Here is a 232,438-nt window from a genome sequence, read left to right on the forward strand (position 1 = left end):
ATCATTGTGGCAAAAAAATTAAGAAACCTAGGAATAAACATAACCAAAGAAGTAAAGGACCTATTTGCAGAAAACTACAGGACATTGAAAACAAAAATAGTGGAAGATGTAAAAAATTGGAAGCACATACCTTGTTCATGGATTGGAAGAATTAACATTATTAAAATGTCCATACTACCCAAAGAAATCTATAGATTCAATGCAATCCCCAATGACGTATTTCACAGAACTAGAACAAATACTTCAAAAGTTCATATGGAACCAAAAAAGACCTCAAATAGCCATGGCAATCTTGCAAAGAAGGACAAAGTAGGTGGGATCACAATGCCAGATATCAGGTTATACTACAAAGCGACTGTAATCAAAACAGCTTGGTACTGGCACAAGAACAGGCATATAGACCAGTGGAACAGAACAGAGAACCCAGAAATGAACCCAAGACATTATGCTCAATTAATATTTGACAAAAGAGGCAAGAGCATACAGTGGAGTAAAGACAGCCTCTTTAATAAATGGTTTGGGAAAATTAGACGGCTACATGCAAAAAAAATAAATAAATAAACTAGACCATCAACTCACACCATACACAAGAATAAACTGAAAATGGATAAAAGACTTAAATGTGACCCATGAATCCATGACAATCCAGAAGAAAATGTAGGCAACAAAATTTCGAACATCATACGCAGCAGAATTTTCACTAATACATCACCTAAGGCAACAGAAACAAAGGAAAAAATGGACACATGCAATCACATCAAACTAAAACGCTTCTGCACAGCTAAAGATACAATCATCAAAATGAAAAGGCAACACACTATATGGGAGAGCGTAATTTCCAATGACATAACAGATAAGGGGTTAATTTCCAAAATATATAGAGGGCTCATACAACTCCACAAAAGGAAGACAAAGAACCCAATTCAAAAATGGGCAGAGGAACTAAATAGACACCTCTCCAAACAGGACATACAAATGGCTAAGAGACATATGAAGAAATGCTTAACTTCACTAATCATCAGAGAGATGCAAATTAAAACAACAATGAGGTATCACCTCACACCTGTCAGAATGGCCGCCATCAACAAATCATCAAACTAGTGTTGGCGAGGGTGTGGAGAAAAGGGGACTCTAGTACACTGCTGGTGGGCATGCAGACTGGTGCAGCCACTATGGAAAACAATATGGTGTTACCTCAAAAAATTAAAAATTGAATTGCCATTTAATTCAGTCATCCCACTTCAAGGAATATACCTTAAGATGCCTGAAACACCAATCAGAAGAAAAATCTGTGCCCCCATTTTTATAGCAGCACTGTTTAGAATAGCTAATATATGGAAATAGCCCAAATGTCCATCAGTAGATGAATGGATAAACAAAAGCTGTGGTACATATACACAATGGAGTACTATGCAGCTATAAGAAAGAAAGATCTCTTATACTTTGAGATGACATGGAGGACCTGGAAAGTATCCTAAGTAAAACATTCCAAGCAGAAAAAGACAATATCACATGATCTCACTTATTTGTGGAATATAATGAACATAACAGTCTGAGGAATGGGGTAGTCACAGAGTCGTGGAAGTGGGATACAGACTGAAAACCCTCAGAAGAGGGGGTGGTAGGGGGAGGGAAGAGATAAACTACAGAACTTATATGCATGTACACATAACCGATGGACACAGACAACAAAGCCGGGTATTTGGTGGGGTGGATGGGAAAAAGGGTGTCAATGGGGAAAAAAAAGAAGAAATATCTGTAACAAAAATAAATTAATAAAAAATTAAAAAGAAAATATGGAGAGGTCCTTGGTAAGATATTCCAGGAAGCCGGCCCTGGGTAATTCTTCTTCTTTTTGGGTGTGCCCCAGAAACTTCTGCTCCTGCCTTTCTCGCTGTGAGGTACTGGATGATTCACCAGGTTAATCTGGGAGCAGTGCCGAGGGTCCAGCCCATCTTCCCAGACAAACAAGATCCAAGGTTCCATTCTCTAAGTCTTGATGTCCTTAGCCAAAGTTCCTGCAAACTGTGGGAGAGTGGAGCACACACTGGTTCCTTTTAGTGGGGCATTGTTAGGGCATTAGTTACCAAGAAAGCCCTTGATCATTTGTTTGTTAATGTAGCAACAAAAAATGTTCCGTGCCGGCAACTTCTTTGGTATTCCAAACTCTGTCACCTCCAGAAAGCCTCATTGAGCCATTGCCATTTACTCAAAAGTACAGTGCCTATAAAAACATAGTGCCGGAACATAGGCTGCATGCCTGGCTCTGCTGCATTGTATAAGCACATGAAAAGATTACTCTTTATTTCAAAAGCCCTCCCAAATTGTTTGGGCTCAGGATGTCACTCCTTGGTCACACCTAGATTCTTGACTAATTTACTAAGTTTTATGGGGAAAGGTTTTTCTCTGTTGTTTGCTTGGCTCCTGTTCAGAGATGATTATAAGAAGTATATGTAGAAGAAATGGAGGTTTGAGGAGGAGGCTCCAGTCACAGGTGGTCCCCAGAGCTATTCCAGCAGTTTTCCAAAGCCTGAGGAGCCGGGTTGGGGTATATGAGGCTGGGTTGGGATGAGTCATTTACCTAAAGGTATGGACACATGAGCAAATTGAGGATAGTGCTGGACATTCCCACAGACCAGGCAATGGAGTGTTGGGGACTGTGGTGAGCTGGAGAATGCAGGCCTCTTCTAGAGAGCAGCCCCCACCCCTGACATTGCCTTGTGGGAATAAGTTCCCAGTGTTGCCATATATATTTTTTTTTCCTATTTATCTTCAGATAGAGTGGGAGGGAGGGAGAGAGCAGGAGAGAGAAAGAAACATCGATGTGAGAGGGACACATCGACTGGTTTATTCCCACATGACCCTGACTAGGGCCGGGGACCGAACTGCAACTGAGGTTCATGCCCTTGATCAGAATCAAACCCAAGACTCTTTGGTCTGCGGGCTGACAGTCTAAATACTGGGCCAACCCGGCCAGGGCTGCCAGATCTTTTGATTTATTAAAAGAGGCCAGGAATTTTAAATTGTGGAATTTCCAGATTTTTCATGTTGGCAATTATTAAAAATATATATATAATTAATATATAATTATAATTTAATATATAATTATTTATATATATATATTACAAGCACACAAAAAGATGCTCAACATCACTAATAATTAGGGAAATGCAAATCAAACTACAATGGAATACCACTTCACGGCTATTAGGATGATTTTTTTTTTTAAGTGTTGCTGAGAATGTAGATAAATGGAGCCCTTATGCACTATTGATGGTAATGCCAAATAGTACAGCTGCTGTGGAAAACAGCTATTTATCAAAAATTAAAAATAAAATTACCTTATGACCCAGCAATTCCATTGTGGGATATATATTCAAAAGAATTGAGAACAGGGTCTAGAACAGTTATTTGTACATACATCTTTATAGCAGGATTATTCACAATAGCTAAAACATGGGAGCAACCCAAGTGCCCACTGATGGGTAAACAAAATGTGGTACATATATACAATGGAATATTATTCAGCCTTAAAAGGGAAGGGTATTCTAGCACATGCCACAACATGGGCAACCTTGAGGACATCATGCTATGAGAAATAAGCCAGTCATGCTGTATGATTCTATTTATAGGAGGTACTATACTTAGAGTTGTCTAATTCATCGAAATTTTACAGAAAGTATAGTGGTTGCCAGGCACTGGGGGAGGGGAGAGTGAGGGACCTAGTGTTTAATGGGCAAAGAGTTTCAGTTTGACAAGATAAAGAGTTCTGGAAATGGATAATCATGATGGTCACACAATGTGAATGTACTTAATACTATTGAACTATACACTTAAAATGGTTGAGATATAAATTTTAAGGTATATGTACTCTACAACAATAAAAAAGTTTTAAGTACAGTGAAGGCCAAACAAAACTTTTCTTTGGCCTTAGCTGAGCCCCAGGCTGCTAGCATGTCCCCTCTGCTCCATGTGATCCTCCACATCAGCCCACTCACTGGACCCACTTTCCTGCCCAGCCCAGCTCTTCACAATCTCAGGGGCTGGGCACACCTGGGTTTGAATCTGGATCTGCTTCCTACCAGTCATGAGATGGCAGATACTTCTATGGGTAGGTTGGGGATTATAAAAACTTTGTATGTTCATGTTTGTTTCTTACCTGAAGGCTTCTGGAGGTAGTGACACCAAATGCTTCAGCCCAGATGCCCTGGATTCACTGGTACAGGTATGACACATTGCTGATTGGAATACACCCCATAGGATACTAAGGTTAGCTCAGTTTCTTGCCACATGAACTGGTTACCAACACACTGATTTGAAACTGTGCTTTAGAATTACAAACTCTCTTTGAACCTGTTTAACAGTTTAAGAGTCGGGCAGCAAAACCTCCAAGGCAGGCTGAAGGTAGATGTTCAATGGGACCGATGAAACATTGTGAAAAAAAAGAGGGAGAGTATGTATCAGCAAAACAATTTAAAAATAATTTCTCCTCACAGTTTTCTTGTAGAGTTTAAAATGCTCATCGTTGCCTGTTTTCTTTGAGGATTTCCAACTGACTTGCATTTCCTGACAGTTTAAAATAAAACTTAGTAAAAGCAAGTTAGAACTTTTTAGGTAAAAGTACATTTTTAGTTATATTCTTAAAATGTCCATATTTTCTTGGACAGGTACTGAGGATTCAAAAACAAGTTAGTTGTGCAGGGTCCTGGTCCTCAAGAAGACTACAGTCTACAGTAAAGACAGAAAATGAAATGTAACTATTTTTTAGCAAGAGGATGTGATGAGGGATACTTAGGATGGGTAAATGACCTAGCTGGAGGAGAGAGGTCAAGGGAAGTATCTGCTGGAGAGGATGCCAGAGCTGACAAATAAAGGGTGACCAGGAGTTATTCCAGAGAGCCAATGGGAGGGGGGAGATGGAGAGGTGCACAGAGAAGAAATCCTGATGCCTGCTATGTAAGGCCAGAATTCAGGGGCCAATATTAGGTGCTGCTTTGACATCTGGTGAAAACTGGGAAAGCCTCAAATGCTCTAACCACAGGTTCCCCTCCACACTCTGCTCCCAAGGAAAAAGCCCCATGCAAAACAATCCTCCCTGTCAAGGGGACCAGTTACAGTTCCTGCTTATCTCTGAGCAATGGGTTTCGGTTTCCTGTCAGGCCCTGGAATAGTTCATACAAGCTAATCACATTCTCCTGTGTGAGCCAGAGGTCACCCCATCCTTTTGATACTACAAAGTTAACCTCCTCAGAAAACAGGTTGTTCACTATGTTTCCAAATGCAGTCCTTGTGTGTCCCTGAATACTGTTGGTGTTCTCCTCCCTGTGTTGTGAGTATATGTGACCAATAAACTGTTAGTCTCATCTGTCCAGTGCCATATGTGTACTTGGCCATGTCTATAACTGTTACTGGAGAGCTGCCTGAGTCATAGAGGGCTCTCCCCTCCTCTGCTTTTGTCCCATTCACAAGAATTCAGATGAGTGACAAAAAGCAGTGTTGAAGCAAAGAAGCCAATTTGTTAAGGAAGCAAAGCAAGTGAATTTATCAAGAATACACTTGGCATAAAGCATGACCGGGCATCTCAGCTTGTCTGAGCACCCTGCCTGGTAAAGTTTCAAGGGTTTTATACTCCCCTCTTCCCCAGTAGGTTTCAAGGTTCCCCTGCCAGATGCATTAGATTTCAAGGTATCCCCTTTACATTGTTGTTGCTCATGAAAGTCCTAGTACCTTTAACTGCAAAGCGTGGGTCATAGTGGCAGGAGCCTCTGGAGAGTTGAGCAGGATTGCGAACTGGTCATATCTGAGTTTTAAATTGTTGACTCTGGCCACTGTGTGGGCTGGGTTTGAAAGGGATGAGATTAGAGGCTGTAACCTGATTAGAAAGCTACTGCAGACACCCAGATAAGAGCTAATGAACATCTCAATTAGGACTAGGAGTGTGGGATGGAGAGGAAGAGAGTGCCTTGGAAAGTGTTTATGATGTAGAAAATGTAGTCAGTTTGGCCCCATTTAATTAAAAGGCAGCAAATATATATGAAACCAATTAGTGAATGAATGAATATTAATCAAGCTCTTGATGGGTCCCAGAAGTACTGCAGGGTAAGGTTGTACAGGGTGAGTACTCCCCAAGGGAAGCCAGCCTTAAGATGAGTGAGGGCTGTGGGGCCCACCTATCACTGCACTCACAAAGCATAATTGGGAAGTTTCTAGGAGGTAACTAGGAGATCTGAGTCAAAGATATGTCCTCCACACCAGGCAGTTTGCAACTTTGATTTGTAAACCCAAAAGGTGACTGTGATCACATGCAAATTGCTGGTTCAGGCTGGGTGTGTAGAGTTATGAAAACACAAAATGCCATCTCTGTTTTCTCACATGAGATAAGAGTTGGCTTTTTTGAAAATAAAACAAAACCCAACAACTTTCATTTTTCCCTTGGGTAAGATTAACCTTCAAACATGTTGACTCAAGTGTGAATCAACCAATAGATTCAAATTTAGGATTTTCTTTTATTAAGTCTAGGGATTGTTACCAGGTCACTCTAGATTGTGATTTCAAAAAAATTTTAAAAGATGAGAAATGCAGTGAATGAAACACTAAAAAACTTTGTGCCAATGGTTCTGAACCCTGCCATTAGGAACATCTAGGGAGCTTTTTAAAATACTTGAATCTAGCTCCATACCCAGAGGTTGGAATACAGTTAGAGGGGGAAGGCCCCAACATCTGCATTTATGTTATCACCCTCAGAAGAGCTCTAGAAGAGGTGCCTGCAAAGTTGTTAGCTCAGGCACTGATGAAGAGAAAAGGCATATTGTGAAACCAATAAGGAACATTTATTAAAGGACTTTACAAATCACTAACTTCCACTACCTCATTTTGTTCACATATTATACTAAATCAGTGCTCAAAAGTCTTGCTCATGTTCTCAAACCAAGCAATTAAGATTTAAGGACAGGAAAATGTCAGGTTGAAAAAAATAAATTCAGGACTGTAAGACTGAAGATGGCGAGGGGCAGGATCGGAGTGTGGGTGAGTGTGTGGGTGTGAGAGAGTGCGAGTGAATGTGAACATGGAAGACCAATCAGAGACATGGGGCAGAAGGTTTCTGTGCTGTGGACAGAAAGCAGAAGGCTACATGGTAAGCGGCAAGCCAGTGAACTTTCCCCAGTGTGGCTGGGAGGCCCCGCCATTTTGGAGGATCCCGGGTCTTCCCTGGGAGGAGGAAACGGGGAGCAGCTGGCACCCAGCAACCTGAGTCCACTAGAGGGTCCTGCACCATCCGTCCAGTGAACTTATATGTGTTGGCAGTAGGTGCCTGCCTGAAACCAGCTAGGAGCCAGAGCTCCACCCCCAACAGCAGCAGCAGCTCACCTAGACCTTCAGCGGCAGTGGCACTGTGGCCCACAGGCTCCAGGCTCTCAGCAGCCTCAGGCTCCAGATTCCAGGCCCAGAGAGGCATGCACTCAGCCCAGGACCCAGGACCCAGGCTAAAAGCAGTGGGCTGGCCAGCCCAGGCCCCAGGCCCCAGACCTGCAGCTGTGAGCAGGCCAGCTCAGGCCCCAGGCTCCAGGCCTATGGCAACACATCATCAAAGACTGATCAAGAGCACTGCCCCAGACCAAGCAGCAGGGCTAGAACAGCTGAGACCTGCCCCTGACCACTGTAGCAGAGGAGCTGGTGTGGAGTCCTTCCCCCCAGCAGCAGCAAAATCCAGGTGCAGAGCATCCTCAGTCCCCAACAGCAGTAAAGGCTTAGGACCTGAGAGCACCCCCTGGCAACAGCAGCAGTAGCAGTGTGACCCAGGAGCTGACACTCACCCCCAGCAGCAACTGCTCAGGAGCTGAGACCCACCAAGCAGCAGGGTCCCCCAAGAGTACACCAGCAAGACCCACACACCCCAGGAGCATACCAGAGGGACCCACAAACCCCAGAAGTGCACCAGTAAAACCCACAAACCCCAGCAGCATACCAACAAAACCTACAAACCCCAGCAGGACACCAGCTGGACCCACATGACCCAGCAGCATACCAGAGGGACCCACAAACCCCAGAAGCATGCCATTGGAATCCACACACCCCAACAGTATACTAGTGGAACCCCACATACCCCAGCAACATACCAGCAGGTCCCCTATACCCCAGCAAAACACCAGACAAACCCACACACCCCCTGGCAGCAGCAGCAGCACATATTGGCAGCTAAGACCCATCCCCAGCAGCATCAGCAGAAGCTGATCAAGAGCAGTGCCCCAGCCCAAGCATCAGTGAATCTCAGGGAGCTGAGACCTGTATGACAGACCAATTCCAGCCGCCAGGTGTCAACCCTCCAGGACACACATCAGACAAGAGAGCCATACACAAAAACAGGCTGGGGGGCACAGCAGCCTTAATTGATATACACTGACCTGCCTACACATTCTAACATCCCTCAACTGGCTTAGAACTGCCAGATTGCTAAAATGATGAGACAAAGAACACCCAAATGAAAAAAAAAAAGAGGAATCACCTGAAATGGAACTACAGAAACTAAAAGAAAGCAACTTGTCAGACAAAGAATTCAAAGCAATTATTATAAGGGTGCTCAAATAATTTGGTGAGAACTACAAGCAACTTAATAAGAATTATGAAGAGCTCACTGGGAACTACTTCAGCTTAAAAAAAGAGGTAGAAGCAATGCATAAAGAGGTAGAAGCTATACATAAAAATTAAGAGGAAATAAAGAATGACATAGCTGATATAAAAAATACCTTAGAAGGGTTCAATAGTAGATTAGAAGCTGAAGATCTAATCAGTGACTTAGAAGACAAGGTAGAGAAAAACACACAAAAAGAGCAGCAAATAAAAAAAAAATTAAAAAGCAGGAGGAGAGTTTAAGGGAGCTGTGAGGTAATACAAAATGTAACAACATTCGCATGATAGAGATACCGAAAAGAGGAGAATCAGAAAAGGAATAGAGAACTTGTTTGAAGAAACAATGACAGAAAACTTCCCTAAACTGGTGAAGAAAAAAGTCACACAAGTCCAGGAAACACAGAGAGTCCCAAGCAAGATGAATCCCAGAAGACCCACAGCTAGACGCATCATAATAAAAATGGCAAATTTCAAAATGGTAGAGGAGTGAATGGAAACAACACAGACCTTATCCCAGGACCAAACTAGAATTACAACTAAAACACAGATAAATCATCAGGAAAAAGTGACTGAAAATCAGCTTGCGAGGACCATATAACCAGGGACACTGACTCAATCCTGGTAGGACTGTGGAGACGGCGGTTGAGATTCCACAGACAGCAGCGGCCTTAGCTGTGAGCAGTGTCCTCGGGTTAAACTCCCAAGTGGCTCCAAAGCACAGAGAGGGGACAGACGCTAAAATAGCCATAGCCACTCAACTTGGGCTCCGGCAGAGGCAGGGCGGACTAGACTGGAACTGTGTGGAAACACTCAGGATTTGAAGGGGGCTCAGAGCTTTTGCTGATTGCAGCCACTCAGGACGGTGGCCATCTTGCTCCTTCCCAGGGCTCTGAAGAGAGGCAGTGGTACCTCCTTCAAAGATTCAACCTCACCCAGGTGGGCCATTGAAATGCAAACTGAGGCTCACTAACAACCAGCATCTGCCCCAACCTCGGGAAACCCCCTTACACTGAGCACCTGAGGGATTTTTTCATTCAACTGAGAACCCAAGGTTCTTCAAGTAACTGCTACTGATAGACTCCAGGCAAAAAGCTAGAGGATAACAGTACCATTCCTGGGCTAGCAACTCTAACCAGGAAAGTAAGACTTAACAATGGTGTTTAACGTGGGACCTCCCTCACTCATCCAAACCCAGGAGAGGGAGCCACAAACAGCAGAACACCAACACCCACAGGGAAAATTTGGCAGGCTCCAAAGCCCACTGTGATAGCCAAAATGGTGAAGCACAGAAACAAAAGCCAAATGAATAAACAAGAGACCTCTACCAAAGATGAGATAAATGTGGAGCACTTAGGCAAGTTAACAGAGCTAGAATTCAGAGCCATGATTTTGAGGACATTCAACAGCATGAATAAGGACATAGAGATGTTGAAAATCAACCAATTGGAAATAAAAAACCACCAAGAAGAAATCAAGAATGACATATCAGAAATAAAGAACACATTGGAAGGTCTAAACAGCAAAGTAGAGAAAACTGAGAACCAGATCAGTGAATTAGAAGACAGGGTAGAAAAAATAAACCAATCAGAAAACCAAAAGGAAAAAATGATTAAAAAATAGGAAGATAGCTTAAGAGAATTGTGGGACAAGTAGAAACGTAATAATATTCACATCATAGGAGTCCCTGAAGAAGAAGAAAATGAACAGGGGTTAGAGAATATATTTGAAGAAATAGTGACAGAAAACTTCCCTAATTTGGTGAAGGAAGAAGGCATTCAAGTTCAAGAAGCACAGAGAGCCCCAAATAAGAAGAAACCAAACAGGGCCACACCAAGACACATAGTAATCAAAATACCAAAAATTAAAGACAAAGAGAGAATCCTAAAAGCAGAAAAAGATAGCAACAAGTTACCTACAAAAAAAACCCCATAAGGCTCTCAGGTGATTTCTCAAAAAAAACAAAACAAAACAACAACAAAAAAAACCACTACAGGCCAGAAGGGAATGGCATGAAGTAATCAAGGTCATAAAAAACAAGGATCTGAATCCAAGACTATTCTACACAGCAAGGCTGTCATTCAAAATAGAAGGTCAAATAAAGAGCTTCTGAGACTAAAAAAGGCTAAGGGAATACATTAGCACCAAACCAGCACTGTAGGAAATGTTAAAAGGACTGCTGTAATTAGTAGAAGAAATAAGAAGAAAAATATAACCAAACTAAACATAAATGGCAATAAATAAGTACATATCAATAATCACCTTAAATGTAAATAGACTGAATGGTCTGATAAAAAGGCACAGAGTAGCTGATTGGATAAGAAAGCATGACTCATCAATGTGTTGTTTACAAGAGAACCACCTCACAACAAAAGACTCACATAGGTTGAAAGTGATGGGATGGGAAAAAAATATTCCAAGAAAATGAAAAGCAAAAATATGCTGTGATAGCACTACTCATATCTGATAAAACAGATTTCAAAATGAAAGCCATAACTAGAGACAAAGAAGGCCACAACATAATAATGAAAAGATATATCCAACAAGAAGATATAACCTTAATAAACATATATGCACCAAATATAGGAGCACGAAAATATATTAAAAATCTTCTGGAGGACTTCAAATGAGAAAACGACAGCAATACAATCATAGCAGGGGATTTCAACACCCTGTTGACACCACTGGATAGATCCTGTAGAAAAAGAAAAAAAAAAACTTACCAAGGAAACAAAGACTCTAAATGAAGCACTAGACCAAATGGATTTAATAGATATCTACAGAGAATTACACCCTAAAACTACAGAATTTACATTCTTCTTAAGTGCACATGGAACATTCTCAAAGGTACACCTCATGACAGGACACAAACAAAATCTCTACAAGTTCAAGAAGACAGAAATCATATCAAGAATCTTCTCAGATCACAATGGCATGAAACTAGAAATCACTTGCAACAAGAACATGCAAAGACATTTGAAAACATGGAGGCTAAATAGCATGTTATTAAACAATGAATGGGTTACCACAGATATCAAGGAAGAAATTTAAAAATTCCTGGAAACCAATGAAAATGAACTAACAACAACACAAAATCTATGAGATGCAGCAAAAGCAGTTCTGAGAGGGAAGTTCATAGCACTACAGGCCTACCTCAAGAAACAAGAAAAATTTCTAATAGACTGTCTAACCTCACAACTTAAAGAATTAGAAAGCAAACAAAATGAAAACCCCAGAGCAAGTAGAAGGAAAGAAATAGTAAAGATCAGAGCAGAAATAAATGACATACAGACAAAAAAAAAAAAAACAATTCAAAGGATCAATGAAACAAAGACCTGGTTTTTCAAAAAAATAAACAAGATTGATGGACCCTAGCTAGACTCCCCAAGAAACAAAGAGAGAGAACCCAAATATACTAAATCAGAAATAAAAGAGGAGAAGTAACAACTGACACCACAGAAATACAAAAGATCATTCACAACTACTATGAACAATGATATGGCAACAAATTCAACAATCTAAGCAAAATAACAAATTTCTAGAAACACACAGTCTCCCAAAACTGGACTGGGAAGAGATAGAATACTTGAACAGACCAGTAACAACTAAGGAAATGGAAGAGGTCATCAAGACTCTCCCAGCAAACAAAAGCCTAGGCCCGGATGGCTACTTGGGGTGGGGGTGGGGGGTTATTGAACATTCAAAAAAGAACTAACTCCCATTCTCCTCAAACTATTTTAAAAAATTCAAGAAGAAAAAAGATATCCGAACTCATTTTATGAGGACAGCATAATTCTAATTCCAAAACCAGAAAAAGACACTACTAAGAAAGAAAACTACATGTCAATATTCCTGGTGAACATAGATGCCAAAATCCTGAACAAAATACTAGCAAATAAGATCCAGCAATACATCAGAAAAATTATTCACCATGACCAAGTGGGATTCATCCCAGGGATGCAAGGCTCGTACAATATTCGCATATCAATAAATGTGATACACCACATAAACCAAATGAAGAATAAAAACGACATACTCATATCAATAGATGCTAAAAAAAAGCATTTGACAACATCCAGCATCCACTTCTGATAAAAACACACTCAGCATTGTGGGAATAGAGGGATCATATCTCGACATAATCAAGGCCATATATGAAAGACCTACAGCCAACATCATACTCAATGGACAGAAACTAAAAGCATTTCCCTTAAGAACAGGAACAAGAACGGGATGCCCACTTTCACCACTCTTATTTAACGTAGTACTGGAAGTCTTAGCCACAGCAATCAGACATGAAGAAAAAATAAATGGGATCCAAATTGAAAAGAAGGAATTGAAACTGTTATTATTTGCAGATGACATGATATTATACATAGAAAATCCTAAAGAGTCCATCAAAAATCTACTAGACTTAATAAATGAATTTGGCAAAGTAGCAGGATACAAAATTAATGTCAAGAAATTGACAGCATTCTTATACACCAATGATGAACTCACAAAAAGAGAAACTGAAAAAAAAATCCCATTTACCATTGCTGCAAAAAAATTAAGATACCTAGGAATAAACTTAACCAAAGAAGTAAAGGACCTATTTGCAGAAAACTATAGGACATTGAAAAAAGAAATAGAAAATATAAAAAAGTGGAAGCACATACCTTGTTCATGGATTGGAAGAATTAACATTATAAAAATGTCCATATTACCCAAAGCAATCTATAGATTCAATGCAATCCCCATCAAAATACCAACGATATATTTCACAGAACTAGAACAAATACTTCAAAAGTTCATATGGGACCAAAAAAGAACTCGAATAGCCACAGCAATCTTGTAAAAGAAGGACAAAGTAGGTAGGATCACAATACCGGATATTGGTTTATACTACAAAGTAACTGTAATCAACACAGCCTGGTACTGGCACAGCAACAGGAATATATACCAGAGGAACAGAATAGAGAACCCGGAAATGGACCCAAGGCAATATGCTCAATTAATAGTTGACAGAGGGGGCAAGACCATACAGTGGAGTCAAGACAGTCTCTTCAATAAATGGTGGTGGGAAAATTAGACAGCTACATGCAAAAAAAAATGATACTAGATCCTCAACTTAAAACCATACACAAAAATAAACTCAAAATGGATAAAAGACTTAAATGTGACCCATGAATCCATATAAATTCTAGAAGAAAATATAGGCAACAGAATTTTGGACATCATACGCACCAAAATTTTCACTTATACATCACCTAAGGCAACAGAAACAAAGGAAAAAATGAACACATGGGACTACGTCAAACTCAAAAGCTTCTGCACAGCTAAAGATACAATCATCAAAATGGAAAGGCAACCCATTCTATGGGAGAACATCATTGCCAATGATACGTCAGATAAGGGGTTAATTTCCAATATATATAGAGTGCTCATACAACTGAACAAAAGGAAGACAAAGAACCCAATTAAATAATGGCCAGAGGAGCTGAATAGACACCTCTCTAAACAGAACATACAAATAGCCAAGAGACATATAAAGAAATGCTCAACTTCACTAATCATCAGAGAGATGCAAATTAAAACAACAATGAGGTATCACCTCACACCTGTCAGAATGGCCACCATCAACAAATCATCAAACTAGTGTTGGCAAGGGTGTGGAGAAAAGGGGACTCTAGTACACTGCTGGTGGGAATGCAGACTGGTGCAGCCACTGTGGAAAACAATATGGTGTTACCTCAAAAAATTAAAAATTGAACTTCCATTTGACCCAGTGATCCCACTTCTGGGAATATACCCTAAGAAGCCTGAAACACCAATCAGAAAGAATATATGTACCCCCCACGTTTATAGCAGCACTATTTACAATAGCTAAGATCTGGAAACAGCCCAAGTGTCCATCAGTAGATGAATGGATAAACAAAAGCTGTGGTACATATGCACAATGGAGTACTATGCAGCTGTAAGAAAGAAAGATCTCTTGTCCTTTGAGACGACATGGAGGGACCTGGAAAGTATTATGTTAAGTGAAAGAAGCCAAGCAGAAAAAGACAAATACCACATGATCTCATTTATTTATATTATATAATGAACATAGCAGTCTGAGGAATAGGGTAGACCCAGAAACGTGGAAGTAGGGTACAGACTGACAACCCTCAGGAGAGGGGGTGGTGGGGGGTGGGAAGAGATAGACCACAGAACTTATATGGGTGTATGCATAACCAATAGACATGGACAACAAAGCCGGAGGTGGGGAGGGGGAGATGGGGAGGAGGGTGTCAATGTGGTAAAAAAGGAAAAACATCTGTAACAAAAATAAAATTAAAAATAAAAGAAGAATAATAGAACAATAAATAAAGTAAAATAAAATAAAAATGTTTAACATTAAAGACAAAGAAAGAATCTTAAGGGAAGCAAGATAGAGACAGAAAGTTACCTACAAGGGAGTTCCCATTAGACTGTCAGCTGATTTCTAATAGAAACACTGCATTTGAGATGACATGGAGGGACCTGGAAAGTATTATCCTATGCAAAACAAACCAAACAGAGAAAGACAAGTATCATATGATCTCACTTATTTGTGGAATATAAGGAACTTAATAGTCTGAGGAATAGGGTAGTCACAGAGACGTGGAAGTGGGGTACAGACTGACAATCCCCAGAAGAGGTGGTGGTGGGGGAGAGATAAACCACAGAACTTATATGCATTTATGCATAAACAATGGACATGGACAACAAAGCTGGGGACAGGCGGGGAGGGAGTGGGAGAGGGGAATCAGTGGGGGAAAAAGGAGAAACATCCATAATAAAATTAAATAAATTTTTTTTTTATCGTCACCCGAGGACATTTTTCCATTTTTTGTTCAGATAGAGCGGGAGGGAGAGAGAGAGAGAAACATCGACGTGAAAGGGACACATCGAGTGGTTGCCACTCGCTGACCCAACCAGGGCCGGGGACAAACTGCAACCAAGATACGTGCCCTTAGCGGGAACCGAACCCACATCTCTCTGGACCGCAGGCATACGTTCCAACCACTGAGCCAAACCGGCCAGGGCAAAAGTAAATAAATTAAAAAAATAAAATGCAATGTGCCATAATTTATGGAATGCATTTAAACTAGTGCTTAGAAGGGAAGCCTATAGCATTAAATACTCATAGTATAAAAGAAGGCTCTCAAATTAATGATATAAGCTTCCACTTCAAGAACCTTGAAAAAGAACAACAAATCAAACTCCCCATAAACAGAAGGAAGAAAATAGTAAAGAGCAGAACAATAATCAATGAAATAGAAAACAAAAAATACTAAATACACAAAGTTATAAAACCAATAAAATGCACAAAGTTAATTCTTTGAAAAATCAATAAAATTGATAAATGTTTAGCTAGACTGACCAAGAAAAAAAGATTGAAGACTTAAATTCCCAAATCAGAATGACAGAAGATACCTCACTACATGCTCTAAATCATAAAATTAAAAGAGAATATGATTAACAACTTTATGCCAACAGACAAAATAGATAAAAAATAATAAATTCCTAGCAAGAAATGACCAAAACTGACTAACAAAGTAATATAAAATTTGAACAAATTAATATTGAAGACATTAAATTAGGAACTTAAAATCTTTTCACAAAGACCGGGCTCAGGGGGCTTTCCTGGTGAATTCTATCAAACATTTAATGAAAATGAATAAGATAATACAATTCTACACAAATTCTATTTAAGAAAATAGAGCCCTGGCCAGTTTGGCTCAGCGGTTAGAGCGTCGGCCTGTGGTCCTGAGAGACCCTGGTTCAGTTCCCACTAAGGGCACGTACCTCAGTTGCAGTTTGTCCCCGGCCCTCGTTGGTCGTGTGGGTGGCAGCCACTTGATGTGTCCCTTTCACGTCGATGTCTCTCTCTCTCTCTCTCTCTCTCTCTCTCTCTCTCTCTCTCTCTCTCTCTCTCTCCCACTCTACCTGAAGAAAAAAAAGAAAGAAAATAGAAAAGAATAATTTCCAACTCATTTTATGAGGCCAGTATTACCCTAACACCAAAGCCATACAAAGGTATCACAAGAAAAGACTACATACAAATATCCCTCATACACAAAGACACAAAAATCCTTAATAGAACGTACATTAGCAAATCAAATCTAACAACATATAAAAAGAAATGATGGTTGCTTATACCTTTGACTGTTTTCCATAGTTTCAACAAAGTTGATTCTATCAGTTTTGGGTCAATTTTTTAGTGTTTCTCTAGAGGGACAGGTCTTTGGAAACACCTACTTTGCCATTTTCACTGATGGCACTGCCCTGTTTGATGACTTAACAGTAACTGCATGAAAGATTTTGATCCATCTAGCTAAGCCACTCCCAAATTCATGACCCACAGAGACGAAGCTGTTAGATAATAAATGTTCATTATTTTAAACTAAATTTATATTAGGGTTCACTCTTTGTGTTTTATAGTATAGAACTGTAGGTTTTTGCTAAATGCATAATGTCATGTATCCACTATTACAGTTTCAAAGAGAATAGTTTCACAGCCCTAAGTATCCCCTGTGCTCTATTTATTTCCAGCCCCAACCCCCAAACCTCTGGCCACCACTGATCTCTATAGTTTTGCCTTTTCCAGAATGTCATAGAGTTGGAATCATATAGTATGCAGTCTTTTCAGGCTGGCTTCTTTTGGGTAGCAATATGCCTTTAAGTTTCTTTCATATCTATTTGTGGCTTGATAGTTATTTGTTAACAAATAATATGTCTTTGTATAGATGTAGCACAGTATGTGTATTCAGTCACTTATTGAAGGTCATCTTGATTGCTTCTACTTTTTGGTGATTATGAATAAAGCTGGTGTAAGTGTAGATTTTAGTGCAGACATAGGTATTCAACTCATGAGGGCAAATACCTGGAAGTGTGATAGTTGAATCATATGATAAGAGTGTGTTTCGTTTTGTAAGCAACAGCCAGCCTGACTTCCAAAGTGGCTATACCATTTTGTGTTTCTACCAGCAATAATAGAGTTCCTATTGCTCCACATCCTCATCAGGATTTGATGTTTTAGATTTTAGCCATTCTATCAGGTTTGTAGGTAGGGGTATCTCACTGTTGATAAATGCCTAATGTCATGCATTTACAATTTCTGAGTGATGTATGATGTTGAACATCTTTTCATGTTTATTTGTCATCTGCATATCTTCTTTGATGAGATGTCTGTTCAATTCATTTGCCCATTTAACATATTGGGTACTTTGTTTTCTTATTATTGAGTTTTAAAGAATTCTTTGTATTTTGGATTATAAATCTTTATCAGATATGTGTTTTAGAAAGATTTTCTCCCAGACTGTGATTTATCTTTTCTTTCTCTAAACAATATCTTTTAAAACGCAATTTTTTTATTTTAATGAAGTTCAATTTATAAATTCTTCTTTCATAGATGGTCCTTTTGGTGTTGTATCTAAAATCATTGCCAAACACTTAGCTTAATACCCTCAAGGTCCTCCTATGTTATTGCAAATGGTAGGATTTCTTTTTTATTTTATTTTTAATTCTCACCGAAGGATATTTTTCCATTGTTTTTTTTTGTTTGTTTTTTTTTAGGTAGAGTAGGAGGGAGAGAGGGAGGGACAGAGGGAGGGAGAGAGAAAGAGAGAAACATTGATGTGAGAAAGACACATCAATTGGTTGCCTCCCACATGACTCTGACCAGGGCTGGGGATCAAACCTGAAACCCAGGTACATGCCCTTGACCAGGAGTCGAACCCATGACTCTTTAGTCCACGGGCTGATGTTCTAACTGCTGAGCCAAACCAGCCAGGGCATAATTTCCTTATTTTTTATGACCCTAAAATATTCTAGTATAGGATTTCCGGTCAAGATGGCGGCATAGGTAAACGCGGTATCGCGTCCTCCCACAACCACATCAAAGTTACAACTAAACTACAGAATAACCATCATTCAAAACCACCTGAAATCAAGCTGAATGGAAGTCCTACAACTACGGAATTAAAGCAGCAGCCACATCCAGACTGGTAGGAGGGGCGGAGGTGGATGGGCTGGTCCCACACCCATGTGTGGCGGATAAAAAGCAGGAGGACACCTCGGCTGGGAAGGTCCTTCCTAAGGACTGAGGTGTCCGCGTCCCACACCAGGTGCCCCGCTCAGGGTTCCAGTGCCAGGAAGAGAAGTCCCCATAACTTCTGGCTGGAAAAACCAGCGGGAACTGAGGCTCAGGGAAGCTGAAGCGGCTGGAGCCCCAGGCAGCTCCCTAAAGGGCCTGTGCGCAAACTTATCAGACTCTCTCCCTCTAAGCTTGGAGGGGAGGCAGCTCAAGGGGCACCAGAGTCATACAGGGAAGAACTGAGCTGTTTGGCACTGGAGCGAGGGCTGGAGAGGGGCCTTTCTCCGGAACAAACGTGCTGTAAGAGGCATTTGTTCCTTTGGTGAGCCCTTCCCGGGGGTGGCAGTCACCATATCTGGGACTCCAGCAATCTGGCTCACACTGGCAGCCATGCCCTGGTGACTCCCTGAGGCCCCGCCCTGCCCCACCCAACTTTCAAGCCCACCCAACTTTCAAGCCCACCCAAGCTGTTGCTACTTGCTTAACCATAGGATTGGCCTGTCTTGGATCCTGCTTCAGGTTTTTCCTAAATTCTTTCAAACAAGCAGCATCTGGTCTCAGCGAGCCCCATACCTCTCATTAAGTAATACACTGAAACAAACACAGGGAGTTACCAAAATGAGGAGACAAAGAAACAGGTCCCAAATGAAAGAACAGAACAAAACCCCAGGAAAAGAACTAAGCAAAATGGAGATAAGCAACCTAATAGATGCTGAGTTCAAAATACTGCTTATAAGGATGCTCAATGAACTTAGTGAGAACCTCAGTGAACTTAGGGAGGGCCTCAAGAGCATAAAAAAGGACCAGTCAGAAATCATGGATACACAGTTAGAATTGAAGGAGGCATTAACTGAAATAAAGAATAATTTACACAGCTTCAATAATGGAGTACGTAAATCCAAGGAGCAAACCATCGATTTGGAATATAAGGAAGCAAAAAATGCCCAATCAGAACAGCAAAAAGAAAAAAGAATCCAAAAAAATGAGGATAGTGTAAGGAGCCTCTGTGACAACTTCAAGCGTGCCAACATTCACATCTTGGGGGTGCCAGAAGGAGAAGAGCGAGAACAAGAAATCGAAAACCTGTTTGAAACAATAATGGCAGAAAACTTTCCTAACTTGGTGAAGGAAAAAGACATACCAGTCCAGGAAGCACAGAGAGTCCCAAACAAGATGAACCCCAAGAGGCCCACACTAAGACACATCATCATCAAAATGCAAAAGGTTCAAGACAAAGAGAGAATCTTAAAAGCAGCAAGAGAAAGGCAGCTAGTTACCTACAAAGGAGTTCCCATTAGGGTGTCAGCTGATTTCTCAAAAGAAACTTTGCAGGCCAGAAGGGAGTGGCAAGAAATATTCAGAGTGATGAAAACCAAGAACCTACAACCAAAATTACTCTATCCTGCAAAGCTGTCATTTAGAATCAATGGCCATATAAAAACTTTCCCAGACAAGAAAAAGTTAAAGGAGTTCATCAACACCAAACCATTATTATATCAAATGATGAAGGGTCTTTTTGAAGAAAAAGATAAAATATATGAACAAACAAAATGGCAATGAATACATATCTATCAACAATGGAATCTACAAACAAAATGAACAGGTAGAACAGAAACATTCTCATAGATACAGAGAACATTTTGTTGGTTGCCAGTTGGGAGGGGGGTTGGGGGAATGGGTGAAAAAGGTGAAGGGATTAAGAAGTACAAATTCATTGGTAGACTGACAAACCTCAAAGGGAAAGGGGTTGGGGGGGGGGAGTGGGAAGAAATAAACCAAAGAACTTATATGCATAACCAATGAACACAGACAATAGTGTGGGGAAATTGGGAGGGGGGCCGGAGGAGGGAGAAGGGGGTCAATGGGGGAAAAATGTGGAAACATCTGTAATACATTTTACATCCAACAATAAAGATTTTTTTAAAAAATTAAAATAAATAAATAAATAAATAAAATAAAAAAGGAAACTCTGAGCCACTGTGGAAATCAGTGTTAACTGTTAACAGTACTATTCATAGAGACTAAAGAACAAACAAAGCATCTGGTGATGCCCACAGTCAAAAGCTAAAGGGAAATTACACATAATTTTAAACATCATTTTTAAAGATTATGTAAATTCCATCATCTTGAGATTGTGGAGAACTCATTCACAAAAAGGTTATGCCTGAAGAACACAGAGGAGTGAAGATGGAATCCCAAACTAGAACCAAGGGCATGAATGTGCTCACAGAGAAACACCGGGTATTATAAATGCAGCAACCCAGAATCTTCTCTGAAACCCCCAGCTAGAAGAAATCATAATTATCTAGCAGGAGAGCTCTCTTACATCTTTGGAATTTGAATTGGTGACATTCTTACATCCCTCTCTTACTAGGGTGTCAGGAGGATTAATTAACAGCTTTCTGCAAAGTGTTATATGTTCTCTTTCTCAGGAGGCAGATTAATGAATAATTCCACAATTTATCCTGAAGGGAAGATTATAGCAACTACCAAAATCCTGCCTTAGAGAAGTGCATTGTATTTGCTTATCTGAAAGCAACTGGGAGTAAGGGACAGGGGGGATGGATGAGATGAAGCAAAGAACTTAGATGCATGTATGCCTAACCAATGGACATAGACAACAATGCTAAGGGGATGGGAGGGTGGGGGTGGAAAGAGGGGGTCCAGGGAGGGGAGGAGAAACATCTGTAACAAAAATAAATTAATAAAAATTGGAGAAAATATAAAATAAAATAAAATAAAATATTCTAGTATATCACATTTTTTTTCTTCATTACATGTCTTGGCTATTGTGCATAATGTTGCAATAAATCATGGCAGTGAAACATATCTCTACAAGATTCTTTCCTTTGTATGTATACTCAAAAGTGGGATTACTGAATCATGTGGTAGTTTTATTTGTAAATTTTAGGGGGACTGCCATACGATTTTCCATAGTGGCTGTACCAATTTACATTTCTACCAAAAGAACACTATCTTTGTTGCACTATCCAGTTTAAACTATCCTTGCACCCTGGGGATAAATCCCATTTGATCATAGTGTATGATCCTTTTAATGTGTTGTTGAATTTAGTTTGCTAGTTGAGAGTTTTTACATCTACATTCATCAGGGATATTGAATGCCTGTAGTTTCTTGTAGTGACTTTATTCAACTCTTACTTTTATACTAATCAGGATAATGTTGGCCTTGTAAAATAAAAGTGAAAATATCCCCTTCTCTTTAATATTTTGGAAGTTTAAAAAGTACTAGCATTAATTTCTCTTTAAATTTTTGGTGGAATTCATCTGTGAAGCCATCTGATCTTAGGATTTTTTTTGTTGGGAGGTTTTTTTATTGCTGATTCAATTTCCTTACTCATTATTGGTCTGTTCAGATTTTCTATTTCTTCATTTTTCAGTCTTGGTAGGTTGTTTGCTTCTAGGAATATATCAATTTCCTGTAGGTTGTCCAATTTGTTGGTGCATAATTGCTATTGTGCATAATGTTGCAACAAATCATGGCAGTGAAACATATCTCTACAAGATTCTTTCCTTTGTATGTATACTCAAAAGTGGGATTACTGAATCATGTGGTAGTTTTATTTGTAAATTTTAGGGGGACTGCCATACGATTTTCCATAGTGGCTGTACCAATTTACATTTCTACCAAAAGAACACTATCTTTGTTGCACTATCCAGTTTAAACTATAATAATGTTTTATGGTTCTTTGTATTTCTATGGTATCTGTTGTAATGTCTCTTCTTTCATTTATAATTTTCTTGGCAGATTTAGCTAAAGATTTGTCAATTTTCTTTTTCTTTTTAAAAAAACCAACTCTAAGTTTCATTGATCTTTTCAATTAAATTTATTGGTGCGAGCCCTGAATTGGCTCAGTGGTAGAGTGTCGGCCCACAGACCAATGAGTCGTGGGTTCGATTCCGGTCAAGGGCACATACCTTGGTTGTGATTCATTCCCAGTCCTTGTCCAGGTCATGTGGGAGGCAACCAGTCAATGTGCCCCTCTTATATCAATGTTTCTCTCTCTCTCCCTCTCTCTACCTCTCACTCTATCTGAAGATAAATAGAAAAAATATTCTTCGGTGAAGATTTTTTAAAAATGTATTGCCCTGGCCTGTTTGGCTCAGTGGTTAGAGCGTCGGCCTGTGGTCCAGAGAGATCTGGGTTTGGATCCCACTAAGGGTACATACCTCCGTTGCAGTTTGTCCCCAGCCCTAGTTGGTCGTGCGGGTGGCAACCGCTTGATATGTCCCTTTCACGTCAATGTTTCTCTCTCTTCCTCTCTCTCCCTCCCACTCTATCTGAACAAAAAATGGAAAAATGTCCTCGGGTGAGGATAAAAATAAATAAAATAAAATAAAATGTATTGGTGTAATATCAGCTAATAAAAGTATATAGGTTTCAAGTGTACCATACAACTCAACAAAAGGAAGACAAATGAGCCAATTAAAAAACAGGCACCTGAATAGGCACTTCTCCAAAGAGGACATACAGATTGTCAATAGGGATATGAAAAAATGCTCAACATCACTAATCATCAGAGAGATGCAAATTAAAACTACACTGAGGTGTCACCTTACACTTGCCAGAATGGCTACCATTAATAAATCAACAGACAACTGCTGGCAATGATGTGGAGAAAAGGGAACACTAGTACACTGTTGGTGGGAATGCAGATTGGTGCAGCCACTATGGAAAACAGTATGGAATCTACTGAAAAATTTAAAAATGTAACTGCCATTTGACCCACTAGTCCCACTTCTAGGAATATATTCTAAGAAGCTCAAAACACCAGAGAGAATATATGAACCCCTATGTTCATAGCAGCACTATTTACAATAGCTAAGATCTGGAAACAGCCCAAGTGCCCATTAGTAGATGAGTAAATATAAAAAAACAAAAAACAAAAAAACAAAAAAACACTGTGGTACGCTTACAAATGGAATACTATGCAACTATAAAAAAGAAGGATTTCTTACTCTTTGCGACAGCATGGATGGACCTGGAGAATATTATGCCGAGTTGAATAAGCCAGTTAGAGAAAGACAAATATCACATGACTTCATGTATATGTGGACTCTAATGAACTGATGAACAAAATAGGTCCAGAGGCATGGATGCATGGAACAGACTGACATATCTCAGAGAAGAGGGGGTGGAGAAAGGAAGAAATTAATCAAAGATCTTATATACATATATGCATAGCCAATGGACACAGACAATAGTGTGGTGAAGGTCTGTAGTAGGGAAGGGATGAGAAGAGGGAGGCAAAGGGGGGAGGGAGAATTGGGGGACAATTGTAATACTGTTAACAATAAATAAATAAACCAACTCTTCTATCTGCTAACTTTGCCTTAGTTTGTCCTTCTTTTTCTAGTTCTTTGAATTGTAAAGTTAGGTTGTTTATTTGAGATGTTTTTCATTTCTTAATGTAGACATCGTTATAAAGTTCCTTTTCAGGACTGCTTTTGCTTCAGCCTATACATTTAGGTATATTGTGTTTTAATTTTTGTTTCAAGATGTTTTTAAAATGTTTTTTATTGATTTTTTTTGGAAAGAGAGGAAGAGAGTGAAAGATAGAAACATCAATGTGAGAAAGAAATATCAATTGGCTGCCTCCTGCACGCCCCCTACTGGGGATTGAGCCCACAATCTGGGCATGTGCCCTGACCAGGAATCCAACCAGTACCTCTCAGTCCATGGGACGATGCTCAATCTACTTCGCCATACCAGCCAGGCTCAAGATGTTTTTTATTTCTTCTTTTACCCATTGGTTGTTCAGAAGTGTATTTTTTAATTTCCACATATTTCAGAATTATCCAGTTTTCCTCCTGTTAATTGGTTTCTAATTTCATGCCATTGTGGTTGGAAAAGATAGTTGATATTATTTCAGTCTTTTAAAATTTGCTAAGATTTGCTTTGTGGCCTAACATGATCTATCCTGAAGAATGCTCCATGTGCACTTGAGAAGAACGTGTATTCTGATGCCTTTAGATGAAATATTCTGTATATATCTGTTAGATTTATTGAGCTAAAGTATAGTTCAAGTAAAGTTTTTTCTTATCAATGTTAAGTTTGGATGATATATCCATTGTTGAAAGTGGGGTAATGAAATCCCCTGCTATCATTGTATTATTGTCTATTTCTTCTTTCAGATCTGTTAGTTTTCCTTAATATATTTTTCTTAACATACATTTTCTTAAATATATTTTGGTGCTCTAATGTTGGGTGCATATATATTTACAATTGTTAATGATGTCTTGATGAATTGACCTCTTTATCATTATATAACAACCTTCTTTGTCTCTTGTTACAGCTTTTTGCCTAAAGTCTATACCTACCCTTGCTCGGTTTTGATTTCCATTCACATAGAATATCTTTTTCCATTCCTTCATTTTAAGTCTACATATGTCCTTAAAGCTGAGGTAAGTCTTATAGGCAGCATATAATTGAGTCTTGTTCTTTTTTATCCTTTCAGATACTCTATGCTTTTTGATTGGACAATTTAATTAATTTACATGTAAAGCAATTATTGTCAAGTATGGACTTACTAATGCCATCTTATTATTGTTTGTTGGCTGTTTTGTAGTTCTTTCTTTCTTTTCTTCCTCTCTTGCTATCTTCCTTTTTTTATTTAATGATGATTTTTCATAGTGATAATGTACTCTGATTCTCTTCTCTTTATCTTGTATGTATCTACTGTAGATTTTTGGTTTTTGGTAACCTTGAAGCTTACATAAAGCATCCTATTGATATACCGTCTATTTTAAGCAGATCACTTAACATTGATGGAATATCAAATATCTACCTTTTATTCCCCACCCATGTTTTGTGTTTTTGATGTCACAATTTACATTTTATATTGTGTATACATTAACAAATTATTGTGGCTATAGCTATATTTAATACTTCTGTCCATTAACCTTTAGACTAAAGTGATTAACATTGCACTCTATTATAGTGCTAAAGTATTCTACATTTGACTATATGCCTACCTTCACCAGTATGTTGTATATTTTCGTGTGTTTTCATATTATTAATTAATGGCAAGGGGAACTTCTTCAATCTAGGGAGTTCCTATTGGCACTGAGAAGTGCTGGCCTGAGAGATGAGATGATGTGACAAAATGAAGCTGTTCTTCCAACTATTTTTATGCAATTCTTTTTTTTTTTCATTCCACCGTGTTACTGAAGCTTCTTAACTGTACTCCTGAACTCTCCCAGAGCTACTTTTGTTCATGGATTGCTGTCTAGTTGTTGATTTTGTTGAGGGATGTAGGCTGGGGTTTCCTATTCTATCATTTTGGTTACCTATACATATACTTTAAGATATATATATATATATATACACACACACACACACACACTAATTTTTTCACTTAATAAATTACACACACAGAAATTTAATTTCAGATATTATTCATTTAATAGATATTTACATATTTCTTCGTTTTGTTTGTTTTTTATCCTCACCCGAGGACATTTTTCCATTTTTTGTTCAGGTAGAGTGGGAGGGAGAGAGAGGAACAGAGAGAGAGAGAGAAACATCAACGTGAAAGGAACACATCGAATGGCTGCCACCCGCACGACCGACCAGGGCCGGGGACAAACTGCAACCGAGATACATGCCCTTAGCGGGAATCGAACCAGGGTCTCTCTGGACCGCAGGCCGACGCTCTAACCGACGCTCTAACCACTGAGCCAAACCGGCCAGGGCTTTTTTTTTTTTTAACTTTTTTTTTTTTTTAATCCTCATCCAAGGACATTTTTTCCATTTTTTGTACAGACAGAGTGGGAGGGAGAGAGAGGAAGAGAGAGAGAGGGAAACATCGATGTGAAAGAGACACATCGAGTGGCTGCCACCCGCACGACCAACCAGGGCCGGGGACAAACTGCAACCGAGGTACACGCCCCTAGCGGGAACCGAACCCGGGTCTCTCCGGACCGCAGGCGGACGCTCTAACCGCTGAGCCAAACCGGCCAGGGCCATATTTCTTATATATTACTATATGCAAGTAGAATAAAGAAAACAGATGACTAATGTATAGGTACCAAAAAGCCTAAATCCTCACATAAGTTTGGCCTATAACCTGCTGTGAATTAGGATAAGTGATATCATTGTGCTATGTTAGTATTTTTAGTGCTTATTTTAATCTGTCTATAAAAGTCTTAATTAAAAACATTAAAGCAATTATACTACTTATTCCTTAATTTCTCTTTCTGTGTAACCACTATTAAGGCAGAATATCTTTCTCAGGGCATGATAAAAGATAAGCAAAATATAGATAATAGTGCAAGATATAAAATACCAGAATAATTAGGTTTCAAACTTTAAATTTAAAATTTCATTCTCATTTTGGAATTTACTTGGGGAAGCAACAAGATGCAGTTAAAAGAGTGACTTTTAGCCTGGCTGGTGTGGCTCAGTGGACTGAGTGTCATTCCATGGACTGAGAGGTCACAGTTCAATTCCCGGTCAGGGTACATGCCCAGGTTGCAGGCTCAATCCCCAGTAGGGGGCATCAATGTTTGCCTCTCACATTGATGTTTCTCTCTCTCTCTTTCTCCTTTCCCTTCTCTCTAAAAAAACAATAAAAACATATTTTTTAAAAAAGAGTGACTATTACAAAAAGACCTTCATTTGCATCAAAACAGTCTCAACAACTAGCTGGCAACCTCATCATATTTCTTAACCTATCAATGTAAAGGACTTTATGGTTAGTCTGGATTTCCTATGCTGCTATGTATGAAGGTCTATTTTCTGTGGAAGGCCATCCTGTGGATGACCAGAAGTTCTGGCTAGGAGTTTCATAGAAGTCCCAATGCTTACTGATGGGCAGTTTTTATTCCCTAAGGTAAAGGCTGCAGATGTTCCACATACTCAAATCACGAGAGCTCTGCCCATATAGCAGTAGTCTTGACCTTTTCTGAACAGTCCACCAATTTTTGTGAGAAAAGAGTACTTGTTATATTTTCTTCACTTAGGTTTCAATTTCTTCATCAGTGAGATGGGGATAACAGCCCTCATTTGTCAAGATGGTTGTGAGAAGAAAGACAGTGCCTGGCACAGAGTAGGTGATCATTAAGTGGATCAGTAAGTGATGAGCTCGAATTTATCATCATATAATTTTATTAGGAAAACATGGTGCACCAGGGTTGTTAAAGATGCTTTCTCAGTGACACATGCTCACAACTCACCCTTGGTGAAGGTTCAGTGTTATCTCAGCAGTGGTCTTTTCAAAAGGCCAGCCTGTACATTAAGGCTTCTGATGCTGCTGCCAGAGGTGGTGCTTTTGCAGAGAATGAGCTGCTACTACTAACGACATAAGGTAGCAGACTGGAGGTACAGAGAAGGTGGTGATACTCCAATGAGAAGTTTGGGAAGAAGCAGAAAGTTGAAGAAATTAAGTTAATGCAGGTCTTTTCTTTTCAGTTATTTCAAGATCCCTCTGGAGAAGACTAAGCTGGGCTTACTCAGCTCTGCCTTCTGAATAACCCACAGGACTGGGAGCTGTCACTTAAGTTGCAAGCATTAGAGAGCCAAGGTGCTTTCCAAATAAGTTTGGGGATTATAAAGAAAGGACAAGATGAGACTCTGACATTCTCACCTTCTTTTATTTATAGAGGGCAGGAGCTGGGTCTTCTGGAAGGTCAATGTGGTAGCTTTAAAGTTAAGTCCACAAATTATTTTAAATGCCTCCTCTTAGAAGGTGGACCTAGTCCCCTCCCTGCCCTTGAATTTTGGCTGGACCTAGCAACTTGTTTCTAATTTACAGAATGTGGTAGAAGTGATGGTCTGTCACTTTTGAGACCAGGTCATACAGCTTCCCCCTGGCTCTCTCCTTTCTCACTCTTGGAACCACCATGTTGTAAAGAAGCCCAGGCCACATGCAGAGGGAATGTGTGGCTGTTCAACCAGCAGTCCATTAGACCTTCAGCCCACATCCAGCATCAACCACAAGACATGTGAGTGAAGGAGCCTTCAGATGACTCCAGCCCCAAACCTTTGAGTCTGATAAACCGTTCTTTGTGCCCTGCCTGAATTCCTATCCCTCAGAAACTGAGAAATAAGAAATAATTACTGTTTCCTTAAGCCACCAAGGTTTGGTGAAATTGGTTACACAGGAATAGATAAGGAATATAGCCAGGTTGTTATGACAAGTTAGAGTACCTTTAAAGCAATTTCACGATCAGACCTACTTACTGGTATTTAGACACAGGTTGCAGATGACTGTCATGTCATCCATTTTTTTTCCAAAGGCCCTGAAAGTCTAGACAAGAAAGGCATTTTTCAGTTTCATAAGATAAAGCAGTGATTCTTCACAGGGTACCATTCTCCGAAGGCATTTTGGGAATTTGTGGAAGACAGGGATGGAGCCAGGGATTCTAGATATGCAGCAATGTGCAAGGTAGTCCTGCAAAATAAAGAATCAGCCCATATCTCACACAGTTTCCAAATGTTCTTTGCCTCCTGGTTTCTGTTGGCCAATGTGAGGCCCTGAGAGGAGAGTGGAGGGTAAAGGGAGAGAGGTCAGGACACTTACTATCTCAGTTTCCTCCTCACCTAGCAGTGGGTCAGCAGTGTTACAGCTCTGGTGGGGGACCCGCTCCTTCAGTTCCATGACTTACCAAAGTTCCATCAATTGCTGCTTCCCCTTGAAACTTCAGGAATTGCTAGCCCCTCAAGAGCCTCACCCTTCCTGATGGTTTCCCAACTATACCTCCATGAAACATTCTCCACTTCCTCCTTCAAGCATGCCAACTGTTTCCTGCTGGGGAGTCCACTGATTCTTCATTTGTCCAACATTTCCCCTCTTCAGAAGTACATTTGTCCTAACATATTATCCTTACTTATGTTAAAATTATTTCCCTATTTTTCTTATCATATGCAAATAAGTCTGGCCTACCTTATCTGATGTTTTTAGTCTATCCTCCACTCTTTTAAAATTTTCTGTATTTCTCATCTGATCTGAGCTTCTTGCTTACTTTTAAATCAAACTTATTAATAAGTAGATATAACTGTCTATCTTCTACACACAAGTGCAAGCATTTGCTCTTTAATTATGTTTTTAGTGTAGTCATGCTAGCGCAATTAATGCTCTTTTAATTCTTTATATAATTTGGAAATATATATGTGCACATCATATATATGATGCATATATATGGTGTATCTATACATATATAATATAATGTGTACATATGTATGTATTCAATTATATATGTTTAGGGAGGCATATTACCTATAAATTTCATTTCCAGATAGTAAAGGGGATTTACCTAGTATTAATTATAATAGGGTTGGGGACCTCTGACATAAGTACTCCACAGTATTTGAAAAAGATTTAACAAAGTGTCCTCCATGAGGTTGACCTTGACTATGGCACAGACCCCTCGAGAAACTAAGATTTTGTGGCCTCCCAGAGAATAGCAATTGATCAACCCACAAAAAGCACTCTCACCTGGCCAGTTGGTTCAGTTGGTTGGAGTGCCATTCCCTCCACCAAAGGGTTGTGGGTTTGATTCCCCATCAGGGCACATATCTAGGTTGTGGATTTGATTTTTGGTTGGGGTGCATGTAGGGGGTGCATGAGGAAGACAACTGATCAATGTTTCTCTCTCTCTCTCTCTCTCTCTCTTCCTTCCTCTCTCTCTGAAATCAATAAAAACATACCCTCTGGTGAGGATTGAAAAAAAAAAAAGCTCTCTCAAGTGCAAGAAGTTTTAGTTTGAGCCCCTTCCCCCTTGAATGGTCCAAAAACATGGTGGGAATTGTAAAACCCACCTAACTACCTGGAAGCTTTAGAATTGCTCAAGCTGTTGAAATCAAATTCTCCCATGGTGGAAATGGACAAACAATGTAGCTTCCTCTGCCCATATTTACTTATCTTGTTCTCCACTTCCCAAGACATTGGATATACACAGTACAGTGATATAAACAATGTCATGAGGACTCTCTGAAATAGATTGCTCAAAACAGGAATGATCACACTGTGACACACCAGTGCCTCTGGAGAGAACCAGTTGTAAGAAAAATGCATCATTATAACACATCATCCTACACATTGACTGGCGTTCTTAATTCTCTTATCCGTCTATGTCCTCATAGAAAAATCCTATCGTGATCTCCTTTAGAAAGCAACTGGTTATAATGAAAGCAGGCAGAGACAAAGTATACTAGAACAAATTGTACTAAAAACAATGATTGCTGTAATCATTGTGACTCCATAAATCATCTTCTTCCAAGGAGCTGAACTGAGAATCATTTGCAGACATGACCTCATTTATATGAGAAACCTATCCATAGGTGAGGTATTATCATCCTATTATGCCTTTGCAGTTAAGACTGTCTCAAGATCACCTGGGAAATTGGCCATAAAGGTGAGACTGGAAACTTAGTGCTGCAGTTTTTACTTCCATTTTGGACCTGTTAGAGCTTGTTGCCACTAGCTGCAAGGAACAGGAGACATTTGGAAAAATGCATATTCATGTTGCCATCCAAATGATGTTGCCAACAGCAACATCAAAGCCTGGGTGCTTGAAACACTCTCCAAAAAAGAAAACAAAAAAGATTCTAACACCTCACTAAAAGAAACTGTAGAATATCTCTGGCTAACACACATGCCAAAAGCACTTGGTTCTTCCAAGTGTCACACTGTGAAAAGAAAAAGATATGAATAATAATAATAAAAAAAAAGATGAAATCAAGAAACATTCTTGTTAGCAAAATAGTGCAGATATGGAAGAAAGTTTCCTTTTGGAGTCCTCCGCTACCAGAGGTGCTATAATACTCATATATGAGAGGGAACCAAAGATAGGGGAAGACATACATTGAAATAATTTGCGTTTTTGTTGTTAATCCCTCATTTGAGGATATTTTTTCTTGATTTTCAGGGAGAGTGGAAGGGAGGGAAGGGGAGAGAGAGAGAGAAAGAGAAACATTGATGTTGGTCGCCTCCCGCCCAACCCTCACTGGGGTCAGGGATCAAACTTGCCACCCAGGTAGGTACCCTTGACTGGAAATCAAAACTGCAACCCTTTGGCCTGACACCTGCTCTAATCGTTGAGCCAAATCACCAGGGCTAAATTACCTTTTTAAGACATCTAATTTCAATCTCCATTTCACTGCAAGTTTCTTCCTATTTGGTGTATCATTCAGTGACAACCAAGAATCTGAAAAGTCTCAGGGTCTTCTCATTTAATGCATATACCCTCAACACATGTGATATATGCATGATCTTATGTGGTTGACATAAACATCTACTTTGAGCTGAAAATATCCCAGCCTATTGTTAATATGAAGCTACTTCTTAAATCAGAAAAGTTAGTTAACTAGAACTCTAATATAACACAGTTTTAAAATAAAATTGAAAGCATCTCTAATGTACCAAGTTAAGAGTTTGATTTCCACCTGGCCCAGTAATGCAAAGCTATCCCAACCCACCCTCCTAGACTTTAGGATGTCTTGTGGAGTGGGATAGAGCACTACACCTGGCTTGGAGGACAGGCACAGTGCATTGCCTCAGTGACTTTGTACATAAACCACAACTACTAAGCCTCACACTTTCATTGTAAAGAAATAGGACCAAACCAGAAGACCCCAGAAGCCTTTCTTTTTAAAAAAAATTATTTCTCTTCTTTTTTTTTTTTTTAAATTTCTCACCTGAGGATATTTTTTCCATTTATCTTCAGATAGAGAAGGAGGAAGAGAGAGAGAGAGACAGAGACAGAGACACAGAGAAACATCAATGTGATAGAACCACATTGACTGATTGCCTCCCACACGACCCGCCCAGTGCTGGGGATGAACAACATCCAAGGTACGTGCTCTTGACTGGAATTGAACCCGTGACTCATTGATTTGTGGACCCATGCTCTAATCGCTGAGCCAAAGCAGCTAGGGCAGAAGCCTCTTGAGCTCACATCTGCTTATACATGAATTTGTTTGATTAGACTGTACACTTTTTGGAGGGGCCAGCTTGTGTCCCCTTGTGATGTGTAATTCAGCATTGCCAGAGAATTATCTAATTGAACTTTGTGCACCAACAGAATGTTAAAGACCTTTCAATATTTACATGAATATTTTTTTATTAAATTGGTTTATTACTGATGTCCCTCCTTTTTCTCCCATTGACACCCTCCTCCTCGCTCCCAACACTGGAACCCTGAGCTGGGGGGCTTGGTGTGAGAGGGGGACCCCTCACTCCTCAGGGAGGACCTTCAAAGCTGAGGTAGCCCTCCTGAATTTTACCTGCCTCACATGGATGTGGGACCAGCAAATCTGTGCCTCCACCGCTCCTACCAGTGTTGATGGACTTCTTCTTTAATTTTATAGTTGTAGGACTTCCATTCTGCTCAATTTAAGGCAGTTCTGAATGATGGTTATTCTGTAGTTTAGTTGTAATTTTGATGTGGTTTTGGGAGGAGGCAAGGACTGCATTTACCTATGCCACCATCTTGACCAGAAGTCTATTTACTTTTTTAATGTATTTATTGCCTGGCATTCCCCCGGGAAATTATAAGCTCCTGAGAAGGTAGACACTCTGCCTTGTTTATTATCAAATCCTCAGTACCTAGAACTGTGCCAGGCAAATAGCTGCTGCTGAATATTTTTCTTTCTTTTCTTTTGGCTAAGAAAATTTACTCAGCCTTGTAAAACCAAGATTTAAAATAATTTAGTCACAGTGAAAGAAATCAGGAATTGGGCCAATTTAAAACCACTATGGAAAACAATATGGTGTTACCTCAAAAAATTAAAAATTGAACTTCCATTTGACCCAGTGATCCCACTGCTAGGAATATACCCTAAGAAGCCTGAAACACCAATCAGGAAGAATATATGTACCCCCATGTTCATAGCAGCACTATTTACAATAGCTAAGCTCTGGAAACAGCCCAAGTGTCCATCAGTAGATGAATGGATAAAAAAGCTGTGGTACATGTACACAATGGAGTACTATGCAGCGGTAAGAAAGAAAGATCTCTTATCCTTTGAGACGACATGGAGGGACCTGGAAAGTATTATCCTAAGTGAAAGAAGCCAAACAGAAAAAGACAAATACCACATGATCTCACTTATATACGGAATATAATGAACATAACAGTCTGAGGAGTACAGTAGACCCAGAAACATGGAAGTAGGGCACAGACTGACATCCCTCAGAAGAGGGGGTGGGGGGTGGGGGTGGGAAGAGATAAACCACAGAACTTATATGCATGTATGCATGACCAATGGACATGGACAACTAAGCCGGGGACGGGGCGGGGGTGGGGTGGGGAGGGGGGTGCCAATGGGGTAAAAAAAGTAAAATATCTGTAACAAAAAAATAAATAAAAAATTTATAAAAAAAATAAAAAATAAAATAAATAAATAAATAAAACTATAATAATAATATGTTGATAAGCATGGTGAATATTTATTGAGCAATTACTATATGCCAGGCCACTATTCTAATGGCTTAAATGTATGGACCTACTGAATCCTCACATGACCCACTGAAGGTAGATTAAGAAATTTCCTTAAAGTCAGCCAGTTGGTGAGTGGCAGGGCTGGCATTACAACTTGGACAGCCTAATTCTAGAACTTAGGCTGTTCATTATAATTGACGATGTAGCTGCCATGGTTACTCTGAAAACTAATATCCTTCCACCCAATTACTCCCCTGAGATTGATATACACAAACCGAGCTGGCTTTCTTGTCTAACTTCCTTTCCAGAATGTTGTATCTATACATTTAACTCATTCAACAGTCATTTACTCAATTACCCCATTTTGCTGGGGGGGGGGGGGTGGCGGGTGGGGGGGGATTCCTAAAAAGATAGCTGATTTCCTATACCCAGAGTAATTTCATTTGGATACCATATGGTGGTGTTTTTAAGAGACACACTCTTGTTTAGACACATATAAAATGCTTTTTATTTCAGCCCACCATCTTAAAATGCTCAGAGTGTAAACTTTGATGGGGGCAAAGGCTTTCTTTTGTTAAATCTGTAAACAAGCAATGTTGACACATAACAGATCCTCAATAAATATGAATGAATGAATCAATTCATGCTCTGAGAATCCTTGGACATTTTGTGAAAAACCTAACCCTGCCAAATAACTATGTTAATTATCTGTGTTTGATTTTAAAGCAGTAAATTACCCTAGATTACAAAAATATGAGTCATTTTCTTTAACGTTATCTGTACTTAAAATACAACTAAATGTTTCACTCACAAATATTTGGAAAGATACAAAATCAATGAATTTCTCTGAGGCCTTGGCTACCCATTTTGTTTAGGAAGAAGACTGGCCTCTGGACAACTGAACCCTGACTTCTGAGAAGTTGGCCTGCTCCTATTCTCCACCTGAATGTCTGTCAGAAGTGGCTGGAGGGAAAGGAATGGCTTATTGTGTTTAGAGTGCCCCCTGCTGTTCAATGGTGTTGAGGCTACTTGGAAAATGGGCAGGGATTTCAATGGATGAGTATCTTTGGTCAAAGGTCAGAGAACTACCTACTGTACTTTCATTCCTGGATAGGACCTGAGAGGTGATTAGTTCAAGCACACATATTAGAAATGGGGAAACTGGGGCTCAAAGAAGTCAAATGTCTCATCCATGGTCACACAGCTGGTTAAATCTCAAAAAGAAACTGTATTCCCTGATCTGTGCCTCCCATCAAAAGAAACAGAGTTCATAATTCCAGTCTCTTCTGCCTTTATAAAAATTAAGACAATCACCCTGGCTGGTTTGACTCAGCGGTTAGAGCGTCGGTCTGTGGTCCAGAGAGACCCAGGTTCAGTTCCCGCTAAGGGCACGTACCTCAGTTGCAATTTGTCCCCGGCCCTGGTTAGGTTGTGCGGGAGGCAGCCACTCAATGTGTCCCTTTCACATTGATGTTTCTCGCTCTCTCTCCCTCCCACTCTATCTGAACAAAAAATGGAAAAATGTCCTCAGATGAGGATTAAAAAAAATAAATAAATTAAGACAATCACAAATATTACTTGCTGAAATCCAGCCAACAAAATCATTACATTAATGAAGAACTTAATAAATGGAATATTAATAAGCATAAGATCCAATTTAATATAGATCTAAGATTAAGCATTCATAGGAATTACAGCATAATTTATAGAAAGTAAACTATGTAAACCTTTCCAGAATAAAAATAGTTCACAAAAATTGAGTGTTGGGGAAATATATATATACAAATATAAATAAATAATAACAAAGTGGTTCAGTAAATTATTGATTCAGATTGCTAGTGTGACCCTGGGAAGATTACTCACTGCTTTGTGTCTGAGTTCATCTATAAAGTGGGATTAATTGTCCTTGGTTTATGGCTTACAAGTTGTTCATATAAAGTTCTTAGTACAGGGCTCAAATGTTAGCTATAATGATCTCTCATTCTATCTCTGTTATTCATAAAGATGTTATTCATACCTGTGAATAATATTCAACAAATATTAATGAATATTGTTTCTGGGTAATGGGATTTGAGGTGATTTCTTTCTACTTCATGAAATTCTGTATTGCTTGATTTTCTTTTTTACAGTGAATAACATAAAGTAGTTCCTTAAAAAAATAAAGTGAAAATATAAATTTAAAAATTAAGAATGACTAATTATAAATTTCTTGTGCCCATTTCTTATTTATACCTTCAACTTCCTATAATGTGAGCTACTCATATTTTCAATACATGATTTTTAAAAATCAAACAATTTTAAAAATCATCTATTATTTTTGGATCCCAAGGGTTCCCCAGGAATAATTTTCCTTAATAACTAAAGAGAGGCTTGCCTCTTTGTAACCTAGACATTTCTTCCATTATTTTTCTTTTATAGGCCTCATATTTTGAATACTTTTAATCTACCAAACCATGCTTACACATTTAGAGAAAAATGGGTTTTCTCGCTTTAAGTATAGACACAACTACCATGTCCTAGAGCTTATGCTACTGACTGATATTATCAAATGAAACTAGATGTTGTGAACCCTGAGAAAGAAGACATCTACTAAGAAGGGCTCCTGGGAGGCTCAAATGTAAAAAACAAACAAACAAAAAAACAGATCCTAGCAACCATTTCTACACAGGGGCTTCTCATGCAAATGCAAACTGCACTTCAGGGAGAAGTCTGCACTGAACTACTTGCCTCTGCACTGAACTGTCTGCCTGCACTGTGTTCCTGCCATCTGAGCCAGCCATTATAAAGGAGTTCCTGAAATCCTATTTCAACCAATAGGACTGAGATTTTCCCAGTCCAGATAGAGCTGCACAGCTTCAACCAATCAGAGCAGCTCTATTCTGACCAATCAGGAAAGTGCCATTTGTACCAATCAAACTGTGAGGATTTGGAGTCCTCATTTGCATGAGGACAGACCAGTCAGGGGTGGGGACTTCTGTCCATTTAAGCCAGCTCCCCTCAGCCTCTGAGAGTACACTTTTTCCCCACCCCATGGCTGAGCTGAAACACCATCACTGCAGCTTAAAATAGACCAGGACAGATGAGGGAAGACAAGTGAGGAGCAGAGCTCTCTAGCTGGAGAGAGGCCTGTCCTCAGATCTGCTTCACAGCTGAGCTGTTTTGCAATGAATAAAGTTTTGTTCTTCACTGCACTCAAAATTGAGGATTCCTGTTGGTGTCCAATCGGCACCAACCACCATTGGTTGACAATGTGTAAACCACTTAAAACAGTGACTGACAAGCAAACACTGATTATATAGGGCCAAAGCCAAGGAGGTAGAGCAAAGGTATTTTTGTCAGTCTATGTTGCCTTGTGGAAAATAAATGTATCATTAAAAATAATAAGGGTTTGCCCTAGCTGGTTTGGCTCAGCAGTTAGAGCATTGGCCCGTGGACCGGAGAGTCCCGGGTTCGATTCCCACTAGAGGCACGTACCTCAGTTTCAGTTTGTCCCTGACCCCAGCTGGCATCGTGTGGGTGGCAACCACTCAATGTGCCTCTCTCACATTGATGTTTCACTCTCTCTGTTCCTCCTTCTCTCTCTCCCGCTCTATCTGAAGATAAATGAAAAAAAATGTCCTCGGGTGAGGATAAAAATAATAATTGTAGTAGCAGCAGCAGCAGCAGTAGTAGTAGTAGTAATAATGATTCAAAGGCAAGTCTTAGCTCCAGGTTGGAGCCAACCGCTGTGAGCCATTGAATTCCCCACCCTGAGAGTCACTCTACTCTCCTGTGGGACTATGATGCTCCTTGATAAAGTGTGTTAATGTGTGTACCTTGGTGTGAAGGTGTACTCATGCAACACTGCAACTCTAGTTAATGATATGCATACTTAAGTGTTTAGGGGTAAACCGATATCTGAAAATTTGAAATGTATTTAAAAATTAGATCGATAGAGGGATGACAGAAGTGTGTAACAAAAAATACAGTGTATGTTAACTGTGATGGGTATCTGGATATTCACTGTATGATTCTCCCAACTTTTATGTTAGAAAATTTTTCATAATAAAACTTTGGGAGGAAAAGAATTAAGGTAGATTCAATCATTTATTATCTTTAAATACATGTTACTCCAGCTTACTCAACTTTCAAGATTCTACTTTGCAAAAGGGAATTTATTATAGTTCTAACCAAAGAAGGATAGTGGAAAGCTAATACCTTTGTGGTACATTTATTTGTCTACTAACATGGCTGGATGATAATTACTTGCAGACAAATTCTTTTCCCTATTTGTCTGTGCCGAGGAAGGGCAGGGAGTGCAATGCATTCATTTAATGAGTCCTGTGCATGGTGTCTGGTGAGCACTCAATTAATTGTAAGAATGGGTTCTGGAGCCAGACAGGGATTCAGATTTGGGTTTTGCAACTTACTGGCTACGTGACCTTGGGCAAATTACCCACCAGCACTGAGCTTCCATGTTCACATACATAAAAAGGGGGTAATCTTCATTTTGATGTTCTGTAGGTTCAATGACATGTGGGTAAAGCACAGTATCTTTCTCCTGAAAGAGCTTAAAAAATAGTCGCTCATATCTGAGACTGTGTCATACCTGAGTCATCTGGCCCTCACAGAACTACTAGGGACCAAAATTCCAACAGAATCACTACATAGTCACCATTCATTTTTATCGAGACTGCAGTATCTTGTCAACCCATTTTCAAGACAGGCCTCACTTGCCTGCTCCTCCAGAGTTCACTTTATCCACACCTCCCAGTCATTTACAATGTGACTCCTTGAAACTAACCATCCTTAGTGTGGGCCCTGACCAGGAGCATCTTCCTTACAAGGGAGCTCTGATCTCCAAATTACAGTCTGCATCTGATCGGGATCTCCAGCATTTCCAAGTTTGAGAAGTCCTAGTTTACATTAGACGGGTTTTCTGATGACGCCTGTTTATCCATGAATATTAAATCTCACTAGTCTATACCAGAACTACCACCAGATCTTTACTCATTAACTTCTTATTGCCCCTTATCTCTTTATTCTCCTCACTGCTGATTATTGTTGTTGTTTTTTAAATGATGCTCTCAGTCTTGTTTAACTATAATATGGTGAAAATTTAACTTAAGGGGCAATCAGCTTTTCTGAAAATATCAATATATGGGTACATGGATGCATTATAGAAAAATTAACATAGCGCTAATGTTCCTTTTCTCAGCAATTAAGTTTTGTGTTGTTACAACTTCATAAGTTCACCAATGTGCAAGATGGAGTCTGGACATGGATTCATGGAGCCCCAACCTCCCTCAGCAGCCTTGCCTTATGCCACTGCCCACCTCATGCTCCATTCTCCAAGCCTTCACATCTCTCTGTATCTCTGCATAGCCCCAGTGACATTGTGATTAGGAATTCACACATTCATACCTCACTGTTACCTGCAAGTACAGTATTTTCTCTTTTAAAATAACATCCTTGCCCTGGCCAATTTGGCTCATTGGTTAAAGCATTGGCCTGTGGACCAAATGGTTGTGGGTGGGATTCCCAGTCAAGGGCACATACCTGGGTTGCAGGTTCAATCCCCGGCCCTGGTCAGGGTTGCGCAGGAGGCAACCAATGTGTCTCTCCCACATCGATGTTTCTCTCTCACTCTCCCTCCCTCCCTTCCACTCTATCTAAAAACTAATGAAAAAATATCAAGTGAGGATTAACAAAAAAATTAAAATAATAAAAATAAAATCCTAGACCAGATCCTGTACTAGAGGGGCAAATGTTATATAATACATTACTGGTCCATTGCCAAGTTGAAATATGAATGGCAGGTTATGTAAAAGCATTACATTGGTGTCAATTTATTGAACCAGGTAACTATTGTGGTATACACAGACATATAGAAGGATCAATGATATATGCAACATACAAATGGTTCAGAAAAAAAAAAGCATATATATATATATATATATATATATATACACTTTATATATATATATATATATATATATATATATATAATACATATAAAATAGCCCTGGCCAGTTTGGCTCAGCGGTTAGAGCGTCAGCCTGCAGTCCGGAGAGACCCGGGTTTGGTTCCCGCTAAGGGCACGTACTTTGGTTGCAGTTTGTCCCCGGCCTTGGTTGGTCGTGTGGGTGGCAGCCACTCGATGTGTCCCTTCACGTCGATGTTTCTCTCTCTCTCTCCCTTCCTCTCCCTCCCTCCCACTCTATCTGTACAAAAAAATGGAAAAAATATCCTCGGGTGAGGATTATAATACATATAAAATATAAAATATATGGATATATAAAATATATGAATATATGGGGAGGGAGAGAGAGAGGGATGGAGAATGCTTGCTCACCCAAACAAATAAGAGTATTTGCAGCAAAAATGTTAGCAATAGGTGAATCTGGGTAAAATATGTATTGGTATTCTGTGTACTATTTTTACAACATTCTGTAAGCTTAAATTATTTCAAAATAAAAAGTCTTAAGTTTGCCCTGGCCAGTTTGGCTCAGCGGTTAGAGCGTCGGCCTGCGGTCCGGAGAGACCCGGGTTCGGTTCCCGCTAAGGGCATGTACCTCGGTTGCAGTTTGTCCCGGGCCCTGGTTGGTCGTGCGGGTGGCAGCCACTCGATGTGTCCCTTCACGTCGATGTTTCTCTCTCTCTCTCCCTCCCACTCTATCTGTACAAAAAATGGAAACGTATCCTCGGGTGAGGATAAAAAAAAAAAAAAAAAAAAGTCTTAAGTTTAAGGACTTCCGTTCAAGATGGTGGCGTAGGTAAACGCAGTATTGCATGCTCCCACAACCACTTCAAAGTTTCAACTAAACTACAGAACAACCATCATTCAAAACCACCTTAAATCAAGCTGAATGGAAGTCCTACAACTACAGAATTAAAGAAGCAGCTGCATGGAGACTGGTAGGAGGGGCAGAGGTGCAACGGGCTGGTCCCACATCCACATGTGGCGGATAAAAATTAGGCTGGGAAGGTCCTCCCTGAGGAGTGAGGGGTTCCCGTCCAATACCAGGCACCCAGCTCAGGGTTCCAGTGCCAGGAAGAGAAGTCCCCATAACTTCTGGCTGGAAAAACCAGTGGGAACCAAGACTCAGGGAGGCTAAAGCGGCGGGAGCCCCAGGTAGCTCCCTAAAGGGCCCACACACAAACTTATTTGACTCTCTCCCTCTAAACTTGGAGGGGAGGCAGCTCCAGGAGCACCAGACACATACAGGCAAGAACTGAGCTGTTTGGCATTGGAGTGAGGGCTGGAGAGGGGGCTTTGTCTGGAACAGACGTGCTGTCAGAGGCCTTTGTTCCTTGGTGAGCCCTTCCCGGGGGCCGCAGACAGCCGCCATATCTGGAACTCCAGCAACCTGGCTCACACTGGTTGCCCCACCCTGGTGATTCCCTGAGGCCCTGCCACACCCAACTTTCAGGCCCACCCAAGCTGTTGCCAGATGGTTAACTATAGGATTGGCCTTTCAAACAAGCAGCATCTGGTCTCAGATAACCCCATACCTCCCGTTAAGTAATACATAGAAACAAACACAGGGAGTTACCAAAATGAGGAGACAAAGAAACAGGTCCCAAATGAAAGAACAGAACAAAACCCCAGGAAAAGAACTAAGCAAAATGGAGATAAGCAACCTAACAGATGCTGAGTTCAAAATATTGTTCATAGGGATGCTCAATGAACTTAGTGAGAACCTCAGTGAACTTAATGAGGGCCTCAAGAACATAAAAAAGGACCAGTCAGAAATAAAGGATGCACAGTCAGAAATGAAGGAGGCACTAACTAAAATAAAGAATAATTTACACAGATTCAATAGTAGAGTAGGTAAAGCCAAGAAGCAAACCACTGATTTGGAAACTAAGGAAGCACAAAACAATCAGAACAGCAAAAAGAAAAAAGAATCCAAAAAAAATGAGGAGAGTGTAAAGAGCCTCTGGGATAACTTCAAGCGTGCCAACATTTGCATTTTGGGGGTGCCAGAAGGAGAAGAGCGAGAACAAGAAATCGAAAACCTATTTGAAACAATAATGGCAGAAAGCTTCCTTAACTTGGTGAAGGAAACAGACATACATGTCCAGGAAGCACAGAGAGCCCCACACAAGATGAACCCCAAGAGGCCCACAACAAGACACATCATCATCAAAATGCAAAAGGTTCAAGACAAAGAGAGAATCTTAAAAGCAGAAAGAGAAAAGCAATTAGTTACCTACAAGGGAGTTCCCATTAGAGTGTCAGCTGATTTCTCAAAAAACACTTTGCAGGCCCGAAGGGAGTGGCAAGAAATATTCAGAGTGATGAAAACCAAGAACCTACAACCAAGATTACTCTATCCTGCAAAGCTGTCATTTAGAATCGATGGCCATATAAAGTTTCCCAGACAAGGAAAAGCTAAAGGAGTTTATCACCACCAAGCCATTATTATATGAAATGTTGAAGGGTCTTCTTGAAGAAAAAGGTAAAAAATATGAACAGACAAAATGGCAATGAATACACAGCTATCAACAATTGAATCTACAAACAAAATGAACAAGCAGAACAGAAACATTCTCATAGATACAGAGAACATTTTGTTGGTTGCCAGATGGGAGAGGAAATGGGAGAATGGGTGAAAAAGGTGAAGGGATTAAGAAGTACAAATTGGTTGCTAGACTGACAAACTTCAAAGGGAAGGGGGGTTGGGGGGTGGGAAAAAATAAACCAAAGAACTTATATGCATATATGCATAATCCATGGACACAGACAACAGTGTGGGAAAAGGCGAGGGGTGGGCAGGAGTGGGAAGGATGGGGTCAATGGGGGAAAAATGAGGAACATCTGCAATACATTCAACAACAAAGATAAAAATAAATAAATAAATAAATAAATAAATAAATAAATAAATAAAGTCTAAAGTTTAAAAATAAATATTTCTTTCCAAATCAAAAAAATTCTACACACTGACATGTTTCTCTAAGCAAAGGAAAACCACACACAGGAAAAAAAAAAAAGTGCAATAAAGCTGGTGAGAAACCACCTGGTAAAAGGCTGGAGATTAGAGGGGAATATGGAAGCAGCAGTTATGAATTCTAGATAACAGGTACTGAGCCCTCACTTTGTGTCAGGCACTCTATCCACTTCACAAGATTTATCACAATTTACATGTCATTCATTTATGCCTTTGTTTCTTTTTGATATTTTTTTCTAACTTGGGTTGAAAGCTTTATTTTCTTACTTTTTAAAAATCCTTTCAGTAATAGCCATTTATTACAAATTTTCTATGATCTAAATCATGGTTTCCATATATAGTATTATTATTATTATTTGTTGTTGTTTCTAATGTAAAACAAAAACTACTAGGGTTTAAGGGGGGAAAAAAAGGCTGAGTTTATTAAATGCTATACATACCACTGAAAAAGTTTCCCAAATGGCTCATTGAGGGGAAAATTTCATGTTTTAGAATGCTAAAAAGTAAAAAGAATGTTTCATTGTGGCTTGGAAGCTAGCACTGTGGATAGATCAGAATGAATCCATAGAACTGTTCATGATTGGTTGAAAGAGGTTCCATTTTTCAGAGGTCAAGAAAAACTCCTGAATCAGATCCAAGATGTTTTTGGCCTAATGGGGTCATTCAAGGTTTATGGTTCTTAACAGATTTAGATGAAGGAAAACAGTATTGTTTTATTATCTTCTAAGTATGTGCTGCTATAAATGAAATACTTTCTTTTTACTGTCCCTTCGTTTGGGTTCTTTCTTTTCCTAAAATAATGGGGTGAACACAAAAATTGCCAAATTATCAGGTTTTTGGTTCTACATCTCAATACTGTTTTCAGTGTCACTCTCATAAGATTTCTTTGTTATTTGATCAGGCACTTCAGTTTCCTTCTGATGTAGAATCACCTGTGGTCTGAACCAATTGGTTGGTAGCTCTGTCAAAGTATTTAATATCTTGGCAACAATATACATGGCAGCAGCAACAATTAGGAATAACAGACAAAAAAGCCTAACTAACATTTGTAGAGAATCCTTCAGCCAACTTCCTATTTGGCCAAACCATATCACGTAAAAGAAAATTTGATGGTTGAGTTTATCCCACCTGGGATAACCAACTGGCTGAACTTTGTTATTCACAAGCATTTATCCAAATACCAACAAAAGTGATAGCCAGAACACAAATGCCAACTTGTTTGGTTCAAATATATCCCAAAGCAATTCCTTGTGCAGCATCTTTGCAGGAAATGACTTTAAGCTTTTCTGTTGAGTTTGTTTAGCAGACACAGATTACAAGGGTCACAACTGCCATCATAAGGGACAGGTGTCACATGTATCCTACTAACTTCAAGCACTCAAAACCTAGGGAGAAACCTGGACACAAAGCAATGGAAACCAGTTATCTCCAACTCCCCTGGTAAGTGTGCACTTCAGCAGGCACACTGATGAGAGATTAAGTCATTTGAGATCTCAGCAAGGACTATAGTCACATTAAATGTAAAACCATTTAGAGATATAAAACCATTCCTCAGGGGCAGATGCTTTCCTCTCTCCAATGTCACAAAATATGCCTAAAGTTATAATTTAAAGGTATAATTAATTCAACCAAGACAAGGACATTGAATGTTATGAGTGTAATTAGTTATGTCCTGTAATTTATGCTAGCACAATTATGTATTACAAAGTTCTACAGAAAAGCTAAAATACCAGAAAGCTGAAATATTCATGTTGCATTTTCAAGGATAACAGTAATAATACCAACCACATACCTTTAAGACTTTTAATCCATTTTATTTTACGTTAAACTGTCACTGAATTTCATATTTACCTGTAAGGTATATTTTTGTGAGTCCAGGAGAAACATAAATTAACTTTTTTTTTTTTTATCCTCACCCAAGGACATTTTTTCCATTTTTTGTTCAGATAGAGTGGGAGGGAGAGAGCGGAAGAGAGGGAGAGAGAAACGTGGATGTGAAAGGGACACATCAATTGGCTGCCCCCCCGCACAACCCAACCAGGGCCAGGGACAAACTGCAACGATGTATGTGCCCTTAGTGGAAACCGAACCCAGGTCTCTCTGGACCACAGGCCAATGATATCTAATCATTGAGCAAAACCGGGCAGGGCAAATTAACTTTCTTAATGGATAAATCTTATCACAATAGCTGAGAGCTTTTTTATTTTTATTTTATTTTTTATCCTCACCCGAGGACATTTTTGTATTTATCTTTAGATAAAGCAGGAGGGAGAGAGGGGGGAAAAGAGAGAAAGAAACATCGACATGAGAGAGACACATCGAGTGGTTGCCACCCACACTACCCCAACCAGGGCCGGGGACAAACTGCAGCCGAGGTTCGTGCCCTTAGTGGGAACCGAACCCTGGACTCTCTGGTCTGCAGGCCAACGCTCTAACCACTGAGCCAAACCAGCCAGGGCAAATTAACTTTTTTAATGGATAAATCTTATCACAATAGATGACAGGTTTTTTTATTTTTATTTATTTATTTATTTATTTATTTATTTATTTATTTTTTAATCCTCACCGAAGGGTATTTTTCTATTTATCTTCAGATACAGTGGGAGGGTAGAGAGAGAGGGTGAGAGGAAGAGAGAAACACTGATGTGAGAGAGACACATTGACTGGCTGCCTCCCACAGGACCCCGACCAGGGCTGGGGAAGAACTGCAACAAGGTGCATGCCCTTGACCAGAATCGAACCTGAGACTCATTGGTCCAACGTTCTAATTGCTGAGTCAAACTAGCCAGGTCTAGCTGATGTTATTTTTTTTTTAATAGAGTATCATAATAAAAGAGTACCTATCAAATTGATATTCAGAGAACGGGTGACAAACCCAACACTTAGTTAATGTTCTTTATGCAGCTGTGGCCTTAAAAATCCTTTTCCCTTCACCTTTATTGAGGTACCATTAGTATACAGAAAACTGCATATAATTAATATATACAATTTGGTGTGTTTGGACATATGTACATACTCATGTTACTATCACCACAATCTAGGTAATAAACCTATTTATCATCTCCAAAAGTTTTCTTGTGTCCTTTTGTGTGACTGTGTGTGGTAAGAGCACTTAACATGAGATTTACCCTCTTGGCAATCTTTTGTTTGTTTGTTAATCCTCACCTGAGGATATTTTTCTATTGATTTTTTAGAGAGAGTTGGGGGGTGGAGAAACATCAATGTGAGAGAGACTCATTGATTGGTTGCCTCCCATAGGACCCTGACCTTGGCCAGGGATCAAACCTGCAACCCAAGTGTTGGAATCGAACCCTTGATGGGAATCGATCCAGTGATCCTTCAGTCCTCAGTCTAACCACTGAGCCGAACAGGCCAGGGCCTCTTGACAAAATTTTAAGTACACAATACCTTATTGTTGACTATAGGCCCTATATTATTTGGCATATCTCGGGAACTTACTCATCTTGTATAACTGTAATTTTATATGCATTGAACAACTCCCCTACCCTCCTTCCTCAGTCCCCTAGTAATCATCATTCTATTGTCTACTGCTATCCCTTTGACTATTTTAGTTGCCTCAGATGAGAGAATCCACGAAGTATTTGTCTTTCTGGGACTGATTTATTTCATGTAGCATAAGGTTTTCCTAGTCTACCCATGCTGAGCCATGAGTTTAGGTTTGGAAAAATGAAATTCCTGCTTATAGGAAAAGAAAATGAGGTGATTTTATGTTATGGGCTTAAGGTGCCATTTCAGAACTCAAAGCTAAACTGGATGGGGAAACCCAGAATATGGCCATAAAGGACCTCTGAAGAGTAAACCCTCAGCAGTAGAAATGGGGATGAGTAAGGAAAGGGAACCTCAGATCAGCAAGACAGCACATTAAGTCTACTCCTTGCTAGGTGGATGAAAAATATACCCTACTTGAAACAAGAATATCTAGGAAGAGAATCCAGCGTAAAGAAAAGACCTGGCCCTGGTCGGTTTGGCTGAGCTTTGAGCACTGGCCCAAGGACCAAAGGATCACAGGTTTAATTCCTGGTCAAGGGCATGTACCTGGGTTGCAGGTTTGATCCTCAGCCTGGGCTGGGGATGTGCAGGAGCCAACTAGCGGATGTGGCTCTCTCACTCTCCCTCTCTCTCTCTCCCCCATCCCCACCTCTCTCTCTCTCTTTCTCCCCCACCCCCACCTCCCCCTCTCTCTTTCTCCCCCACCCCCACCTCCCTCTCATTTCCTTCCACTCTATCTAAAAAACTCAATGGAAAAATATCCTTAGGTGAGGATCAACAACACCAACAAAAAAGCAAAAGAAAGATCACATTGTTGTTGTCAAGTCCAATCTAAAGGCAAAGGTCAGCTATGCCTGGCAGCTGCTCACCCATCATTGCCTTTTCTGCATTTAAGGGATTTAAGCTTCTCAGTGAGTCAGATTTTAAGTTGTAAGGGAAGCCATTTTTACCCAGTGAGACGAGCCTGCTATAGTTCTCCAGTATCACCCCTTTGTATATGTTCTTCTGTGCAGAACTCTATAGCCTCCACACTTCCTACATGGAACCCATAGCCACATTCCTAAATGCCATAAAAGCCTGCTGTGCGAAGAAACACAGCTCTCCTCACTCTGTTGCCAGCTTTGCCCACAGCTCAAAATGAGGAAGCAAGAAGACTGCCCTGAAGAAGGGCAAATGCCTACCTCCTGCTGCTTGGATTACAAAACCCCTAACTTGACCAACCTGGAGAAGGCAAGCACTTGTCCATCATCACATAGCCTACTGGGACCAAATGTTCCAAGCTAAACAGTCTCTCTCCAACCAGTATCACTTGTCTAATCTAGGTCCTAGTCTGGCTATTACAGGGTTTACAAGCAAAAACAGAATTCTTAACATATTTTAAAGGTGTTTTAAATTGATAAAAACTACACATAAAAACAACATATAGTCACAGTCTTTCTCAGTTTTAGGAATTTGGAGTTAGTTAATTCAACTGGATTAGCTTTAAGGATCTGAGCCCTGAATGAATTAAATCTTTGCTGCCTAATGTGGTCTGAAGACAAATTTAATCATTATCATCTGGAAGCTTGTTAAAAATGCTGATGCTTGGGTTCCATCACAGGGATACTGATTCATAATCTGCATGTTTACAAGATCCCAGGTGATATGCATGCACATTAATACTTGAGCAGCACTGGGTTAACTGACATGCCCGCCTATGCAGTTCAGTAATAGTAACAACTATGCAATAATTAAACTTCTGATTTTCTAAAACAGGTGTTTTCTCTATGTTTCATGGGGTGAAAGCAGCTTTGTTATGAATAATGGATGCCAGGGCCTCAACCCAAACTCATAACCTCCTGATGGTGGTGTTCAGGTACTATATTTTTAAAGGTTCCAGGTACAGCCAGGATTAGAGGAATCTCAAGAAGTCATCATAGGACAGAGATCAGGGTAGGTTTCATGAAAGTGAGCTGAGAGTTGGGTCTTGAAGGACGGAGAGGATTTGAAGAGGCAGAGAAGAGCAAGCAAGGTATTCCAGATGAGGGGTAGAGTGGGTTGGGGAGTCCTATAGGGAAGGAGGAGATGGAGAAAGAGGCAAGGAGTGTTTTTAGAAAGCAGGCAACCCAGATTTCTATATGGAAACTCCTAATTATTGAATGCTGAGAACTCTTTCAAATGTGAAACATGAGGCTGGCCAAACCAAACACCTGTATGCCTTGTTACACAGCTAGATGATACCTTTGCCTATATGTGCAGAAAATCAGCGGGATGCAAGATCGTTTGCTACTGAAAACTACCCTCACTGAAACCAGGGCAATCTTTCCAGTGGCTCAGACCCTGAGACTGGCCTTTCTCCAACTCTTCTTCTCACCTATTCCCCCCAGGGGAGCTCAGACAGACCTTCATCTTGGAAGTCTTACTTTTGTCTCTTATCATCAGGATCCGGAGGTCCCTGCCTTTCACATACAAGCTTCACTAGACACTTAAACATGGACATCCCACACTGTTACTTTAACCTTCGCGTGTTAACAGCTAATTTCTAGGTAAACGACTGAGTCACAGGTGGGACTGTGACAGAGACCTGAGAAGGTTCTAAGTAAAACTAGACACTTATCCAGGGCCAGGACTTAACTGAATTCACTACAAACAACGCAGCCTGGGGGCAAGAGAAGGGAATGTATTCATCCTGCAAGAGCTAAGAAGAAATTTTAGAAAATTCTCGTCTCGTCCTGGTTCTCTGAGACACAGAGAAATTTTCTTGGTCTTCCTAGAAAAGGGGTTTCTGAAAGCCTCCCTAAGGAAGGTAAAGAGAAGCAAGCGAGTGTCCAGATGGAAATGCCCTTCCACAAGTAAAGTGGGCTTGCTCTCCGGCCTCCCAGTTGAGGTGTCCCAGCTGGCACCAGCACAGCCCTGTTCTCAACCAGGGCCCCGAAAATGACCCAGACCGCCAAGCTGACAACAGGCTCAGCCCCACGCCACGGTCTACGAGTTCCTCTCCCCCAGGAGGTAAATGTTCGCCTATAATTTGTGGACTCCAATAGAAGAAAAATGGCCTCCGGGCACCCGCAGCGGAGTGTCTGGGTCGAGGACTTGTGCTCAGACTCCGGGTCTACTGGCTCTGATGAACGCCCGGGAAGAAGGCAGTCTCTCTCCCCGCGTCGGCCTCGCCATGGGTTTCAGTGAAGTTAAAAGGGTGTGTGAACTGGACGAGACCACACCTCTCCTGAGCTCGCGGAATACCTGGTACAGATGTTTCACTGCAGGAGCTGGGAACCTTGGCCGCGAAACCACCTCCCACCGCCGTACACTCCAGAATCCGAAAAGCGGACTCCGCTGAAACGTCATTTCCGCGCACCGAGGGGTGGGCCAGTACCGGATGCGGAAGTCACTGCAGGCGTCACTGGGCAGTGTAGTCTTTCAGGCGAAGGCCTTAGCGAAGGGGTCCGGGCCCTACCGAGAGCTGCACCCATGGTCCGTACATGTTTGGTGAACGTGGTTTGAAGAAAAAAGAGGGGAAATCCAGGTGCCACAGTGGTCATTCTCCAGTGACCCGAGCAAGTCATCGAGAACCGGCTCCCTGGAGGCAATGGGAGCCGCGGCCGGCCAGCGCTCTGGATACGCCGAGCATCCTGGGAGGTGTGGTCCCGGCGCCGCTCCGCGGATTTTGGGTAGTGTAGTTCGGCCGCGCTGCTGGAGTAGGTCCCCAGCTGGTGGCTGGATTGACCCCTTGTTGTTTGGTGGCGCTGGTGAGTGACGCTCCGCGGCACCTTGCCGCAGCGGTGCCCTTCCCTGCTCAGAAAGGTAGGTCTGAAAGGCTTGTCTGTGGGCCAGGACTCTGGATGGTGCAGATGGTGGGGTGAGGAGGTAGTGGGGACGCGCTGTGGTGGCTCAGGCCGTACTCTACCGGATGTCTTATTTGGGGGTGTGGGCGCGAATCTCCGACAGGGATGAAGCTCAGCCTTGAATCCCGGTGGTGGTGGGTGCTGGGCCCCCGCCTTTCGTCCTAGGGTTGCTGTAGGTTGGGACATTTCAGCCTTGACCGAAATAGTGATCTTGGGAGAGGGGGTCGCTCATGCCACAAGTCCCCGGGTTTCAAAAGGTTGAGTAAGTAGGCTTGCGGGGGGGGGGGTAACATTTCCCAAGTGATGGAATGGGAGATGCCACTGGAGTTTTGGTGGGTGGGGGCTGATAGTCTTGCTTCGAGCCCCACTACCCCCCCCCCTTCCTTTGCGGAGGCGAAGTGTGGGGCCTGCAGGCTTGGCAAACCGTCCTTGTCTTGGACTAGGTGTTGGAATGGCCATTTTTGGTGCGATCTTAGGGTCCCTGGGTTGGGGCCTTGGAGGAAGAAGTGGGGCTGAGGCCCACTGGGCAAGTTTTTCAGAGATCCGGAGTACTGTCACTGACCACAGGAATCACAAATTCCCACATCTCTAGTGTGGCCAGACTTTGGGATTTTAAGTTTCATTTTAACTTTTAATAACGGAAAAATTTAAGACAGAAGTAGACATAACTTCATAGACCCATCATTCAGATTCAGTCAATGCTTATCACCTAGAGACCACTCTTGATTTCATCTTAGAATGGTACATTGAGAACCCTTACAATCCACGGTGCTTTCTGATCACTGCCCTGTTTAAGAGCATGATCTCCACAGCCAGATCTCATCCAGGCTCTGTCACTTTATAGATGTGTCGCCTTGGCCAAGAGACCGACCTCACTGTGCTTCAGTTTTCTCATATGTAAAATGAAGATAATAAATTGTACTTCATTGAGTTGGGAGGATAAAATAAGGTAAAACGTGCAGTTCCTGGAACAGTCTCTGGTGTATACTAAGTGCCTGGTAGTATTCAACTTCTTTATTAAGAGCAAAGGTGAGAGAGGATCAGCTCAGGTTCAGCATCAGTAACATGTCTGAACAGGCAATGTTCACAGCCCACATATCAGCTCTGTTCCCAGCAAGCTGCCCACGGTCTTTTCTAATGTGACAGATTCATTCCTAATGCTTTTAAGGAAGAGGAAGCCCTACCCTGTAGGAGCTTGAGGGTTTCCAGTGACTGCCCTGAAACTTTTTGTTCTTGTTCTGCCCAACTACGGCTCCTGCCTGCCTAGAGAGGACTGTCTAGTGGGCAAAGAGAGGACTCCGGGGCTCCTGACAGCCCAGCTTCAGGTAGAGTCCCATTTAACCTTTTGCATGCTGAACCACTGGTGGGTTTCTTTTGCTTAACTTTGACATCTTGTACCCTCCTGTGTCCCATTCAGTGATCAGAGCCCCATCTGGTTTCCACAGGAAACAAGGCCTGTTGTAAGGGTGATGATTTTCACAGGACTGTTCTTCAGACCTGGTGTCCTCATTCATGACCTCTTCGTCCTTGCTCCAGCATTTCTTTTCTCAACATTTGTTCAAACTGCTCACTTCCAGGGCTTTTCTGCTTATGAAGTTATCAACATTCTTTTCTTTTTCCATCCAGTGCCCTCATTTACTCTTTTGCCTGCTAGAATGGCATGCAACAAATCGTCATATCATTTCACCTTAAAATACTTCAGTAGGCATCTGTAACACATAATTTTTTGTTGTTGTTAATCCTCACCTGAGGATATTTTTCCATTGGTTTTTAGATAGAGTGGAAGGGAGGGAGGGAGAGAGAGAGAGAAACATCAATGTGAGAGAGACGTATTGATTGGTTGCCTCCCTCACAACTCCAACCAGTGCCAGGGATTGAACCTGGAACCCAGGTACATGCCCTTCGGTCTGTGGTCCAACGCTCTAACCCCTGAATGAACCAGCCAGGGCAGGCTAGGTTGTATTATTTTAACACAACCACAATTTTATTGTTATATCCAACAAAATTAATATTTCTTTCCTCGGTTTATTTTATGTTTGTCAGAACAGCCCTTGTCAGAGGTGGAAGAGGAAGACATATCTGGAATTTAGCATGGTGGTTTTCTCTGTCTCTGCCTCTGTTTCCTCCCATTTCTTCTGATCTTGCTGAGCTTGGTTTATAGCTGCAACTGCTACCAGTGGTGCAAGCTGTGCCTCTTTGAGTTTTCCTTTGCCTTTTTCTTCTTTCCATACCTACCTCCCATTTGATTGGCTTTTGTGTCCTCTCAATTCTACCTAAATGGTACCCCTTAATTCCTCCTCCTTCCTTTTGTCTCTACTCCGGCACCACCCTAGCTTTCTCTATCTTCTCCACCTTACTGTCCCTCTTTCCCCCCTCCTCTTGAGTTGGGCATCTAAAGTATAAATATGGTGGGGGCAGGGAAGAGATAAACCACAGAACTTATATGCATGTACGCATAACCAATGGACATGGACAACAGGGCTGGGGATTGGACAGGGGGAATGGAGAGAGGAGGGTGTCAATGGGGTAAAAAAGGAGAAACATCTATAAGAAAAATAAAATAAAATAAAAAGTATAAATATAGTCATGCACTGCTTAACAATGGGGATATATCCTGAGAAATGCATTGTCAGACGACTTTGTCATTGTGTGAACATTATAGAGTACACTTACACAAACCTTGATGGTATAAACCTACTACACACCTAGGCTATATGGTATAGCCTACTGCTTCTAGGCTATAAACCTGTACAGCATGTTACTGTATTGAATACTATATAAAATTGTAACCAAGTAGTATTTGTGAATATGAACATATCTATACATGGAGGAAGTACAGCAACAGTACAATATAAAAAAGGTAGAAAGTGGCACACATGTATTGGACACTTACCATGAATAGAGCTTGCAGGATTAGAAGTTGCTATGGGTGAGTCTGTGAGTGAGTGGATGTGACAGCCTAGGGATCCACTACTGCAGACTTTATAAATAATATATACTGCCTGGCCAGTGAAGCTCAGTGGATTGAGCGTCATCCCATGGACTGAGAAGTCCTGGTTTGATTCCTGGCCAGGGCACATGCCCAGGTTTTGTGCTCGTTACTTTTCATATAACCTGCTAGAAAGAGACCTTTTTAATAATCTGTTTAGCTTCTGTTCAAACTGTAAAGTCAGACTGCCCAGCTTCAGATCTCAGCTTCACCATATTCTAGCTATGCAGTCGTGAGCATGTTACTTTACCTCTGTGAGCCTTCTTTTTTCCTCATCTGTAGAATGGGAGTTATCAGTGGTATCCAATTAACAGGGATGTTGGTGTGATAACACTTGTGATGAGGTTAAAGGACCTGGTACCTAGGAAATACTAAATAATTGTTAGTTAGGATTATTATTATTGCTTCCGGCTTCTCCTGCGAGTCATCTTTTCGGTCTCCTCCCCTGCACCCATCCTTGTCAGATCTTGTTTTACAGCTGCATTGAGCTCAGATGTGATCCCACAGTAGAACATTGCTGGATTTCCCCAGGCAGTATTCTCAGTCTCCTCAGCAGCAGAACACTTGATGCATCAGGACTCCAGGGCTCTCAAGCTGCATCATTACTGTCTGACTGTCCCACTGAACTGTGAGGTGGTTCTTTGAGGGTCGGGCCCCTCATTTTTTTTAAATTTTTTTATTTTTTAGAGAGAGAGGAAGGGAGAGAGAGACAGAAACATCAGTGTGAGAAACATCTGTTGACTGCCTCCTCCACGCCCCCTACTGGGAATGGAGTCTGCAAGCCAGGCATGTGCCCTGACTGGGAATCAAACGGATCTCTCCGTTTATGGGATGATGTTTAATCCACTGAACCACACCAGCCGGGCAAGGGCACCTCCTCTTGTTCCTCTTGGGTCACTGATACAATTCTTGGCACCTGGATAGACTAACTGGGTGTTGCAGTGTAAAGACACAAGTCATCTTTGCTGGCTAGGAGGGAAGTTCACATGGGCAGTCTGATTGGAAAGGTATATGTTGGGCATTATTGGAGTGAGGCCTAAATAACAAGTTAGTGATTGTGGACTTGATCTACGGGTGGGAAGGACCCACTCAGGGGTTTCCAGGAGAGCAGTGACCATGACTTTCCCCTCCAGGTATTGCCCTGTGTCTTTCTTCCCCTTTAGAGATAAACTCCTTGAAAGAATTATCTATAATTGCTGTCTCTATTTCTATCCTTCCACTGTCTTTTAAATATTACAATGAGGCTTTTTACCTCTACCCACTAAAAAAATATTCTTGTCAAGGTCACCACGAATGATCTCCCTGTGGCTAGATGCCAGTGACATTTTACATAGTTGCATACTTCCTTTTTCTTAAAATATCCTTTCACACAGTTGCTTCTGGTTTCTAAGTTTTCTTCTTACCTCATAGTTTGCTCCTCCTCTGTCTCCTTTGCTAGCTTCCCTTCTTACAAATCCTATTGTGAAAGGTCCTGGTTCAGTTCTTAGAACTCTCTTCTCCAGCTATACTCCTTCCTTGGGGGCCCTATTCACTCTCAAGGCCTTAAATGCCATCTCTCTGAGGTTCAGCCTAGACCTCTACCTTCGACTCGACATTCAAGTTTCCTACTGGCTACTTCATATTTCCACTTTGATATCTCATGGACGTACCACACCTAATGACTTCAACCACAAACTGATCATCTCCTCCAGACTTGTTCCACCTTAGTAGAACACAGACAATTCTTTCAAGAAGTTTAGCTCTAAAAGGGAGCAGAGACATGGCAACTCCTTCCTTCAGATTACTCAGGGTCAAAACCTTGGAGTCATCTTTGACTTCTTTCTTGCTTTATCTCTAATAAGCAACTATGGACTCTTAACAATCTCCAACCTCTGCTGCTTCCACCATGGCCAAGGGCACCATCTCACCTGGATGAGCAATCTCTTTGTTTCTTCCCTTGTCCCCCAAGGTATATTAATCAGTACAGTAACCAAAATGTCAAATCCTGTCATGCTCAAAACCTTCCAGTGGCCTCTTGTTTCAAAGTCAAAACCAGTATCTTACAAAGCTAGATAGGATCTCCCCCCACATTGACTCTTGAACCTTATCTCTACCACACTGTCTTAGTCATGCCACACCAGCCTCAGTGAACTGTCTCTGTACTTTGACCGTGCCAGGATGACTTTTGCATCATGGCCTTGGCCCTGGCTGTTTTCTTTTTTCTTTTTTTGGTACATGCCCCTAGCGGGAATCAAACCCGGGACTCTCTAGTCCTCAGGCCAATTCTCCAACCGCTGAGCCAAACCAGCCAGGGCGGCCCTGGCTGTTTTCTTGCCTGCAGTGTGCTCTTTTCAAAGTTACTGACTTGGCTCATTCCCTCACATCCTTCAGATTTTACTCAATCACCCCTCAGTGAGGTCTTCCCTAACCACTATGTAAAATTCCAAAACCTACTCAACTGTTTTTTTGCATTCCCGCTATATTTCTCTTCATCTCACCCATCAGTTTCTAATGTACTGTGTGTTTTACTTATTAATATATCCATCCTAATTCCTCATAACTTTAATATCATTGAGAGAGATGTTTTTATCTGTGTTAACCTCTCAATCCCTTGTCTAAAATAGAGCCTATCACACAGTAGGAGCTTAGTAAATATTTACTGAATGAGTGAATAATTCAACCATGTGGATCTAGAGCTATTCTAGGAGGAATGGATTAGGCCAACTGGGATTTTGGGAGATAGTCTCAAGACTGTCAGGAGGGATTATTGCCAGCTGATGTGGTATGGAGGAATTGAGAGAATTCTCAGCGGTGGAATCAGTAATTGGCCTTGGCAGTTGGTTTAATATTGCAAGTAGGGAAGTAGTATGGTACCTGAGTACACATGTAGATGATAAGGAAGGTGCTTCTGTCATTAAGAAAGCTGAGGATTGAGAAGGCGGAGTATATCTGGAAAGGTTCTGATCATTGACTACTGTACAACAAACCACCCCAAAACTTAGTGGCTTAGAAGAACCAGCATGTTATAATCTCACAATTCCTTGGGTTTACTGGGATCAGCTGGATGGTTTTACTCCGAGTTATAGATCTGACTTATAGATGAATATACAATCTTAGATTCATAATCTCTTTCTTTAAGTTTCTGATAAATGTAGCTCCAGAGTTGCGTTGCTTTGAATGATGATTTTTTGTTTGCCGTATCTTTTTTTTTAATGTGGTAAAGTATACACAACATAAAATGTACTATTTTAACCATTTTTTAGTGTATAGTTCAGTAGCATTAAGTAGATTCACATAATTCTACATCCATCCCTACCTTCCATCTCCAAAACTTTTTTTATCTTTCCAAACTGAAATCCAGGACTCGTTAAACAGTAACTCTCATATTTCTTCTTCCTTTAGACTCTTTTGATCATCACTCTACTTTCTGTTACATGAATTTGATTGGTCTAGTTACCTCATATAAGTGGAATAATACAATATTTGTCCTTTTGTGTTTGGCTTTTTTTTTTTTTTTTTAAGAAAAATTGGGTTAATTTAAAGAAAAGGGGGTGGGGTATGGGGATATCCAAAGGGAAGGGCTACACATCACTGAGCCATGGGATATTGGGTCAATGATGACAGTCTGGTTTATTTCACTTAGTATAATGTCTTTAAGATTTATCCATGACACATGCCGTATGTTGTAAGCGAGAGTGTTCTCTTAGTTTCTCTTTCTGCTAGTTCATTATTGGTGTATAAAATTCAACCGATTTCTGGATATTTATTTTGTATCCTGCTATTTTACTGAATTCATTTATCAGTTTTAGTAGGTTTTTGGTGGAATCTTTAGGGTGGGCCTGGGGCAGAGTGCAGAAAGAGACTAAATTTTTTTACTTTATAATCTTCAGACTGCTCTGGAGTCGTTCTGTACTAATGAGCATGCTAATTACATGTATAGTTATTTAAAAATTAAACCATAAAATAAATTTTTGTATAACTAATTCTTATTTTTCATATATTTTTATTCCAAGTACTATCTCTGGTACATTAAAGAGGCTCAGTTAATGTTTCTTAAATGAACAGAGATGGAGGAGGGATATTTGACAGTTATTGGTCAAGAGAACTATTTCTGATAAATATCAAAATACCATGTTTTCTTCCTAAATTAGAATCAAGAACCACAATGACTCACCACAAAAGACTAGAAATGTATTACACACATTTACTAAAATATTCAAAGAATACATTTCTTGAAAAGTCTTCTGATTTCCCTTATGAATGATTTAGTTTTATTTTTCTTTCTCAGCCTCTTCATTGAAATTATAATATTTCTGAGTTTAATCTGAGTTATCATAATTCATTATTTCAAAACTGATAATTGATTCTTCTGCAGTTTTTGCTTGTGATTATTGCTTTAGGTTATACTAGTTTTGTTCTCAATTCAGTGTTTTCTTTGTCCTGGCTACCCAATGAAAAATTGTATATTTTGGATCGTTAATGAAAAAAATCTCAAAAATGAAGGAGACAATAGCATAATGAAAATTGTAATGTATATTATCTTGATTTAACACTTCTTAATATTTTACCATATTTATTGCATGTGGGTGTGGGTTGTTTTTTGTGGTTTTTTTGTGACATGTTTAAGAATTTTTAAATATTTTTTATTCATGGAAAATTTTCAAACATACAACAGAGACAAGAAAAGCATAATAAAGCCCTAGCTTTAACAGTCATCACCATGTAGCAGTGTTGTTTTATTTTGTTGTCCCATTTTTTCCCAAAATGTTTCAAAGCAATTTCATGGGAAGTGTAAAAGAGGAAGGAGTGGAGGGTTGCTCAGGTGACAGGGTGTGGTCTGTGAGGGAGAAGGCAAACAGCAAGAGGAGGGCAGAGAGACACACTGGGACAGAGGAGGCAGTGAGACACGTGCCTGCATCACTCAATGCAGTGACAGTGAGGAGTGTAGCACAGGGCCAGGTGGCGAGAAGAGTTACCCATCCTCGCAAAGTGCAGCCCAGCTCGCAGCTGCACCAGTGCCTTCTTCCAGGGCCCACAATGCCAAGACACTTGCTAGGTCTGGTTGAATCTTCAGCCCCAAAAAGCTGGGCTGCTTTACCTATATAATCTCATTTATTCCTAAAAGTATCCTTAAATTTAAAAGGTTCAAATTATTGAGCTAATTGAGGATAATTGAAGCTTTGCTTGGCCTGCAAATCTTCCCAGGAATGTAATACTAGACATTGGTATTTAATGTGGTCCCTTCCATCCTCATAGAAAACCAGTAGAGGGAGCCACAATCAGCAGAACACTGACACCCACAGGGAAAATTTAGCAGGCTCCAAAACCCACTGAGACAGACAAAATTGTGAAACATAAACAAATCCCAAATGAAAGCATGAGAAAATTCTACAGAAAAAAAGCATAAATGAAATGGAATTAAGCAAATTATCAGAGGTAGAGTTCATAGTAATGATTATGAGGAAGCTCAAAGTATGAATAAAGATATAGAAACAATGAAAATCACCAATGGAAAGGAAAAACCACCAAACGGAAATGAAGAATGGCATGGCTTAAATAAAGAACACTGTGGAAGGAATAACCAGCACATTAGAGGAAGCTGAGGACCAGATCAGTAAATTAGAAGTCAGAGTACCAAAAAATCACTGAATCAGAACCAAGAAGAAAAAACAATTGAAAAACAGAACAGTTTAAAAGAGCTGTGGGACAACATGAAAGGCAACAACATCTAAATTATAGGTGTTCCACAAGAAGAAGAAAGTGAGCAAGGGTTAGAGAATATATTTGAAGAAATAATGGCAGAAAACATCCCTAACTTGGTGAAGGCAAAGGACATACTAGGTGAGGAAGCACAGAGAGTCCCAAGTAAGAAGAACCCAAACAGGCCCACACCATGACACATCATAATTAAAATGCCAAAAATTAAAGACAGAGAATCTTAAAGGAAGCAAGAGAAGAGCAACAGGAAAGGAGCACCCATTAGGTTATCAGCTGATATCTCAACAGAAACACTATAGGTCGGAAGGGAATGGCATGAAGTATTAAAGGTAATGAAAAACAAGGATCTGAATCCAGCAAGGATCTCTATCCAGCAAGGCTATCATTCAAAATAGAAGGTGAAATAAAGAGCTTCCCAGACCCCTCCCCCCCCAAAAAATGGCTAAGAGAATATATTAGCACTAAACCAGCACAGCAAGAAATGTTAAAAGGACTGCTTTAATAAGCAGAAGAAATTGAGAGAGAAACATAGCCATAATAAAAATGGCAATCAATAAGTGCATATTAGTAATAATCTTAAATATAAATGGATTAAATGCTCCAATCAAACGACACAGAATAGCTGAATGGATAAGAAAGCATGTCTCACATATATGCTATCTACAAGAAACCCACCTCAAAACAAAAGACACACAGGCTGAACGTCAAGGGATGGAAAAATTTTTTCCAAGGAAATATAGAGGTTAAAAAAAAAAACTGGAATGTAGAAATACTTATATCTGATAAAATAGACTTCCAAATGAAGGCCATAACTAGAGACAAGGCCACTAGATAATATTTAAAGGATCTATCCAACAGGAGGATACAACCTTGGTAAACATATATGCACCCAATATAGAACCAAAATATATTGAAAAGACGGGAGGACTTCAAAGGAGAAATCGACACCAATTATAGCAGGGAACTCCAGTACCTCGTTGACATCACTGGACAGATCCTATAGACAAAAAATTAACAAGGAAACACAGACTCTAAATGATGCACTAGATCAAATGGATTTAATAGATATTTACAGAGAATTACACATCAAAACTGCAGAATTCATTCTTTTCAAGTGCACATGGGACATTCTCAAAGATAGACCATGTGTTAGGACACAAACTAAATCCCTACAAGTTCAAGAAGATTGAAATCATATCAAGCATCTTCTCACATCACAATGGCATGAAACTAGAAATTAATTAAAATAAAAACACTGAAAAATATTCAGACACAAGGAGGCTAAATAGCATGTTATTGAACAATGAATGGGTTAGCAGGGAGATCAAGGAAGAAATTGAAAACTTCCTGGAAATCAATGAAAATGAATGCACAACAACAAAAATCTATGTGACACAGCAAAAGCAGTCCTGAGAGGGGAATTTACAGCACTACAGCCCTACTTCAACCACATCAAAAGTACAACTAAACTACATAATAAACATTCTTCAGAACCCTCTGAAATCGAGTTTAATAGAAGTCCTACAACTACAAAATTAAAAAGCCATACCAAGACTGCAGTCAAGACTCAATTACAACAGAACAGTGTACAGTCCACATGAGGGGTACACCTTGAGGGCCTGGCTGGGTGACTAGGGAGGCTATACCACTGGATCCTACAGGATACTTACTACAACAGGATACCCTAGGAAGCCTAGGAGACATAGCAACTCTACCTAATACATAGAAACAAACACAGGGAAGCAGACAAAATGAAGAGACAAAGAAACATGTCCCAAATGGAAGAACAGAACAAAACTCCAGGAAAAGAACTAAACAAAATGGAGATAAACCATCTAACAGATGCAGAGTTCGAAACACTGCTTATAAGGACGCTCAATGAACTTAGTGAGAATTTCAAGGAACTTTGTGAGAATGTAAAGGAACTTAGTGAGCACCTCAGTGCATAATACAGGACCAGTCAGAAATCAAGGATGCACTACCTGAAATAAAGAATAATTTACAGGGAATCAATTGTAGAGTAGGTGAAGCCACGGAGCAACCTGTCGATTTGGAATATAAGCAAGCAAAACATTACCCATTCAGAACAGTAAAAAGAGAAAAGAATAAAAAAAAAAATGAGGATAGTATAAGGAGCCTTGAGGACAACTTCAGGTGTACCAAATGAGTGCCAGAAAGAGAAGAGAGTGGGCAAGAAATTGAAAACCTATTTGAAAAAATAATGACAGGAAACTTCCCTAACATAGTGAAGAAAACAGACATCTAAGTCCAGAAAGCACAAAGAGTCCCAAACAAAATGAACCCAAAGAGGCCCACACCAAGACACATCATCATCAAAATGCCAAAAGTCAAAGACAGAGAATCTTTAAAACAGCAAGAGAAAAGCAGTTACTTATGTACAAGGGAGCTCCCATAAAGCTGTCAGCCGATTTCTCAAGGTAAACTTTGCAAGCCAAAAGGGAGTGGCAAGAAATATTTAAAGTAATGAAAAGCCAGGACCCACAATCAAGATTACTCTATCCTGTAAAGCTATCATTTAGAATAGATGGCCATATAAAGTTTCCCAGACAAGAAAAAGCTAAGGGAGTGCATCACCACTAAACCAGTATTATATGAAATGTTGATGGGTCCTTTTGAAGAAAAAGAACAAAAATATGAACAATAAAATGGCAATAAGTATATATCTATCAGCAATTGAATCTACAAACAAAATGAGCAAAAGAACAGAAACAAGACTCATAGATACAGGGAACTTTTTGTTGGGTGCTAGATGGGAGGAAGTTTGGACGAAAAAGATGAAGGAATTAAGAAGTACAATTTGGTTGTTAGACTGACAAACCTCAAAGGGAAGGGGTGAGGTGGGGGAGGAGGGAAACCAAAGACCTTATAAGTATGCATATATGCATAACCAATAGACACAGACAGTACTGTGGGGAAGGCAGGAGGGGGGTGGGAGTGCGGAGAAGGAGGTTAAGGGAGGTAAAAAGGAGGGACATTTGTAATACATTAAGCAATAAAGATAAGTTGTTTTTTGTTTTTGTTTTTTAAGAAATAAGAACAATTTCTAAGAGACTATCTACACCTACAACTTAAAGAACTAGAAAATAAACCAAATGAAAAACCCAGAGCAAGTAGAAGGATAGATAATAGTAAAGGTCAGAGTAGAAATAAGTGGCATAGAGACTAAAAGAACAAATCAAAAGATCAATGAAACAAAGAGCTGGTTCTTTGAAAAGATAAACAAAATTGATGAACCTATAGCCAGGCTTACCAAGAAACAGAGAGAGGTCCCAAATAAACAAAAATAAAAGCAAAAAAGGAGAAGTAACAACTGATACCACAGAAATACAAAGGATTGTTAAAAAAACAAACAAACAAACTATGAACATTATACACCAACAAATTGGACAATATAGGTGAAATGGACAAATTTCTTGAATCCCACAGTCTCCCAAACTGAAGGAGTAAGAAATAGAAAACTTGAACAGACCAGCAGCAACTAAGGAAATTGAAGATGTAATCAATAAACTCCCAGCAAACCAGTGCCAGGGCTGGGGTGGTTTCATGGGGGATATTTACTGAGCATTCAAGAAGAAATAACACCTAGTCTACTCAAACTATTCCAAAAAATTCAAGAAGAAGGAAAACTTCCAAACTTGTTTTATGAGGCCAGCATAATTCCAATTCTAAAACCAAACAAAGACACTACATAGAAAGAAAACTACAGGTCAATATCCCTGATGAACACAGATGCCAAAATCCTTAACAAAATATTAGCAAATTGGATCCAGCAATACATTTAAAAAATTATTCACCATGACCAAGTGGGATTCGTCTCAGCAGTGCAAGGGTGTTAAATTATTTGCAAATGAATAAATGTGGCACACCACATAAACAAAATTAAAGATAAAAACCATATGATCATATCAATAGATGCTGAAAAAGGATTCGGCAAAACCCAGCAAGCATTTTTTATAAAAATGCTCAGCAATGTGGGAATAGAGGGATCATATCTCAACATAATAAAGGCCATATATGAAAAACCTACAGCCAACATCATACTCACTGGACAAAAACTAAAAGTATTTCCCTTATGAATAGGAACAAGACAGATGTCCACTTTCACCACTCTTATTTAATATGGTACTGGAAGTCTTAGCCACAGCAATCAGACAAGAAGAAAAAAATAAAAGGGATCCAAATTGGAAAGGAGGAAGTAAAACTGTCATTTTCAGACGTGATATTGTACATAGAAAACCCTAACGACTATCAAAAATCTACTCGATTTAAAAAATGAATTTGGCGAAGTAGCAGGGTACAAAATTAATATTCAGAAATTGATGGCATTCTTATACCGATAATGAATACTCAAAAAGGAAAAAACCAAAAAACATTTACCATTGTTACAACAAAATACCTAGGAATAAATTTAACCAAGGAGGTAAAAGAGCTGTTCTCAGAAAAATACAGGCCATTGAAAAAAGAAATAGAGGAAGATATAAAAAAGTGGAAACGTATACCATATTCATGGATCAGAAAAATCATTAAAATGTCCATACTACCCAAAGCAATCTACAAATTCAATGCAATCCTTATTAAACTACCAATGGCATATTTCACAGATCTCAAACAAATACTCCAAAAGTTTATATGGAACCATATTAGATCTCGAATAGCCACACCAATTTTGAAAAAGAACAAACTGGGAGGGATCACAATACCAGATATCAAGTTATACGACAAAGCCATTGTAATCAAAATAGCCTGGTATCAGCACAAGAACAGATATATAGATCAATGGAGCAGAACAGAGAACTTAGATATTGACCCAAAACAATTAATATTCAACAGAGGAGGCAAGAGCATACAATAGAGAAAAGACAGTCTCTTCAATAAATGGTGCTGGGAAATTGGACAGCTATGTGTAGAGAGGGAGAGAGAGAGAGAGAGAGAGAGAGAGAGAGAGAGAGAGAGAGAGAGAGAGAAAGAAACTAGACTAACAACTTACACTATACACGAGAATAAACTCAAAATGGATAAAAGACTTAAATGTAACCCATGAAACCATAAAAATCCTAGAAGAAAATGTAGGCAGAAAACTCTGAGACATCATATGTAGTGGAATTTTCAGTGATACATCACCTAGGGCAAAAGAAACAAAGGACAAAATAAATGGGACTATGTCAAAACTTAAAAGCTTCTCCACAGCAAAAGAAACCAGCATCAGAATGAAAAGGGAACCTACTCTCTGAGATAACATATTTTCCACCAATACATTGGATAAGGGGTTAACATCTAAAAAATACAGAGTACTCATACAACTTAAAAAAAGGAAGACAGAGTCCAACTAAAAAATGGGCAGAGGACCTGAATAGACACTTCTGCAAACAGGACATACCAATGGCCAGTAGACATATGAAGGAAAAAAAAAAAAAAAGCTCAATATCTGTAATCATGAGAGAGATGCAAACTAAAATGACTATGAGATAACACCTTACACCTGCCAGAATGGCAGCCATCAACAAATCCTCAAATGATAAATGCTGGCAAGGATGTGAAGAAAAGGGTACTCTAGCACACTGCAAATGCTACAGAAAAAAATATGGGGGTTCCTCAAAATATTAAAAATGGAACTGCCATTTGACCCAGTGATCCCACTTCTAGGAATATGTACTAAGAAGCCTGAAACACCGACCAGGAACAATAGATGCACCCCTATATTCATAGCAACACTACTTACAATAGCTAAGATATGGAAACACACTGTGTCCATCAGTAGATGAGTGGATAAAAAAGATGTGGTATATTTACACAATGGAGTACTATGAAGCTCTAAGAAAGAGAAACCTCTTACCCTTTGAGACAACATGGAGGGACCTGGAGAGTATTATGCTAAGGGAAATAAGCCATTCAGAGAAAGACAAGTATCACTTGATCTCACTTATTTGTGGAACATAATGAATAAAATAAGCTGTCAACCAAAGAACCAGAATCATAGAAGTAGGGAACAGACTGACAAACCTCAGAGGGATTGGGGGTTGGGCGGGATGGGAAGAGATAAACCAAATAACTTATGCACAACCAATGGACACAGACATTAGGCTGGGGAAGGCAGGAGGGGGACAGGAACGGGAAGGATGGGATCAATGGGGGGGAAAGGAAGACATCTGTAATGCTTTCAACATTTAAAAAGTAAATATCTAGGAATCATGAAAAAGAAAATAAAGCAATTTCATGAATCATTTTCATTTATCTATCTATCTATATCTATATCTATACACTTTTTTTTTCTTTGAAAAACAACCCCAGGGGCGGGGGGATTAAAGTGTCTGTGGTGTAACTGGACACTAAATGTTTTTGCTCGCAGCCATAGACCAGATTTACAGCCAAACTATTGTGTAATCAGGTGGAAAAAAACAAGAGAAGTGTAGCTAGATGGACATACATTGTCTAAGGAGCAATGAAGAAACAATGTAGAAGCTGGTAAGGGGGTTGGAGTCATGGAAAGGGGGAGCTCCCACCTCCCTATAGCAGGTGCTCAGCTGACAGGCCTGAATGATATTGGCTGCAAAGCTTTCTCCTCTTGGGGTATGGGGTTTTATGCATATACAGGGATCCCAAATCCTGAAAAGCAGAGACTGGAAGATCACACATAGCATTGAGCAGAGGGATCCAGGGGAACTCACTCTCTGGGTCTGTACCTTCTCAGTGTAAGAGCGTGCCTAATGGCAGCAGCCCCAGTAGGAGAGGTGCACCCCAGTATCTGACTGCTGTAAAGGCTGTGACATAGTGTATAGCTCTAGAATAAAAATGGGCCTGAGGTTTGCACCCAATGGTGACTTAAAGGGACCCTCTACTTTCCTGAAAGGCATTGCACAGAGCCCCCAATAGCAAATAGACTGTGTGGCACTCTCCCACCACCAGAGTGGGTTTGGGATCCCTGCCCTCAACTGTGGAGTGTGCAGGCTGCTCCATCCTGTGGTGCTGGTGGCAGGCCAGATCTGGGGTTTTGGGCCCACAATGAGGAGAGTTGAGAGCACATGTAGAGCTGGGACTCTCAGCCCAGCTTTATTGAGAACAGCTGTGCACAGAGAGTAGAGTCCTCTGTGGAGCTGACTTTGTAACCCTTCTGCTTGGACCTATCGTGTGGGGCCCTGGGTCCTTGCAAACCAGCGTTTTTCTTTGTTTTTATTCCAGGAAAGCATCCCAGGTCATCACCTGGGAAGGCTTATAATGCAGAAACAGAGATGGGTTTCATGACTACATTGTGGGGAGGCTGAACTAGGCGCCCTGTGAGTTCAGCCCACCAGTACTGGAAAGGGGTATATCTACCCCTTCTACAGACTGGGGACACCACCCCAAACAAGAAACTGTATGGATACTATACGTAGAAAACCCCAAAGACTCCATCAAAAATTTACTAGACTTAATAAATGAATTTGGCAAAGTAGCAGAATACAAAATTAACATCAAGAAATTGAGGGCATTCTTATACACCAATGATGAACTCACAGAAAGAGAAACTAAAAAAAACAATTCCATTTACCATCACAGCAAAAAAAAGATACCTAGGAATAAACTTAACCAAAGAAATAAAGGACCCATTTGCAGAAAACTACAGGTCATTGGAAAAAAAATAGAGGAAGATATAAAAAAGTGAAAGCACATATCTTGTTCATGGATTGGAACAATTAACGTTATTAAAATGTCCATACTACCCAAAGCAATCTATAGATTCAATGCAATCCCCATCAAAATACCAACGACATACTTCACGGAACTAGAAAAAATACTTTGAAAGTTCATGTGGAACCAAAAAAGACCCCCAATAGCCACAGCAATCTTGAAAAAGAATAAAGTTGGAGGGATCACATTACCAGATTTCAGGTTATACTACAGAGCCACTGTAATCAAAACAGCCTGGTACTGGCACAAGAACAGGCAGATAACCAGTGGAACAGAATAGAGAACCCAGAAATGGACCCAGGACAATATGCCCAATTAATATTTGACAAAGGAGGCAAGAGCATACAGTGGAGTAAAGACAGCCTCTTTAATAAGGTGTTGGGAAAATTGGACAGCTACATGCAGAAAAGTGAAACTAGACCATCAACTTACACCCAACAGAAGAATAAACTCAAAATGGATAAAAGACTTAAATGTGACTCATGAATCCATAAAAATCCTAGAAGAAAATGTAGGCAACAAAATTTCAGACATCATACGCAGCAGAATTTTCACTGATACATCACCTAAGGCAACAGAAACAAAGGAAAAAATGAACACATGGGACTACAACAAACTCACAAGCTTCTGCACAGCAAAAGAAACAACCACCAAAATGGAAAGGCAACCCACTGTATGGGAGAGCATAGTTGCCAATGATACATCAGATAAGGGGGTAATTTCCAAAATATATAGAGTGCTCCTACAACTCAACAAATGGAAGACAAAGAACCCAGTTTAAAAAATTGGCAGAGGAACTAAATAGACACCTCTCCAAACAGGACATACAAATGGCCAAGAGACATATAAAGAAATGCTCAACATCAGTAATCATCAAAGAGATGCAAATTAAAACAACAATGAGGTTTCACCTCACACCTGTCAGAATGGCTGCCATCAACAAATCATCAAACAAGTGTTGGCGAGGGTGTGAAGAAAAGGGGACTCTAATACACTGCTGGTGGGAATGCAGACTGGTGCAGCCACTATGGAAAACAATATGGTGTTACCTCAAAAAATTAAAAATTGAACCGCCATTTGACCCAGTGTTCACACTTCTGGGAATATACCCTAAGATGCCTGAAACACCAATCAGAAAGAATATACGTAACCCCCCTTTTTTTTAATCCTCACCCAAGGACATTTTTCTATTTTTGTTTAGGTAGAGTGGGAGAGAGAGAGAGGAACAGAGAGAGAGAGAAACATCAATGTGAAAAGGACACATCAAGTGGCTGCCACCCACACAACCAACCAGGGCTGGGGACAAACCGTAACTAATGTGCCCTTAGCGGGAACCGAACCCAGGTCTCTCTGGACCACAGGCTGACGCTCTAACCGCTGAGCCAAACCAGCCAGGGTGTACTCCCATTTTTATAGCAGCACTATTTACAATAGCTAAGATTTGGAAACAGCCCAACTGTCCATCAGTAGACGAATGGTAAAAAAGCTGTGGTACATATACACAATGGAGTACTATGCAGCCATAAGAAAGAAAGATCTCTTATTTTTTGAGACAACATGGAGGGACCTGGAATGTATCATCCTAAGCAAAACAAGCCAAACAGAGAAAGACAAGTATCGTATGATCTCACTTATTTGTGGTATATAATGAACATAACAGTCTGAGGAATGGGGTAGTCCCAGAGATGTGGAAGTGGGGTACAGACTGACAATTCCCAGAAGAGTGGGTTGGGAGGAGAGATAAAACACAGAACTTATATGCATGTATGCCTGAAGAATGGACATGGACAACAAAGCTCATGACAGGGCAGGGAGGGGTGAGGGGGGAGTCACTGGGGGGAAAAGGAAAAACATTTGTAACAAAATTAAATAAATTAATTTTTAAAAAAAGAAATGGTATGTATCAGCTCTCTGAAACTGTGGATACCCCTGTGGAACACAGTTCTGTGAAGGTAGAGAAAACAGTTCAGAGGAGGGTATTCCAAGAATAAATCCTTCGGAGGGTATTGTCTGGGACCAAAAGGAAATGCTTAGACCCCTTCCTGTGGGCTGGGCAGGCAGCAGACTCACTAGAGACTCTAGATCAATCCCACTGAGTCCAGGGAAGCTGAAATGTCTACTGCAGAAAAGGCAGCGGGCTGTATCTAACCTGAACCTGAACCAGTCTATCTTAAGGGGAATTAGAGTTGGAGGATAAGGCAGAATCTGAGGAGTTTGGCTTTAAAGCAGAATTTTATTTCCTCTCAAGTGCCTGATGGTGAAATCTCTAAGTAGGGGTGCCACTCGCTAGCTAAACTAGCCTGGCTTCACCCTAAAAACTCTTTTTCAGCAGACAGTGGAGGAAGGTCAGGCAATCTCAGGGGGTAGAAGTGGAGTAGCTGATGGTAGAGGTGTTCCTCAGCCTCAAACGGACCACAACTCTAATAGGATGCTGAGAGCCAAATTTGGACAGCTCCTGACAATGTTGGACACAAAAGTACCTCCTGGGAGGCCTCAAATAATCATACAAAACAGAGCCTCAAACAACATAAGTGGCCCAGACGATTTTCACTTGGCTGGCTTTAAAAAAATATTTATTTCTGCTTTGTTTTATTTTGGTTTTTGTTCTTTTTTCAACATTTTCTTTTTTTGTTGTTTTTTGTCTGCTTTAATAATATTGTTAAGATATTTGCTGTTTTCTTTCTTGTTTCATTCATATCTCTTGTTGGCTTCCTTGCTTTTCTTACTCTATTTTTTCCCCTTTTTCTTTTTTTTTTTTTTGCTTTATCTTTCTCTCTCTGTTTACTTTTGCATAACCATTTTTTTCTTACTTTCCCTGTCTTGTCTTTTTTTTTCTATCCTGTTTCTTTTCCTACTTTCTACTCTTATTTTTTTCTCTCCCTCTTTTCTTTCAGAATATTTTTTCTTCCCTTTTCTCTTCTAGTCTCCTTTTTCTTTTTTAATTTACTATTAACATTATTTTCTTTTTTTTGTTGACAATTCATGTTCTCTTTTCTTTTGTGGTTATTTTTGTTGTTGTTGGGATCTTTGGTATATTCATGTTTATTTGGTTTTGCTTTGTTTTGCCCTGTCGGCACACGATGTAGTACTGGGTAAGCCTTACAGTTAACCAGCCTAGAGGAGAGCCGATCCATGAATAGGACAACAACAATCAAGACCAAATTACAACAGGAGAGCCCAAATAACCCAGTCATGCTTATAGCATATAGCTCAGTAGTACAAGAAAACCACATTATTGGTTTCCACAGGACATTTTCTACAGAAGCCCACTCTGTGAAGATTGGTAGCCATAGCAAGTATATCTAATACACAGATACAAACATGAAGAGACAGCTAAAATGGGGAGACAAAGAAACAACACCCAAAGTAAAGAAAAGGAAGAATCGTCAGAAAAGTATCTAAATGACAGTTCAGTGTAATGGTTATAAAAATGTTCAAAACACTTAAGTGAAAACTTAAATTTAATTGGCACTACAAGGAACGTAGTGGGAACTATAAGGAATTTAGTGGAAGATATATCAGCATGAAAAAACATGTAGAAATTATGAATAAGACCCAGGCAGAAATGAAGAATCCTATATCTAACATTAAGAATACACTGGAAGGAATTAAAAGCAGGCTTGTTGAAGCAGAGATTGAATAAGTGAATTAGAAGACAAGGTAGAAAACAACACTCAATCAGCAGCAAAAAAGAAAAAATACTTTAAAAAGCATGAGGACAGTTTAAAGGAACTTTAGGACAATATGAAACAGAACAACATCTACATCATAGAGGTATCAGAATGAGAAGAAATTGAGCAAGGGATAGAGATCCTGTTTGAAGAAATAATGACAAAACTTTCCTAAGCTAGTGAAGGAAAAAGCTACACAAGTTCAGGAAGCACAGAGGATACAAATCAAGATTAACCTAAAGAGACTCACTCCAAGACACATCATAATTAAAATACCAAACACTAAAGACAAAGAGAGAATCTTAAGGGCAGCAAGAGAGAGACAGTGACCTACAAATGATCTCTCATAAGTCTGTGAGTTGATTTCTCAACAAAAGCACTACAGGCCCCAAGAGCGTGGCATGAAGTATTTAAAGTAATGAAAAGCAAGGATCTAAAACAAAGACTACTCTATCCAGCAAGGCTATCATTTATAATTAAAGGTGAAATACCAAGCTTCTGGACAAAAAAGGCAAAAGGAGCTTATCACCACCAAACCTGCAATGCAAGAAATGTTAAAGTGACTGCTGTAAGAAGAAGGAGAAATAGAGATAAGAATATACACATAAAGAATGAAAATAGCAATAATTAAGTACCTACCAATAATAACCTTTAATGTGAGTGGCTAAAAAATACATAAATCAAAAGACATAGGGTAGCTGAATGAATAATATATATATATATATATATATATATATATATATATATGCTGTCTGCTAGAGACCCACCTCATAACAAGACTCACATAGGGTAAAAGTGAAGGGATGGAAATAATTTTTTATGCACATGGAAAAAAAAAAGCAGGGGTAACAATACTTTTATCTGACAAAGTAGACTTCAAAGAAAAGGCCATAACAAGAGACAAAGAAGGCCACTAATATAGGAACACCTAAATATATATTGAAAAAGCTCTTGGAGTACTTTAAGGGAGAAACTGATAGCAATACAGTCACGGTAGGGGATTTTTAACATGCCACTAACATCACTGGATAGATCTTCCAGACAAAAAATCAACAAGGAAACAGAAACCTTAAATGACACACTAGGTCAGATGGATTTAATTGACATTTATTGAACATTTCACTGCAAAGTTGCAGAATATGCATTTTTATCAAGTGCACATCAAAGACAGACCATGTGTTATGGCACAAACTAAGTCTCTACAAGTTCAAGAAGATTGAAATCATATCAAACATCTCAGATCACAGTGGCAAGAAACTACAGGTCATTTATAATAAAAACATTCAAAACATTTAAACATATGGAGGCTAAATGGCATGCTATTAAACAATGGGTTACCAATGAAATCAAGGCAGAAATAAAAAACTTTTGAGACAAACAAAAATAAACACACAACACAAAAGCTGTGGGGCACAGCAAAAGCAGTCCTGAGGGAGAAGTTCATAGCACTATAGGTCTACCTCAAGAAATGAAAAATTTCTGCCCTGGCTAGTTTGGCTCAGCAGTTGAGCATCAGCCTGTGGACCAGAGAGTCCTGGGTTTGGTTCCTGTTAGGGGCATGTACCACAAGAAAGGGAGAGAGAGAGAGAGAGAGAGAGAGAGAGAGAGAGAGAGAAACAAAAAATTTTCAATAAATTATCTTACCTTACAACTAAAATTAGAGAACAACAAGGAAAGTCCAGATTAAGTAGAAAGAAGGAAATAATAAAGATCAGAGCAGAAATAAATGACATAGAGACTAAAAAAAATACAAAAGATGAATGAAATGAAGAGCCGGTTCTTTGAAAAGGTAAACAAGATGATACACCTTTAGTCAGATTCAAGAAACAGAGAGGACCCAAATAAATAAAATAAGAAATGAAAGAGTTGTAGTAGCAACTGACACCACTGAAGTATAAAGGATTGTAAGGAACAACTACAAACACTATCTGCTAACAAATTGGACAACCTGGGAGAAATGGACAAATTCCTACAAACATGCAATCTTCCAAAGCTTAATAAAGATTAATCAGAAAACCTGAACAGACCAATAACAACTAACGAAATAGAAACAATAATAAAAAGACTCTCAGCAAACATCATGGACCAGATGGCTTCCCAGGGGAATTTTACCAAATATTCAAAGAATTCACACCTGTCCTCAAACTATTCCAAAAATTTGAAGAGGAAGGAAGACTGACTTTCAAGCTCTTTTTATAAGGCTAGCATTATCCCAATTCCAAAACCAGATAAAGACACTATGAAGAAAATTATAGGCCTGTATCCTTGACGAACATAGATGCTAAAATTCTCAACATAATATTAGCAAATAAGATCTAGCAATACATGAAAAATATCATACACCATGACCAAGTGGGATTTATTCCAGGGATACAGATTTGTACAATATTCATAAATCAATAAATGTGGTATATCACATTAACAAAATGAAGGATAAATATCACATGATCATATCAGTAGATGCAGCAAAAGCATTGAACAAAATTCGGCACTCATTTTGACAAAAACTGTCTGAAAATTTGGACTAGAGGGTTTATACCTAAAAATAATAAAGGACATATATGGCAAACCTAAAGCCAACATCATACTCAATGGGCAAAAACCAAAAATGTTTCCCTTAAAAACAGTACCAAGACAGGGATGTTCACTTTCACCACTCTCTCTCTCTCTTTTTTTTTTTTTTTTTTTAATTTTTATATTTTAGGGAAAGTAGAAGGGAAGGAGAGAGGAGGGAAACATCAACGTGAGAGAGACACATCAATTAGTTGACTCCTGCATGACACCAACTGGGGCTGAGGATTGAACCTACATCCCAAGTACTTGGCCTTGACTGGAATGAAATCAGGGACCTTTCAGTTCGAGGACTGATACTCTAACCACTGAGCCAAACTGGCCAGGGCCACTTTTACCACTCTTATTCAAAATAATACTGGAAGTCTTATCCACAGCAATCAGAGAAGAAAAAAATTGAAGGCATTCAAATTTGAAGGGTGGAAGTAAAACTGTCATTATTCACAGATGACATGATATTGTACATGATAGATGAATTCAGCAAAGTATCAGGATACAAAATTAATACAAGAAATTGATGACATATTTGTACACCAATAATTAACACTCAGAAAGAGAAATTTTAAAAATCAATCCCATTTACCATTGCAACAAAAGATACGTAGGAATAAACTTAACCAATGAAGTAAATGACCTGTTCTTTAAAACTAGGACATTTTAAAAAAGTAGAAGAAGATACAGACAAGTGTAACAATATACCATGTTCATGTATTGCAAGAATTAATATCATTAAATTGTCCTTACTGCATTAAAGCAATCTATAAATTCAATGCAATTCCTATTAAAATACCAATGGCATATTTCACAGATCTAGAAAAAAATACTCCAAAAATTTATATGGAACCAAAAACGATCCCCAAAATTGAAGCAATCTTGCAAAAGAAGAACAAAATTGGAGGGATCACAATGCTGGATATCAAGTTATACTGCAAAGCCATCATCATCAAAACAGCTTGGTACTGGCACAAGAACAGACATATAGATCAATGGAATAGAACAGGGAACCCAGATATTGACCCAAGACAGTGTGCACAATTAATATTTGTCAGAGGAGCAAGAACATAAATGGAGAAAAGACAGTCTCTTTAATAAATGGTGTTGGGGAAATAGAACAGGTACATGCAAAAAAAAAAAAAAAATAAAAGAAACTAGATCATCAATTTACACCATACACAAGAATAAGCTCAAAATGGATAAAATGCTTAAATGTAAGTCTTGAAACTATAAAAATCCTAGAAAAAAAATGTAGGCAGCAAAATCTCAGTCATCTCACATGGCAGAATTTTCACTGATACATTGCTGAGGGCAAGAGAAACAAAGGAAAAAATAAACAAATGGGACTATATCTAACCATAAAGCTTCTGCACAGCAAAATAAACAGGCATCAAGATGGAAAAGGGGACCCACTATATGCGAGAACATATTTGTCGATATACATTTTATAAGGGGCTAATTTCCCAAATTATATGAAGGATTCCATACACTTCACAAAGGAAGACAAACAATCCAATTAAAAAGTGGGCAGAAGACCTGAATAGACATTTCTCCAAAGAGTACATACAAATGGCCAAGAGACATATGAAAAAAAGCTCATCATCAGTAATCAGATATGCAAATTAAAACAATGAGGTATCCCCTCACACCTGCTAGAATGGCTACCGTCAACAAATCAACAAATGACAAGTGACGAGGATGTGGAAGAAATGGAACCCTAGTACACTGCTGTTAGGAATACAGCCTGGTGCAGCCACTATGGAAAACAGTATGGAGTTTTCTCAAGAAATTCGAAATGGAACTGCCATTTGACCCTGTGATCCCACTTCTGGGAATTTATCCTAAGAATCCTGAAACACCAATCAGAAAGAATATATGCACCCTTATGTGCATAGCAGCACTATTTACAACAGCTAAGATCTGGAAACAGCCCAAGTACTTATCAGTAGATAAGTAGATAAGAAAGCTGTGGGATACTATTTACCTGTAAAAAAAGGTTTGATATTCTACCCTTTGAGACTGTGAAGTAGAGAATATTATGCTAAGTGATACAAGCCAATTAGAGAAAGACAATTATCACATGATCTCATCTATATGTGGAATCTAATGAACAAAATTAACTGATGAACAAAATAGATCCATGGACATGGAAGCATGGAACAGGCTGGAAACTTCAGAGGGAAGGGGGGTGGGAAGAGGTTAACCAAAGGTTATATGCATATATCCATAACTCATGGACACAGAAAATAGTGCAGTGAAGGCCAGCAGGGGGATGAGAGTGGTGTCAAGGGGATCAGTGTGGGAGAAAAAGGGGGACATTTGTACTACTTTCAACAAAGAAATTTAAAAAGAAAAAAAAAACATTTTTAGAACCCCTCAATGTGTCATCTGCTGTCAAGTAAATGGCCTCAAAAATGTCCTTCTACATTAAGTTTGCTGAAATCTAGAGATTTTGGGATTGAACCTGCGAAAGGCTTGGCACTCTGGACATTTTTCCAGGTCCTCGTAGAGAACCAGACTCATACATTCCCCGTATCATGTCACCCCTTCCTCCAGTTGTAGGGTTTGAGAGCAGGCTGTGCCTCATTCTTGGGAGGAGCATTTCCACCTGACACCCTTTCATTTCTGTTTTCCTTACCCAGATCAGCTTTCTGAGGTGTTTTTTAGGGTACCAGGAGAAATGATCACAGGGTCCTGGAAAGCCAGGGTAATGGTGAATATTTTCTGGATTTTCACCCTGGCTGTCACAGGATAGACACATTCTCCTCTGTCTAGACTGCCTCGTTTGTACCTGATAGAGCTCTAGCCCTTGGAAGTGTGACTTACCTTACCTACATCCTGTTTAATCCATGACTTGGTCAATCACCAGGTAGTCAACTCTGAAAAACAATACTGCAGCAAAGGATAAAATATACATTCCTTTGTTCAGCTTGAAAACTTCTACAGGCTGAGAATCACATCAGAGAAAACAAAGTAGGAAGCACCAGAAATCTGTCTTCTCACTAGGCAGCAGTTGTACTGGCAGAATCTCTTACTTGCAGCTTCCAGGGGAAGGGTTGGAACAATTATTTTTGGCCCTTAGTTCAGTAGATGCTACCCATCACCCACCCCTCAGCTCCATGGCAGACAGCTATGCATGTATTCTTGGAGTGGCTTACACATGGCTTGCAGTAGCCAGTAAGGACTTCGTTCTCCAAATTTTGAGCCTCTGTGTTCTGACTGATGCACCTGATCATAGAAATGGACCACCATTGTTACAACCCTCACTGGTTGAAGTAGGGAATTTAAAGAACCAGATCCTGGGGTTTGTTCCCCTTTTTATCCTTTTAGGGGCCAGACATGTCAGGACCTTGAAAAGCAACTACATATATGAGGGAATTCAGAAAGTTACCATGCATGGTCATGGAATGCCTCAGGATAAAAAAATAAAATAAAAAACATAAGAAAGGCCTGAGAAAACTGTAAGTTTAAACCTTAGGCTGAACCCTGACAGAGACACCCTACAACAATTTTAAAACCCAGCTAATCCTGGAGAATCTTGAGTTCCTGAGATGCTACATAACAATGTACAGCTGTCTAGATTTCAAAGAAAAAAATCATGAGTCATATAAAGTAACAGGACAGTATAGCCCAGTCAAAGGGAAAAAAATCAGAAACCATCCCTGATGCAGGTCAGATTATGTACCTGTTAGACAAATACTTTAAGAACAGCTGTCTTAAAGATTCTCAGACAGAGTTAGAGTAAGATCCACACAAAATCAAGAAAACTGTGAGAACAAAATGAAAATACTAAAGAGAAAACAAAAAGGAACCAAGAAGCTCAACAAACTCTCAGTAGGTTAAATTCTGAGACCCACACTAAGATACATTGGACTCAAACCCTTGAAAGCAAAAGGCAACAGAGACTTTTTAAAGCAGCCAGAAGAAAGCTATTGGCACATGCAGTGGGTCCTCTAAAACTGGCAAATTTTTAATCAGAAACTTAGGAAGGCAGAAGATAGCAGATTGATATATTTGAAGTGCTGAGGAAAAAATTGTGGACCAGGAGTTCTATGTCTATCAAAACCATCTTTCAAAGGTAAGGGCAAAATTAAGACATTGCCAGAAAAACAAATGGTAGACTTACCTTGTGAGAAATGTTAATGGGAGTCTTTCAGGTTGAAATGAAAGGACACTAAACGCTTACTTGAAGCCATATGAAGAAATGAATTTCTCTAGTCAAGGTAAATAAATGGGCAGTTATATAAGCTAGTGTTATTTTCACTTTTGTCCCTTCCACTTGTTTTTTTTTCTGAGATTTGAGAGACTAATGCATTAAAAAACAACTATTAGGCTGGTTTTGGACAAACAATGCATTAGGTATAATTTTGTGACATTAATAACTGACAAGAGGTGAGCATTGAGCTGTTTAGGAGAATTTTGTATGCTATTGAAGTTAAGCTGATATAAATTCAAGAATTTATTTCTTGAATAAATTTAACTTTAAAGGAATAAGTTTAATTCCTATGATAACCACAACGGAAATAGATGTGGAATATACACAAAGGAAATGAGAAGGGAATTTAAAAGTTGTGCTAAACTACAAAAGAGTAAGGAGTACTACCTGAAGGGCAGGAAACCCTTTCACTGACAGCCCCAAGGTGGAGAAGGAACAGGAGGAGGCCAAGGGCAGCACCCTGGACGAGGGACCACTTGTCAAAGCAGTAGGGAGCACAGAAGGTGTCGAAAGCATGCCAGCACAGCCCCCGGTGCTCCCAGAGCTGGCCCCTGGGGCCTGTCACCCCCACCGTTCTGGTGGAAGACGAGGAGGCCATGCCCAGGCTAGGCGGAGCACTGCAGCACCAGATCCCTGGCATCCTAGGTCTCAACATGGAGGAGGAGGGCAGTGGGGGTGCCCTATGACTAGGATCAGGGCTGGGTGCAGGGATTAATGCGACAGAAGCTGGAAGCCAAGCTTAATGAAGTTATTCTCACCCCCCCCCCCCTCCGCAAAGAGGATTGAAAGAAATGAAGGACAAAAAAGCTACAATGCATGTAGAAAACAAATGGCAAAAGGGCAAAAGTCCCTCACCAGAAACTACCTGATATGTAAATGGATTAAACTCTCCAATCAAAAGACAGAATTTTGCACAATGGATAGCAACAAAAACAAAATATCATGACCCACGTATACACTATCTATAAGATACTATAAATACATTGAAAACAAAAGTATGGTAAAAGATATTTTATGCAAAAAGTAACCAAAAGAGAGTAGAGATGACTACTAATATCAGACAAAATACATTTTAAACCAAATATTATAAGACACAAGGAAGACATATATTAATGAAAGGTACAGTACAGCAAGAAGGTATAAAAATTATCCATATACACCTACATACCTAATAACAGACCCTGAAAATATTTGAATCAGAAATTAACAGAATTGAAGGGAGATATAGACAGTTCTACAATAATAATTGGAGAGTTCAGTATTCCATCTTCAATAATTGGTAGAACAACCAGACAGAAGTAAAGAAAAAGAGGACTTGAGGAATATAAGAAACCAACTAGACCTGAAAGAATTATACAGAACATTCCACTCAACACAAAGTACGCCTGTGATATTCACCAGTAAAGACATTATGTTAAGCCACAAATTAAGTCCCAATGATTTAAAAAGATACACATACAGAGTTCTCCCACAAGGGGATGAAGTTAGAAACCAATAACAGATGAAAAAAGAAACCCACAAATATGTGGAAATTAAACAATACACATAAACAACCAGTGGAACAAAGAAGAAATCATAATGAAAATTAAAAAATAAAGACAAATGAGAACAAAATAAAACATGCCCAAGTTATGGGTTGCAGCAAAAAAAGTGCTAAGAGGGATATTTATAGCTATAAACATACTGAAAAAGAAAAAAGATCGCCAGGCAACAATCTAATTTTACAACCTGAGAAACTAGAAAAAGTGCAAACTAAATCCAAGCTAGCAGAAGGAAAAATAATAATAAAGATTAGATTAGAGTTAAATAAAGAATAGAAAAATAATAGGAAAAAATCAACAAAACCTTTTGCTATCTTGATTTAAGAACGCAAGACTCAAATTACTAAAATCAGAAATGAAAATGAGGACATTACTACTGATTCTACAAAAATTAAAAGGATTATAACAACGTTATGTGCTATTTTACACCAACTAACTAGATGACCTAGATTAAATGTAGTTTCTTAGAAATGAAAACCTATCAAGAGAGAATCAGCCCTGGCCAGTTTGGCTCAGCGGTTAGAGCGTCGGCCTGCGGTCCGGAGAGACCCGGGTTCGATTCCCGCTAAGGGCACGTACCTCGGTTGCAGTTTGTCCCCGGCCCTGGTTGGTCGTGCGGGTGGCAGCCACTCGATGTGTCCCTTCACGTCGATGTTTCTCTCTCTCTCTCCCTTCCTCTCTCTCCCTCCCACTCTATCTGTACAAAAAATGGAAAAGTGTCCTCGGGTGAGGATTAAAAAAAAAAAAGAAAAAAGAGAGAATCAGAAAGAAGTAGAAATTCTGAGTAGATGAGTAATCAGAAATCAAGAACCACCTGACAAAGAAAAGACCTGGCTTCACTGGTAAATTCTGCCATACAATTAAAGAAGTAACACCAGTTCTCAAACTTTTTCCAAAAACATTGAAGCGCTAACACTGCTTAGCTCATTCTATAAATCCAGCATTACCTTCTTATTAAAGACAGTTAACTGTCCAATATCCCTATGAACACTGCAAAACTCCTCAACACAGTACTAGCAAACCAAATTCAACAGTATATTAAAAGAATTATACACTAAAAACTATTAAAATAATTCTATACATTGTATAGAATTATATAGCATATTAAAAGAGAGAGAAAGAGAGAGAGAAAGAAAAAGAAAAGGCCTGTAAATTGTAAAGGAAGTGTAAACGTGTCTGTTTGAAGATGATACGGTCTTATATGTAGAAAAGATTCCAGATACACACACACACACACACAAATCTGTTAGCGCTAATATATAATTCAACAAAGCAGGATAGCATTAAAAATCAGTTACATTTCTATACAATAACAACAAACAATCTGAAAGGAAATTAAGAATATAATTTCACTTACAATAGTATAAAAAAGAATAAATTACTTAGAATTTAATGTAAGCAAGGTGGTGAAAGATTTGTACATTGAAAACTACAAAACAGTGCTGAAAGAATTAAAGAAGATACAAAAAAAAAAAATTAGATGGAAAGACATTACATGTTTTTGGATTAGAAAACTTAATATTGCTAACATGACAGTAGATTCCAAACCAATGCAGTGTGATCACTACCAAAATCTCAATGACTTTTTTTTTTTCCCTCCCAGAAATAGGAAAATTTATTTTAAAATTTATATGGAATCACAGGGGATTCTGAATAATCAAAACAATCTTGAAAAAGAACAAAGTTGGACAACTAACAGTTCCTGACTTCAAAATTTACTGCAAAGCTACAATAGTACAAACTGTGTGATACTGTGATAAAGACAGAGTTATGGACTAAGAAAATAGAATAGAGAACCCAGAAGTGAACCCTCACATAATGATCAAATGATTTCGGACAAGAATACCAAGATTATTTGATGTGGAAAAGACAGTCTGTTCAGTGGGTATTGCGGGGCAAACTGTATGCCTTCATGCAAAAGAATGTTAATTGGACCATTACCTTACACCAGTGATGCTGCAAGAATTTTTAAAACATGCAATACCTATTTGTCAGGGGCACTGACCTCTTTCCCCTTAGATTGTCAAATTTAAAAAGTGACAACAGCCAACACAACAATAGCCACCCAGTGTAAATGAATCAAAATTATACTTTTTTTTTTTTTTTGTCAGATTGGCAAAAAAATATATTTCTTGGTGTGCTGCAGAATTTTAGTCATTAGTTTATGTGTGCCATGGGATGAAAAAGGTTGAAAATCACTGCCTTACATTAAATACAAAAATTAACTCAGAATAGATCAAAAACTTAAATAGGTAAGAGCTAAAATGATAAAACTCTTAGGGGAAACATAAACTATAAAAACAGAAAAATTTTATGAAGTTGAGTTTTTGATGACTTCTTGGATATTATACCAAAAGCCCAGGAAACAAAAGAAAAGATAAATTGGACATCAAAAATAAAAATCTTTTGTGCATTAAAGAGAGAGGATATATTTGCAAATCACTTATCTAAGTGGTTCATATTCAGAATCTATATAGAATTCCTGTAACTCAACAACAAAAAATCCAAACAGTTCAAGAATGGGCAAAGAACTTTAATAGACATTTTTGTAAAGAAGATATACAAATGTCTAACAATCACACAAAAATATCCTAACCATCACTAATCACTAGGGAAATCAAGACTCAAGATTTCACATTACACCCATTAGGATGACTATTATAAAAACAAAAAAACAAGTTTGGGTAAGGATGTGGAGAAATTAGAACTCTTTTGCACTGTTAGTGGGCATGTAAAAATGGTCTTGTCCCCACTACTAGAGCAGTTAATGACAAAAAATAAATGTAAGATTACCATTTAGTATAGCAATTTCACTTCTGGGTATATTCCCAAAAGGACTGAAAGAAGAGAGTCAAACAGATAAGTATATACCAGTTTACTATTATTCACAGTAGTTGGAAGGTAGATACAAACCAAATGCCCATTGATGGATGAATGATATATACATACAACTGAATATTTTTTAGCCTTGAAAAGGAAGGAAATTCTGAGTACATGCTTCTACATGAATGAATGTTGAAGACATTATGCTAAGTGAAATTAGCCAGCCACAAAGGACAAATATTATACATTTCCACTTATTTGCAGAATATAGAATAGCCACATATGTAGAGATGGAAAGTAAAAATGGTGGTTAGCAGGGTTTTGGGGGGAGCGGGGAATATTGCTTAATGGTTACAAAGTTTCAGCATGGGGTGTTCTGGAGATGGATGGTGTGATAATTACACAACAATATGAATATACCTAATCCTACTGAAATGTACACTTAAAATGATAAAAAAAAAAAAAGTAAAATTTTTGTTTTATATATTTTACAGTAAAAATTGAAAACCTACAGTCTGCTATACTCTACCTATGCTATATTTTACCACTAGGTGCCTTTTATTCCTCCCAGGTAGTCCTCCTTGTCCACAGTGCGGCTTCCTCTTTCCTTTGCTCACAGTGTCCTCTTCTTTGCTTCCCTTATCTGGAATACCTAGCATTTTTCTCTTGCTGTGATTCTGGCCATCCTTCAAGACCAAGTTCTTAGGCCTCTCCCATGAAATCTTTCCTGATGTCTGTATTCCAGTGTACCCTCCATTTGAAATAGTTTAAAGATATGAGTAGAACTGGGCAGCGGGGTGAGAATGGGATACAGAAATAAATTTTTAGATTGAGTGGCCAAGTTCTGTCCTGAGCATCCACAGTATGGGGCTGTAAATCTCTTGTTATCCACATTTCATAGTTAAGAAAATCAAGGCACTAGCTGATGGCAGAATTGGGCCCCAAACCCAGGCAGTTTGATTCAAGTCCCTGCTCTTCACCACTTCCCACTTGTGCCTCTCAAGCCTGAGAAGGCTGAGGAACCATGGGATTTAGGGGATGGACTGAGTTGCAGTTTATTCTATACCATTATTGAATTATATGAACTTTAGTCACTTAGATGCTTTAATATTGATTCATTTGGCTATGCTATTTAATCTTTAAAATTCTTAAAACTCAGAAAGTCTGTTATGCTTTATTGTTTAATTTTTATATGTTGTCTGCTCTTCTCTCTTCCTAGATGAAAAGTTCCTGAGAGTTAGGGACTCTTTTTTGCATATATTCTTGAAACAGCTCACCCATGATCTTGAATTTATAGATTCACAAGTGCTGCTGGCTGGATAGCCACAGAGATTTAAAGGTCTTGGAACACATGGCAACAAGGTCACACATGGTCAAAGGCAGGATTTAGATATTTTGCCTGCCTCCCCAAGAGAAGCCTTTTCCCTGCCCCTCACCCTGAGTCAGGGACAAGGCTGACTCCTTGGTGACCAGGCTGTGTTTTATGTTACAGGCACACATGGCATTCAGGGATGTGGCTGTGGATTTCACCCAGGAAGAGTGGATATTGCTGAGCCCTGCTCAGAGGTCCCTGTATAGGGAGGTGATGCTGGAAAACTACAGCAACTTGGTCTCACTGGGTAAGCCTGGCATCTGTTAGGATTCCCATTTATGCTGCTGGGCATTTTAGTATATGCTTGAAGCAGCCATCTTGCCTTCTGACTTGGCCCTTGTGTCCATAACCTGCAGCCAACTTGTTTTCTTTTCCTGTGAGCAGGAATTCCATTTTCTAAACCAAAACTCATCAGCCAGCTGGAGCAAGGGAAGGAAACCTGGAAAAAGGAGAGAAAATGCCCACCTGACACCTGTCCAGGTGAGTAGGGACCACTGAGCAAATGGATCATAGAGCTGTGGGCAGCTCAGGGGGTGAGGAAGAGGAAGCACTGCTCAGGTGCTAGAGAGAGAAGCTATACTACTCACTTCCTGGGCTGCTATTTGCATTGCCTGGCATGACCTCCCTTCCAGACCTTCATCATTAATCTAGTACAGGGCTTTTCTGGTGTGTCTTCCTCCACTACAAGTCTTTCTTCCTCCTACTGAGTTTGCCCTCTCTCCCTCACTCAGTTCTCTTCTACATTCATAGGCTTCTTTCTCTTGTTACTATTAAAAAGAAAAAGATCAAGCAAGAGCCCTGGCTCAGTTGGTTGGGCATTGTTCCATGCACCAAGAACTTCCTGGTTGGATTCTTGGTCTGGGCATATGCCAGGTTGTGGGCTTGATCCCCAGTGGGGAGCACGCAGGAGGCAGCCGATTGATTTTGTGCTTGCACATCAATGTTTCTTCTCCCTCAGTAAAAACTAAAAAAAAAAAGAAAAAAAGATAAGCAAGAATGTGGGCTGAAGAAATAAGGGCCCTGGGTGGTTAGAGCGCCAACCCATAGACCAGAGTTGCGGTTCAATTCTGGTCAAGGGCATGTACCTTGGTTGCCATTCAGTCCTCTGCCCTGGTCAGGGTTGAGCGGGAGGCAACCAATTTGTGTGTCTCTCACATTGATGTCTCTCTCATTCTCTCTGTCTCTTTCTCTCTCTGTCTCTCTCTCTCCTCCTCTCCCCCTCCCACTCTCTCTGAAGAGAAATGGAAAAGTATCCTCGGGTGAGGGAGGAAGGCTAAAAATCCAACTGAGAAATTGAAATAGAATTTTTTTTAAACTGTGAGCCAAAAGTAGTTTTTACAGTTTTAAATGTTTATATGAGTAACTATATAATACCCTTAATTTTACCTCTTAGACTCAAAACTTAAACTATTTGCTATCTGACCATTTAAGAAAAAGTTTACTGACCCATGCTCTAAGGAATTATGATATACAGCCCTAACTTTTCTTATCCTACTTATTCTGGCTACCACTTTATGTAAAAATGTAAGAACATTGCACTTGCACAGTTCCAATTACCTCTTCCCCCAACATCCTTTATTCTATAGTTGTCATTTGTATTACACCTATACACATTGTGAATTCCCTAATACAATATGTACTTCTTTTTTTTATTTTTGTTACAGATGTTTCTCCTTTTTGTCTCCATTGACACCCTCCTCCTCATACCCCCCACCTTGCCCCAGCTTTGTAGTCGTATCCATTGGTTATGCATACATGCATATAAGTGATGTGGTTTATCTCTTCCCTCCCACCACCACCCCTCTTCTGCGGGTTGTCAGTCTGTACCCTACTTCCATGTCTCTGGGTCTACCCTATTCCTCAGACTGTTATGTTCATTATATACCACAAATAAGTGAGATCATGTGGTATTTGTCTTTTTCTCCTTGGCTTGTTTCACTTAGTATAATATTTTCCAGGTCCCTTCATGTCATCTCAAAGGATAAGAGATCTTTCTTTCTTACAGCTGCATAGTACTTCATTGTGTATACATACCACAGCTTTTTTATCCATTTGTCTACTGATGGACAGTTGGGCTGTTTCCAGATTTTAGCTATTGTAAATAGTGCTGCTATGAACAAGGGGGTACATATATTCTTTCTGATTGGTGTTTCAGGCTTCTTAGGGTATATTCCTAGAAGTGGGATCACTGGGTCAAATGACAGTTCAATTTTTAACTTTTTGAAGTAACACCATATTGTTTTCCATAGTGGCTGCACCAGTCTGCATTCCCACCAGCAATTTACTAGAGTATACTTTTCTCCACACCCTCACCAACTTGTTTGATGATTTGTTGATGGTGGCCATTCTGACAGGTGTAGGTGTGTTGTTTTAATTTGCATCTCTCTGTTGATTACAAATGTTGAGCATTTCTTCATGTCTCTTGGCCATTTGTATGTCCTGTTTGGAGAGTTGTCTATTTAGCTCCTCTGCCCATTTTTCAATTGGGTGCTTTGTCTTCCATTTGTTGAGTTGTATGAGTACTCTATATGTTTTGGAAATTAACCCCTTATCTGTTATATCATTGGCAACGATGCTCTCCCATACAGTGGGTTGCCTTTCCATTATGATGGTTGTTTCTTTTGCTGTGCAGAAGCTTGTGAGTTTGCTGTAGTCCCATGTGTTCACTTTTTCCTTTGTTTCTGTTGCCTTAGGTGATGTATCAGTGAAAATTCTGCTGCATATAATGTCTGAAATTTTGTTGCCTACATTTTCTTCTAGGATATTTATGGATTCATGAGTCACATTTCAGTCGTTTATCCATTTTGAGTTTATTCTTGTGTATGGTGTAAGTTGATGGTCTAGTTTCAGTTTTTTGCATGTAGCTGTCCAATTTTCCCAACACCATTTATTAAAGAGGCTGTCCTTACTCCATTGTATGCTCTTGCCTCCTTTGTCAAATATTAATTGAGTATAATGTCTTTGGTCCATTTCTTGGTTCTCTGTTCTGTTCCACTGGTTATCTGCCTGTTCTTGTGCCAGTACCAGGCTGTTTTGATTACAGTAGCTTTGTAGTATAACGTGATATCTGGTATTGTGATCCCGCTTACTTTGTCCTTCTTTTTCAAGATTGTTGTGGCTGTTCAGGGTCTTTTTTGGTTTCATATGAACTTTTGAAGTATTTGTACTAGTTCTGTGAAATATGTTGTTGGTATTTTGATGGGGATTGCATTGAATCTATAGATTGCTTTGGTAATAGGGACATTTTAATGATGTTAATTCTTCCAATCCATGAACAAGCTATATGCTTCCACTTTTTTATATCTTTCTCTATTTTTTTTTTCAGTGTCCTGTAGTTTTCCGAAAATAGGTCCTTTACTTCTTTGGTTAAGTTTATTCCTAGGTATCTTATTTTTTTGCCATGATGGTGAATCGAATTGTTTTTTTCAGTTTCTCTTTTTGTGAGTTCATTATTGGTGTATAAGAATGCCATCGATTTCTTGACGTTAATTTTGTATCCTGCTACTTTGGCAAATTCATTTATTAAGTCTAGTAAATTTTTGATGGAGTCTTTTTTTTTTTATATTTTCTTTATTATAAGAACAGAGTAAATAGTAGGTATAACATACAAAATATATGTTAATCAATTGTTCATATTATCAGTAAGGCTTTCAAACAATAGTAGGCTATTAGTATTTAAGTTTTGGGGGAGAGAAAATTTATATGTAGATTTTCAACTGCATAGGTGTGGGGGATTGGTGCTCCTAACCCTCATGCTGTTCAAGCATCGACTGTATTATTGTGTTACATTTTTGTCAGGACAAGAAGGGTTATTCTGATGACTTCTCCATGTTGCTTTATGATGACCAATTTTGGACTCTTCTGGAAAGTTTTTTGGTGGCTTGGAAAGTAGTTAACAGTCATCAGAACATAGTCATTGTGAGCTGTTACTGGCTACCAGCCTGTAAAAGTCAGGCTATAAAACTTGGTTTAGCATCAGAACCTGATACCTAAGGATGTCTGTTTGGGTTGTGCAAAAACTCAGTCTTTGCATATTGAGAGAATGAAAATGTTTAACCCATTCATAAATTCTATATTTCATAAATATTGTTATAATTGCACCCGAATCAACTTTAAGTTTGGAAAATTGCCCATGAGTCAGAACTACGGGATATGAATGTGAACGCCATGGTAACTTTCCTGTAACGCAGTTTGTTAAACATTCTCCCCCTTAGCACTCATGATCTTCCATCTCCCCTTCTTCCACTCTCACTCCGTGGCACTGTGCATTCTGGCTGTTATGAGCACTTTCATATTCTTGCACTGATGAGTTTATAATTGAAGAAACCTTCATGAAGGTGTTATTACACGTGGCACTGTTCTAGATGCTGGCATAAACAAGGTGAACTTTGTACAGGCAATATTCTTAAAGTGCTCATGGTCTTGGGCTTCAGCAGAGGGAGGGTGGACTAGACTGGAACTGTATGGGGAAACGGGATTTGGCGGGCACTCAGAGCTTTTGCTGAGTTGCACCATGCAGGACTGTGGTCATCATACTCCTTCCCAGGGCTCTGGGGAGAGGCAGCAGCCCCTCCCTTCTTGATGGAGTCTTTAGGGTTTTCTATGTATAATGTCATCTGCAAATAATGAGTTTCACTTCCTCCTTTCCAATTTGGATCCCTTTTATTTTTACTTCATGTCTGATTGCAATATGTATTTCTTAATCAAGAAAAAAAATATTATTTTATATGCATTCAGATAATTTACCATTTTGTATACACTTCATTTTTTTCTGGAGATCTGAGTTTCCACCCGGTATTTTTCTTTAGCCTAAAGTGCTTGTGTTCAGCAGTGCTTATGGTGCAGGTGGCAGTGTACTTGCTTATATTTTGTTTTTCTGAGTGTGTCTTTAGTCTTGAAATGTGTTTTTACTGGATATAGAATTCTAGATTGGTTTATTTATCTTTTTAACACTGTTAAGATATTGTTCCCCTGTTCTGGCCTCCATTGTTTCTGATGAGAAAATCAGTTGTCATTTCTATAATTGTTACTCAGTTTTTTTGTTACCTTTTCCCCCCTCCTCTGGCTACTTCCAAACTTTACTCTGTATTTTTTGTACTCAGCTGTTTGTCTATGATGTGACTGTTTGGGCATGCTTTTCTTTGTATTTTACCTGCTTCTGAGTCACTGAGATTTTTGAATCTGTAAACTTATGGCTAGATCCAAATTTGGGAAATTTTTGGCCATTGTTCTTTCACATGCTTTTTTCTGCTCCATTCTCTCTCTCTCTGTTGGGGACTACAATTAAATATGTATTAGTCCTTTTGCATTGTCCCACAGATTATGGAGCCTGTCCATCTTTTTTCTCTCTGTTACTCAGATTGGATGATTTCTTTTGATCTGTCTTTAAGTTTACTGTCTCTTCTTATCACCTCTGATATGCTGTCAAGCCCTGGCCAGTGCATTTTTCATTTCAGATATTGTATTTTTCAGTTTTGTCATTTCCATTTACTTTTATTATAATTTTCTGCTTTTGTATTTCTATTTTCTATCTGTTTATTAATGATGAGCAGATTTTTTTTTACCTTCTTTATCAGAATAACTCAGATACTTAATGGATATATTATTAAATGAAAAGTTACGGAATAGTGTTGTTCAGTTTTTTGTTAAAAAAGAGAAGTATGTGAACATAGAAGTCTGTATTGTTATTTACCATGACTAGTGATTACCACAGGGCGGGGATAGAATTGGAGAGATTGGGCAGGTGTTTCTGGGAATTATTTTTTCTACTTGGGATTATTTTTAAATGATAGAAGTATAGATAATTTTGAGGAATTATGTGTGTCTTTTAATTTTTAAAATACTTTTGACAGTTTTATAAATGATTCATGCATGGAGAAGTGTATGTGTTTTTTTATGTAAGAAATTTCTATTTCTCTGTCTTATTAAATTTAAAAGAGAGCCTTACAATTAACTATCCTAGAATCAAGGGATTATAGCATGTATAATAGAAATTATTTATATTTTTAAAGTTATATCTTTATTTTTTATCTCCTAGGAAGAGTCATAAAGCTCCACAGTGTCATTGTAATTTATATCAAATCCTGCATTTATTTCTAAGTTTTTGCCTTACATTTTACTTTAGTAAACTGTTAGATGTAAAAAGATTTATCACAATTTAATCACATTTATTAATAAAGTTTTTTTTTTTTTTTTAAGTATTTATTTATTTATTTTTTTTTTTTTAAATCCTCACCCGAGGACATTTTTCCATTTTTTGTACAGACAGAGTGGGAGGGAGAGAGAGGAAGAGAGAGAGAGAGAGAGAGAGAGAAACATCGATGTGAAAGGGACACATCAAGTGGCTGCCACCCGCAGGGCCAACCAGGGCCGGGGACAAACTGCAACCAAGGTACATGCCCCTAGCGGGAACCGAACCCGGGTCTCTCCGGACCGCAGGCGGACGCTCTAACCGCTGAGCCAAACCGGCCAGGGCATTAATAAAGTTTTTAACATTAAAATTCTCTTTATTCCATGTGATACTTCTTTTAAATTTTTTTCTGGCTAGTCTTAGCGCTCACTTTCTTGTGTATTTTTTGGTAAAGTATTTCTGTGTTCATTCTTTTATTTTTAAATAAAAATAATGTGATTTGGGTATTCTACTTTTAAGCAATAGCATGCTACTGGAATTACATTTTATGCCCAAAACAAGTATTATCTTTTATAATAGCGACTATGGCCCTTTCTCATTTACTGTTATTGATAAGTTTCATAGGACTTACTTAGGGGCTGACTATGGGGCAGATACATAGATGCTTGATTACAGTAATAGGAAAAGTCAGGGCAAAGGAAGTAAAGGCTGCCAAAACAAAATGCCACAGATTAGGTGGCATAAACAACAGAAGTTTATTTTCTTACAGTTCTGGAGATTTAGAATTCTTGGACAATCAATGTGTCAGCAGGTTTGGTTGCTCAGGAGGCCTCTCTCCTTGGCTTGCAAATGATTGCCTTCTTACTATGTCCTCACATGGTCTTTCTTCTGTGTGTGCACATGTCTATTGTCTCATCCTCCTCTTGTAAGGACACCACTTACATTGGATTAGGGCCCCACCCTTATGAGCTCTCTTAACCTTAATTACTGCTTTAAAGCCCCAATCTCCAAATACAGTAGCACTTTATATAGGATGGAATGATTCTGGAACTTAAAAACAGTTGGATTTTAAAAGTTCAGTTCACTGATCAAGGAAAGAATGTTAAGGTAGAACCAGTAAGAGCTGTACTTGGTTGTTCAAAATGTGTGATCATTTATTGCCTTCAGCTGACTAGAACCAGTTGTGATGAAACAATACTTTTAATGTTGACATCTCCTACACAAGAGGTACTATAAGAAGAACATTTTTCTTAATTTATATTGATATCTGGGGAAATTTATGTATTTTTTAATTCTTGCCCAATAACATGTTTAAGAGAGGGAGAAAGAGAGAGAAAAAAAAAAAATCAATGTGAGAGAGAAACACTGGTCAGCTGCTCTCTACATATGCCCCCAACCAGAATTAAACTGGCAACTCAGGTATGTGCCCTAATGGGGAATCGGACCGGCAACCTTTCTGTGCACTGGACAATGCTCTAACCAACTGAGCTACTCTGGCTGGGGCTGGGAAATTTTTTATTTAGATTAATTGTAGAAAAATTATCAGGGCTTGAACTGGTCAGAAGCACCAGAAGGAGCATCTCTTAAGGCTCTTTGTGTTGCCTATTGCTATAAACCCACCACCTTGTAAGAATTCTGGCACAAAGTAATCCTCCAGTAAATATTTGTTAGTGAGTGGGGAAGCTAGTTAGGCATCTAACACATGATCTGTTTAGCCACATTTTTGTGCTGCATCTTATACTAGGAGTTCTCCGGTCTGAATGACTGTTCTTTCAGTCTGTTCCCTTGTCACCACAGGGAAATAGTGAAAGATATGACATTTCTACATGGGTCCTCTGGTGACAGATCTCTCAGTTAAAGAAAATGCTTGTGGACACAGTTTATAGTAGTGGGGATGGTTGTGAATTAGAAGATAATTGTAGTGGTGAGGGGAAAGACTTGCATATTGGACCTATTTATACAGAACTGATACTGCCTGTGATGCTTTATAGTCTGATACATCAAATAGGTGTATGAGGTGAGTTTTCTGGATTGTAGTGGAAATTGGAAGATGTTGTCATGGGCTGAAAAAGTGGTCATGTCAAGGAAGGTTTTGTTTCTGTAGCACTTAAGTTTTAAGCATTTTGAAGAACAGGATATTGAATCTCACTATTAGACTTGACAGAATTACTTGGGTTGCCCCACTGAGTTTCATTTCTGATTCTGACTCTTCTCTCTGCAGGAGAACCAAAGCCAGAACTCCACCTCTGTGCTTTCTGCCCTATGGATTTCTCTGGTCAGAAGTTCCATGTGCAGCATATGCTGTGTAATCACCCGCCCTGGATCTTCCCATGCTTGTGTGCAGAAAATCACATCCAGCCAGGGGATCTGTGCCAAGGGGACCAGAAAAAGCATCAACAAGCCTCTGACCCCAGTTCCTGGAGTGATAAAGCAGAAGGGCAAGAGAGAGAAGTCACCAAGCCTTCATTTGGAAAGACAAAGAAAAGAACTTCAGCAGCATTCTCCAAGCCACCACAAAGGCAGCCAGTCAGCTCTAGGAATGGCATCAGAGGGGTAGAAATAGATGCAAGCCCTACTCAGATGGGGAATCCTGAGGAAACAGACCAGTTGTTGAAGAGGATACAAGACTTAGGATTTGGAACAGTTAATTGTGGAGAGTGTGGACTGGGCTTCAGCAAGATGACAAACCTGCTTAGTCACCAGAGGATACACTCAGGGGAGAAGCCATATGTGTGTGGGGTGTGTGAAAAGGGCTTTAGTCTAAAGAAAAGCCTTGCCAGGCACCAGAAGGCACACTCAGGGGAGAAACCTATTGTGTGCAGAGAGTGTGGACGAGGATTTAACCGGAAGTCAACACTTATCATACATGAGAGGACACACTCGGGCGAAAAGCCTTATATGTGCACTGAATGTGGGCGAGGCTTTAGTCAGAAGTCAAACCTCATCATACACCAGAGGACACACTCGGGGGAGAAGCCCTATGTGTGCCGGGAGTGTGGGAAAGGCTTTAGCCAGAAGTCAGCTGTCGTTAGACACCAGAGGACACATTTAGAGGAAAAGACAATCGTGTGCAATGATTGTGGACTAGGCTTCAGTGATAGGTCCAACCTCATCTCACACCAGAGAACGCACTCAGGGGAGAAGCCTTATGCCTGCAAGGAGTGTGGGCGATGCTTTAGGCAGAGGACAACCCTTGTCAACCACCAGAGGACACACTCAAAGGAAAAGCCTTATGTATGTGGAGTGTGTGGGCACAGCTTTAGCCAGAATTCAACCCTCATCTCACATAGGCGGACACACACTGGGGAAAAGCCTTATGTGTGTGGGGTGTGTGGGCGAGGCTTTAGTCTGAAGTCACACCTCAACAGACACCAGAACATACACTCAGGGGATAAGCCCATCGTATGCAAGGATTGTGGGCGAGGCTTTAGCCAGCAATCAAATCTCATCAGACACCAGAGGACGCACTCAGGGGAAAAGCCCATGGTATGTGAGGAGTGTGGGCGAGGCTTCAGCCAGAAGTCAAACCTCATTGCACACCAGAGGACACACTCAGGGGAAAAGCCATATGTGTGCAGGGAGTGTGAACGAGGCTTCAGTCACCAGGCAGGTCTTATCAGGCACAAGAGAAAACACTCGAGGGAGAAGCCTTACATGTGCAAGCAATGTGAACTAGGCTTTAGCAATAAGTCAGCTTTAATCACACATAAATGGGTACATTCGAAAGAGAAATCCTGTGTATGCAGAGTGTGTGGCCAAGGCTTTATCCAGAAGTCATACCTCATCTTACATCAGATGACACACCAGGAGGAGAAGCCTTAGGTGTACAAGACATGTGCACCAGGCTTTAGCCTGAAGTCTCACCTCAACAAACAGGATGAAATCTCTCCAGCACAAACCTCCGCTCCAGACTGATTTTGAGACCTGTTTGGGGCAATCTTCTGACCTGTTACATTCTGAAAGTCAAGATGGTGGCAGACTAAATAATCAAAATTTTTACACTTTGATGAGATGGAGTAGAAAAATGCATTTCGTAAGTGGTCGAAGGACATTTGGCATAGTTTACTTTCTTCACACTAAGTCTTTATGTTTTATCGCCTTTTGTTCCAATAAACTTTGCTTCTTTACAACCTGTAACCTTTGCTGTGTTCCTCATTTACTCACCTGTAAAGATAGAGAATAAGGAGTGATACAGATATCTGGAACTCCTAAGTCCACTATTCCACAAGAATTTAATTCCTTGGAAGACGTAGGAACCAAGTCACTAGTATATTTATCCAGAAAGTCTAGTCCCTGATATAGGGAGAAAATTTAGGAATTGTATTCAGAGATTTCAGGTGAGGGGAGGAAATTTTTCAGGTTTCTTCTAAAGATATGGCTTCCACTTTCACCTGGAACTACCCTCTTCTTTTGGCTTCTGTGACAGCTCCCCTTCTTGCATCTCTTAGCTCTCAAATGTCTATTATTGTCTTTGCTGAATCAGCTCCTAATCACCTTTCTTGCTTTTTGTCAGGCTTTAGTCCCTAGTTATCCCATCATAGAGCCTCCTTAACAATACATTGTTCTCAGCACTCCATTTTCAGGGGGTCTTTCAGCTGTGATCAAACAATTCTTTAATGTCAGAGCCTGGGTTCCAATCACACCCACATAGGACCACCCTTGCTACACCTCTTTATCAGCACTCTAACAATGTAATGGTATTTAACCACGTTCTCTCCTCAGCCCTACATTAACAGGGATAAGACTCTTTTTTTTTATTTTATTTTATTTTTTTTATTTTTTTTATCCTCACCTGAGGACACTTTTTCATTCTTTGTTCAGATAGAGCAGGAGGGAGAGAGAGAGAGAGAGAAACATCGATGTGAAAGGGACACATCGAGTGGCTGCCACCCGCACGACCAACCAGGGCCGGGGACAAACTGCAACCGAGGTACATGCCCTTAGCGGGAACCGAACCCGGGTCTCTCCGGACCACAGGCCGACGCTCTAACCGCTGAGCCAAACCGGCCAGGGCAACAGGGATAAGACTCTTGAAGCCACACTCCCAAATCAGTCATGAAATATAAGGGCTTAGAACTTAAAATCATGCTCCTCAGCACTCCATCTGAGGCCCAGTCTCTATGCCAGCCATCTAATAACTTCACTAAGGTCCCTTAGCCATACACTCTAAATAGTTCTCCAATTACAAGGCTGATATTCAACCATGTTTAAAGATTTTTAACCATACCTCGTCCATTGTATTTCAGTCTAAAGTTTTTGCCCAAAACAAGTGGGCTTCAAGGTAATCATCTCAAGGATGTGGGAGTAACACCCTTTTTTATGACTTCAAAAGATTTGAGTGTACAGTTCCTAGACCCTCTCTCAACCACACAGAATGGTTTCTGTGATTTTTAAGGATATCATCCTATAGCATCCTGACATTCAACCCAAACCATAGGAGGGATTGATTTGAAGAGCTTTGTAGATGTGGATTTATCTAGTGAAATGAACTACAAGAGCCATGGGCAACCCATGACATTTGTAATAGAAACACCAGCTTAGTCTGGAAAGGAAAAAGAAAAATCCCTTTAGGCAGGGAGACGGGCTAAGAAATGTACCATTTTGCAGATATCATTTGCAAAAATTTGAAAATATTCTTTTGTAGACTAGAAACAGATACACTTATCATTAATCTTGGAAATATAAATTGATATAACTCCTATGGTGGACAACTTAGTATTTTTACCAAATTTTAAAATTTATGTTCCCCTTGAGCCCATAATCTCATTTAATGGAATTTATTCAATAGCTATACATGTTCATGTGCAAAATGGTTTATATTTTTGGTGCAGTAGTAATTTCAAATTTTAGTAAGGAAAAATGTACACCAATAGAGAAACTCATTCAATAAAAGTCAATCATGCAATATGTTGCTGTTATATTGTCAAAGAATGAGAGGATTATCTCTGTGTACTTAAATGAGAGGATCTCCAAAATTAATCAATAGGGAGAAGGTTGGAGTAAATAATCTGAGAATGCCATGTCCAGTGTGCCATTTTAGGTATAAAAGAAGCAATAGAAGAACATATTTTTAGAAGAACTAATTAGAAGAACTTATATTTCCCAATTTCAAAACTTACTAAAGCTATACTAAGCAACTAATCAGTGGAGTTTCTTGATCAAAAGCCCTATAGCAGAATTTTCTTCCATAATAGCACAAGAAATTCATTTTTTAATCTAAATTTAAAGTCTAAGTTTTGCACCTAAACTTTACACACTGATTTTTTTCTTCAAAAATGGCCCAGACTTTTTTTTTAAACCAAATTGGCATAATTGGGATTTTCTGACTATAATACCACACTAGTCTTGAAAAATCAAATTTTTACCCAAATTCACTAAGTCTTAGGGTTTTTGGAAATAATTCTTATGCTGGGTTTTTCTAAGATGATCCAAATATGTGATTTTTCATATCTATTGCTCAAATTGTTACAGTGGTATGGTTATAAATTCAATGCTACATTATTTTACAAAATATATACTTTTTTATCCAAATTTATTCAAATCATTGGTTTGAGGGTGCACAAATCCTTTGTCCAATATTCCCCCAAATGGACAAAAAACATGATTTAAAATATATAATTTTATATAAATAGTGGAGTTTGGGAAATAAGTCATATGCCAACTATTTGTCCCCAGATGCCCTGACACTGTGATATTTTCAACCAAATATACTCAAATTTGGGGGCTTATTAGAAGTAGGTCCTAAAACAGATTTTTCTGTTCTTCTAAAATAAGCAGAAAGTATGATTTCTTATCCAAATTCACTGAAATCTTGGCATCTTTTGGACATAACTCCTATGCAAGATTTCTCTTCCAAATAGCCTAGAAATTCAATTTTTCAGACTGGCTCAAATGGGTTTTTGGAGTTCTTGGACATAATTTCTATGCCAGACTTTCTTTCAGAGTGGCCTAAAAATGTGATATTTCATGTTCTGAAATAATGTTCTGAAATTGTGGAGTTTTGGTAAGCTCTGTGATAGAGTGTTCTTTGAAAATGTCCATAAAATGTTACTTTTTGTTAAAAATTTACTAATATTGTAGGGTTTTTTAGACATAAGTCTGTGCCAGATTTTCTTCCAATATGGCCCCTAAACATGATACTTTTTAAACCCAAATTTATTCCGAAATGCAGTTTCTTAGATGTAAGCTCTATGCCAGCTTTTTCCCCCCATTAAAAGTGGATTTCTTTAGATATATCCCATGTGTTTTTTTTTTCTTCCAAAATGGTTCCGAAGGAGGTTTTTTTGTTTTATTTTGTTGTTGTTTTTTTTAACATAGCTATATGCCATAGTTTTCTTCCAAAATGCTGTGAAAACAAAATATTTTATCCAAATCTGCTAAATATTGGTTTTAGACATGAATCATCCACCATAATTTTATGTCCAACATGGCCCAGAAATGTTTTTTTTAATCCATATTTAAATTGTGAAGTGTTTTGGACATAAATCTTAAGTTTTTCTTCAAAATGGCCTGAAATAAGATTTTTCATTCAAACTTGCCTCAAACTTTAGGTTTTGGATGTAAATCCTCTGCCAGATCATTCTTTCAAAATGGCCTGAAAATATGATTTATCTCCATCAAAAATTACATGAATCATAAATTTTTTAGGGTTTTTTGTTTTGTTTTGTTATTGTTTGATAGTGTTTAAGTCCTGGCACAGTAAATTACAGTTCAGTACAGGTGAAAAAAAAAAGTGTACAAATAAATATACACCATATATCCCAATATAAATGGTTCTCAGTATCTGAAAATGTCTTTACTAAGGGAATTAATACCTAAATATGTGTACAGTTGAACATCTATTCCAATGAGAGTCCTTTTTATATACTCTTAACATATAATATCTATTCTTTGGCTTGAGGCTTGAGTTTATTTCATTTTTCTAGAGTCTGGTATTGTTTCTTGTTTTCTCATATTTCTTCAGCAATATCAAAGACATAGTTCATGAAAATATTTTCATACTAAAATTAATCCAAGAGTATCTCTGGTTCTTACTTTGTACCATTTTTCTGAGTTTTGTCTTTAAGGGAACAGCACACTTAAAACCTATCCATATAGGGTGTGATGTCACTGAAAATGGTAGAATAGGGGACTATAAAACTCTTCCTCTCCACAAAAGCAAAGAATAAGTTGGCAAAAACTGTTAGAATCAACTTTTTCAGAACTCTGGAATCTATTTTTTTAAACCTACAACCAGGGGATGCTAAATGGAGAAATGAGCAGTTAATCTTTGGTAACTGAGTGCTGTGATATTAAATCTCATCTGCCTAACATCTCCCACCCCATCTCAGCAGCAGCCATATTCTGAGTGAAGGTTATTAGTACCAGAGGGAGAAATGTGGACCTTCTTCCCAAGGAATCATTACTGCATATTTGATCCATTTGGTGACTCCATGAAGGATTGGCTTAGGGATTTGCCTTTGTTTCACCTAACTTAGAAATTCCCCAGGGCAGAAGCAGCTTCTCAGGTGGCATTTATTGAAAGCATTTAAAGGTAAATATATTAACCTCAACCACCTGAGGCAACAGATAACAGATGGGGAAAGCAATAGACAGGCAAAAATTCTGCAAAGTTAGAAAAGGAGATACATGTGGACAAATGAGGACTTTTAAAGGCCTACATATATACCAGGAATCTAGAAGATGACCTCTATACCCAGGGATGGACATATGCTCATAAAAGACCTGAAAAGACCCTAATCTTTTACTTATGGCTGACTTTCAGGGTCCACATATAGAAGAATAAAAGCAAAGGCAGAATTTTAAATAGGTTAAACATTGATGGAGTGCCCCATACAGAGCCAACCTGTAAAACTGGGAGAGTATTTTGAATTTCTGGTTCTAGGTGTTTAACAAAATCACTGTCAAATCATTAGCTGACTAGTAAGCTAACAGAACAGAGACTTTAATAGCTACACATGACAAAGAATACAGTCTTTACAAAAAATGGTTTAGAAAAGTCACTAAACAAAAACAACCCATAACAAGCAACAACAACAAGACCTGAGAGGGAACAGCCTCTGATTTGTACAGGTCCACATTATAGTATGCAAAACTTTCGGTTTTTAACAAAAAATTATGAGGCATGCAAAAAACAAAACATTATGAAAATTCACAGAGATGTAAGTTAACAGAAACTGTCCCTGAGGAAGACCAGACATTGGACTTACTAGATCAAGATTTTAAATAAGCTGTCCTAAAATATGTTCAAAGATACTGTCAACAATAAAAAAATAAGTAAATCAAAAAATATGTTCAAAGAGCTAAAGGAATCCTAAAAAAAAGAAAGAAAAAAAGAAAACCAAGAGAACAGTGTGTCACAAATACAGAATATCAATAAAGATATAGACATTATATCATGGAACCCAACAGAAATTCTAGAGCTGAAAAGTACAATAATTGAGATGAAAAATTAAATAGAGGGGTTCAATAGCAGAAAAAAAGAATTGGCAAAATTGAAGCAGGTCAATTGAGATTATCAAGCATGAGAAGCATAAAGAAATAAGAGTAAAGAAAAATGAACAGAGCCTCAGAGTACACCAACATACACGTAGTAGGAGTCTCAGGAGAAGAAAGCAGAGAAAATATTAAAGAAATAATGACCACAGATTGTCTAGATGTGATGAAAGACATAAATATATACATGCAAGAAGCTTTGTAAACTCCAACTAAAATAGAGATCTACACCAAGACACATTATAGTCAAATTGTCACACACACACACACACACACACACACACACACACACACACACAGAATCTTGAAAGCCGCAAGAGAAAAGAGACTTCTCATATACAAGAGATCCTCAATATGATTAAGAGCCATTTTTTCATGAATTCCAGAAGATGGTAGGTGCTAAAAAAAAAGGGGGGGGGTCAATCAAAAATTTTATATCTCAAAAGATTAAAAGAGAAATAAAGGTAATTCCTGATAAACAAACTGAGTGAGTTCATCACTTAGTAGACCTATCCTACAAGAAATGTTAGAGGTTGCCCTGGCCCATGTGGCTCAGTTGGTTGGGTACTGTCCCATGCACTGAGGGGTTGCTGGTTCGATTTCCAGTCAGAGTGCATGCCCAAGTTGTGGGCTTGATCCCTAGTGTGGGGCATCCAGGGGGCAGCCAATCAATGTTTAGCTCTCACATCAATGTCTCACTCTCTTTCTCTCCCTCTCCCTTCCTCTCTCTCTAAAAATCAATTTTAAAAATCTTTTTTTTAAAAAGCCCTGGCTGATGTGGATTAATTAGTTGGTTGTCATCCTATGCACTAAAATGTTGCCAGTTCACTTGGACACATACCCAGGTTGTTGGCTCAATCCTCAGTGCAGGGCATTCAGGAGGCAACAGATTAATGTTTTGTTCTCATATCACTATTTCTCTCTCTCTCTTTCTCTCTCTAAAAATCAATTTGAAAATCTAAAAAAAAAAAAAAAACCCACACAAAGAAATGCTAGGGGCTGAAAGGACACTAGACAACAAGTTGAAGCCATACAAATAAATAAAGGTGGCTGCATAGTTAAGTATAAAGTCAGTATTATTGTATTTTGGGGCTGTAAATTCTCTTTTTTTCCTAATATGATTTAAAAGGCAAATGAATAAACACTAATTATAAACCTGTGTTAATGAGCACATGATATGGAAAGATATGATTTGTGACAATAACATGGGGGGTGGTGAAACTATATAGGAGTAGAATTTTTGTATATTATTTAAGTTGGCATTAATTCTAACTAGATTGTTATAAATTTAAGACAATAGTTATAATCCCCAGAATAATGCTAAAGAAAAAAATAACTAGAAAAAATACAGAAATGTATTCTGTACATATATAAATATGTATACAGAGAATATATATTTTGAGAAGGAATCAAAATAATACACTTGAAAAATCAAATTAAAAAAAAAAAGTCACTATTCAAAGAATTAGGGGACACAAAAATATATAAGCTACATAGAAAACAAATACAAAATTTGCAAAAGTATGTCCTTTATCAGTATGAATAATTGTATGTCAAGAAATTAGTTAAGTTAGATGAAATTGTTAGAAACAACCAAATTACAAAATAATCATGAATAAATACAAAATCTGAACAGACCAATAATGAGTAAGGAGATTGAATCAGTCATCAAAAACATTCCAACAAGGAAAATCCCAGGACCAGATGGTTTCACTGGTGAAACCTACCAAATATTTAAAGAAAAATTAACACCAATTTTTCTCAAACTCTTCCAAAAAAAGAAGCGGTAACACGTCCTAACTCTTCTGTGAGGCCAGCAATACCTTGATTGCAAAATCTAACAAAAACATTACAAAAGATTCAGCTACAATTTTCCTTATACATATATATAGAAAAATCCTTAACAAAATACTAGCAACTGAATCTAGCAGTATATTAAAAAGATTTTACACCATAAACAAACAGGTTTCTAATTTAACATATGAAAATCAATTTAATACACCACATTAATAGAATGAAGGGGAGGAAAACACATTCCATTTGTATGAGATATCCAGAATAGGCAAATTCATAGAGACAGAAAACATATTAGTGTTTGCCAAGGGCTAAAAAAAAAAAGGAGAAATAGGAGTGACTACTCTTTGTTAATTATACAAGGTTTTGTTTGGGGTATTAAAAATGTTCTGGAATTCGATAGTCATAATGGTTGCAAAATATTGTGAATGTGCTAAAAGCCATTAAATTGTACACTCTATGGAAAACAATATGGTGTTTCCTCAAAAAATTAAAAACTGAACTGCCATTTGATCCAGTGATCCCACTTCTAGGAATACACCATAACCAATGGACATAGACAACAGTGCTGTGAGGGGTGAGTGGGATCAGGAGAAGGGTGACAATGGGGGGGAAAGAAGAAACATCTGTAACAAAAATAAGTTAATTAATAAAAATAACAATAAAAAATAAATATGATACACTACATTAACAAAATGAAAGATAAAAGTCATATGATCTTATCAACAGATGTCGAAAAAGCATTTGAGAAAATCCAGCACCCATTTCTGGTAAAAACACTTAGCAAAGTGGGAATTAAGGGATCATATCTCAACATGATAAAGACCATATATGTAAAACCTATAGCCAATAATACGTTCAATGGGCAAAAACTAAAAGCATTTCCCTTAAGAACAGGAACAAGACTGGGATGTCCCCTTTCACCACTCTTATTCAGCACAGTCCTGGAAGACTTAGCCACAGCTATCACAAAAGAAGAAAAAATAAAAGCCTTCCAAATTGGAAAAGAGGAAGTGAAACTACCATTATTTGCAGATGACATGATATTATACATAGAAAACCCTAAAGATTTCACCAAAACATTACTAGATTTAATAAATAAATTTGGCAAAGTAACAGGATACAAAATCAACATCCAGAAATTGTTGGCATTTTTATACACCAATAATGAACAAACAGAATGAAAAACAATCCCATTTACCATTGCAACAGAAAAATTAAGATACCTAGGAATAAACTTAACCAAGGAATTAAAAGACCTGTTCTCTAAAACTACAGGACATTGAAAAAAGTAACAGAGGAAAATATAAAAAAGTGGAAGCATATACTATGTTCATGGATTGAAAGAATCAACATCATTATAATGTCCATATTACCCAAAGTAATCTATAGAGTCAATGCAATCCCCATTAAAATGCCAATGGCATATTTCAGAAATCTAGAATAAATACTTCACAAGTTTATGTAGAACCAAAAAGATCCCAAATAGCCACAGCAGTCTTGTAAAAGAAGATCAAAGTTGGAGAGACCACAATACCAGATATCAGGTTATACTACAAAGCCATCGTAATCAAAATAGCTTAGTACTGGCACAAGAATAGGCATATAGATCAATGGAACAGAACAGAGAACCCAGAAATTGACCCAAAACATTATGCCCAATTAATATTTGACGAAGGAAGCAAGAGCATACAATGGAGTAAAGACAGTTTCTTCAATAAATGGTGTTAGGAGAATTGGACAGGTACATGTAAAAAAATGAAACTAAACCACCAATTTACACCATAATAAGAATAAACTCAAAATGGATAAAAGATTTAAATGTGATTCATGAAACTACAAAAATCCTAGAAGAAAATGTAGGCAGCAAAATGTTAGACATCACATGTAGCAGAATTTTTACTGATACATTGCCTAATGCAAGAGGAAAAAAAATTAATACATGGGACTACATCAAACTAAAAAGCTGCTGCACAGCAAAAGAAACAAGCATCAAAATGGAAAAGGAACCCACTATATGGAAGAGCATAATTGCCAACGATACATCAGATAAGGGGTTGGTTTCCAAAATATATAGAGTACTCATGCTACTCAACAAAAGAAAAACAAAGAACCCAACTAAAAAATGGGCTGAGGACCCAAAGATACACTTCTCCAAACAGGACATACAAATGGCCAAGAGACATGTGAAAAAATGCTCAACATCACTAGCCATCAGAGAGATGCAAATTAAAATAACTATGAGGTATCACCTCACACCTGCCAGAATGGCTGCCATCTACAAATCATCAAACAACAAGTGCTGGCGAGGATGTGGAGAAAAGTATACTCTAGTAAACTGCTGGTGGGAATGCAGACTGGTGCAGTCACTCTATCTAAAAAAACAAACAAAAACAAAACAAAAAATCAATGGAAAATTATCCTAGGGTGAGGATTAAAAAACAAAAACAAAAATCCTTTCCAGAATATTGAAGAAAATATAAGGTTATAACATTGTGAGCCTAACATTATACTGGTTCCAAACAAATAACAAAATGATAAGTATAGGTCAACTTCATTTATTTAAAAGACCTGTCAGAATGGCTGCCATCAACAAATCATCAAACAAGTGTTGGCGAGGGTGTGCAAAACAGGGGACTCTAGTACACTGTTGGTGGGAATGCAGACTGGTGCAGCCACTGTGGAAAACACTATGGTGTTACCTCAAAAAGTTAAAAATTGAATTGCCATTTGACCCTGTGATCCCACTTCTAGGAATATACCCTAAGAAGCTTAAAACACCAATAAGAAAGAATATATGTACCCCTATGTTCATGACAGCACTATTTACAATAGCTAAGATCTGGAAACAATCCAAGTGTCCATCAGTAGATGAGTGGATAAAAAAGCTGTGGTACATATACACAATGGAGTACTATGAAGCTGTAAGAAAGATCTCTTATCATTTGAGACGACCTGGAGAGAATATTATGTTAAGAGAAACAAGCCAAGCAGAGAAAGACAAGTATCACATTATCTCACTTATTTGTGGAATATAATGAACTAAACAAACTGATAAACAAAACTGACCCAGAGACATAGAGGTAGGGTACAGAGTGACAAACCTCAGAAAACGGGTGTTTGGGGAAAGAGATAAACCACAGAACTTATATGCATGTACACATAACCAATGGGCATAGACAACAAAGCTGGAGATGGGGTGGGGGGGATGGGAAGGAGGGTGTCAATGGGGGAAAAAGGAGAAACATCTGTAACAAAAACAAATTCATAAAAATAAGTTAAAAATTTAAAAAAAATAAAAGACATAGCTCTAAACAGGTTGAAATGAAACTCAGGAGTGGAATGTAGTAAGAATATGTTGTATTTATCCCAGGAATGGAGGCATAATTCAAAAACATATATTATCAATGTAATTAATTCACTAATGAGAAAAAAAACTTATTTCAATGGGTGCCAAAAATCATTTGCATAGTTTTAATTCCTGATATGTTAATAACATTAGGAATAAGTGGAAACTAAATTTCGCAACTAGGAAATTTACACTTACATATGTGGCTGGTGTTACATTTCTATTATATTGCGCTGCTCTGGACTCTAGAAGATACTCTGCTTCTATAGGACAAAAAGAACTTCTCCAAATCAATGAGAAAAATATAAGGAACTCAGTTGGCCAATAGACAAGTAGGAACTCACTCACCTTGATGGTAAGGAAGGAATGGCACACTTCAGGCCACTGGAGCCCTGTGGGGATGTGGGATGAAGGCATGAAGCAGCAACCAGGTTTTAGGAGGAGATGGCAGTGGGTCCAGATGCAGGGAGGACATGGTGGTCTGAGCCACCAACCACTGGAAATTCAGCTCCTAGGGCCCAGGCCTTCCCACCTAGAACCCTGAGCACCAACTACAGGGCCTGAGTTGAGACTGCAGGGTGGGGGTTCAAAGGGTAGCGTCCTGCTTCCCTCCTGGCCTCTGGGTGCTGGCTCTCAGGTGGGTATGAGCAGCTCCCACTAGACCTCCTCCTCCAGCTTCTAGTGGTTGGTCAGGAACATATGCAGCTCCAGGGCACACACAGAGGTGCACCACGCAGATGCCCCTATAAGGCAGGGTGGCTGCCTCGTTGTGGAGAAAGCGGGAGCAGACCACCTCTGGCCATTAGCAACTTCAGAGTATGCCTTCCCTCAAGTCACCTTTCCTGGGGTGGCTCTTACCTGGTGACTGAGCTATAGCTATCAAGGCACAGGGGGACACTGATGGACGTCCTCCTCTCCAGTGTCCCATGCCAGAGATGGCTGAGAGTTTGTTGGGACTGCATCACTGATGTCTTCCTTTGCACAATCTCCCTTCTTCCTTTCACACGTGTTGATCCCAAATAAACACACATTCTCTTCCATCCCAACAGTCTCAGCAAATGTTTCTGGAGAACCCAGCCTGGCGCATGCTCTGTGGTGAAGGGCACCAGTGTCTCCTGCAAGTACCCTGTGACCATGAGGAGGAAAGGCGGGGGGGGGAGATGTGTCCCTGTGGGTTCCAGTTTGTCCTCACTTATCCCCACCTCCTGCCCATCTTTTCTTCCCCACTGGGGCCCTGCTGAGCTACAGTGACTTCAGGCCCACAACCAGCCTCACTCACTCCCACAACTGCGTACAGTCCAATTCCTTTAACAAACCTCTTAAACAATATCACTTATAGTGGATTTGCTCTCCCATCAAGCCCCTGATATAGTGTCATTAGGAAAAGAAAAGTAAGCTTCATGAAGAATAAGAAATAGAATACTTGGCCGGTGTTGCTGAGTGGTTAGAGCATCAGCCCATGCACTGAAGGGTTGTGGATTCAATTCCCAGTCAAGGGCATGTACCTGGGTTGCAGGTTTGATCACCAGACCCCACTGGGGTGAGTGTGGTAGGCAACCAATCAATGTGTCTCTCTCACATCAATGTTTCTCTCTCTCTCTCTCTCTCTCTCTCCCCCCTCCACCCCATCCCCCTGGATTTGAACCTGTGTTCTTGCTTCTTAAATATTAAGTTACCTGTTCATATTTTAAATGAGGTTTGATCTGAAAAAGTGAAATTCGAGGGTGATTTGTGCTGGCCGTAGGCTTTAGTGAAAGGAAAGAGACCTAGTGTGAGATGTCAGGTGTGTGCTTTGCCTCTAGGAGATGGAGGGCAGGACCCTCCAGTGTGGAAAACCCAAGGAACAGTAAAGACATGATCCCTGCACTCAGGGTATGAAAGTTACCCCCAAGAGCTATGATATGACCATGTCTGGAACCCATGGGGCCCTTCGTACTCCCTGAGGACTGGAGAAAATGGTCTTGAACTCCATACCCTGCTCCCTGTCTGTAGATGATACCAAAGCCTGTGAGGTCTAAGCGGTAGCAGCATCTGGTGCCCTAACCCACCTTCCAAGTGTTGTGGCCATTGTTTTACTTCCACCTTCTAAATCTCGAATTCTGTGCAGTTTCTCTTGTACCCAACCCTGAGCTGAGCCACAAAGGAAGAGAACTCTGGGAAAGGTTGTCCCAGCTAAGCAAAGTTGACACAGTGTGATCTCTCTTCCACACCCAGACACCAAACCAGACAATCACGCTCCATGGGTCTCTCCAGACACTGGCTACCCTTGCAGAGTCCTAACAAAGACTGGGAGCTTGGATGCCAAGGACTGAGCCCGTCCTCCCTCCAGACAGTCACCCACTCACAAAAATAAAATGCAGGTAGTGATGATAGCAACCACTTAACAAAGTTGGTTATTTAATTTGCTAAATTAGTTATTTTAAATTAATGAATATTCTAATTATATACATTAAGAAAAACAACTTAGGAACTCCAGGATTCAATCACCAAAGACTGAAATAACATTCTGAAAAAAGAAATGTCAAAATTAAACATTCCTGCAAATAGTTTATTCAAAATTTGTCATGAAATAACAAACCATAACAATAGGTATATCGATGTATTCAGCATAAGAAAAACATTTTTAAATAAACTCAATATTTATATACTAATTTGGGAACATCTATAAGATATATTAAGCAAAAGAACAAGATGGGTCAGTATATAATTTGCTACAACTTGTCTTAAAAGAGGGGAAGTAATACATATGTATGGTACCTATATTTACATGTATGTATACTCTATCTATGTGCATAGAGTGCATGCATGTGCTTATGTAGTCCTATACTATTTCTGGGAAGACCCAGATTGCACTAGTATCACTGGCTGCCTCTGGGGAGGGGAAGTGGGTGGCTGTGGAACAAGGATGGAAAGCAGATTTTTTACTATATAATACTTTATACTTTTTTAGGTTTGAATTATGCATAACTATTATCTATTGAAAAATAAATTTAAAAGAAATTCTAAACTTAGCAGCAATAAAACATGCATTAAGTTTATCACCATCCAGGGCACATTAGGAAATGCCCATGTGGTATTTGTAGCTCACACTGTCATATAATTAAAAGAAAAAAAATCTTATGAGTCTTCTTCACCTCAATTCCCAAATCTCAAATACATATTTCACAAAGAAACAAAGACAGCCAGAGTTGGATGGTTTCTTTAAGTAAAGCCCCGCAGAGGCCTTAAGGTCTATCAGTCAGCAAGGCCGAGCTTAGCAGTGAAGAGCGAGGTGATGAGATCATCCCCAATTGTCAGAGCCAGGTCATGGGCTGTCTGGCCTCTAGTATTCTTCTTTCGGATGCTTGCGTTACATCTGGGAAGGGAATGGCAGTGAACTGAAGGACGTAGGCACTTGGACCTGAGCACTTGTCTCTTACCTGACATGGAGACCAGTCTGGGAGCCTCCTGGTCCCACCTTCCCAAACCTGTCCTCAAGAGGCCACCATGACCCCATTCTCAAGGGTGGCTCTCAAAAGGGCTTTCTGATTTCAAACGTTCAATTGTCAGTCCTGGCTATTGGTCCCCATTGCATCAATGTCCTACAACCAAGTGAGTTTAAGAGAGGGGCAATATTTTCATTGTGTGTTTAAAAGCAACCTAGTGCCCAAAAGCTATGGTGAGACAGTGGCCTCCATTCACTAGATTAAGTATATATTCAGGCACCAGGGCCCTCTGAAATCACCCCAGGTCCTCAAAAGTCTCCCTAAGAGGCCAGGGAACTTACCCCAATAAAGTAGTGATACACTCTCTTCCTGCCAGGCCAAGCAGAGTTGCTTCATGAAGAGCTGTATTTTGGAACCTGTTTGGAGAAAAAAAATCATCCTGGCTAAAGAAACTGGAGAGGGAGCACGTGACCAAAGGGGCCGTTTCACCCACTGACCTATTTAACAAATAGGGATAATCTCTTGAGTCTCCCCTCACTGCCGCTTCCTTTAGAGAAATACTGTGATGGTGGCTAAGCTATGATGTTAGAAAGTGAAAGGTCTATGAACACATTCATTTTTTAAAGTAAGAAACCTCACAAGCATCTGGTTTGTAGGTGATTCAACAAATGCAGTTTATGGAACATATTAGACATAGTCTTAACACTGGCTTGGAACTCTTGGCCATTGTCTATATAATAACCTTTCTGGACTGAGGCTACTATTCTTGTGTAGGAAAATGACTTTGGCTTCAGTGAGTTGGGTTTGTATAATATGAAAGTACACAACAATCTTAGAACCCACACAGCAAGGCCTAGAGGTCATTCAGAGCATATTTTACTGCATGCCAGACTGTCTCTACCTTGCCTGGCCAAATTTGGCCTGGAGAGAGAGCAGTGGATGGCTGAAATGGAGGATGGGGTGGTACCTGTATTCTAGAACTCATGAAAGTCTCCTGATCAGAGATGGCAGGAGTGATGATACATGGGAGTCATGACTGAAGTAGAAAGGGGATGAGCAATTGAAGTTCTGCATTCTCCCAGACCTGCTCTTTCCCTTGACATCACCACTCCATCTCCTGAACCTGCAGATATACCTGCAGCCATAAATGTATCCCAATGAAGAGAAAAATGTGATGGCCTTTTTTTCTGAAAAAGATAAATGGAGCCTCTGGTGAAAATCAGGTAAGCAATTGCCATGCCCAGACGGCAATCTTCCACTCGTCCCAGACTGACAGCAGCTTCATCCACCCCTCGAAACTCTCCAGTTGACAAACTCCACTCATGTACACAAAATCCCACTCATCTAGCACATTTCCTATTTTAACATGGACAGACAACAAAGGATCACAGACATTTCAGAAAAAATAAGTCATGCAAACATAAGAAAATTTTAAAAGACAAAACCTAGCCTGGCCAGTGTGGCTCAGTGGTTGAACACTAACCCACACACCAAGAGGTTGTCAGTTCAATTACTTATCAGGGCACATGCCCAGGTTATGGGCCCAATCCCCAGTGGGGGGCATGCAGGAGGTGGCCAATTGATGTTCTCTATCATATGTGTTTCTATCTTTCTCTCCCTTTCCCTTCCTCTCTCTAAAAAATCAATTAAAAAAATTAAAAAAAAAAAAAAAGACAAAACCTAACTGGTATCTTCAGAATGACTGAAGACAGTATCAGACTAAAACATGAGGCCATGAAGAAGAAACAATGAAAACAAATGGTAGCTCTTAGAAAGTAAACATATGACTGTTGAAATAAAAAGAATTACATAGGAGGATTAAGAAAATTTCTTAAGCCTGGCCGGTTTTACTCAGTGCTAACTGAGTTGAGGGTTCGATTCCAGTCAAGGGCATGTACCTCAGTTGCGGTTTGGTCCCTGGACCTAGTCAGGGTCATGTGGGAGGCAACCAATCAATCTCTCTCTCCCTCCCTCTCATTCTATCTGAAGATAAATGGAAAAATGTTCTCGGGTGAGGCTTAAAAAAAGAAAAGAAAAAAATCTTTTAAAACAGAGAGGAAAAGGGAGATGAAAAATATGGAAACAAAGAAAGATATAAGGGATCAATGAAACAGGTTTACTATCAAAGTAATAAGAGTTCTAGAAGGACAGAATAGAAAAAATAGATAGGAGAAAATACCAAAGAGATAATAGAAGAAATTTTTCTTGAGCTGAAGAAAGACATGACTTTCAGACTAAAAGGGCCAATTGGATGAATGAAAAACAGTACATCAATAATAATAATAATACCCTTGTGAAATTTCTGAACATCAAGGATAAATGCTTCCAAAAGAACAAATAGGTCACAAATAAACAAAAATTTGCTGTAGAATTTTCATGTGCTATGCGGGATGCTAGAAATCAAGAGAGCAAGGCTTTCTAAGACTTGAGGAAAATTCATTTTGAATACAGAAATTAATATTAGTCAAAGTATTAATCAAGAGTGAAGACCAAAGAAAGCCATTTTTAGGCCAGTCAAGGACTCAGACAGTTTTTCCTACACACCCTTTCTAAAGAAGTTACCCGAGGCCACACTTTATCCTGACAAGGGTCAAAACCAAGAAAAAGGAAAATGTGAACAATAACTATAGCTGGATTCCAAAGAAATAAAAACTCATAATGACCATTGTACAGCAGGGCTGAAAAGCTATCAGGCAAAATCCAAATAGGAAGTATACTCCAAAAAGAATGTCTCTAAGAACAATAACATTGAAAAAGTAAGAAAATAGATAGGATTATGAATTTGGTAAAGCCATGTTCTTTTTCAAACCAGAAAAAAAAACAAAGGCAATCAGAAAGCCCAGGAAAAGCAAAGATGCAAAAATTATATAAGTCATTCATAGTTTATGAAGGAATATGAATGTGACAGGATTTTGAATAATTCGTTGTGTATAAAGAGAATGCATTTGACATTTCTGGTAAGAATATTCTATTTTGAGTGGCCTAGGGGATCATTATCTTGATCCACAAAGAAGAAAATGTAATCACAACATACCGCATAATTCTGCATAAGTATTATAATGCAGTTGCTCTGTGTTTTTCAACTATTGAAATCAACTATTAGAATCAATTATAATTATGACATCTAATCATAAAGAATGGAAGTCTTCACAATAGTGTGGGAAAAGGTGGGAGGGGGGCGGGAGTGGGGAGGAGGGGATCAATGGGGGAAAAATGTGGAACATCTGTAATACATTTTACATCCAACAATAAAGATTTGAAAAACAGTAAAAAAAAAAAAAAAAAGAATGGAAGTCTTCATTATATTAACACAAGAATATATATCTGTGATCAGCCTTATAAAAACCAAGCACACACATGTTAAACCTCAGTTCTCAAACATCTCCCATCTTGAACAATTTGTTTCTCAACCTGACAACCCTTTCATGCTTATACCTGTATGATTAGTCACATGTCTCTCAGGTGACAAACAAAGGAGAGAATGTACTGATATGAGTCAGTTTACTGCTGTTAACATTTCAGGAAATTGTGCTGTATTTTCATGTTTCTTTGCTTTTATTGCTGCTTATTATTATTCAATTTTCATTTTTTCTGTACATTTCATTTCCTTTTTGTTAAATTTTCATTTATATTTCATGACTTTTCTGTTTTTAAAGTGTTTATTTCTAGATTAAACAGTACATCAGACATGTACTGTATATAAGAAAGGTTAAAACAGGAAATCATTTGAGGGTCTGGAACAGAGTAATTTAATTTACACTATTTCTAATGGGAAAAAATGCTTCAGTTTTCAAACCGCTTTCCAGAATAAATTAAGTTCAAGGACTGAGGTCCCAGGGCATATAGTAAAGAGAAATTGTGAGATGGAAGGGGAAGAAGAGGTAGAGGTAAAGATAGGGAGCAGTATTATATGGTTATATGTACTTATATACAAGGCAGTCAAGAGATATAATTTAAAGACAATGCTCAAGGCCTTGGCTGGGTAGCTCGGTTGGTTAGAGCATCATCCCCATATGCCAAGGTTGTGAGTTCATACCCTGGTCAGGGTACATACAAGAATCAGCCAATGAATGCATAAATAAGTGGAAAAACAAATGTCTCTCTCTCTCTTTCTCTCTCTCTCTCACTCTCGCTCTCGCTCTCTCCTTTCCTCTGGCTCTAAAATAAATTTTTTAAAAAGATAATGGTCAAAATATGAGTGTAGGGACATTATTTATAACAGTAATTAATTTAAAAATCCCAAAATAGTAATATAATAATTAAAACATAAATATGAGGATAGAAATAATTAGGTGGGGTCAGTGAGCCAAATCATCATCTATCATGGCAAGAATCAATAAATAATAAGTATGCTAAATCAGAAATTATCCGTTTAAATGTATTATTATTATTTTAAATGCTTTTATTGATGTTTTCAGAGAGAGAGGAAAGGAGAGGGAGATAGAAACATCAATGTGAGAGAGAAACATTGATCGGGCCTCCTGCATGCCCCCTACTGGGGATCCGGCTCGCAACCTGAGCATGTGCCCTGACTCAAAATCAAACTGGGATCTCTCAGTCCATGAGATAATGTTCAATCCATTGAGCCACACCGGCTGGACCTTTTTTTTGTTTTTTATCCTCACTGGAAGATATATTTTTGCATTTATCTTCAGATAGAGCAGAAGAGGGGGGGAGAGAGAGGAACATTGATGTGAGAGAGACACATTGAGTGGTTGCCACCCACACGACCCCAACTGGGGCGGGGACAAACATGCCCTTAGTGGGAACCGAACCTGGGACTCTCTGGTCCACAGGCCAGTACTCTAATCACTGAACCAAACTGGCCATGGCCCGGACCTTTTTTTAAAATAATTTTTTAGATGTTTTTTTAAGTGATTTTTTTAGAGAGGGAAGAAGGGAGAGAGAGAGACAGAAATATTTATATGAGAGAGAAACATCAATTCACTGCCTCTTGCACACCCCCCAACGGGGATCAAGCCTGAAACTGGGCACATGCCCTGACCAAATCGAACTGGGACCTCTCAGTCCATGGGACAATGCTCAGTCCACTGAGCCACACAGGTGGGGCTACTAAGCATATTATTTAGATACAGAGATGTAGTTGATTCCCAGAGGATTTAAAAATAGTTAAATGTAATTGTCCCTGGGGACAAGAAATGGGGATTAAGAAGTGAGGGCAGAGGAGGACTGCTAACCCCTTCTGTAGGATTTGACTTTTCAATCATGTGCCTGTCTTACTTTGATACAATTAAAAAGTTACTTGATGTGAGAGAATTGTTTTCAATAAACAAATATAAATTTAAAAAACCTTTCTGCCAGACTATTCATAAATAAGGCAGTCTCACATTAAACCAAAAATAAATGAAGCTTGTAAAACCTCTCCAACAGTCCTCTGCACCTAAAACAAGTGAATTCCAGACTAATTTTGTGTCTCTGGTCCCAGGGGGAAGATGTGGGGCCTTTCCTGACCATACCCTCTATTCTTATACCTGGCTCTATTATCTTTGCAGCAATTATTCTCTGAAATTACTTCTTCATTCGATCACTTGTTTATTGTCTTTCTCCTCCACTAAACTGAACTTCATGTGGGAAGGAATTTTCATCACTGCTGTATATCTATTACCTAGAATGGTGACTGGCACATAGTAGGTGCTGGATAACCACTAGTAAAATCAGCACATCAATGGAAAGAATGAACAGACAAACAAATTAGGGAAAGAGGTATTGCCTCCAAAATGGAAGCCCATATGAGTTGCAAGAATTTCAGGTAAATATGACTATGACCCTCCCCATCCAATTGTGGAAGGGTAATCCTCGATTTGGGCACCAGAATCTGAACTATCCACATAGATGGCTGTCCATTTTCCAAACTAAATGAGAAACTTAGTATTTTCACTGATTTTCACTGCAACAGCACTCTAAAAGCACCAAACACCCTAATGATTTTAGATTTATCTAGTTTTAAACCCTATCATTCACATAATTTCCATTACCTAAATAACTTATGTGGTCAAGGCTCCTGATGTCAAACAAATCTGAATGGTGTTTTTTCTCATATTTTCCTAGAGGCAATAGATGGAAATGTCAAAGCAATGTGCTTTATAAAAGAATTTTCATGAATTTCAAAAGGTCTGTCTATTGGTTCTATATAGTTTCTCCAAGCAACTAAGATAGGAGGGGTGAGCCTTCATAGCATTGTTAGTGGTGATGATATTATTATTGTTATCATCATCAGATCAACACAATTGACTACTCAGGTACAGGAAGGAAATCCAGGGTTCAATAGCATTATGAGGCCATTTTCTTACCAATGGCCATGTTAGGCTTTCTTAAAAGCACAACATAGACCTCACTGGTTTGGTTCAGTGGTTAGAGCATTGGCCCATGGACCAAAGTGTCATGGATTCTATGTCTGGTCAGTACCTGGGTTGCAGGATCAATTCCTAGCCTTCATCAGGGTCATGGAGGAGGCAACCAATCAATGGGTCTCTCTCACATTGATCTCTCTGTCTCTTTTCCCCTCCCTTCTACTCTATCTAAAAATTAATGGAAAAATATTCTCTGGTGAAGATTAACAACAACAACAACAACGCAATTTTTTGTAAAATGTTTTATTTATTAATTTGTTTTTGTTACAGATGTTTCTCATTTCCCCCCCCTTGATACCCTCCTCCATTTCCCCCCTGTACCATGCCCAGGTTTGTTGTCTATGTTCATTGGTCAAGCATACATGCATGTAAGTTCTGTGGTTTGTCTCTTCACCCCTCCACAAACCACCCCTACTCTTAGGCTTGTCAGTCTGTACACCATCTCTATGTTTCTGGGTTAATTTTGTTCAGTAGTTTGATTGGTTCATTATATTCCACAAATAAGTGAGATCATGTGATATTTGTCTTGCTCTGCTTGGTTTGCTTTGCTTAGCATAATACTCTCCAAGTCCTTCCATGTCATCTCAAAGGATAAAAGATCTTTCTTTCTACATCTGAATAGTATTCCACTGTGTACATGTACCACAGTTTTTCAATCCACTCATCTACTGATGGACACTTGGGTTGTTTCCAGATCTTACATATTGTAACTAGTGCTGCTATGAACATAGAGGTACACATATTCTTTCTGATTGGTGTTTCAGTCTTCTTAGGGTATATTCCTAGAAGTGGGATCACTTGGTCAAATGGCAGCTCAATTTTTAACTTTTTGAGGTAACACCATAGTGTTTTCCACAGTGGTTGTACCAGTCTGCATTCCCACCAGCAGTGTACTAGAGTCCCCTTTTATCCACACCCTCTCCAACACTTGTTGTTTGATGATTTGTTGATGGCGGCAGTTCTGACAGGTCTAAGGTGATAGGTTGTAGTTGTTTTAATTTGCATCTCTCTGATAATTAGTAATGTTGAGCATTTCTTCATATTTCTCTTGGCCATTTGTATGTCCTTTTTGAAGAGGTGTCTATTTTGGTCCTCTGCCCATTTTTTAATTGAGTTCTTTGCCTTCTTTTTGTTGAGTTGTATAAGCACTCTACATATTTTGGAAATAAACCCCTTATCTGATGCATCATTAGTGATTATGCACTCCCATAGTGGGATCCCTTTCTGTTTTGATGGTTGTTTCTTTTGCTGTGCAGAAAATTTTTAGTTTGATGTAGTCCATGTGCTCATTTTTTCCTTTGTTTCTGTTGCCTTAGGCAATGTATCAGTAAAAATTCTACTGCGTATGATGTCCGAAATTTTCTTGCCTAAATTTTCTTCCAGAATTTTTATGGATTCACAGGTCACATTTAAGTCTTTCATCCATTTTGAGTTTATTCTAATGTATGGTGTAAGTTGGTGTTCTAGCTTCATTTTTGCAAGTAGCTGTCCAATTTTCCCAGCACCATTTATTGAATAGACTATCTTGACTCCACTGTATGCTCTTGCCACCTTTGTCAAATACTAATTGAGCATATTTCCTTGGGTCAATTTCTGGGTTCTCTATTCTCTTCCACTGGTCTATATGCCTGTTCTTGTGCCAGTACCAGACTGTTTTGATTACAGTCGCTTAGTAGTATAACCTGATATCTGGTATTGTGATCCCACCTACTTTGTCCATCATTTTCAAGATTGCTGTGGCTATTGGGGGTCTTTTTTGGTTCCATATGAACTTTTGAAGTATTTGTTCTAGTTCTGTGAAATATGTTATTGGTACTTTGATGGGGATTGCATTGAATCTATAGATTGTTTTGGGTAGTATGGACATTTTAATGATGTTAATTCTTCCAATTCATGAACAAGGTATATACTTCCACTTTTTTGTATCTTCCTCTATTTCTTTTTTTCAATGACCTATAGTTTAATGTGAAGAGGTCATTTACTTTTTTGGTTAAGTTTATTCCTAGGTATCTTAATTTTTTTGTCACGATGGTAAATGGGATTGTTTCTTCAGTTTCTCTTTCTGTGAGTTCATCATTGGTGTATAAGAATGCCATTGAAGAGATTCCAAATTGCAGCAGAGGGAATGGAAGCTACACAGACCATCTCCCAGGACTAAACTGGACTTACATTTAAAACACTGACAAATAGACAGGAAAAAGCAACAGAAAAGCAGCTTGCAAGGAAGATATACCCAGGGACTCTGACTCAGTGCTGGTAGGATTCCGAAGGTGTGAGATGGGGGCTGGGAGCCTATGGTCAGCAGCTCAGCAGGGATTTTAGTTGTGAGTAGTGCCCTCGGGTTAAACTCCCAAGCAGCTCCACAGTTCAGAGCCAGGATAGAGGCTAAAATAGCCATAGCCACTCACCATGGGCTCCGGCAGAGGGAGGGCAGACCGGAATGAAACTGTGTGGGGACACTTGGGAGTTGGAGGGTGCTCAGAGCTCTTGCTGAGTTGCAGCAATGCAGGACAGTGGCCATATTGCTTTCTCCCAGGGCTCTGGACAAAGTCAGCAGCTCCTCCCTCAGAATTTAAAACCCACCTGTGAGCCATTGAAATGCAAATTGAGGCTTACTAACAACCAGCATCTGCCCCACCCTCAGGAAATCCCATTATGCTGAGCACCTGAGGGACTTTTTCAATCAACTGACAACCCCAAACTCTTCAAGTAACCTGGACTGCTAACCTCCAGGCAAAAAGCTAGAGTATAACAGTACCATTCTGGGCGAGCAATTCTAACAAGGAAAGTAAGACTTCACAGTGGAGTTTAACATGGGTCCTACCTCGCTCATCAAAACCCAGAAGAGAGAGTCACAAACAGCAGAACACCAGTACCCACAGGGAAAACTTGGAAAACTCCAAAGCCCACTGTAATAGCCCAAATGGTGAAACACATACATAAAAGGCAAATGAACGAACAAGAGACCTCCACGAAGATGAGATCAATGTGGAGAAGTTAGACAAGTTAACAGAGCTAGATTTCAGAGCGATGATCTTCAGGAAGCTCAATAGCATGAGTAAGGACATAAAGACGCTGAAAATAAAACAACTGGAAATTAAAAACCAACAAGAAGAGATCAAGAGTGACATATCAGAAATAAAAAACACATTGGAAGGTCTAAGAGCAGAGTAGAAGAAGCTGAGGATGGGATAAGTGAATTAGAAGAAAAGGTAGAAAAAAATCAGCCAATCAGAAAACAACAACAACAACAAAAAAAACAATTAAAAAACTGGAAGACAGCTTAAGAGAGCTGTGGGACAATTGAAAATGTAATAATATTCGCATCATAGGAGTCCCCGAAGAAGAAAAAAATGAGCAAGGATTAGAGAATATATTCAAAGAAATGGTGACAGAAAACTTCCCTAATTTGGTGAAGGAAGAAGGCATACAAGTTCAAGAAGCACAGAGAGCCCCAAGTAAGAAGAACCCAAACAGGCCCACACCAAGACGCATAGTAATTAAAATGCCAAAAATTAAAGACAAAGAATCCTAAGGGCGGAAAGAAATACGCAACAGGTTACCTACAAAAGAAACCACATAAGGCTCTCAGCTGACTTCTCACAAGAAACACTGTCCACCAGAAGGGAATGGCATGAAGTAATCAAGGTCATGAAAAACCAGGATCTGAATCCAAGACTACTCTACCCAGCAAGGCTGTCACTCAAAATAGAAGGTCAAATAAAGAGCTTCCCAGACAAAAAAGGCTAAGGGAATACATTAGCACCAAACCAGCACTGCAAGAAATATTTAAAAAACTGCTGTAATTAGTAGAAAAAATAGGAAGAAAAATATAAACAAACTAAACAAAAAAGCAATAAATAAGTGCATATGAATAATCACCTTAAATGTAAATGGACTGAATGCTCTAATAAAAAGACACAGAGTAGCTGATTGGATAAGAAAGCATGACTCGCCCTGGCGGGTTTGGCTCAGCGGTTAGAGCATTGGCCTGTGGTCCAGAGAGACCTGGGTTTGGTTCCCGATAAGAGCACATACCTCAGTTGCAGTTTGTCCCCGGCCCTGGTTGGTCGTGTGGGTGTCAGCCACTCGATGTGTCCCTTTCACGTCGATGTTTCTCTCTCTCTCTCTCTCTTCCTCTTTCTCCCTCCCACTCTATCGGAACAAAAAATGGGAAAATGTCCTTGGGTGAGGATAAAAAAAAAAAATAGCATGACTCATCTATATGTTGTTTACAAGAGACCCACCTGACAACAAAAGACTAACATAAGTTGAAAGTGAAGGGTTGGGAAAAAAATCTTCCAAGCAAACGGAAAGCAAAAAAAAAGCTGGGGTAGCAATACTCATATCTGATAAAATAGACTTCAAAATGAAGACCATAACTAGAGACAAAGAAGACCACTACATAATATTGAAAGGATCTATCCAACATGAAGATATGACCTTGATAAACATATATGTAGCTAACACAGGAGAACCAAAATATATTAAAAATCTTCTGGAGGACTTCAAAGGAGAAATCGACAGCAATACAATCATAGCAGGGGACTTCAACACCCCGTTGACAACACTGGATAGATCCTCTAGACAAAAAACTAGCTAGGAAACACAGACTCTAAATGAAGCACTAGAAAAAATGGATTTAATAGATATCTACAGAGAATTACACCCAAAAACTACATAATTCACATTCTTCTAAAGTGCACATGGGACATTCTCAAAGATAGACCACATGATAGGACACAAACTAAATGTCTACAAGTCAAAGAAGACTGAAATCATATCAAGCATCCTCTCAGATCACAATGGCATAAAACTAGAAATCAATTGCAGCAAAGACATTTGAACACATGGAGGCTACATAGCATGTTATTAAACAATGAATGGGTTACAGAGGAGATCAAGGAAGAAATTAAAAACTTCCTGTAGACCAATGAAAATGAACAAACAACAATGCAAAATCTATGGGATACAGCAAAAGCAGTTTTGAGAGGGAAGTTCATAGCACTACAGGCCTACCTCAAGAACCAAGAAAAATTTCTAATTGACTGTCTAACCCCACAACGTAAAGAATTAGAATGCAAACAAAAAGAAAACCCCAGAGCAAGTAGAAGAAAGAAAATAGTAAAGATCAGAGCAGAATTAAATGACATAAAGACCAAAAAAACATTTCAAGAAATCAATGAAACAAAGAGCTGTTTTTTTAAAAAGATAAACAAGATTGATGGACCCTTATCTAGACTCACCAAGAGACAAAGAGAGAGAACCCCAATGCACAAAATCAGAAATGAAAGAGGAGAGGTAACAACTGTCACCACAGAAATACAAAAGATCATTAACAGCTACTGTGAACAATTATATGGCAACAAATTCGACAATCTAAGCAAAATGGACAAATTTATAGAAACACACAGTCTCTCAAAACTGAACTGGGAAGAGATAGAAAACTTGGACAGACCAATAACAACAAAGGAAATTGAAGAGGTAATCAAGACTCTCCCAGCAAAGAAAAGCCCAGGCCCAGATGGCTTCACAGGGGAGTTTTACTGAACATTCAATAAAGAACTAACACCCATTCTCCTCAAACTATTTCAAAAAATTCAAGAGGAAAGAAGATTTCCAAACTCGTTTTATGAGGCCAGCATAATTCTAATTCCAAAACCAGAAAAAGACACTACGAAAAAAGAAAACTACAGGCCAATATCCCTGATGAACATAGACGCCAAAATCCGGATCAAAATACTAGCAAATTGGATCCAGCAATACATCAGAAAAATTATTCACCATGACCAAGTGGGATTGATCCCAGGGAGGAAAGGCAGGTACAATATTCGCAAATCAATAAATGTGATACACCACATAAACAAAGTGAAGAATAAAAACCACATGATCATATCAATAGATGCTGAAAAAGCATTCGACAAAATCCAGAATCCATTTCTGATAAAAAATGCTCAGCAATGTGGGAATAGAGGGATCATATCTCGACAGAATAAAGGCCATATATCAAAGACCTACAGCCAACATCATACTCAATGGGCAGAAATTAAAAATATTTCCCTTAAGAACAGGAACAAGACAGAGATGTCCACTTTCACCACTCTTATTTAACATTGTACTGGAAGTCTTAGCCACAGCTATCAGACATGAAGACATAATAAAAGAGATCCAAATTGGAAAGGAGGAAGTGAAACTGTCATTATTTGCAGATGACATGATAGTATACATAGAAAACCCTAAAGACTCCATCAAAAATCTATTAAACTTAAGAAATGAATTTGGCAAAGTACCAGGGTACAAAATTAACATCTAGAAATTGACGGCATTCTTATATACCAATGATGAACTCACAGAAAGAGAAACTGAAAAAACAATCCCATTTACCAACATGGCAAAAAAATTAAGAGACCTAGGAATAAACTTAACCAAAGAAGTAAAAAACGTATTTGCAGAAAACTACAGGACATTGAAAAAAGAAATAGAAGTAGATATAAAAAGTGGAAGCACATATCTTGTTCATGGATTGGAAGAATTAACCTTACCAAAATGTCCATATTACCCAAAACAATCTATAGATTCAATGCAATCCCCATCAAAATACCAATGACATACTTCACAGAACTAGAAAAAATACTTCAAAAGTTCATATGAAATCAAAAATGACCCCCAATAGCCACAGCAATTTTGATAAAGAAGGACAAAGTAGGTGGGATCACAATACCAGATATCACGTTATACTACAAAGGGACTGTAGTCAAAACAGCCTGGAACTGGCACAAGAACAGGCAAATAACCAGTGGAACAGAACAGAGAACCCAGAAATGGACCCAAGGCAATATGCTCAATTAATATTTGACAATGGTGGCAAGAGCATAGAGTGGAGTAAAGACAGACTCTTTAAAAAATGATGTTGGGAATATTGGACCGCTACATGCAAAAAACTGAAACTGGACCATCAACTTACACCATACACAAGAATAAACTCAAAATGGATGAAAGACTTAAATGTGACCTGTGAATCCATAAAAATTCTAGAAGAAAATGTAGGCAACAAAATTTCAGACATCATAGGCAGCAGAATTTTCACTGATACATCACCTAAGGCAACAGAAACAAAGGAGAAAATGAGCACATGGGACTGCATCAAACTCAAAAACTTCTGCACAGCAAAAGAAACAACCAACAAAATGGAAGGGCAACCCACTGTATGGGAGAACATAATTGCCAATGATACATCAGATAAGGGGTTAATTTCCAAAATATATAGAGTACTCATACAACTCAACAAAAAGGAAGACAAAGAATTCAATTTAAAAATGGGCAGAGAATCTGAATAGATCTTCTCCAAACAGGACACACAAATGGCCAAGACACATATGAAGAAATGCTCAACATCACTAATCATCAGAGAGATGCAAATTAAAACAACATTGAGGTATCACCTCACACCTGTCAGAATGGCTGCCATCAACAAATTATCAAACAACAAGTTTTGGCGAGGGTGTGGAGAAAAGTATACTCTAGTAAATTGCTGGTGGGAATACAGACTGGTGCAGCTACTATGGAAAACAATATGGTGTTACCTCAAAAAATTAAAAAATGAACTGCCATTTGACTCAGTGATCCCACTTTTAGGAATATACCCTAAGAAGGCTGAAACACCAATCAAAGTACATATGTACCCGCATGTTCAGCGCAGCACTATTTACAATAGCTAAGATCTGGAAACAGCCCAAGTGTCCCTCAGTAGACGAATGGATAAAAAAGCTGTGGTACATATACACAATGGAGTACTATGCAGCTGTAAGAAAGATCTCTTATCCTTTGAGATGACATGAAGGGACCTGGAAAGTATTATGCTAAATGAAGCCAGCCAAACAGAGAAAGACAAGTATCATATGATCTCACTCTTTGTGGAATATAATGAACATAACAGTCTGAGGAATAGGGTAGACCCAGAAACATGGAAGTAGGGTACAGACCGACAACCCTCAGAAGAGGGGGTGGTGGGGAGTGGGAGGAGATAAACCACAGAACTTATATGCATGTATGCATAACCAATGGACATGGACAACAAAGCCAGGGATGGGGCAGGGGAGATGGGGAGGAGGGTGTCAACGGGGTAAAAAAGAAGAAACATCTGTAACAAATTAAATTGAAAAAATAAAAATAAATTTTAAAAAAGTAAACAAACAAACAAACAAAAAGAATGCCGTTGATTTCTTGATGTTAATTTTGTATCCTACTATTGAAGTCTAGTAGATTTTGGATGGAGTCGTTAGGGTTTTCTATATACAATATCATGTCATCTGCAAATAATGACAGTTTCACTTCACCTTTTCCAATTTGGATCCCCTTTAGTTTTTCTTCATGTCTAATTGCTGTGGCTAAGACCTTCAGTACTACATTAAATAAGAGTGGCAAATGTGGGCATCCCTGTCTTGTTCCCGTTCTTAAGGGGAATGCTTTGTTTCTGCCCATGGAGTATGATGTTGGCTATAGTTTTTTCATATATGGCCTACATTATGTTGAGATATGATCCCTCTATTCACACATTGCTGAGCATTTTTAACAAAAATGGGTGCTGGATTTTGCCAAATGCTTTTTTAGCATCTATTGATATGATTATATGGTTTTTATCTTTCTTTTTGTTTATGTGGTGTATCACATTTATTGGTTTGTGAATAGTGTATCTTTGTTGCATGCCTGGGATGAAACCCACTTGGTCATGATAAATAATTTTTTTTTTTGATGTATTGCTGGATCCGATTTGCTAGTATTTTGTTCAGGATTTTGGCATCTGTATTCATCAGAGATATTGGCCTGTAGTTTTCTTTCTTTGTAGTGTCTTTTTCTGGTTTTGGAATTAGGATTATGCTGGCCTCATAAAATGAGTTTGGAAGTGTCCCACTGTCTTGGATTTTTTGGAATAGTTTGAGTAGAATGGGTATTAGATCTTTAAATATTTGGTAAAACTCCCCCGTGAAGCCATCTCGGCCTGGGCTTTTGTTTGCTGAGAGTTTCTTAATTACATCTTTAATTTCCTCTGTTGTTATTGGTTTGTACAAGTTTTCCATCTCTTCCTGGTTCAGTTTTGGGAGGCTGTGTGTTTCTGGAAATGTGTCCATTTCTCCTGATTGTGCAATTTGTTGGCATATAATTGTTCACAGTATGTTTCAATGATCCTTTGTATTTCTGTGGTATCAACTACTTCTCCTCTTTCATTTCTGATTTTATTTGGTTTCTCTCTTTTTGTTTCTTGGTGAGTTTGGCTGAAGGTCCATTGATCTTGTGTATCTTTTCAAAGAACCAGCTTTTTGTTTCATTGATCTTTTGAATTGGTTTTTTTGTTTTGTTTTGTTTTGTTTTGTTTTGTTTTGTTTTGTTTTGTTTAGTCTCTATGTCATTTATTTCTGCTCTGTCCTTTACTATTTCCTTCCTCCTACTAGCTCTGGGTTTTGCTTTTTGTTTACTTTCTAGTTCTTTAAGTTGTGAGGTTAGAAAGTCAATTAGGAATTTTTCTTGTTTCTTGAGGTAGGCCTGTAGTGCTATGAACTTCTCTCTCATGACTGCTTTCACTGTGTCCCATAGATTTTGTGGTTTGTGTGTTCATTTTCATTGGTTTCCAGGAAGTTTTTAATTTCTTCCTTGATCTTGTTAGTAACCCATTCATTGTTTAATAACATGCTATTTAGCCTTCAAGTGTTTGAATGTTTTTGTATGTTTTTATTGTGAGTTCTAGTTTCATGCCACTGTGATCTGAGAAGATGCTTGATATGATTCCAATTTTCTTGAATTTGTAGAGACTTGCTTTGTGTCCTAACATGTGGTCTATTTTTGAGACTAACCCATGTGCACTTCAGAGGAATGTATATTCTGCAGCTTTGGGATGAAATATTCAATTAAGTCCAACTGATCTAGTTTGTCATGTAAGGACTCTATGTACTTGTTAATTTTTTGTCTCAAAGATCTATTCAGTGGTGTCAGTGGCATTTTAAAGTCACCCACTATGATCTTGTTGCTATTGATCTCTCCCTTGAAGTCCTCCAGAAGTTTTAAAATATATTTTGTTGCTCCCGTATTTGGTATATATATGTTTACCAGGGTTATATTGTCTTGTTGGATTGCTCCTTTTAATATTATGTAGTGACCTTCTCTGTCTCCTATTATGGCCCTTGTTTTGAAGTCTATCTCATCAGATATGAGTATTGCTTCACCAGCTTTTTTTTTCATTTCCATTTGCTTGGAAAAAATTTTTCCATCCCTGCACTTTCATCCTGTGTGAGTCTTTTGTTGTGATGTGGGTCTCTTGTAGACAGCGTGTATATAGGTCATCTTTTCTTATCTAATCAGCTACCCTATGTCTTTTGATTGAAGCATTTAAGCCATTTACATTTAAGGTAATTATTGATAGATAGTTATTATTTGCCACTTTAATTTTTTGCCTGTGTTGCCCCCCCCCTCCCCCCATTACTACTTCTTACAACAGTCCCTTCAGCATTTCTTGCAGTAGTTTGCTGGTGGTAAATTTCTTTAGCTTTTTTTTAAATCCATGAATCTTTTATTTCTCCTTCAATTTTCAATGATAAGTCTGTGTGTGGGCCCTTTAAGAGGAACTGCTGGGGCTTCCACAGCCGCAGCCTCCTTCTGCCTCAGTTCCCACTGGTTTTACAGCCAGAAATTATGGGGACTTTTCTTCCTGGCACTGGGACCCTGAGCTGGGTGCCTGGTGTGTGATGGGGACCCCTCACTCCTCAGGGAGGACCTTCCCAGCTGGGGTACCCTCCTGATTTTTATCTGACACACGTGGGTGTGGGACCAGCCTGTCAGCGCCTCCACCCTCCTACCAGTCTTTGTGTGGCAGCTTCTTTAATTTTGTAGTTGTAGGACTTCCATTCAGCTGGATTTCAGGTGGTTCTGAATGATGGTTGTGTTGTAGTTTTGATGTGGTTGTGGGAGGAGGCAATACCATGTTTACCTACACCACCATCTTGACCCCAGCCCCCTTGTTTTCCCCAAAAATATTTTTAAAGCTCTATGTATATCAAGAATAGTCTCGAGCCCTGGCTGGTTTGGCTCAGTGGTTAAAGCGTCGGCCTGTGGACCAGAGTCCTGAGTTCGGTGCCCACTTAGGGCACATACCACGGTTGCAGTTTGTCCCTGGCCTGGGTTGGGGTCGTGTTGATGCAACCACTCGATGTGTCTCTCTCACATTGATATTTCTCTCTCTTCCTTCCTCTTTCCCTCCCACTTTATCTGAAGATAAATGCAAAAATGTCCTCAGTTGAGGATTTAAAAAAAGAAGAAGAAGAACAGTTTCTATATCCTTGCTACTCAAACTGTGGTACCGGGACCACTGGCATCTCCGGAGAGCATGTTAGAAACACAGAATCTCAGGCCCATCCCTCAGGATCTACTGCATATGGATTTTATTATTATTATTTAATCCTCACCAAGGATATTTTTCCAACGATTCTCACAGGGGTGGAAGGGAGGGAGAGAGAGAAAGAGGAACATCAATGTGAAAGATACACATCAATAGGTTGCCTCCTGCACGACCCCAACCAGGGCCGGGAATCAAACTTGCAACCCAAGTATGTTCCCTTGAGTGGAATTGAACCCAGAACCCTTTGGTCCATGGGTCAATGCTCTAACCGCCAAGCCAAACCAGCCAGGATTACTGCATATGCATTTTAACAAGATCCTTGGGTGATTCATACACACATTAAATTATGAGAAGCAATTATCAAGTTCATCTTCTTAGAATTTGATATATTAAAAACTATATCATGCCCTTTCTTTATTATGAAAACTCAGGTTTAGGAAGACCTGATGACATCTATTGATAGTAATAAAACATAGAACTTAAACTAACTTGAATTTTATTAACCAGGTCTAACACCTTTTAATCTGGGTTTCTGTTATTTAAGGCACCATACATGGCTCTTCTCCCAGGCCCAACTCATGCTCATTCCCATATACTATCTCAACCATCATGCAGTCAATATTTTCCATTTAAGCCTGGTCATCTTTTTTATGATAATTACCTTAAATGCTACCATTTATTTTTTATTTTATCCTCGTCTGAGGACAATTTTTTTTTTTTTTTTTTTTTTTTTACATTTATCTTCAGATAGAGGGGGAGGGAGGGGGGGCGAGAGAGAGAAACATCGATGTGATAAAGATACATAAACTGGATGCCACCCACACGACCCTAACTAGGGCCAGGGACAAACTGCAACCGAGGTACATGCCCTTAGCAGGAACTAAATCCGGGACACTCTGGTCCGAAGGCTGACACTCTAGCCGCTGAGCCAAACTGGCCAGGGCACTACTACCATTTATTAATGTCCAATTATTAGGCTCTTCATAGGAACTATAAATACATGGCCTCATTTTCTCCTCCAACCAATTCTATAACATAAGTATTATTATCTCCATTTTACAGATAAAAAGACCCAGCAGGAAGAATATGTTCATTTTCCTCTCTTCTGCGTCTAATCTGTCCTCCAAGAGTCTATTTTCCCCTCTCTCAATCAGCAGAATTTCCGGTGCTCACCTTCTAAGTTTACATTTTTCATGAGGTCTTTTGGATTACCTCTGCCTGGGTCTCAATCACTCTGATTATTCATCTATTCACACATATTTGAGTGCCAGCCTGATTTCCCCATTTGTGGTAGGGCCGGGGTCACCATATCACATGTGACACAGTGTTTGTTCCTCTCTCTGGAAGGGACTCAGGAAGCCAGATGTAAATGCAGGACAGAGAGGTACAAAGAATGCTACAAGAGCACTGACAAAGGATGTCTCAGTCACCGATGACAGCAATCTCCTTATCTTTCAGCTTTCCTTCCTCCCTCGTGGCATATGGCTTAACTGTTTGTCACTTCACCCCTCAAGTTTATTGGTCTTTATAAGGTTTTTACCATTTGAACTTAGATGTACCGATGGAGTCGCCACATCTCCTAAGTAGACATATGACCCTCTTTCTTCACAACTCTCCCCAAACTAAGAGCAGAGTGTGTATTCTATTTACAGTTTCATTTTGAAAAATGATGAATTGTGACTCTACCAATTCTAATTTTGAACACTGCTCATCAAACAACTTAACTCAAATATGGAAAGTGACCTCCTTTTCTAGGACCCCATGCTTCAGAGTAGTTTGTGAGTTTGTTCCTCTGAATAGCGGTGTTACCTCATCAGACCTTCTAAAACATGTTTTGTACAACAGTTATACCTTGGTGTTCCTGGAATTTATATTTTAAAGAAATTTTACTATTAATGTGCAAACAACTCAAACTCTTTATTCAAATCTAAGCATTATGATGAATTAAGGTTACATTGTCTTTGTAAATCTTGAATTACCTAATAGAATAAATCTCCATAGCTGAATCTCTAAGAAGGAGACTAATGGTTGCAATTTCTTCACCTGGGGCAGAGCTAAGCAATTAAATGTTTGAAACTCCAGTGAAGAAGAGCAGGTATTGTCCAAAAGCAAACAGCACTTCTCTGTGTCCTCTCAGAGAGACCCTGAATCTGTGTTTCTGAAGTCTGCTGGTAACAGGTTACCAGCTTTGGTGGAGGATTTGTACTTAGCCAATTCCTTTCTGTTGAATATAAGTCTATTCTGCTAGAAATGATATAAACATGGTAAATAGTAACATTAGGAAGGGCCTCCACTACCTGCCAACATACTTAATAAAAGTTACCTCAAGTGGAAACCAATTTGCTGCTTCCCTCCACTAGTAAACATGCCTGAGTGGGGTGAGCATTTTAATCCTGGTGTACTGAGGGACAATTCACTGAGCTTCTTTTCCAGGAAAGCCAGATCTCTAGGTGGCTTATATCCAAAAAGTAATAGAATGTATAGAAACTGAAGTCATTTTCCTGGATCTACAGTAGTCCAGCTGTGGGCCAGAGGGCAGGGTGACCGAGGCCTAAATAAGAAATACTTCAAACTGCCCTGGCTGGTTTCGCTCAGCAGTTAGAGCATAGGCCTATGGTCCAGAGAGACCCTGGTTCGGTTCCCGCTAAGGGCACGTACCTCGGTTGCAGTTTGTCCCTGGCCCTGGTTGCTGGTTGGGTTGTGTGGGTGGCAGCCACTTGATGTGTCTCTTTCACATCGATGTTTCTCCCCCCCCCCCCCACTCTATCTGAACAAAATATGGAAAAATGTCCTCAGGTGAGGATAAAAAAAAAAAGAAATACTTCAAACTAACAAATATAAACCAGACTTTTCAGAATTTAACTCTCAGTGAAAAAAATCTGCTTTCCTTTATTGGCGTAAACTGAAAAGGAAGAAGAGATCTCTGTGCTCTATTTACGGGAAAGGCATCCAGTCTAACTTTCCTCCCCCATTCCCATGTGAGCTAAATTCTGCTAAATAGTAACCATGATAACTCAGTGAGAATGACAAAGGGCTGTTATACACCATTTGGACAGATGGCATAGGCACATTGTCAGATTTAGTAGAAATGCAACGAGATCATATGTAGATAAATGTTAATTATAGAATGGTGATAAAGCAAAAATGGAAACTGAAGAACACACACAAAAAAAACCCAGTTAATCTGTTCCATGTCCAGAGTACTTTCATCCTCTTAGCTGGGCTTTTCATAAAGCTAAGACTTATCATACTTAAGTATCAATTCAAAATGGGCTCAAGTTATTTTTGTATCAACCACAACATACTTAAGTCTATAAGAAAGCTTGTCTGAATTATACAAATATAAAGTATACCTTAACACAAAACAAGGTAGCATTAATTTTACTGATAATGATAATACAAATGTGGGATAAATAAAGAAGCTGACAGAATATGATGAACGTGAACCCTAAGAAAACTTGAGAAAGTTAATTCTAGCCATCAAATCTTTATACCAACATGCCAAACATCCTTCTGTAAAATAAAAGTAATAAAGGGTCACGTCTACTGGTATAGCTGTCTTATTGGAGAGAAACTTATAAAAATTCACATAAAAAATTAAGAGGATCTGCCCTGGCCAGTTTGGCTCAGTGGTTAGAGTGTCAGCCTATGAACCAGAGAGTCCCAGGTTTGGTTCCCGCTAAGGGCATGTACCTTGGTTGCAGTTTGTCCCCGGCCCCAGTTGGGGTTGTGTGCGTGGCAACCAGTCGATGTGTCTCTCTCACATCGACGTTTCTCTCTCTCTCTTTCCCCCTCTCTCCCTCATGCTCTATCTGAAGATAAATATAAAGAGAAAAAAATAAGAGGATCCTATTTTGAATAAAAACACTAGAGGAAAATTTGAAACAGAAAAACAGAAACAAAAATATTTAACTTTTGTCCCCTATGCTGGCTTGAGTACTCAGCAGTATGATTCACTGACCTGGGTTTCGACCCTGTCTTAGTGATATTTCAGGAGGTAGCAGTGTTAGATACCCGTGATACCCCTCAAAGCTTCTAATTCAACAGCTTGATCAGTAGGATAGGCAATTAACAGAAAGGACCCATACTCAAGGAACTTTCAACCCCAAGTTTCCTGCTATTTGCAAGAAAACAGAAACAAGGCTGGGAGAGGTCAAGAGGCAGGAAAGCATCAAGACTAAGACAGTATCCCATACGACTTGGTATCTCTCTCTCCTACTTCACAGCTGGGGAAAACAAGGCACGAGAAGATTATGTGGTAAGCTCACAAGAACCAGTTTTGTCCACAATGATGTTAGCATCCAGAGATGACTGTATATCATTTTCATTGTGCATTAACTTCATGGGTATATTTCTGTAGGGCGCTCTTCTCATATGGGCCTTAACAGTTCAGATCGTGATGAAAATATTGCTTAACACCCTAAGCACTAAGAACTTACCAGCCCCATGTTACTATAAATTAATGGATTAAGTACTTATCGGAAGAAGATGGGGGCAGGCAGGACCAGAAGGAGGGTGTGTGTGTGAAAGAGTAAGCAAGTGTGTGAGAGAGTGTGAGTGGACGTGAAGGTGGATGACCAAACCTGAGCAGTGCAGAGCCGCGAACAGAAAGTTCCTGTGCTGTGGACTGAGCAGCCGGTTACCGCGGTAAGTGGCTCTTCTGGGTGTTTCTCCCTGTACCGCGGGGAGGTCCCACCATTTTAAAAGATCCCGGATCTTCCCTGGGAGGAGCCAGTGGGAGCAGCTGGGGCCCAGCAACCTGAGCCCACGTACACACTTGGCACCATCAGGCCAGTGGACACTCTGTGTCAACACAAACTGGTGCACAGTAGTGGAGCTCCCAAGTTGCCAGTCACGGAAGCCGCAGATAGCCCAGAGCCCAAGACCATCCCCCATAGCAGCAGTCTGATCAGAGTCGAGATATACCCCAAGCAACAAAGGCTGGGGAGCAGACATCCATCCCCAGGCAACAGAAGCACACACCAGCAGTTGAGACCCATCCCAAAAAACTACAGCAAAAGCTGAGCAGGAGTTGAGCCCCACAGGGCAACAGCACTCCCCAGCCACCAGCTGCGGGACCTGGGGCTCCACAGAGGTCTGTGCAGTCCAGCTGCCCACTCCCGGGAACTGCAGGGTGCAGGGGCACCAGAGAGGCCTGTGCAACCCAACAAAGACTGTGATTGAGTTACCCACTGGAACTGCGGGGTGCTGAAGCACCAGTGAGGCCTGTGCGACCCAGCAGGGACTGTTCCATCCAATTACCCATGGGACCTGTGGGGTGCTGAAGCACCAGAGAGGCCTGTGCGACCCAGTAGCCCATAACATAGGCATAGAGCCAGGTCCCCAAAGGGACTGTGAAATCCAGTTGCCCATGGGACCTGCAGGGCACAGGGGCACCAGAAAGGCCTGTGTGACCCAGCAGCTCACAAGATAGGGGTAAAGGATGTGAAAATGGAAGCGGAGTGACTAGAAGCTACACAGACGATCTCCCAGGACCAAACAGGAATTACAACTAAAATAAAGAGAAGTCCTTAGAAAAAAGCAACAGAAAAGAAGCAGGACAGCACCATATAACCAGGGACACTGGTAGGATCTGTGGAGGCGCGAGAGGGTGGCAGGCTGGGAGGCCACAGACAACAGCAGTCTTAGCTGTGAGCAGCGCCCTTGGAGATTAAAGACCAAGCCCGCTCCACAGTGCAGGGAGCCGAGACAGAATGCTAAAATATCCACAGCCACTCACCTAGGGGCTATGACAGAGGGAGGGCAGACTGGGCTGGAACTCTGTGGGGAAAACCAGGATTTGGAGGGCACTCAGAGTTTTTGTTGAGTTGCGGCCAAAAGGGACGGTGGCTAGTGTGCTCCTTCATGGAGCTGTGGGAAAAAGCAGCAGCCTCTGCCCTCCACCTCCCCTCGGAGATTCAACCTTTCCCAAGTGAGGCAAAGAAATGCAAATAGAGGCTCATTAACAAGCAGCCTCTATCCCACCCTCTGGAAATCCCCTTATGCATAACACCAGGGCTACAATCCAAGGCACTGAGTAACTGAGACTACCAGCGACTAGGAAAAAGCTAGAGGATAACTGAACCTTTCCTGGGCTTGCAAATCTACCCAGGAAAGTAACACTTGACAGTGGTGTTTAATGTAGGCCTACCTGGGCTAATCCAAACCCACTAGAGGGAGCCACAAACAGCAGAACACCGACACCCACAGGGAAAATTTGGCAGGTTCCAAAATCCACTGAGATGGTCAAAATGGTGAAACAAAGAAACAAATCAAAAATGAAAGAACAAGAGAACTCTATCGAAGATGAGATAAATGAAATGCAACGAAGCAAATTATCAGAGATAGAGTTCAGAACCATGATCTTGAGGAAGCCCAAAAGCATGAGTAAGGACATCAGCACCATGAGTAAAGATATAGAAACACTGAAAACCAATCAAATGAAAATAAAGAATGACAAAGCAGAAATTAAGAACACATAGGAAGGACTAACCAGCAGAGTAGAGGAAGCTGAGGTCTGGATCAGGGAATTAGAAGACAAAGTAGAAAAAATCAACGAATCAGAAAACCAAAAAAATAAAAATAAAACTATGAAGAAACAGGAAGACAGCTTAAGTAAACTGTGGGACAACTGGAAACATAATAACATTCGCAAGAAAATGGGCAAGGGGTAGAGAATATATTTCAAGAAATAGTGACAGAAAACTTTCCTAACTTGGTGAAGGAAGAAGGCATTCCAGTTCAAGAAGCACAGAGAGCCCCAAGTAAGAACCCAAACAGGCCCACACCAAGACACATAGTAATTAAAATGCCAAAACTTAAACACAAAGAGAGAATCCTAAAGGCAGCAAGAGATAAGCAACGGGTTACCTACAAAGAAAACCCCATAAGGCTCTTAGCTGACTTCTCAACAAAAACACTACAGGCCAGAAAGGAGTGGCATGAGGTAATAAAGGTTATAAAAAACAAGGATCTGAATCCAAGACTACTCTATTCAGCAAGGCTACCATTCAGAATAGAAGGTCAAATAAAGAGCTTTCCAGACAAAAAAAGGCTAAGGGAATATATTAACACCAAACTAGTACTGCAAGATATGCTAAAAGGACTGCTGTAATTAATAGAAGAAATAGAAAGAAAAATAGAACCACACTAAACAAAAATGGCAATAAATAAGTACATATCAATTATCACCTTAAATGTAAGTGGTTTGAATGTTCTGATAAAAAGACAAAGAGTAGCTGACTAGATAAGAAAGCATGACTCACATAAATGTTGTTCACAAGAAACCCACCTCACAACAAAAGACCCATATAAGTTGAAAGTGAAGGGATGAAAAAAAATCTTTCAAGCAAAAAAAATCTGGGGTAGAAATACTCATATCTGATAAAATAGATTTCAAAATGAAGGCAATAACTAGAGACAAAGAAGGCCACTACATAATATTGAAAAAATCTATCCAACAGGCAGATATAACCTTGGTAAACATATATGCACGCAATGTAGGAGCACCAACATATATTAAAAATCTTTTGGAGGCCTTCAAAGGAGAAATCAATAGCAATACAATCATAGCAGGGGACTTCAATACCCCGCTGACAACACTGGATAGATCTTCTATACAAAAAATTAACAAAGAAACAGACTCTAAATGAAGCACTAGATCAAATGGATTTACACTCCAAAATCGCAGAATTCACATTCTTCTCAAGTGCACATGGGACATTCTAAAAGACAGACCACATGTTAGGAAACAAACTAAGTCTCTGCAAGTCCAAGAAGACTGAAATCATATCAAGCATCTTCTCAGATCACAATGGCATGAGACTAGAAATCAACCGTAACAAGAACATGCAAAGGGATTTGAAAACATGGAGGCTAAATAGCACATTATTGAACAATGGAGATCAAGGAAGAAATTAAAACTTCCTGGAAACCAATGAAAATGAACATACAACAACACAAAATCTATGGGATGCAGCGAAAGCAGTTCTGAGATGGAGGTTAATAGCACTACAGGCCTACATCAAGAAACAAGAAAAATATCTAGTAGACTATCTAACCACACAACTTAAAAACCAGAAAGAAAACTCCAGAGCAAGTAGAAGAAAGGAAATAGTAAAGATCAGATAAGAAATAAATGACATGGAGACCAAAAAAACAATCCAATGGATAAATGAAACAAAGAACTGGTTCTTTGAAAAGATAAACAAGATTAATGGACCCTCAGGTAGACTCACCAAGAAACAGAGACAACCCAAAAACACAAAATCAGAAATGAAAGAGGAGAAATAATAACTGACACCAGAGAAATACAAAGGATCGTTAACAAATATTATAAACAATTATATGGCACAAATTCGACAATCTAAGCGAAACGGACAAATGTCTAGAAACACATAGACTCCCAAAACTGAACTGGGAAGACTTGAACAGACCAATAACAATAAAATAATTGAAGATGTAATCAAGACTCTCTCACCAAACAAAAGCCTTGGCCCGGATGGCTTTACAGGGGAATTTTACCAAACATTCAAAGAACTAAAACCCATTCTCCTTGGACTATTTCAAAAAATTCAAGAGGAACAAAGACTTCCAAACTCGTTTTAGGAGGCCAGCATAATCCTAATTCAAAAAGCCAAAAAGAGACACTACAAGAAAAGAAAACTACAGGCCAATATCCCTAATGAACATAGATGCCAAAATCCTGAACAAAATACTACCAAATCGGATCCAGCAATGCATCAAAAAAATTATTCACCATGACCATGTGGAATTCATCCCAGGGATGGAAGGCTGGTACAATATTCGCAAATCAATAAATGTGATACACCACATAAACAGAATGAAAGATAAAAATCATATGATCCTAGCAATAGACGCTGAAAAAACATTTGCCAATATCCAGCACCCATTTCTGATAAAAACACTCAGCAATCTGGGAATAGAGGGAACATATTTTGACATAACAAAGGCCATATATGAAAGACCTACCACCAACATCAAACTCAATGGGCAAAAATTAAAAGCATTTCTCTGAAGAACACGAACAAGGCAAGGATGTCCACTTTCACCACTCTTATTTAACATAGTACTGGAAGTCTTAACCACATCAATCAGACATGAAGAAAAAATAAAAGGGATCCAAATTGGAAAGGAGGAAGTGAAACTGTCATTATTCAGATGACATGATACTATACGTAGAAAACCCTAAAGGCTCCATCAAAAATTTACTAGACTTAATAAATGAATTTGGCAAAGTAGCAGGATACAAAATTAAAGTCAAGAAAACGATGGCATTCCTACATACCAATGATGAACTCACAGAAAGAGAAACTATAAAAACACAATCCCATTTACCATTGTGGCAAAAAAAATTAAGATAGATACCTAGGAATAAACTTAACCAAAGAAGTAAAAGATCTTTTCACAGAAAATTACAGGTCATTGAAAAAAGAGCCCTGGCCAGTTTGGCTCAGCGGTTAGAGCATCAGCCTGTACTTCAGAGAGACCTGGGTTCGGTTCCCACTAAGGGCGTGTACCTCAGTTGCAGTTAGTCCCCAACCCTGGTTGGTCATGCTGGTGGCAGTGACTTGATGTGTCCCTTTCATGTAAATGTTTCTCTCTCTGTCTTCCTCTCTCTCCCTCCCAGTCTATCTGAACAAAAAAAATAGAAAAATGTCCTTGTGTGAGGATAAAAAAAGAAAAAAGAAAAGAAATAGAGGAAGATATAAAAAAGTGGAAGCACATACCTTGTTCATGGATTTAAAGAATCAACATCATTAAAATGTCCATACTACCCAAAACAATCCATAGAGTCAATGCAATCCCCATCAAAATACCAATGACATACTTCACAGAACTAGAACAAATACTTCAAAAGTTCATATGAAACCAAAAAAGACCCCCAATAGCCACAGCAATCTTGAAAAAGAAGAACAAAGTTGGAGGGATCACATTACCAGATTTCAGGTTATACTACAAAGCCACTGTAATCAAAACAGCCTGGTAGTGGCACAAGAACAGGCATATGGACTAGTGGAACAGAATAAAGAACCCAGAAATGGACCCAAGGCAATATGCTTAATTAATAGTTGACAAAGGAGGCAAGAGCATACAGTGGAGTAAAGACAGCCTCTTTAATAAATGGGGTTGAGAAAATTGGACAGCTACTTGCAAAAAAATGAAACTATACCATCAACTTACACCATACACAAGAATAAACTCAAAATGGATAAAAGACTTAAATGTGACTCATGAATCCATAAAAATCCTAGAAGAAACTGTAGGCAACAGAATTTTAGATATCATACGCAGCAGAGTTTTCACTGATACATTACCTAAGGCAACAGAAACAAGCAGAAAATGAACACATGGGACTACTTCAAACTCAAAAGCTTCTGCACAGCAAAAGATACAATCATTAAAATGGAAAGGCAACCCACTGTATGGGAGAGCATAACTGCCAATGATATATCAGATAAGGGGTTAATTTCCAACATATATAGAGTGTTCATACAACTCAACAAAAGGAACACAAAGAACCCAATTAAAAAATAGGCAGAGGAACTAAATAGACACCTCTCCAAACAGGACATACAAATGGCTTAGAGACATATGAAGAAATGCTCAACATTATTAATCATCAGAGAGATGCAGATTTAAACAACAATAATGTATCACCTCACACCTGTCAGAATGGCCACCATCAACAAATCATCAAACAACAAGTGTTCGCGAGGGTGTGGAGACAAGGGGACTCTAGTGCACTGCTGGTGGGAATGCAGACTGGTGCATCCACTATGAAAAACAATGTGGTGTTACCTCAAAAAATTAAAAATTGAACTGCTATTTGACCCAGTGATCCCACTTCTAGGAATATACCCTAAGAAGCCTGAAACACCAATCAGAAAGACTATATGTACCCCCATGTTCATACCAGCACTATTTGCAAGAGCTAAGATCTGGAAATAGCCCACATGTCCATCAGTAGACAAATGGATAAAAAAGCTGTGGTACATATACACAATGGAGTACTATGCAGCTATAACAAAGAAAGATCTTTTATCATTTGAGATGACATGGAAGGACCTGGAAAGTATTATCCTAAGCGAAACAAGCCAAACACAGAAAGACAAATATCATATCATCTCACTTATTTGTAGAATATAATGAATATAACAGTCTGAGGAATGGGGTAGTCCCAGAAACGTGGAAGTGGGGTACAGACTGACAATCCCCAGAAGGGGGGTGGTGGGGGAGAGATAAACCAAAGAACTTATATGCATGTGTGCATGAACTATGGACATAGACAACGAGGCTGGGGACAGGGCGGGAAGGGGGGGTCGAGGGGGGAATCAGTGGGGGGAAAAAGGAGAAACATCTGTAATAAAAATAAATTAATTAATAAAAATAAGTTTAAAAAATTCATGTATTAACAAAATGTATCATCAATTATAAAAGCTACTAAAATTTTGATAATCCAACAGTCCATTTTGAAGACTTCGTTTTACCCAGATTTAGAAAATAGGAGCAGCTGTGTCTCTTACCAAGTCCACAGTGGGTTCCAATGGTTATTAAGTGGGTCACATTGAACAAGGCATGCATGTAGACTGATCCTGCTGCAGCAGAGCTCCTGAGGTACCAGCTGGCTGTGCCACGGCACCAGAACTCTCTTTTCATCATGTTTCACTTACAGTCCCCACTGCTGGTCTATGTCTGCTCCTCTCTGCACGAGAACTGGGATCGCTTCATGGTGCTTATTGATCACAGCCACGGTAATAACGGGTCGGCCTTCATTATCACTGCAGTTGGGGTCTGCTCCCTGCAGCATATGGAAAAAGACAAACCTGCCACAATCCTGCACTCAACAGCATCTAACAAACACGAACAAACATCCTCAATCGAACAAAATGTTTTAAATCCAAAGAGAAGAGAATCAGGAACCACAAGACACAACATATAACAAATTTGCCATGTCATTCAGGTGATAAAACTTCTGTTTCCACATCAGAAGGGGCAGGCACCACCCAGACACCCTTTCTTCTTTAGGAAACATGAAGGTCATGTGGGGTCTCACAGGCCAGGGATTCTGTCCACCTTCATGCGTGCTATTTGGACTCATGTGCACTTTACTGCCTATTTTCTTTGCTATTAAAACTAACAACAGGTAACAATTAATGTAAAGATTTGGACTCGTAATTTAACCCATTCCCAACATTTAAAAAAATTAAATGGCCCTTGCCCAGCCTATGTGGCTTAGTGGTTGAGTGTCAACCCATGCACCGAGAGGTCACTGGTTCAAGTCCCAGTCAGGGCACATGCCCAGGTTGTGGGCCAAATCCCCAGTAGGGGGTGAGCAGGAGGAGGCCAATCAATGTTCTCTCTCATCGATGTTTCCATTTCTCTCTCTCCTTCTTCCTTCCTCTCTCTCTAAAATAAAGAAAAAAATTTTTTTTATTAAATGGCCCTGTGATAATCACAATATTGAACAAAACTTCCATCTGAGACAATGAAACATAGGCTGAAACTCAGAGAGAGATTTGCACTCTAGTTGCACTTACTTCATCAAGTAACTGTTCAATCACAGAGACTCTTCCTCCTCCTCTCAGTCCGACTTCCTTCAGCAGGAGTATGTTTTCAGGCTGCAGCATTATAGAATGTGGTCATTTCCACTGCCACAAAATATTTTTACTGTTGAGTCCCACTTGCCCAGGCTCAACCCTCAAGGTAAATGTTTCCACTCCAACGTTAAGTTCTGAGCCCCAGGGACAGGTGAGCATGAGAATAATCGTGTGTGTGCGTGCATGTGTGTGTGTGTGTGTGTGTGTGTGTTGTCTTCAACAGCCAGCAACACCGATAACCCCATCTAATATAAATCTTGCTGGTCTTTGAAACATTGCCTTGATGTACACCACACTCACATTGTTTTATACTATTAAGAACAGGGATGCAATGAGAAATATCACCAAAACCCAGAAACACCACACTAGTTTTACTATGAATATTTCTAGGAAAAGCAACCAGGTGAATCATAAAATTTAGTTTGCATGCTGTATTAAACTGTTTAAAGTTAGCCTAAGTATGACAGTTAGAATACATGCTCAACTGAGGTGTGAGTGAACCAATAAGGTCGACCTCTTACTTGGGGGGGAAAAAAACAACTTTCATCTATCATCAGAAATCTGAAAAATTTTATCTTTTATATGTTCAAAATGCAATTAAATGTATCTTTATATCATTTTTCCTTATACACAAAGGGTTGCAAATGCTGGGTACTGGAAAACTAAAGGGAGCAGTCTAGAAAGCAGGAGACATTACTTTTAGTATGTTCCTGCCACTGGATCCCACCCAGGGGTGACTGTGGGGTAGTACCAGGACCGCCATTCCTCTATTTATAAAGTGGAAGTAATACCACTCCTCCCGGGCTCCCTGGAAAGCCATGAGGATGAGTATACTGGCCCAGGCCTCTAAGCCTTTCAGAAAAAGATGCAGGGTTCACCCTGTGTCCTCCCAGTGAGTAGCTTGGAACAAGGTGCTCTAATCAGTTAAACTCCCCCGTCTTTGGGGGACAGTGCAGTTGCTTATACTTAATTCCATTCCTTATGAAAAAAATGTACTAGAATGCACTAGAATGTCAACTTCAGGAGGTCTGAGATCTTTATGTCTTTTGTTTATTTTCAACATCCAGAACTGTACCTGGAATATATGTGCTTAAAAAATAATCACTGAATGAATGAACAGATGATATAATTTCTGTTACTTATCACCACTAAATGTGAATGAGAAAATAAAGGCATATTACAATGGGGAATTCAGGTCATGTACAGAATAAGTAGGTAGGGTCTCCAAAATAATAAAATTGTTATTAAATTTATGGAACCCTACACTTCTTTTATATTTACTGACAATATTTCAATCTGGGAGAACATATAGAGTACAAGGAAGCAATTACATTTAAAATAATTCTCTGGTATTCTTCCCAAATTTATTAATGTTAATGACACAAGAGGAGAAGCAGAGTCCCTGCCTCCAGAGAAATCACAATGCAAGCTAGGTGGCAGGTATGTGCATCCCTGAGGAAGCCCTAAGGGCCTGGATTAACTGAAGATGGAAGGAATAATTGACACTGTGTCCATCTCCATTACTGGCCAGAGATCAGGCTTGTTGCTAAGTACCTCTCCTCTCAGCTGCAGCCAGAGGACTGACTACAACAGGAGGTAGTGGACAGAGCAAGGATACCCAATGTCTCTTTCTGCAAAGCTCCTGTTGAAATTATTCAAACTCTAACAGCTGTGGAAATTCTGAAAAGATGCCCTCAGTGAATCAGAAATGATGAGGAATCCCAGCGATCGAAAGTAGATGGAATCTAACTGACAGAAAAACTAAGCAAAGAAAAAATCCAGCCCAGCAGGTGTGGCTCAGTGGTTGAGCATCGACCCATGCACCAAGAGGTCGCCAGTTCGATTCCTGGTCAGGGCACATGCCCAGGATGTGGGCCCAATCCCCTGTAGGGAGCATGCAGGAAGCGGTCAATTGATGTTCTCTCTCATCGATGTTTCTCTGTTTCTCTCTCTCTCTCTCTCTCTCTCTCTCTCTCTCTCTCTCTCTCTCTCCTTTTCCTGTCCTCTTTCTCTAAAATCAATAAAGAAAAAAAAATTTTTTTTTTTCAAGAAAAAACCCAGATGAAAATAGCAGGGTATGAGTGTGTTTTCTTTAGGGAACCCTGCAGATGCTCAAAGTTAATCAACAAGGAGGACAGAAGCTGGGTGCAGGCTGAATACACGAGTGTATCATTGGAAGGCTTTATTGTAAACAGCTGAGATGGGTGGTGTTCTCCTCTCTTCCATGCAAGGACAGCAAGCTTTTGCTCTCTGGTTAAACCCTGATAACCATTTTCCAGAGAGTTCATGATATGCCTAGTTAAGGCTTCTCCTAGAAACACTGGGGGCCCAAGAAGGACAGAGCCCTGACCTCTGTGACAGACCCAAGGAAGGGTTTGGAAAGATAGCTCACACCAGAGCACTTCACAGCACCACCCTCACCACCAGAGGAAAGGCCTTCTTACACTGGCAACTTACAGGACCCAAGGCTTTCTCCTGTCCTTTGCCCACACACCCTCCAGGGAAGTCTGCCCCAAGCACGCCTATCCACCCACACAGAGACCCCAGGCCCACATACCCATGCTGAGCACCCATGCCAGGGACTTGTGATTATCAAACTAGCCCTTCATTTGTTAATGTGACCTGACAAACAAGGATCATCACATCTGAGACAAATCAAAAACAAGAATGAGAAAGATGAGCACACAGAACTGACTCCAGAGGAAACAGAGGTGATTCAGGACACTGTTGAGAATTTTTAAATAATTCTAATAATTTTGAGATATTTTAAAGGATTCCAAAAAATAAAAATATACTGTTGTATAAACAAGAAACAGAAAATAGAAAAAATATTCTTCCATTAAAAAAAAATCTGAAAATAAAACATTATATAGGCCAAAGAAGACAGCTGTAAAGACCACAGGATACACATACTGTAAGCTGCTCCTTCTTTTCTTGAAATGTTTTGGTCTTGAAAGTCTTCATCCTCTTGATTTTTTCAGTGGTATCTGAGATGCTCTGGCTGCAGTCACTCACTGGAATGACAAAGAGTTGAGGACCAAGATGCCCCCCCCCACACCAGGTAAAGAGCTAGAGTCTAGCCTTGGCTGGTTTTGCTCAGTGGTTAGAGTGTTGGCCTATGAACCAGGGAGTCCTGGGTTCGATTCCGACCGAGGACGCGTATCTCGGTTGCAGTTTGTTTCCAGTCCAGGTTGGGGTCTTGCAGGTGGCAACCAATCGATGTCTCTCTCACATCAATGTTTCTCTCTCTTTCTCTCTCTTCCTCCCACTTTGTCTGAAGATAAATGTAAAAGTGTCCTTGGGTGAGGATAATAAAAAGAGCTAGAGTCCAGTGCCATGCCCCTCAAGAGGTCAAAAGGATAAAATGGGTTTTGTAGAAAATTCTGTTTGATTAAAGCTGCCAGGAAGGACTCCTGTAGCCACTCTTCTCAGTCCAGGACCAGAGGATGGGAGGGAAGGAGGGGAATAGAAGTGACTACAGTTTGTAGGCCCCAAAGAGCACCCCACCCTCAATGTATCTCCCCGAGCCTGCAAAATACTTCACAAGTCGCACCTCTGCCTTTAGGGAAGCCAGAGGAATAAAATGGCTGGCACATGAAAGTAAGACATGTGGTTGGGCTGGCAAATTTTGCCATCCTTGCAAAGTCAGTGTATTCCTGTTTAATGGCTTTAAAATCAATGGAAGGGCACAACTCACCCAAGCTGGACCTGCTGCCGAATAGGCCATTACCACCCTCGGTGACACTGCTCAGAAAGTGGTCGCTGAAATTCACCGTCTTACTGAGGTCAAGGTTCTGGTCAATAAGAAAATTCAAGCACCATGAATGATGAGGCTGCTGTGTCCTAACAAACTCCCTGCCAACCTGCTCTTCTTTCTGCTCATGACAACTCTGTCCACACAGACAGTCAAGACTGAAACCTGGACATCTTTCCTACAGCTCCCTCACCCACCAGGATGTTTTGTTTATTCAGCCTCTTAAACAGCCCCTCAGTTTGGCCCCTCCTCTTGGTCACTAGAGCCTCAACCTCCCTCCTCACACAGGATCATTACAACAGCCTCCCCACAGGTTCTGGCCAGCCCACCTACCATGTGGCTGCCCCAGTCACCTTTTGTATAAGTAACTGTGTCCTACCTGCTTAAAACCCTTCTGTGCCTTCAAATTAGGGTGGTATAATGGGGAGGCTCAGGCTGTCAAGTTTAAATCCTGGTTCTGTCACTTACTAGAATAGAGACATTGGAAGAAGCAAGATGCTTAACTTCTCTGAGCCTCTCAGTTCCCTCACCTATAAAGTGGAAATATTATGACCTACTCAAAGGGATGTTATGAAAGTAAACTGAGATGAAACAGATGTTTATAAAATGAGGATAGATAATACACAGGCCAGACCTGAAATCCTGTCTCCACTTGGACTGATGCCAGACCTGCCATACCCTCATATGACTGCCAGCTCCTGCCATAGAAAACCACCTGCTACTTCTGAACACTAGAACATGCAGGCTAAGAAAAAAATCAGTGAACTCGGGGATATTTACTCCCCTTCTACTCGATAGATTGCATATTGTAGATGCTATTGGTGCCCATGCAGTTCTCCTTAACTGCTCAGCTGCTGTGTTGGCTGCTAATAGCTCACAGCTGACCCCCTTCTCCAGCCACCACCCTCAGTAGTTGCGTGTTGCCTGGCCCTAGAGGTTATGCCCCTCCCCTCCCTGCCTCAATCAGGGACAACAGATTGTGTGGTGTCATTCACAATCCAGAGCTCCTCATGTATCCGGCTAAAGCTATATATTACTTGTAACCACTTGCTCATTTAGCCCCTTCCCCTGCCTTGTCCCATGTCCTTCACTTCTTTTATCTTGAAGTACCTCCTGACCCAAGCTCTGCTCCAGCCACACAACTGGCATGACATTTCATGCTTTCCTTGGTTTCAAAGCACTTTCATGTGTATTATCCCCTTGGATACACCTAGTCTCCCTTTGAGGTAGGCAGGGTTCATGAATCTATATTAATTTTAAAGACACTGTTAACACCCTGCTGGGCACATGGCCAGGACCTAATAAATGGTAGGTCCTCTCCTTTTCCTTACCTTCTTTATCCATCTTCTCAATCCATTGATTATTATTTTGTATATTTTGACTTCTTGTCCAATGACACTAAAGCTGTCAATATCAATGTTTGTTTGTTACACACTTACAGACTCTGTGCCAATGCCCCAGTCACCATACAAGAGGGTAGGACAAGGGGGACATGCCACAGGATTCGGTTTATTTTTTATAGGCAAATAGGTCACAGTACATATCAGCAAAAACTTTTGTCAGTCTTTTCCCAGAGCAGTTGTATCACAGACCTGCCATCAGATGTCAGTGAGCAGAAATAAGCCTGAGAACCACAGGGCCAATTGGGTGGATGACAATTCCTATTCTCACTGTATCACCATGTGCCTGAACGCTAGCTTCTCTCAGGCTTAGCTCAGGTATGTATCTAATTCTGTAAAACTGTTGGCCTACAGTCAAGTTTCATAATATTTGAAACTTTTCCTTTCTGTGGATTATACAGAAACATTGCAATAAATCATAAACCACAATTTACTAATTCAGTCGATTCCCCAATAAATAACTTCTAAAGGTTTCACTCACCTTATTTGAGACTTGAATATAATTCATCCTGATGCTAACTTCATAGCCATCTTCATGGACAGTAGCAGAAATAAGCTTTTAAAAAAGTAGTAGAGAGGATTCACAGCTGTGGGTATGGAACTCAGTGCCATACAAAGAAAGTCTGAGATGTTACACTGTAAATTTTTGTTGCTGCTGTTAATCCTCACCCAAGGATATTTTTTCATTGATTCTCAGAGAGAGTGGAAAGGAGGGAAGGAGGGAGGGAAGGAGGGAGAGCAGGAGAGAGAGAGAGAGAAACATCAATGTGAGAGGGAGAGAGACATTGATTGGTCGCCTCCCGCACGACCCTGACTGGGGCCAGGGATTGAACCTAGAACCCAGGTATGTGCCCTTGACTGGGAATTGAATCCCAAACCCTTCAGTCCTTGGGCTGACACTCTAACCACTGAGCCAAACAAGCCAGGGCTTAAACTGTAAATTTAATCAAACATTTAATTAACACAAAAGAAGGCAAAAAAGAGAAACAGAAGAGCAAAAACTAGATAAAATAGAATACAAATAAAAAAGGTAGACACAAATCTAGCCATATTTATAATTTCATTAATTATAAATGAACTAAATAAATACTCTAATCAAAGAGCACAGACTGCCAGAATGGATAAGAAAGCAAGATCCAAATTTATACTCTCTATAAGAGACATCCTTTAAGTTTAATCAAGCCATATGGCTGGATGCTATCACCTTGGAAAAGGTGCAGGCCATGTATCACCATTGAGCAGCTTTCTCTGTGAGTAGTGGGAGGGATTTAGATCAAACTAGGGATCAGCAAATGCTTTAAGAATCACAAAAGAAGCCCTGGCCGGTTTGGCTCAGCGTTAGAGCGTCCGCCTGCGGTCCGGAGAGACCCGGGTTCGGTTCCCGCTAAGGGCATGTACCTCGGTTGCAGTTTGTCCCCGGCCCTGGTTGGTCGTGCGGGTGGCAGCCACTCGATGTGTCCCTTTCACATCGATGTTTCCCTCTCTCTCTCTTCCTCTCTCTCCCTCCCACTCTATCTGTACAAAAAATGGAAAAATGTCCTCGGGTGAGGATAAAGAAAAAAAAAAAAAAAGAATCACAAAAGAAATATTTTAGGTTTTGTGGACTGTAGAGTCTCTGTCATGAATACTCAACATTGCCATTGTAATACAAAAGCAGCTAAAGAAAATTAATTAATTAATAGTATAGCTATGATCTCATAAAACATTATTTATAAAACTGGATGGCAGGCTAGAATTGTCCCACAGGCAATAGTTTGCAGACCACAGGATTAGGCCAAAAAATTATAAACCATCAAAATAGATTATCAAAGGAAATCGAGCAATTCTTGACAATGAAATAGTTTCAATGTTGGCCTGTTTAGTGGCAAGAGGAGTAGATAAGCTGACTTTCAAAGTTTCCCTCTAGTCTTGTGACAGAGGAACACGTCTTATTACAAAGAGTCTCTTTACAATGGCAGAGAAAGGGCATGGTGTTTGGGATATGACAACCTACTTCAAATCCTGAATTCCTTGAGACCTAGCAGTCCCAAGAAAGTCACCAAACCTCTCTAAACCAGTTTTCCTGGGTGTCAGGTACAGTTTGCTCTGATTATCTACTGTAGTATAAAAAAATCCCAAATTCAGTGGCATCAAAAAGAAAACAAAAACAAAAAACAACCCATTTTTATCATGTTCATGAAATCATCAGGGCCCAGCAGCAGTGACTTGTCTTTATTTCATATGTGTAAGGCCTCAGATACAAAGGCTCAAACAGCTAGAGGTGACTTCATGTTTGGGAACTGAAATGACCTAGTCTTGTCACTCATTGCCTGGCTCCTGAGTTGTGAAGACTCAAGGACTGAATTCATCTGGAGCTGCAGACTGATGCACCTAATGTGGCCACTCCCTGAGGATTGGGCTTCTCACAGCAGGATGGCTGGGCTCCAAGAAAGAGTTTTGAGGTGAGCATGCCAAGCAAAAGGATGCCACGAGCCTACATGACCACACTATGGGGCTCCCATAGCATCATTTCTGACATACTCTTGTCCAATAGCTACAAGCCCACCCAGATTCAAGGTGAAGGGATATAGACTCCATTTTTTGAAGGGAAGACTGTTGAGGAATCTGTGGCCATGTTTTAAAAACTGCCACAATGGTGATACTTTGCAGGTTTGTTTTGAGAACTAGAGATGATAAACATGATACAGATGTTGAGTGAATTGTTAAATGGTTAAATCTTATAATTACTGTTGTTAATATAGTGTAGGATTTAAGTACACAATTTGGCTGGATTAACCTATTCTGGGCCATTTAGCTCTGACCATCAGGATTTCCATAGCATGTGGCATCTAAAAGCATGGGATGCTCACTTTTACTGTCTTAGGTCAGGTGCCCAGAAGCAGACCCTAAGACAAGACTCATGTGCAAGTGACTTTAAAAGCAGTGCCTGCAGGAGAGAAGAGTAAGCAAGTGTAGAAAGCAGGGCAGGAAAGGAAAAGGAGCCAAGGAAAGTGCAATTTCAAGTGAAGTCGGTGGAGGGTAACTTCAGCCTGATCCCATGGGATACTGTGAAGCGGAAGTACCATTCAGAGTTCACTCACCTTTCCCATCCTGGGTTCGGCAATCAAAGCCCGGAATTCGGGGTTGTTCTGAGCATAAGATCTGAGGTGAGCAGAGATGTGATCCAACTGTTTTCTCCAGTATCCTAAAGAAGAAGAGAAACCCATCCATATGGATTCTTCTGAGTCTAAGACAGAAAATGTTGATGTGGATCATGTATTGTCAGAGAGGTGGTTTTCCTTTGCCAAACTTTGTCATGGTTTTTACTTACTTGAACGTCAGCTACATACTAGAGTAAGTTCCATTTTTGTTCCCAGCTTCTTTTTACACATGATTAATCATAGAATATTCTAGAATCTCAAAAGAGCATATTTTGATTGCTGTATATAAGGTCTTTTTCTTTCACTTTTTAAAAATTATTTTTAAATCTACCATATTGTGATATAACATTAGTAAAATGCACCTATTTAAATGTACAATTTGAGCCCTGGCCAGGTGGGTCAATTGGTTGGAGCTTCATCCTGTACACCAAAGTGTTATGGGTTCAATTTCCTGTCAGGGCATATATCTAGGCTGCAGGATTAATCCCCAGTCAGGGTGCGTATGGGGTGCAACCAATCAATATTTCTCTTTTTCATCGATGTTTCTCTCTCTCAAATCAATAAAAATCATATCCTTGGGTGATGACTAATATATATAAAATGTACAATTTGAGCTTTGGCAAGTATATACATCCTCATCAATATGTAGAACATTTCCATCACTCCTAGAAGTTCCCTTGTGTCCCTTTCCAGTCTGCACAGGGTTTAAAACACACTTGAATTAGTTGCCACCATTTAAATCCTGGGAGATTTTACATGAGTCTAGCTTTCTGGTTTCTCATGTGCAGGTGGGAGATGCAATAGTGCTGGGCCTGCCTTCCCACACAGGCTTGGCTGCTGGGGCCAATGGGCAGCTGCCCTCTTTGGACAGGGCACAGCCTCCAGCTGGCCACAGTTCCTACAGGCCCAGTGGCCTGCCTTTACTTCCCAGTTCTGTCCGGTTGGCACTTGAGTCTGCAACCATGCAATAGATCCCACCTCATCATTTTATAATGAGGAAACTAAAGTCAAGAGCAATTAGGTGGCTTGTTCAAGGTAACCCAATGTGGTTTTGTGGAAAGAGCACATGATTTGGAGTTCAGAAAAGCCTACATTTAAATCCTAAATTTACCATTTGTTAGCTTAGTGAACTTAAGCCAGACACTTACATCTTATTAAGCCTTACTTTCCTTACCTATAAGATGGGACTAAAGAGAAAGTCAAACAAAGACCTGCCAAAAATCACTGTCACCCTAAAATGACAGAGTGTATGGTCAAGGCTTCAATTTCCAAGTAGCAACATCAGAGGCTTCCCAGTAGGACAGTTACAGAGTTCATTAAAACAATCCAGTTAGTCACTAAACAGACAAGTAAATAACAATACAAGTCTGGAGAGCAGGTCAGTACCCAGAGTTGCTACAATATATTTAAAATGTCCAGTGCCCAAAAAATGATTACAAGACATGCAACATCATAGGAAACTCTGATTCGTTCACAAAAGAAAAAGCGGGCCACAGAAACTGACAGCAAGAATGATCAGATGCTGGAGATTTAATGAAAACTTCAAAGTATTAAATGTTCAAAGAACAAAGGGAAACTATGCATGAAGAAGTAAAACAAGCTATAATTATAATTCTTCATAAACACTTCCAAAAAAATAGAAGAGGAGAAAAGGCTATGGACTAATATTATCCTGATACCAAAACCTGTCAAAGACATCACAAGGAAAGAAAACTGAAGACTAATTAATATCTCTTATGAATACAGACACAAAAATCTTCAACAAAATATTAGCAAACAAAACCCAAAAATCTATATAAAAAGAACTATATACAACGACCAAGTGGTATTTATCCAAGGAATGAAACACTGGTTTTACATCTAAAAATTAATTAATGAAAAACACCATCAATGAAATAAAAAGCCAAAACCACATGATCATCTAAATAGACTCAGAGAAAGCATTTGACAAAACCCAATACCCATTCATGATTTAAAAAGAAAACACTAAAAAACAGAAAAAGGAAGGAATTTCCTCCATTTAAGAACGAGCAACTATGAAAAACCCACAGCTAATATCATACTTAATGGTTAATGACTGAATACTTTACCCCAAAATCATGAACAAGACAAGGATTCCTGCTCTTACCACTTCTATTTCACATTGCACTGGAGGTTCTAATCAGGGCAATCAGGTAAGAAAATGAAATAAAAGTCTTCCAGATAGTAAAGTAAGAAGTAAAACCATATTTACAGATGACATAATTTGTATATAGAAGATGCTAGGAAATCTATTAAAGGATTATTACAACTAATTAAAAAGTTCAGCAAAGTTGTAAAATATAATATATACAAAAATACACTTGCAATGAATAATTCAAAAATAAAATTGGAAACATGTTTCTATTGACAATAACATAAAAAACAATAACATACTTAGGAATCTAATATTCATGGATCAAAAGACTTAATACAGGTGACTCTTGAAGAACATGGGGATAGGAGAGCTGATCCTCATGCAGTCAAAAAACACTTGTATAACTTAAGCTGGCCTTTCACATATGCAGCTTCCCAACCATAGACGGAAGATACTATTTTCAATCTATGGTTGGTTAAATCCATGCATGCAAAACTGGGGACATGGAGGGTATATTTGTTGCGGAAAAAAATTCACGTGGAAGTGACCTATACAGTTTAAACCTGTGTTGTTCAACAATCAATTGTATTGTTAAGATGGCAATACTCCCCAAAGTAATCTACAAATTCAGCCCAATCCCTTTCAGAATCTCAGCTGGCTTCTTTGTAGAAATTGACTAGCTAATCCTAAAATTCACATGGACACTCAAGGACCCAGAATAGCCAAATCAATCTTGAAAAAAAGGAATAAAGTTGGAGGACCCACACTTCTCGATTTCAAAACCTGCTACAAAGCAACAGTAATCAAAACACCATGGCTCTGGCATAAGGACAGACATACTGATCAGTGCAATAAAATTAAAGTCCAGAAATAAATCCATATATCTACAGTCAACTGATTTTTTACAAGGGTACTGAGACCATTCGACGGGAAATAATAATTTCTTCAATAAATGGTACTGGGACAACTGAATAATTGCATGCAAAACAATGTAGTTGTACATCATATACAAAAATTAACTCAAAATGGACCTAACCTAAATGTAAAACTATAAAAATCTTAGAAGAAAAGATAGAAGTGAGTATCTGTGACCAGGATTTGGCCATGGAGCCTTAGATATGACACCAAAAACACAAGCAACAAAAGAAAAAATAGATAAAAGTTTGACTGAACATTTAAAAATTTGTGCTTCATAGGACACCATCAAAAGTTAAAAAGTTAAAAGCCAACCTATAGAATGGTAGAAATACTTGCAAATTTTATATCTTATAAGTCTAGTATCCAGAACATATAAAGAACTCTCAAACATCTCAATTACAAAAGACAAACAACCAAATTTAAAAATGGACAAAGGATCTGAGTATTTTCTCCAGAGAAAATATACAATTGGGCCCGGCCAGTGTGGCTCCGTGGTTAAGTGTTGACCCAGGTACCAGGAGGTCGCTGGTTTGATTCCTGGTTGGGGCACATGCCCAGGTTGTGAGTCCAATCCTAAGTAGGGGACAGGCAGGAGGGGGCCAATCAATGTTCTCTCTCATCGATGTTTCTATCTCTCTCTCCCTCTCCCTTCCTCTCTGTCTAAAATCAATAAAGAAAGCAAAATTTTACAGTTTGGCTCAGCAGTTAGAGTATTGGCCTGTGGTCCAGAGAGGCCCGGGTTCGGTTCCCACTAAGGGCGCGTACCTCAGTTGCAGTTTGTCCCCGGCCCTGGTTGGTGGTGTGAGTGGCAACCACTTGATGTGTCCCTTTCACATCGATGTTTCTTTCTCTCTCTCTCTCTTCCTCTCTCTCCCTCCCACTCTATCTGAACAAAAAATGGAAAAATGTCCTCAGGTGAGGATAAAGAAAAAAAAAATTTTTTAAAAAAAAGCAAAAATTTTCAAAAGAGAAAATATACAAATGGCCAAGAAGCACATGAAAGACACTCAGTATCATTAGTCATCAGGGAAATACTAATTAAAACCACTTCACACCTACTAGGATGGTGACAGTGAAAAGATATAAGTGTTGGTAAAGTTGGCAAACCTCTTAACAGTGCTGGTAAGAATGTAAAATACTGCAGCCACTTTGGAAAATAGTCTGGAAGTGCCTCAAAATGTTAAACATAATGTTATCATTTGACCCAGCAATTGTGCTTCTATGTATATACCTAAGAGAAATGAGAATATGTCCACAGAAAAATTTATACGTAAATGTTCACAGCAGTATTATTCATAATAACCAAAAGGTGAACAAAGCTCAAATGTCTATTAGCTGTTAAATGAAGCTACAAAGTATCATAAATCCTTATAATAAATATTATTCAGCTATAAAAAAGAATGAAAACCTAAAGCATGCTAAAATACAAATGAACCTTGAAAAAATTATACTAGATGAAAGAAGCCAGTAACAAAAGACCATATATTATGCTTCCATTTATACAAAATGTCCAGAACAGGTAAATCCATAAACACAGAAAGTAGACCCATAGTTGCCAAGCACCTGGGAGAGGAGATGTGGGGAGTGACTGCCTAAAGAGAACAGGGTTTACTCTGGCATGGTGAAAATGTTCTGGGTATAAAGAGTGCTGATGAATGTATAGTATTGCTAATGTACTAAAGGTTGCTAAATTGTACACTTTAAAATGGTTAAAATGGTGAATTGTTATGTGAATTTTACCAGAATAAAATAAAGAGACAGCCCTGGCCAATTTGGCTCAGCAGTTAGAGCGTTGGTCCGCGGACCAAAGAGACCCAGGTTTGGTACACTAAGAGCACATGCCTTGGTTGCAGTTTGTCTCTGTCCCCAGTTGGGGTTGTGTGGGTGGCAAAGAGTTGATGTGTCTCTCTCACATCAATGTTTATTACTCTCTCTTTCTCCCTTCCTCCATCCCTACCACTCTACCTGAAGATAAATGCAAAAATGTCCTCGGGTGAGGATAAAAAATAAAAAAAAGAGAGAAATAGCAAGCAGCAATAAAAACAGATTAACATTTCTGCCATAATAGTAGAAATCCATGCATGCTATTTAATTTACAATCTAGTCTAGGGGGCTGTAAATCAAAACATCACAGTACTAAAAGTTAAAGGAAGAGCTAGTATTCATTCAAATGAATATTACGAGAAAAAAAATAAAGGAACTTATTTCTTATATAAAAATAAATCTAAAAGAAGAAAAATTGAAATGTTCTTTCAAAGAAAGAGTGAGTTCCCTCCTAACAAGAAAGCATATCTTTCTTCTCACCTCTTCCTGGACTGATGGCTGTGAGGACAGGTTTGTGGTCACTCATTTTCTCCTGCCTCTGCTTATGAGAAGCCATTTCTAGTTCCCTTTTTGCTAGTAGGTTGCCAGATGGGTAGAACAGGCCAGCAGTCTGTGTACCTACATCCTTTTTAGTCTCAAAATCAGGTTTGGGTAAAGGGACATTTAGGGACTTCCAGGCAGATCGGGGCTACAAGAAAGGCAGAAACATAAAATATTAGAATAAAATTTAATTAATCCTTCATATTATTCATAGAAAACAAGTATAGTCTCAAAGTAAAAGTATCTTAAAAAAATAACCTGTATTTTGAACTACAAATGGGTTTCTAGCCCTTGCCTCATCTTCCTTGCTTCTGCCTTTCCCAGCAACTCCCAGCTCCATCTCCTTCGCCATTTACTATGTCAAATTCAGCAAATCAAATGATGTTCCCTGTCCTGCCTAAGGCCTAGAAGATATCTATCCTCTCAGCCCCCGACAATCCAGTAAGACATAGCCTTTACTATCCATGAACACCCAGCTACTGGGTACCAACATTTTCTGAAAAACATTCCCCTGCCTCTGGACCTGAGGACCTAAGAGAACCACCATGTAAAGTTATGTAGGTTGTGCACTGCATCTAAAGGGGTACTATTCACATAGTGGACATAATATATTTGCATACTTATTAGGACAATTTTTCTGGTGGATAGAAAATGTCTTTCTAACAAAATTAGTACATTATAGTCAGTTTCCAACAGATGGTATTCAAGTGTCTTGAGGAAAGAACACATTTGCACCAAGGTGCCATGTAGACTACTGGCAGTCTCAGGATGTATGACCTGATTTGGATTAAGAAGATTATGAATTTTCTAAAAATGAACACAAAGTTACTGAGTGCATGTGCATTCTCTGCAATAATTATCAATTCTTCTAATGAAGAGATAAAAAAAGACCTGAAGTATTTATGTAGCTTAGAGAAATTCATAAAAGGCTAATACAAAGCTGGTGTTTAAGTCCTTCTAAAAATAACCTTGTGAGATTTTCCTCAAACTATATCCAGTTGTTATAAATGGAAAAAGCAATTTTATGTACCTGATCTAATTTTTCTCAAATATACAAGAGCCTTGGGGAAAGTTCTTGGTGTGCTACATAAGAAATTCAAGAGAAGTACTTTCTATCTCATGTATTTTAAATCCACTTCTAAGTGAATTGTATCTATCTATTGCTTTGCAAATGCAATTAGGCTTCAACCTATTACAGATAAGTGCATACATATTTGATTTCTGAAAAAAATCACTTGAGTGTTTAAAACCCAAATTAATTCCACACCTAGTTGAAAAATTATGTGAAAGGTATAAATGTTTTGGTTCCCTTTCTCTGGGTTGATTCAAAAAGTAGAGTACACAACTTCAGTTACAATCTCTTCCCAGGCAGCAGTTCTTACCACAATGGAGGCCTCACCTCAGCAACAGAGCCAGGTTCTCCAGCAGCTACAGCCAGGCTGTTGTCCACACTAAGTTTTGCCAAAGACTTCAGGTAAATACCACAGGAGCCACAGAATCGGGCAGATGGGGGATTGCTGGCCCCACATTTAGGGCAAACAGAGTAGCAGGTAGAAATGCCAGGCTAGAGGACAGAAATATTTTTATATTTTCATGAACATAAGAGTCATAATTTTTCCATATAAATTATTCCCATACCAGTCTTCAATATAGTACATGCCCATACTCTCCAACCCTGCAATTCTACCTTCTAGAATAAATATGTACTTTACCCTACAGATGGACAAGTACACAAAGAAGTGTATTCAAAACCATTCCATAAAGAATTGTGACTTTAGCCCTGGCTGGTTTGGCTCAGCGGTTAGAGCACTGGCCTGCGGTCTGGAGAGACCCGGGTTCAGTTCCCGCTAAGGGCATGTACTTCGGTTGCAGTTTGTCCCCGGCCCTGGTCGGTCGTGTGGGTGGCAGCCACTCGATGTGTCCCTTTCACGTCGATGTTTCTCTCTCTCTCTCTCTCCCTCCCACTCTATCTGTACAAAAATTGCAAAAATGTCCTCGGGTGAGGATAAAAAACAAAAACAAAAACAAAAAAAAAAAAGAATTGTGACTTTAGAGAAAATAACTAGAAACAACCTAAATATCCAGCAAGAGGAAATATGGCCTAAATATATATATATATATATATATATATATATATATATATATATATCATGGTACATACAGAGAGTGGAATATTATGAAGCCACTGAAAAAAAAAGAAAATATATTATATATTACTAGGTGCAAAGAATTAGATCAATTTCATATTAAACTACCAGCTTACTTATTAATGCATTGAATGGCTGAGAGAACAGCTTAAAAACTGGGTAACAATGACTGCTTCTAGGGAGAGGAGCTGTGGGACTGGGATAAGAAGAAAGACTAACCTTTCACACTAAATCTTTTGTATTATTTACATGAAACAGAAATAATTTTTAGTGTTTTATTAAGAAGGTAATTAGACAATTAATTCATTTAAAAAAATATCAACAGTCAACAAATAAGTGAAAAAGTTTAACCTCAAAGAAATGCAAATTATGCCCTGGCCGGTTTGGCTCAGCGGTTGGAGCATCGGCCTGCTGATCAGAGAGTCCCAGGTTTGGTTTCCACTAAGGGCATGTACCAAAAAGAAAAAAAAGAAAAAAGAAATGCAAATTAAAATAGCAATGAAAAGACCAGTCTTAATTTAAGGGAATTGATCTCTGTCTCCAGATTCTTAGGAAAATAAGTGGCAGGACCCAAATACCAAGACGTGATATCTGCAAGGCTGTGAAAGATGGGAGCCTGGCTATTTCTAGGGGTGGTGGTGAGGTGCTCTGCTCAAAGAAGCTCAGTTTTAAAATACCCACCGTGGCTCCACACCAATCACAGAAGCAAGCACCCCGGCGATTCCGGCGACCACATTTGGGACAGGAAATGATCTCCCCTTTCAGAGTGGGCGCAGGAGGGGCTTTATCTCCACTGTACATGGACTGGTGAACACAATGGCATTGACAGGCAGATCAATATTATATTCTCGAGTCTCCCTCCCAGTGCAAAAAAGAAAAAAGTCCCAAACAACACAAGACCTAGAAATAAGGTATTTCTGCCCCAAAGAGGAAAACTATCATAAGCTTCTTCAACTAATACATTTGTACATCCCTGGCCAGTTTGGCTCAGGAATTAGAGCGTCAGTCTGGGGACCGGAGTCTTGGGTTCGATTCCTGGTCAAGGGAACATATTGTATCACAGGTTTGATCCCTGGCCCTGCTAGGGGTTGTGAAGGAGGTGACCAATTGATGTGTCTCTCTCACATCGGTGTTTCTCTCTCTCTCTCTCTCTCTCTCTCTCTCTCTCCTTCCACCCTTCCACTCTAAAGGATCAATGGAAAGATATCCTCAGATGAGAATTAACAATAATAATAATGAATAAATAAATAAGTACAAAGAGCATGCATTCCTTCACAGAAAGTCAATGAAATTGGTGCATCACACAACTTAATAGTCTTCAGTATCTTTAATACCAAAGGTAGCAAGCCTACTATTGATTTACTCTACCAATATTAACAAAGAAAGAGTGTAAGAGAGCTTAGCTACCCAAGGTATCAACATTGAGGTTTATCTTCTGGGGTTCTGGTTTCCATCTGGAAATGTGAATTTATTTTCTACTCCTGACACATGAAAAGCATTACTTTTGGGGGAGGGAGATAGGTTTGGTGAGAATTTTTGACTTTGTTAGGCAGACCTGTATTAGAATCTTTGCTTCTCCTACTGACTGGTATTGCCTAGTAAAAGATTTTCTCATTAAAAAAATAGGGATGATATTATTCATCATTGCTACATGATTACCTACTATGTGCAGGCACTGTTCTGAGCAATGCCCCTATACCCTTATATCAATTTGCACAACAGACCTGTGAGGTGGGTGCCATAATCTTCTTTGTTTTATAGAGAGGGAAACTGAGGAACAGACTGAGTAAGACCCAAGATCTGAATCCAGGCCATGACTAAATATGTGTATGGTCACATATTCCACGTATACTACTAAATATGTGCACACTAGGGAAAATGTTTTCTAAGGACAATTTTTCCTCAAACATCAACATTTTAGTTTACGTTATTAGCCCAGCTCTATCCTGTTTTACTTCAGGGACTGTTCTGTTATCCTAAAACAGACAGAGGCCACATCAACCTCTAACATCTACAGAGACCGAGAAAGAAGATCTGTCTTTGTGTACACTTACCCTCAGCCCATTTCAGTGAAGTAGAGGGAGATGCCTAGGGATAAATCAAGAGAGAAACCCTTTGCTTCAGACTTAACTTTATCCTATTGTTAAAATGGGGTTTTGATAAAACTTGCTGACATGGGTTTCTAAATATAAAGCCTTCAGATCTTTCACTTAAATGTATCTAATACTCAAGTGAATTTTTTTTAATCCTTACCCGAGGATATTTTACCACTAATCTTCAGATAGAGTAGCAGGAAGGGAGGGAAAGAGAGAGAAACACCAATGTGAGAGAGAAATATCGGCTGCCTCCTGATGCATGCCCCCTGGGAATATGCCCTAACCACGAATCAAATTGGTGACCCATTTGGTGCATAGGACCATGCTCAACCAACTGAGCTACATCGGCCAGGGCAAGTAAATTTTTAAAAATATAACATTACTTAAAATAAAAAGTAATCTTAATCCATTCAAATTAATGCTGCTAAACAAAGAAAAGATATAAAGCTATCAGATTGAACATATACCATTACTTTAGTGACACTTCTAAACTCATTGTAACATCTAAACTCTGATATACCATTCAGATAGAAATAAAAATTTGAAAACAAATTCTATTTTGTAATTGTTCCTGAAACAATTTTGTTTACAGGTGAGACCCAAGAACAACTACATTGCTGACAAGTCAATATATTTTACTATTTATGTAAAAAGTCCAAAATGCCTGAGAAAATAAATTTTTTGCTTGGCATTTTACTTAAATCTATTTGAAATATCATCTCAAGAATTCCAAAATACCTTTTTTATGTTTTTCTTTTTTATGCTTTTACAATCTCACTATTTTTCTCTTTGGTGCCTTGGAAATTTCATGATGGAAGAGTAACATAAAGTCTGAAGACGTTAAATTAGAGAGATAAACAAATAGTTAACAAAACACTACCCTAAAATTGCATCTGATTTGATTTGAGAATAGATGGGTTTTCTTACTAAATCTGCTGGCACATTAGCATGTTATTAGTACCAGTTCTGGGGGGGGAAAAAATCAAACATGTATTATGAAATCATCTTTGAAAAAAAAACTACAAATTTCCTTCTGGTTATGATAGAGTAAGACCATTCCCAATGACTCCACACAAAAAACAACTCTAAAATCTACTCATAATACATGTCTGTACTGGACAGTAAACAGAAGCAGATAGACTCTTGTAGCAAGTACACATAGGAGGAAGGGGGTTATACAAAGTTAGTTTCCTTTTAGCCTGGGCTAAAGCAGTTCACATAGTACATGTAAAAATGTGGGGAAAGTATTTCTGGCTAGGAGATTAAAAGACTCAAGAGAGGTAATATTTGGCTACTGAAGTGATAGGGAACTCCCAGAAAGAAAAACGACAGAGAAGAGATCCCCAAATTCTTTGGTACTCACATCTCTTACTGACCCATGAATAATACATTCACAGAACACTCAATGCAGGTCAGCTAAAGATGAGATATATGAACAGAGACAAAACTTTCTGTTCCTCTCTCTCTGCCCCACCCCTAAAACAGATTTCTTGGATTTTTAGTATCTTGAGGAATTTTAAATTGTGTTCTAGCATTATAAATGTAAAGTTGGTCACAGCAATCTTGAAAAAGAAGGACAAAGTAGGTGGAATCACAATACCAGATATTAGATTATACTACAAAGCTACTGTAATCAAAACAGCCTGGTACTGACACAAGAACAGGCATATAGACCAGTGGAACAGAACAGAGAACCCAGAAATGGACCCAAGACATTATGCTCAATTAATATTTGCAACATAGGCACCATATTAGGAGTTTAACACAGACCTTCTTGTTCAATCTTCACAACTATTGTATAAGGTATGTACTCTTATTACCCCCATCATTTTGACAAATCAAAAAGAGGCTGTGAGAGTTAAAGCAATTTGCCTAAAGGTCAGCAGGAAGTGTCTGTGGTATGACTGAAGGCACCTTGATTTTATAGTTACTAAAGCAGGGTTTCTTAACCATGACAACATTAAGATTTGGGGTTGGGTAATTCTTCATGGTACCTTGCAGAACGTTAACAGTGCCCTTGCCTCTACCCACTAGAAGTCAGTAGCATACCTCTTCTGCCTCATTGTAACAATTTTTTTGTGTTTTTTTTTTTGGTTATACGTTTTTGTTTTTTTTTATTAATTTATTTTTGTTATAAATGTTTCTCCTTTTTTTCCCCATTGACACCCTCCTCCCCATCCCCCGCGCCCCGTACCCGGTTTTGTTGTCTGTGTCCATCGGTTATGCATACATGCTTTTAAGTTCTGGTACCACAGCTATTTTATCCACTCATCTACTAATGGGCACTTGGACTGTTTCCAGATCTTGGCTATTGTAAATAATTCTGCTATGAACATAAGGTTGCATATATTCTTTCTGATTGATGTTTTGAGATTCTTAGGATATATTCCCAGAAATGGGATCACTGGGTCAAAAGGCAGTTCCATTTTCAGTTTTTTGACGTAACTCCAAACTGTTTTCCAAAGTGGCTATACCAATCGGTATTCTCACCAATAATGTACTAGGGCTCCCTTTTCTCCACAAACTCACCAGCACTTGTTGTTTGTGGATTTATTGATAGCAACCACTCTGACAAGTATGAGGTGATACCTCATTGTAATTTTAATTTGCAGCTCTCTGATAATTAGAGAGCTAGAACATTTTTCCATATGTCTACTGGCCATCTGTATGTCCTCTTTGGAGGAGTGATCAAAATAAATATCTTTAATTGTTTTGTTGTTCCTAATACACACCCAAGGGTATTTTTTTCCATTGATTTTTTTTTCGAGAGAGACACACACACATTGATGTAAAAGAGAAATATCGATTGGTTGCCTCTAGCATGTACCCTTACCTGGGCCAGGAATTGAGCCTGCAACACCAAGTACATGCCCTTGACCAAGGAGCAAACCCATGACCCCTCAGTGCATAGGCATGCCAGCCAGGGAAAACATCTTTAATTTTTTATTCTAATTAGTTATTACTGTATCACATTAGTTAAAATGCAAAAATCTTTCAATTGATTGATATTCTTTTACTTCCATCCTTTATATACATTATAAACAATATGAGAATTTTGTGATTTCTGCTTTAAACAATTACACTGTTCATAAAGAAATCAAGAGGGACCCCTTCAGCTTGGTCTGGTGGCTCGAGGGCAAAAGTGATACACAAAGCTGGAATTTTTGGAATGAATCCTCTGGGGAGGCTTCTGTTGAGGAGACAAATGGGTGAGAGCTAGGCTCTATGACTGCATTGTGGTAAGGCTGATCTGAGCTCCCTGTGAGCCCTACCTGGCAGTCCCAAGGACAGGTAGGGCTTGTACCCTCCTCCTGCAGGCTGCAAACACTACCACCAATAGGAGACTATTTGGTTCAGTCCTGTGAAGTCCTGAATAACACTGCTGGGTGAAGTTCTGTGGGGGACAGGAGAGCAGCTCAGAGTGGGATGTTCAAAGTGTGAGACCCCCCCAACTTTCCACAAGACAAGCATGGAGCCTCGTCCCCAAAAGAACTGAGCAACCCAGCTGCCTGCGGGACCTGCGGGGTGATGGGACACCAGAAAGGCCTGTGTGACCCAGATACCCACAAGATAGGTGTGGAGTCAGGTCTCCAAAGGGACTCTGCAAACCAGCTGCCCACAGTACAGGCAGGGAGTGCGGCTCCAACAGGGCCAGAGCTATACAGTGACAGGTGGCACAGCGACCAACTGGGGAACTCAGCTCCAGAGGGGCCCATGTGATCCAGCAGCAGCACCTATCAGGACACACCAATTCCGGCCACCAGTAGTTAATCCTCCAGGATCCACAGAAGACAAGAGGCGACATGCAACAAAACAGTCTGGGAGGCACAGTAGCCATATTTGATATACAGTGGGCTGCATACACATCCAAACATCCCTCAGTGGGTCTAGAGCTACCAGATGGATAAAAGGGGGAGACAAAGAAACAACACCCAAAGGAAAGAAAGAGAGGAATCGCCAGAAAAGGAACTACAGGAAACCGAAGACAGCAACTTGTCAGATAAAGAATTCAAAGCAATGATTTTAAGGGTGCTCAAACAATTTGGTGAGAACTACAAGCAACTTAGTAAGAATTATAAGGAGCTCACTGGGAACTACTTCGGCTTAAAATAAGAGGTAGAAGTTATGCATAAAAATCAAGAAGAAATAAAGTATGATATAGCTGTTAGGAAAAATACCTTGTAAGGGTTTAATAGCAGATTAGAAGAAGCTGAAAAGCTGAAGACCAAATCAGTGACTTAAAAGACAAGGTAGAGGAAAAATACTCAAATGGAGCAGCAAATGAAAAAAAAAAATTTAAAAAGCAAGAGGAAGTTTTAAGGGAGCTGTATGACCATACAAAATGTAACAACAACCCTGGCCAGTTAAGCTCAGCGGTTAGAGTGTCGGCCTATGATCCAGAGAGATCCAGGTTCAGTTCCCACTAAGGGCACATACATACCTTGGTTTCAGTTTGTCCCCAGCCCTGGTTGGATTGTCTGGGTGGCAACCACTTGATATGTCCATTTCACATCGATGTTTCTCTCTCTCTCTCTCCCCCACTCTATCTGAACAAAAAGTGGAAAAATGTCCTCGGGTGAGGATAACAAAAAAGAAAAAAATTTAATAACATTCGCATTATAGGGATACTGGAAGGAGAAGAATCAGAGAAAGGAATAGAGAACCTGTTTGAAGAAATAATGACAGAAAACTTCTCTAAACTGGTGAAGGAAAAAGTCACGCAAGTCCAAGAAACACAGAGAGTCCCAAGCAAGATGAACCCCAGAAGACCCACAGCTAGAAACATCATAATAAAAATGGCAAACATTAAAGACAAAGAAAGAATCTTAAAGGAAGCAAGAGAGAGACAGAAAGTTACCTACAAGGGAGCTCCCATTAGACTGTCAACTGATTTCTCAATAGAAACGATGCAGACCAGAAGAGAGTGGTATGAAGTGTACAAAGTAATGCAAAGCAAGGGTGTGAATCCAAGACTACTCTATCCAGCAAGGCTTTCATTCAAAATTGAAGGACAAATAAAGAGCTTAATGAATAAAAATAAAAAATAAATAAATTTAAAAAGCTAAAGGAATTTACCACCACCAAACCAGCACTCCAAGAAATGCTGAAGGGACTGTTGTAAGAGGAAGAAGAAACAGAGAGAGAGAGAGATGGGTGGACACAGGCATAAAATTGAATGGCAACTCAATAATTACCTTAAATATAAATGGCTTAAATGCTCCAATCAAAAGACATAAGGTAGCTGATAAGATAAAAAAAACATGACCCATATATATGCTGTCTACAAGAGACCCACCTCACAACAAAGGACTCACACAGGATAAAAGTGAAGGGATGGAAAAAATTTTTCCAAGTAAATGGAAATAAAAAAAAGTGGGCGTAGCAATACTTATATCTTACAAGATAGACTTCAAAACAAGGGGCATAATAGGAGACAGAGAAGGTCACTACATAATATTAAAAGGAGCAATCCAACAAGAGGATATAACCCTGGTAAACATATACACACCAAATACGGGAGCTCCAAAACAAATAAACCAAAGAACTTATATGCATAACCAATGGACACAGACAATAGTGTGGGAAAAGGCGGGAGGGGGGCGGGAGTGGGGAGGAGGGGGTCAATGGGGGGAAAATGTGGAACATCTGTAACACATTTTACATCCAACAATAAAGATTTTTTAAAAAAATAAAAATAAATAAATAAATTAAAAAAACATTTAAAATTTATAAATCTCTAGCTGGAGAGAGAGAGAAATTGAAAGAAAAAACAGTAAGGTGGAGAGAGAACACAAATGACAAATATCAGGAATAAAAGAGTAGGGACGGCACTACAGATCCCACAAACATTAAAATAGTGAAAAGGGACTATCATAAATAAAATACCTGATAATACAAGTGTTGGTGAGGATGTAGAGAAACTGGGACCTTTGTATATTGCTGGTAGAAATACAAAATAGTGTGGCCATTTTGGGAAAAAATGTGGCAATATCTTATGAAATTAAACATGAATTTAGATAGTATCCAGAAACCCTACTCCTAGGAATTTACCCAAGATAAATGAAAACTATGTCCACACAAAGTTTTGTGCATGAATGTTCACAGCAGCTTTATTTATAATAGCCCGAAACTAGAAAGACACAAGTGCTCATTAACTGGTGAATAGATTAATTATTGGTATTATATCCATTCTATGGAATAGTACTCAATGATCAATATAATTAATACATACAACATAAATAAACAGCAAAAACATTGTTCTAGGTGAAGGAAATCAAACACAAAATCTACATACTTCTGTAAAAGGTAAAACCATAGTATGAAAAGAGATCAGCATTTTCTGGTGTCAGTGATCAGAGGAGGAGCTCAACTGCAAAGGGACATGAAAAATCTTTCAAGGGTAATAAAACTGTTGTGCATCTTCATTGTGGTGGTAATTTAAATGATTACATATAATTATTGACATTTATTAACCTGTATAATTAAAATAGGTGAGTTTGCCCAGCCAGTGTGGCTCAATGGATTGAGCATCATCCCATGGACTGAGAGGTCTGGGTTCAATTCCGGGTCAGGGCACATGCCTGGGTTTTGGGCTGGATTCCCAGTAGGGGGCATGCAGGAGGTGTGCAAGAGGCAGCCATTTGATGGATGTTTTATCTCTTTCCCTAAATTAAAAAAAAATTCAATAAAAACATATTTTAAAAAATAGGTGAGTTTTAGTGGATATAAATTATACCTCAATAAAGACTGGAAGAAAAGAGTTCCTTCAAATCAATTAACTTTAAACAACAATGAGATAACACCTCACACCTGTCAGAATGGCTGCCATCAACAAATCATCAAGCAAGTGTTGGCGAGGGTGTGGAGAAAAGGAGACTCTAGTACACTGCAGGTAGAAATGCAGACTGGTGCAGCCACTATGGAAAACAATATGGTGTTACCTCAAAAATTAAAAATTGAACTCCCATTTGACCCAGTGATCCCACTTCTAGGAATATACCCTAAAAAACCTGAAACACCAATCAGAAAGAATATATGTACCCCTATGTTCATAGCAGCACTATTTACAATAGTTAAGATCTGGAAACTGCCTAAGTGTCCATCATAAGACAAATGGATAAAAAAGCTGGGGCACATATACACAATGGAGTACTATACAGCTGTAAGAAAGAAAGACCTCTTATCCTTTGAGACAACATGGAGGGACCTGGAAAGTATTATCCTAAGCAAAATAAGCCAAGCAGAAAAAGACAAATACCACATGATCTCACTTTTATGTGGAATATAATGAACATAACAGTCTGAGGAATAGGGTAGACCCAGAGATGTGGAAGTAGGGTACAGACTGACAACCCTCAGTGGTAGGGGGAGAAAAGAGATAAATCACATAACTTATATACATGAACGCATAACCAATGGACATGAACAACAAAGCAGGGGATGGGGTGGGAGGGGGGTGTCAATGGGGTAAAAAAGGAGAAACATCTGTAACAAAAATAAATAAATAAATAAATAAAATTAAAAACTATCAATTAATTTTAGATTGTCAAGGATTAGACACAATCTTAAAAGATATCTTGTTCAGCTCCCCAGTTATGAAGTTACCAGTGTCTCCTCCAAAGAATATGTTGGAGTCCTAACCCCCAGCACATCAGAATGTGACCTTATTTGAAAACGGGATCTTTATAGAGGTAATCAAGTTCAAATGAGGTCATTATGGTGGGCCTTAATTCAACATGACTGGTGATTTTATAAAAAAGAGAAATCTGGACACAGTGACAGACATACAGTGGGAAGACAATGTGAAGACACACAGACAGAAGGTGACCATGTGACTGAAGTAAAATGTCTACAGGCCAAGGGAAGCTTGAGGCTACCAGAAGCTAGGAGAGAGGCATGAAACAGGACCTTCCCCAGAGCTTCACAGATAGTGTGGCATTGCCAATACCTTGATTTTGGACTTCTGTTCTCCAAAAATGTGACATGATAAATTTTTGTTGTTTTAAGCCACTCAGTTTGTGGTGCTTTGTTTAGCAATGTCAAAAACCAACACACCCCCATTTGATATTAACAATGTTGACCACAGTAATCATCATCATCACCCATTTGTCCAGTTTCCCAAGGAATCTCTCCGAGATGAAAACGAATCCCCTAGTGTCAAATATTATATAATGGCCCCAAGGAAGAAAGTTTTTTTCTTCTACGTTGGCTAGGAAATGCCTACTTCATTTTGGTATTGTTAGGTCCGGGTAAGAATCACCTGAAAGTAATTTGTAAAGCCTCCTCTTCATCAGAAACATTTTATAAACATAAAACAGATCATCTAATCTGAATCCATTCACTCTACTTAAATTGCATATATTCCTAATTCCTTTGCCTTAATCGCTCGAAATAGGCTAGTAGGAAACCCAGAAATGGCTGCCCATAGTGTTCTCAATTTCAAAAAATAGTATGGTACAGTTAATAAAGATATACCTGACTGTAAATGAATGGGTCTATTACCCCAATGGCTGCTACCAGCCTTTCATGCAAAGTTACTAAACAAATTGTACAAAATCATAGATTTTATTGAATCCCCATGAAGATTTTGTATTGGTGAATATATTGAGTTCTCTCCAAATTTAGAAAAGTTGCTTTCAGTTTACCATGAGAGGCTTTTTATGTTGTTGTTCTCTCTCCCTCCTCCCACTTCCTCCCTGCTCTGTAGATTATATTTATTTATTATCATTAAGACTGAACATTTGAACATTTAGAACGTGCTATCAACCTACCTCTTGTGATGAAGGCAGGGTCCTCTCACAGGTGACACAGTATTTCAGGTGAGCAGGATTCCCTGTGCCACAGGTGCGACAGATTACTTTCTCCTTGAAAACAGAAAATAAGAAATTCATGTTCCTCTGAGCAAAGAAAGCAAACAAAAGCATGAAGTCATGTTAAGAACAAGATTAAAAGTCAACATTAATTTCAATGTTCAAGTTTAAATATATTAAGTAAAAAGTGTCAAAGTTAGCTGTAGTGTAATTTGTCCACTAAATCCATGTTCAGGAAACACATATCTATGTTTTCGTCTTTTTTTTTTCCCTAGTTTTTTTACTCTTTTTTTCTCAGTCCCTTCACCACCCCGACAGCTGTCAGCATGCTCTCTATGAGTCTGTCACTATTTTGCTTGTTAGTTCATTTGTTCATTAGATTCCACATATGAGTGAGATCATATGGTACTCAAATTCTCTGGCTGGTTTATTTTCCTTAGCACAGCACTGTCCAGGTCCATTCATGCTGTTGCCAAGGATAAGATTTTCCTTCTTTTTATGGCCAAGTAGTATTTCATCGTGTAAATGTACAGCTTTTTTTTTTTTTATCTTAAAAGAACATATTTTTTTCTTTTTTTGAATTTATTTTTTTATTACAGATATTTTACCTTTTTTACCCCATTGGCACCCCCCTCCCCACCCCACCCCCGCCCTGTCCCCGGCTTAGTTGTCCATGTCCATTGGTCATGCATACATGCATATAAGTTCTGTGGTTTATCTCTTCCCACCCCCCCCCCACCCCCTCTTCTGAGGGATGTCAGTCTGTGCCCTACTTCCATGTTTCTGGGTCTACTGTATTCCTCAGACTGTTATGTTCATTACATTCCGTATATAAGTGAGATCATGTGGTATTTGTCTTTTTCTGCTTGGCTTCTTTCACTTAGGATAATACTTTCCAGGTCCCTCCATGTCCCTCAAAGGATAAGAGATCTTTCTTTCTTACCGCTGCATAGTACTCCATTGTGTATATGTACCACAGCTTTTTTATCCATTCGTCTACTGATGGACACTTGGGCTGTTTCCAGATCTTAGCTATTGTAAATAGTGCTGCTATGAACATGGGGGTACATATATTCTTCCTGATTGGTGTTTCAGGCTTCTTAGGGTATATTCCTAGAAGTGGGATCACTGGGTCAAATGGAAGTTCAATTTTTAATTTTTTGAGGTAACACCATATTGTTTTCCACAGCGGCTGTACCAGTCTGCATTCCCACCAGCAGTGTATTAGAGTCCCCTTTTCTCCACACCCTCGCCAACACTTGTTGTTTGATGATTTGTTGATGGCGGCCATTCTGACAGGTGTGAGGTGATACCTCATTGTTGTTTTAATTTGCTTCTCTCTGATGATTAGTGATGTTGAGCATTTCTTCATATGTCTCTTGGCCAATTGTATGTCCTGTTTGGAAAGGTGTCTATTCAGCTCCTCTGCCCATTTTTAAATTGGGTTCTTTGTCTTCGTTTTGTTGAGTTGTATGAGCACTCTATATATATTGGAAATTAACCCCTTATCTGATATGTACAGCTTTTTTATCCATTCATCTACTGATGGAAATTTGGTCTGTTTCCAGATTTGGCTATTGTAAATAATGCTGCAATGAACACAGGAGTGCATATATTCTTTTGAATTAGTGTTTTGAGTTTCTTCCAATAAATTCCCAGAAGTAGAATTGCTGGATCATGAGGCAGTTCTATTTTTAATTTTTTGAGGAAACTCCATACTGCTTTCCACAGTGGCTGCACCAATCAGCATTCCCACCAAAAGTGCACGAGGTTTCCCTTTTCTCCACATTCTTACCAACACTTCTCATTTGTTGATTTATTGATGATAGCCTTTCTGACAGGTGGGAGGTGATACCTCATTGTGGCTTTAATTTGCATCTCTCTGAGATTAGTGATGTTAAACATTTTTTCATATGTCCATTGGCCAATTGTATGTCCCTTTGGAGAAGTGCCTATTCAGGTCCTTTACCCATTTTTAATTGGATTGTTTATCTTCTTGATATTGGGTTGAGTAAGTTCTTTATAGATTTTGGAAATTAACCCCTTATCAGATGTATTGGCAAATATATTCTCCCATTCATATGTATCAGAAAAAAATACTATGAGAAATGTCTGAGATTTTACTGTCTGCTTTCTTCTAGGATTTTTATGGTTTCACGATTTACATTTAAGTCTTTAATTCACTTTGAGTTAATTCTTACATATGGTTTAAGAAATTGGTCTAGTTTTTGTTGTTGTTGTTATTGTTTTTGCACATATATGCCCAATATTCCCAACACCATTTATTGAATAGATTTTCTTTACCCCATTGTATGTTTTTGCCTCCTTTGTAAAATATCAATTGACTATAAAGGTGTGGGTTTATTTTTGGGCTCTCTACTCTGTTCCATTGAGCTATATGTCTGTTTTTATGCTAGTACTGTTTTGTTTACTATGGCTCTGTAGTATAGTTTGATACCAGATGGTGTGATTCCTCTAACTGTGTTTTTTATCAAGATCACTGTTGCTATTCAGGGTCTTTTGTGATTCCATATAAATATTTGGAATATTTGTTCTAGTTCTGTAAAATATGCCATTGGTATCTTGGTAGGCATTGCACTGAATCTATAGATTGCTTTCAGTAGTATTGACATTTTAATTATGTTAATTCTTCCTATCCATGAACACAGTTAATGCTTCTACTTATTTGTATCTTCTTCAATTTCTTTTTTTGGTGTCATAATTTTCCGAGTACAGGTCTTTTGTATCCTTGGTTAAATTTATTACTAGATATTTTAATTCTTTTTGAAACAATTGTGAATGGAATTATTTTCTTAGTTCCCCCTTTTGATAGTTCATTATTGGTATATAAAAATCCAATTGATTTCTAGATATTTATTTTGTATCCTGCTATTTTACTGAATTCATTTTTCCATTCTAGTAGTTTTTTGGTGGAATCTTTGGGATTCTGTATATACAGTATCATGTCATCTGCAACTAATGAAAGTTTTACTTCTTCCTTTCCAATTTGGATGCCTTTTATTTCTTCTTCTTGTCTGATTGCTGTGGCTAGAACTTCGAGCACTATGTTGAATAAAAGTGGTGAAAACAGACATCTCTGGCTTGTACCCAATCTTAAGGGAAATGCTTTTAGTTTTTGCCCATTGGGTATGATGTTGGTTGTGGGTCTGTCATATATGGCCTTTATTATGTTGAGGTATGCTCCCTCTACTACCACTTTGCTGAGAGATTTTATCATAAATGGTTGCTGGATATGTGTTCCTCTTAATGTTATAGATCCCATTGATAAATTAAACTTTTGGATAGCCTGCCTTTCCAAAAATTAGAGTGGATTTTGTCACAGATATTGGCTTATCAATTGTTAGCCAATTCCAACAGCTGAGGAAAGACAATTAATTGTTCAAACATTACTTTCTATATATACTTATTCATGAATTTACAAAATCACATTTCATTACCTTCAAGCGGAGGCTGGCCTGTGGTTGCAGCTGTAGAGCAAGAGGAGCCTCACACACCACACAGACAGGAGTGTTCATGGGCACCATGCTTTCACATTCTGTACACAAGCCTATCTGTAAAAAAAGAGGTCCAGTTTGTCTTGGGATGCAAAAACTGAAGGTATAAGTAGATCTTAGTATGTAAGGTTTAATTTGCTTTTGTAAAAAAAAAATTTAATAATTACCTTTATTCTTATTTTTTTATATTAAGAGTAAAACTACGTTTATTGTAGAAAACATACATGTAAAAAAAGAAAAAATATCTTCCAGCACAATAGAGTGAGGAAGTTGACAAATACTCTTTCCAAAAAAGCAATTATAAAGTCAGTAAAACTGTCAAAAAACAACCATTTCAGATTCAGAACATCAACCAAAGATAGACAACTGAAAAGTACTGACCTTCAAATAAGAACACTACAAGTCTTTGCAGTTTTTACTTGGGGACACTCTCATTCCCTTCCAGCTTTATCAGCATGATAGCTCTATCCACCAGGGCAGGGCAGGGCAGGGCAGGGCAGGGCAGGGCAGGGCAGGATGTGAAAACCAAAAGCTTTGTAACTACTGATGAACAGGGCTCACTTGATTTGGAGCACTTGTAAGGTTACAATCTCAGTGGCAAGCAAAGAGGGAGGGTCAGTATCTCTACTATTTTGAAATTGTGGTACTGTTTAGGGCAATCAATGGACCAGCAAGTAGCGAGGAACTTAACAGGGAGTTTCAGGAAGTCAGTCAACTATAGGGGACAAGTCAAGGTGTTGGTGAGGCTACAGCTCTCTTTGAAGCTCTAGGGAAAGTACCGTTCCATGCCTTTCTCCTAGCTTCTGGTAGCCTCAAGCTTTCCTTGGCCTGCAGACATATCACTCCAGTCAGTTCTCTACATACTTTTAGTTGACTGGATGCTATGTGCATGAGCAGCCTAAACCAGAGTGGGTCTAAGCCACCCACACATCCCTAGCAGTACATAGAGATACAGTAGAGCTCAGCATAAAGTAAAAGCTGGGGCAGATTTGAAAAGAGCCTGAAGCTTGAATATTCTACCTAGCCCACACATAGATCCATCAGCAGAGAGTGGAAGCCTTATTGGATCAAGATATCTGAGCACAATTTCTGGCCAATTTTCAGTTTAACACTAAATTATGCACACCCAGGGGTGATCCCAGGCTTAAAAATAAAAAAACAAGGACAAAAACAAAAACAAAAAAACCCTGATACATCTGTAGTTGGAAATTGCAGGAAAGACAAACATGAAAGATTTAATGGAAGCAAAAAACAAACCACCACTAGGAGAAAAAGTCCAAATCCAGAATTATTACAATATATTACCTAAAGTGTCCAAAAATTTTAAAAGATCAATGAGACATGCTAATAACAAGAAAATGTGACCCATACTCAAGGAAAAAAATTGCTAACAGAAATTGTCTATGAGTATCCCCAGATGTTGGGTTAGCAGGCAGGCTTTGAAACAGATATTATTAAAAATGTTCAAAGAACTAAAGAAAAACATGTTTGTAAAAAAATGTTTTAAGTATGATAACAATGGTCTGAAAATAAAAATTCTCAAAAAGAAATTATTTTAAAAGAACTAATTCAAACCAATAGGACTATTCGTATTTTATTTGTTGTATTATCTTCTTCAAGGAGTACAAAACATATCATAGAAGTAAATTAAATTAACTTCTACAACATGTCCATTTAACATCATCTGACCCCTTGCTTGAAGCCATAACTCAATTTTATTTTATTAGTTTTTTTCCTTGATTTTATTTTTTTCCTATCATCATTTCTCCTCCCATACTTTTTCCCACCTCTGCCCACTCCCCTCCCCACTTCAATTACCACACCTTTGTCCCTGTCCATGAATTCTTTATCTTTGTTTTTCTCTTCTGATCAATCCCTTCACCTCTCCCCAACACCCTCCCAACCAGAGCTGTCTGCCTGTTCTGTTAGTCTGTCTCTATTTTGCTTGCTAGTTCCGTTTCATTACTCAATTTTAAAACTCTGGACTTTGAACTCACTAAATTAGCCAATTTTTCTTAGTGACTACCTTTCTTAAATAGTTACTTTTCACATTCATGGTCATTTCACAGGTTCTTTTATTTCCCCCCCAAACCCCAAAGTATCAAGTACATAAAAGATGAATATGTTTTGGTGAAGATATTGATTTTTAGTAAGTCAGGTATGTTTTCTAACTACAAATTTAGTGGTAGGATAATATCAATTATTATCTATACTTGGCTAAAACTTATTAATTCAGATATACTGATCTATCTATAGTCTATATAAACAGCATATTTGGACAGAATGATATATCTTATGACTATATATACTTGTAATTAATATATCTCATTTATTCCTAGAATATATCTCCTTATTGTATCCAGGTTATAAACAGAAATATCACATAAATAGGAAATTTATATTTAACCATGCATACGTCATTGAAACAATAAGATTTCACTCTCAGTTTCTGAGCCTGTGCTTCTACAAGGCCAAACACACACACACAAAAATAGCATTGTAAGCCAGTAAGAGAAAGACAAGTATCACATGATCTCACTTATTTGTGGAATATAATGAACAAAATAAGGTGATGAACAAAATAGACCCAGAGACATAGAAGTAGGAATCAGAATGACAAACTTCAGAGGAGAGGGTGGGGAAGGGGGGGTTAATAAACCAAAGAATTTATGCATATAAGCATAACCAATGGACATAGACAACAATGCTGGGAGCAGTGGGTGGGAATGAGAGGAGGGTATCAATGCAGGAAAAAGAAGAAATATCTGAAACAAAAATAAATTAATTAAATAAAAATGAAAAAACAATAGGATTGCAAGCAAGCAAGTTTTTTCATTCCTAAGGAGTCAGATAGTAAGAAATTAATCTGCCAGTAATATTTTCAACCAGTATTTATGTTTGTGGTTTGTGTATGCCAACTACTATGCTACTGCTACAAATAAAAATCAGATTAACCAATGAAAGAAGATTTTAAGGACCATGCTACTCACCTGACCTCCTTCTGGGGGTGGGAGACAACCAAATATGGGTGGGACAGGAAAGCCACATTCTTGACAGAAGCGAACAAAGGGATCAGATGGGCGTGGAGCAAGGCACTGGGCACACCTACAACAGAAGAGGTTCCTGATTGGCCATGTTCTAATGAGTTAATATTAAGAAGTCAGGTGAAAATCTAAAAGTATTCAAGCATTTTTAAAAATAAAATAAAAAACAAAACAAAAAGCAAAACACTCTCAATAGCTATGGAACAAGTTCTCTAGTCACTTTATTACAATGTGGCCTCAAGCTGGAACTACTGTTGCCCTTCACTGGTAGGCCATCTCACTTCCTGAATGCAGCTGAAGCTATTAGCAACCTTGAGCCCACTTCTTAGTGGGACTCTGACTTGTCTTATCACACTGGATTTGGATTGGATTTATGAGGATAAACCTAAGGAATTCTAGGAACGTCTACATTGTACTTTTCTACCTGAGCATTGAGCCCAGTCTGTGTAATTCTCTAGAGAGTCACTGTCAGTCAAGCTCTGCCTTTGTCTTCATTCATCTGGTTAGAGTTCCAAGGCCCTGCCCCAGCAACATCTGTCCCAGTTTCCCAAGCAGATGAATCCCATCATTTAGCCCTCACCCACCTACCTGGGTTCTGAGTATCAGCCAAGGTGAAAGCATTGATAAAATTCAGCATTTTTTTATGATTAAAAGCAGTGAATGAACTAGGAACAAAAGAAAACATCCTCAACATGCTAAAGACCACATACATACAAAAAAAAACCCACAGTGGTGAAAGACTGAAAGCTTTTCCTCTAAGATCAGTAAAAAGACACGGATACCTACATTCACTGTTTCTATTCAACATAGTATTGAAAGTTCTATACAAAGCAATTAGGCAAGAAAGAAAATAAAATAAAAGTTATCCCAAACTGGAAAGAATGAAGTAAGATTATCTCTGTTCACAGATGATATGATCTTATATGTAGAAAACCCTGGAGAATACACACACACAGTAAATTATTAGAGCTGATAAATTTAGAAAAGTGGTAGGATAAAAATATCAACACACAATATCTGTTGTGTTCCCATAAATAATTTAAAAATAAAATTTAAAAGGAAAATAATTCCATTTATAATAGCACTAGAAAGAATAATAGATTTAGGAATCAATTTAAGTAAGGAGGTAAAAGACTTGTACAATGAAAACTATAAAACCTCTCAGAAAGAAATTAAAGGAGGCATAAATAAAAGGAAAGACATCCTGTATTCATGAATCAGGAGACTTAATATTGTTAAGATGAAAATACTACACAAAGCAATCTACAGATTCAATGTAATCCCTATCAAACTCTCAATATTTTTTTTTTTTTTTTTGCAGAAAGAAAACTCATCCTAAATTCATATGGAATCTCAAGGAACCTCAAATTATCTAAACAGTCTTTAAAAAAACAAAAAAAAAGGAAACAAAGTTGGATGATTTAAACTTCCTGATTTAAAATTTTACTGCAAAGCTAAGCAATAAAAAAAGTGTTGTTCTAACACAAGGACAGACATATGGAACAATGGAATAGAAGAGAGAACCCAGAAATAAACTTGCACTTACGGTCAAATGATATTTGGCGAAGATGTGAACACCATTCAATGGGAAAGGACAGTCTTTCTAACAATGGTGCTAGGAACAATGGATATCCACGTGCAAAATAATGAAACTGGACCCTTACCATAAACAAAAACTAACTCAAAATAGATTGAAGACCTGAATGTCAGGGGTAAATCTATAAACCTCTTAGAAGAACCCATAAAGGACAAGCTTCATGTCACTGGATTTGGAAATGATTTCTTGGATATGATACGTGATCAAAATAAAAAATGTCTGTGTATCAAAGGACACTATCAATGGAGTAAAAAGGCAACCTATAAATGGGAGAAAATATTTCCAAATCACATCTCTGATAAGGGATTAATGTGCAGATTATATAAAGAATACCCACTGCTTAAAAAACAAACTACCTATTTAAAAATGGGCAAAAAACTTAAATAGATTTCTCCAAAGAAGATATACATATATCCAAGAAGCACATGAAAAAGGTCAATATCACTTGTCATTAGGGAAATATAAATCAAAACCACAATGATATACTACTTTATACTCATTAGGATAGCAATTATTAGAAAAATAAAAAATAAGTGTTAGGGAGGGTGTAAAAAAATTGAAACCCTGTGCATTTCTGATGCAAACATGAAATGATACAGCTGTTGTAGAAAACAGTTTGGCAGTTCCTCAAAAAGTTACACATAGAATTACCATATAATCCAGAAGTTCCACTCTTAGACAAATATCCAAATGAATTGAAAGCAGAGATTCAAAACAGATACTTGTACACCAATATTCATAACAGCATTATTTGCAATAGAAGAAAGGTGGAAATGACTCTGATATCCATTAACAGATTAACAGAAAATCAAAATGTGGTGTATAAATACAATGAAATATTATCTTTAATAAGGAATGAAGTTCTGATACATGCTATAAAATAGATGAACCTTGAAAACATTATGCTAAGAGAAATATGACACAAAAGAACAAATATTGTCTGATTCCACCTACATGAGATAACTAGAACAGACAAAGTCATAAAAACAGAAAGCAGAACAGAGGTTACTAGAGGTTGGAGGGAGAGAATAACAGAGAGTTACTGTTTAATGGGAACAGGGTTCTGTTTAGAATGACAACAAAGCCCTGGCCAGTTTGGCTCAGCGGTTAGAGCGCCCGCTTGCGGTCTGGAGAGACCCGGGTTCGGTTCCCGCTAAGGGCATGTGCCTCGGTTGCAGTTTGTCCCTGGCCCTGGTTGGTCATGCGGGTGGCAGCCACTTGATGTGGCCCTTTCACATCGATGTTTCCCTCTCTCTCTCTTCCTCTCTCTCCCTCCCACTCTGTCTGTACAAAAAAAAAAATGAAAAAAAAAAAAAAATGTCCTCGGGTGAGGATAAAAAAAAAAAAAAAAAAAGAATGACAACATGGCCCTGGTTGGTTTGGCTCAGCAGTTGGCCGGCAGACTAAAGAGTCCCAGGTTTGATTCCAGCCAAGGGCACGTACCTCAGTTGCGGTTTGTTGGGGTCGTGCAGGTGGCAACCAGTCAACGTGTCTCTCTCATATCAATGTTTTTCTCTCTCTCTCACTCCCATTCTGTCTGAAGGTAAATGTAAAAATATCCCCAGGTGAGGATTAACAACAACAACAACAAAATAGAATGACAAAATAGTCCTGGAAATTAATAGTTAAGATGGTTGCACACATTGTAAATGTACTTAATGCCATGAAATTTCACATTTAAAATGCTTAAAATGGTAAATTTTAGTTATACATATTTAGCCACAATAAAAAAGTATAAAGGACCAAAAAAGATAATTGATTATATGAAATAAAAGCAATAATATATTATGGGGTTCTTATTTATTAAAAATAAAATGTATGACAATAGCATAAAAGCTGTTGGTATTCAGTTATTGGAAATATACTGCATAAAGTTTTTATGCTATTATGAAGTAGTATATTACTTGAAGATAAACTATAAGTTAAAATTGTACATATACTATGAACTACAGCAACCACTAAAATAAGTTATAGCTAATAAGCCAACAAAGGAAATAAAAAATCCAATTAATCCAAAAGAGGTAGGAAAAAAAAAGGCAACAAAGAATAAATAAGATACACAGAAAACAAAGAGCATGATGGCTGATTTAAATTTAAACATATCAATAATCAGAAAAAATAGGCTCTCAACATCTCAGTTAAAATGCAGAGATTGTTAGATATAATTGTTAACAAAGCAAGACCTAACTATATACTGTTTAAAAAAAAAACAATTTTATATAGGGAGACAAAAATAGGTTAAAAGGAAAAGAATTAAAGATACATCATGCAAACACTAATCTTGCTAAAGTAGGAGTGGCCTAAGAACAGGCATACACAGAAATAGGCCCATGCCTTATGGTCAATTAATATTTGATAAAGGAGGCAAGAACATACAATGGAGTAAAAATAGTCTCTTTTATAAATGGTTTTGGGAAAATTGGATACATACAAAAAAAATAAAACTAGAACACCAATTTATACCACACACAAGAATAAACTCAAAATAGATAAAATACTTAAAAGTCACGAAACCATAAAAATCCTAGAAGAAAACAGGCAGTAAAATCTCAGACATTTCTTGTAGCAATATTTTTGCCTATATATCTCCTCAGGCAAGAGCAACAAAGGAAAAAATAAACAAATGGTATTATATCAAACTAAAAAGCTTTGGCAGAGCAAAAGAAACCATCAACAAAATGTACATAAAGGGAACCCACTGTATGGAAGAACATATTTGCCAGTGATACATCTGATAAGGGGTTAATTTCCGAAATCTATAAATAGTCTATACAACTCAACACCAAGAAGACAAAATCCAATTAAAAATGGGCAAAATGCCTGGCCAAGCACCACAGACCAGAGCACCAGAGCTGGGAGGAGGTGCCCACAAAGCATCATGCTGTGAAAAGCAGCGAAGTTTCTGTCTGCCAAGGAGAGGTAAAGTCAGCTGGAGATACAAGCACCCTCTTAAAGGGCCAACACACAAAATTTAATTTGCAGCCACTGACCCTGGGTTCCAATGGAGGAAGGGCAATGTGAACTGGAGTCACCTGAGGGAAGTCAGAGGTTTATGATGCTGGGGAGAGACATAGGGGGCACAGGCACCAGGATCCATGTACTGAGTCATTCCCAGATACTCTAGAAGCCATCTTTCTTGGGAGGAGCAATCCCCTCCAGTGGCATCAACCTAGGGGAAAGCAATTATTCCATATTTCGGAATCCCTCTCGCCCCACCCTGCAGATCTTAAGACCTGTTGAGGAGTCAGTGGCATGGGCTGGGGCATAGAAGTCTGAGCAGACTCAGGAGGTGTTAGTAACTGGCTTCAGGGTGAGGCCATTCCCCCCACTTTCCTGGTGAATTTGACTGGAGCTTCCCCTTCATGGGAGATCTGATAGAAACACACTGCTGATTTCCAATAGACCCAAATTCTGGTTCCAGAGGACCAACCCATCTGATAATTAGGGGCTCCACCCTGCCGAGATCAGGGCAAAATCCAAAACAGACTCAATTGTGTGACTCTGGGGCGAGGGATCAGCCCACCACCTTCCCAGAAGTCTAAATGGCACCTCCCCCTCAGGAGAGATCCACTAGCCCCATCTTCCTCATTCTGCCAGAGGCTCTTTCAGTCACTGAGCCTAACAGGCAGAAAGCAGGCAGATGCAGGCACAGTCAGATTCTGGGGTGACTTATGACGTTTGCGGACGCACCCCAGGGCCCAGTGCTAGTAAAAGCTGACCTTGGACCACAGCTTGGTCCTTCCCAGGTGCAGCCAAGCCCAGCAAAGGCAGCTGCAAACTGTAGATTGTCTGTAGCTTTAAACAGACTGCCACAAGTCAGGCACAGACAGTGTCTAACACAGGAATAAACCAGAGTACCTTCCAACAGGCCCAGAACCAACACACGAAGTAGTCAGCTTCAGACAACATTGGAGGAGGATCTAACAAACTTCACAAACAGCATATTCACAGGGAGATTGCAGTAAGCACTGAACTCTCCTAAGGCAAATTCCATTTTTCTTTTCTTCACTTTTTTTCTTTTTTAATCTTTACTTTTTTTTCTTTTCTCCTTCTGCACTTACTTTTTTCCTTTTATTATTCTTTCTTTCTTTTTCTTTTCTAATTTGTTTTCCTTTTTTTATCTTTTTTTTCCAGTCACCACCTACACAGCACACTATGGTCGGGTTTCAGCCTCACAGTCAGCCAGCCTGATAGTCAATGCCATGCACTAATGGGCCAACAGCAATCAAGTCTCAAGTATAACAAGAGGGCCCACATAATCCACAAAAGGGACATTCCTAGACCACCCAGCTCAGGAGATCAAGGAGACCACACCACAGGATACCTACAACATAAAGACAAGATACCAAGGCTGGGAGTAATAGCAGATCATGTGATATATAGAAACAAATACAAAGATGTAGCCAAAATGGAAATAGAAAGAAACATGCTCCAAATGAAAACACAGGAGGAATCTCCAGAAAGAGAGCTAAATAAAAAGGAGGCAAACAATCTATCAGACATATATTTCAAAGTAATGGTTATAGGGATGCTCAACAAACATAGTGGGAACTACAACTACATGAAAAGGGAAAGTAAAGCCATGAAAAAAAAAAAAAAAACTGTGAGAAATAAACAATACCATATCTGACGACGAGAATACACTGGAAGGGCCCTGGCTGGTGTAGCTCAGTTGGTTGGGCATCATTTCAGGCACAGAAAAAGTTGAGGGTTTAATTCCTAGTCAGGCACATGCCCAGGTTGTGGATTTCATCCCCAGTAGGTGTGCAGGAAACAGCTAACTGATGTTCCACTCTCAGTGATATTTTTCTCTCTTTCTCCCTTCCTCTCTCTATAAAAATCAATAACAAATAGTTTTTAAAATACACTGGAAGGAATAGAAAGTAGGTTGGGCCCTGGCTGGTTTGGCTCAGCGGTTAGAGCATCAGCCTGCAGACCAGAGGGTCTCGGGTTTGGTTCCCGCTAAGGGAATGTACCTCAGCTACAGTTTGTCTTTGGCCCCAGTTGGGGTTGTGTGGGTGGTAACCACTCGATGTGTCCCTCTCACATCAATGATTCTCTCTCTTCCTTCCTCTCTCCCTCCTGCTCTATCTGAAGAGAAATGCAAAAATGTTCTCGGGTGAGGATAAAAAAAAAGTAGGTTGGATGGAACAGAGGATTGAATCAGTGACTTGGAGGGAAAGTTAGAACAAAAACAAACAAACAATCAAAACAGAAAAAAAAAAAACAACACAAAAAATTTCAAAAGAATGAGGATAGTTTAAGGGAAATTTGAGACAACATAAAAAGTAACCACATCCACATCCTAGGAGTACTAGGAAGCAGAGAGCCAAGGGATAGAGAACCTCTTTGAAAAAATAATAACTGAAAACTTCCATAACCTGGTGAAAGAAAAAGACCTACAAGTCCAGGAAATAGAGAGTCCCAAACAACATGAAATCAAAGAGGCCCATATCAAACATATCATAAATTTAAAAAGCAAACGTAAAAGACAAGTGAAATTCTTTAAAGCAGGAAGAGAAAAGAAGTTAATTACTTATAAGAGAGTTCCCATTAGCCTGCCAGGTGATTTCGCAACAGAAACATTTCAGACCAGAAGGAATTGGCATGAAAAATTCAAAGTAAAAAAAGCAAGGACTTACTACCAAGACTACTTTACCTAGCAAGGCTATCATTTAGAATTGTGGAAGAAATAAATAGCTTGCCAGACAAGAAAAAGCTAAAGGTGTTTATTACCACCAAACAAGTAGTATGAGAAATGTTAAAGAGCCTGCTTTAAGAAGAATAAGGAAAAGAATAAGGAGAAAAGAGAAGAAGAAAGAAGAAGGAGAGAGAGAGGGAGAGGGAGGGGGTGGGGAGAGGGTGTAGAAGAAGGCCCTGGCCAATTTGGCTCAGAGGTTAGAGCGTCGGCCCATGGACTAAAGGGTTGCAGGTTCGATTCCGGTCAAGGGCGTGTACCTCGGTTGAGGTTCGTCTCTGGCCCTGTTCAGGGTCGGAAAGAAGGCAGCCAGTTGATGTGTCTCTCTCATATTGATGTTTCTCTCTCTCTCTCTCTCTCTCTCTCTTCTCCTCTCTCTCTAACTTTCCCTCCTTCATTTTCGCTTCCTCTCACTCTCTCTAAAGATAAACAGAAAAATATCCTCGGGTGAGGATTAAAAAAGAAGACAAACAAAAAAACAGAGTTAAAACAATAAAATGGCAATAAATACATAACCTATCAAGAATTACCTTAAATGTAAATGGCTTAAATGCTCCATTCAAATGACATAGAGTAGGCCCTGGCCGGTTTTGCTCAGTGGTTAGAGCATCAGCCCACAGGCCAGTGAGTTGACAGTTCGATTCTGGTCAAGAGCATATACCTCAGTTGCAGTTCATCCCTGGCCCTGGTCGGGTCATGCAGGAGGCAACCAGTCATTCTGTCTCTATCACATTGATGTTTGTCTCTGTCTCTCTCTCTCTCCCTCCCTCCCTCCCTCCCTCCCACTGTATCTAATGCTAAATAAAAAAATACCCTCAGTAATGAAAAAAAAACAAAAAACTGACAAATACTTTTTGAATGATCTACCCCACATCCCCATCGTGTCTTCCACCAGGTTTCTGCACTCTTGCCTTTAACTTCAAAGAGCTAGTGAGTAGAGATTCCAAAATGGCGGCAGAGTAAATGGAACCTACACAGACCATCTCCCAGGACCAAACTAGAATTACAAGGAAAATAAAGACAAAACGACAGGAAAAAGCAACAGAAAAGCAGCTTGTGAGGATCATATAACCAGGGACACTGACTTGATCCTGGTAGGATTGCAGAGGCATGAGAGGAGGGCTGGAAGCCAACAGACAAGTGAGCAGCGCCCTCGGGTTAAACTCCCAAGCGGCTCCACAGGCCAGAGCCGAGACAGACACTAAAAAAGCCACAGTGACTCACCTTGGGCTCCAGAAGAGGGAAAGTGGATGAGACTGGACCTGTATAGGGACATTTGGATTTGGAGGGCACTCAGAGCTTTTGTTGAGTTGCAGCCATGCAGGACTGTGGCCATGTTACTCCTTCCCAGGGCTCTTGGGAGAAACAGTGGTCCCTCCCTCCGAGATTCAACCCTACCCAGGTGGGCCATTGAAATGCAAATTGAGGCTCATTAACAACCAGCATCTGCCCCAACCTCAGGAAATCCCCTTACTCTGAGCACCTAAGGGAGTTTTTCATTCAACTGACAACCCAGGGCTATTCAAGTAACCACTACTGATACCCTCCAGGCAAAAAGCTAGAGGATAACTATACCATTCCTGGGCTAGCAACTCTAACCAGGAAAGTAAGACTTGACAGTGGTGTTTAACATGGGTCTTCCTTCCGTCATCCAAACCCAGCACAGGGACCCACAAACAGAAGAACACCAACACCGAAAGGGTAAATTTGGCAGGCTCCAAAGCCCACTGTGATAGCCAAAATGGTGAAACACAAAAACAAAAGCCAAATGAAAGAACAAGAGACCTCTGCCAAAGATGAGATAAATGAGGTGCAGTTAATCAAGTTAACAGAACTAGAATTCAGAGCCATGGTCTTAAGGAAGCTCAACAGCATGTGTAAAGATATGAGCACCATGAGTGAAGCCATAGAAATGTTGAAAATCAACCAGTTGGGCCCTGGCCGGTTTGGCTCAGCGGTTAGAGCGTCGGCCTGCGGTCCTGAGAGACCCGGGTTCGGTTCCCGCTAAGGGCGCGTACCTCAGTTGCAGTTTGTCCCCGGCCCTGGTCGGTTGTGCGGATGGCAGCCACTCGATGTGTTCCTTTCACATCGATGTTTCTCTCTCTCTCTCTGTTCCTCTCTCTCCCTCCCACTCTACCTGAACAAAAAATGGAAAAATGTCCTCTGGTGAGGATAAAAAAAAAAAAAAAGAAAATCAACCAGTTGGAAATTAAAAACCACCAAGAAAAAATGAATAATGACATAGTAGAAATTAAGAACACATTGGAAAGACTAACCAGCAGACTAGAGGAAACTGAGGACCGGATTAGTGAATTAGAAGACAGGGTAGAAAAAATCAACCAATCAGAAAACGAAAAGGAAAAAACAATTAAAAAACAGAAAAACAGCATAAGAGAACTGGGGGACAAATGGAAACGTAATAATATTCGCACCATAGGAGTCTACAAAGAAGAAGAAAATGAACAAGGTTTAGAGAATATATTTGAAGAAATAGTAACAGAAAACTTCCCTAACTTTGTCAAGGGAGAAGGCATTCAAGTTAAAGAAACACAGAAATCCCCAAGTAAGAAGAACCCAAACAGGCCCACACCAAGACACATAGTAATTAAAATGCCAAAAATTAAAGACAAAGAGAGAATCCTAAAGGAAGCAAGAGATAAGCAACAGGTTACCTACAAAGGAACCCCAATAAGGCTCTCAGCTGACTTCTCAACAGAAACACTACAGGCAGAAGGGAATGACATAAGGTAATCAAGGTCATGAAAAACAAGGATCTGAATCCAAGACTACTCTATCCAGCAAGGCTATCATTCAAAATAAAAGGTCAAATAAAGAGCTTCCCAGGCAAAAAAAAAAAAAGGCTAAGGGAATACATTAGCACCAAACCAGCACTACAAGAAATGTTAAAAGGACTGCTGTAATTAGTGAAAGAAATAGGAAGAAAAATATATATTTAAAAAAAGGCAATAAATAAGTGCATATCAATAATGACCTTAAATGTAAATGGATTGAATGCTCCAATAAAAAGACACAGAGTAGCTGATTGGATAAGAAAGCATGACTCATATATATATATTGTTTACAAGAGACCCACATCACAGCGAAAGACTCACATAGGTTGAAAGTGAAGGAATGGAAAAAAAATCTTCCAAGCAAACGGAAAGAAAAAAAAAAAAAAGATGGAGTAGCAATACTAATATCTCTGGACCGTAGGCTGACCCTCTAACCGCTGAGCCAAACCGGCCAGGGCGGCAATACTAGTATCTAATAAAATAGATTTCAAAATGAAGGCCATAACTAGAGACAAAGAAGGCCACTGCGTAATATTGAAAGGATCTATCAAACAGGAAGATATAACCTTGAGAAACATATTATGCACCCAATATAGAAGCACCAAAATATACTAAAAAACTCCTGAGGACTTCAAAGGAGAAATTGACAGCAATACAATCATAGCAGGGGACTTCAACACCCAACTGACATTACTGGATAAATCTTCTGAATGACAAACTAACAAAGAAACAGAGACTCTAAATTAAGCACTAGACCAAATGGATTTAATATATATCTACAGAGAATTATACCTCAAAACTGCAGAATTCACATTCTTCTCAAGTGCACATGGGACATTCTCAAAGATAGACCACATGATGGGACACAAACTAAATCTCTACAAGTTGAAGAAGACTGAAATCATATCAAGCATCTTCTCAGATCATAATGGCATGAAACTAGAACTCAATTGCAACAAGAACATACAAAGACATTTGAACACATGGACGCTAAATAGGATGTTATTAAACAATGAAAGGGATACCAAGGAGATTAAGGAAGAAATTAAAAACTTCCTGGAAACAAATAAAAATGAACACTCAAAAACACAAAATCTATGGGTGCAGCTAAAGCAGGTGTAAGAGGAAAGTTCATAGCATTACAGGCCTACCTCAAGAAACAAAAAAAATTTCTAATTGATTATCTAACCTCACAACTTAAAGAACTAGAAAGCAAATGAAAATAAACCCCAGAGCAAGTAGAATGATGGAAATAGTAAAGATCGGAGCAGAAATAAAAGACAGACAGACCAAAAACAATTCAAATGATCAATGAAGCAAAGAGCTGGTTTTTCGAAAAGATAAACAAGATTGATGGACACTTAGCTAGACTCACCAAGAAACAAAAAGAGAGAAACCAAATACACAAAATCAGAAATAAAAGAGGAGAAGTAACAACTGACAGAACAGAAATACAAAGGATCGTTAAAAAATACTATGAGCAATTACATGGCAACAAATTAAACAATCTAAGCGAAATGCACACATTTCTAGAAACACATAGTCTCCCAAAACTGTACCAAGAAAAAATAAAAAACTTGAACAGACCAATAACAACTAAGGAAATTGAAGAGGTAATCAAGACTCTCTCAGCAAGGAAAAGCTCAGGCCCGAATTGCTTCACAGGGGAGTTTTACCAAACATTCAAAGAAGAATTAACACCCATCCTCCTCAAACTATTTCAAAAAATTCAAGAAGAAGGAAGACTTCCAAACACGTTCTATTAGGCCAGCATAATTCTAATTTCAAAACCAGAAAAAGACACTACAAAGAAAGAAAATTACAGGCCAATATCCCTGATGAACGTATGCCATAATCCTTAAAAAAATACTAGCAAAATAGATCCAGCTATACATCAAAAAAAATATTCACCATGATCAAGTGGAATTCATCGCAGGTATATGCAAGGCTGGCACAATATTTGCAAATCAATAAATGTGATACACCACATAAATAAAATGAAAGGTAAAAACTACATGATCATATCAATAGACACTGAAGAAGCATTTGACAAAATCCGGCATCCATTTCTGGTAAAAACACTCAGCAATGTGGGAATAGAGGGATCATATCTCAACATAATAAAGGCTGTATATGAAAGACCTACAGCAACATCATATTAAATGGGTAAAAACTACAAGCATTTCCCATAAGAGCAGGAACAAGACAGGGATGCCCACTTTCACCACTCTTATTTAACATAGTACTGGAAATCTTAACTACAGCAATCAGACATAAATAAAAAATAAAAGGGATACAAATTGGAAAGAAGGAAGTGAAACTGTCATTATTCGCAGATGACATGATATTGTACATAATAAATCCTAAAGACTCCATCAAAAATATACTAAACTTAAATGAAATTGGCAAAGTACTAGAAAACAAAATTAATGTCAAGAAATTAATGGTGTTCTAATACACCAATGATGAACTCACAGAAAGAGAAACTAAAAAAAAAAATCCCATTTACCATGGTGGCAAAAAAATTAAGATACCGCCCTGGCCGGTTTGGCTCAGAGGTTAGAGCATTGGCCTGCGGTCCAGAGAGACCAGGGTTCGGTTCCCGCTAAGGGCACGTACCTCGGTTGCAGTTTGTCCCTGGATGGGTCGTGTGGATGGCAACCACTTGATGTGTCTCTTTCACGTCAATGCTTCTCTCTCTCTCCCGCTCCTACTCTATCTGAATAAAATATGAAAAAATGTCCTCGGGCGAAGATTAAAAAAAAAAAAAAAAAAATTAAGATACCTAGGAATAAACTTAACCAAAGAAGTAAAGGGCCTATTCACAGAAAAATACAGGATGTTGAAAAAAGAAATAAAGGAAGATATAAAAAAGTGGAAGCACATACCTTGTTCATGGATTGGAAGAATTATATTATTAAAATGTCCATACTACCCAAAGCAATCTATAGATTCAATGCAATCCCCATCAAAATACCAATGACATGCTTCACAGAACTAGAACAAATGCTTCAAAAGTTCATATGGAACCAAAAAGGACCCTGAATAGCCACAGCAAACTTGAAAAACAAGGACAAAGTAGGTGGGATCACAATACCAGATATAAGGTCATACTATAAAGCTACTGTAATCAAAACAGCCTGGTACTAGCACAAGAAAGGGCATATAGATCAGTGGAACAGAACAGAGAACCCAGAAATTGACCAAAAACATTATACTCAATTAATATTTGGCAAAGGTGGCAAGAGCATACAATGGTATAAAGGCAGCCTCTTTAATAAATGGTTTTCGGAAAATTGGATAGCTACATACAAAAAAATGAAGCTAGACCATCAACTTACACCATACACAAGAATAAACTCAAAATGGATAAAAGACTTAAATGTGACTCATGAATCCATAAAAATCCTGGAAGAAACTTTAGGCAACAATATTCAAACATCATACGCAGCAGAATTTTCACTGATACATCACCTAAGGCAACAGAAACAAAGGAAAAAATGAACACATGGGACTACATCAAACTCAAAAGCTTCTGCACAACAACAACAAAATAAACCCACCAAAATGGAAAGGGAACCCACTGTATGGAAGAGCATAATTGCCAGTGATACATCAAATCAGGGGTTAATTTCCAAAATATATAGACTGCTCATACAATTCAATAAAAGAAGACAAAGAACCCAATTAAAAAATAGGCAGAGGAGCTAAATAGATACCTCTCCAAATAGGACATACAAATGGCCAAGAGACATATGAAGAAATGCTCAAAATTACTAATCATCAGAGAGATGCAAATTAAAACAACAATGAGTATCACCTCATACCTGTCAGAATGGCTGCCATCAACAAATCATCAAACAACAAGTGTTGGTGAGGGTGTGGAGAAAAGGGGACTCTAGTACACTGCTGGTGGGAATGCAGACTGGTGTAGCCACTTGGAAAACAATATGGTGTTACCTCAAAAAATTAAAAATTGAATTGCCATTTGACCCAGTGATGCCTCTTCTGGGAATATACCCTAAGAAGCCTGAAACACCAATCAGAAAGAATATATATATCCCCGTGTTCATAGCAGCACTATCTACAATAGCTAATATCTGGAATCAGCTCAAATGTCCATCAGTAGACGAATGGATAAAAAAGCGGTGGTACATATACACAATGGAGTACTATGCAGCTGTAAGAAAGAAAGATCTCTTATCCTTTGAAACGACGTAGAGGGACCTGGAGAGTATTATCTTAAGCAAAACAAGCCACGCAGAGAAAGACAAATACCACATGATCTCACTTATATGTGGAATATAATGAATATAACAGTCTGAGGATTAGGGTAGACCCAGAAAGACGGAAGTAGGGTACAGACTGACAACCCTCAGAAGAGGGGGTGACAGACATCAATAATCCTAGGAGAGAGGCTCCAGAAGAAACAAACCTCATTAACACCTTGATGTTGGACTTTGCAGCCTCCAAAATTGTAAAAAAATAAATTTTTGTTGTTTAATCCATCCCCGAAAATAAAAAAGAATATTTTTATTAAAAATACACTTCTTTGCCCATGTTTAAAAATAACAGAATTTGAAATAAAGATCAAATTCTCAAAAAACATATACACACACACAAAAGACTGTAAGAAAATATTCCAACTATATACCAAAAAATTGGACAATCTGAAGAAATGAATAAATTCCTAAAATTATACAATCTTCCACCACTGAATCAGAGTCAGAGAATCTTTTTTTAATCCTCACCAAGGATATTTTTCTATTTATCTTCAGACATAGTGGGAGGAAAAGAGAGAGAGGAAGAGAGAGAGAAACATCAATGTGAGAGAGACCAATCGACTGCATGCCTCGTGCACAACCCTGACCAGGGCCATGGATGAACCACAACCAAGGTAAGAGCCCTTGACCAGAATCGAACCCACAACTCATTGGTCCACAGGCCGATGCTCTAACCACTGAGACAAATCAGCCATAGCTAGAGTCAGAGAATCTTGATAGACAGATTAGAATGAGTGAAATTGAAGCAGTAATAAAAAGAAAAACAAAACTCCAAACAAATAAAATTCCTGGCCAGATGCCATCACAGGGTAATTTTTTTAAAAAATTCGAAGAAGTACTAACACTTACCCTTCTCAAATTATATTACAAAAAGTTCAAGAGGAGGAATAACTCTTAAACTCATATTAGGAAGCCATCATTATTATAATTCCAAAACAAGATAAATACACTACAAAGAAAGAAAATTATAGAGCAATATCCCTGATGAACGTAGATGCTAAAATCCTTAACAAAATATTAGCAAACTGGATCCAGCAATACATTAAAAGATCATACACCATGATCAAGTGGGATTTATTCTGAGATGCAAGGTTGGCACAATATCCACAAATCAATAAATGTGACACACCACACAAACAAAATTAAGAATAAAAAGCACATGATCATATCAATAAACACAGAAAAAGCATTTGATAAAATTCAGTACCCATTTATTATAAAATCTCTAGTAAGTGGGAATACAAGGAGCATATCTCAACTTAATAAAGGCCATATATGACAAACCAACAGCCATCATCATACTCAGTGGACAAAAACTAAAAGTGTTTCCCTTAAGATCAGGAATAAGACAGGGAGGTCTGCTTTCACCACTCTTGTCCAACATAGGACAGGAAGTCCTAGCCACAGGGATCAGAGAAAAAGAAGAAATAAAAGGCATCCAAATAGGAAGAGAGTATGGCATGATATTGTACACAGAAAACCCTAAAGACTCCACCAAAAGGCTACTAGATCTAATAAATGAATTCGGCAAAGTAGCAGAATACAAACTTAATATTTAGAGCCAGACCAGTTGGTCGGAATGCCGTCCCATGCACCAGAAGGATGTTGGTTCAGTTCCCAGGTCAAGGCACATACCTAGATTTCAAGTGTGATCCCCTGCTGGGTGAGCATGGGAGGAAACCAATCAATGTTTCTCTCTTACATCAATGTCTCTCTCTCCCACCCCTCCACCCCCCACTTACTCCATCTCTAAAATCAAGTGTATCCTCATGTGACATTTTAAAAAAAGAAAATAAATCAGTGGCATTTCCCAGTATACACCAATAATGAAGTACCAGAAAGAAAAACTAAGGAATTAATCCCATTAACAATTACAACAGAAAAAATGAAGTGCCTAGCAGTAAATTTAACTGAAAGGTGAAAGACATATACTTGGAAAAGTATAGGACATTCAAGAAAGAAACTGAGGAAGTTACAAACAAGTGGAAGCATATGCCATGTTCATGGATTATAGAATTAATATCATTAAAATGTCCCTACTACCCAAAGCAATCTATGGATTCAACACAATTCCTCTTAAAATACCAATAGCATATTTCACAGATCTAGAACAATTATTCCAAAAATTTACAGGGAACCAAAAAAAAAAAAATCCCAGATAGCCTCAGCAACATTGATAAAAAAGATCAAAGATGGAGGTATCACAATACCTGATATCAAACTATATACAAAGCCAAAGTAATCAAAACAGCCTGGCCCTGGCCGGTTTGGCTCAGCGGTTAGAGCGTCGGCCTGCGGTCCGGAGAGACCCGGGTTCGGTTCCCGCTAAGGGCACGTACCTCGGTTGCAGTTTGTCCCCGGCCCTGGTCGGTCGTGTGGGTTGCAGCCACTCGATGTGTCCCTTTCGCATCGATGTTTCTCTCTCTCTCTCTGTTCCTTTCTCTCCCTCCCACTCTACCTGAACAAAATATAGAAAAATGTCCTCAGGTGAGGATAAAAAAAAAAAAAAAAAACAGCCTGGTACTAGCATAAGAATAGGCATATAGGTCAATGGAAAAGAAAAGAGAGTCCAGAAATCAACCCATGCCTATATGATCAATTAATATTTGACAAAGGAGGCAAGAGCATACAATGGGGTAAAGAAAATCTCTTCAATTAATGGTGGAAAAACTGAACAGGTACCTGCAAAACAATATGAACTAGACTACCACTTTACACCATACACAAAAGTAAACTCAAAATAGATAAAAGACTTAAATGTAAGTCATAAAACCATAAAAATCCTAGAAAAAAAAACAAAAACAATGAAATCTCAGCCATCTCTCATAGCAATATTTTTGCTGATATGTCCCCAAGGACAAGGGAAATAAGGGGGAAAACAATAAACAAATGGGACTGCATCAAACTAAAAAGCTGCTGCACAGAAAAAGAAACCATCATCTCTCTGATGATTAGTGATGTTGAACATTTCTTCATATGTCTCTTAGCCATTTGTATGTCCTGTTTGGAGAGGTGTCTATTTAGGTACTCTGACCATTTTTTAATTGGGTTCTTTGTGTTCCTTTTGTTGAGTTGTATGAGCACTCTATATATATTGGAAATTAACCCCTGATCTAATATATCATTGGCAATTATGTTCTCCCATACAGTGGGTTGCCTTTCCATTTTGGTGGTTGTTTCTTTTGCTGCGCAGAAGCTTTTGAGTTTGATGTAGTCCCATGTGTTCATTTTTTCCTTTGTTTCTGTTGCCTTAGGTGATGTATCAGTGAAAATTCTGCTGTGTATGATGTCTGAAATTTTGTTGCCTACATTTTCTTCTACAATTTTTATGGATTCATGAGTCACATTTAAGTCTTTTATCCATTTTGAGTTTATTCTTGTGTATGGTTCAACATCACTAATCATCAGAGAGATGTAAATTAAAACAACAATAAGGTATCACCTTACACCTATCAGAATGGCCCCCATCAACAAATCATCAAAGGGTTGGCAAGGATGCAGAGACTAGTGTACTAGGGGACTCTAGTATACTGCTAGTGGGGATGCAGACTGGTGCAGCCACTATGGAAAACAATATGGTGTTACCTCAAAAAATTAAAAAGTGAACTGCCATTTGACCCAGTAATCCCACTTCTAGGAATATACCCTAAGAAACCTGAAACATCAATCAGAAAGAATACATGTACTCCCATGTTCATAGCAGCACTATTTACAATAGCTAAGATCTGGAAACAGCCCAAATGTCCATCAGTAGACTAGTGGATAAAAAAGCTGTGGTACATATACACAATGGAGTACTATGCAGTTGTAAGAAAGATCTCTTATCCTTTGAGATGACATGGAGGGACCTGGAAAGTATTATCCTAAGTGAAACAAGCCAAACAGAGAAAGACAAGTATCATATGATCTCACTTATTTGTGGAATATAATGAGCATAACAGTCTGAGGAATGGGGTAGTCCCAGAGACGTGGAGTGGGGTACAGACTGACAATCCCCAGAAGAAGGGGTGGTGGGGGAGTAATAAACCAGAGAACTTATATGCATGAACAATGGACATGGACAACAAAGCTGGAGATGGGGCGGGGAGGGAGGGCGAGGGGAAATCAGTGGGGGGAAAAGGAGAAACAGCTGTAACAAAAATTAATTAATTAATTAAAAATAATAAAAAGAAACCATCAACAAGATGAAAAGGGAACCCACTGTATGGAAGAACATTTTTGTCTATGAAACATCTGATAAGTGGTTAATTTCCAAACTCTATAAAAAATGCTATACAGCTCAACACCAGGAAGACAAACAATCCAATTTAAAAATGGGCAAAGGGCCTGGCCAGTATGGCTAAGTGGATTGAGCATTGTCCCATGGACTGAGAGATCCCAGTTCAATTTCCAGTCAGGGCACATGTCCAGGTTGCAGGCTCAGTCCCCAGTGGGGGCATGCAGGAGGCAGCTGATTGATGTAGCTCTCTCACATCCGTATTTTCTATTTCTCTCTTTCTTCCTCTCTCTCTAAAATAATCAATAAAAACATATGGAAATAAATAAATAAAATAAATAAAAATGGGCAAAGGGCTCTTGGGTTCAAACCTAGTTAGCAGCAACATGACTAAACACACCAAGATGGTCGGAATCATTGGTAAATACAGAACCCATTATGGCACCTCCCTCAGGAAAATGGTGAAGAAAATTGAAATCAGCCAGCATGTCAAGTACATTGCTCTGTTTGTGGCAAAACCATGATGAAGAAATGGGCTGTGGGGATCTGGCACTGTGGTTCCTGCATGAAGACAGTTGCTGGTGTTGCCTGGACCTAGAACACTACCTCTGCTGTCACAGTAAAGTCTGACATCAGAAAACTGAAGGAAATGAAAGATCAGTAGAAGCTCCACAGTTTGAAACATTGCTAGCCTAAAATAAATGGGCTAATTTATTTAAAAAATTAAATAAATAAAAATGGGCAAAGGACTGAATAGACACTTCTCCAAAGAGGACATACAGATGGCCAACAGACATATGAAAAAATGCTCAATGTCACCAATCACCAGAGAGATGTAAATTAAAACTACAATGAGATATCACCTCATACCTGCCAGAATGGCTACATCAATAAATCAACAAACAAGTGTTGGCAAGGATGTGTAGAGAAAAGGGAACCCTCATGCACTTTTTGTGAGAATGCAGACTGGTGGAACCACTGTGGAAAATAGTATGGAGTTTTCTCAAAAAATTAAAAATGGAACTACCTTTTGACCCAGCAATCCCACTTCTAGGACTACATCCTAAGAATCCTGAAACACCAATTCAAAAGAATATATGCACCTCTGTGTTCATAGCAGCTTTATTTACAATAGCCAAGATCTAAAAATAGCCCAAATGCCCATAGGTAGAAGAGTGGATAAAAAAAAAAGCTGCAGCACCTGCGGAGTAGCGAAGAGGTGGGGCGGGGGCCTGTGTGGCCTCTTTGCCTCTTTACGCCGCCGGGACACCAGGTCAGCCACCGGCACCATGAAGATCTGGACTTCGGAGCATGTATTTGACCACCCATGGGAAACTGTTACAACAACTGCGATGCAGAAATACCCAAATCCTATGAACCCAAGTGTGGTCGGAATCGATGTACTGGACAGACATATAGATCCTTCTGGAAAGTTGCACAGCCATAGACTTCTCAGCACAGAGTGGGGACTGCCTTCCACTGTGAAATCTCTGATTGGTGCGGCAAGAACAAAGACATATGTGCAAGAGCATTCTGTAGTTGACCCTGTAGAGAAAACACTGGAACTCACATCCACTAATATTTCATTTACAAATATGGTTTCAGGAGATGAGAGACTTATATATAAACCACATCCTCAGGACCGAGAAAAAACTGTTCTGACCCAGGAGGCCATCATCGCTGTGAAGGGCGTCAGCCTCAGCAGCTACCTGGAAGGGCTGATGGCGAACACCATATCTTCAAACGCTAGTAAAGGCCGAGAAGCGATGGAATGGGTCATACATAAATTAAATGCTGAGCTTGAAGAACTGATGGCTTCGGCCAGAGGGAGCATAAGGTCACCGATGGCAGCGGCAGCCTTTGCAGAGAAATGATGCAGGTTGGCACGCAGCCCCCAGCCCCCAGCAGTCTTTGCAGAAAAATGATGCAAGTTGGCACGGCACCCAGCCCCTTGGTCTCTACTAGCTAGCATTATATTTATTTCTTATTTAAAAAGTACAACTATACTTTAGGTAGAATTTTTTTTAAATAAGCTGAAGAACGGCTATGTGACTTGATCAAAACATAGAGTTCGGGGTTTCTAAATAAAAGGGAACATCTGAAATTATTAATGTTGTTTGAAATGACTGTCTGGTTTTGAAGATTCCAGTATCTATGTGAAAATTTAACAATTTTTGAAAAGTACTTGGAAATTGGTATTGGCATATTAAATCTCCTTCAGGTTGAATTTCTAAGCGGTTCAAGCGTGGGAACTGTGCCTGGCTTTGGAGCCCAGGACAAAGCAGAGCCACCTCTAAACAGGCACAGTTGCCCTGCTGCAGTCAACTTTAAGAGGGAGCTCACTTTCAAAGGAGAAATTTTACAGTTTTCAAGGATACTAATTTGTGTACAATAACTTGCTCTGCTAAACCACCACTGAAAACCAGTGTTTTAAATTGGGACATAAATGACATTTTTGGACCGAAAATTCACTCAAGTAATATATAACTGCAAAAAAAATATGATTTTATTATATTAAAGAGTACTGTATTGACTTCCCAAAATTTTGTAACTTAGTGAAGGAATTACCTTCTTTGGATTTGTACTTTATGACTTAGTATGCTGTATCGTGCTGATTATGTGGACAGAAAATAAAGTCATTACCAGAATTTTGCAGAACTAAACGTAAACAGAAGAGCAGCTGTGCACCTCTTTCCGCATTTCAGTTTGCCTAACCTATAAATGGCCATTGTCCGATAGCCTGGGGACTGGCACCAGGCAAAGTGCTCGACCATTGTCTCCTTACTCAGCCTTGCCTCCCACCCTGAACGGCCTGCCTCTAGGCTATAGATTAACTCCCATCTTGCTCTTATCTATTCACATTCCAGAGGCTCCATGCATAACCCCCGCAGGGCCAAACCCTAAGGGACAAATTCCAGATGCAACCGGCAGATATAAAAGACACGAGCCCCTACATTGAGCGCGGCTTCTAGGACTCGACCCCGGAGTCTGTGAACCCGCCCGGAGTGTACCCAATAAAGCCTGATCCCTGTTTATTCGGCTGATTGGCTCTCCAGTCTCTTCTCTGTTTTATTCGGCGGCGCCCCCGATTCCTTACAGCCATGTGTCCGAATCTTGGTTCTGTAATTGCTAAAACATGATCTGCCAGGTTATTTTAATATAATTACTTTTTGAAGTAATTGTGACCACAACACATCTTTTTTTTACATGAAGAGGTGTACCTCATTTCAAATTGCTCAAATGCTATCTTGATCTGAGGTACAAACCCCAGGTACCTGATGTTAATAATAGGGTGCCACTGCAGGGGGGCTGGTGGGGAGGAAGGAAAGAACAACAGAGAGGGAAAGGATTGACCTGAAGTAACCACTACGTGAACAGCTTTGCAGCTTTGATTTATGGGAAGTCCTCATGTTAGGAGCCGGAGTGCAGCTGTACTCGGAAAAACAATGCAGTAAATATATTTTATTTCCTATTTTGTAGCAGTTAATTATCAACCAGTAGAAAATATCTTGGATAAAGCATTTCTGTTAAAAGGCGATTAGCTCTTGCCTTTATCTTACAATGACTAATGTGGTCCAATTCCTGGGCAGGTGCCCATAAAAGAAGCCAGGTGACATGTGTACATCCACTACAGGAACAATCTATTTAAAAATCAGTGTTTTCCTACTTAAAGTACTGTTTTAGCTTAAGACTTGTTAGAGCATTTGTAAAAGCAAGTGAAATTCAATAAGTTTTTTTTATTATTTTTGTAACCAGAGATGGTTCTTACAATTGAAATAACATTTCAGCTAAACAAAACATTGCTAAATACTGATTTTTGATTAAAAGTTGCCTTGTATGATTTCTGTAAATGATACTTGTTCTGACAAAGGTGTAATGAACACCCCGATGATAAAAAGATTTCATAAGTTTCAAAAAAAAAAGCTGCAGTACATGTACACAATGGAATAGTATGTGACCATAAAAAAAGAAGAAGAAAATCTTACCTTTTGTGACAGCATGGATAGTCCTGGAGATTATTATACTAAGCCAGTCAGAGAAAGACAAATACCATATGATCTCACTTACATGTAGAATCTAATGAACAAAATAACTGACTAACAAAATAGAAACAGAGGCATGGATGCATGGAAGAGACTGATAGTTGTCCAGGGTGAAGAGGGCTCTGAATGAAAGGAGGTGAAGGGATTAGCCAAAGAATATATATGCATAATTGATAGACACAGACAAACAGCATGGTGATGGCCAGCGGGAAGTGAGGGTTTTGGAGGCTGTGTGCAGGTGAGCAAAGAGGGGAAAAATAGAGACATCTGTAATCATGTCAAAAAAAAAGGAAGTAGATGTTTGATACATGCAAAACATCGATGAATCTCAAAAAATTAAGTTGAGTAAAAGAAGCTGGCCAAAAAAGGAGTCCATACTGAATCACTCTATTTACATATGGAATAAAAGGCAAACTAAGCTACAGTGACAAGAAGCAAATCAACAGTTGCCTGGGGAGGAGGAGGGGTACAAGAGAGAAATTTCAAAAGGGTACACACTTTTGGAGGTGATAAGATTTGTTCATTTTCTGTGGTAATAGTTTCAAAGTTATATACATATGTCAATTGTACTCATTAAATAAATGCAGTTTATTTTATGCCTATTATATCTTTAAAATCTGTAAAAATTTAAAAAAAAACAAGGGTGGGCAAACACCATTATGTTCCATCCTTAAATTCTTTTTGACCACATTGTGTCTTAGAAGAATTTAAGAAATAGTAAAGAGAATGAAATTACTTACTTGAGAAAGTCTGTCTCCCTTTGAATTCTCATGATCTCTGTGGCTGTCAAACTCTTATGGCCAGTTATGTGCGCAAAGCTAGGGAACTAAAATTAAGAATATAATAGAATCATGGTAAAAGGTGTGGTATAGTAAAATTTCATTAAAAATTAATTGTACTGTTTTGTCTTACATCCAGCAATCAATCCTTTAAAAACCATGATTGGGGAAGTCATAAATAATAACTACCCATCATTAAAACATTAAAGTGCTATACATAATCAGATATGTATATTAAAAACATAAATTTTCAAGAAAAAATATCTGAACTTACCATCAAACAGACCAAATTTTAGAATTTAAAAACCTAAATTAGCATCCATTTTTCTAAAAAATTATATCCCTAGGATACTTAACAGGACTCACCTAAAAGAATAAATGCAGTAACTATCTGCTGCTATCCACAATCATTTAACTCACTTCAACATATTTATTGGAGCATCCACTGTACTAAGCACTGCGTTTGATGCACGGAGGAGACAAAGATAAATATTACAGTACATGGCCTACACTGGGACTCAAGTGGTTTGATGTGCTCTATATGCCCAAGTGGTAGAAGAATGGAACAGAAAGGAAGCTTGGAAAAGGAACATGCAGGGAAGAAGCTAACACTTATAGAGGGTCTGACAGTAGTAAAATGTGCCTGGCATATTTTTAGTCATTATTTCCTTGACATTTCACAATGACTTTATGAGGTGGGTAATATTATCCCCACTTTATTTTATTCTTACAAAATTTTCTTCTGATAATTTCAAATGTACAGAAAAGTTGCAAGAATTGTACAAATAACTCCTATATAACCAGTATGACCAATGGTTCACATTAATGTTTTGCCCCAAGTGCTTTCATTCTCTTTCTCTCTCTGAATCATGGAGAATAATCTGTAGGGCTGGATTCTGTTCATTTTGAAGGCTCAATTCAAATGTCATCTTTTAAAGGAAGCCCTCTCTCATTACCCTAAATTAGAATACTGTTCTTCCTTCATGGTCATTCTCTATCCCAGCTATTCTCAAACTTGAGGATGCATCAGAAGAACTAATTAAAACAGATTAGTGGGTCCTCCTCCAGAGTCCCTAATTCAGTAGGTCTAGGGTAGGGCCTGAAAATTTGCATTTCTAATGAGCACCCATATGATATTGATACTACTGGTCTATGAGGTCCACACTTTGAGAACCACTGCTATATCCCATTACCCAGTGTTATCTTTTTCATGATACTTATCACAATTTTAAATTTTTTGTTTGATTATTTACATATTTATTATCTGCCTACCCCCATCCCCAATAAAGTGTAAATTCCATGAGTACAAGAGACTTTCTTGTCCAATACAGTATTCCCAACTCTGAAACAGGTCCGGGCACATGGTGAAAAGGCTGGGAAACACTGCCTCCAAGTATTTCATGGGATACAAATGGCTAAGAGACATATGAAGAAATGCTCAACATCACTAATCATCAGAGAGATGCAAATTAAAACAATGAGGTATCACCTCACACCTGTCAGAATGGCCGCCATCAACAAATCATCAAACAACAAGTGTTGGTGAGGGTGTGGAGAAAAGGGGACTCTAGTACACTGCTGATGGGAATGCAGACTGGTGCAGCCACTATGGAAAACAATATGGCATTACCTCAAGAAGTTAAAAATTGAGTTGCCATTTGACCCAGTGATCCCACTTCTAGGAATATACCCTAAGAAGCCTGAAACACCAATCAGGAAGAATATATGTACCCCCATGTTCATAGCAGCACTATTTACAATAGCTAAGATCTGGAAACAGCCCAAGTGTCCATCAGTAGACTAGTGGATAAAAAAGCTGTGGTACATATACACAATGGAGTACTATGCAGCTGTAAGAAAGATCTCTTATCCTTTGAGACAACATGGAGGGACCTGGAAAGTATTATCCTAAGTGAAACAAGCCAAACAGAGAAAGACAAGTATCATGTGATCTCACTTATTTGTGGAATATAATGAGCATAACAGTCTGAGGAATGGGGTAGTCCCAGAGAAGTGGAAGTGGGGTACAGACTGACAATCCCCAGAAGAGGGGGTGGTGGGGAAGAGATAAACCACAGAATGTATATGCATGAACAATGGACATGGACAACAAAGCTGGAGATGGGGCAGGGAGGGAGGGGGAGGGGGAAATCAGTGGGGGAAAAAGGAGAAACACCTGTAACAAAAATTAATTAATTAATTTTTAAAAAATAGTATTTCATAAGAAATATTAAAAAGAAAATAGGTATTTAGTACCCTAAAAATTTTCCTTATAAGTTACCTGGGACTGGTGGGTGGGTGGTCTAGTACGTGATTCTTCACAGTAAGCTGGGATTTCCAGGGGACTATCTGAGAAGCGAAGATCTTTCAATGTTTTAGGTTCAGTTCTTCCACCTACTTCGAGCTCTACAATTACATCAAAAACATCATCTGTGAACATCTGTAATTATAGTTGTAATCATGCAAATACATCTTCATAGTTGCAAACCATTTAATGAGGGAACACTGTCATCACAGTCTTTCCCTAAAGTAGCAATTATACAAAGATGCCCCCACTCAGTTGAATTATTACTGAGAAAGAAAAAAATTAGCCCAGACTGAGAAAACTTAAATCTGCCCTGCTACATTCCTAAACATTTCACATCAGGCTGGGAAAATAGATAAATCCAACTGCAAGTTTATAAGGAAATATTTCTCCCCAGGACACAGTGCAGCAGTAAAATGCCCTAACAGCAGCCCCCTTGAGTAACCATTGTTTCTTACCTGCCAAGAAACCTGGTTCTCTAAAATTCAGATTTTCAGAAACTGCTGATTCAAATCGCATTAGTAAAACATCTGACTCTTGTCTGAGGACCTAAGTCTCTTTGACATAGACAAGCAGCCTTAATTTCCAGTTCTAGTGCAGAGCTTCAGAGAAGGGTTTCTGAGCACTACAGTCACATTTACCTTTGTTGTTTCCAAGGTAACAGAACACTGGTTCCCTTAGACAGTCCATACCAGATGGTGACCACTTCGCACTCAGTCAGCCCTGCTGTACTTTGAGACTTTCAAACACTGTTTTCATTTACATTTCACCCAACCTCCACTCTTTCCCCAAACCCTCTACTATCTTTTCCTTTGTTTGGTGATACACCCCATAGGTCCTCTGGTGTGTTGCAAGGAGTCATAAATCTGGCTTTGTTGGATTGCTAAATTAGCCTTCATGAGTAAGCCATTAGCTAAGATAGCACTAAAACTCTAGCTTACTTTACTGTTCCAGTGTTTCTTATTCCAACCCTTCTTCAGACAAAATAAGCTGTGAACCTGTTTGGGGTTTAGAACACTAAATGTTATCCTCATTCTTTGATGTCATACCTAGAAACTTTCTAAGTTTAACATTCCAACCCAGTTTATTTTCAGCATTCTTAGATTTCTTCCTTAGTTTTGATCCAACAAATCCGTTTTTCCATTCCTAGGAATGAAAAGATTGCAGGTCAGTCACTTAATTAGGCCCACTTAGAATGTGAACATTAAAAGTTACATGGTAGAGGCAGTGTCACAGAATGTACTTCTTACTTGAAAGGATTTATAGTAGTTTTTACAAAGTGACCTCTGCTTCACCTTACTCTGGAAACACACAGCTTTGTATCTGGACTGCTTGGTTGGTAGGGTGTCTGGTTGATAGGCCCCACCAGGTCAAGTAAGTGGTCAAGATGAAAGGCAGGTAGCAGCACACATAGGCAGGATGTTGCCATCATGGGAGTCTGAGTAATAACAGAGGGACCACCAGATCCAGGGGGCAAAGACAGGGTGGGGTCAGACCAAGATAGGACGTATGTACACTAAATACCCATATACAGTCCTTAACACTCCGTGGGTTTTCTTCTCCACGGACTCGGTCTCTTATACCTGATCAAGCCTGAGCACCTGCTGACACATGTAGGCTCAGCCTCTGCTAGCTGCCGCTGCCCAGTGTAGATCCTTTCCCTGATCATACTTGAGCCCCATACTCTGCCTACACCCACTGCTTTGGTCCCACAGCCTCCTCTCTGGCCTCTGATCCATTGTTGGGCTAAAGGGACTCCCCAGAAAACTTTATGTCAACCTCCAACAAGACCTCTATGACAGATTCTTTAGTTGGTTGCCTTACCATCGGTTGGCCCATTCTCTGACCTTGGATCTTCTTACTGATGCCCACAACCCAGGGCCTGAAGTTTCAAATGTCCTTTTTAGATAGGTCTAGTTCACTCTCCAAAGTGAGGCTTTGCAGTAATTTGGGAATAAAGATGTCAACATAACAGAAGGTTATGCCCACTGAGGGCCTTTCTACTAGTCCGCAGTGCATCTATTCAACAAATATACACTCACTGCCCTCTCCTTCTTGTCTCTATGCAAGGAAATGAATATGGCAGACATGCTCTCTGCCACGTTGGAACTTACAGTGCAAGGGGATGGCAGACAAGGAGTAAAGTAAGCACATATTCAAAGCACTTTATAAAAGGAGAAGGCCTGGGTACTAGGGGAACAGTGACTGAACACAGAAAACACAGTTTAATTTGGCTGGAGTACATACAGGGGAGTCACAAAGCAAGAAAGGATGACTGAAGACTGAAACTGATCACTTGAGATGCCAGGTTAAAGGTTTCTGTTTCTCCAGTAGGTAAGGGGGAGTCATTGAGGACACTAGAGCATGGGCAGTTATGGTAGATAGGAATTTCTAATGTGCAGGGTAGAAGACTGACCAAAGGGGGGGAAATCAGCAAAGGTACTTTTGCAATGGTTGATAATAACCTCAATTTTAAGACCCTGACTGTGGGTAGAATGACTGTGGTGATTAAATAAAAGGGAAGATGTGGAATACAGTAGACCCAGACACATGGAAGTAGGGCACAGACTGACATCCCTCAGAAGAGGGCATGGGGGGTGGGGGGGTGGGAAGAGATAAACCACAGAACTTATATGCATGTATGCATGACCAATGGACATGGACAACTAAGCCGGGGACAGGGTGGAGGGGAGGTGGGGTGGGGGGTGCCAATGGGGTAAAAAGGTAAAATATCTGTAACAAAAAAATAAATAAAAATTCATAAAAAAAAAAAAAAGGGAAGATGTGATGACTGAGAAAGAAGGAACCAAGAATGTGGTGACTATCTGAAAATATTATAGTTTCATTACTTGCCTGCTTTGAAGAATCTTTGAGAACATTTTCAACACTGTCTTCTGAAGAGACTGTATTTGGTGGTTCATAATCAACCTGAAACACCTTTGTTACTATGCCACTCTGTCTGCAGTCTCTGAAAATTAGTTTTAAAAGAAAGTCTGTGCATTACATAAATATTCCAAAAAACAAACACAAAACTGGCTAGCAATTAAGATAACTCTATTAAAGTCTCTTAGTCTAGCTACTAAATTTATTATATTTTAAATTGGAGAAATAAAAATACAACTTCTATGGTCTTTCTCTACCTTAGTCTTATTTAGATTATCTATTGCTTTGTAACAAACCACTCCAAAACATACTGTCTTAAAACAAATCTGTGAGTTAACCAGGCTCAGCTGGGTAGCTCTTGTCTGTGATCTCTCATGTGGTTGCAGTCAGATATTGGCTGGGGCTGGAGTCAATTGAAAGATCAACTTGGCTGGATGTCCAAAATGGTTTCTTCCCTCATATTTACAGCCTAGGCTAAGATTTCAATTTCTTCTCTCTTGTTAGGTGGTTAATTTGGGCTTCCTTACAGTCTGACTTACAGTATGGAAGTCAGACTTCTGACTTACAGTATGGAAGTCAGACTTCCTACATGGTGGCTGGCTTCAGGACCCAGTGTTTATGCTCCAAGAGACTAGAGCAGAAACTGAAACCCTTTGTGTAATCTAGTCTTAGCATCATTTCTGAAGCATTCTATTGGTCAAAAGTAAGTCATAGGGTCAGCCCAGATTCAAGTGGAGGGGCTACATTGGGCGGCATGGTTCAGTTTTGGAGACTATCTACCACACTCACCATAAAGATTAAGTCTCAATAGTTTGACACTTTAAGCCTCAAACTATCCTAAAACAAAGAGTAGGTTTACCTGTATATCATTTGATATGACTCAAGGAAGTTTTCCTTAGCTCAGCTATCAGTAGCATAATATATGCTGCTCTGATCTAAATTGTTATTCCTCAAATACTACCATGTTTTCAATTTATTCAAAATATTTTACAATAAATCTTTTCCTCTCTGATTTAAAAGTTCCATGAGAAAGCCACACAGAGGTGCCCATAACTAAAAACTGAGGATTTATTCTGAGCAGAGGACCAGCAGCTCACCTATACTCTTTACATTTCAAAACAATTGTATTAAGGTATAATTTCTAGACCATAAAATTCACCTATTTTAAGTATATAATTTGATGATATGTAGTAAAGTTATACAACTGTGCAGTTATCACCACAATCCAGTTTTAAAACACTTCCATCACCCCCCGAAATTCCTTGTGCCTGTTTCTTGTAGTTACTCCTTGCCAGGCAACCACTGATCTGCTTCCTGTTTCGAAAGCTTTGCCTTTTTTAGAAACTTAAAATAAATGTAATTATACAAGTATGTCTTAGCTGTCTTACTTCTTTCACTTATATTTTTCAGATTCATCTATTTTGTTGCATGGATGTATCAGTATCAGTATCGCTTTTAATGTTGAATAATATTCCATTTTATGCATGTACCACAGTTTGTTTATCCATTCCCCAGTTGATGGTCATTTGAATTATTTCCAGTTTTGAGCTGTTATGAATAATGCAGCTATGAACATTCACATAAGTCTTTATGTAAACATGTTTTCATTTTTCTTGGAACTTAGGGTCATATGGGAAGTATATGTTTAACATTTTAGAAACTGCTAAACTGTAGCTATTCATTTTACATTCCCACTGGCATTATCTGAGGATTCCATTTCTCCACATACTTGCCAACACTTGATATTGTCAGCCGTTTTTGATCACCTGTACTCTTGATCATGTTCTCTGTAAATATTTGTTTGATATGTCTCTTGTGTATTAGAACCAAAACAACAGTGGCTTAAATAAGATAAAATCAGCAGGGTGTAATTGGTACCATAGTGATGGGGGGCATGGTATCAAATTTCCACCTTGTTGCTCCACTATCCCTAGATCATTGCACTTGTCCTCATGATCCAACATGGCTAACCACCACATCCACATTCCAGCCAGCAGGAGGCAGGGCCACACCTTCTCTTTTAAGGATACAATCAAGAAGACACACACACACACATAACTTCCATATACATCACACTGGCCACAATTTGATGACATTGCTTTTGTTAGCTGCAAGGAGGATTGGGAAATATCTTTCTTCTGGGCAACCATGTATCTTGCTAAAAATCATGGGCACTATTATCATAGAAGGGAGGCACTGATATCAGGGGATAGGCAGCAGCTAACTTTGCCACATCATCATGATTGCACTTGGTGTATTTATTTGATATGCTTAATTCTCACCCCAACTAATTTGTGTTGAAAGCTCAGAGCTAGAACAGAGGTGATTCTTTTTTTTTTTTTTTTTTTTTTTTTTTAATCTTTATTGTTGAATGTAGAATGTATTACAGATGTTCCTCATTTTTCCCCCATTGACCCCCTCTTCCCCACTCCTGCCCCCCTCCCACGTTTTCCCACACTATTATCTGTGTCCATTGGTTATGCATATAAGTTCTTTGGTTTATTTCTTCCCAACCCCCCCCCCCAACCCCTTTCCCTTTGAGGTTTGTCAGTCTAGCAATGAATTTGTACTTCTTAATCCCTTCACCTTTTTCACCCATCCTCCCAACCCCCCTCCCATCTGGCAACCAACAAAATGTTCTCTGTGTCTGTGAGAATGTTTCTGTTCTACCTGTTCATTTTGTTTGTAGATTCAATTGTTGATAGATATGTATTCGTTGCCATTTTGTTTGTTCATATATTTTATCTTTTTCTTCAAAAAGACCCTTTATCATTTCATATAATAACGGTTTGGTGGTGGTGAACTCTAACTTTTTCTTGTCTGGGAAACTCTTTATATGGCCATCAATTCTAAATGACAGCTTTGCAGGATAGAGTAATCCTGGTTGTAGGTTCTTGCTTTTCATCACTCTGAATATTTCTTGCCACTCCCTTCTGGCCTGCAAAGTTTCCTTTGAGAAATCAGCTGACAGTCTTATGGGAACTCCCTTGTAGGTAACTAACTGCCTTTCTCTTGCTGCTTTTAAGATTCTCTCTTTGTCTTGAACCTTTTGCATTTTTTTTTTCTTATGAATTTTTATTTATTTTTTTGTTACAGATATTTTACCTTTTTACCCCATTGGCACCCCCCACCCCACCTCCCCTCCACCCTGTCCCCGGCTTAGTTGTCCATGTCCATTGGTCATGCATACATGCATATAAGTTCTGTGGTTTATCTCTTCCCACCCCCCCACCCCCCATGCCCTCTTCTGAGGGATGTCAGTCTGTGCCCTACTTCCATGTGTCTGGGTCTACTGTATTCCTCAGACTGTTATGTTCATTATATTCCGTATATAAGTGAGATCATGTGGTATTTGTCTTTCAGAGGTGATTCTTTTTGATCTGTCAAGGTACTTAATGCTTTTTATATTTCCAATTGTTTTGTCCTTATTGATATTAATATTGGTCTTTGATACATTTTTGTTTCCTTAGCAATTCTTTTGCAATTTCTCATATTTCTTACATGCCATTTTTGACATTTCTTAAAATTTTTGAGCCTTGAGGTATAAGATGGCAGCAGAGTATGTAGATCTTTCTCGCACCTCCTCCCTGAACTGAACAGGAAATAAAACTAAGTTGGGGAACAATCACCCTGAATTACCAACTGAAGATTACCTGAAGAGGAGACTTAACCAAGGACTGGCAGAGGAGGCCACCTTGAGACTCTTAGGAAAGGCAGAGACAAAGGGGCGCTGACCTTGCTCCCAAAGGAGTCAGGCCAAGTATATGGAAATATATCTCAGATGTGGGAGGTTCCCCAAGAGGTGTAAAGCCTAGACACCAGACCAGATTCCCCAGTGCAGCATGCCAGAGCCAGGAACAGGTGCCCACATAGCATCCAGCTATGAAAAGCAGTGGGGGGAGGGAGAGGGAGCAGTCAGGTTTCTATCTCCCAAGGAGAGGTGGTGCCCACTGCAGACAAAGCCACTTTTTTAAAGGGCTAATGTGAGAATTGGCCAATTTGGGTCAGTGATTAGAGCACTGGACTGTGGACCAAAGAGTCACAGGTTCGATTCTGGTCAAGGGCACATATGTACCTTGGTCGTAGTTCAGTCCCTGGCCCTGGTCTGGGTTGTGCAGGAGGCAACCAGGGCAACCAGTCTCTCTCTCTCTCTCTCTCTCTCTCTCTCTCTCTCTCTCTCTCTCTCTCTCTCTCCCCTTTCTCTCTCTCTCTCTCTCCCCTTTCTCTCTCTCTCTCTCTCCCTCTTTCTCTCTCTCTCTCTCTCTCTCTCTCTCACTCTATCTGAAGACAAATGGAAAAATATCCTCGAGTGAGGAGTTTTTTTTTAATTAAAAAAATAAATAATGGACTAACATGCAAGAATTTTGTTCACAGCCACTCACCCTGGGCTCTGGCAGAGGGAGGGCAGTACAGACTGGAGTAGCCTGATGAGATCATGGAGTGGGTGGCTTTGAGAAGAGACATAGGGGAGCGGCTATCAGGATCACGGTGCTGGGTCATCCTCCCATATGGCAGCAGCCATTTTCTTGAGAGAAGTAAGCTCTTCCCAGCGGCATTGGTTTAGGGAAAAGCAACTACCCCAACCTCTGGAATCCTGCTGTTCCACCATGGACCTTAAACCCAGCTGAGGAGATAGCGGCATAGGCTGCATCATACAAGGCTGGGCAGACTCAGGGAGGTGCCAGTGACTGGCTATGGGGCAGGGCTATTCTTCCCACTTTCTTGAGAACTGAACTGATGCTCCCCCTCATGGGAGAGCCAACAGAAACACCTCCCGGCTTCCAGAAGATCCAATCTCTGGGCTCCAGAGGCCTCATGCACCAAACTAATAGAAGCTGTGCCCTGCCAAGCTTCAGACAGGTTGCCAAGGTCAAGGTGGAGACAGCATCTGACACTGGCTTATTCCAGAGAACTTCCCAGAAGGCCCAATAAGCCAGCTTCAAACAACAATGCAGCAGAATCCAACAAGCTTCACAAACAGCATATCCAAAGGGTGTTGGAGCAGGCACAAAAATATGCTGAGACCAACCAAATTTTTTTCTTATTTAATCTTTTTTTTTGTTTTTTATTTTCTATGTCATTTTTATCTTTCTTTTCTCTTCCACACTTATTACTTCTCTTTCCTTTTCTTATTCTATTTTTCCCTTTTCTTATTTTTTATTTTCGTACTTTTTATTTTATTTTACATGTATTTTTTTTCTGTTCTCTGTATTCTTTCCTTTCATATTCTCTTTTTCTTCTCTAATTCATTTTTTTCTCTTGTATTTTTATTGTTGTATTTTTGTCTTTATTCTTTTCTTATTATTTTGTTGTTGTTCTTGGTGTTTGTCTTTTTGTGTGTTTTTGTTTTGTTTTCCTCTGTCTTGTTTTGTTCTGTCAGCACATATACAGCAGTTTGTACGATGTGCTTGGGGTTAAGCCTCACAGTCAGTTGGTTTGAGGGTCAAGACCACTCATGAATAAGACTACAGCAATCAAGACCCAATTACAACAGGAGGATCCACATAATCCACAAGTAACATTCCTAGAACACCAACTCAGGAGATTAAGGACACTGCACCACTGGGTCACACAAGACACCACTACAAAAGGCCACTGTCTACAAGAGACCCATCTCAGAGCAAAACACTCACACAGGCTTAAAGTGAAGGTATGGAAAAAATATTCCATGGAAATAAAAACAAATTAAACCTGGGGTATCAATACTTATATCTGACAAAACACACTTCAAAACAAAGGCCAAACAAGAGAAAAAGAAGAATACTAAATAATAATAAAGGAATCAATCCAACAAGGGGATACAACCATGCTAAACATGATGCACCCAATATAGGAGCTCCAAAATAGATTTAAAAAGAAAATCTTGGTGAACTTGAAGGGGGATATTAAAAGCAATACATTCATAGTAAGAGACTTTAACAACCCAATACATCACTAGATAGATCTTCCAGACAAAAAAACCAACAAGGAAACAACAAACATAAATGATATACTAGATCAGATGGATTTAACTGATATTTATAGAACATTTCATCCCAAAGGAACAGAATATAAATTTTTCTCAAGAGCACACGGAACATTCTCAAGGACAGACCACATGTTAAGACACCAAATAAGTCTTAACATATTCAGGAAGACTGAAACCATATCAACAATCTCCTTGGATCACAATTGCATAAAACTAGTGTCTACTACGATAAAGAAAAATTCAAAAACATTCCAATACATGGAGACTAACTAGCATGTTATTAAACAATGCAAGGGTTATCAATAATATCAAGGAAGAAATCAAAATTTACCTGGAAACAAATGAAAATGAACACACAACAACCCCATATCGATAGGCTACAGCAAAAGCAGTCCTGAGAGAGAATTTTATAGCATTACAGGGCTACCTCTAGAAAGAAGAAAAAATTCAAGTAAACAATCTTACCCCACAACTAAAAGAACTAGAAAAAGGACAACAAAAAAACTCCAGAGTGGCCTAGCCAGTTTGGTTCAGTTGGTTGAGCATCATCCTAGACACCAAAACATCACAGGTTTGATTCCTAGTCAGGGTACATGCCAGGGTTGCCATCTCCATCCCTAGTAAGGAGCATGAAGGAGGCAGCCAACTGATGTTTCTCTCTAGCATCAATGTTTCTTTCTCTCCCTCTCTCGTTCTCCCTTCCTTTCTCTCTAAAAATAAATACAGTCATCCCTTGCCACTTCGTACTTCAACTTCCGTGGCTTCACTCTATTGTGCTTTTTTCAAACACTATACTATACTGTATTTGAAAAAACAGGGTAGAGAGAAGCCATGAAAGTTGAAGTGCAAAGTGGTAAGGGATGATTGTGTATAAATAAAGAATACTAGTTCACGGAAATACATTTATCACGGTAGTCTGGAACTGATTAACGGCGATAAACAAGGGCCGACTGTAAAAATATTTAAAATAAGTAAAAAAAAAAATTTTTTTTAAAGTAAGAAAAGCACAGATTAAGTAGAACTAAAACAAGGGTGGAAATGAATGACACAGGACTAAAAAAAACATACAAAAAGATCAATGAAACCAAGAACTGGTTCTTTGAAAAGATAAACAAAATCAATGAACCTTTAGCAAGACTCAACAAGAGAATGGATTCCAAAATGGCGGCAGAGTGAATGAAAGCTAGACAGACCATCTCGAAGGACGAAACTGGATTTAAAATGAAAATAAAGAAAAATCGTCAGGAAACAGGACCAGAAAAGCAGCTTAGAGGACCATATAACCAGGGACACTAACTCAATCCTGGCAGGATTGTGGAGGCACAAGGGGGGGCTGGGAGCCCATGATCGGCAACTTCCTTAGCTGTGAGCAGTGTCCTTGTGTTAAACTCCCAAGTGGCTAAACAGCATAGAGCCAGGACAGACGCCAAAATAGCCACAGCCACTCACCTTGGGCTCCGGAAGAGGGAGGGCAGACTGCAGTGGAACTGTATGGGGACACTCGGGATTTGGAGAGCACTCAGAGCTTTTGTTGAGTTGCGGCCATGCAGGGCAGTGGTCATCTTACTCTTTTCCAAGGCTCTGGGGAGAGGCGGTGCCCCCCCCCCCCCCGAGTCAACTATACCCAGTGGCCATTGAAATACAAATTGAGGACCATTACCAACCAGAATCTGCCCCACCCTCAGGAAATCCCCTTACTCTGAGCACCTGAGGGAGTTTTTCATTCAACTGACAACCCAGGGCTCTTCAAGTAACCACTACTGATACCCTCCAGGCATAAACTAGAGGATAACTATACCATTCCGGGGCTAGCAACTCTATCCAGGAAAGTAAGACTCGACAGTGGTGTTTAACATGGGTCCTCCCACCCTCATCCAAACCCAGGAGAGGGAGCCATAAACAGCAGAACACCAATTCCCACAGGGTGAATTTGGCAGGCTCCAAACCACACTGTAATAACCAAAATCACCAAAATCAACACAGAAACAAAAGCCAAATGAAAGAACAAGAGACCTCTACCGAAGATGAGATAAATGAGGCACAGTGAAGCAAGTTAATAAACTAGAATTCAGAGCCATGATCTTGAGGAATTTCAACAGCATGTATAAGGACATGAGCACCATGAGTAAAAACACAGAAATGTTGAAAATCAACCAGTTGGAAATTAAAAACCACCAACAATAAATGAAGAATGACATATCGGAAATAAAGAACACATTGAAAGGTCTAAACAGCAGAGTACAGGATGCGGAGTACAGAATCAGTGAATTAGAAGACAGGATAGAAAAAATCAACCAATCAGAAAACCAAAAGGAAAAAACAGGAAGACAGCTTAAGAGAACTGTGGGACAAATGGAAACATAATAATATTCGCATTATAGGAGTCCCCGAAGAAGAAGAAAATGAGCAAGGGTTAGAGAACATATTTGAAGAAACAGTGACAGAAAACTTCCCTGATTTGGTGAAGGAAGAAGGCATTCAAGTTCAAGAAGCACAGAGAGCCCCAAGTAAGAAGAAACCAAACAGGCCCACACCAAGACATATAGTAATCAAAATGCCAAAAATTGAAGACAAAGAGAGAATCCTAAAAGCAGCAAGAGATAAGCAACAGGTTACCTATAAGCAAGGAACCCCGATAAGGCTCTCAGGTGATTTCTCAACAGAAACACTACAGGCAAGAAGGTAATGGCATGAGTTAATCAAGGTCATAAAAAACAAGAATCTAAATCCAAGACTACTCTATCCAGCAAGGCTATCATTCAGAATAGAAGGTCAAATAAAGAGATTCCCAGACAAAAAAAAAAAGGCTAAGGGAATACATTAACACCAAACCAGCACTGCAGATATACTAAAAAGACTGCTCTACTTAGCAGGAGAACTAGGAAGAAACATAGAACCACACTAGACAAAAATGGCAATAAATAAGTACATATCAATAACCACCTTAAATGTAAATGGATTGAATGCTCTGATAAAAAGACACAGAGTAGTTCATGGGATAAGAAAGCATGACTCATCTATATGTTGTGTCCAAGAGACCCACCTCACAACAAAAGACTCACATAGGCTGAAAGTGAAGGGATAGGAAAAAATCTTCCAAGCAAACAGAAAGAAAAAAAAAAGCTGGGGTAGCAATACTCATATCTGATAAAACAGATTTCAAAATGAAGGCCATAACTAGAGACAAAAAGGGCCACTACATAATATTGAAAGAATCTTCAAAAGGAAGATATAATCTTGATAAACATATATGCACCCGAAATAAAAGCACCAAAATACACTAAACATATTCTGAAAGACTTCAAAGGAGAAATCGGTAACAATACAATCATAGCAGGGCACTTCAACACCCCAGTGCCATCACTGGAGAGATCCTCTAGACAAAAAATTAGCAAGGAAACAGAGACTCTATATCGAGCACTAGACCAAATGGATTTAATAGATAGCTAAAGAGTATTACACCCCCAAACTACAAAATTCACATTCCTCTCAAGTGCACATGGGACATTCTCAAAGATAGACCACATGTTAGGACACAAACTAAGCTTCTACAAGTTCAAGAAAATTGAAATCATATCAAAGATCTTCTGAGATCACAATGGCATGAAACTAGAAATCAATTGCAACAAGAACATACAAAGACATTTGAACACATGAAGGCTAAATAGCATGTTATTAAACAATGAATGGGTTAACGAGAAGATCAAGGAAAAAATTAAAAACTTCCTGGAGACAAATAAAAATGAACACAAAACAACACAAAATCTATGGGATGCAGCAAAAGCAGTTCTCAGAGGGAAGTTCATAGCACTACAGGCCTACCGCAAGAAACAAGAAATATCTCTAATAGAATCCCTAACCTCAAAACTTAAAGAAGTAGAATGCAAACAAAAAGAAAATCCCAAAGCAAGTAGAAGGAAGGAAATAGTAAAGATCAGAGCAGAAATAAATGATATAGAGTCCAATAAAAAACAAACAAAAACAATTAAAAGGATCAATGAAACAAAGAGCTGGTTTTTTGATAAACAAGATTGATGGACACTTAGCTAGACTCACCAAGAAACAAAGAGAGAACCAAAATACACAAAATCAGAAATGAAAGAGAAGTAACAACTGACACCACAGAAATACAAAAGATTGTTAACAACTACTATGAACAATTACATGGCAATGAATTCAACAATCTAAGCAAAATGCACAAATTTCTGGAAACACACAGTCTCCCAAAACTGGACCAGGAAGAGATAGAAAACTTGAACAGACCAGTAACAACTAAGAAAACTGAAGAGGTAATCAAGACTTTCCCAGAAAACAAAAGCCCAGGCCCGAATGGCTTCACAGGGGAGTTTTACCAAACATTCAAAAAAGAACTAACACTCACTCTCCTCAAATTACTTCAAAATATTCAAGAAGAAGGAAGATTTCCAAACTCCTTTTATGAGGCCAGAATAATTGTAATACCAAAACCAGAAAAAGACATTACAAAGAAAGAAAACTACAAGCCAATATATCCCTGATGAACACAGACACCAAAACCTACAACAAAATATAGCAAATCGGATCCAGCAATACACCAAAAAAATTATTCACCACGACCAAGTAAGATGCATTCCAGTGATGCAAGGCTAATACAATATTTGCAAATCAATAAATGTGATATACTGCATAAATAAAATAAAAAATAAAAACCACATGATCATATCAATAGATGTTGAAAAAGCATTTGACAAAATCCAGCATCCATTTCTGATAAAAAAGCTCAGCAGTGTGGGAATAGAGGGATCATATCTCGACATAATAAAGGGCATATATGAGAGACCTACAGCCAACATCATACTCAATGGGCAGAAACTAAAAGCATTTCCCTTAAGAACAGGAACAAAACAAGGATGCCCACTTTCACCACTGTTATTTAACATAGTACTGGAAGTCGTAGCCACAGCAATCAGACAGGAAGAAAAAATAAAAAGGATCCAGCCCTGGCCGGTTTGGCTCAGCGGTTAGAGCATCGGCCTGCGGTCCTGAGAGACCCGGGTTCGGTTCCTGCTAGGGGCGCGTACTTCAGTTGCAGTTTGTCCCCGGCCCTGGTCGGTTGTGCGGGTGGCAGCCGCTTGATGTGTCCCTTTCACATCGATGTTTCTCTCTCTCTCTCTCTCTGTTCTTCTCTCTCCCTCCCACTCTACCTGAACAAAAAATGGAAAAATGTCCTCGAGTGAAGAAAAAAAGAAAAGAAAAAATAAAAAGGATCCAAATGGGAAAGGAGGAAGTAAAACTCTCATTATTCGCAGATGACATGATACTATACATAGAAAACCCCAAAGACTCCATCAAAAATTAACTAGACTTAATAAATAAATATGGCAAAGAAGCAGGATACAAAATTAACGTCATGAAATCCATGGCATTCTTATACACCAATGATTAACTCACAGAAAGAGAAACTAAAAAAACAATCCCATTTACCATCATGGCAAAAAAATTAAGATACCTAGGAATAAACTTAACCAAAGAAATAAATAACCTATTCACAGAAAACTACAGGGCATTGAAAAAAGAAATAAAGGAAGATATAAAAAAGTAGAAGGACATACCTTGTTTATGGATTGGAAGAATTAACATCATTAAAATGTCCATGCTACCCAAAGCAATCTATAGATTCAATGCAATCCCCATCAAAATACCAACGACATACTTCACAGAACTAGAACAAATACTTCAAAAGTTCACATGGAACCAAAAAAGACTTCAAATAGCCACAGCAATCTTGAAAAAGAAGAACAAAGTAGGAGGGATCACATTACCAGATTTCACATTATAATACAAAGCCACTGTAATCAAAACAGCCTGGTACGGGCATAAGAACAGGCATATGGATCAGTGGAACAGAACAGAGAACCCAAAAATGGACCCCAATTAATATTTGACAAAGGAGGCAAGAGCATACAGTGGAGTAAAGACAGTCTCTTTAATAAATGGTGTTGGGCCCTGGCCGGTTTGGCTCAGAGATTAGAGCATTGGCCCGCAGACCAGAGTCCTGGGTTCTGTTCTGGATAAGGGCACGTATCTCGGTTTCAGTTTGTCCCCAGCCCCAGTTGGGGTCATGTGGGTGGCAACCACTTGAAGTGTCTTTCTAACATCGATGTTTCTCTCTTCCTCTTTCTCTCCCTCCCACTCTATATCTCTAGATAAAATGCAAAAATGCCCTCCTGTGATGATTAAAAATAAATAAATAAATAAATAGTGTTGGGAAAATTGGACAGCTACATGCAAAAAAATAAAACCAGACCATCAACTTATACCATACACAAGAATAAACTCAAAATCGATAAAAGACTTAAATGTGCCTCATCAATCCATAAAAATCCTAGAAGAAACTGTAGGCAACAAAATTTCAGACATCATATGCAGCAGAATTTTCACTGATACATCACCTAAGGCAACAGAAACAAAGCAGAAAATGAACACATGGGACCACATCAAACTCAAATGTTTCTGCACAGCAAAAGATACAATCATCAAAATGAAAAGGCAACCCACTGCATGGGAGAGCATGATTGCCAATGATATATCAGATAACGGGTTAATTTCCAATATATATAGAGTACTCATACAACTCAACAAAAGGAAGACAAAGAACCCCATTAAAAAATGGGCAGAGGAACTAAATAGACACCTCTCCAAACAGGACATAAAAATGGCTAAGAGACATGAGAAACGCTCAACATCACTAATCATCAGAGAGATGCAAATTAAAACAACAATGAGGTATCACCTCACACCTGTCAGAATGGCCGCCATCAACAAATCATCAAACAACAAGTGTTGGCGAGGGTGTGGAGAAAAGGGGACTCTAGCCCTGGCCAGTTTGGCTCAGCGGTTAGAGCGTTGGCCTGCGGTCCGGAGAGACCCGGGTTCGGTTCCCGCTAAGGGCACGTACTTCGGTTGCAGTTTGTCCCCGGCCCTGGTTGGTCGTGCGGGTGGCAGCCACTCGATGTGTCCCTTCACATTGATGTTTCTCTCTCTCTCTCTTCCTCTCTTTCCCTCCCACTGTATCTGTACAAAAAATGGAAAAATATCCTCGGGTGAGGATAAAAAAAAAAAAAGAGAAGGGGACTCTAGTACACTGCTGGTGGGAATGCAGACTGGTGTAGCCACGATGAAAAACAATATGGTGTTATCTCAAAAAATTAAAAATTGAACTTCCATTTGACCCAGTGATACCACTTCTAGGAATATACCCTAAGAAGCCTGAAACACCAATCAGAAAGAATATATGTACCCCATATTTGTAGCAGCACTATTTACAATAGCTAAGATCTGGAAACAGCCCAAATGTCTGTCCATCAGCAGACGAATGAATAAAAAAGCTGTGGTACATATACACAATGGAGTACTATGTACTATAAGAAAGAAAGATCTCTTATCCTTTGAGACTACATGGAAGGACCTGAAAAGTATTTTCCTAAGCGAAACAAGCCAAACAGAGAAAGACAAGTATCATATGATCTCACTTATTTGTGGAAATATAAAGAACATAACAGTCTGAGGAATGGGGTAGTCCCAGAGATGTGGAAGTGGAGTACAGACTGACAATCCCCAGAAGAGGGTGGTGGGGGAGAGATAAACCACAGAACTTATATGCGTGTGTACATGAACAATGGACATGGACAACAAAGCTGGGACGGGGGGGGGGGGGATCAGTGGGGGGAAAAGAAGAAACATCTATAACAAGAATAAATTAATTAATTAAATTTTTTAAAAAAAGACTCAGCAAGAAAAAAAACAGACAGGACTCTAATGAATAAAATCAGAAATGAAAGAGACAACATTACAAGTGACATCAAAGAAATACAAATGGTTGTAAGAATATTCTATGAACAACTATATGCCAACAAATTACACAACTGGGCAATGGACAAATACCTAGAAACAAAGAATCATCCAAAAGTCAATCAGAAAGAATCAGAAACCTGAATAAAGTTATATAACTACTAAAAAAAATTGAAGAATAAAAAAAACTCCCAGCAAACAAAAGTCTTTCTTTTCTTTCTTTTTTAATCCTCACCCGAGGACATTTTTCCATATTTTGTTCAGATAGAGTGGGAGGGAGAGAGAGAGAGAGAAACATCAACGTGAAAGGGACACATCGAGTGGTTGCCACCAATACTACCCAACCAGGGCCGGGGACAAACCACAACCCAAGTACGTGCCCTTAGCAGGATCCAAACCTGGGTCTCTCTGGACCACAGGCTGAGGCTCTAACCGCTGAGCCAAACCGGCCAGGGCCAAAAGTCTTGAACCAATGGCTTCACAGGCAATTTTAAACAAATATTCAAAGACGAACTAACACCTATCCTCCTCAAACTATTCCAAACAATTGAAGAGGAGGGAAGACTTCCAAGCTCTTTTTAAGATGCCGGTATTATCCTAATTCCAAAACCAGATAAAGATACTACAAAGAAAGAAAAGTACAGGCTAATATTCCTGATAAACATAAATGCTAAAATAATCAACAAAATGTTAGCAAATTAGATTCAGGAATTCACTAAAAAGATCATACACCATGACCATGGGGCATTTATTCTGCGGATACAAAGCTGGTACAATATTCACAAAATGTGGTACATCATATATATAAGTGAAGGATAAAAATCAGCTCAGCAGGTGTCACTCAGTGGATTGAGCGTCATCCCATGATTTGAGACGTCCCAGTTCAATTCCCAGTCAGTGCACATGCCCAGGTTGCAGGCTCCATCCCCAGCAAGGTTGTGCAGGAGGTAGCTGATTGATGTTTCTCCCTCACATTGATGTTTACATCTCTCTCTCCCTTCCTCTCTCTCTAAAATATCAATAAATATATTTTTAAATCACATGATCATATCAATAAATGCAGAAAAGCATTCAGTAAAACCCAGTACCCATTTATGATAAAAACTCTCAGCAAAGTGGGAATAGAGGGATCATACTTCAACATAATAATGGTCATATATGACAAACCCACAGCCAACATCATACTCAATGAGAAAAAACTAAAAGCATTTCCCTTAAGATCAGGAACAAGACAGAGATGTCCACTTCCACCACTCCTATTCTTAGTACTGGAAGTCCTAGCCACAGGGATAAGACAAGAATAACTAAAAGGCATACATATTGGAAAAGAGGAAGTAAACCTGTCATTATTTGCAAATAAGATGATATTGTACACAGAAAACCCTAAAGACTCCACTAAAAAACTACCAGATTTAATAAATAAATTCGGCAAAGTACCAGGATACAAAATTAATATCCAGAAATGGGTAGCAGTTTTATAGACTAATAATGAACACTCAGAAAGAAAACAATCCCATTTGCCATTGCAAAAACAAAAAAATAAGATGCCTAGGATTAAAATTAAACAAGGAGGTAAAAGACCTGTACTTGGAAAACTATGGACATTGAAGAAAGAAACTGAGGAAAATACAAACAAGTGGCAGCATGTACCATGTTCATGGATTGGAAGAATCAACATCATTAAAATGTACATACTACCCAAAGCAATCTATAGACTCAATGCAATTCCTATTAAAATACCAATGGTATATTTCACAGATCTAGAATAAATATTCCAAAACTTTATATGGAACCAATAAAGACCCCAAACAACCTCAGCACTGTTGAGAATGAAGAACAAAGTTGGAGGGGTCACAATATCTGATATCAAACTATACTACACAGACATTATAATCAAAACAGCCTGGTACCAGCAGAAGAACAGAAATACAGATCAATGAAACAACAGAAAGCACAGAAATCAACCCAAGCCTTTATGGTCAATTAATATTTGTCAAAGGAGGCAAGAGCACACAATGGAGTAACAAGTCTCTTCAATAAATGGTGTTGGGAAAATTTGACAGGTATATGCAAAAATAAGAAACTAGAGCATCAATTTACACCATAAACAAGAATAAACTCCAAATTGATAAAAGCCTTAAATGTAAGTCACAAAACCATAAATATCCTAGAACAAAACATAGGTAGTAAAATCTCAGACATCTCATGTAGCAATATTTTTGCTGATATATCTCTTAGGGCAAGGGAAACACAGGAAAAAATAAACAAATGGGACTACATTAAACTAAAAAGCTTCTGTATAGCAAAGAAAATCATCGTCAAAATGAAAAGGGAACCCACAGTATGGGAGAACATACTTACCAATGATACTATCTGATAAGGAGTTAATTTCTAAAATATATAAAGAACTTATACAACTCAAGAAAAGTAAGACAAACAATCCAATTAAAAAATGGCCATTGCCCTGACTGGTTTGGCTCAGTGGTTAGAGCGTTGGTCTGCAGATTAAAGAGCTGTGGGTTCAATTCTGGTAAAGGGCACATACCTCGGTTACAGTTTGGTCCAGGGCCCTGGTCAGGGTGTGTGGGAGGCAAACAATCGATATGTCTCTCTCACACAATGTTTCTCTCTCTCCTTTGTCTCCCCCCCTCCCCCTCTCTCCCACTCTATCTGAAAATAAATGGGGAAAAAAAGTATCCTCAGGTAAGGATTTTTTTTAAATGCCGCTGCTGCAGCGGCTGCTGCTTCCTCCTGATGTGGGCTCTGCAGCTTTCTTTACACTGGGTATCTCACCTCCGAAACCTCCCCTGCATCCCCCATCAATGACACTTGGAGTAGACGCTGAGGTGGGTACCCCAACAGCCCCTAGCCAGGAGAAGACTCAGGTGGATGGGTACCTCTGGTACCCAGGGGCAGTGTACCTGATGGCCGGGATGGCACCAGAAGACTGGGACACTGTACGTTCCCAGCCTGACCAGGTACGGAAGGCTTTGGAAACACTGGAACGGAACATTCAAAGGGCCCATTGGGAGGCTGCAGGTCATGTTGCCTGGATGCTCCTGGCAGTCTTGTGTCACGCCAGTTGAGACATCCAGGACCTGAGGAACCAAGCGCACCAGCTACAACGGAAGGAGGTAGCTGAGCGCATGCTCCAAGGTCTGGCAGAGTCAGCTGTGACTTCTCGCGCCAGCAGTCCCGCCGGTCCAAACAACAAGCCCAGCACTTGGTGCCACAGAAGCCAAGGCCAAGGTGGAGGAGGAAAAGGCGGAGCCCGGACAGCAGCAGCTGGCCACCGACCCACCGCCAGGGGTGGGGCGTGGAGCAGACAGGGAGGCAGGCCTGGCCAGGGCCTGAAGTGCCTGCTGAGCCCGCGGCCCACTGGGAGGAGACGGCCAGGGCGATCCTGGCCCATCCCCACTGCCGGCCTTTAATGCATAACAGTCTCATTTAAAATCTTTTGTCTTAAAAAACTAATTATTTTAATACCTTGAAACAGACTTGAATGAAGCAGTGTAATTTCCAAAAAAACCTATTTTATCGCAAATGTATACAAGCACTAATTTTTCTATTGTGTAGAAAACTCATTTTTTTTCTATAAATACTTTCCCCAAACTGAGCACACCTTGACTACTAACATTGCTTTCAGAACAGACAGTGGGCACAGAGCAAGATGGTAAGAAGCATAAAGAATCATCTTATGTTTTATACTCTTTAGAAGCTTTAATTCCTTCAAACTACGTAATTTGCCATTATATTACTACTGTATTTCACCACTATCCGCAGCTTCTAAAGGAGCCTGTCTTAAAGCATTAGGCAGGAGAGTCCTATTTATCTTGTTCATTTTTCATAATTGAGAAGACTTGTTTTGATAGAAGTGTGTTGGCAAGTAGGAAAAATCACAAATTTCAATGTTTTAATAAAGAAGAATAATGTGTACAAGGGGGTTGTTTGGTTTCATTGTTATTTTGTTCTTTAAAAAATTTTTTCAATTTCAAAACAATCTCCAGTGTAGAATTTGTACCTTTCCTTAAAAAGCCATGCAGTAGCTCAGCCACCAGAGAGAGCACTGAGAATCATTTTTTTTTTATCCTCACCCGAGGACATTTTTCCATTTTCTGTTCAGATAGAGCAGGAGGGAGAGAGAGGAAGAGAGAGAGAGAGAAACATCGACGTGAAGGGACACATCGAGTGGCTGCCACCCGCACGACCAACCAGGGCCGGGGACAAACTGCAACCGAGGTACGTGCCCTTAGCGGGAACTGAACCCGGGTCTCTCTGTACCGCAGGCCAATGCTCCAACCGCTGAGCCAAACCGGCCAGGGCTGAGAATCATTTTTAAAGTAGTACCTTGTCCAGCCAAGCATTGGTTTGGGCCTAAAAGTATTCCAAAAATGTGGCCAAAGCTGTCTTACTGCACAAAATGTTTCCTCTATCACAAACTTGCGAAGCAATTGAGTTTTTTCTCTACAACACAAGGTTTCCAAATTAAAACGTGTTTCCATAGTGGTAAAGTGGTAAAAGTCATTGAATAGGAAAGAAAGGACAAAGAGAGGAATAAAATAGCTAATATCCAACAACTGGAAGTAACAGTAGCTTTCAAGGCCAACTAAATCAATACAAAATTAAACAGAGAACAATCATGGTGGTTGAAGGCTGTGTCCTGGGAATAAAGAACTATCCACTAAAAACAGTATTTCCTTCACAGCTTGAATCTCTTCAGAGGTCCCAAACCCTGAAAAGGTTCCTGGAAGTCCAATGTGGATTCAAAATAAAAACAGTATTAATATACATAGCATTTCATTGAGTTGTACTCTATTATTTCTGCACTTTACAGTATATCTCAATAGAAGACAAAAAACAAAAGTTACAGCCCTGGCCGGTTTGGCTCAGCGGTTAGAGCGCCCGCCTGCAGTCCAGAGAGACCCGGGTTCGGTTCCCGCTAAGGGCATGTACCTTGGTTGCAGTTTGTCCCCGGCCCTGGTTGGTCGTGCGGGTGGCAGCCACTCGATGTGTCCCTTTCACATCGATGTTTCTCTCTCTCTCTCTTCCTCTCTCTCCCTCCCACTCTGTACAAAAAATGGAAAAATGTCCTCGGGTGAGGATTAAAAAAAAAAAGTTACAGATATATGCTGAAATTAAAATATTTTGTCTTTAGTGCCTTTCTAGTCCAGCACTGATTCTCACAGAAAGAAATAAAAGTAAAACATCATTATATTGTAAATTATTTTAATCACCATGCTCTTAACTTACTTAGAGACTGCAATAGCTTTAACTTGTATTTTTCCATCAGGCAGACTAATAGGCTTTGTATACTTAAACGTATTATTTTCACCATAACCAATTCTCTTTAGAAATTCAGGCTTGCTGCCATCCAGGGTATAATATATGTTGACATCTGGAGTATCTGAAAAACCCAAAACAGGATAACTATCATTAATACTTAAGTAACAAGTCCTTGAATAATGCCGATAGGTCAGTTATTTAATGAGATTTTTTTATATATTGTAGAAATAAATACCAATAACAATAATTGAATTCCATCTCTATGCTACTCACTGTGCCTTACATGAATAAACTCATTTCTTCTGTACAACCCTATTAGAGAGATCCTATTTTATACCCACTTTATAGATGAGGAATCTGAGTCCCAGAGAGGTTAAGAAATCTGTTAAATAACAGCAGAGTTGTGGTTTGACTTCTGCTCATTTGGATCCATAGCACATGTTCTTGAACCACTATGCTATTCTGCATCTCCAATGGGGCATTGATACAAATAGAGTAGGTGCCTATTTTAAGAAGAGCCATTTACAAAGTAGGAGCTAAATTTTCTTTTTTTGAGCATTGCTTAAGACATGCTTTTATATATTTTTTGGACTTGGTAAATTATTCATTCCTACACTTCTTCGAATATTTTTAAAGGTAATAAATTCATATAAGTCAAGATTCAAAATGTCAAAAAATGATATATAATTAAAGTTCTCCTTCCCACTCCTAACATCAGCTGCCCAAAGGCAATTAATGAAATCTTGAGTATCCTTTCAAAACATCCATAACGGGCATAAATGTATCTTTTTTTTATCCTCACCCAAGGACATTTTTGCATTTATCATCAGACAGAGCAGGAGGGAGAGAGGGAGGGAGACAGAGAGAAACATGGATGTGAGAGAGACACATTGACTGGCTGCCACCCACACGACCTCGACCAGGGCCCGGAACAAACTGCAACAGAGGTACATACCCTTAGCAGGAACTAAACCCAGGACTCTCTGGTCCATAGGCCAACACTCTAACCGCTGAGCCAAATCAGCCAGGGCCCATAAATGTATCTGATTTCCCTTACTCTTTTTATACAAATGTGGCATATCATACCCTGTTCCACACATTTATTTTTTCATTTAACAATATATCTTGGATATTGTTTTATATGCATGTAAAGAGTATGCCTTTCTTTGTTATGGCTGTATCATATTCTCTGGCTTATATAGATAAACCATAATTTAACCAACCCTCTACAGATGGACATCTAAATGTTTTCTCTTTATTTTTCATTACAAGCACTGTAATGAATAACATTGAAAAAACTTCTTTTAAGTATATTTGTAAAATATGTAGAACTAGCACTGTTGAGTCAAAAGATACATGCATTTGTACTTTGGGTTAATATTGCCAAACTTCCCTCCATGGATGCTGAAACAATTCATGAAAGTGCCTATTCACCCACAGTCTCAGCAACTGCATGTGCTGTCAATTTTTATTTTATTTTTGCCAATCTATCAGGTAAAAAAAAAAAAAAAAGTATCTTGTAGTTTTAATTACATTTTGAGTAAGATTCTTTCACTTCTTCAACAGATAGTTACCAAGTACCCATTATGTGCCAGACACTGTTTTAGGCACTGGGGATACATTAGTGAGCAAGGTCCCTGCTCTCAAGGAGCTTCCATTTTAGAAAGAACACACAAATAGTAAACAAACAAAAAAAATGATATACAATCTGTTGAATGCTAAGTAAATGCAATGGAGTAAATAAAGCAAGGGATTAGGTCTGCTCAGCAATAAGTAAAGGGGTAGGTAGAAGCATATTCTCACATGTTTAAGATACACTTATATATCCTTTCCTATAAAATGTCCTTTCACAATCTTTGTCAATTTTTATTGGGTTATTATTACGCTTTTTGTTACTGAATTATAGAACCTCTTATTTATTAGACATTTTAAATATTAGATCATTTGAATACCCTCTTATTCATATCATCACTTGTCAATAACCATCCAACTTCTAAGAGTCATGGGCACATATATTAAAATTTGTATTTTGCTTTGAGAATTTAAAAAAAAAAAATTTTTCTTTATTGATATATTAGAGACACAGTAAGGGAGAGGGAGAGAGAGATGAAAACATCAATGAGAGAGAACATTGATTGGCCACCTCCTACATGCCCCCAAGTGGGGATCAGGCCCACAACCTGGCCATGTGCCCTGACGGGGAATTGAACCAATGATCTCTTAGTGCATGGGTCGATGCTCAACCACTGAGCCACACCAGCCGGGCGTGCTTTGAGAATTTTAAAAACATATTAGTTTTTAAAATAAAGGGAGACATAGCATAATGTAATATATTTTTAGTTGAAACTCTCGGCCTAGGAAGCACAGGGGTCATAACATAAAAACAGATCATTTTTATTCATATCAATTAATAAAGTATATTGGAATCTCAAAGTCTGTTTTAGACAAGTATTTGTTTATATATTTTATCTATAAAACTTTCCCTCCTCCTTATATTATACATGTGCATATGTAAATATATATGTGTATGTATATGTGTGTGTGTATGTGTGTGTGTGTGTGTGTGTGTGTATTCCTACTTCTGGCATTAATAGAAAACATATTCACTGCTTATTTCTATAATAACAGCTAAGATTTATTTTGGCATTACTACATGCCAGACCCTGCATACTTCACATCAACTCATTTAAACCTCACAGTGGCTCTAAGTGGTAAATATTATCATCACTATCTTATGAGAAAACTGAGACTCAGAAGGGCTAAATAATATAGCAGAAATCACAAGAAGTTGTCAAAGCCAGAATTCATTCAATCTCCAATTTGAGTGGAGAGTCTGTGTTAGGTCAGATTTATTATCCCAGCAAATAATGAGCATCCTGAGACTATTTCAGGAAGTACTGGGACATCTTAACCTGTACTAAGGTGAGTCAAGGCATTGCTGCAATTATGTAGCTATACAAATGAAAGGGTAGTCAAAGCTAATCATTTCAATCTAAATATACACCATTCTATAAACCGCCAAGTATAACACTGTTGCAAATTTTGGAAGTTTTATAAACTTGCCAAAGTCCTGATTACAGAAAACATGGAAAGAAGAAAATCAACAATCAGATGAACATAAAGAGTATGGCCATGTTATTTTAAAACATTTCAAGTATGGCCCTGGCTCGTTTGGCTCAGCGGTTAGAGCGTTGGCCTGCGGTCCGGAGAGACCCGGGTTCGGTTCCCGCTAAGGGCACGTACTTCGGTTGCAGTTTGTCCCCGACCCTGGTTGGTCGTGCGGGTGGCAGCCACTCGATGTGTCCCTTCACGTCGATGTTTCTCTCTCTCTCTCCCTTCCTCTCTCTCCCTCCCACTCTATCTGTACAAAAAATGGAAAAATATCCTCGGGTGAGGATGATAAAACATTTCAAGTATGCTTGATTCTTACCTGATTTCATTTCCAAAAGTGTATTGTTACTAATTTCATGGTTGGCTTTTCCAGGCTGAGGCACTCGCAGTGGTATGATCTGAGGAACACACACTGAACCAGCAGTCATTTTCTCTGCTTACATTAAAAAAAAAGATGAAAATAAATGCCAATGGCCACCTATATTTGAACACAGAAGCTGAAGAGAAGCACCTCATTTAAATACATAAAACTAGTAGACTTCCGGTCAAGATAGTGGCGTAGTTAAACGTGGTATCGTGTCCTCCCGCAACCACATCAAAGTTACAACTAGCCTACAGAATAAACATCATTCCAAACTGCCTGAAACTGAGCTGCATGAAAGTCCTACAACTACGAAATTAAAGAAGCAAACACATGGGGACTGGTAGGAGGGATGGAAGCCGGACGGGCTGGTCCCACATCCACGTGTGGCAAGTAAAAGTCAGGAGGGTCACCTTGGCTGTGAAGGTCCTCCCTGAGGATTGAGGGGTCCCCCTCCCATACCAGACCGCTAGCTCAGGATTCCAGTGCCAGGAAGAGAAGTCCCCATAACTTCTGCCTAAAAAAGCCAGCAGGAACTGAGATTGAGGAGGCTGACACTGCTGAAGCTCCAGGCAGGTCCTCTTAAAGGGCCCGTGCACAAACTTACTCAGACTCGTACCCTCCAGGATCCAGCATGGGAGAGGCAGCTCGAAAGGTACCAAAGACATATGGGGAAGAACTGAATTGTTTGACATTGGGGCAAGGCTGTAGAGGCAGCTTTCTCCTAGACAAACATGCCGTCAGAGGCCTTTGTTCCTTTGGTGAGCCCTTCCCCCACAGGCCAGGCAGATGATTGCCATATCTGGGATTCCAGCATCCTGGCTTACACTATTTGCCCCACCCTGGTGACTCCCTGAGGCCCTGCCCCACCCAACTTTCAGGCCCACCCAAGCTATTGCCAGTTTTACCAAAGGAATGGCCTCTCTCTGATCCTGCTTCAGATTTTCCTAAATTCTTTCAAATAAGCAGCATCTGGTATCAGCAAACCCCATACCTCTCGTTAAGTGGCCCCAGGCCTGGCACTAGAAGCAGCCAGCCTTGGTTCACAACATGACTTTTCCTGGGCACCTCCAAGCCCAGAACAAGAAGCAGCCATCTGCAGACTGCTCTGTAGCTTATGCCTGGTGGCCCTGGGTAGAACACCAGACAGTGGTAGACCTGGCTCTGTAAAGGACAAACACATGACCTTGCCCCTGGATTTTAAGGGAATGGCAAGAACTATCTGCTAATAGATAACCACTGCATTGTATAGATAACCATTGCTTTGTACACAGAAACTGATTATGCCCTCAGGCATAATAGCTAACTGCAAATATCTGCTTCTGTGCTTGCTTGCTTGCTAGCATACCCTTAACCCAAATTCCTTAACAGTGGCTAAGTCAACTATATAAGCAACCTACCCCCTGAGCTCGGGGCTGCTCTCTCCTCTGTGTAGGATGGGACAGTCACCACGTGGCTAATAAAGCTCTCTTAATTTGAACCTAGTTCGGAGTACGAGTCTGGTCTGTCTCGTTGGTCTACAACGTTTGGAGGCCCCAGCAAGATAGAAAAATGAGGTCCCCCACTTCGGTGGGTTGACCTCCTCAGACTCCGGGAGACAGATCCATCCCAGGAGCGAACGGGCGGTCTAGGGGAAGGCCTCGGAGAGACATTCCTCCGCGGACGCCATTCTGCCCTGGAATTGTCTCCACTCCAAAATTCCATCTAGAGGGCATCTGGAAACCCTGGGCCCAGGTTCGGTTCAGCAGATGAGACGTCCCTCAGTAAGTCTGTTTCTGAAAAACTCTGCAGAGTAAGGGGAAGTGGATCTGCTGGATGCAGCACATAGATCCAGCCCCAGGGCCATAGTGAGACCTTGCTTTTGGCCCCGGTTCGGTTTGTCTGGTTTTTTTGTCTGTCTTATTTGTCCTTTTGTGTTTTGTGTTTTTGTGCTGTGCCAGCCTGTGTCCTTCAAAATCGGTCAGGGACCTTCAGGACCTAGGACCCCTCTTCAATGTCTCCTTAATAACTTCTCAGACTTTTCCAAGCGCACCTCAGGTTACAGCACTTCAGTAGACCCTGGATTCTTGCGCACTTTGTGTGAATTGGAGTGGCCCACTTTCCAGGTCAATTGGCCCTCCCAGGACACTTTTGACTTAAGCTCTTTGTTTGCAGTTTGAGGCGTCATCTACGGGACTCCCAGACACCCAGACAAAACTCCTTACATTGATATTTGGATTGACATAGCTACTGACAACCCTAATTATATTAAGAAATGTTCGAGCCCTAATAGGGAGAAGATTTTAATTGCCCAGCTTCTGCAGAAGCCTCAGAAGCCCTCGGCTCCTGCTCTCTCCCAAAGGCTTTACCCTGTTCTTTCAGGTCCCCCAGAAGATCCCCTCACTGACCCTGTGGGGCCACCCCCTTATTGGTCTCTGCCACCTGCTGCTGCTGCTGCAGTGGCCGGAGAGGCTGAAGCCCTTCAGCTGCTCAGTCCTTCCCATACACATGGCGGCACCCCCTTATAACCCTCCTCCACAGGCGCCAGACTCCTTGGCTGCCATCCTGCCCCTCCGTCAGGTTGCTCCACCACCAGGTGGAGACCAGACTCGGCCCTTCATGGTTTATGTCCCCTTCTCAACTAGCGACCTGTATACTTGGAAACAACAGAACCCTTCCTTCTCTGATAAACCCCAAGGTTTAATCTCTCTCCTAGAGACAGTCTTCCATACCCATTGGCCCACTTGGGATGACTGTCAGCAATTGTTGCAGGTCCTGTTCACCTCCGAGGAGAGGCAGCAATATCCGTCCTCAGGCCAGACGGCCAACCCCTCACAGATCCGGCCCAAATAGCAGCCTACCTCCCAACTACCCAACCCAATTGGGACCCGAACACTGATCAAGGAAAGGAGGCTTTAAACCGGTATCACTGATCTCTACTTCAGGGCCTCCGTGGAGCAGCCAAAAAGCCAACTAATCTGTCTAAGGCAAGCGAGACTGTTCAAACTGCAGAATTCCCAGCGGCCTTTCTTGAATGTCTCATGGAGGCTTATCGCCTCTTTACTCCCATAGACCGGGAGGCCCCTGAGAATAGACGGGCAATTAATATTGCTTTGTCACCCAGTCGGCCCCAGACATTAGGAAGAAACTCCAGAAATTAGAGGATTTTGAAGGAAAGAATCTTAGTGAGTTAGTTGAAATAGCTCAGAGAGTATTTAACAACCGGGACAACCCAGAAATGGCCAGTACTAAAAAAGTCACAAGAGTAATCATAGCCGCTCTTCAAGAGAATCAAAAAGGGCAACGAGGAAATAGGCCTAAGAACATAGGGCCAACCCCACGGAGACCTAAGGCAACAATCTCGCTACTTCTTGACCCTAACCAATGTGCCTACTGCAAAGAATATGGTCATTGGAAAATGGACTGCCCTAAGAGGGGGGCCCAACAGAAACCTAAGGACCTCATCTGCCAATACCCGATCTCCATAAAGGCCAAACTAGGAATAACTACGCATATTAATAGACTCAGAGAAGCTGGAATTTTAAAGCCTTGCCAGTTGGCCTGGAACACTCCCCTCTTGCTGGTTAAGAAGTTTGGAACTGAGGATTTTAGGCCAGTCCAAGATTTAAGGGAAGTAAACACTTGGGTGGAACCATCCACCCCACGGTTCCGAACCCTTACACGCTTCTGAGCCCAATCCCTCCTAACCGTGTTTACTATACTGTCTTGGACCTCAAGGACGCCTTCTTTTCAATTCCTTTATCGCCTCTCAGCCAATCCATCTTTGCCTTCAAATGGGTTGACCCGGAAAGGGGATTCTCAGGACAACTGACCTGGACCTGACTGCCTCAAGGTTTCAAGAACTCTCCCACCATCTTCGATGAGGCCTTAAGCAAGGACCTCCAACTGTTCCGGGAAAGGTACCAACACGTCACCCTGTTACAGTACGTAGATGATTTGCTTCTAGCAGCCGCTTCTCTTCTTGAATGTGAGGAGGCCTCGAAGGCACTCCTACTAGAGTTAGAACACTTAGGATATCGGGTCTCAGCCAAGAAAGCTCAATTATGCACCACCACCTCAACCTACCTAGGTTATGAACTCAAAGAAAGAAAACGGTCGCTCCCCAATAGCAGGATAGAGGCTATCATGAAAATCCCTACCCCCATGACCAAGAGTCAGGTTCAGGAATTTCTTGGGGCTGTAGGGTACTGCCGCCTCTGGATCTCTAGCTTTGCAGAGATGGCTACGCCTCCCTATGTGAGCACAGGGGGGGGAGACAATGCCTTAATCTGGACTGAGATAGAACAACAGGCCTTTGAGAAACTAAAAATGCCCTTAATGTCTGCATCAGCCCTAGCTCTGCCTGATATCACTAAGCCCTTTCAGCTCTTGTCTCTGAGATTCAAGGCATTGCCAAAGGGGTCCTAACCCAATCATTAGGGCCCTGGAAGAGACCAGTTGCCTACTTATCTAAGAGATTAGACTCGGTAGCCTCCGGCTGGCCCAGTTGCCTGCGGGCCATAGCAGCTACTGCTATTTTAGTTAAAGAAGCATCAAAGCTAACCTTAGGGTAAGACCTCCAGATTATTGGGGCACACTCTGTTGAGGCTCTCCTCAGGAGCCCTCCAGACTGGTGGATGTCTAATGCCCGAATCACCCAATACCAGGTACTCCTCTTAGACTCCTCCCGAATCCAGTTCCTGAAGACCTCTGCTCTCAATCCAGCTACCCTGCTGCCTAACGATGACCCTCAGGCTCCCCTTCGTGATTGCTCAGACATTCTTGAGACTCTAACTAACCTGAGGTCTGACCTAACTGACAACCCTCTCCCAACTCCAGAGCATGCTCTCTATACAAATGGGAGCAGCTTCATCTGGGAAGGAGTCCAATATGCGGGAGTGGTGGTTGTCACACAAGATAAGGTCATCTGGGCCCAGGCACTAGGGCACGAGACTTCAGCTCAGAGGGCTGAACTAATTGCTCTAACTCAGGCTTTAAGATGGGCGAAAGGCAAGTCAGTAAACATCTACACTGACAGCCGGTATGCCTTCGCCACAGCCCATGTCCATGGGGCCCTCTACCAAGAAAGGGGGCTCCTAACCTCAGGAGGGAAACATCAAAAATAAAGAAGAAATTCTTGCCTTCCTAGAGGCCACTTGGCTATCAACAAAAGTGGCCATTATCCACTGCTGGGGCCACCAGAACTCCGACATCCCTGAAGAAAGGGGAACGCATTCGCCGATCAGACAGCCAAGGAGGATGCCCTAAGACCAGTGGGGCCACTAGATCTTTCCAGTCCTTCCAGGGGAAAGTCTCCCCAAAGAGCCCTCCTATACCCAAGAGGAGGAAGAACTTGGACGGAGGCTCAACTGGAACCAGGGGCCTCGAGGCTAGAGGCTTCTCCCCAATGGGAGGATCCTCTTACCTACGGCCCTAGGCGAAAAGCTGATCTCTCGGCTCCATCAGGGCACCCACCATGGCAAGACTAAACTCTTCATTCTCATAGCCTGGAACTTTTATGTCCCAAACCTCAACAGATGGACAGAATCTGAAATAAGGGGATACCCTACCTGTGCCCAAGTCAACTCTCACCCTCGGGAAAAAACAGACCTCGGGACCCAAGAACGAGGCACAGCTCCTGGTGACCACTGGGAGATTGACTTTATTGAGGTCACCTCTGGCCAATATAGCTATAAATATCTGCTTGTTTTCATAGATACCTACTCCGGTTGGACTGAGGCTTTTCCTACCAAGACTGAAACTGCAACCATAGTAGCTTGGTTACTGCTCTCTGAGATAGTCCCCCGATTTGGCATCCCTCTAGCTCTGGGGTCCGACAATGGCCCGGCATTCATTGCTCAAACCACAAAATTGTTAGCTAAAGCTTTAGGGATTACTTGGAAATTGCATTGTGTCAGAGCCCAAGACAGGTAGAAAGAATGAATAAGACATTAAAGGAAACTTTAACTAAGCTCCACCTTAAGACAGGTGATAACTGGGTAAGACTCCTTTCTTTTGCTCTCCTTCATGTGCACTGTACCCCTTATCTTAAGGGTTTTACCCCATTTAAAATCATGTTTGGCCAACCTCCCCTTATTCTACCCCAAATCGGGGATGAGGTCTTAGCCAACCTGGGTAACCATAACCTCCTCAGCTCTTTGCAGGCAATCCAGAAGCTGAGAGAACAGACCCCACAGCTAATCAAGGACACCAGACCCCAACCTGGGGCACCCCAGAAACCACTGCACGACTTCGCCCCGGGTGACTGGGTCTGGGTCAAGAAACATCAGCCTGCTTCCCTCGAGCCTCACTGGACTGGCCTTTTTCCTGTTATCCTGACTATGCCCACCGCTCTGAAGGTAGCAGGATGGAAATTTTGGATTCACCACACTCAGGTAAAGAAAACATACCCTGAGCAAATACCTGAACAATGGGCCTTACAGCAGACCAAGGATCCCCTGAAGATAAAGCTCTCCAGGATTTCCTCCTAGTCTCTTTTCTGACTCTGATTGCCAGTAAAGCACCTATCCAATTTAGATGCACTCAAGGGCGGCCACTGCTATGAAGGTACAGGCCCCCGCCTGACCCTCAGAGTCCTACAAGGACAGGGGACATGCTTCATCATTGGCAACTACAACCTAAGCTCTTCCCCTTATGCAGACTCATGTGGGGATGCTACCACTCTAACCCCATTAAGCCCCTCATCACAAGAGACTTGGGTCCTAACTGCACCCCCTGGGACTTGGTTTGCTTGCGCCTCAGGACTGACTCCCTGCATCTTTCCCATTGGAACCAAAGACTTATGTATTCTTGCTAACATTATTCCACAGGTTTATTTCTTCTCTGTTTAGCCTTAGGAGAAACCTGTTGCTTTTATGCTAACCAATCTGGTATTATTAGAGAAAGCATAAAATTAGTTAGACAGTGACTAGATGAATGAGAACAGGCTCTATCCACCTCTAAGAATTGGTATGAGAACCTCTTTAATTGGTCCCCATGGTTCACTACTCTTATCACTAGCCTTGCAAGCCCTTTAGTCCTCCTCCTATTAATATTAACTTGTGGCCCAATCCTAATTAATCGCTTAATGCCGTTTTTTAGAGAAAAAGTACAGGCTGTTAAGCTTATGGTTCTTAGCACTCCTTATCAGAGGCTAGCCACAGTGAAAGAAATTGAACACACTTTAGAATCAAAGATTTGATTTAACCCTAAGACTAGTGGGGAATGTAAAGGACAAACACATGACCTTGCCCCCTGGATTTTAAGGGAATGGTAAGAACTATCTGCTAATAGATAACCACTACATTGCATAGATAACCATTGCTTTGTGTACACAGAAACTGATTGTTCCCTCAGGCATAACAGCTAACTGCAAATATCTGCTTCTGTGCTTGCTTGCTCACAGACCCTTAACCCAAATTCCTTAACAGGGGCTAAGTCAACTATATAAGCAACCCACCTCCTGAACTCGGGGCTGCTCTCTCTTCTGTGTAGGATGGGACAGTCACCGCGTGGCTAATAAAGCTCTCTTAATTTGAACCCAGTTTGGAGTCTGAGTCTGGTCTGTCTTGTTGGTCTACAACAGCCCAGAGTCAGCATACCCAGTGGACAGCTTCAGAACACTGGAAAGCACAACCACCCAACCACTTCCATAAGTGACACACTTAAGGAACAGACTCGATGGGTACCAGAGCCCTGCTAAAGTAAATCTTGCTCTGTGTTGTGGGCCCCTGCACAGCTGATCATCCAAGATAGTCAGAGATCCATGGATAGAGGACACAGCCAGTCCTTGCAGCTGATCAGCCTAAGTAAAACCCTCTCACTGATGTGCCAACAGCAATCAAGACTCAATTACAACAGAAGGGTGTAAAGTCCACATGAGGGGTACACCTCGAGGGCCCAGTTGGGAGATCAGGGAGGCTGTGCCACTGGACCTACAGGACACCTACTATAATAGGCCACCGTAGGAACTGCGGGAGACATAGCAACTCTACCTAACACATAGAAACAAACACAGGGGGGCAGCCAAAATGAGGAGACAAAGAAACAGGTCTCAAATGAAAAAACAAAACAAAACTCCAGGAAAAGAACTAAGCCAAATGGAGATAAGCAACCTATCAGATGCAGAGTTCAAAATACTGCATAAAGATGCTCAATGAACTTAGTGAGAACTTCAGTGAACGTAGTGAGGGCCTTAAGAGCATAAAAAAGGACCAGTTAGAAATGAAGGAGGCACTACTTGAAATAAAAAATAATTTACACAGACTCAATAGTAGAGTAGGTAAAGTAAAAAAGCAAACCATGGATTTGGAATATAAGAAAGCAAAAAACACCCAATCAGAACAGCAAAAAGAAAAAAGAATCCAAAAAAATGAGGATAGTGTAAGGAGCCTCTGGGACAACTTCAAGCATACCAACATTTGCATCATGGGGGTGCCAGAAGAAGAAGAGAGAGAACAAGAAATTGAAAACCTATATGAAACAATAATGACAAAAAACTTCCCTAACTTGGTGAAGGAAACAGACATAGAAGTCCAGGAAGCACAGGGAGCCCCAAACAAGATGAACCCCAAGAGGTCCACACCAAGACACATCATCATCAAAATGCAAAAGGTTGCCCTAGCCGGTTTGGCTCAGCGGTTAGAGCATCGACCTGCGGTCCGGAGAGACCGGGGTTCGGTTCCCGCTAAGGGCATGTACCTCAGTTGCAGTGTGTCCCCGGCCCTGGTTGGGTCGTGTGGGTGGCAGCCACTCAATGTGTCCCTTTCACATTGATGTTTCTCTCTCTCTCTCTCTCTCTCTCTCTCTCTCTCTTCCCCCCACTCTATCTGAACAAAATATCAAAAAATGTCCTCGAGTGAGGATAAAAATAAAAAATACAAAATGCAAAAGGTTCAAGACAAAGAGAGAATCTTAAAAGCAGCAAGAGAAAGGCAGCTAGTTACCTACAAGGGAGTTCCCATAAGACTGCCAAATGATTTCTCAAAAGAAACTTTGCAGGCCAGAGGGGAGTGGCAAGAAATATTCAGAGTGATGAAAAGCAAGAACCAACAACCAAGATTACTCTATCCTGAAAAGCTATCATTTAGAATCGATGGTCACATGAAGAGTTTCCCAAACAATAAAAAGCTAAAGCAGTTAATCACCACCAAACCATTATTATTGGAAATGCTGAAGGGTCTTCTTGAAGAACGAGAAGACAAAAAATATGAGCAAACAAAATGGCAATAAATACGTATCTATCGACAACTGAATCTACAAACAAAATGAACAAGCAGAACAGAAACATTCTCATAGATACAGAGAACATTTTGTTGGTTGACAGATGGGAGGGGGGTTGGGGGAATGGGTGAAAAAGGTGAAGGGATTAAGAAGTACAATTTGGTTGTTAGACTGACAAACCTCAGAGGGAAGGGGGATGGGGTGGTGGGAAGAAATATGCATAACCAATGGACACAGACAACAGTGTGGGGAAAGGCAGGAGCGGGGCAGGAGTAGGGAGAAGGGGATCAATAGGGAGAAAAAGAGAAACATCTGTAATATATTCAACAGTAAAGATAAGTTTTAAAAAATTTAAAGGGGTCAGGAAAAATGGTGGCAGAGTGAACGGAGCTACACAGACCGTCTCCCAGAACCAAACTGGAATTACAACTATAACACAGACAAATCGACGGGAAAAAGCAACAGAAAAGCAGCTGGTGAGGACCATATAACCAGGGACACTGACTCCATCCCGGTAGGCTTGCGAAGGCAGGAGACGAGGCTGGGAGCCCACGGCCTGCAGGTCCGCAGCGGCCTTAGCTGGGAGCAGCGCCCTCGGGTTACACTCCCAGGCGGCTCCACAGCGCAGCCGGGACAGAGGCTGAAACAGCCACAGCCACTCACCTTGGGCTCCGGCAGAGGGAGGGCAGACTGGACTGGAACTGAGTCGGGACACTCGGGGTTTGGAGGGCGCTCAGAGCTTTGGCTGAGTGCAGCCACTCAGGACAGTGGCCACATTGCTCCTTCCCAGGGCTCTGAGAGAGGCAGCAGCCCCTCCCTCGGAGATCCAACCCCACCCTGTGGGCCATTGAAGTGCTAATTGAGGCTCACTAACAACCAGCATCTGCCCCACCCCCGTGAAAGCCCCTTGGCTGAGCACCAGAGGGAGTTGTTCAATCAACTGACAACCCAAAACTCATCAAGTAACCTAGACTGCTAGCCTCCAGGCAAAAAGCTAGAGGATAACAGTACCTTTCCTGGGCTGGCAACTTTAACCAGGAAAGTAAGACTTGACAGTGGTGTTCAACGTGGGTCCTCCCTCGCTCATCTAAACACAGGAGAGGGAGCCACAAACAGCAGAACACCAACACCCACAGGGAGAACTTGACAGGCTCCAAAGCCCACAGGGATAGCCAAAATGTTGAAACACAGAAACAGAAGCCAAATGAAAGAGCAAGAGACCACCACCAAAGATGAGATCAATGTGGAGCAATTAGGC

General features: G+C 39.6%; 3 protein-coding genes and 1 pseudogene across 4 annotated transcripts; 3 read left to right on the plus strand and 1 right to left on the minus strand.

Moving 5' to 3' along the window:
• The first annotated feature begins 82,990 nt into the window (after positions 1-82,990).
• On the plus strand, positions 82,991-93,211 carry ZNF133 (zinc finger protein 133). Its single transcript, XM_036246012.1, has 3 exons — positions 82,991-83,203; positions 83,341-83,436; positions 91,308-93,211. Exons 1-3 carry the CDS (start codon positions 83,068-83,070, stop codon positions 92,906-92,908), a joined length of 1,833 nt encoding a protein of 610 aa, XP_036101905.1. The 5' UTR covers positions 82,991-83,067; the 3' UTR covers positions 92,909-93,211.
• Positions 93,212-106,958: 13,747 nt separating this feature from the next.
• Positions 106,959-222,047, minus strand: DZANK1 (double zinc ribbon and ankyrin repeat domains 1). Its single transcript, XM_036245926.1, has 20 exons — positions 221,938-222,047; positions 218,475-218,628; positions 199,397-199,511; positions 197,593-197,689; positions 196,520-196,644; positions 194,200-194,285; positions 170,777-170,891; positions 167,730-167,843; positions 164,233-164,325; positions 154,047-154,169; positions 152,618-152,782; positions 151,159-151,366; positions 145,761-145,864; positions 143,162-143,236; positions 141,224-141,320; positions 140,440-140,540; positions 137,467-137,547; positions 136,600-136,727; positions 107,491-107,565; positions 106,959-107,079 (listed from the first exon to the last, which is right to left on the minus strand). The coding sequence occupies exons 1-20, from the start codon at positions 222,044-222,046 to the stop codon at positions 106,959-106,961; spliced, it is 2,286 nt and encodes a 761-aa protein (XP_036101819.1). The 5' UTR covers position 222,047.
• LOC118618390 lies at positions 189,803-190,080 on the plus strand (annotated as a pseudogene).
• On the plus strand, positions 190,653-191,291 carry LOC118618389 (PRELI domain containing protein 3B-like). 2 transcript variants are annotated; one of them, XM_036244626.1, is made up of 2 exons: positions 190,706-190,902; positions 190,993-191,290. In XM_036244626.1, the coding sequence occupies exons 1-2, from the start codon at positions 190,706-190,708 to the stop codon at positions 191,288-191,290; spliced, it is 495 nt and encodes a 164-aa protein (XP_036100519.1). The 2 variants fall into 2 exon arrangements, with proteins under 2 accessions (XP_036100518.1, XP_036100519.1); XM_036244625.1 differs by having other exon boundaries at positions 190,653-191,291.
• Positions 222,048-232,438: the final 10,391 nt, after the last annotated feature.

This window comes from Molossus molossus, unplaced genomic scaffold, assembly GCF_014108415.1.
Source record: "Molossus molossus isolate mMolMol1 unplaced genomic scaffold, mMolMol1.p scaffold_m16_p_6, whole genome shotgun sequence".
Taxonomy (NCBI): domain Eukaryota; kingdom Metazoa; phylum Chordata; class Mammalia; order Chiroptera; family Molossidae; genus Molossus; species Molossus molossus.

Coding starts and splice junctions, on each gene's coding strand:
- ZNF133 (XM_036246012.1), top strand. CDS start 83,068: ATGTTACAGGCACACATGGCATTCAGGGATGTGGCTGTGGATTTCACC. Junction 83,204..83,340: donor CAGCAACTTGGTCTCACTGG/GTAAGCCTGGCA, acceptor TCCTGTGAGCAG/GAATTCCATTTTCTAAACCA. Junction 83,437..91,307: donor CCCACCTGACACCTGTCCAG/GTGAGTAGGGAC, acceptor TTCTCTCTGCAG/GAGAACCAAAGCCAGAACTC.
- DZANK1 (XM_036245926.1), bottom strand. CDS start 222,046: ATGACTGCTGGTTCAGTGTGTGTTCCTCAGATCATACCACTGCGAGTG. Junction 151,367..152,617: donor AACCTGGCTCTGTTGCTGAG/GTGAGGCCTCCA, acceptor CCTTTCTTGTAG/CCCCGATCTGCCTGGAAGTC. Junction 137,548..140,439: donor AAAAGAAGGAGCAGCTTACA/GTATGTGTATCC, acceptor ATAATGCTGCAG/CCTGAAAACATACTCCTGCT.
- LOC118618389 (XM_036244625.1), top strand. CDS start 190,706: ATGAAGATCTGGACTTCGGAGCATGTATTTGACCACCCATGGGAAACT.